The following is a 288,358-nucleotide window of genomic DNA, read 5'->3' as shown; positions in this document are numbered from 1 at the left end:
TAGATAGATAGATAGATAGATAATAGATAGATAAATAAATAGGTAGATGGACAGATAGAGAGTTGCATGCGTGTACATGTCCTACCATTCTCAGGCATTTAAGTACCACCGTGTAAAAAAGAAATGCACTCACCCTCTCTATACCACTGTCCAGTTCCCAGGTTTAAAACTAATTTCACTGATTTCTGTTGCATCATCGGGAAAAAGAGTGCTGTTCACACTTGATCTATCACAATCCGTTTCATCCTGCACACGAGTTTTGTCGCTGTGTCTAACCCACTTCCCATCTTGTGTGTGTGGCCTGGGCTGCTAGGATGCAGCGCTGATGGTGGTGCAGCGGGAAGCGGGCGGCCCCACAGGGATGTGGGAGCCTTGCAGCTTTGAGAAGACTCTTTATCTCACGGTGTTCCAGCGTTCTTGCCTCTAAAGAGATGGTTGTTTGGATCAGAAGCTGTTACTGTTAAGTCGGTGCTCAGTGAGTTGTTAATGAGTTGTCACCGTAATTCGGACCCAGCCTTCCAGGTGACTTCTGCTCAGCTCAGCCCCTGTCACGAAGGACCATTTTCAAGTCCAGCTTCCTGCCACGTGTGCCCTCTCTCTGATCTCAGGTCCAATGTCTCCCTCAAACTCCTGCTTCCTTTCCCAGTGTATCAGTTCAACAGCCTTAAAGGAAAACCAGGGTTCCTTTTGGCCTTTCTCCCTCTTGGGCCAAAAGAGAGTCAACAAATCCGGTTCGGAAGCTCTGCATCCCGTCATTCCCCCGGGCTCGCTCCCTGGCTTCCTTCAGGCCTCTGCCCAAACGTGCTCTCAGAGAGGCCACCCGACTGAACCTAACCACCCCTGCCCCACCCTGCCCGTCCCCTCCCCGGCCGTTATTTCTATACACTTGCCTTTCCCATTTGCCCTGGTCTGGGTCTTGGAAGGACTGCCCCCACCAATCTCCTGAAGCCAAGGCCCCCCCGCAGTGTGGCCACCACACAGCTGGAGCTTGGTCCCAACTCCCCTTCTCCTGCTGCCTTTCTGATCTGGCCTCTCCCCCACCATTGTTCCCCAATTTCTGAATTTCCACTTCAGATTCTCCCAGGCTCCTGCTCTCTTTGTGGCTCCCATTCCCTTCCTCTCCTCTGTTCCTGCAGAGAACACCAAAACGCTCCCAGCGGCATCTCCAGGGGCAGGGCAACAGCCGTCTTCCTTGTGGTTGGCTGCTTTTTCCACATTTTCTGTAACTGTCACATGTTACATTTGGGATTCTCACAGTGAAAGTCGTCCTGACAGCAGAGCAGCTTCTGGGGCAGATTTCCTAGCTCCTTTCCTCTCTGGGGCTTTTCTACCAAACCAGAAATGTCATGTGGTTCCTCTACTGCCTAAAATCTTCCTCACTAGCTTTCTTTCTTTGCTCTGGGGAAAGAAAGAAAAGAAAAGGAAAGGAAGGGAAGGGAAGGGAAGGGAAACGAGAGGGAAAGAAAGAGAAACAGAGGGAGAGAGGGAGGGAGGAAGGAAGGAAAGAAAGGAGGGAGGGAGGGAGGAAAGGAAAGGGGGAAAAAAAAGGCTTTGTCGTTTATAGCTCAAGGCAAACACTGCCATTTACCAGGGAGGAGTCTAAGTACCAATTCCAGGGCAGGAATGAAATGATGCAGGTGAGCTGGGATGAGCCAGGCCTGCCTCCCGCTTAGGGGCCCCACCTCACCTGGCCCTGGGTCAGTGCACTGAGGCCCTTCCTGTTGTTACGTCACAGCTAAGGGGTCTTCATTCTCCCACCCCTTTCAGGCCACGTTTGCCAACCACATTCCCCCGGCCCCCTGCGTGGACGGCCAGCACCGCCCGGAGTCACAGCGCCCTGGCTCCTCGCTGGAGATGAAGGTGGTCTTCAGTGTGGCCCTGTTGAGCCTTTTTCCCAAGTGTTCCTGCCTGGAGCTGCCAGGGTCTCCCCCTGCTTAACCCCTGCTTCGCTGAGCCCAAGCTCAAGCATAAGGCCCGGCTCCAGGCACTGACCTTGAGCAGCCCTTTAGGATGTTCTGACTGGCGTGAGAATGAAGCTCCGCCCTCCCCCCCCACCAGGGCTCCCTGTGTGATGTGTTCACCACAACCCTTCCTTGCAAAGGGCCTTCCACTGGCCTCCTTGTTCACTGCCTCTCTGCCCTGTAGTATTTGTTCCCTTCTGTAGCACCTTTACCTGCAGGAAGGCAGGACCAGGTCTTACTGGGCCATCCCAGCACCCAGAGAGACCGTTCAGAGCAGGGGCCCAGCTCTCTCGTCTAGAGCCTAGATGTGCTTCATCCCCTGGCCCCTGGGGAGGGCTCTTCCTCCACATCCTCTTGTTTTCCACCATCCCTCCCTCCCCCCACTTCTTTCCCTTGGAAGAGGCAGAAGGGGACAGTGGAGGGACGGCACCTGCTTCAGGCCCCCTCCCCTCCTCCTGACCCCTCCCCCTCTTCCTGCCCCAGCCCTGCTCTCCATCAGGACTTCTGTCTGCCTCTGACCTGTGGCGATGCCGTGCGGACCGGGCCAAAGCGAAGGGCATAACAGGGTTGAGCGCCCCAGGACCCCCTCCCACACTTGTCGCGGGTGCTGTGGTTTTGCTGCACTAGGACCTTGCTCAAGGCTGGTCCTTGGACTCACAGCCCTGCATCCTGGGCCCCACCCTGGACCCCCTGAGTCAGGAGCTGCATTCTAAGAGCCCCTGCACATAAGCGCCTGTGAAGCCCTGGTCTAGAGGATGCGTTTCCTCCTGCCCACCGTGCCGTCCTCCGACCCCTCACCCAGCATCTGGCTGGCGTGGCCACAGCTGGGCTTGCAGTCAGCTCCCCACTCCCCTCCCCCACCACATACTCCCATGGATCCTGACCTCCCAGGCAACTGACTCATGCAGGGAGGCCCCCAGCCCTCAGCCCAGTGCTGGGAGGTCTAACAGCGGCTCTTGACTCATGTGCCGGAAGCCCCACAGCTAGCACGGACAGAGAAGACTACAAGGCCAGCTCCCGCCTTCACTCACCCAGGCCAGCCTCCAACCAGTCTTTACAACAGCATCTCTTGACCACATCCCAGGTTCGCCCAGCAAACAAGCCAGACACATGTGGTGTGACATTTGCTGCACCGTATACCAGCTGTGCGATCCTGCACAAGCTACCAAAGCTTCCTTATCTACGAATGGCGCTAATTATCCCATCGACCTCACGGAGGTCATTCATGCATGTTCACTGTTGTAAGCAACACATGTTTACAGAGTGCTGTTGTGTGCCCTGCACCAGGAACAGCAGTGAACAAAACAGACCGAGTCCTGCCCTGCTGGAGCTTCCTAACAAGGGAATGTGGGCAGACATGGAAATGAAGATGTGTACACCATGCCAGCAGGTGCCAGACATGGACAACATGGCAGCATCGCTTGATGATGAGTGAATGAACGAAGGAACGAATGAATACTGTGCGAATGCAGTTCTGCCATAAGCCCCCCTTCCAATCACAAAGCCACTCCCATGCACTTCCAGCCTGAAGCCACCTGAAACAGTAAGACATGGGGCTTATAAAGCTACTGGGAGTTTAAGAAAAACATTCGAAGATGGGGGAGGGCTGTCAGGCTTTCCAGCAGTTAATGGATATAGAAGAATTTTAGCGATTGTAAACATATTGCAGATGTAGAACACATTTGCCTGGAATAGGCAGTAATTGAGGTGGAATCAGAGTTGTTTTTCCAGGTTTCACAAATTGTATGTGTGTGTGCGTGTGCGTGTGCGTGTGTGTGTGGTGTCTTAAGGATGGCATACATTTTCTCAAGGTTTTAGAGCCCCCTCAGTTGAAGAAAATGATAGGGACATTTGGGAGCAATCCCCGGGGTTCTTGTCACCACTCAGAGCTTCCCTCTGAGGGCTCTCTGAGTCTCCCCAGATCACAGAATTTGAGAGTTGGCTAAGGAGCCCCCAAGAACACCCACCCAAAACCATGTTTCCTGGCCAGGAAACTGAGGCCCTGACTTGCCCAGTGTAAGTAGGTGATCACAGGCAGCAGGAAAAGGAGATTTGCACCCAAGTCCCCTGACTCCCAGACGAGTGCCCTTCACAATATATTGTGCTGGCTTCCATGAATTCGTAACACTGGCGATCATTACTGTTGCAACCGGGCTGGGTGGCAAATTCTTCATGCCAACCAAAGGAAGCCAGACGCCAAAGGCTGCAGTTCCATCTACACAACAGTCATGAAAAGGCAAACTGGAGGAACAGATACAGATCGGTGGTCGCCAGGGGCTGGGGGCAGGGGAGGGGCTGACCACAGTGGGGCACAAGGGAACTTTGGGGTGACTGAATGTCCTGTATCTCAACAGTGGTGACATGAACTGTATGTGTTCCTCAAAACTCAGAACCATACACTTAACAAAGGCACGTTCTACCGTACATAAATTATACCTTAATTTCTTTAAAGCAGCCTAAAATAATAATGGTGATGATAATGATCATAATAATAACCTTGAATGCCAAAAAACAGTACGTGTTCAGGGCCGCAACATGGCAGGGCCTTCGAGATACCCCGTGGTCAGAGCAGGGGATGCCCTGTTTGTACCCGTCAGGCAGCCTCAGCCAAGGATTTCCAACTGCAGACTTTCCTCCTGGGAGGTTTTCCAACTGCACGTCCCTGAAACCAGTGTGCTCCAACCCCAGGCTGACTTCACTCCCACGCCACACCGGCCCACCCAGTCACCCTGGCCCGCCACTGCCACTGGGACGGCCCCCTCCCTGCTCATCCCAAAACCACCTTGAGTCAACGATTCTGTCATTCCTCTCACACATCTTCTGCATCCCCCCCGCATCTGCTACACTTGGGTGATACACCTGTGTGATGTCTCCCAGCCCTGCCTGCCCGGAGCTTCCAGGATCCCACTACCTCCTCACTCACAGTCATCGAGGATGCGGTAGGAACTCCCCAACCCACTTCAGAGACCTCCTCAGACTGGCCCCAACATATAACTAACTCCTGCATTACCTGCCCACAGGATCCCTGCCCACTTACTACCCCCAGATCAATTCTAAGCGGAGAACAGCCTCAGTATCAGAGTCTGAACCCAGCTTGGAGGCCCAGAGGGCAAGGGAAAAGAGAAGATGTCATGGGCATAGGTCAGAGTCACTGAGCCCTAAAATCCCAACAGTCTCTGTCTGGACATCTCCAGTGACGGGGAATTCACTGCTACCTTCGGACAGCTCTGAAATCCAAAGCTGAAGTCTGTCCTCGCCCACGGTACTAATTCCACACTCTCCTGTCCCACGCCCGAGAGGGTGTATGTGTGGCGACCTTGCCCTCGTCACTCCCGGGGCTTCTCTGCCCGTCCACCCCGCCCCCTCTTGGATGGGCAGGTTCTCACCGGAGCATAGAGCAGGGGTCCCCCGCTCATCTGGCCAGGACAGCATCCTCCCAATCTCTCTCGTTCCACAACGTGATCCAAAAACAGTTTAGCTTTTTTTGTAGTTACATCTCTTCACTGACTCAGCTTAAACCTGCTTTCAATGAAAATCGCCCACCCTGCCCACTAGCTGTGGGCTCCTCGTCGCGTTTGTAACACGCAATGTCCTCCCAGGTGCTCCTGGGAGGGGTGTCCTATTAATTGTCCAGCAACATAAATGTGACCTTCTTAGTCACTGCGCTCTCCTTTCTGGCCACCAGAAATTGCAGGCTGACTCTCCAAGGGAAGTCTGGATTAGCCAGCAGGATGGGACCTGTCCAACAGATCCCATAGTGCATACCCAGCATTTATGGAGAAGGACATGGATGCTGGGACGGCAGGGACCTTGCTGGGGTCACACAGCTGACCTTGACAGCGAAGGAGCTTCCCAGGCCCCCACAAGCCTGGCAGTACCCCTGCCCCCAACCAAGCTGCCTCAGGGCAGGACCCTGTCTTAATGCTTCTCAATCTCTAACACCTTAATGCTCGGTTCTCTGGGCAGGTCATCACTCGAATGTCACCAGACCTGCAGGCAGGGAGGACAGGAGGCCATGTCCCAGGGTGAAACTTCTGCTCTGCAGAAGACCAGAATGGTCTTGGATGCTCAAATGTCTCCTGACCAGAAAGTCTGAATTCCTGCCTTAGATAAACAAGGATGTTCTCTGCCTGGGGGTGGGGGAAGCCCACGCCCCTCCTGAATATTCTAAGATCACCTGACCAACTGCCCTGAAATCCTGGTGTGTGTTCGGCCTGGGGTCGGGGGAAGGGAAGGGTTTGAGCACTCACCCATGGGAAACTCCACAGGCGGGGCTTGGGGACACCTGGCTGTTAAGTAGAGGGGTGCAGTGGGAAAGGGGGGTGTGCTCTCAAGTCCAGGCCCCATTCTTTCTGTTTTGCACAAGAAAGCAGAGACAGTAGAGGTGGTTCTTCCTGTGGTTCTTTCCTGAGTCTCTAAGCCCTTTGAGAACATGATAGCGGTTCTGGACCCGAAATCAAGAAGAACGTATATACACATACACACGCAGCCTCTGCACACAGTTTACATCCCCCCAAACCTCCACAGAACCCACGGGACCCCGGGTTCTAAGTGGGTGGGGAGCCACAAAGAATTCCTAGCTTGGCTCCCCTGTCTGGCAGCCCCCTACCAGCTTACACCTCATTCAAAGGACCCACATGGTTCACTCCACTCTAAGACCCCTACCCTAGAATAAGGTCTGTGTTGGGAGGAAAAAGGGGTTTGCCTGGCAGTCCTGGTGTATTCCTAATACACCCCTTTTTCCTATGAAAAGTGTCCTGGTTCAGATGCTCTATCTTCTATGGTCACCCCAGAGGGAGGTAACCATTCTGTTACTCCAGTCCCTGGGAGAGCTGTGGGATGCAGGAGGGCTTGTCTTTCCCACAGCTGCCATACAACATCATCCTATCAGAGAGGCCACTAAGCCACCAACCAGACTTGACCCCCAGTGGACGGCAAGAGGTTTGTCCTCGCAGGGTTTAAGACCTCCCATTTCTAAAAAGGGAACCCTCCTACACTGTTGGTGGGAATGTAAGTTGGTATAGCCACTATGGAAACAGTATGAAGGTTCCTCATTACCATATGATCCAGCAATCCCACTCCTGAGCATATATGCAGACAAAACCCTAATCCAAAAAGATACATGTGCCCCTATGTTCACAGCAGTGCAATTCACCATAGCCAAGACATGGAAACAACCTAAATGTCCACCAACAGATGAATGGATAAAGAAGATGTGGTACATATACACAATGGAATACTACTCAGCCATAAAAAAGAACAAAATAATGCCATTTGCAGCAACATGGATGCAACTAGAGATTATCATACTAAGTGAAGTAAGTCAGAAAGAGAAAGACAAATACCATATGGTATCACTTATATGTGGAATCTAAAATATGACATAAATGAACCTACCTATGAAACAGAAACAGACTTACAGTCATAGAGAACAGACTTGTGTTTGCCAAGGGGGAGGCGGTTGGGGGAGGGATGGAGTGGGAAGCTGGGGTCAGCAGATGTAAGTTATTGTATATGGAATGGATAAACGACAAGGTCCTACTGTATAGCACAGAGAACTACATTCAGTATCCTATGATGAACCAGAATGGAAAAGAATATTAAAAAAAAGAATGTATATATGTATAACTGAATCACTTTTCTGTACAGCAGAAATTAACACAACATTGTAAATCAACTATACTTCAATTAAAAAAATAAATAATAATTTAAAAAAAGACTTCCCATCTCTAAATTTACTGTCCTGGGACCTGTCACTCTCTGACAGCCCTTCCTATTCTTCCCACGACTCTTTCTTTCTGTGGCCATACATCTTCCTTTCCCTTGCTTTGGTTTCCTGGAGTTCCCCTCACCATTTTTTGCTACCCTCTCTCGACTTATTCAGCAAATGTTTACAGTACTTGAAAGTTAGTTACACAAGCCACTTTCAGCATTTTCCCCACAAGTGTTGCCTCTGAATAGAATTAACAACCCTCAATTATAAAATGATACATGAATGCATCCAAATTGCAGTGGTTAAACTGTAATTTTCATTGACAGAGATGTGGTCGCCAGGATGCACAGATTATTTCAAATTTCCTCAAATCTGAATGGGAGTGGAATTCCATACTCTGGCATCTTTAGCCTGATGAGAGTGACTGAAAACTGTTCTCTTTCTCTTCTAGAGCACTCAAAACCAGGGACAACTGAGAGAAGTTATTGTTCTCCAGTCATTCTGCTGAGAAACAATTGGACTTGTTTCCATGGAGACCAGGGACTCTGAGGATTTGGGAAAGCCCCAGAAGAAATCAGTGAGTGGTTTGTGGGAGATTGACGAGCTGGCCAGTGTGAGACCTGAGGTCCTCTCAGAAGAGAGGACGCCCCATGCCGACCAGGAGATGCAAGACAAAGCACCCCATTACTACACCCTTATCCAGAGAAACTCCATCTTCAATCGCACTGTGAGACACAGAAGCAAAGGCAAAGCCAGAGGCACTCCCAAACAGAACTGCGGACACCTGGCAGGTCAGTACCAGGGATGACTGTCACAGCTGCTCCTTGACATCCAGTTGGAGTCACTGGGGCTGAAAGGCCCACTTAAATGAAAGGAGAATAAAAGGCACTGAAAATGAACAAGGACAGGGTCAATAAGGTGGAACACTTTGAAGCCCTTATCCAAAGAATTCAAATTCCCCCAAGAAGATGATGGGGATACTTCAGGAGAAAGTGCTGACCCAAGTGATACAGTAAGACTGGCTTCTCTTAAAAGAGCCGTCTTGTTCCAGGACTCAGCAAACCCCCCAGATTCCATGCATTCTAGAAGGGAGGCTTGCAGTTGTCTATGTGTAAGGATATCTGGGAACACGAGTTTCTCTCCTAACATGAGGTTCTATCCTGTTCTCTCACCATCACCATGATAGCTAGAGTTTCTGTTGTCCTGAAAATATGAGAGATGAATACCGTGGGAATAGCTTTGCAGCAGGATCCCTTAATCTTTTTTTTTAATTTAATTAATTAATTTATTTATTTATGGCTGTGTTGGGTCTTCGTTTCTGTGCGAGGGCTTTCTCTAGTTGTGGCAAGCGGGGGCCACTCTTCATCGCGGTGTGCGGGCCTCTCACTATCGTGGCCTCTCTTGTTGCGGAGCACAGGCTCCAGACGCGCAGGCTCAGTAGTTGTGGCTCACGGGCCTAGTTGCTCTGCGGCATGTGGGATCTTCCCAGACCAGGGCTCGAACCCGTGTCCCCTGCACTGGCAGGCAGATTCTCAACCACTGCACTACCAGGGAAGCCCCCTTAACCTTTTAAACCAGTTCCTAGCACATTTTATCTGCTCAAAGCCTATCTGTTGAGCAGAATGGGACCAGAAACGTTTACAAATGGGGGTTGTCAGAGCTGAACCTCCTTCCCCTGTGACTTGCCCACGTGGCGGAGCAGGCAGCATGCTGGGGTTGTGGAACGTGTGACAGTTTCTTAGCCCCTGGGGTACGGCAGCTGTCACTGGACAGACAGCACGCTGCCCCGTGTGTGCGGGGGAGACATTAACTGGTTCAAAAACTTTCATTAAACTCTATCTAGTAGCCTTTTGCCACATGTTAAACCACCCTTAAAACCTAGAGACGGGACAACAATATTTATTATTTCTCTTGATTCTGGGGGTTGACTGGGTGGCTCCTCTGTCTGGGCCACTTTGTCTGACCTCTGCAGTGAGCTGGTGGCTCATCTGGGGTTGGAAGGTCAAGGACAGCCTCTCTGGCCGCTAGCGAGCTGGTTGGTCCACGAGGGCCTCACCTGGGCTGTTTGTCTCTGCTCCACATGTGGCTCGTTCTCCAGGAGGCTAGCTCGGGCTTGTCCACACGGCAGCAGGGTTCCCAGAGGGCAGGAGCAGAAGCCTCCAGGTCTTGAGACCCGGCGTCAGAGCCGCACAGTCACTTCTACCGCATTCTATCTGTCCACGCAGCTCACAGGTCCAGCCCAGATAAAAGCAGATGGAGAAATCAACTCCACTGCTTGATGCGAGGAGCAGCGAAGAAAGCATGGCTGTCTGCCACCTACCACAAACATAGAATTTTGTGTTGAGTACCGTGCGAAGCAAGAGAAATACAGCAATGGGAATACTATAGTCATGGGAGCGGGGTGGTTGGTACATTATATTACTCTCTCAACTTCTGTGTATGTTTGAAAATTTCCATAAGAGTTAAAAGCACACACACATGAATAAGTGGGAGTCTCTGCCCTTGAGAAACCCAAAATATTGTAATTATGTCATTTTACTGCAAGCAATGTGGCAAAGTTTATAAGAGAGGTAAAGGCAAAAAAAAGTAGACCCTCTGGAAGGGTTAGGAATGATTCCCCCAAAGAAGATGATATTTTAGGTGAGCCCTGAAGGATGCATTAGGACGTGGCCGGAAAGAACAGCAGCTAACTTGGCTGAGCACTTGTGGGTACTTATTGGCTAAGATAGGCAGGCATTTCAAGGCAGTTCTTACCATACCCATTTTACAGATGAAAAAAAAATAACCAAGGCCCAGAGAAACTGAGTCGCTTACCCCAAATCACACAGCTAGTGAGTGGTATGGCTTGATCTAGAGTTCAGATTCTCCTAGTCCCAGAACCTGTGCAGATGGAGAAGGGGGTTAGAGCAGCTCTGTCCAGCAGAAATGTAATGCAAGCCACATACGTCGTTTAAAATTTTTTTACATTAAAAAGTAAACAGAAATGAGTAAAATTAATTTTAACAATGTACTCTATTTAACCCAATACATCCAAAATATTATAATTTTATCCTATAGTCAATAATCGATATAAAAATTAGTAATAAGATATTTCACAGTCTTTTTGTGGTACTGTTTTTGAAATCTGTTGAGTATTTTGTATTTATAGTCTCTCTCAATTTGCATACTAAATTTTCATTGGAAATTCTTGATCTGGATTTAGATTTCATAAAATGTGCAGTCAAAGAAGTAGTTTACAGCCAGAGAAGTTATTAAATGTACAGCCAGAAAAGTTAATCAAAGTAGAAACAATCCCCAGATTACTCTTAATGTCCTCAAAAGTTTTCCAATAATGAAACTATCAGTTTTTACGTTTAAATTTAAATTAAGTTTTTAAAAAATGAAGAATTTACGTTAGTCACATGAGCCACATTTCAAGTGTGTAATAGCCCCACGTGGCTAGCGGCTACCCCATCGGACCTTGCAGGGTTAGAGCGTTGAAAGCAGAGAGAAAAGCAGAATCAGCTGCCCAAAGTCGGGGTGGGGGACTTTCGGAGCAGGAGAAAAGGTGGGTGTGGGGCTGTGTTTGAGATGAGGCTGGAGAGGGAAACAGGGTTGATGGGGAGAGAGCCTCAAGTTTGTCGCCTCCAAGACAAGTGGAGGCTGCCGACGCCAGTGTAGACACCGGGGCCACGGCATGCCCTGCCACAGCCAAAGATGCCATTTATGTTCAGACCATAAATACTCTCATCAGACTCACAGTTTTATTTGTAAAGTGACTTCCTCATTTCAGCTCCCTGGAGTTAACTCTCAAGACAGCCCAGCATCCCCTGATCCAGGGTCCAAGGAGAAAACACTGTTCTGCTGAGGAGCAGACAGAACAGGCCACCCAGCACCGGGCTTCTCCGGTCCACCCCCTAACAAGGAAAGAAGGCTGGCGCTCTGGGTTCACGGTTTGTGATCTGGGTCTGGAAAGTGAGGACAGTCCCCATCTCATCTGCTAAGGGGTGTCCTTTCAAAGTCATACGAGAACATTAACTAACAACCCCACCTATGGTTGATCTGACACTCTAGGGCAGGTGACTTATTATTTAATATCTATTAGGACTCAGAAATTGTAAAGTTAGATGTTAAAAAACTGATAAGTTGCAAATGATTTTTATCCAGTAGAAATGATAACACCAGTGGTTACGGTTCTATTGTCCTCTAAGACATTAACCAGGTTTGTATCCAAGTTTTCAAGCTCATTTCTGATTTTCTTTTTTCCGCTATACATGCACATATGGATGGATGTGTGTGTGGATGTATGTGTGGCTATGAAGTTTCTCGTACCATAATTATGATTTTCATAGTGATGGCGTTGCAGGTCACTGAATACAGCACAAAAAGTGGCAAATTCCCCTTTGGGGGCGTGAGAGGAAGGACACCCCTCTTCACTCCACTTCCTTCTCCTCTCAGGGTGACAGTGCTACCGTCCTAGTCTAATAGAGAGAACTGCCTGGAAAGGGGAGACGCACATTCCTAACTCCCTACATGTCTCACATGTCACAGATACACTGGAAAATGGGAACTCTGTAAATGAGCCCCTGAACTTGAATTTCCCCCAGAGCAGAACTCGACCCTGGAGAATACCAACAGGGACAGACCTAGGAGCCAAGAGAGCAAGGTGAGAGACAGCAAATCATGTGGGGTTGGTTCATGAAACAATGTAACAAGGGTCATTCTGCAGAGTCTTGACCGGGCTACAAGGGTGTCTTGTGTTTAAAAAATAATAATAACTTTTAGTTGTTCATGTTTTTAAAAACTCCATTTTTTTTTTAGATTCCATATATATGCATTAGCATAAGGTATTTGTTTTTCTCTTTCTGACTTACTTCACTCTGTATGACAGACTCTAGGTCCATCCACCTCACTACAAATAACTCTATTTCTTTTTATGGCTTTTTATGGCTTTTAATATTCCATTGTATATATAACCTAGAGGGGTGGGATAGGGAGGGTGGGAAGGAGGCTCAAGAGGGAGGGGATATGGGGATATATGTATACATATGACTGATTCACTTTGGTGTACAACAGAAACTAACACAGTATTGTGAAGCAATTATACTCCAGTAAAGATCTATTAAAAATAAATAAATAAATAAATAAATAAATCACCCTCAGAGCTCTGAGTAGTGCCACAGTTAAAAAAAAAAAAAAAAAAACTCCACAATCCTTTAAAAAAGATAAATAGCTCCACTGTTACTCTCCTGTCACAAAACTAGGAAACTTTAGATACTAAACACATGAAGAAGTAGAAAAGAAAAATCACTGCATCACCACCACCCAGAGGTTTTTATGTGTTGTAACTGTTTTGTCTTTTTTTCTATATGTTTTATGCATATTTTCTCTTCATAAAATGGGATCTTATATACATGCTATCTTGAAACCTACTTAACAATACAGGCAAACTTCAGACATATTGAGGGTTTGGTTCCAGATCATCACAATAAAGTGAATCTTGCAGCAGAGCAAGTAGCATGAATTTTTTGGTTTCCCAGTGCGTATAAATGTTATGTTTACACTACACTGTGGTCTTTTAAGTGTGCAATAGCATTATGCCTAAAAAATATACATACTTTAATTTAAAATGCTTTACTGCTAAAAAATCCTAACCATCATCTTACAACACAGGGTTGCTACAAATCTTCAATTTGTAAAAGAAAAAAAAAAAAAAACCTACCCAATATCTGAGAAGCACAATAAAGCAAAGTGCAATAAAACAAAGTATTCCTGTATATCATGTCACTAAATATTTTTCTACATCATGATTTAATGGCTATAAAATAATCTATAGAATGGTTGGATTGTGATTAATTAACCATGCTCCTGTTGTTTGGATGCTTGGATATTTTATCAGTTGGGACTGAATTTAGCTGCTTGTAACCAAAAAACCCAAATAACACAGCCTAACAAGGCAGAGGTCTATTTGGTTCTTGTGTGAAAGAAATCTGGAGGATTGTGACAGCAGCTTCTCATGCCGTCAGGGACCCAGGCTCCTTCTAGCTTCTTCTCTGCCATCTGTCAAAATGACTGCCAGAGCTCCAGCCATCAGAGCCTCAGTTTAGGTGGAGGGAAGGAGAAAAGCGGAGGACAGGGGGACACATGCCAGCCTAGTCTGCCCTCCTTTAAGGAGTTTCCCTGAAGCCTACTCAACAATTAGTGGCCAAATTGGGTCTTATTGGTCAAAACTGGGTCACATGGCCACCTCCACCTGTAAGGAAGCTGAGAAATGTGTGTTGTTTTTAAATCAGGTCTGTTTCTGTCCCAAATAAATTGGTTCCATAGGAGAGAAGAAAGGGGAGTGGATACAAGGGAAGCGGCAGCAATCTCTGACCTGAGGGCGTTTCACATTTTTGCTATTTTTTAAGACACACTATGATAAATATCACTGTGACAAAATCCTGAAGCCAATCCCTCATTATTTCCTTAAGTTAAATTCCTAGAAACTTCACACTCTACAAATCCCTGGGTAGTTATGAGAAATAATATTCCCATATCTGCACTGGGGAAGCACGGACTGGGCCACCTGTCCCACCAAGAGGTGGGGAGGCACCCCTTTGCTTCCTGACATTACTTTGCCCATAGGGCCTCGATTTATATAGAGATATAGTAACAAGGACCTATTTTACTTACATGTAATTATATGTTAGGGGCAACTGCTTCCTGTTGTGTCTGATTTGGCTCTGATAAATCTCAGGAACCAAACACAACACAATCAATGTCCGACCACCTACACAGGATACTCCAAGAGAAAGTGAGGTCGCCCTTGTCGAGGGGTAACAAGGGTGATGGTACAAGTATTTGACAAGCAGGACCCAGCGCTGGAGCAAGGGTCCCAAAAGGGCAGAGAGCGGCCCTTGGGAGCGGTGGTTCAGGAAAATGGCTATTTCCCAATCAGCACATAAATGTTTTCATATCTTAACACTCAATTAAAAAAAAAAAAACAGGGTAGGGGTGAGGAGAGTGGCTGCTGGGTTTTGTTTGGAGGGAATTGTTGGGGTGCCCTGAGTCATCCACTTCTCCCCAAGGGGGGCTCCTCCTTGTATTTGTAAGGGTTCCTCAGAGAAACAGAGCCAACAAGATATGGAGAGAGACTGAAAGAGAGAGAGAGAGAGAAGGAGAGAGGAAGACAGAGAGAGAGAGAGAGGGAGAGATTCATTTTAAGGGACTGGCTCCCACAGTTGTGGAGGCTTGCTGAGTCCAAAATCTGCAGGGTGGGCCAGCAGCTGGGGACTCAAGGAAGAGTTGTCATCTGAGTCCATAGGCGGCTGCTGGCACAATCCCTTTTTACTCCGGTGAGGTTAGTCTTTGTTCTATTAAGACCTCCGACCCTTTGGATGAGGCCCACTCACATTAAGGAGGGTCTTCTGCTTTACTCAAAGTCCACTGATTTAAGTGTTAATCTCATCCAGAAAACACCTTCACAGAAACATGCAGAATAATGTTTGACCAAATATCTGAGCATCATGGCCCAGCCAAGTTGATAAATCAAATTAACCATCACACCTCTCACCTTAATCCTGGTGAGGGGGGCTTCAAGAGAGGGAGGGCTTGGAAATTTCAAATCTGGGGGATACAAAGGCTGGAAACATCTAGAGGTGAGCTGGCTGACAGCCTGCATGGGAGGCGAGGGGAGCAGGGCCGAGAAAGGAGTGAGGGGCATCTACACCAAAGGCAAGGCAGCGGTATGTGTTTTCTTGAAAGCAAGTGTGGACCTCAAGGAAAGGAACCAGCTCTGAACCACTGTGAAAAGAACTCCACCCAAAAGACTTCCTGCTAGGGGCCAGGTGAACCTTGGCAGAAAGTGGCTGCAGAAACGTGGGGTGTCATAAGTGGCCAGCTTGAGAGCTTTGCACACGCCCCAAAACTGCAGTCAGAGACCCCTGGCAAGGTATCTCTGAGGAGCCCCTACAACTGCCCCACTTTCAGGGCCCAAAGTGCAGCTAGGGGGACAGGGAGAAGACAGAGCATGAAGCAGAGGCTTCCCAGCTTTGGGAGGCCTGGATGCGGAGAAGGAGTTGGAGTTTTGTTTTGTTTTTTTAACTTTGGGGTTTATTTATTTATTTATTTATTTATTTATGGCTGTGTTGGGTCTTCGTTTCTGTGCGAGGGCTTTCTCTAGTTGCGACAAGCGGGGGCCACTCTTCATCGCGGTGCGTGGGCCTCTCATTATCACGGCCTCTTATTGCGAAGCACAGGCTCCAGACGCGCAGGCTCAGTAATTGTGGTTCACGGGCCTAGTTGCTCCGCGGCATGTGGATCTTCCCAGACCAGGGCTCGAACCCGTGTCCCCTGCATTGGCAGGCAGATTCTCAACCACTGCGCCACCGGGGAAGCCCGGAGTTGGAGTTTTGAAATAGCTTTCAGGTGCACTTTTTATACCCAGCAAAAGAGGCCATTTGTTTACAAGCTAAGAGTGACCAGAAAAACTTTGCCTGTAGTCTGCCTGCGATTTCACCCAAGGCTGGGCAGGCAGTACCAACCCACAGAGCAGGCTGAAGTGGGGAGTCGAGGGGAAGATGAGAGCCCTTTCTGTCTGCTCCTCACTGAGTCAGTTTGGCTCACAGAAGTCACCTGTGCTTCCTTCCGTCTTGGGCTTAGTGAGGACAGAGGTTCGGGGGAGCATATCTAGGTCAGTCTCAGGAGCCCCAATGTGACACTTGTTTCTATTATGTTTTCTGAGCTGGATTTCTATGGCCAGGCAGGTCACAAGGTACTTATGGAAAAGCTTTCTAGTCAAAAACCTCCTGCTGGGCTGTCAGGCTCCCACAGCTTTGAGTTACTGCTTTTATAGGTAAAGTTCCAAATATGAGTTTCTCCTGGGAAACATTACCATTCGACAGTTAATGAACCACCACATCAATATCTGCTTGACATGAGACATCTGGGGTACCATTAGTGAGTGCCATCCATCCTCTTCCGGTCACTCCTCATTTCACCAGCACCTTGGCATTCAGAGGCTCAGATCTTTATTTGTGTGAAGTAATTTAACCTCTGCTCTTGCCCACATCTCTTGTGTCCCTCTCTTTATATACTGTGCGCCTCATGTAAAGTGTCATGGTTGACTCTGAGCATCTCTTGTTCAGTTTCCATGGTCACTTTCCCAATGCTGTTAGCCATCCACTCCTGTTGAAATCCCCTTTGCTCTAAGCCAGGAAAATAATTCTCTACCTCCTTGCTGATTTGAGTGTATAAATGCAAGATTCTGATCTAAATTTGACCCCCCCCAAATAAAAGGAAAGAAAGAGAACCCCACATTGTACAAAGACTGGAAGCAATTGAAGGAGGACTAGAGTGTTATGCTGGGCCCCAAACATTTTACCTCTCTTCTTTGTAATTGTCACTATAGTAAATGCTTTCATAAAGGCAATTTTAATAGTACTTATTAAAGGAAATTTTACATTACAACAAAATGTACAGATCTTAGCTATATAGCTTGATGAATGCATTAGTCAGCTTGGGCTGTCATAACAAAATACCATAGACTGATGGGTAGACAATAGAAATTTGTTTCTCACAGTCTGGAGGCCAGAAGTCCTGGATCAAGGTACCAGCATGGTCGGGTTCTGGTTTGCAGACAGCCACCTTCTTGCTGTGTCTTCACACAGTGGAGAGGGAAAGTGAGCTCTGGTCTTTTCCTCTTCATGGGGCCCCACCCTCCCAAAGACCCCATCTCCAAATACCATCACACTGGGGGTTAGGGCTTCAACATATGAATTTGGGGCGGGGGGGAGGGATACAATTCACTCTATAGCAATGAACGTTTACATACATATACACCCACTTGACCATCAACCAGACCAAGATCTAGAACATGAGCCATGAAGCTAAGACCCTTTTCCTATGAATACCCATCCCTCTCAGACAGAACCATCTTCTGATTTCTATCACTGTTAGATTAACTTTGCTGGCTCATGAACTTCATAAAAATGGGATCACACAGTGTGTCATCTGTAGTGTCTCTCTTACTTTGCTCAACATAGTATTTGAGATTCATCAATGTGTGTCTATCAGATTGTTCTTTTTATTGCTGAGAAGTATTACCACAATTTGCTTATCCGTCCTTCTGCCGATGACTATTTGGATTATTTCTAGTTTCAACTAATATAAAGTTGCTACGAATGTTCTTAGACAAGTCTTTTTGTGGATGTGTGTACTCATTTCTCCAGAGTGTGTACTCAGGAGTGGAAGTGTTGGGTCTGAGGATAGGTGTTTATTTAATGTTATTAGAAACAGCCAAGTAATTTCTCAAAATGATTGACTATTTTACACTTCTACTTTACACTCCTATCAGCAAGATATCAAAGTTCCGGTTGCTCTAGATCCTCATCAATGCTTGGAATTGTCAATCTTTGTAACTATATCCACTCTAATATATTGTGGTTTCTCACTGTGATTTTAATTTGTATTTCCCCAATGACTCATGATGTTGAGTACCTTTTCATATGTTTGTTGGCCATTCATGTACTTCTTCTGTGAAGTTCTTATTCAACTCTTTTGCCCATTTATTATTATTCTTTTAATTTGTAGGACTCCTTATGTATCTTGACCACAAATCCTTGGTCAGATAAATGAATTGCAAATATGTTCTACCAGTCTGTGGCTTGTCTTTTTTTTTTTTTTTTTTTTTTAATTTTATAGCTACTTTTATTTTTATTTATTTATTTATTTTTTTTGGCTGTGCTGGGTCTTCGGTTCATGCGAGGGCTTTCTCTAGTTGCGGCAAGTAGGGGCCACTCTTCATCGTGGTGTGGGGACCGCTCTTCATCGCGGTGTGCGGGCCTCTCACTATCACGGCCTCTCTTGTTGCGGAGCACAGGCTCCAGACACGCAGGCTCAGTAGCTGTGGCTCACGGGCCCAGCTGCTCCGTGGCATGTGGGATCTTCCCAGACCAGGGCTCGAACCCATGTCCCCTGCATTAGCAGGCAGATTCTCAACCACTGCGCCACCAGGGAAGCCCTGTGGCTTGTCTTTTAATTTTCCTGTTTTTTAAAGAGCAGAAATTTTGACGAAGACTAACATCAATTTTTTTTCTTTTATTGTTTGTCCTTTTCCACTTTAAGAAAGATTTGACTACTTCAAAGTCAAAGATAGTCTCCTATGCTTTTCTTATGGATGTTTTATACTTTTAGCTTTCACATGTAGGTCTATGGTCCATATGGATATCCAGTTGCTCTGGCATCATTTATTAAAAAGAACGTCTGTTTCCCCCGAAGAATTGCATTGGTGTTTTGTTTGGTTTTGATTTTGTTTTTCCGAAAATCCACTGACTGCAGACACATGGGTCTTTTCTGGACTTCTATTCTGTTTCATTGATCTAATTGTCTTTCCTTATGCCAGTATTACACTGCTTAAATACTGTAGCTTTATGCTAAGTTTTAAAATCTGGTAGTGTAAACCCTCCTACTTTGTTCTTTTTTAAGACTGTCTTGGCTATTTTAAGTCCTTTGCATTTCCATATAAATTTTAGAATCAGTTTGTCAATTTATATTCTGAAAAAAAGTCTGCTAGGATTTTGGTTAAGATTGCATTATCTCTATAGATAAATTTGGAGATTATTGACACCTGAAGATTGAACAATTTAAGGTACCAATCTATGAACATGTCCTAATTTTCCATTTATTTAGATACTCCTTAAATTAATCCAGCAATGATTTTATAGTATACTATAGAAGATTTACACATATTTTAATTATATTTGTTTCTATGCATTGAATGGTTTTCATCCTGTTTTAAATGTCTGTGTTTTGTAATTTCATTTTTCAATTGTTTATTGGTAGTATGCATAAATACAATTAATTTCTGCATGTTCGCCCAGTATCATGTGACCTTGATAAGTTCAGCTGTAGTTCTGTTTGTATATTCCTTTGGATTCTCCACACACACAATCCTGTCTTCTGTGAATAAAGATAGTTTTAATTCTTTCTTTCCAATCATCATGCCTTCTATTTGTTTTCTCTTGTCTTATTGCACTGGTGAGGACTTCCATTATGATATTGAAAGAAGTAGTGAGAGTAGGAATCCTTATCTCATTCTCTGGTCACAGTTACTTTGATTGCAAAGATCAGAGCCTACTCAAATTTGTTCAAGTAAAAGAGGCATGTGGTAAGGATGCTGGAATCCCAAAGAATCCAAATAAAAGAGATGAAGCCCAACTCTATAGGAAGGGAAAAGCCATTAGGAGAGCCACTTTCTCCTCTTCTCAGGGGCCATGGTGGGGCCCATTCCTCTCTGCTCTGTGGACTGCTTTATTCTCCTGCTCTCTTCTCAGACCAGCTTCTCTTGCTTGTCACATTGCACATGACCCAAAATGGCAGCCATAGCCGATATGACCTTTCAGCTTGGCTCTCCACAGCCAATGGGGATTTTTGTGTCTCTAAGACAGAATTTCTAAGGAAAAAAATTCTGGTTGGCCATCCTTGGGTCAGGTGTTTAGCTCTGGACCAATCAGCTAAAAGAATAGGAGGCAGGATTAATGAGGTCATTCCCACTTCAGAGGAAACTGTGTTGGGGAGAATCTTTGAGAAGTATGTTAAGGAGAGCCAGGCACCCAAAATGTATCTCATGTAATTAGAGTCTGGGCTTCCCACACGAGGGAATGCCAAAGGGGTCTTGGCTGAGGTGAGAAGCAGCAGAATGGAAGTTAGAGCAGTAGGGGCTGGAGGCTAGATTAGAGGATTAACGTCTTCTGAGACCCAGATGGCCAAGGAACCAGTCCTCCATTTGCTAGAAGTTTGGGTGGTACTGATACGAAGCATGTGATGTTCTTCTTAGTGGTCAGTGCCTATCCCCAGAGGTTCTAGAATTGTCCGCAGCTCACCCAAGGGTGTCCTGCAAGTCCTCTTCCATACGCCCACAAGCAGGGTGTTCATGGTGCTGCTGGGCAGTGCAGCAGGAGGGGAACACAATTACTATAGACAGATGTGCTAGCAAGAGGAGTACAGGAAGGGAACTAATGTCTGTTGAGGGTCTTTATGTGTGCTATCGCTTTAAATTCTCTTACATTATTCCCATCTCACAGATTAGAAAACTAAGACTCAAAGTTAGTAAGTAGCCTTTGGTGGCACAGCTAGTAAGAAGAGAGCCAGACCAGGAACCCAGAGGCTTAGACTCCACACCCCATGACCTCCCACTTCCCAGGCTGCCCTGGATGGAGGTATTGCCAGGGTAACTTGGCTGTGAGAAGGAGGGTGTTATGGTTAACCTGCCCACAGTGGGCAAAGCCCAGAGGCACCCCCAGTCGGTCACCAGATCGGTCCCTTCAGGGTCCTCTCAAGTCAAGATGTTATAAGTTGGGTCTTTACTATAGATGTAATGTCCCAGAAATCATTTCATATCATAAAAGTACCAAATTGATAAATACAGATTCACACATATGAGAAAAGAACTCAAACGTGCTTTGATGAATTGACATTTCTATATAAAATTAAACTACATTATAAAATTTCACATGGGGCAATTTTTCAGCAGGCTGATGCTTCTTAAAAATATTTGTCCACTGACCTTCCCACTGAAAATGCCTTTGTCTTTTCCTGGCAGTGCCCTGAGGGAATTGCAGGAGTTTCTAATTGTTCCAAGGATTGTCAGCCTGTATTAAGCATTAGAGTCACCCCAGGGTTAACACTCACGGGGCAGCCAGGGGCAGCCTCATTCAGTGTTAACAGCTCTGCTCTACTTGGTCCAGCCAAACCTTCCTAATTATTAAATATTGTGACTATTATCCCTGGATCCATGTCCAAAATGATCATTGCCATGAAATCCCTCACTGCCATTAAAGGCTCATGCATGGCACTGTGAGTCTTTGAATGCTGATATGAGGGAGGGACCAGTTTCCATATTGGAAACTGTATATGTTTCCATGGAAATATACAAGTTCCATGTATTGTAACCCTGGGGGCAGCTTGTCAGATGTTCATAAATGCTAGTTTGGGTTGTCACTAGGAGAGCCTCACAGTCTTTACAATCTGTAAACACAAGAAACAAATGTTGAGTCACTGCAGATTGGCGGCTGTCTCTTTGATTCAAGGAAGCTGTTTTGGGTTTTGCCATTAGTCAGTCATTTGGGGCAATACAGGAGCTGAAGAAATGCAGCCTGACTCTAATCAGCCTCTAGAGCTACCAGTTTATAAGAAACACAGGAGCGAGAGGAACCAGTAAAACACACTGCAGTCGCAATCAACAAAATCCAGACAAGACAGATGACCCAATTTCTCAACATAGTACAAGGAGAAAACAAGAAAGTGAAGTAGCGATTCAAAGTTTCTCAAGGGAAAAACAAGAAAGTGAGGTAGCGATTCGAAGGTTCTCAGGCAACATCAACCAACTGCAACACGTAGACCTTACTTGAATCCTGTTTCAAACAAACACTGTGTCCCTTTTCTGGGATGGAAAGTTTCAAAGACAATCAGGGAAATTTGAACATGGATCAGATGTTTGATGATACTAAGAAATTATTAATTTTTTAAGGCATGTTAAAGGTATTATGGCTATTTATAAAGTCCTTTTCTTTTAGAGCTACATTCTGAAAGATTTTGGATGAAATGGATATGATGTCTGGGATTTGCTTCAAAATAATGCAGGCCCAGGAAGGCGTGGGTAGAGTAGGGATGAAAGAAGATAAGCCATGAGGTGGTTAGGAATCCACCTGCCAATGCAGGGGACATGGGTTCAAGCTCTGGTCCGGGAAGAACCCACATGCCGCAGAGCAACTAAGCCCACGCACCACAACTTCTGAGCCTGCGCTCTAGAGCCTGTGAGCCACAGCTACTGAGCCCGCGTGCCTAGAGCCCGTGCTCCACGACAAAGAGAAGCCACCACAATGAGAAGCCCGCGCACTGCAACGAAAAGTAGCCCCCGCTCGCTGCAACTAGGGAAAGCCCACACGCAGCAACGAAGACCCAACGCAGCCAAAAATAAATAAATAAAATTTAAAAATTAAAGGGACTTCCCCGGTGGCGCAGTGGTTGGGAATCCACCTGCCAATGCAGGGGACATGGGTTCGAGCCCTGGTCCGGGAAGATCCCACATGCCGCAGAGCAAATAAGCCCGTGTGCCACAATTACTGAGCCTGTGCTCTGGAGCCTGCGAGCCACAACTACTGAGCCTGAGTGCCACAACTGCTGAGCCCGTGTGCCACAGCTACTGAAGCCCGAGTGCCTACAGCCCGTGCTCCACAACAAGAGAGGCCACCGCAATGAAAAGCCTGCGCACCGTGACAAAGAGTAGCCCCCCTAAAAAAAAAAAAAAGAGTAGCCCCCGCTCGCCGCAACTAGAGAAAGCCTGCGTGCAGCAACAAAGAGCCAACACAGCCAAAAGTAAATAATCAATCAATCAATTTATAAAAAAAAAAGAAGATAAGCCATGTGTCTTTAACTGTTGAGCTGGTGATAGGTATTTGGGTAGTTCATTATACTTTTCTGTCTACTTTAGTGTATGTTTGAAATTTTCCATAATAAAAAGCTGACTTTTTATTATATTTTTTGAGAGCTTATTTTTTTTTTTAAATTATTATTTATTTATTTATTTTGGCTGTGTTGGGTCTTCGTTTCTGTGCGAGGGCTTCCTCCAGTTGCGCCAAGTGGGGACCACTCCTCACCGCGGCGCGCGGGCCTCCCACCATCGCGGCCCCTCCCGTTGCGGAGCACAGGCTCCAGACGCGCAGGCTCAGCAGTTGTGGCTCACGGGCCCAGTTGCTCCGCGGCATGTGGGATCCTCCCAGAACAGGGCTCGAACCCGCGTCCCCCACATTAGCAGGCAGATTCCCAACCACTGTGCCACCAGGGAAGCCCTGAGAGCTTATTTTTTAAAAAATAAACAGGCAGAAGTGGAAGTAGAGAGGCCCTTCAGGCCCCACCCCAATCCCCCTGCCTGTGTCCCCTTTTCCAGGAGGTGGGGCAGAATCATCAGCCCCTACCACTGATCTGGTGGTCTAGGGGACGTCGACTGTAGGCTCCCTGAAGGCAGGACCATGCCAAGTTTTGCTCCCCCTGAGCACTTAGCACATGCCTGACTCACCAGGAGCACTCAATATTTGCAGAGGCAGGGAGGCTCCCTGGACAGAGGTTGCAGCTTGGGAACTTGACGACCCCTTGAAGGCACACCTGTGCAAACTAGTCCAGCAGTGGCCCAGGACTGCTCAGACCAAAGCTCTCACAAAGCCAGGTCACAGTGTCACCGGGATAGGTAAATACTGCAGTCCTGGCAGGAATGCAGCAGCTCTAACGCGGAAGGGTTTGCCTGCCCCCAGCTGCCTTCTGGAGATAACCCACTTCTCCAGCTCCCCCAGTAAGACAGGAGACCCAGTACCCTCAACAATAAAAATGCAAATGGAGCATCATCCGTTAACTTCCTCTCTGGCATCCCTCTACCTGGGCACTGGCTAAGCCTGGGAGTGCCCACCCCTTCTGTGCAACGTGAACAAAGGACACTGCCCCGCTCAAAGGATCTCAGGCCACTTGGACATGGTGACTGAAGAGGTTTAGATTTTCTGTCTCTGAAATTGTTTCTATTCTTAGACTGTCTCAGAACAAATATAACTGTGACTTATGTTTCACAGTTTATGCAGCTAATTTCATATATTTTTGACAGCTCTATCTTATTTTTAGCAGTGCTAAACTTTTCTTCCCTTTGGGAAGTTGAAGGACTGTGTTCCCCACCTCCCCACCAGGCCTTGACACGGGCTGCAGGGCAAGTGGCTCTTTCAGGGTGACCTTGGGATGGGCATGGCTCTCAGCTCGCCCTCCTCCTGCCGGGCCCAGAGGTGACCAGACAAAGGCTCAGGAACTTGCAAAGGACTCAGATCTTAAGGGGTTAAATGGACAGTCTCTTGGACTTGCTAACTCTTTTAACATTTGAAACAACAATAATAGTAATAATAATAGGCATCGGGCAGAGCCTGACACGTGGATGTTTGTTTTTCTTGCCTGCATGGAGTGCAGCTTTCGTGATCTTATTTCCCTGACCAGGAATTGAACCTGCACCCCCTGCAGTAGAAGTGCAGAGTCTTAACCACTGGACTGCCACGGAAGCCCCTGATGCATGGGTTTTACCCATGTAATTATATCTTTGGTGTTTTAAGCTGTTGACATCTTCTGACTTGTTAAGTTGTCCTTTTAGGTTACTTTTGCCTTAATTGAGTTACTCTAGTTTATTTTACCTATCATTCTTTTAATGTTTAGGCTTCCTTATTTTACCCTTTTATCTTCCTTCTTATTCTCCCTCTATTTAAATCACCTTTTAAATGTTTTCCTTTTAGATTTTACCTTTATAATTACTTCTACTAATTAAATCCAGTGCTTCTGGCTTTGCTCTAGTATCAAATCCTCCCCCAAACCCCGCCACTTTATTTTGTTTTTAACTTACTGTTTAACTCCCTAAGCTTCTGGGGGATTGTAGGTCTTAACTTATTGTTTTATTTCTTATTTCTTTTTAAGCTATAATGTTTTATATGTCCTTTTATTTTGTTTGCTTGACTGTTTACAACCATAACTTTTCAATAACCTGATTTTGTTCTTAAATTATTATTTTATTGGTTCTACCCCTTATGCATAATGTTAATTATTCTGTTTCTTTTGTTAGTCATAAATCTGTATCTTATTGGTTGTATTTTTCTCTAATTCTTTTGAATACTTTTATTTATTTATTTATTTATTTTTAAAATTTATTTATTTATTTATTTTTGGCTGTGTTGGGTCTTCATTGCTGCGCACGGGCTTTTTCTCTAGTTTCGGCGAGCAGGGGCCAGTTGCAGTTCGCGGGCCTCCCATTGTGGTGGCCTCTCTTGTTGCGGAGCACGGGCTCTAGGCGCGCAGGCTTCAGTAGTTGTGGCTCGCGGGCTCTAGAGTGCAGGCTCGGTAGTTGTGGCGCATGGGCCTAGCTGCTCCTTGGCATGTGGGATCTTCCCAGACTAGGGCTCGAACTCACGTCCCCTGCATTGGCAGGTGGATTCTTAACCACTGTGCCACCAGGGAAGCCCTTGAATTCTTTTTTTTTTTTTTTTTTTTAATTAATTTATTTATTTGGCTGCTTCGGGTCTTAGTTGCGGCACGCGGGATCTTTAGTTGCAGCATGCGGATTCTCAGTTGCAGCAATGTGGGATCTAGTTCCCTGACCAGAGATTGAACCCGGGCCCCCTGCACTGGGAGCAAGGAGTCTTAGCCACTGGACCACCAGGGAAGTCCCTCTTTTGAATTCTTAATTTCAAAAATTTTACCTCCTGGACTGGCCCTGGGGAGGATGTGGAAGCTGGGGCAGTGGACCCAGGAAATCTGTTTCTCTCACCTTCAAGACCTGCCCTGCTCTGACCTTAGGAGGCCCAGGAGGATCCTCATACAGGCAAGAGATCAGAGAAGTTCAGAGCGGGGCTTGAGTCCTGGGTTGTCCTCCTACCAGCATGTGGTTTGGGGTAAATAAATTCTCACTCCTCCCAAGCCTCAGTCACCTCATACTATAAAGGAAAAGAGCCGAGTCTGAAACCAGAAAACACACAGACAGCGTGGAGCACATACGAGCAAACAATAAACTGCATCTGTCTTTGGGAGGGATCAGAGAATACATACAGTGTGATATCATTGTGGTAAAATTCAAAAACCTGCCCAACTAAACAAGGTGGGCAAAGCCTGAATCTAATCATAGAAAACCTCAGAAAACCCAAATCAAGAAACAGTCTACAGAATAATTGGCCTGAAATCACTGTCAAGGTTACACATGCCAAAGACTGAGGAACCATTCCGGATTGAAGGAAACCAAAGCAGCTAGACACCTAGACACACTGGATGACTCTGGATTGGATCTTTTTGCTGTGAAGGACATTATTGGGACAATAGGTGAAATCTGAATGGAGTCTGAACATTAGTTGGCAATAGTGTATCCAAGTTAACTTTCTGATTTTGGTGATATTTTGGTTATATAGGAGTTGGTCCTTGGTTGTAGAAAATACACACTAAAAAGTATTTGGGGATGATGGGACATCAGTCAACAACTGACCCTCCAATAGTTCAGTAAAAGTTAAAAAGAGAAAAAGGTTCTTTGTACTGTACTTTGTACTGTACTGTACTTAAAACTTTTGAGATTCTTTCAAAATGTAAGAAAAAATTTTAAATATCTTGAGCCTTGAAAAATAAAGGCTGCAGGCTCTTGATCTAGATTCCCAAGTTTGACTCTGGCCCCATTATTTACTAGGTGTGATCTTAAGCAAGTTACTCAGGCTTGCTTTGCCTCAATTTACGCATCTTTAAATTGGGGATTATTGCTAGCAATGCTTAACTCACTGGAGGCATTATGAAGAAAACTAAGTTAACATCTATAAAGTGCTGAGAACAATGATCAATACCCAGCATGCATTACCTGTTTATCTCAAGGATTTAAAAGTGCTCTCACTTCAAGGTCTTTGTACCTGCTTTTCCCCCCATCAACCACTGTTGCCTGGATACTTTCTATTCATCCTTCAGGTCTCACTTAGCTTCTTCCAGAAAGCCTTCCCTGACCCTCCATCCCTCCGTCACACTTCCTGCCTCAGGCTGCATTAGAAACTCCTCTCTCAAGCTCCCATAGCACCATGTACTATCCCCATCATATGTATTAATTTATAATTTCCTGATGACTTATCTTTTCTGTCAGATGATACTTAGCTCAAGGCATCTTTGTTCATGGTCATATCCTCAGGCCTAAGATAGTTAATGAATGAATGAATGAATGATCTGGTTGCACGCCTCCCCTGTCATAGATTTGAGAATGAAGCATCCTTTGTTTGAGGATGTGATTTCAGGGCCCAAGTCTGGAGGGCACCATTCACACTGTCATCTATGTAAAAGGGACCCCTGGAGTTGGGCAGTGCACAGCCTGAGCTGCTGTACATGGCAGCCCTGAGGACAAATCAACAGTTGCCTTCATAGATGATCTGTTCTGTTACCCATATACCAGTAGGAAGAATGAATCATTTTTATGGTTGGCTGCTCTAAAACAAAAATCATTACTCTTGGCAGATGCTTCACCCTGCAAACCAGAGGAATCCATTTATTTATGTGTTCAGTCATTTAATGAATATTTATTGAGCACCTCCACTGTTCTGAGTGCTGATTTCTATCAGAAAACTCCTTATTTGGTGACTCAGGGGAACATTTAGCAACCACTTCCCTGAAAACTTCCCAGAAGGCCTCAACGCCCTAAAGCCTATGGTCCAGAAGCCTATTGTTGGGCTTTAGTTGTGTGGCTCTGGCGCATTCCTTCTTGGAAAGGTTTCCAGGCCCCAATCACCTCAAGTCACGCTCCATGGAAAGAACTGTGACCTTGACTACGTGTCCTGGAGCATCCACAGAACAGCTCTTGCAAGGAAGATTCTGGCTCTGGGCAGATCACTGAGAAGTTTGTGCCACTTAATTTTCATAAAAGGATGTATGTCAACTATCCTCTGGCCTGATTTATTACTGTTTGTTTCTCATTCATTCATTTTGAGCACATTGGTCATGTAGGAGTAGCAGTCTCGGATTTAAACCATCAATACCAAGAGGTAGGTACACCAATCCCTTTTCAAAGGGAGATTGATCAAGACAATTGATTATGTTGCCAAGAGTTTCCAGCAAAAAGATGGCAAAGTCAGAAAATACAAACCCCCAAAATGTTGTTTGGCAAATAATACTATTTCCTTGTAGAAAGTGACCCATGAAGTTAACTAATCTACTATTGGAAAAACATAGTAATCACCATGAGAATAATCAATAAAACAGTACTAGATGCAATGATAGATCATCTCCCAGAAATCCTGGAACTTACGTTGGCTGGTAGATAAAGCAGTGTACAAGAAAAAAGCAAATGCCAAGCAGCAGAAAAGTTCCTGAAATTTAATAAGTATTACCCTGCTCCACAGAGTCATGAGAAATCAATGAAATCAATGAAAGAACAAATGGAAAACATTTAAAACAATACTTGCCACATAGGAGGTGCTTGATAAATGTCTGCTGGAATCTGCATAGCTTGAATTTCCTCTGCAATTCTTATACGTATCAACAATTCTTATATTACATGGTTCTTATGTGTTGTCCTTGGATTTACATTCATATTTCCAGTTTCCATTAGCATTACTCTGGCTTTATTTTTTATTTTATTTTATTTTTAAATTTATTTATTGTATTTATTTATTTTTGGCTGCGTTGGGTCTTCGTTGTTGCGCGCGGGCTTTCTCTAGTTGCAGCGAGCAGGGGCTACTCTTCGTTGCGGTGCGCGGGCTTCTCATTTTGGTGGCTTGTCTTATTGCAGAGCACAGGCTCTAGGCGGGCGGGCTTCAGCAGTTGTGGCACGTGGGCTCAGTAGTTGTGGCTCGTGGGCTCTTGAGTGCAGGCTCAGTAGGTGTGGCGCATGGGCTTAGTTGCTCCATGGCCTGTGGGATCTTCCCAGATCAGGGCTCGAACCCGTGTCCCCTGCATTGGCAGGCGGATTCTTAACCACTGCGCCACCAGGGAAGCCCCACTGGCTTTATTTTTAAAGAGCTGCCTTAATCACCACGCAGAGCACACAGGTTCCAGGTCCTTGCCTGAGGTGTGAGCCCCAGCCTGTCACCAACAGAACCCTCCTGGTGGCAGCTGAAGGTTTTGCGACCCTTTTATCCTTTGGTAACCTGGATTTTGTCCCTGGACAGCACCAGGCCCTCACAGAGCTCTGTGCTTTCCCTCTACCTTTCAACTCTAGCAGCAAAGCCTCCACTAAGCCTCACTTCAATGTCCTGCCTCTGGCTTACAGTGTAAGTCAGCCACAGACAGACAAATACTGTATGTTTTCACTCATGTGACATCTAAAAAATAAACAAATGAACAAAACAGAAACAGACTCACAGATACAGAGAGCAAACTAGTGGTTGCCAGTGGGGAGAGGGGGAGGGACAAGATGGGGGAAAGGGATTAAGAGGCACAAACCACTGGGTATAAAATAAATAAGATACAAGGATGTAATGCACAGCACAGAGAATATAGCCAATATTTTATAACAACTTTAATGGAGTTTAATGGAGCATAATCTGTAAAAATATTGAAGTACTATGTTGTACACCTGAGACTAGTATTGTAAATCAACTACACTTGAAGTTTAAAAAAGGAGATACCATAAAAAACTGCCACTCAAAATTTCCCGTCATACTGACTATAGCAATACCATTGAGCAAGTCATCTTTCATACAAGAATCCATGGGAGAAATGACTTCTTTCGCCCATAAACAATGTACGGGGATTTCCACAGCATGTAAGGGAATTGGGGGGTTAGGGGCGGGGCGCGCCGGCTAGAGACAGAAAAGAGCAAGTGATGTGGCCCTCGGCACCCTGGTGGCACCAAGAGCAGGCAGCACGCAGCGCCCTGGAAGGGAATGTCAGACCTCCCCCCTTGCTTTTCTCTTCTCTGACGTGGGTAATTGGCACTGCCGGTCTCCTAAATCCTGACACTGTCAGTCATGCAACTATAAAACCTCCAAATTAAGATCTTGACTCCACACTGTAGGATAATCACATGCTCTATTTTGGCCAAGTTTAATTACTATGCCAGGAGTCAGGTCTTCCCAGGTTGCAAAGTCATATGCCAGCTAAGACAAGGCCATCACACCTGGCCTGGGGAGAGATGTAAGAACCTGTGTGTGAGCCAAGGAAATGAGATGCTGGATTTGGGTTCAAGGCGGAACAGCAAATCACAGGTAATTCATTTTACAGAAAGAGTCTGCTACATCTAAAGAGGGCCACAGGAAGTGCCTGGGATGATGCATGTGTGGAAAACCCCGTGCTGCCGGAGGGTAACTCCTGGTCAACCAGAGAGGGCTAAAGGGACAGCAGCTTCGGCAGAAAGGACCCAGTGTCTTTGTCCACTTTGCAGTCTTTGCTTTGGCGAGTGTCAAACACACAATGGGACAGTGACACTGGTCGTCCTCAGAATTTTCTGGCAAAAAGCTGAAGGAATGTGGGGTATTCCTCCTCCAAGACACCCAGTGACCCCACTGCCCAGTATTCATGGCCTCCTATTGAGTGTGGGCTGGACTTCATGACCACTTCTAACTGATAGGAATGCTTAATGGCATGTGAATTAGAGTCAAGGTCATAAAAGGCAGCAGGCATTAGTCTCTCCCTCTTGTGGATCACTCGCTCTGGGGAAACCAGCTTCCACGTCAGGAGGACACTGGGTAGCCCAATAAAGGCCCACACGGTGGCAGCTGGACTGCATCCCCATGAAAGAAACATGTGCTTCCTGGCCCAGGAGAGAATAAATGTTGCTGTAAGCTGCAAAGTCATGGGGCCATTTGTTACACGACAATAGATAACTAATACATTGGGAACATTCTATAAACTGGGCTAGAAGGTAAATTCTACCCATATACACAATATGCTGGGCAGAATGCTTGGCATTATATCCCTCTGACCCCATCTGCCTTTCTCCTGTTCCCCTGCCATCTGGGACACTACACACACACACACACACACACACACACACACACACACACACACACACGCAGGGCCCTCACAGCCCTCAGGCAATGACTGACACCACAGTATAAAATTCCAGCTTCCTTGTGACCAGGGGCAGTTAATGTCCCACAGCCCCTGTGGGGGCAGCTGAGACTGGGGCTCTGCCTGAAACCCTCTGCTTGGCACTTCTTCTCCCTGTCCTGCTTCTCCACTCCCTCGCTCGTTTCTCCTGGGAGCTCTTCCTTAAGGAGTCATCTGCACTCGAATCTTTATCTCAAGGGAATCTGACCTAGGATACCCCATATTAAAACCCGGCCTCCTTGAAAAAAGAAAAATAAAGATGCCAAGTCTTAACTGAAATTTCCCCTTTAAGAATTCTTAAAGAAATTCTTCCATTCCCCTAATTAAGATAACTTTTAAACAAAGAAAATCTGTTTACAACTTTAAGTGTACAATTTACCCAGTAATTTTTCAAGAAGTCTTTACTAGGCCTCTATGATGGGTAAGTCAATAAAATAAATCCTTCAGCAACTATAGGTGAAATAACGGGCCCTCAACGAGCATCTTTTCAGAAACCATCAGTGTAATATTATCAGCATGGTGTTGTTTGTCGTTTGGGGGCTTGCACATGATGACCATTTAAAGTCAATAACAGGCAGCTGCATGTTGGATGCTCCCGTGGGCGCGGAGGCCTAGCCGTCTGCAGGGGCTCCGAGTGTGGATGCTCGGCTCTCACTCGTGCAATTAATTACTGGACACTTGGCAGCTGATACACATTTGTCAGCTGTTCTCCCTTTTTTTCTGAAGCATGCGGTGAAATCAATCATCTGTTGGTGAAACAGACTGAACCAGCAGACAAGGCAAGTCTGGTTTTGATGGTGACAGTTTCAGAACAAACTGTCTCAGACGAGGGCAGGGGGATAGGCAGTGGTGAGGGGACCTCCTGGAAGTGCCCTGAGGTCACAGCAACTTTCAGGACTAAGAGCCTCCCCTGACCCTCTCCTTGCCCAGGTGGCCCTGGAACAGCACGCGCCCATGGAGAGAGGTCCTGCCCCCTTGGTTGTCCTTTCTGTAAAATCGGAATACAGCTCTTCTAGCCTGGCTGAAGGCAGGGGCTGGACCAAAACACCCTGTCAGGCCTTCCTCTGCCCCCCCAGACCCTCATCTCCTAACACCCTGCCCCACACCCCAGTGGGAAAGTGGAGCCAGGAATCCCGGGGCGGGGTGTCAAGGGAGAGCGGCTGCAGAGCCAACCCCACTGCCCATCCCTCAGCAGCCCCGGCAGCCCCGCTGATACTTCCACTCACACATATCGTAGAAATGTTCTTCTCCTACAAAATGGGCCACGTTTTTTGATTAATTTGTTTATTTATTTGTTTGTTTAATTTTTTTGGCCATGCTGTGCAGCTTGTGGGATCTTAGTTCCCCAACCAGGGATTGAACCCGGGCCCTCAGCACTGAGAGTTCAAGAGTCCTAACCACTGGACCAACAGGGAATTCCCGGGCTACGTTTTTTAAAAAACGTATACAAACACAGCTCACTGAATTTACAAATCCATTGGAAAACCATAAAAACCCTAAAATTAAAACAAGCAAAAGAGGGCTTCCCTGGTGGCACAGTGGTTAAGAATCCGCCTGCCAATGCAGGGGACACAGGTTTGAGCCCTGGTTCGGGAAGATCCCACATGCCGCAGAGCAACTAAGCCCGTGCGCCACAACTACTGAGCCTGCGCTCTACAGCCCATGAGCCACAACTACTGAGCCTGTGCTCTAGAGCCCGCGAGCCACAACTACTGAAGCCCGTGCGCCTAGAGCCCATGCTCCACAACAAGAGAGGCCACCGCAATGAGGAGCCCCCGCACAGCACTGAAGAGTAGCCCCTGCTCGCCGCAACTAGAGAAAGCCCACGCGCAGCAACAAAGACACGATGTGGCCAAAAATAAATAAATTAAATAAATAAATTTAAAAAAAAAAACAAGCAAAAGAAAAACTTTACCAAACCAAGCTGGGTTCGCCCCACACACAGCAAGCCAAAACGCTGAGGCTCCGAGGTTTGCAGCAAGGAGAGGGTTTATAAAGAAAAAGGATGGGCCGACACGTGTGGGGAGCATGGGAAGCACGGGGAGCGTGGGAGAGTGGGGAAAGGAAACTGGGAAAAGGTGCAGTCATTCTCATCCTGCTCAGGTGTAACTAAGCTACAGACCTCTACACGTTCAACAGTGGAGGCTCTTAGCACGATCTGAGGGTGGGGTTTTCAGTCCTCTGACATCAAAGGGTCACCCACTTGCTCGTGCCCAGTTGGAGGGTCAGTGGTCCTATCCAGTCTTAACCAGCCCAGCTCTAACTAGATGCGGCTGACTTTCAGCTCAGCTCAAACTAGAGGCAGCTGACTCCAAGTTCCTCGAAAACAACTCAGGCAAACATCTTACTGTTTAGGCTAAGTGCCATTTGGAAGACATGCAAGTCTTAGAATGACCTTAATTATTGAAGGCAGGTGAAATGGATTTGACTAATAATTACTCAGTTTCAAAAAGATTATTCACAAAAGAAAAATACAAAACCATCATAAATACACACAAAAAACCAACTTCACTAGTAAAGAAAAAAATGCAAAACAGAACAAGGTTTCATTTTTCATGTATCAAATTGACAAATTGCTTAAAATTCAAATATTGAATACTGGAAAGGGTACAGAGAGAGACACTGGTTGGGTGTAAACTGGCATAACCTTTTGTAATTTCATGAAATATGTGAAAAGCAATAAAAATCTTCTTAATCTTGACCAAGAGTCTATCCTAAAAAAATAATCAGAAATCAGACAAAGGTATTTATCACTGAGCTATTTACACTTCATTGCATCAGACAGATGCCTGTTGAGCACCTACTATGATCCAGGCTTTGCTCTAGGTACCAGGGGGTCAGATAGTGGACACAGGAGATCAAAAGCTCTGCCTTCCTGGGGCTCCCATTCCAGTAGGGCCTCCCAAGCTTGGCAAGGTGACTAGCAAAGGCCACTTCATTCCCTCAGCCTTTATACCATCCCTAACTCAATATTCTATACTTTACATCCAACTGCATTTAAAATTGATTGTTAATACAGTTTCTTAAACCAAATATGCCCTTTCTCTAAATACTTCTTTTCCTTTCCCCCAACTTCTTATAAAGAAAGAAATTTAACCTACAGATATACCCTCAACCTAGACCTCCTAAATTATTAACACCTTGTATATTTGTATTCTCTTTCTCCCTCTTCTGTTTCCACTAAACCACAGGAAAGTAAATTGCAGGCATCAAACACTTCACCCCTAAATATCCAGTGCAAAGCTTCTAGGAATCAGTATTCTTCTACATAATCACAATGCCATTATCACACATAAGAACATTCACAATCATTCCATAATCTATCTACTAGCCAGTCGATATTCAAATTTCTTCCGACTGTCCCCAAAATGTCTGTTTTCTTTTCTTTTTTTTTTTTGTGGATCTGCTGAATGGCTTACAGGATCTCAGTTCCCTGACCAGGGATTGAACCCCGGACCACTGCAGTGAAAGCTCCAAGTCCTAACCACTGGAACACCAGGGAATTCCCCACAAAATGTCTTTTACAGCTGCGATTTGTGAACCAAGGTCTAATTAAATTCTGAGCACTGCATTTGTCAGATGTTCTCTTTAGACTCCTATAATCTCAACAGTCTCCCCATTTTTTTTCCATGACTGACTGCAAAAATCCAGGCTGATCAATTGCAGAAAGGCCCCCATTGTGTGTCTGACTGCTTCCTTGTGCAGACTTTTAACCTGTTCCTTTACTCCCTATATTTTCTTTAAACTGAAAGTTAGGGCTAGACACTTGGTTACATTCAGGTTAAACATTTTTAGCAAGAATGCATCTAGGTGGTGTGTACTTCAAACTGCACCCCATCAAGAGGCACTAATGTCAGCTGGCCTGCTATTCCTGAGGCTAAGTTTGATCATTTGGTTCATTCAGGAGCTGCCAGACTGCTCCGAAGTAAAGGTACAATTTTTCCTTTTGCAACTAATAGGTTATCTGGAAAGTGATAGTTTGAGAACATGTAAATATCCTCTTTCCTATTAATCTTTCACTCAGTGGCTTTTAACATCCATTAATGATCCTTCCTGTATCAACCATTACATTGGAAATTGTAAAATGAGAATGTTCTGTTATTCCTCCTACTTGTATTAATCGATATTCTTCTGTGAAGAAGACCTCTCCTTTGTTTTTGGTTCTATTTTGTTTTTGAGTTTCACTATGGATTCATGGTGGTTGATTGTTGTTGTTTAATTCAATGTGTCCAGTGAATCCATTACTGTCACTAATTTGGCCAGTAAGAGCCCCTTTAAGATGGCTATTATGTCCCTTTGACACATTCCTTCATGTCCTTGAGCATTTCCTTACTTTCTGACACAGGAAGATACCTTATATAATTTCTACATCCCAGACCTGAAGTCAACCATTTCTCCAAGGAGCCCTAGTTTTAGTGCAGAATGATACTTAGAAACCAAGATCTTCAGGCTGTATGTGCTCCTTACTACTGGAAGGTCATCGCTTCTAGGACTTTTCAGCGGACAGAGCGAGGAAACGTGTTTGTGCTTGTGTGTGTGTGCATGCATGTGAGTTCATATGGACACCTTCAATTCCAACCCGACACACAGCATTCCTCCTCTCTCTCCCTAGTCCATATTTTCATCTCCTTTTTCTAACAGTGAGGCCCTTGGGTCTCAACATCAATGTATTATAGGATAATGCTCTATTCTACAAATACTCAAAGAAGAATTTCACAATTAATCTACCTATACCATAACCAATAACGAATCTACTATATTAGTTTCCTAAGGCGCTGCAACAAACTACCACAAACTGGGTGGCTTAAGAACAACAGAACTTTGTTCTCTCACAGTCTTGGAGACCAGAAGTCCAAAATCAAGGCAGGGCCACGCTCCCTCTGAACGCTGCAGGGGAGAACCTGTCCTATGCCTCTCTCCTAGATTCTGGTGGTTGCTGGCAACACTTGGCATTCCTTAGCTTGTAGATGTATCACTCCAATCTCTGCCAACGTCTTCACATAGTGTTCTCCTATCTGTGTGTCTGTGTCTCTGTGTCCAAATTTCCCTCTTCTTATAAAGACACCAGTTATTGGATTAGGGCTAATCAGTATATCATCTTAACGCCATTACATCTGCAAAGACCCTATTTCCAAATCAAGTCACATTCAAGGTAGGAGGCATTAGGACCTCAACGTATCTTTTCAGGGGACACAATTCAACCCGCCACACCTACAAAGTAAAGTTTAAAATGTCTTTGCTTTTTTTAGTCCTAGAATAGATCTCAGTAATGGCACAAAGACAGAGCACTACATTAAAAAGTTACTTCAATTTTTTTGTGTTGTAATATTATCAACTTGATAATTACTTAAGTTCATTTGCTTCAGTTTATTTTCAATTCTAGGGTTTGATTTTTCCCCCCATACTTTTATATTTTTAAAAATTATTTGAATATGTAAAACATCTACATGGTTATATATTCAAAACTATATAAAAAGTACACTCAGAAAGGTCTTACTCTCCACCCCAGCTCTGGAAATAACCATCTTTACTAGTTTCTCTTCTTTCCTTCCCGTGTTTCTCATTTGGGATGGGGTGGGGTGGGGTGTGTAATTGTATGACTTCCTCTTCTTTAGTTCACAAACTGCGTGTGCTCTTCCATACCTTGCTTCTTTCACATAGCACTGGAAATCACTCCATACCAGTTCAGAAACGCCTTCCTCATTCTTGATTCTGCTACATAGGACTTTGTCGGGTGACTATACCATGGTGTAGTCAACCAATCGTCTTTGGATGGCTATGTAGGTTGTTTCCAATATTTTGCTCTAAAAAATAATGTCATGAAGAATGACCTTGTGCACATCTTAGTTTGTATTTCAGGGCGTGTCTTCAGGGTAATTCTGAGAAATGGAATTGCTGGGTCAGAGGGGAAATGCGTGTTGTTTCAGTCTGACTGGGCCAGTCTAACAAAATAGCATAGACTGGGTGGCTTGTAAACAGCAAACACTTACTTCTCACAGTTCTGGAGGCTGGGAAAGCCAAGACCAAGACGAGGGATCTCTCCGGGGTCTCTTTTATAAGGGCACTAATCTCATTGATGAGGACTCCACGCTCATGACCTAATCATCTTCCAAAAGCCCCACTTCCAGCACCTTGGGGGATTAGGATTTCCGCATACGAATCTGCGGGGGACACAAACAGTCCACTGCACATATGTGGTTCTGTTAGTTAGGGTCAAATTCCCTTCCATATGAGGTTGGACAGTTCTGCTCTCCCATCAGCAATGCACAAGTGCCTGTTTCTCCTGAAGATTTTCAATTCGGTCATAACAGAAAATTTAGAGCACTCCATCTTTAAGACCCACACACAGTTGGTGGAGATTCACAACATGTGAAGTGCTGAAACGAAGGCCTTAGGTTACGGAAGGGACACCATGTATTCTCAGGTGCTCCCAAAAGGAAGGAATTTTCCAGTTCGGTTCTATTGCTTCCCTGACTCACTGTGTCTAGGAGGCTTTCTTCTCTCCTGGTAAAAATCCATCACTTCTTACAGAAAACACTCAACTGATGACAGGTTAGAGCCTCTTTCTTTTTAAAGAACAAATGCTAATTTCAAAGGGAAGAATGTATTTCTGGCGAGCTTAAGACCCTCCTCTGAGACCCCCTACAAAAGACCCTCACGGTTAGGAAGAAAAGGGAGACTAATAAGGACCATCTCTTTACCCTGAGCCTAACAAAGAAACAAGCCTCGAGATCCCACTGACACTGTGACAAATAAAAGCTACTCCAAGGGCTGAGCAACACTTTAGAAATAGCAATCATTTAGCATGCAGTCTTCACTGCGTGGAAAAAATGAGACATGGGTTTAAAATTAGGAAAAGAAGCATCAACCGGTCAGCTCAGGGGAGGGGTGAACAGTAAATAGGTAAAGAAACAAAAGTGAAATTTCACTTCTTTGCTGGTAAACTGACGTTTCCCCCGGGGAAGGGATGGTACTTCAACTAACAGTGCACTCACCTGCTAAGGCAGTAGCAAGGAGAGGAAGTTTGTATTTAGTGGGTGAAAGGAAAGGGTTTGTAAATGTTTCTATGACTGTAATTTACCAAGCACTGGGATGAGACCAAAAGAACGCCTGTGCTTTCAAGCCTCCTCCACTCCACCTCCATTTGGTGACTATGTCTTGAGCCTCCAGGATGTACAAGGTCTCAGCAGGCACAGTGAGGGGGTGGACATCAATCAGGCTGAGTCCTGTCTCCATGAGCAGTCCAGGAGGACAGAGAATTCATTCTCCAAGAATATGATCACGCCTTAGAGACAACCCTGGTGAAGTGCTACAGGAGACCCTAAGTGAGCGAATACAGCCTGCCATGAGATAGGATGCAGGGTGGGCTTCATGGAGGAGGTGGCATTTGAGCCAGCCCAGGTGGGATATAGCCATGCAGGAGGGCAGGTAAAGGCTTGTGGTGTTAGGAGAACTGCCTTTGATGGGAGGCAGTCATTTCTTTGATGACTCCTTCGATGGGACCAGGACTTCAATGGAAAAGGAAGGAGCATTCTGGTTAGGAGTTGTTCACGTGGGTTTATGGAAGGAAAAGGGGAATTTCTGGAAAAGGGACTATTTTTACAACCAGGCAGATTAGAATATCAGGTAAGTGCTTTAATTTTAGAGACTGCCAGGAAGTAATCTACTGTAAAATTTGAATTTGTGATTCTTTGGAAACTGAAGAGCTTTTTAAAAGATAGGTTTATGTAATGAATTGAGGTGTTTTCCCCCAAGTAAATCTAGAGAACACAAAATAGCTAAGCCCCCTTTTTCAAGTTCATCAGGATTCCCTATGGTTATGTGAACACTTTAAACTCGTGTTCTAGATGTATGCACATTAAGGGATTGATTTTTTTTTTAAGTAACTTTTCTCCCCTTATTACATAAGTGACACATTTATTGCAAAAAAAAAAAATTTTTTTTAAACACATATGAGTAAAAAGATGAAAATTCCCTCAGAATCTGACCAATCAACCACAAGTACTGTGAAATGTTGTTGGTGATCATTCTTCCGGTCCTTTTCAAATACATATGTATGCTTAAAAGTCCATATATATAACTCCATTTACAAACAAAATAAGATCGTGCTACTATCCAGTTTGGGAATCTGCTTTTCTAGTCAATATATTATGGGCATCTTTCCAGATTATTAAAGATTTTCTAAATCATTTTAATGATATTCCATTTTAGAGACATGTCATAATTTAAACAGTCGATTTCCTATTATTGGACTTTTAGGCTACTCCAAATATTTCACTATTATAAATAACACTGTAATAAATATTTTTGTAGCTAATTTTTCACATGGATTCTTACAGTTCATTAGGATACATTCCTAGAATTAGAATCTCTTTGCCAAAGAGTATGAGCATTGGCAGATTTATGATATGGGTGTCAGAGTGCCCTCTAGAAAGGTTACACCAACTCACACTCCCACCTCCAGAGGCAAACGACAGTTTCCAAGCCTTGGCTAACACTGGCTGATCATTTCTTAAATTCTTTGATTGCTGTGTATCTGCTATGCTTTTGAAATACCGTGCTTTCTCTTTATTATAACACTCATTTGTTTGTTGTACACTGTGGTCACCAGTTCCCTTATTTTAGAGCCTTCCAAATAGAAATACCCAACAGTAGTCAAAAGCTTTGAATTCCTGGGAAGAAAGGCATTTTCATCAACATGATATCAGGCAGTCAAGGACCTGGAACCGGGCACTTAGAAGCACGAAGGAGGTGTCTGGTGGGACACCTCCTTCGTGCTTCTAACAGCTCTTGTCATAAAGTGACCAGTCTCTACCAAAGACATATTGGTCTTTTTATGAGACTCTAAATCCTTGAACGTTTAGTCCTGGTGACTCAACACAGAACATTCTTTCTACTGGATGTTAAGGGCGAGGTGGTTTGCTTCGGTAGGAAATGGAAAGTTGTCATGCTACTTACTTCTTGTTAAGGAAAATATTTCTCTAAAATCCAATTATTTGCAATTTTCAAAGAACAATGTGTGAACAACATCTAGTTATTAATTTTGTTAACTACATGCTTTTCCTTCAAGTATATTTTATTTATGAATGGACATCTTTTTCTTTCTTGTTTCATATCTTAAATAGTTTTGCTACATTTGGTTAATAGTTAAGGCAATGCATTCTCCATTACAATAGCAAATGTATTTTAGCGTTAAATGTAGGCTTCCTAAATAATATCACTTTCTATTTGTATAGTATACTATAGTTTACAAAATGCTCTAATTAATATAGTACTAAATTAGATCTAACTATATAGTTTGTAAGGTGATTTAAAATGAATAAATGTTTGAGTGGAAGGAAGTGGGCTATCAATGTCTTTACAGTTTGAGTTCCAAGTAAGAGTGTATAAACCCTAATGGCCACAACTTAAAATGTAAATTATTAGATTAGGAATGTACCAAGACAACTCCTAATCTCATTTTCTCCACATTTCATCCTCAACATATTTTGGAAATAGCAGTATTTTCTGTTAGGTCCCCCTTATTTCAGAAATGCTCCTATTGGTCAAAAGTATATGACATCACCCATAGCCAAAATCCTCAGGCTCTATGTGTCCCCAGCTCCTTAGTTAGGTATGTTCCAAAGAAACCCACATCCCAGGCCCGCTCTCATTTTCCGCAGTTTCAGACAGACACACAACATGATAGTGTTTTATCCATGAGTTATTTTGGGGAGCTTGTTCTGAGAAATACATTTCTATCCAGGCCATACAACTGTCTGCATCTCATAATTGACGATACGGCCGCCATTTGTCTCAACCTTTTAAGGACAGTACTAAGGACACATGAACCATCAAATTGCTTTGGAAATTCCGACATTTCACTAGCCAAACAACATCATCCAGGCTGCCTCTCACGCCTGGAAGTGGAGCAAAGCTTGGCTGCCTATTTTTGATTCTGAAAATGTATTCAGCAGAGCAATATCGAAGCTTGGGCAGCTAAGCCCTCGGACTGCAATGCCTACTTCCCATGATCACTGAAACCTGTCCAACACTCGCATATCTTCTTAAATCAGACAAAGATTTGTATGCATCTCTTCATCCCTCTAGGCTTTTCCCTATTTAACCAAAACTATAACAACTGTCCACCATAGCAACCACGTCAAAAAAGAACAAAACAAAAACAAAACGCTCCTCACTTCACCAAAACAACAAATCCAGTTTTAATGGGTTTTTTGACTCACCACAGCAGGCCAGTTACCTCCCCCACGCTTGAGGCACCAACCCCAGAAACCTGCTGGTTCCCAAAGAGGGCAATGAAAGAATTACCTTCTAACCCAAGAAGGCCAAGATGTAACACCAAGGGAGTGCTTGTGCTAGACTCAGTAACTGTAGAAGAAAGAATGAAACCAAGGACATGTCCACATAACACCTACCAACTTCCCCATATTTACTTATTCACTGACTATTTCCCGATGCCTCCTGGCTGGGCTGGATGCTGGGGATGCAGAAATAAATGACATCTTCAGAGCTGCCCCACCCCCAAATCTCAGGTCACTGGGAAGAGAAACCATGCAAGTGGGTGATAACAGGGCAGAGCTAACAGAGCAAAGGCAGGGCCATGGGAGCTCTCAGGGGTGACCCAGCTCCCAAACGGGCAGCCCGAGTCCAGGCTGCACATTAACTCCATTAGCAATGAAGTGCCAGCAAGGTACTGGGGAGTCACTGAAAACAACAGATGTGCGGAAACAGATGTGCTTGAGGGAAACTAACCTGGCAGCGGCGTACGGGGCAGACTGACAGAGAGAAAAAGATACCAAGGAAAGGAAGGCTGTAAGAGGAACGTGGTCACTGTACTCTAAACCAGGTTCAAGGCTTGCAAAGTTAGGGTACAACCCACAAGACTGCCCTCAGTTCAAAAATTCATGAGAAGGACTCAGAGCTGTTACTGATGGTTATGGTTTATTACAGTGAAAGGCTACAGTTTTAAATGAGACAAGGGTAGAGATGCATAGGACAGAATCCAGAAAAGTTCCACTTGGAACTTCCAGTTGTCTCGTCCCTATGAAATTGTGGACAGAGCTAACATTCCCAGGTAACAATGTGTGACAATATTGCCAACCAGGAAGCTCATCTGAGCATGGGTGCTCAGAGTTTTTATTGGGGCTCCATCAGCTAGAACTGGTTGGCCACCCAGATGGCTGACCTCAGTCTTCAGCCCCTCTGGAGGCTGAGCTATTGTCACGTGGCCCAAAGCCTCCACCTTATCTGATGTGGCCCCAGCCCCCAGGTAAGCAAAGACACTCTTATCAGACATTCCAATGGCTTAGAGGTCACCTCCCGGGAGTCCAAGGAAAAGGTCAGACCTCTCTTTGGGTAAGATTAATTCTTTACTAAACAGGGATAAATTGATTGTGTTTTAAACTTATTTCTGTAATGTGTTACAATCCCACATTTACAAATTATCCTTCTGATAATAAGTAAGGAAAGATCTCCCCCTCCACCTCACCAGTAAAATACTTCTAACCACACAACAGAAGAATCTAAGTTCGGAGAGTCTCCTTGTGGGGAAGTCTTTTTATCCACTGAGGATGGTTTCTCTTGGAGCTGCAGTGAGAGAGGCTACATCTTGCCCTTTTCCTAACTTTCGCCTGGATTTGGGGGTCCATTTAGCCTCAAGCCTGTAGCCTCCTGGGGACTGACTGCTGGTGCTCCCTCTCTGGTTTAAATTTGTTGATTTTCAAAGCAACTGAAAAAGTCTTTTAAGAGTGACAAAAATAAACTGTGTTTATGGATTTAAAAGCTACTAATTAAAAGTTATCAAGCACCTGTTTCTAGAAGTTTTAAAATGTATATTTGAGGATTACCTTCTCACTACAAAGTCATTTTCCTACTAGATTTAAGAATACAGATGTGTTTTAACCTGTAATAATCTGGTGGCATACCATGTGACCCTAAAAATATTTAGAATAAGAAAACAGAAATTTGCAGTTCCTTAATCCATACAAGGTAGTCTTGACTTACTAGCACATACTTCCAAAATCTGCCATTAGCCAGCTTTGTGATCTTGGGCTTGTCATTTTAACCCTCTGGTTCTGCTTCTTTTTCTGTAAAATAAGAGTCGGACCAGATCATTTCTAAGCTTCCTTCTGCTTCTAGCAATTCTCCCTCAGAATAAAGTAACATTTTATAAACATAAATGAGAATGCCTGAAGGCTAAGGTTGCTACATAAATAAGAATCCACTTTGTTTCCAATATTTACCTTTTATAACCCAAAGAAAGAAATAAAGAATCTTTAGATAAAATGTATAAAATAACTAAATATTTTTAAAAAACATATCATTAATTCTTTAACAAATGCTTATAGAGCACCAATCAAGTATAAATATTTGAAATATTTACCTATACTTTATTTTGTGAATGATTCAGAGCAAAATGTCAGTTAAATGGAGATTTTAATAATAGCCTGCCCAATAAGCACTAAGTATGATTGAAAATAGAACATAGGGAATTTAGCTTAAGGTTATATGCCTTCAGAACGCAGTGACTTTCTAAACTGATTTTATAATTAGAAGGATATTTTTAGCTTATTTTTCAATTGGAAGGTTTTATTATACTCATCTTAATATATGTAATTCACTTGAATATTTTCTGATTAAAAAAAAAATGAGTCTTTTCTCCTCAGTGCAACCAAGTGTGAAAGTGACAGCTTCCATTTAGTGTTACATCAAATTTCAGGGGCGGTGAAACCATGCAAAGCAGCAGGTCCCAGTGACCGCCCAGCCAGTGCACCTCCTTGGACCCCGATGAAAGATGACTAGGACACCAGGGTGCCCACCCTAGAGGAGCCCACGTCTTAGTGTAAGGATGGCCCTCTTCACAGGGAATTACAGTGCCAGGCAATGCCGCTGGTTATACAGGGTGAAGGGCCTGGTGGGGATGCTCCAGGGAGCCTCAACCAGTAATGGTGAGGACCTGGGGGGTAAGGTGGGCAGTTCTAGCCAAGGAAGATGGCAAGGAGTGGGACACCTGGTAAAGAGCCCATTACAGAGGCAGGAGGTGGCCTTCACCCACAGGGGATGGGACTCCAACAGAGGTTTTTAAGTAGGGGAGGGACAAAAGGTTAAAAAGGAGACAGAGACAAGGATGGACAGAGAGAAGGAGAGGTCTAAATACCAAGGAGGGGACAGCTTTGAAAGCTTTTGGGGATCCAGGGGGCTCAGTGGGGCATGGACATGTGGGGTGACAGGAGGTACAGGAGCAGTTGAGGCTGTCCCTCACGTTCTGCCTGGCCTCCTGGCTGGCTGGCTGCTGGTGGTGGTGGGGATGTGTTTAGCGGGCATCCAGGTGAAGACTGCCAGTGGACAGATGAAAATGTAGAGCTCAAGAGAGGGCTGCCCGGAGATACGCAGAATGAGTCAAGGAAGGGAGTGGCTCGGGTTGGAAAGACAGAAGACCAGATGGTTGTCACGCAAATATTATGAGTCCTTAAGGGCAAGAGGAGATCAGACCTGTTCGTTCTGGCCCCTCGAGGGGAACGAGGGCTAAGAGGCAGCTTTAGGAGCTGGTTTGCGTCAACCTGAGCACCTTTTCCTGGAGTCCGATGGAATGCACACGGACCGCCGGCGTCGCCAGCTGAAGTCTGGGAAAGGGAGTTCCCCTCTTGGCAAAAAGGCCCCTTCCTAAGCTGCTTTCTCTCCTTTTCCACTCCAATTCTCCCTTTACAATTGCCGCGCTCTAGACGGCTGGCTAAGGAATGCATTAAAGCCAACCTACTAACTAGTAAGTGAACCCCTCCCAGCAGGAGTATTTGCATCGAAAAACGAGGAATCTGTTAATTTAAACAAATGCCCCGTGGGTAGACTGTGCAGGGGAAGATGCCGAGATTTTCCACTTTGGTCTGCACAACCCACCCCCCCCAGGTACCCTCCGAAGAGCGGGAACTGGCTCTGGCCCGCAGAGGCAGGCCGCCGTCCCGGCACCCGGCACCCGGCACCCGGCACCGCCCAGGGGAGCGGGGAGCGGAGGGGCTGCCCTCAGAGAAGGCCGCCGCGGAGGGCTCCAGTTCTCTTGCTGGACTTGGAGTCGGATTTTGGAGTTGTCCCTCTAGATTTCCAAGTCACACGGGACCACTCACACTCCCCTCGACTCCAGTTTCCCATTTTTGCTTGCTCTCTGTATCCGGAAGCGAGTTGAACTAGCTAACACAAAGGTGCAGATTCCGAAAGTCATTGTGACCGGGCAGGGAAACCGGGTGGAGGCTTGGGGGCACTTTGTTTCTCCTCCACTCCCTCCCCTATACCCACCCCGTGCTGCCAGGACCTCGGGGTAGCTGGGGGCAGACAGACTCGTCCGGGAGAGGCTTCCGCGCTGGTCCCCTCTGCATAGTCAGGTCAGGAGCGGACATCCTCGAGGGTCCCTCGAGGCTGGGCCCGGAGCGACAGAGGCGGGGGTCTCCGGGCGGGTCCCTGCGAAGGACCTCATAGGATGCGCGGGGTGGGCAAGGCGGAAGTTCGAGGGCGCGCCGGGCAAAGGGTCACCTGGCCCCTACCTTCCAAGTTCACCCCGCGAGCTGGAGGGATCTGGCCAGACGGCGAGGAGGGGGCGGGAAGACGAAGGCGAAGCTTGCCGGCCCCCACCCATCCTGCCCTCCTCGTCTCCCCTGCCCGGGCAGGGCCGCGGCGGAGGAGGGAGGCGCGGAACTGGCGGGCGGTCCCGGGCAGCAGTCGGCGCCCGCGGGGCCTGGGTCGCGCCCAAGGCCAGGCTCCCCCGCCCAGCTACCGCCGGGCCTCGCCCCCGCCGCGCGCGCCCCACCCGCCTCCCCCGTTGCCGTGGCAACCCCGGGAGCCTCCAGGCGCGCGCCGGGGCGCCTGCTGGAGCTCTTGGCAGCGGCGGCGGCAGCGGCAGCTCCTGCTCCAGCTGAGCGCGCTGCGACCCCGCTCCGGAGCCCGCTCGTCCCCCCCCCGCCTGGCTCCGGGCCCCCAGCGCGGTCCCCGACCCGGCCCCAGAGCCTGCCTGGCTGCCGGCCCCCATGGAGCTGCTGGCCGCAGCCTTCAGCGCCGCCTGCGCCGTGGACCACGACAGCTCCACCTCGGAGAGCGACGCGCGCGACTCAGCGGCGGGACACCTCCCTGGCAGGTGAGGGCGAGCGGCCGTCCCAACCCCTGCGCGCCACCACTGCGCGCCTGTGGCCCCAGCTTGCGTCCCTGGCCGGGGACGCCTACCCGAACCGCCCGTCCCCCGCCCCCCGCCCCGCGGGCCCCGCAGCCCCTCACTCCTCCCGCGGCCCCCATCGTGCCCGCACGCCGCCTGGGGTCGGGGGTGCGCCCCAGCCGGACCGCCGACACCCCTGTCCCTGCCCCGGGCCGCCTCCCGCGCCCTCTCTCGGGCGCCCTGGGCGCACGCGTCCCGTTTGGTGGCCCCTCTCCGCGCCGCGTGGCCCTGGGACTGGAGGATCGCTACCCAAAGGGGGCCGGGGGCCGTGTGACAGCGAGCGGCGCGGGGTGCGCAGCGAGCGCAGGGCCCCTGGCCGCGGGACCCGTCCGGGCGGCCGGGCGGCGCCGCGAAGCGGGCAGGACGCGCCAAGTTTCCGACGCCTGCCCGCGAGCTCCGAAAACATGAAGGTTTGGGCGGGCTGGTGTGGGAATGAATTACCCGGTCGCGCCCTGGTGCGGTGACAGAAAGGGCCTGTGGGGCCTGCGTGGCAGGGAGCGGCGGCGGCCGCTCGTCCTGGACATCCCGGTCAGGGTCCATCTGGCCAGGGCCGCCTGTGCGGACGCCTCTCGCGAGCTGGCCGAGGTGTGTCGTTGCTTAAAAATAACCGGTTCCTGCCTCTCCTCTCTCTCTGGCAGCGAGTCGTCCTCCACCCTGGGAAATGAGGCCACACCCGAGGAGTGCCCGGCCCTCGCTGACAGCCCTACCACGCTCACCGAGGCCCTGCAGATGATCCACCCCATTCCCGCCGACTCCTGGAGGAACCTCATCGAACAAATAGGTGGGTGTCCCCAGCGGCGACGGGGCGTCACTGGGGGAAACGTGGGTTCCTGGTGGACTCTGAGGGCTCCCATGCTTGTGGGATGCCCTTGCGTTTCCCCTGCACAAATGTTTCTGACAAGGAGGGTTATTGACATATTTGGTTCTAAATGGTTCCAGAGGCAAAACTGCCACGTGTATAATTGGGCTTTAGCAAATGCATTTCTCTCCTGCTCTCTTGGAGAGGTGTGCTTGCCCAGCCTTTTCCTGGGGAGGGCTCTCTGTCCTCTTGCGTCTTCTGCCAGAAAGTCCAGGGGTTAGGTGCTTATGGGCCATGCGGGGGGGGGGGGGGCCCCATGCGTCCCCCGCCATCCCCGCCCGGGGGCCTGGGGAAGACCTGGAAAGGGAGGGGACCCTGCAGAGGACTTCTGGAGAGAGTCAGGCTGACTGGGGCAATTCAGGAAGGGGTGGCAGCGGCAGACGTTGCACAGGGGAAGGAAAGGTAAAGTAGAGAGAAGCTGGGAGCCCCAGAGGCCCCTGGGTTAGGAAGGGAAGCCTGGCCCCACCTGCCTGTCCAGAGCATGGCCGGAAGTGCAGGGCACAGCCCGCGTGTCCAGCTCCTGCACAGCTGCAGCTGAAGCTCTGTGAAAGCAGAAAGTGGATTGAGAAGGCGTCCCCAAAACCCGAGCACTGGCGTTTAAAAGTCAAAAATGGCCGATGACATCAAACTCGTTCTCATCTTCATCACCAGAGGTGGCCACGGGTGGGTGACGTGGGTTATGCGGGAATGGTACTGCCTAGAAATCTTTCTGTTCTTCAGGGTTGTCAGAGCAGCAGTTTATTCATTAAATTAAAATTTTGGCTTGAAAATTTTCTTTCCTAAATTCATCATTATTGTTCTCCATCCCAAACACTCAGACGGACATGAAGTGTCTCCAATAGAAGTGGAGCTTCCATTGCCCCGGGAGACCCGTGTTTAGGAGACTTTTTGGGCAGGTTCCCTTTTCCCTGGCCGGGGTTTATTCTGGACTGAACCCTGGGAGGAGCTGAGCCCTTGCAAAGCTGAGGGTGGAGCGCACACTGCATGCTGTTAAGCAGCGCTGACTCCAGGGATATTGTTCCTAGCGGGCCCCATGCGTGTCGGGCTGGGTGGTGATGGTGGTGGCGGCTTTTCCCTTTGTTTGCTGGCGGAAATGGAGAGGGGCTGATCTGAGGACAAACACACCCGAAAATCCCTTTCTTCCACCTCTGCCACATTGCCCTTTATAGCAAGGAGGGCCACCTCGGCCTTGGCATGTGCTGGAAGCCTCGAATTCCACCCTCTAGAAAGGGATCCTCTGGCTGAGATCGATGTCAGGACTAGGAAGGAAATCGAGGTGGGAGTGGGGAGATCCGTGCCTCCTCTCACGGAGAGAGAGGCTCCCTTCTGCAGTGTGGGCGTGTGGAGACCTCCTTCCTGGAGAGCCCGTGGCATAAGCTCAAAGCTGGGAGTGGGGAGCCCTGAGCTCTGGTACCTGCTCATCCTGGCCCTCAGTTTCCTCATTTGGTAAACAGTAGAGACTGACATTCCGAGGCTTTTCTCCCACTATCTCCTGGTGTAATGGTGACTATGTGTTTCTGGCTCCTGGGCTGGATCCATGGTCGGTGCTCAACAGATGTGCTGAATGACAGCACAGGACCGAGGCTGCCTTCTTCTCACATCCTTCATCATAGACTCGAGGCTTATGCCAAGCAGATTGCTACAGGAGGCCAGCTGCTTTTAGCTCAACGAATGAAGTGAATTCTTTGCCAGGTATCAGGAAAGGACAACGCGTTCCTAAAGACACAGTGGAATTAAGGGGGAAGGAAAGTGGGAAGACTATATGGGCATCTTGTAGACCACTGTGTTGAATTTTGCAGCGGCTCCCACCCAGGCAAGAACAAAATGATGCCAGGACTATGCATGATGTGGTATACAACTGTCATTGTAGTTGGTGGTGGCCCTGAAGATCATAGACCCTGAGACCCTGTGATTGTGTGTGTGTGTTTGTGTGTGCACACGTGTGTGTGTGTGCTGTGGTTGTCTCTGGCACCTAACAAATGCTTGGTGCATAGAAGGTGCTCACTAGAAAAGAAATGAATTCTCTGCCCTTTAGAAGTTTCTATCTGAAGGATTCAAAGAAAAAAATTATTCCCTTCAGAAAGTGAGATTTTGAAGGACTCCAGGAGCTTATCCTCCTTCTGCAGGGTAGCACAGCCAGCCTGATATAGATCATTTTAATTAGGAGAGATGGGAACTGAGCCTTCTAATTCTGCATGAATATAATACCAGGTGCCAGCTTTTACAGGTAAAATTAATTTTGCTTACTGAATGTACAAAAGAGAAAATAGAAAAACATGATATATCAACAGTATATCTCTACTACAAAAATTTAATCAGATAACATAGTTCCTCAGGTAAGGCTAATAAAAATAAACAGGTCATGAAAATGGTTACACAGTGTGTCAGATAACTCTTTGTAATCATAGTAACTCCAGGAAAATGCGTGTTTAAATTCATATTCTGAAGACTTCGGAAAGAAGTATGAAGTTTTAAGAAAATGCTAAAATTACTTGTATTGGGAGTCTTTGGCTGAGTGTAATACAATATCCAGCACCCCCCCCCAAAAAAAAAATGACCTTAAAGAATGAAAGTATTCTATCTCAGTTGAGTCCAGGAATGAGGTAGGAAATTCTGCATTTGGTCATTAAGTCAAGCAATCACCTAGTTCCTTTCCCTCCACCATTCTCAGCATTTGGGCTTCATATCACAAGATGGCTGCCAGAGCTCCATGCATCACATCCTCAAGCAACCATGTGTAAAAACCAAAAAAAAAAGAGCAGTTTGTCTTCAAGTGTCTCCTGGGGAGGGGCATCTTTTTGAGAAGCCCTTCTCAAAGATGTAAGATGTCCCCTTAGTCTCCTTGGCCAGGTCATGTCACATGCTCATGTCTAAACCCAGCAGTGGCAAGGGGAAGGGAACCATCATGGTAGGTTTTGATCAGTCAGCATTCATCCACTTCCCTGAGCACAGACTAGGTCAGCACCCAAACAAAACCCCTCCCTGCCAGCTGGGAAGAAGGGCTGCGAGGGGATAGAGGAGAGGCAACCACAGTGTCTGCCACAATGTGATTTCAGAAATATTATTTTCAACCCAACTACCCACAATGCTGATATTTTTGTCTCTTTTCAGCATATGTATCACATCATCAGGTGAGATGTTGGAGATAGCATTTACCCATGATTTACCCATCATGCTGACCCATGATACACATGATGTGCCATGTAGCATACATAAGCCATATTTTTGAACTTTCAAAAAGATGCCAAATTGGTTAGATATTTTTGAGAAGCTTGGAAACTGCATTTTTAAAGGTGTTCAACTCAACAAATATGTGAGTACCTACTAGGTGGGAGACACTGTGCTAAGCTTTGAAAAGTGAATCGAAGTCAACTCGTGGAATCCTGGTTTCTTTAAACCTCTGTAAAAACAGTATCGGAATCACAGGAGATTAATTGGTTCGATGTTGGCAACAGTAATCATATCTTATGCTCATGACTGAACCGGTTTATGCAGTGACTTTAAACCTCTGTCTTTATAGATCTTCAATCCGGGTTGCATTTAGCATAGATTTAGATTTTCTTTTTCATTCCTTTGTCAAATTAACTCCATGTTGTAATCTACTGGATTGTAACGTAAAATCACAGGATCTTTTTTTTTTTGAAGTAAATGTTATACTTAGCATAAATGCTTTATAATTTAGCATTATGGAACATAGGAAGCCAACTAATTTAATCCACAAGGTAATTTATTGAGTTCCTGTTATTTATAAATTATGAATATAATTTATCCAGCCATTTTTCAGAATTTTGAACATCATCTGTTTTTTTCCTTCCTTTTTTGTACTGTTTAGATATATTTAACAATTAAAGAAGGAATAATAGCTAGTGTTTGTACTGCATTGCATGAGAAAGTGCTTTACAAGTGGTACACTTATCCCTGTTAGAACTTTCCCGGGAAAGTCATCTTTGTTTTATAGATAGATATATCAAGGGGCCCAACTTTCCCAGGCTCCAGACCAGTCCAGCTGCCCACTGGTTCTCTTCACCTGCATTCCCTTCAGGTGCACCTGGATCTCACCACCACCCCATTCCCCAGTCGGATCCTCCTCCTATGTTCCTCATCTCCTTGAACAGGGCCACCGGACCCCCTTGCCAACTGGCCACCCAGATATCGTTCATGACCCAGCACCAGCCAATCACCAGGACCTGTATTCTACCTTATAACTGTCCCTGAATCACGCACATGGCCCCATCCCTCCACCACCACTGCAGTTCAGGCCTCCATCATCACTCCCTTAGAGAACTGGCATGGCCTCTTTCTTCCCATCCACGGGCCTCCTAAGATGTAGACCAGAGCTGTTTGCCTGAGGGGCTTCCCTTTTGCCCACAGGATAGACGAAACCCTTGGGGTGACCCTCCTCTCCTCCCAGCCTCATCGCCAGCAGGACCCCCCCTTCCTCTCCCCACCCAGCCCTGCTTCCCCTCTCCCTAGGCTGGGAGCCCCTTTGCCACTGAAGCTTTTCTGCTGCTCCTGTGTGGAGAGACCATCCCTCTGCCCTGCAGCCAGGACATCCAAAATGAATTTTTCCCTGTGGAGGTGCTACATTTTTGCTGATTCCTCTGTACCCCCAAATGTCCTTGGAGACTTAGACTGCATTTATTTCAGGTCAGGGAAGTAAGTCTGAAAGTGTGAAAGCAGAAAAGGAATGTTTCCCTTTTGAATCATAAGGTTGATGAAATATTGGCTTTTTCCTTCAAAATGAGAATTTACAACTATTCCCATTTCACCAATGAATATACTTGAGTTTTAATATTGAAGCATTTAGGCTTTGAGAAGCATCCTGTTGGGATACTGAAACATAATTGGGACATTTCCATCAACTCTGCACACATTGGTTATTAACACGTCAAATTCTGGATTCTTGTTGTTTGCTAAGTATGTGTGTGAAAAGCATATATTTTTGTGACTGGATTTTGAATCTGTTCAGGGATTTCTTCATTCTTTGTTGAAAAAGAAAAAACTCATGCATGTTGATCCTTCCCAAGAAATGAAGACAGTGGCAGTTTTTTCAGTGATAGAGCCTTTTCTGAGACCTGTGCGGGTCTGACTTTCTTTGTATTTTCATAGGCAGAGCATCTGCCCTTGATAGGAGTCCAAAGCCTTGACTTAGTGATTCCAAAAGATCTTCCTCTGAAATCTTTTTCATGTCTTCAGTACAATTCCATTTGATTTCAGGGCTCCTGTATCAGGAATACCGAGATAAATCAACTCTCCAAGAAATTGAAACCAGGAGGCAACAGGATGCAGAAATACAAGACAATGTTGATGGGTCCCCGGCCAGCGAGGAGATCCCGGAGGAGGATGAAGAGGAGGAGGAGGAGCCGGCAAGCCCACCGGAGAGGAAGGCTGTGCCCCAGATATGCCTGCTCAGTAACCCACACTCGAGATTTAACCTCTGGCAGGATCTCCCAGAGATTCGGAGCAGCGGGGTGCTGGACCTCCTCCAGCCGGAGGAGATCAGGCTGCAGGAGGTAATGGGCTGCCCTAGGGTGGGAGCTTCCAATCAGAACGTACAGGTGTTTTAACCAGCGTGGGGGAGCCTTCTTCTGCGGGGTGAGGCTCCCTGGCTGGTTCACCAGAGGAATTACTTGCAGGGTACATCCATCCAGAACATGCAGGAAAATTCGCATTATTTCACAGGCAACAAAAAGTACCCAGTTACCTTCTAGGATAGCTCAACCCCGATACTGAGTGTTCTCCACATTGCTGTTTCGTCAGATAGTAAGATTGCGTTCTCTAAACCTTTAGTTGTTATCGTGGGGGCATTTCCATGGTACGCGTGAACGCTGATGCAGTAGGTGATGCTGGACTCACTGTGACGGTGAACTGACTAGTCATCTGTGCTTTACTTTTCACTCACAGGCTTATCCCACATCTTCATTTTGTAGTCGCTTGAAGCTTGGGTGGGGCTCTGAAAGAAAGCCCTTGGCCCCCTCCTGAAACAGTGTGGGAATCTGGGACTTGTGTCTCTCCCACTTCATCCCATGGTCCAGGCAGACAGCCCGTCAGTTAGGCTGAGGCAAGATCACGGAGTCACCTAATAGTTTGTTGCTAGCGAGGAGAAATAAAACATGAACAGTAATAGAAATGAGTAGCTAAGAAGTCTAGCTAAGTGTTCATTTTAGTTGAACCAAGATTGTTTGGGTATTAGAGGGGAAATCTGTGGTACAGAGAGACAAGTTCGTCAATAGCAAGGGGAGAGACGGGGTGGCGAGAAATGGTGACCCTGCAGGTGTGTGTCTTCGTGAAAGTTAAAAAGTGGATGCAGAGGGAAAAAGTGAAGAGATTTTTTTTTTTAACTTGTTCAGCCCAATTCCATCCTCTCTATCCTCTCACGCTCCCTCTCGCCCTCACCCCCCCACTCCCCTCCACTCCCCTCCACTCATGTGCTCCTTCAAGCCATGCTTGAACTTGTTCCTAGTTGCAATCCTGACTCCAGATGATCTGTCCTTCTTTAACTCTTGGTTCTCCTGCGCAAGATTCTATAGAAAGGCAAAACTGCAGATTGTGTGTACAGGTAATGACCAAGACTGAGACTAGTTCCCAAATAGGGTTATCTAACGCTGCCTCGGTTGGTACAATACCGTTGCTCTTCTAGAAGGCTTGATAGCACTCCACTTTTGAAGGGCCACCGAGGTTCCCTGTGCCCTGCCCCACAGACTCAGGAGGGATGGGTTTAACCTCTGACATCACGTGTGACTTGCAAGCGGTGATTTGTAAAGGATGCCACAGTTTTTTTATGAAACTTCTGATGTCAGTAGTGTCTAGTCATCCTGATGGGGCTTATCCCAGCTTCTAACAAAGATACTGGTGAGGGGATGTAAAGAACCACGCACCCCACCAGAAGTGAAGATGCATGGTCGGGGGGATCTCCAAGAGGCAGGTGGAACTGGACTGAGGAATGCCACTGGAAGCAACCATGTGGAAGGTGCTGGAAGCCACAGAGAAATCCCCCCACAGGCGGCTGTCCACGAGCCACTGACAGAGCCATCATCCCTAACTTTTTGGGTTTTTTTTTTTATCATCCCTGACTTTTTTTCCTTCCAGTTTTATTAAGATATAACTGACACACAACACTGTGTAAGTTTCAGGTGTACAGCATAATGATTTGACTTTCATGCATCATGAAATGATGGCCACAAGAAGTTTCGTGAACATCCATCATCTTGTATAGATACAACATTAAAGAAATAGAGAATTTTTTTTTCCTTATGATGAGAACTCAGGATTTACTCTCTTCCAATATGTAACATATATATACCAGCAATCTTAATTATATTTATCATGTTGTACATTACATCTTATAACTGGAAGTTTGTACCTTTTAACTGCCTTCATTTAATTCCCCCTCCCCATCCCCCTTCCCCACCCCACTGTGCCCCGCCTCTGGTAACCACAATCTGATCTCCTTTTCTGAGTTTGCTTTTCGTTTTTAAAGTATAAATGACCTACAACACTATGTTAGTTCCTGTTACACAAGGTAGTGATTTGGTATTTCTGTACATTTCAAAATGGTCACCTAAACGTTTTGATTAAGTCTAGTTACAATATGCCACCATACAAAGGTATTACATAGGTATTGACTGTATTCCCCACACTGTACATTTCATACCCGTGACTCATTTATTTTGCAACTGGAAATTTGTACCTCTTAATATCCCTCACCTATTTCTTTCCTTCCCTACCCTCCTCCCCTCTGGCAACCACCTATTTGTTTTCTGTATCTATTTCTGTTTTGTTATGTTTGTTCCTTTGTTTTTGTTTTTTAGATTCCACATATAAGTGAATCTTTTATGCCTGCAAATATAATATTTGTCTTTCTCTGTCTGACTTTTTTCACTTAGCATAATACCCTCTAGGTCCATCCATGTTGTCTCAAATGGCAAGATTTTATTCTTTTTTATGAATGAGTAATATTTCATGGTATATATATACACCATATCTTCTTTATCCATTCATCTATTGATGGGCACATAGGTTGTTTCCATATCTTGGCTATTGTAAACAATGCTGCAATGAACATAGAGGTGCAAATATCTTTTGACCTAGTGTTTTCATTCTCTTCAGATAAATACCCAGGAGTGGAATTTCTGGATCATATGATACTTCTATTATTAATTTTTGAGGAATCTCCATACTGTTTTCCATATTGGCTGCACCAACTTACAATCCCACCAAGAGTACATGAGGGTTCCCTTTTCTCCACGCCCTCACCAGCACTTATTATTTGTTGTCTTTTTGATAATAGCCATTCTGACAGGTGAGAAGTGATATCTCATTGTGGTTTTGATTTGCATTTCCCTGATGATTAGTGATGTTGAGCATCTTTTCATGTGTCGTTGGTCATCTGTATGTCTTCTTTGGAAAAATGTCTATTCAGATTCTCTGCCCATTTTTTAATTGAGTTCGTTTTTTGATATTGACTTGTGTGAGTTCTTTGTATATTTTAGGTATTAACCCCTTACCAGATATATCATTTGCACATATCTTCTCCCTTTCGGTAGGTGGCCTTTTCGTGTTGTTGATAGTTTCCTTCTTTGTGCAAAAGCTTTTTAGTTTGATATAGTCCCATTTTTTTACTTTTGCTTTTGTTTCCCTCGCACTATCCCTAACTTTGACTTTCATATAAAAGGGATTATACAATGCTATTTCGCATTTGGCTTTTTTCATGCAATATTACCACCACGGGGCCTTTTTTATAGTCCTCAAAATAAGGAAAAGTGCCTAGCTTCTGGAGGAATACTTGTTTATTTTTTTACCTGGATAATTAGAGAAATAAATTTAAAAATATTTGGAAAGCTTAGAGATAAACCCCAGTAGAACTTAAAACATGGTATAAACCTTCTCCAACAACAAGCCAAAAGCAGAGAAAGCAGGGATCTTGTAATAAAAGGAAAGCAAACAGTAAAAAAGCACAAAAAACAAATAGCATAAAATAAGGTGGCAGGGACTTCCGTGGTGGTCCAGTGGCTAAGACTCCACGCTCTCAATGCCGGGGGCCCGGGTTTGATCCCTGGTCAGGGAACTAGATCCCGAATGCCACAACCAAGAGCCGGTGCAGCCAAATAAATAAATTAAATAAATAAATAAATATTAAAAATAAAATAAGGTGGCAGAGTTCATAGCAAATGTATCTGTTATAACCACAAATGTAAATTGCTTAAATCCTCCATTGAAAGGCAGAAATTATCCAACTGATTAGAAAACCAAACCCACGATATTATCCTACAGATTACAATTCAGGGCAAGAAAAGTTACCAAAGGGAACAATGAGTCATTTTGTATTGTTAAAGTTTATCACTTTATTTTTTAAAGTTTTAAAATTAAATAAGCTACTCATTAATACATTTTCATTATTTAAAAAAATGCAAACAACGCACACGTGTGCAGGCCTTTTCTTGGCTCCTGGGTTCTCACTGGAGGACCAGCTGTGTTCACTTTCTCTCTCCTGGTAAATTATAGTCATAAAGTGCGGTGTGATTTTGGACTTTAGACTCTTGTGAAGACTCTTAAGTGCAAAATCCTTGTAGATCTTTATGATGTTTTCCCCCATATTTTACACTTGTTTATTCAAGAGCAGTTTGATTTGGCTTTTGGTTTTTAGCAACTTGCCTTTAACTGACCTCTTAGAGCTTTCAGCTTACTTTTCATAAAAACAACTCTCTTTGTACTGAAAATTCTTTAGTTTTTATCCAGTAAGGACATAATTGCAGAGCAAGTACGACTGGCTTGCATAAGTTTAAGGACAAACATGGGGCGCACAGGTGGGGAGAGAAGCGTGCAGGTGGCAGGTGGCGGGCAGCCTGTGCCCGGCCCTCAGCGGGTCTTCGCAGGGCTTTGCAGGGAAGCAGTGCACGTGACCCCGGGCACATGGGTCATGTGGAGCTGGGTTAAGAGAGCTTCTGTGTGTCTGCATCTTCACGCCCGTGGGAGACCACAGCCGTAGGATAGATGCCCGGAAGTGGAATTGTGGGTGAAAAGTGAAGTGCGTTTTCAATTGTGTTGGATACCACCAAATCACCATTCAAAAAGGCAGTTCAAATTTCACACTACGGCAGTGCGAGAGAGGCCATTTTCACACACCCTCCTAACCCCGTTAGCAAACTTCTTGATTTTTGCTCTAATCTGTTGGATGAAAAACCATATCTTGTTTTAACCTGCCTGTCCTTGATGACATAAATTGAGCATCTTTTCTTATGCTTATTGGCTGTTTCCATTTCTTTGTCTATGAATTGCCTGTTCTTTGCCCATTTTTCTATGGGGTTATTTATGTTTGTCTTCTTGATTGATAGCATCTTTTTACATATTATGGATATGATTTGTTTATATGTTTCAAATGTTTTCTCCCACAGTAAAAACATAGGGAGGTGATGTAGCACAGAGTTTATGCACACAGGCACAGGAGCCCAACTCCTTGGGTTTGAATCCCAGTTCTGCTACTTCTTAGCTGAGTGACTTTGGGCAAGTCACTTAACTTCTCTGTGCCTCTGCTTCCTTATCTGTAAAATTGAGCTCATACACAGAGTTGTGAAGATCAAATGCGTTAGTACAGATAAAGAGCTGGCAACAGGCTGACATTCTTCAACAAAAAGTTGTATCTTTTTCCACTTAAAAATCTTTTCTCATTTTTATAGAAAACCTGTCAGTCTTTTTATTTATTTAAACCTGATCTTCTGGATGTTGTGTTGTACGATTAGGAAGGCCGTTCCCAAGAGGTGCACTTTACAATGAAAAGATAACTATGATAAAGTACCTTGAAACGGAAGCCAAACAGAGCAGAGTCTGTCAGAGACATGAGCAGAAGCTGTGGTGCACGCTGTACTGTTTCTGTAGCAGTGGGACATAACAGGGATATAAGGAATCTGAAAAAAATAATGAGGTTGACTTAAAATATTTTCACTGATCTTTGTACTCTCTAAAGCCGCACTGCCCACTTTGGTAGCCCCCTGCCACATGTGGCTCTTGAGCACTGGACACGTGGCTAGTCCTAATTGAGGTGTACTGTGTGTGTAAAATACACACCAAATTTTGCAGATTTAGTACAAGGAAAAAGAAAGTAAACTATCTTATTAATAATTTTTATATTACATGTTGACATAATATTCTGGATATATTGGATTAAATAAGATATATTAAAATTTCCCCATTTCTTTTTACCTTTTTTTAATGTGGTTACTAGAAAATTTAAAACTGTATATGAGACTTACATTATATTTCTGTTGGACAGCACTGCTCTAAAGAGAGGCAATATTTTATTTCCCAGTGTCCATAGATACCACCAAAAAGCAGCCGTGTATTAAACCATAAGAAAAAGCTCAGTGAATATTTATTAAAATTGTATAGGCCATAATCTCTCACCGCAGTGCACTGAAACAAAAAAATAAATTTAAACAATGTAAAAACCTCAAATCAGAAATGTTTAAAATGTTCCTAACTTTTGAGATAGGGAAATAAATTTTATAATTACAGATTATTTCAAACATAATGAGGAGGGTGCTACATTTTAAAATATATGGAATGCTGCCAAAGCTGCATTTGGATAAAAATTCACAACCTAACATGCTTTAATTATTAAATAAGGAATAAAGGTAAGTTAAATGAACTAAGATGGCAGCTTGAGACATTAGGAGGAAAACACACACACAGACACACTCCTAAGGAAAGCAGGCAGGGCCGCGATCGGAAAGATACCGTGTAAAAGTCTTGGTGAGATGAGTGATTTTCTAGGAAAATATACGCTACAAAAATTGACTCAAAAATAAAAAGTAAAATAACGACCAAAATATACCAGTAACTTTTAAAAAATCTACGAAAGAGATGTTGCACCCAGATGACGGAATTGTCCGAAATGGTCAAAGCACAGAAGGGTCCCGTGTTGCTTAGAATAACCTGGAACACTGCTGTCCAGCAGAACTTTCTGTCATGTTGGAAATATTCTATGTCTGCGTCTTCAATAGTCCGTAGCCACATGTGGCTACTGAGCATTTGAAATGTGGCCAGTGCAACTGAGGAACTAAATGTTTAATTCTACTTAAACTAAAATTAAGCCGCGCATTGCCAGCATATCGGTCAGTGCAGTTCTAGAGCGGGATCATCAAACTTAAAGGGCCACTTTGTCAATATTTCAGGCTTTGTAGGCCATACAGCCTCCTTCACAACCACTCAGCTCTCCATTGTAATGTCATAGCAGCAAATAGACAATGTGTAAAGGAATGGACATGACTGAGTTCCAGTACAACTTTATATAGTTACAGGTGCCAGCCCTGATCCCTGGTCTAAAGATAGAAAGGAGGGAAACACAAATTATTTGACGGTAATATAATATTAGTAACTAAATCTGATCATTAGAGCACATATACATTAAAAACAAAATCCACAGTTATAGATAATAACTTCAACACTCCTCTCAGTAATTAGTAGAAGTAGGAGACAAAGTCAGTAAGGATCTAAGAGGAGTTGAGTGCCATCAACCAACTGGAACTAATTAACGTGTATAAAGCACTCCACTCAACCATAGCAGAATACACATTGTTTTCAAGGACACAAGGAACATTCACCAAGATAGCCCACACCACACTTTAACAAATTAAAAGAATTTAAATCATACAAAGTATGACCTGACCATAATAGAATTAAACTAGAAATCAATGACATAAAGATAACAGGAAAACCTCCAAGCACTTGGAAATCAAGCAGCACATTTCTGTGGAATCCCTGAGTCAAAGAGAAAGTCTCCAGGGAAGTTAGAAATAAACTGCACCTCTTCATGGATGATATGACTGAGCACATAGACAATCTCAAGGAATCTACAAAAATTCTTAGAACTAATTAATAATAATACACACTGGCTAAAAATAACTTAAAGTACAATACCAAGTGCTGGTGTGGATGTGGAGTAACTGGAGCTCTCATACATTGCTGGTGGGATTACAAAATGGTACAGCTGCTCTGGAGAACTGTTGGCAGTTTCTTATAAAGTGAAACATACACTTACCTGCAGCCCAGCAATCCCAGTCCCGGGTGTTTACCTAGAGCAGTGTCTCCACAGCAACACTATTGACATTTGGGCTGGATCATCCTTTGTTGGGGGATGCTCTCCTGCGCATTATAGGTTTAGCAGCGTCCTTGGCCTCTGCCACCAGATGCCTGTAGCACCCCTACTCCCAGTCGTGACAACCAAAAATGTCTCTAGACCTAGCTGAATATCACCCAGGTAGCTAAAATAGTTTGTGGTTGAGAACCACTACCCCAAGGAAACAAAAACCTATGTTCCCACAGAAGCCTGTACATGAATGCTTATAGTAGATCTATTCATAATTGCCCAAAACTGGTAACAACCCAAATGTCCTTTAACAGATAGATGGATTAACAAACTCTGGAACATCTGTACAATGGCACACTACTCAGTAAGAAAAAGAAATGAACTGTTGATACACACAACTCAGATGAATCTCAGAGGCATTTTGCTGAGTGAAAGAGGTCAGAAAGGTTACACAGTACGTGATTCCATTTATATGACATTCTGAACATGACAAAGCTATAGGGACAGAGAACAGATCAGTGGTTGCCAGGGGTGAGGGGTAGGGGTAGGCTGTGACTAGAGTGGGAAAGCACAAGGGGTGTTTTGGAGTGATGGAACTGTTGTGTGTCTTGGTTATAGTACTGGTTGCAAGAATCTATACATGGGTCAAAATTCATAGAACTGTACAGCCCCCAAAAGTCAATTTTACTGTACGTTCATTTAAAAACTAAAGCATTGTAAAAAGAGTTAGATGTCTCCATTTTGTTAAGTACTCTTCTGGCCTCTCCCCCAAAATAAAACATATATCTGTCTCACTCTGAATTAAGGCAAAAATTTACATAAAACATAAGTAAATCAAATCTGGAGATACATTAAAAGAATAACATTGAGCACAAAAATCACTGCAAAGATGGTAATGTTTGAAACCAAAATTTATCATGTTAATAGGCCAGAGGAGAAAAATACCCTGACCTTCACAGGGGTTCAAAAGGGGAGTAAAACATCAATTTCTAAACAAAACTCAGAAGGATACTTTCTGAAATTTACAAAGAGTATCTCAGATCTATAACCAGCCTCCTACTTAATGAAGAATCTTTGGTGGCAATAAAGGTGAGAGGACAATGCTTGGTAACCCTGCCGTTGCTCTGGAAGCTGCGGCCAGGGCAAAACAATGAGAAAAGGAACAAGAGACAAACCCATAAAGAAGGAAGGTCAAAACCACCCTTATCTGCCAGTGACAGCTGCCTACTTAAAAATCCCGATGGAGTAAAAAATACTGGATCTCATAAGGCAGAGCAGGGAGGTGGTGGATTATAAAATAAACCTGCAAAAATCAGTTGTTTTTGTATACATCAGCAAAACTCAGGTTTCCATCAATTAGAAAGCTCTATGGATAAGAAAAAGATAAGCACCCTAAAGAAAAATGGGCAAAACAATTCTCATAGAAAAAGTGGCTGGTGATTAAATGAAAAAAGGAAAAAAATCAAACTCACTGGTAATGAAAGAGGTACAAATTAAAGCAACATTGAGGCACCGACATTTCAAAATGGCAGAGACTTTTAAATATAAATATATTTAAAACCTAGCGTTGGGGGGATTTTTAAATGACTTCTCTCGAACACAGCTGATGGAAAGAGTATAGCAATGCTTGTATTAACCCCCTTACAAGAATATGTTTATTTACCGTCTAGTGTTTCTGTTTCTAGAAGTTATCTTGAAAAATAATCAGAAGTGTACACGAATACTTATTAGGCTTTCCATTCAAGCAAAAATCAGGGGAAGAATGGAGGAAGAACACTAAATGCCCAATTATAGGGAATTATTTATTTAGTAAGACAGTGTACAACTATACAAAGGCACAAACATTAAAAAGCATGTTTTCAAAGAATGAAATGAAATGTTTTTCATTTCAAAGAATGAAAGAATAACATATTGTTTTTAAAATGCAGGATAGAACATTACATGTATAGAAGAGTGGGCATAGAAAATAAAGATATTTAATAAATTGTATTTTTGTCATTTCCAATGGATCAGATCAAGATATTTAAGTAAGTTAGGATGACCTAAGAATAACTGTGGTCACGTGCAGTAGTGAACAGCACAGGGCACATGGGCTTCAATGCATCTCTCTCTGAGTCTTTATAGCCTGACTTTTCATATTTATTTTAAAGAGCTTAATGTGAGTTTCTATTTTCTATTTTGTTAATATCTGGCAATGAACACAACACTGAGATCTTCAGACTTTATGTTCCAAATCAGTGACTTCTGCATCAGATCATCTTTTCATTTATCAGAGCAAGTCGGGCAGCTTGTACTGGCAGCTCAATCTGTTGTTGGAACACCTCTTTCTTTAGCTACAAAAGCAGCAGGTCCCAATGAACTACTGTTCACACAAGGAAAAGACCCCCAAATGATGGCCTTTTGGTGGGCCTGAGTCTTAATCAGTCACTGAAGAATCAGGATTTAAGAATAAAATTGTATGTTTTCCACCTCCTTTTTAAAGTAAAAATTAGGCAGCTGAAATTGCAAAGCGTTGTCTTAGATGTCGTGTAGGATTTTCTTGGTTTACTTTTTGTTTTTTAACTTACTCTGAAGCGCTTGGTTCCCACCCTCCTATTTGGAATGGTTTCTCAATTACTGTTTCAGAACACAATGGTTTGAGAAAATAAGTAGACAGATATTCAAATTACAAAGTTAGGAAGGGGGCAGCTGGGGAAGGGTCTGGTGTTCAAATGGGGGAGGTGGGAACAGTCACTGCAACAAACCTACAAACTCTCGCAGCAGCTGACGCTGTGAGAAACAAAGGAGAAGCTGGAGGTGCTGCCCCAGCAGCGTCCCTGGAGCAGTCGCTCCTGCCGCTGGCGTGGGTGGTGCCCCCAGATCAGATAAAGACGGACTCCACATGGTCCCTGATCTTGGGGGGCTGGCTGTGCACAGCTCGAAAAATGAGCTGGGAATCATATTTTGAGCATCTCCACGGAAACAGGGCTACATGTACACTCCTGGGGGGGTGGTCCACGCAGGCTGGCACTTGTGGTGGCACCGCCCCTACGTGCCCGAACTAGACTTCCAGCCTCGTCCCCCTGGGAACGAGGAGGGAGTGACTTCCCAGGGAGCTAGCAAGTTTGGATATAACTCACAGTCCGAGTGTGCTCAGCCTCTGAAATCAGAGTTGTATTTTTGTTGTTTTTCAACTTGTTTTCACAACTTAGAACTGAAATATACTTACATTCTTTTTCCAAAAGAAAACAGTCCATTTTAGAAGGAAATTACTTAACGGTTTTTAACATGATATACTTCTATCAGAAAATTGAATCGTGATTGTTATTTTATTTACCAACCTTCATTGAATCATATATTTCTCTCTGTAGGATAAACCCTAACAATTCAGCAAATTAATCCCGAATTCAGAGGGGGCAGGGCTCTTTGCCCCATGCTTTAAGGCGGACAGGAGCCATCACCCAAAATATCAGATAGCTCCCCTTCTATTTGATTTAGAAAGCAAGCACCTATACCTACTTTAGCAAAGTGACAGTATTACCATGTGTCATTTTTAAAGTAAATCTTTTGGATAAATAATTTATGCACCTGATATAAAGTTGAAACAGAGCAAACAGAATTACAGCGAAAATAGTTTCCCCCACCAACCCCTGGCCCTCAGGGCCAGTATGTGCGTGCTTGTGCATGCGTGCGTGTGTGTGTATGTTACACAAATGGTAAACTCTATGTACACTGCTGTGTGCCTTGCTTTTTTTTTTTTTACTTAGCAAAATATTTTGACAGTATTTCCAGATCAGCCCAGAGTTCCCCATTCTTTTTTTTCTTTTCTTTTCTTACTTTTTTTTTTCTAGCTTTATGGACCTCCATTGTTTATGATGTTCCATAATTTATTTAACCAGTCCCCTGTTGACGGACTGCAACTAGATACGTTGTGTATCAAGGATGTTCATTGCAGCGTTATTTATAGTAATAAAAGACAGAGCTGTACGATGGAATACTATGGGAACTGCGAAGTGGAACTGTTGGGTTAAAGGTTACATACTTTTTAAATTTTGAGAAGATATTGCCAAGTTGTCTTCATACTTCAGCTGTATGAGAGGGTGCTGGTTCCCTATCACCAGTGTGGTACAGCATCCAATGAGTTTATCTTGACCAGTGTGCAAGATCATAAATGATACTGTGTTGTGGTTTTACTTTGCATTTCTCTTGTTGTGAATGAGGCTGGGCATCTTTTCAAGCATGTGTCTTTTAAAATTTATGTCTATTTTCGTGTGTACTTTTTTGTAAGTTATCTTATTAACCAGGTCATCTTGAGAAAACGTCGCAATTGGCTTGTGATGTGTGTGAGCTTGCCAAGGCTTGGGTTTGGGCAGCTGGTGGTGTGGAGGCGCACCGGGCCCCCCAGGGCCTGCATGCCAACTCACATTTAATGTGTGATCCCTAGTTCCACAGCCACCCCGGGACTAAGTTGTCATCACCCTGGGTGACGCTGAGGCCCCGTGGCCCCCGTGGAGGCCCCTGGTCTTGGCACTTCTTGCATTTCCCGCACTGACTAGAGACCACGCTGCAGCAGAGCCTGGGCTCTGGAATCCGACTCCATCGTAATTATTCGAGGATGAGAGAGGGGCTCTAGAGGCTGCTTCTTAACTCAAAGCCTTTTCGGAGTCACTTCTGTCCATCCTAATGCCTCTGGGGTATGAATTACTCTTCTAGCCGCGGAAGTGAGGAGAGCTTTGCGCATGGACAGTAGGATCACGTGGGAAGCAAGGTCTGGCAGAGCGAGGGTGCAGACCCACCCAGGGTGGCCGCTGCTGGCAGCAGAAGGGCTCAAGGCCCAAAGCAGAGGGCAGGCGCAGCCTCTGGCGGAGGACGCCGCTCCCCGGCTCCTGCTGACACCCCCAGAGGAGAGCGGAGGCAGCTCGCCTGAGTGGCTGGGGCAGCCTCAGGCCCTCGGGGGCCGCGGGTTTGTCTTTGGGGTCTGTGGTCTGCACAGGGGCTGAGCATCTTAAGCACAAGGCTCAGCCTACAGCCAGCCCAGGTGGTCGTAACTCCCACCAGCACAAGGGCACAGAGCCTGCGCTGTGACGTCCCATGGCCTCCAAGGCAGCCTGAGCCCAAGGAGGGACCCCCCCATCCTCCCACCAAACCCCTCGGCATTCTGGCCCAGCTTTCTCTCCATCTCCTCCCACCCTCCAGGCACTAACAGCGAAGTCCGGCATCGGGCAGGTGCCCTAACGCTTAGCACTCAAGGTGATAAGTGCGAAAGAAAGGTACCCGGGGAGGGTTTGGGGCTGGGGGCCCCCAGCCCTGGCACCAGGGGTCCTCAGACTCTGCCATGCCTCAGAACGACCTGGGGATCTTGTTAAAGGACAGGTTATGCGGGGGGCTGGGGAGGTTCCTGGGAATCTGCATTTTCACAAACACCTGTGGTCGCAGGACCAGGCTGAGAAATGCTGGGGTTTTTTTTTCCTTTTTGCCTGGCTAAGTCTTATTGGCTCTTTGACTCTGACAGCCCCTTCCGGAAGCCTTCTCTGGCTGCCTGCCTCCCCATCTCCCCCTGCCATGGCAAAGCCCCCTCCCACTGCACCGTGGGCATCACTGCAGAGCTGTCATTGGCTGTGCCCAAGCCGCCGCCTCCCTGGTGTGTCTGTGTCCTTCTGTGTCCCCAGCATCAAGCCGAGCCACTACCTGGAGGTGGCTCTGGGCACATGTCTGTGGAATGAGTGAGGTGGGGAGGGCAGGACAGCATCACGGACCCCAGCCCCCCAGCAGTTGTGGTCTCCTGAGCCGGCGACCTCCCAGGGGCAGGGATCAGCTCTTGGTCATCTCGAGAATCCCCAGTGCCCGCAGCCCCCAGCCCCCAGCTCTTGGGAGGTGCTCAGTAAACATTTGGAGTTTCCTGTGTGCTGCACCGAGGCCAGGCCTTTCAGGAAGCCACCTGGTAAAGGAGATGGGACATCGGACATTCAGGCCAGCAGGAGCCAGGAAAGGAGGACGAACGACGGGCACAGCTAACAGTGTCCTTGTAAAGAGACACAGACGGCCCCGAGGAGGACAGGTCTGGGAGCCGAGCCTTTGGGTGGAAGTTGTGAGTCGTGGCACGACTCATCCGCCTGTACGACCCATCGACCCGACGCCAGGCCTGGTTCGCATTTGAGCACTGGTTTAAAGGTTTTCTCTTAACAAACGTATTATCAAGCACCTACTTGAAAGCACCATGTAAAGCTAAAAAGATGGTTAAGAACCTGGAAAGAGCCTAGGGTGGGAAGGAAGGGGCTTCTGCGTAACTAACAGCAGACCAAGACCGACCTGCAAGGAGAGGGGCTACCAGCCTGGCGCCACTGCAGGCCCGCAGGCTCACGGGAAAGCCTGGGCATTTCTGTGGAAGGGCGTCTCTAGCAGAGTGGTCAAGACACAGAGCCCTGAGGTCAGAAGGATGGGGTGCGAACCTTGGTTTTGCCACTCACCGGCTGTGTGGCCTCGGCCCTCTCATCCACACAGTGGGGACAGTTGGGTGACCTCCAGGATTGTAGTGAGGACGGAGGGAGGTGACACATTGGAAGTACTCAGCATTACACCAGGCACGGGTTAGGAGTTGGACAAATGGCAGCTGTTACTATTATTTGCCCGCTGGTGCCATTTATCGCTGATAACCCTGCATAGACAAGGTGGAGAGAACAAGGACATTTATGGCCACTATTTTTTTTTAATTTATTTATTTATTTTCGGCTGTGTTGGGTCTTCGTTTCTGTGCGAGGGCTTTCTCTAGTTGCGGCAAGCGGGGGCCACTCTTTTTTTTTTTTTTTTTTTTTTTTTTAAAATTTATTTATTTATTTTTGGCTGTGTTGGGTCTTCGTTTCTGTGCGAGGGCTTTCTCTAGTTGTGGCAATTGGGGGCCACTCTTCATCGCGGTGCACGGGCCTCTCACTATCGCGGCCTCTCTTGTGGAGCACAGGCTCCAGACGTGCAGGCTCAGTAGTTGTGGCTCACGGGCCAGTTGCTTCGCGGCATGTGGGATCTTCCCAGACCAGGACTCGAACCTGTGTCCCCTGCATTGGCAGGCAGATTCTCAACCACTGCGCCACCAGGGAAGCCCGGGGGCCACTCTTCATCGCGGTGCGCGGGCCTCTCACTGTCACGGCCTCTCCTGTTGCGGAGCACAGGCTCCAGACGCACAGGCTCAGTAGTTGTGGCTCACGGGCTTAGTTGCTCTGCGGCATGTGGGATCTTCCCAGACCAGGGCTCAAACCCGTGTCCCCTGCATTGGCAGGCGGATTCTTAACCACTGCGCCACCAGGGAAGCCCCTTATGGCCACTATTTACCAATGAAGTGTCACACCCATCAATGTGTCTCAGACAGGAAGATATTGACTAAGAGAGAAATGTAGCCAAGAGTTTCCTGGATTTGGAGAGAAAGTGATGCCCAAACTGGCAAAGGGGCATCGGGGAGTGCTCAGCAGATCTTGCAAAACAGCCTTTTTCTCCCCAGTGTGATTTTTTGGAATCAGTACATGCTGTTTTACAGAATATTGATGAACAGCCACCATTCTGGTCTGAACCTCCCCAGTGACCTGGGAGCCTCCTGCAGAGAATGTCTCCTTTCTCTGGACTCTGGTCCCAGGCCTCATTTACAGCAGTTTGGAATAATGTCTAGCGTTGCCTTGTTCCTTGAGGGATGTGTGTCCTGTGTCAGGAGGGGCCCCCCGCCCTCGCCTGCAGACCATGATCTGGTCAGATGGGTGGTGAAGGCAGCATGGACTGAATGTCCAGCCCGGAGGATGGAGAGGGACAGAGTTCTTGGAGTTGGATGGGAAAGCAGGTGGTGCCTTAGCCAGCTTGGGCTGCCATAACAGAATACCTCAGACTGGGTGGCTAACCCACATACATTTATTCTCATAGTTCTGGGGGCTGGAAGTCCAAGATCAAGGTGCTGGCAGAGTTGGTTTCTGGTGAGGCCTCCCTCCTCGGTTTGCAGGTGGCCACCTTCTCACTGTGTCCTCACATGGTCTTTCCTCTGTGTATGTGCATCCCTTACACAGAGGTGTGAGGTGTCTGTTGCTCTTCTTGTAAGTTCACCAGTCATATTGGATTAGGGGCCCACCCTTATGAGTGCATTAACTGTAATTACCTCTTCAAAGGCCCCATCTCCAAATGCAGTCACATTGGGGGTTAGGACTTCAACATATGAATTTTGGGGGACACAATTCAGTCCATAACAGGTGGGAAAACGCAGGCTACCTGACAAGATCCTTTCTGTACATCTGCTCAGACAAGAGCTTAGTCCCGGCCACTGCAGACAATCTGTCCTGAAAAGAACCTGGGATGCAGGCAGAGGTGAAGGTGCCTCCTGGGACCCTTAGGGGTAAGGGGATGCTTTTGCTTCCTGGCTCTGCCAATGACACACCAGGCAACAACAGTAGTGAAGGGAGGTGGTGGGTAGCGTCTGTCCTCGGTCAGCCCGCTTTTGTCTCTGACCCCTGGTGACTCAGGCCACGCAACAGCGTCATAATAAAGGTTATGGCATCAAAGACCGCCGTGAAGCATTGACACCAAGGTCAGGAAGCCGAAACCAATCCAAATCAGGATAGAATGACCACATACGGAGTCCACAGAGAATCCTGAATTGTAAGAAGGAGACGGTGCAGGTAAAGAACAAGGCAAAGGACTGTTCAGCCTTGAGCTTTGCTGATGCTGTAAGAAGGAAGGACCCATACCAATGCGGACATCAGGGTGGAGTGTGGAGGCTGATGATGTGAGCTGCCTGCCCGGACCATGAGGACCCGCGTGGAAAATGAGATGCCACAGGCTGAACTGTCTTAGATCACAGGAAATTGTGGGTCAGTAAACTGAGTTCTTAACGGACAGCGCTCTTTGTGGGTTAGGGGCTGTTTTTTTCCCTTTTTTGATCAGAAGCAGACTTTTCTTGGTGTCCTGGCTTCCTCTTTCATCCCCTTGCTGATGGGTCAGGGGTCTCTTCTGTTTCTTCAAATGCACTGCTTGACTAGGGTGGTCCAGGTGGGCCTGACTCAGGGCCACTCCGGTCCCAAGGCTGCGTGAGGGCCCTGAACCCAAACAGCACCGAGGCCTGGGCTGCATCGGGAGAGGGGTCCTGGTTCTGTGCGTCTATGGGGCATCTTCTGTTCCGTGGGGTGCGGGGCTGGCCTGGGGTCTGCAGGCTCAGAAGTTTCTGGACTCCCCCAGGGAGGGGGAGATGCTCACCGACCAAAGGTGAACCCTGTCAGCTCATGAGACTCTGTGGCGATGGTCTCAGCTGCAACTCCAGCGATTTCTCTGATACGTTGTTTCCTTTTTTTGGAGAAAAATCTAAGTTTACTGAGAAAAATATAATCCAGTTCTTCCCAAGCCTGTGGGGAGACAGGCATGGCTTCTCATCCACAGGCCGGCGGGGGAAGCGGCGAGAACACGTGCGGAGCGCAGGAGCATCGAGCAGCCCCGGGGACTCCGGAACGCAAGGCTGTGTGGTTCTGGTCCACACGGCGGCCAGCAGGGTGGACTTAAGACTGTACACAGAAGCCTGCTCTGCCCCCACGTGACCCCTCTAGTGGCCTGGCCGCCAGGGCCCCTCCCCCAGCTTCCTCTCCACCACCCCCTCTCCCACCTCCACCTGGTGTCCACCCCCCTGCTCTGAACGGGTCATACTTTGGGACTCAGACCCAATGTCACCTCCTGGTACAGGCCCTCCTTGACCCCTCTGGCTGGAGCTCCATCCGTGAAGCACTTGAGGTCCTGTGAAGACGACACACAGATGTCGGATGGATTACGACCCCAGACATCTGTCTGCCAGGTGCTTTGAGATGGGCCGGCTCCAGCTGGGCCTTTCCTCTGGGGGCTGTGGTCCTCGTCCTGCACACGTGGAAACTGAGGCTCAGTGGGATGAAGCCATTCTCTGGCTGACTCCAAGGCCGAAGCCTTGACAGCTCTGCTCCTCAGCGGCCTGTGGTGGACACCAGGCCCAACACAGCCCTCCCTGGCTGCAAAACCACCTGGACTGGCCCCTCGAAGAAAGGTCCAGAGCTGACCAGCTCTTACCCTTGGCAAAGAACCCAGGAGGGAGTTGGGCTGAGTAGTAGCGGGGTTGGAAAAAACCCAGGAAGCATATCATGACTGTTGGCAGATACCAAGCAGAATAATCCAGCACTAAGCACCGATGGGAGACCAAGCTGTGATCGGGTCAGTCTAACCGAGCTCCCGAGGGTAACGGTCCTGCGTGAGCCCTGCAACCCGACGGTGGGCAATGCGGGGCCTTAGCCAGCCCGGCCGCAGAGCAGCGGCTGCTTTCACCAAGGAGGGATTCTCTGCAGTAAGTAACTCACGCGCATACACTGACATATACGCACTCACGCACACACAGTCACACGCGTACATACACACTCTTGTGCTCACACACACACACACACTGACACATACGCACTCACGCACTCACGCACACACAGTCACACGCGTACATACACACTCATGTGCTCACACACGCCTCTTCCCGTCTGCTCGCAGCATCCCTCACACCCAGCGGGATGCATTTTACTCCCGTCTGCTCTGCCTTCACAGGGAGTTTGCTGTGTTCACGGAGGAGGAGTGCCGGGTGCCTGGACCAGTGCCCGTCAGCGTTTGCGGACGAATGAATGAACGAATGAGTGGATGAGTGAGCAGGCCCTGGATCCCTGTCGGCTCCACACTCAGTGCAAAGGCTTGAATGACTGAGAGTAAAAATGATATTGATGAGGAAAAGACGACCATACTGATGTGGCAAGTAATTTGACCAATAAAATAAAGACAAACACCCTGGAAAACAAAAATCCACGGATGACTAATCGCCTATAAACGGAGAAAGAGGCGGTGAGTTTGTGGTGAATGGGCACAGCCGGGATCAAGGAGCAGTGATTCAGGCCCAACGCCCGCTGCGTGTCAGCGGCTGAGAGGCCCGCCTGCCACTGCCCGGCGGCCCCCGACCCCCCGTCCTCCCGGCAATCAGGATGGTGGTGCTGTCGGGGCTCTGGGCGCCTTTCCCGCGTGTGATCCCACAGCTGTGCCTCACAGGCGTTGCTCAGGGCGACGTGGCTTAGCAGACACGCCTTATCTGCGGGGCTGCGTCCTGGGCATGGTGGTGTTTTCCTCTCTTGGTATCTGCAACACTCATCTGTCTCAGTTTGGGGTCTTTTGTTTTGTTTCTTTTAGTTATATTTGCTTAGAACTTGCAAGCTGTAATGGCCTGACATTTTCTTAAGAAACTTAAATTTAGCAGCAGGAAAGTGATTTGTTTTCAACATCTGTAACAGAGATGCTTCCAGGAACTTCCTGCCCAGCGTGGTCTCAGCCTTGCCAGGCAGGGCTTGGCTGGACGTTGGCAGGACAGAGGGTGGGGCCTTCCGTGCTGAGGCCTCAGCTCTGCCGTGAGTGAGGCCAGCGGGATGTGCCTTGTGTGGTTTCGTATCTTTAAGCAGACCAAGCATCTGTGACCTGGGGACAGTTACAGAGAGGGCGCCAGCTCGTTTCAGTGCCTCGTCTCACTGTCTTGAGTGAGGCACAGACACTAGGGGACCGGTGGGCTCTCCTCTGATGGTGGCCCACGGTCTGTCATTTGTGGGCCACCCTGGAGTGAGCTCTGTGTGAACTTTCTCAGTGGTGCTGGGCAGTTTTATGCTGTTAAGCATCCCCAACTTACAAATATGTCGCTTATTTTAAAGTACTTTGCCAGGTTGGCTGTCCGAGCTTTGCAGGGAAGCAGCAGAATGGCTGCCCAGCAGGCCAGGCCACCTGCAGCGCCGTCGAATCCCCGCTCTGCCTGCGTCTACGTCGGCAGGGGTGGGTACTGGTGGGCAGAGCCCAGAACTTGGAAAAACCTTGGGTTGAATCTTCCACCCTCCAGCAGTAACTTTGGGGCATGACTTAACCTCTGCATCTGTTTCCTTTTAGTGAAATGCGAACTTCTGTATGTCCTTCCTGGGGGACCAGTGAGGATGGAACGAGAAAGCGCCTTGTGTGTTTGGAACACATGCTGGTTCTCCCTCCCTCTTCCCTTCCCTGTCTCCCTTCCTGCCACCATCCTTCCTAGCCCCGGGAGCGCTAGCTTTCGTGGCCAGAGCCTGGAGCCCTGCCTGGGTCAGGGTTCTGGCCAGTGGGAGGATGGAGGAGCCCAAAGGGAGTGAGATGTGGGGTGGTCGGGACGGTGGGAAGGGACCAGGGCCCTCTACGCTCGTCGCTGTCCCATCTCCCAGCCCTCCTCTGTCTGTCTGTGTTTGTTTCCTGGGGCTGCAGTAACAAATTACCACAAACTGGGTGGTAATTTACTCTCCCCCAGTTGTAGAGGCCAGAAGCCTGAAATCAGCATGTTGGCAGTTCTGCCTCTTTCCGCTTCCGGTGGCTCCAGGTGTTCCTTGGCTTGAAGCAGCATCACTCCAGTCTCTTCCTGTGTCCTCACCTGGCCTTCTTCCCTGTGTGTCTGCCAGGTCTCCCTCTGCATCTCTCCTATAAGAACACCTGTCATTGGATTTAGACCCTCCATCCAGGATGGTCTCCTCACCTTGACATCCTTCACTTATATCCACAAAGACCCTTTTGCCAAATAGGTTCACATTCACAGGTGCTGGAGCTTAGCATGTGGACACAGCTTTGGGTGGACGCACAATTCATCCCACTACACTGTCCCTTCTGGGCAGCCACTGTGGGCCCAGACCTGAACCCACCCTAAGCTGAGGAACAGCAGAGAGAGACGGGGGAGAGGAAGGTGAGGGTGGTCCCAGGGTGGTCTCAGGAAGGGTCATGGGTTTGCTTGAGAGCAAGGAAGGAGGGTGAACCAGCAACTACTGCCCTCGCTTCACAGATGACACGTGAGGGAACAGAGGTCCGGTTACTTTGCTGTTTCATAGGCTCAATAATCACGTGATAAGCATGATAGAGAATGAAGGCGCCTCCTAAAAGCTTATCAGATTATGGATTTCTTTCTCTGTCTTCTTTTTCAAAATGAAAATTGCTTTATCGATTATATTATAAAATAAGACCATGAAAGAAACGATATATGCTCATTCTTCAATTTTTAGACAATTGAAAGGGTAAAAAGAAAAGAGTAAAAGTCACCCCCTACTGACACCTGTGGTTGACATTATGGCCTGTTTCCTTCCAGACATTTTTCTGGGTGTGTAGAAGTGGGGTTCCTTCTACTGCTGACTCTCTCACCCATTCCGCAGCAGGAAACAGTCCTGAGTCACCCTTAGCAGCTGTCGGGAACCCAACGGATGGCTGGCCCCTCGTGTTTGACCTTGTTCCGTACTTGGACACGAGGCTATCTCCGGCTTCACTATTGTGAGCGGGGCAAGCGGTCTTGGCCGCGGATGGCAGCGCCCTTGCCAACGCAGACCCCGACAGCAGTCTTCTTTCACTTTTTTTTTTTTTTTTTTTGGCTGTGTTGGGTCTTCGCCTTTGTGCGAGGGCTTTCTCCAGTTGTGGCAAGCGGGGGCCACTCTTCATCGCGGTGCGCGGGCCTGTCACTATTGCGGCCTCTCTTGTTGCGGAGCACAGGCTCCAGACGCGCAGACTCAGTAGTTGTAGCTCACGGGGCTAGTTGCTCCGCGGCATGTGGGATCTTCCCAGACCAGGGCTCGAACCCGTGTCCCCCGCATTGGCAGGCAGATTCTCAACCACTGCGCCACCAGGGAAGCCCCTCTTTCACTTTTAAAACCTTTGCATCTGGGGACTTCCCTGGCGGTCCAGTGGTTAGGACTCGGCCCTTTCACTGCAGGGGGCACAGGTTTGATTCCTGGTCGGGGAACTAAGATCCCGCAAGCCGTGCATGGCGGCCAAAAAACTAAAATAAAATCAAACCTTTGCATCTGTCTGAGAGCGGGGGGAGACGAGTCCTGGGTGCTGACCACTGGCCCTCCTCACGTCCCAGGCCATGTTCGAGCTGGTGACTTCCGAGGCCTCCTACTACAAAAGCCTGAACCTGCTGGTGTCCCACTTCATGGAGAACGAGCGCCTGAAGAAGATCCTGCACCCGTCCGAGGCGCACATCCTCTTCTCCAACGTGCTGGACGTCATGGCCGTCAGCGAGCGGTGAGCCTCCACCCTGGTCCTCGTGGGGCCCCTTCCTGTCCCTCCTCCTCGCCTGGGGCACGTCCGGGGCTGGTGGCACTGCCTGTTACTCTGGCTTCTCTGCTTTTGTATGTTTGAAATTTTCTGTAATAAGATATAACTAAATACATAAATCCAAAGATCTCCCAGCAGCGAGGCCCGTCGCACCCCCCTGGACAGGACTGCTGCCTGCAGGTCCCTCCCGGCCACGCAGGTGCTCCGTGTGTCTCCCACAGTCAGGCACATCGGTGGCGGGTGTCACGACCTGGTCCGGGGGTGTCTGTGTGAGCTGCTCTTTATCCTGATGTCACAAGGCCCTGGCTTGGTGCGTGCGGGGCCCGAGACCCTCTGAGGGCCAACGCGGAGCGCGGTCCTGGATTTACACTTTCTCTTCTCCGGTTGCGTGGTGTTTGCAAGAGTGTGTGGAGGTGGCGATTGGGACTGTACTTATATTTTGCCTAAAGAAGGATGGGATGAGCTTAAGTGGAGGAGGAATAGACATCTATTGACTGATTATTGCAAAGAAGAAATGAACTCCAGTCATTCTGTTAGGATAAAAGATCCATTTACCCTTTTCACTGTAGCCTGGGGAGGTTTGCAGCTAAAAGTGCAGAACTCAGCTTTTATCAGCTGGTCCGACCCCGCCTGTTCAGATGTGAAGAAATAGCACGCGGGCAGCAGCAAACCCACACCCGTGTGCGGCTCTCCATGGACCCTCCTGAGTCGGTCCCCCTCCACATGGACACCCCACCTTCCCGTTTGCAGCCCCCAGATCCTCGTGGCAGCCCCCCACCCGGTAGGCTCAGGAAGGCGAGAGCTGACTGAGACCAGAGCAGCCTCGGAGACCCCTCGGTCTCTGCCGCTCACCCCCACTGGGGGAGGAGTGTCTATTTATTTTTGTATTTATTTATATTTTATTATGGAAAACCCTAAACATGCAGAAGTAGAGACACCAGTGTAGCGAGCCCACGCTTCAGCATCTAGGTTCACCCACGGGATCATTCTGAAGCAGACCCCCGTCGTCATCTCACTTCATCTGTAAACGCACCAGCATGGATGTGAAAGTTGAGGTCTCTCCCTTTGAAAAACGCTCCTAATGTCACTACCCACCTAAAAAACTGAACAAGTAATCCCGCGATGTGACGGAATGTGCCCCCCTGGCTGGGACCGCCTCCTGTCGTGTTGGTTGGTTTGGTGGAGGCACGCCCCGGGTCTCTGCCGCCAGCCGCCCCTAAGCCAGCCACTGCCCGCCGCAGGTTTCTCTTGGAGCTGGAGCGCCGGATGGAGGAGAACATCGTCATCTCGGACGTGTGCGACATCGTGTACCTCTACGCCGCCGACCACTTCTCCGTCTACATCACCTACGTCAGCAACCAGACCTACCAGGAGAGGACCTACAAGCAGCTGCTGTGAGTAGGGCTGGGCGGCGGGGCCATCGCGCAGGCGTGGCCCCGGCGGCCCCCTCCTCTTGTGCTGACACTGAGCTGTGCTCCCTGGGTCTCTGCTTTCCCAGGACAGCGTCCAACTCCGGCACGTTCTGGGGCTTTTGGTGTCACTAGGGAAATGTTGACCCCGGGACAGTCAGCCGTGGCGCCCACTGGACCTGTGTCCAGATGGCCGTGCAGAGCTCTGTGAGGTTTAGAAAAGGGAGCTTGAGGCCAAGAGGACAACTCGAGGCCCAAGACGGCAGGAAAGTGGTTTGAAGCTAGAGACAAAGGCAGGGGTTGGGGGGAGGGAGTCTTTTTGGTGGTTCTCCAGCAAAGCGCTTGAATTTACTAATCTGCCCATTTTGTAAACTTTCTTGGGGTTTCCGTCGATGAGAGAGTTTTTTCATTAACTTGCCTCTTTTGAATCCTTCACATTTCTGTACCACGTTTCAACCACAGTTTAACCAGTGATATGTTCTTAGCACACTCATGGGCACCAAAGGACTCTCCGAGTAGTGACCTCTGGACGTTATGCTTCGTTGGGTCTTTCCATCAGCCGTGTAGTTCACTGGGAATGTTTTAAAGTTTGAGTATTCAGGGGTTTTGGGTGTTTTACATTTGGGGGTTTGAACTGGGATTTGAGGGAATCGGGATGCCAGTTTTGAGGACGAACATTGAGAAGACAATCACACAGGAGAGTAGGATTCTAGATGTTGCAGTGCCCAGGGGTCCACTGGTGTGGCCCGTGAGAGCAGACTCTCGGGGCTGAGTGCCGTGTCCCTAGTGACATGGGCAGTCCAGGGCCTGCGTCTGATCTCCAGCAGTGGTTCCCACTACTCAGCCCCATCTGCAGACGAGACATCCCCACCTGGGCAGGAGTAGCACAGGTTCTCCCTGCAGCCGTCTCCAGCCCTCTGCTGCTGCTGTCATTACGTGGGTTTACCTTGCCACCGTTTCCTGCCGGGTAAATCATCGAATCCTGCGTCTGATTCATAGTCTTGGCCACGCAAGGAATTCTTGCCCTCCCACACACAGCATATTTTGCTAAGTCTTCATGGGCCTGGCGTGTGAAGTCACTATTGTTATTTGACTTGTACAATAACAGTTTATTTTCCATTTTTTTTTTTTTTTTAAAAAAAGAGAAGGGAAGAAATCGACGCGTTTTCTGTGCTTGGGGGCTCTCTGGTTCTTAGGAGGCTGAGGATGGGGAGGAACCCCCTCCGATTTGCGCCTCCCACGAGCCAGAGACCTACTCTCTTGTCTGTGTCCCCAGCCAGGAGAAGGCAGGCCTTTCGGGAGCTGATCGCGCAGCTGGAGCTGGACCCCAAGTGCAGGGGCTGCCCCTCTCCTCCTCCTCATCCTGCCTTTCCAGAGGATCACGCGCCTCAAGCTGTTGGTCCAGGTACCGGCCTCTCTCCCCTGACGCACACTTCTCCTGCTGCAGGCTGTTTCCTTTGGTCATTCCAGGCTGGCTTTCCATTTCCAGAAGTCCATTTGTTCCACAAATCCTAATTAAGCTCCTACTGTGTGCCAAGCAGTGGGGGACTCAGCCCCTGCTTCCACAGAGCCACATTCTGGGGGAGGGTGGGGAGAGATCGACACACACACACACACACACACACACAACCAGGAAGTGGTCATGGCTGAGGGCAGTGAAACAGAGTGACATGATGGTGGTGACTGCCTGCCCACTGCCAGTTGGGGGATCAGGAAAGACTCTCGGATGAGTGACATTTAAGCTAGGACTTGGCTGACAGGGAGGAGCTATTCACCTGACAGGGAGCTGCTTATGCAAAGGCCCCGGGGCAGCAAGGTTCACAGACGGGGCGGCCAGCGGTGAGCTGGGGGAACATGATGGGAATGAGTGGGCAGATATGGGCAGAGGCTGATCAGGGGCCTAAGGAGCCACGTAGGACATTGGGTTCTATCCTCAGTGTGATGGGGAGTCATTCCATCTAGCTGACGCTGCTAAGAGCTCAAAGCAGCTGCCGTGTGGAGGGTGTCGGCAGGAGGGCAAGAGTGGAAATGGGAGAAGGGGTTAAGGAGCAACTCAAGAAAGAAAGGTGGGTTCGTGGAGGTTGGGGTGGGAGATCCTGGGGGGAAATCAGTGGACTGAGCTGTGCGCTTGCTACTGTGGAGAGAAAGGGAAGGAGACTCTTTGGTTTGAGCAGCTCAGGTGCTGGTGCTGTTTCCCGAGACGGGGAGGGCGGGGTTCAGTGTTGGACCAGCTGAGCTTGGGAGGACTTTGAGCCGTTGCATATCCAAGTTTAAAGTCAAAGGGAGAAGTCAGGGTGCGAGGCCTCGGCATCAAGGTGGTATTTAATAGGAGAGACCACCAAGGATGGAGAGAAAGGGGTCCCAAGACCCAGCCTCGGGACATCGTGCCCGAGAAGGAACGCGGCGAGGGAAGAGGCAGGCCAAGAGAGCTGGAGACGGGGGAGCCTGCAGAGGGTGAGATTTCCCGAAAGGGGGTCTGCAAGAGTCAAGCAAGACAGGGCGGAGAGCCCTTGTGCCTGCCGCGTGCTGGTGGGTAGAGGGAACCCCCGGGCCACCAGGCAGATGAAGTGGGTGGTGTGGATCCGGCTGTGGCTCAGAAAGGAATGGGCTGAGATGGTGACCTGTGACCCACAGTTAGGGGAGGTCAGAGGTCAAACAGGCGGGAGGCCAAAGGCCATGGGCAGCTAGTTCCACGGGAGAAGGGCAGTATCGGAAAGGAGAGGTCGGAGCCTGGGAGGAAGGGGCTCTCGGAGGCCTAGGACCAAAGAAACCCGAGTCAAAAGAAGTCCAGACAGGGGGCAGTGGGGGGAGGTCCATGGCACGGTGGGAGATCAGCTGGGACCAGCCCAAGTCATAGGACACCGCGACTGAAGGAGTTGCATGTGAATTTTTTAAACTTGGAAACAATGAAACAGAAGACAGTAACATTTCCTAATTATGCAGAGAAAAAAATTTATAGGAAAAGAGTATATAGTGATATATTAAAAATCTTAACTTTTGGATGATAAAAACCAACAAAACTAAGATCAAGACCTATCTTAATGTCGCGAGGAGAACGGTGGCATGGGGTGGAGGGTACGGGCAGGGGGACTGAGGTTCAGAGGCAGCGTGTCCGTGGGGTGAACGTGGGCGGGGTGCTCCAGGTAGACCCGCCAGGTACCGCAGAAGGTAGGGAGGGGCCACCAGAGAGGAGGCCAGCGTGGAGGGCTCGTGCACCAGGCTGAAGAAGCCACGCCATCCTCTGCCTGAGGCCAGGAGCAGGACCTGGTCAGATGGGGTTTCATCCCAATGAGAAGAGGTGGAGCCTGAGCCATCCTGTTGGCTGGGAGCTGGATTTGGGAGCCGGGGGATGGTTACGGGCAGGGTTGGTGACCCCACGTTGGTGGTGGGGGAGGGTAAGGAGGCATCGGAGCCGACTGCGTGTGTCTGGCTTGGCTGGCAGGCAGAGGCGGGGCAGGTGACCGCACAGGGGAGGCTGGGGGCCTGCAGCTGGGGGACGTCCAGAGGCGGGAGGGATCTGGGTCTGGCCTGGAGCTCAGGAGAGAGTGGAAAGGATGCCCAGCACCCTGGTGTCTGGGTGGCAGCAGGTGGCTGGGGACGTTCGTGCCACCACATGGGGCAGCTGGGGGCAGGTGAGCTGTGCTCAGACGCACCCAATCCTCTTCATGGAATGAGAGCAGATCAGAAATACGGGCACGGGGAGAACAGTGAGGCAGAAACCAGTGCAAACACTGTAATCTATAGGCGAAACTCAAGAAAATCCAGCTGCTGGAAAAAAGACATCTTTATCAATAAGACCCGAGTTAACGAAGCCTCGGGGTCGCTGCTACTTGGCTTCAGACGGCAGCCCCACTGACGCTGCAAGCATTGCACCCGCCTCGGGGACAGCCAGCCCTGAGCCACCCTTCCCTCACCGTCGGACCTCACCCTCCCCCTTCCCCACCGCACTTGGCTGCCCCCTTTGCTTCGGTCTTCGCTGTAAGGAGACTGGGGCTCGGGTTTGGCCCTCGTAGTTAGTCCTCATGCAGACCTTGACTTGTGGTTATCACCTTAGAGCCGGGCAAGGCTTGTGTGCGATGCTCGGCCCTCAGCTGTTGGAAGGTTCTCCCGCCCTCAGTCCGTAACTGGTGGGGCTCTTCGCTCCCGGCTGTTGCAGCAACACGAGGCTGTTTGGACCAGTGCAGCAGGGAGGCTGCCACTGCCAAAGGGGGCGGAGAGGGGAGCAATGGCTGTACCTGACGAAACTAAATGCAGACTTTGCCTGTGCTCAGAACATCCTGAAGAGGGTGGAAGAGAGGTCTGAGCGGGAAGGCACTGCCTTGGATGCCCACAAGGAGCTGGAGCTGGTGAGTTGTGCCTCCTCTTCCCACATTTCCCGGTCAGCTGTCTTCCTCCTCTAGACCCGCCTTCCCGTCCTGCCCCCTCCTGTGCCCGTGTGTCTCTGGAAGATGCAAATTCATTTTAATAGTTGGCAATCCAGAGAAGTCACCGGGTCCAAACAATAAGTCGGGTGGGCTTCCTTCTCACCCCAGGCTGCTGACGTGCGGGGTGGACCAGGCCGGCCGGGCGCTCTTGACCTGCAGACATGTTCATGGACCCTCCCGCCAACCCCCGCTCTGTGGCCACCCACAGGCCCAGGCACTCCCCGCAGCAGCCCTTGGAGGCCCCACGCTTGTCCTTACCTGTTTCCAGTGTCAAAAGCCATGGCTCTTGCCTCCCTTGCCGCGCTCTGAGGCCGGCTCTGGCTCTTCTTGGGCCCTGATGCAGCTCTGCCCTGTGCGCCTCTCCGACCCCCCGATCCCGCCTCTCCCGGCCCTCGAGCTGCACCTCTCCTGTCCCCGCGAGAGGACTCCCCGGCCCTGCCAAGCCTGGGCCCTTCCAGCCCAGGAGTGGAGAAGGCATCTCCGCTCCTGATCCTCGGAGAGAAGAGGTGCCTCCTGGAAGCTGCTGGCAGAGCAGGGGCTGTGCGGGAGGGGTCAGTGAACGTGTCGGTTCCCACGTGTTTGTCTTAAAGCAGCGCTGTCTCGTGTGTTTGGCTCCAGTGTGTCCGCTGGAGCTGCGAGCCCACTCCTGGCAGCCGTGCAGGGGCCACTCTTTGGTGCTGGTGACCCTGAAACGGACTAGAGCCTGGTGTTGGGAAGTCCTTTCCACTTAGTGTACCAGTGGCAGCAGCTTAGTAAAAGGACAAGCCCCAGTGGGCGTCAGGTGGTGGTTCTAAGCCATGGTGAGCCACATGGAGCCATGAGGACTTCGTAGCTTAATGCAGTCTTTTCCCCCCCAGGGGCCTCTCCTTGCATCCCTCACTCAGGCCAGTTGGCCTCCAAAATCCTTCTGGCGATTATACCCTTTGTATACTGGGAAAAACAGCACTCCCCTCCCAGCCTAGTTGGGGAAAGGCTGGAGCCTCGAGCAGGCTGGTCAGGGAGGGTCAGTGACCTGCCAGCCAGGCTGTATCTCTCGGGACCCTCTGCCCACCCCTGGAACGCACACACCTGATCAGGTGGGAGCTTCATTCTGGCCCCCACTGGGCAGCCGGCCACACTGGGCCCCAGGGGGTCTCAGGGCACCGGCAAGTGTTTTCTGTTTTCAAGTTCTTTTCTGTTTTCATCTCCTTTTCATTTCCCAGGTATACGCTTGCTTCTCATTATTTATCTTTTTTAATAAAGGTGGGTTTTTTCCCTTAATTTTTAAAAATGATGCTGAATGCAAACAAGTCCACAAACTGTTCATAAGCAAAAAGAAGATGGTAGAGATCAGCAGTTCTCCCACACCCCACTGCCAGCATGCTGGCGCCTGCCCTTCCAGACCCCTTTCCAAACAGACGCCTGCACACACAACTGTATTCTTTGCAGATGGCCTTGTGGTTTATGAGCTGGCCTTTCCCTCCATTTTAGTGCATGTAAAATTATTGCACTTCTTCATGATTTCAGAGTACAGGGTTATGTGGATTGATGAGCGTTAATCAACCCCTGTTGACGGACATTTAGGTTGAGGACAGTTTTTCTCGCTCTGAACGCCACTGCAGGGGACATCCTAGTACGCACGTCTTTGGGCTTGTTCCTAGATGCTGAGTGCCTGCTGGGTGCCGGGCCCTGTTCTAGATCCTGTGCAGATATCGTCTCTCGGAATGAGTCCCCGGAAGTCCCAGAAAATGTGGTTTCATTCGGCCCCTTGGTACCTGGGTTGCCTCCCAGGACGGTGGGGGGACTCTGTGCTCCCCCCACAGTGTGTGACGGATCCTGACCCCCAGACCTTGGGCATTTCCAGTCTGACAGATGAGAAAGGACGTCTTCTGGTCGAAATTTGCTCTCTTAGGTGACATGAGGGGTCGGCATCGATTTACGTGTTCTCTGGAGTTCACGTCCCAGCAAAGACAAGGCCCTGATTTTCTACACTGGAACTGAGACCCAGTTGAGACGGACCAGCTGTGGCCTGAGTGGGCCGAAGGAAGTGGCCAGAGACAGCTGGCTGCGGGTGGCCTGATGTGTCCTCCTTCTCATCCCAGGTGGTAAAAGCATGCAATGAGGGCGTCAGGAAAATGAGCCGCACGGAGCAAATGATCAGCATTCAGAAGAAGATGGAGTTTAAGATCAAGGTGAGCCCAGGCCCAGCCACATGTCCCCGCCCCAGCCCGGCTGTCCTGGAGCATTGGTCACTGGCCGGGCTCGCTGAATGGCCGCCCTTGGGTCTCAGCACAGTATCACCTCCACCGAGGCCTTCCCTGACCCCTTAGCTGAAGGCCCCACCTGCCCCCAGTCACCGGGCCATCACATTGGCCTAGACCAGGGGTCCCCAACCCCCGGGCCGCAGACCGGTAAGGGTCTGCAGTCTGTTAGGAACCGGGCCGCAGAGCAGGAGGTGAGCGGTGGGCGAGTGAGCGGAGCTTCATCTGCTGCTCCCCATGGCTCCCCACGGCTCCCCACGGCTCCCCATGGCTCCCCATCTCTCCCCATGGTTCCCCATCGCTCCCCATCGCTCCCCATCGCTCCCCATCGCTCCCCATCGCTCCCCATCGCTCCCCACGGCTCCCCATGGCTCCCCATGGCTCCCCATGGCTCCCCATCGCTCCCCATGGCTCCCCATCGCTCCCCATGGCTCCCCATCTCTCCCCATGGCTCCCCATGGCTCCCCATCTCTCCCCATGGCTCCCCATCTCTCCCCATGGCTCCCCATCGCTCCCCATGGCTCCCCATCTCTCCCCATGGCTCCCCATGGCTCCCCATCTCTCCCCATGGCTCCCCATGGCTCCCCATCTCTCCCCATGGCTCCCCATGGCTCCCCATCTCCCCCATGGCTCCCCATGGCTCCCCATCTCTCCCCATGGCTCCCCATGGCTCCCCATCTCTCCCCATGGCTCCCCATGGCTCCCCATCTCTCCCATCACTCCCCATGGCTCCCCATGGCTCCCCATCTCTCTCCATGGCTCCCCATGGCTCCCCATCTCTCCCCATCGCTCCCCATCGCTCCCCATGGCTCCCCATCGCTCCCCATGGCTCCCCATGGCTCCCATCTCTCCCATCTCTCCCCATGGCTCCCTATCTCCCCCATGGCTCCCCATCTCTCCCCATCACTCCCCATGGCTCCCCATGGCTCCCCATCTCTCCCCATGGCTCCCCATGGCTCCCCATCTCTCCCCATGGCTCCCCATGGCTCCCCATCGCTCCCCATGGCTCCCCATGGCTCCCCATCTCTCCCCATGGCTCCCCATGGCTCCCCATCTCTCCCCATCTCTCCCCATGGCTCCCCATGGCTCCCCATGGCTCCCCGTCTCTCCCCATCGCTCCCCATGGCTCCCCATGGCTCCCCGTCGCTCCCCATCGCTCCCCATCGCTCGCACTACCGCCTGAGCCATCCCACCACCCACCCCCATCTATAGAAAAGTTGTCTTCCGTGAAACCGGCCCCTGGTGCCAAAACGGTTGGGGACCGCTGGCCTAGACTGTCTCCTGCAGGGAGTCAGGAGCTGCCTGCTCTCACTTACTGGCTGTGTGACCTTGTACAGTCAGCTCACATGAAGAATGTGACATGGACTGCTCCAGGGATTCTTAAATGTGGGCAATTTGAAAATCTGACACAAGCTACCGACCTTTCCCCCAACTTTGTGTAAAGCTTCAGGCATTAGTGACCCTAAGGGCCCCGAGGGCTTGGGTTTCTGGGGTTTTGGGCACATGAGTGCGCGGTACCTGCCGAGGGTCCCTGAGGTCATGCTGGGTTTGGGAGCTGAGCCCCAGCTGAGGATGCAGACCTCCAGGCCCCCCACGTAGCTCCACCTGTGGGCCGCGTGCTGGGTGCTGGGTGCCTGCCCCGGAGCCACAGTGTGGAGACCTGCCGGCCCAGTCTCCTCGCCCTGTGGGACCCAGTTCTCCCCTCTCTCCTGTGAACTTGGCCTCTCCTCTGATCCTGAATCACACAGGCTGAGCCTAGTAGGAGGTTGACAACACACATACACACACAGAGGCACCCACGTGTACACACTCACATGTTAGTACAGACACATACAGGACACATGGACACACTTAGACGTGAGCACACATACATAAAAGCACACGCAGATACATAGACAACAGACAGACACACACCTGCCCACTCAGGCACACGTGCGCATGCACACACACACGCCCTTCCCATGTTTGCCCAGCACCCGTCCGTCCCTCCCGCCAGCACCACGCGTGTCCTGGGCCCAGCGCGGGCCTCACACACCATTACTCGCGGTCATCACTCCAGTCAGAGCGCGAGGGGAGCCTGGGGCGGGGGGCGCGGAGGGGCACAGCCGTTCTGATGCCGTCCCCCCTCACGCAGTCAGTGCCCATCATCTCCCACTCCCGCTGGCTGCTGAAGCAGGGCGAGCTGCAGCAGATGTCAGGCCCCAAGACATCCCGGACCCTGCGGACCAAGAAACTCTTCCGGGAAATTTACCTCTTCCTCTTCAACGACCTGCTGGTGATCTGCCGGCAGATTCCGGGGTGAGCGGCAGGCAGGAGGATGGGGGGGTCGCCACGGCCTGGGGGCGGCAGGCGCGGTGGTGGGATGTTGCCCAGGCTCTGGATCCGCTTTGAAGGCCTGCTCCGTTCTGGTCCAGCCTTGGGCCTTCGGGCAGGTGTATTTCAACGCCCTGAGCTTCCGTTTCCCCTCCTGTCTAGTGGGGGCTGTACCCCTAAGGACGGGGAGAGTCCAGCTCAGTGCCTGACGCCTGGGGCGGGCTCGGCAGAGCGGCCACTGCCGTGTCATGGGTGCTGACCCCTCGTCCGCCATCCACACTGTGGAGGGCGGGGGCCGGCGGTGAGGGGGACCGGCGGTCAGGTGGGGGGCTTCCGGAAGGAGGTGAGGAGTGGCAGCAGTGGGGCCGGCCCCGCTGGCCAGGGTAGAGCGTTTCCTGGAAATCCGAGCCGCCGCCTCGGGACTGACCTGCCTCTGCTGCCACCCTCGGTCCCCAGAGACAAGTACCAGGTGTTTGACTCGGCCCCGCGGGGCCTGCTGCGAGTGGAGGAGCTGGAGGACCAGGGCCAGACGCTGGCCAACGTCTTCATCCTGCGGCTGCTCGAGAATGCGGACGACCGGGAGGCCACCTACATGCTGAAGGCGTCCGCTCAGTGAGTGCCCGGTGCCCCCGCCACCTGCCCGGGCGGGGCGAGGCCCCCGCCGCCGGCCCAGCGGGGCGAGGCTCCTGTCACCTGCCCGGGTGGAGCGAGGCTCCAGGCTCGGCACACCGCCCGCCCTGTTCCTGTCCTTCCTCCCCCTAGGCCCTGCCGGGAGGGCTCCTGTGCAGTGTTAGCGTCAGGGTGCGGGGTGAGCATGTTGCTGTGTGTGTGTGTGTGTGTGTGTGTGTGTGTGTGTGTGTGTCAGGCTCTGGGTGGGCCCCTCTGTTCTGACGAGTTGTTGTAGAGCCCTTGGGCCCGACCGACCAGCGAACCACTGTCGCTGTGTGGTCTCAGGCCCACCTGCCCCTCTGAGCTGCCAGGCCAGCCGCCCTGAAGCCCCGTGCGGTGCCCAGCACCCCCCAGCCCAGCACTCACAGGTGTCGCCCTGCACATCACGGTCCAGTTCCGACTGCCTGGGGCAGGGGTGGCATCAGCCTCTCCCGATTCCACGGACCATGGCTCAGGGCAGCTGGCAGCTGAGGGCTCGCCTCTCGGTTAACTTTGGGGTGTCGTGGGCTCATCCTCACCCACTGACTTTAAAGATGTACCAGGGAGGCTCTATAGCGCTCCGCCCCCGTCCCGCCGCTGGATTCCCGGCCCCGTCCACGCTGTCCTGCCGTGGCCCTGTGCCAGGCCCGGGACCCAGTGGCCAGCTTGCTGGATGCCTGGCGCAGCGGGTCCCCTCACGTGGGGTCCGTTGCTCTGCGGTTGGGGCATTTGTCCTCTTCCCTGTCCCAGGAGCGAGATGAAGCGTTGGATGACCTCGCTGGCCCCCAACCGAAGAACGAAGTTTGTTTCCTTCACGTCCCGGCTGCTGGGTAGGTGGCCCACTGGGGAGGGGGCACCCGCCGGGTGGGGCAAGGGAGGGTCCAGGGAGCCTCGTGGCGGCCCTGCCTGTCACAGCTGCGTCAGCCTCAGGGGCCTCTGCACTCCGCCTGAAGGGCCTGCGGGGCCGCTGGGAAGACTGCTTCGCCTGCCCGGGGGTCCCTAGCACCCCAGTGCAAGCTTAGTACCCCACGGAGGACACGGGTGTGCCTGAGCTTTGCAAATGTTTTGATGGTTAATGAAGAAATAAAAGCCACTGGGTCATAAGTGACAGATGCCACAAGGAAACCAAGAGGAATTCGGGCCCAGAAGGCAAACGCCAGTGTTCTCTGGGGTGGCCAGTTGTCTGAAAACCTTACAAAATATAAAAGGGCGCAAGTCCAGCTGCCTGATAGAGACGCTGCCATCCTGACCAGCTCACCGAGTCCTGACTGTCCCCAAACTGCTCCCAGGGCCCAGCCCAGGACCAAGCAGCTCCTTCTGAAGTCTCAATAAGAGCCCCTCACAGCCTGTTCATCCCTGTATCCACGTACTTTTTGTTCAGAACTCCTGGCGCTTTAACGGCCTTTTCTTTGGAGCCACACACCCCGCCCTTGAATGAGCCCTTTCAGTTGCTGCGGGAGTTTGCGTTGTCTCTTGGACAGGCAGCCTGTCCCTGTTAACTGCTGAGGCAGAAGTGGGGGGCCAGGTTTTGCCCGTGTAGGGACCAGGGCGGGTGCCGTGGTGATGAGGACGTGCCACCCCCCTCTCTCCTCCCGTCAGACTGCCCCCAGGTCCAGTGTGTGCACCCGTACGTGGCCCAGCAGCCGGACGAGCTGACGCTGGAGCTGGCCGACATCCTGAACATCCTGGACAAGACAGAGGATGGTGAGGCCCCGGGGCTGGGTGCCTCTCCCACTCGAGGCTCCCTGCCCCCGCCTCCTGGGGCTCTGCCCCAGCCTGAGGGACGTGGTGGAGAAGCAGACAGAAGGGCCGGCTGAGAGGCAGGCAGAGCCCAGGGCCGTGCGGCCTCTCTGCTCCCGTAGACCGTTCTGCCCATCACGGCTTCCGCTGGCCTTTCCTCAGCATAGAGCAGGCATCTCTGCCAGTGCCTCCGCTCTCCTCCCCCGGAGCTGTGAGGTCCGCCTTCCCCCGCTTAGCATGAGGCCCAGCCGAGCACCTGGCTCCACGTCCCCTTCCCCTCATCCGGCCCCGGCATCAGCCCCCACCACAGTGGGAGGCATGAGGGCCAGGAGCACGCTGACCCTGACCCCGTATTTGCAACAAGCTTCCAGATGAGCCTGTGACCACCAGGCTTGTAGCCCCACATGGGCCAGAGGGCCACCCGCCGGGGCTCCCACCCACTCCTGCCGTTGGCATCAGTGCCAGAGGTTCGCTCCCCTCCCCTGAAAAGTTGATCCCTTATTTCTACATCAGGTGTTCCTAATCTAAATCCCCAAAAGTGCACAAAGCATCTCCCCCCAACCCCGGTTCCTCCTCTTTTTCAAGACCCTGGCTGGAAAGTCTCAGGCTGGTGACCTCCAGAGAAGGCCATTTCCACCCTTCCCAAATCCTAGGGGCTCACCCAGCATTGGGGGAACAGTGGTTCCTGCCCTCCCCCTCCCCTCGCAAAATATAAACAGCCTGACACCCCTCCCACGTGGCCTGCAGAAGGCGTGCCCCTGGCCCTCAGGCCCCAGGTCTTAGCTCTGCCCCAGGACCTGCCAGCAGGACCTGCGGTTCGGGCCCCAGGCCCCCAGCAGAGACACTGTGATATGGGGGGTGAGGGGTGGAGAGCTAGGGCACTCGGCCAGTTCGTGACGGCCACCCTCGGCTGACCACCCAGCTCCCAGGAGGCTGAGGCTCAGGGAGGAGGGGCTCCCCAACCAGAGGGTGACAGTAGCATTCCAGGCCAGGGGACCACGCGGTCAGCTACCACCCCACCAGCCCCTCGATGCCTCGTGCTTTTGGGGGTGGCCCCTGGGGTCTCCTGGCCTCACGTGGGGCAGCCTAGGATGCGTGAGAGCTTGGGAGTGGGTTCCAAAGTCAATACATCCGGGACACGCAGTGGTTCTGCCCCCGCCCTGTGTACACACCGCGCCCCCCGGGAGGGCAGCACATGCCCAGCTCATGGGGGATAAACCAGGTCTGGGCATTTCCAGCAATGCGTCTGAGGGCAGGGGACCTCTGGAGAGGCCGGCTGGACCCCTACGTCTCCCTTTCCTCTGCTCCCCACACAGGCCAGAGCGAGGCCCAGCCTGCGCCACCTGGAGAGCTTCTGACCCTCCCCTTCCCCTCCCTACGCAGGGTGGATCTTTGGCGAGCGCCTGCATGACCAGGAGAGAGGCTGGTTCCCCAGCAACACGACTGAGGAGATCTTGAATCCGAAGATTCGGTCCCAGAACCTCAAGGAGTGTTTCCGTGTCCACAAGATGGATGACCCTCAGCGCAGCCAGAATAAGGACCGCCGGAAGCTGGGCAGCCGAACTCGGCAGTGACCCCTGGCCCCCGGCCTGGCCGAGGGATGTGGGTGGGCGGGAGCAGGTCGTGGCGGGCAGCCCCCAGCGGACAGCGGAGGGGCTCAGCGGGAAGGCCGGACACCGCCGCAGGCAGCAGGGCGTGAGCTGGGGTGCCTTGGCAGGAGTCGCCTCCACCCCTCACCCCTGCTACGTGGTTAGTGCTCATGTGTCTCGGCCCCTCGCTCACGAACTGCAGAAAAGGTGCCCACGTCTCTCCTCTGCTGCATTTGTAAATGAAAAAGTGTATTTTAAACAGTGTTACAACCACCTCTTCTTGTCTCTTGGGAGGGGCAGACAGAGGACGGGCATGCTCCAGGGCCCTTCCCAGGCACTGAGAGGCCCCAGACCCAGGGTGTCCCTGGCCAAGGGCAGGTGCAAAGGTGATGATGTCATGACCCCTGCACGTGTCCTCTCCCCTGGAAGCCGTTAGAATTGGCCAGGTGCACAGATGGTGGACCACCCTTGCCTGATGAGCTTGACGAGCGTCCTTTGGTCTCCGACTCAAAGGACCGAGAGACCAACCGCCTCTGTCCACCTCCGCCCCAAGCCTCCGCCAGCCTCTGGCTGCACGGCCAGGCCTGCCTCATGGCCACCAGAGCTTGGCTGAGGGCCCACGCTGCCTTTGGCTCCCTGATGGGCTGGATGTAACTCGTATCTTCTGGCCCCTTCCGGAGCCCAGGTGTTATAAAGAAATGACTTGGTCACTGCATCCTGTATGGGTTATGGTTCCGAGAAAAGCAAATATCATTTCTGGCTGCATTAAAAGAAGCATCACGTATAAAATAAAAAGAGAGGAAGGTCTACTTTTTATTACCCTTGTGCGCACGAGAATGAGGTGTTTCGGTCTGGCAGGGAGAGAAGAGCCCCCTTCAAGCCCAGTGGAGGGGGTGTGTCCCAGGGAAAGGGCTAAGGAGGCTTCCCGTGGAGGAAGAAGCAGCCGGGGTTGGGGCCTCAGGACGGGAGTGGATTTGGACCTCCACTTGTGGAGGGACTCCAGAAACAGAATAAGCTGTTTGAGGCAGTGGGGGACACACTTCTGCAGGTTTGAACACTGTGGGACAGAGGTGTCAGTGGGTGGTGGTCCCATAAGGTTTGGGACTGTGGCTTCCCACCTGGCCGGTCACTGGCCTGGGACACTTCTTCCCATCTCCAGAGGCGGCAGCCAGTTACCGGAGGCTGCAGCTGGCCCTCAGAGCCACCCCACACCCGGCTCTGTCCTGGAATGTGGAGGGCCTTGAATCCCACCCTGCCCAGCCCTGCCTGCCTGCAGCCATGCCCTTTCCGCCAGGACACACTTAGATTAGAAGCCCAGGATTTAGATCAAGTGGGACGTTGCAGCATCTTCCCACAGGCCACAGCACGGCCCTTGGCGTTCTTGAGACCTCAGACCCTTTCAGAACTGGATGAATCCCTGGAAGAGGCATACATACACAACATGCTGGTCCAACTGGAGAGGGACCCCCCCTGGTCCCAGTGAGGGGCTGATGCTCTTGGGGCTTCTGTGCTGCAACCCCAGGGGGAGCACCTGCACCTGAGTTTCCCAGGAGTGAGAGGACGGGGAGAGGGACCACTTCGGAGGCCCATATTGCTCTTGGCAGGGTGGGGCTGGGGAGGGGAGTTGTTGGTCCTGGCCCTTACCCCGCTTTTCTTTTTGGAGCTGGGAAACAGCATACTAACTTGGGTCACCTGCTCTAAGGAGGGCTTCGGCTACTGCAGGTTATGTGTAATAATGTAAACAGTTTCATGAAAACCAGTCAGTTTCATAAGTCTTTTATAAGCAGAAACTTAAGCCGTGATGTGTTTTGGGGAGTGTGAGTGGGTACCACGTGTGGCCATCTGGCGTATCCAGGAGGAGAAAACTGGTCTTAGCCAGAACAGGTGTAGTCAGGAGCTCAGAGAAACCAAGGAGGCCAAAACAGTTACTAGAGACAATGGTGAAAAAAAAGAGGAACAGCTCACTCCACCAGCACTCACTCACAAGGATCCTCTTGTGGCCCAGGTGTTAAACCATCACTGGGGTTTGCAGACAGTGCCCCCTCTAGGCCTTAGGGTCGTCACTCCAAGGGCCCTTGGAGGGTGGGGACAGGACACAGTTCTGACTTCTTTCCTGCTGCACCCAGAGCAGGTAAGCCACTATTTTAAATCCCTCTCTCTAAATTATAAAAGTTAGGCTTCCTGGGAAGTATGGAAGACAGAGGGCATGACCAAGGACCCAGTGCCAGGGCCAAGCTGGGGCATGGCCCGGCTGGGTGGTTCCTCATCCCTCATTCAGCTGCCATAATTTCAGGGTTGAAGTGAAAAGAGATGAGCTTGAAAAGCCTTTTTGTTTTCTTTCTCTAAACAAACAGCCCTCCTGCGTGGTGTCGCCCGCTCTGCCAGAGGCTCGGCGAAGCCCCCTGCACAAGCTTACCCAAGCCAGGGGAGGGAGGCGATCTGGGGCTGTGGGTTGGGGAGCCAGGACAGGGGCCCACAGCACCCGGGCTTCACCACTCTGCTCATTCGCTCCTTGGGCTCCCTGGGGTAGAGGGGCCCCCAGGGGTCCTGAGGGTGCAGGTCTGGGGCTCAGAGCCCACAAATAGCGCGCTGGCTGCCACAGTCAGAAGACACCCCCCACCCCCAAAGTCACTGGCCTCTGGTTGGGGAGCCGGGAGAGCCGAGGGTCCCGCGGACCCCACCATCACCCAGCGAGGCGCAGAAAGCAGGGCGGCGGGCCCGGGGCAGGCCGCTGCCTCTCTTGCCCTCGGGGCCTCACGCCGGTCCGCGCTGGCAGCGCTCCAGGGCCGGAGCTGAGGGGGCGGCAGAGGGCAGGCCCCGGGCAGTTTGCGGCACGAGCAGGGGGCTGCGGCACGCGGACTCCGCGCTCCTACGGCCTCGCCGAGGACTCTGCCCAGAGCGCTCCGCAAGCCCCGCTCCCGCACACCGGCGGCCTCCGGCGCACGCGCATCGCGCACGCACCCGCGCTCCTGCGGGGCCCCGGCGCACGTGCGCTCACGCACGCGCACGTGTGCGCGCTATCGCGCGCCTCGAGCCCCGAGCACGTGCACGTCGCCCGCCCCTCCCCCACCCGCTCGCCCACACACTCACGCGCGGACACATGGAGACACGGGGGCGCGCACCGGGGGTGCTGCCGAGTCGCGCCGCGGTCGGGGCGCGGCCCCTTTATTCGCTTCAGGAGGCGGAAAACTTTCTCAGCGACGACCACGAGCGCCCAGCCCACGCAGGTGGCAGCAGGGCGGCGATGACGATGGCCGCGATGGCGCCGGGCCCCAGCGAGCCTGCGGAGGACGGAGGGCCGCGTCAGCCCCGAGGCCCGGCCCCACCCCCACCCCTTCCTCCCGGCCCGCCCGGCCCCCGCGCCCCAGCCCGTACCGCCGCCCTGGTCCAGATGCTCCCGCGCGGTGCTGTCCTCGGGGCTCGGCGCGGCGGTGGGCGCGGGCGGGCCGCTGACCGCCGGCTCCCAGGCGGGGCTGGTGCTCTCCACTGGGCCTTCTCCCGATGGCAGCTCGGCGGGCTCGTTCCACAGGGTGGGCACGGGCTCCTGCGGGCCCTCGGCTGCAAGGCCAAGGACAGGTGTGGGGGCCTGGGCGGCAGGGCCGACGGGGACGTCGCCCCCGCCGTTGAGTGACTGGGAAGGGGCGCTGAGTGCGGGGCTCTGGGGCTCAGCGCGGTGCTTGCCGCTTCGCAGGTGGGGCGACGGAGGCCGAGGGGCCCACGTGTGGCCCCAGAGCCCCCGCTGGGGTCAGGCCGCCCCTGCCATGAGAGGACAGGTTGATGGGGGAGGAGGGCACTGAGGGACCAACAGGCCCACTCGGGAGGAAGTTGGAAGAACTTCGGGCTGGCAGCGAGCTTCAGGGCAGGGGGGCCGGGGGAGGCAGGGCACTTCGACTCCCAGCAGAGCCTGGGGCCCCCATCTGAACTGCTGGGCCCTGTAGGTCCTGGGGAAGTGACACTTGTAAAGGGTCCTCTCCCCGCATGCGCACAGGGCAGACCCAGGGCAGCCTTCACCCTGGAGAAGGCGCCGGGAGGGTGAGGCAGTGCCGTCTCTGGGAACCAGGGTTCCTGCCCAGCCCGGCCGGTGAGGGGCCCACTGCTGCAGGAGGTGGAGAGGAGAGGCCTGCCCCACACCCCAGGGGCAGCCGACCCTGCTGCTCCTCGGCCCTAACCTGGGCAGAGTGGAGCAGCCCCCAGGGCACGGGGTCTAGCGCCCGCACGTGCCTCCACACGCCCCTCGAGTGTCTGAGGCTTAAAGCGCAGGGGCCTCTCTAGCCTAAGAAACTGTGATGCCGGGCTTCCCTGGTGGCGCAGTGGTTGAGAATCTGCCTGCCAATGCAGGGGACACGGGTTCGAGCCCTGGTCTGGGAAGATCCCACATGCCGCGGAGCAACTGGGCCCGTGAGCCACAATTATTGAGCCTGCGCGTCTGGAGGCTGTGCTCCGCAACAGGAGAGGCCGTGACAGTGAGAGGCCCACGCACCGCGATGAGGAGTGGCCCCCGCTTGCCGCAACTAGAGAAAGCCCTCGCACAGAAACGAAGACCCAACACAGTCATAAATAAGTAAATAAAAGAACGTGAATTTCTTTAAAAAAAAAGAAAAAGAAACTGTGATGCCAGCACGTTGCTGCCTCCACACAGAACAGGGCCAGAGGGGTGGGCAGGGGTGTCTGCGGTCAGTGGAAGGGAAGCCCCAGGAAAGGGGAAGCCCTCACCCCCGCGCTCGCTGGGGCTCCGTCGGCACATCAGTCTCCGGGCAGCGTTTTCTGCAGGAGCCTTTCCCTGCTCATGGTTGGGGGTTAGCAGGATTTAGGGTACCCAGGGGCCCCACAGAACGAGAGGGACAGGCTGAGAGGCCTGCATGGTAACCCCAGGCAGCCCACACCAATTTTGCTCCCCCATCAGGGGTCCTAGCCTGAGGAGCTTCAGAGCAACACCCCGGCCCTGGCCCCATCCAGCCTTGCCAGACACCCAGTGAGGGCCAACACCAGGATGGGAAGCAGGCTACAGGCCCCCCCGCCCCAGCCCTGAGTGACCTCTGGTGTGATCCAGGGGTGCTAGAATGGGCTTAGTGGGCACCACAGCACACCGTCTCATTGATACCAGCTGCTCTATGGTCTTCCAAGAAGCAGGGCAGGGGGGGGGCCGGGGGAGGCAGGGCACTTCGACTCCCAGCAGAGCCTGGGGCCCCCCATCTGGACTGCTGGGCTCTGTAGGTCCTGGGGAAGTGACACTTGTAAGTGTTAAGCTGAGGTGGGTGCTGCGCTGGCAGTTAGGTGCTGCTGGGGATTGAAGCCCCTGAAGAGGTTGTGCTTCCCGAGAAACTTCCTGGGAAGTTGTGGTTCAGTCAGTACAACCCTGGCCAGCCCACCTGCGGTCCCTGGGGCACATTTCACACTTGGGGGCTCCACCCCTGAGAGCTCCCCCAGGGCACAGACAAGCCAGACCCACACCCTGCTTCCAGGCTCACCAGCTCCTGGAGAGGGGGCTGCTCTGGGAAGACACAAAGGTACTTCCAGGGTTCTTCTGCCAACGTGTCCACCTGAGGCAAATCATGAGTAAACAGCCAAACCCAAATTCCAGGGCAGTCTTAAAATAACTAGGCTTTCAAAAACTTTTAAGGTTGTGAGAGACAAAGAAAGGGTGAGGAATTGTTCCAGGTTGGGGACTAAGGAGCTGTGACAACACAATGCACCATGCGTTCCTGGATGGAACATTATGGAGTCCACTGGTGAACTATGAATAAGGCTGTAGTTCAGGTGATAGTACTGTGTCAGTTTTCACTTCCTGATTTGGATAACTGACTCTGCTTATGTAAGAGAATGTCCTTGTCCATAGGAAGTATTTAGGGACAAAGGGGCATGATGTCTGCAACTTACTGTCAAATGGTTCAGCAATCAGATAGGTAAGTGAGTAAATAGAGACAGGAAGACGGTGAGAAGAGCAAATATGGCAAAATGTTGGCGGTCCGTGAATCCAAGTGAAGAGCCTACTGGATTATTCTTGTAACTTTTCTGTAAACTTCAGATCGTTTCATGACAAAATTTTACAAGGTCCCCAGCTCCCAGGCCCTGCCCCTGGTGCCTCTCCCAGGCCTCAGCTGGATCAGTTCCGAGGCTCAGCTTGCAGGCAGGGACCGCTGGCATATTCCCAGGGCTTGCCCGGGCCTGTGCCCCTTTTCAGAAACACCCCTGGCAAGGCGGAAGGCCCCTGCACCCACTCTGTGGAAGCCTCCCTCTCCCAGGGCCCAGGCTGAAGCAGTGCTGGCGTCTGGCGGCCACCCTGGTCCACCGCCAACTTCAGAGACTTCCCTGTGAGGAAGGGGAGAGTGACTCTGTCGGGCCTCCCTTGTCGCTGCCCGGGAGGGCTGGGGTCTGCAGCCTGCAGCTGCCATGCAAGGCCCCAGGCCCCAGGCATGGGCTCTCCGGGGCTGAGCAGAGAAAAGGCCCGGGTCTACCCACCGCTTGGCAGGCCCTGAGGTCTAGGGCTCGCAGACTGCCTGCCTCCCAGATAAATGAACAAACCACTGGTCCCCACTCGTTCACCACATGCCCAAGACAGAGTGGCAGCCGGGCACCTCCCTGTCCTACCACCACCAGCCAAAGCTCACCTCCAACTGCCAGGCCTCTGGCCAGAGAGGCCACCACAGGGCTACTGGGTATCAGGGCCAGCCAACCTGGTGGCGTCCAAGGAGTCAGCCCCAAGCTCAGGAAGAGGAGTGACAGGCAGGGGCTCACTCCCAGGAACTAGTGGTCACCCTCTGCCCTCTGCCAGAGCCTGGGAGCCATCTCTGGGGGAGAAGGGCCCTCTGAGCAGGGTGCTTGGAGACCCACCCAGACCTTCTCCCTGTCTGCCCCCAGTGACCCAGCCTCACTCTGTTCCTCCCCACAGAAGCCTGGACCCTCCCTGCCAGATACACCAGCCCAGGCCCCCTCATCCCTGCTGTGCCGCAACCCCCTCCCGCCCCTTCAAGACTCAGCCAGTCTCTGAGCTTGAGGGGCTGAATCCTTTGGCTTCCAAAATCCGGAGGGCTGGGTCCAAATCCCGGCTCCAGTCACAGCCTCACCCTGGGACCACCGCGGACTGACTTCGCCGCCTGCCTTCACTTTCCGACCTGTGGAATGGGGGTTGACCGTGCCTCTCAACAGCCCTCACTACGTGGCGGACTGTGCTGTCAAGGCCATCGTCAGCTGCTGCCTCTGCCCCTAGGGCCTTTCTGGCCTGGGCACCATGGCCCTTGCCCCCCTGCGGGCTTTGCGCCTGCTGTAGCTGACCATCACCAGGAGACCCCCAGAGGCTGATCCGGGCTTCAGGACTCATCTGCACCCAAGCAGCAGGGCCAGGGCCCAGCCAGCTCCCTGCCAGCCCAGGTGGGTGCCCCAGCGCACACATGGGCCCGAAACCGCAGCCTGCGCTGGCCACCAGCCCCTCCGGGCAAAGGAGGTGCAGCTGCCGAGGAGGGCCAGGCGTTTTTCTTGTCCTCATCTACGTGCCTCCGTATTCTCTCAATTTCTGTCGTCAGAGGGGGAAGCAAATCTATGCTTCTGGGGGGCCGTGACAGAGACCAGTTGTCAGGGGGCCTTTGCAGAGCAGGCCCCATCTGAGGAGGGGGGAAAGAAGTGCCAGGCGGAGGGACTGGTACGATGGCAGGCCTGGAATGCGAGCAGAGGTGTCACGTTAGGACCGGAGACGGGGGAGGGCAAGGACCAGCCGTGAGCAGTGACCTGCGGCTCCGCGCGCTGAGAAGACCAGGAGCAGTGGGGGCCTCGATGACCCTGGCCACAGGCCTGGGCACCGTGGGCTCTCCTCCAGCCCCACCGCCTGTCAGTAATAAGCTTGTTTTAACACGCTCAGTCTGACCACTGGGGCCCGGAGGCCAGGCGCCCGAGCTCACAGACGGGCCTTTGTGCGGCCATGAAGGGCCTTTTCAATCCCTGCCCCTGGCCTCCCGCCCGCTCAGCCTGGCCTGCTCCGCCCGCCACCCTCGGTAGCTGTGGCCACGGGCGACTGCAGGCGGGCAGCAGGCCGCTCCCTCCCCGCCTGCCTGCTCAGGAGCCCAGCCCGGGGAGCAGCGGGCCGGGGCCCCCGCGGGGCCTGCAGCACACCTGCTCCGAGCCTCCAGCCGGGGGTGGGGCGGCCAGGAGCCTCCCGAACCCCCTCCCTCCCAGAGCGGCAAGGCGAACCACAGCCAGCCAGAACCCCAAAGACTCCGGGGTGGGGCTGCCTGCCTGCCCTTGGTAGGACACGTGGAGGGGACTCGGGAGTGAGCCAGGTGAGGTCCTGCTGGCCCGCCATACACGAGGCCGTCCCCGGGCGTTCCTGCGGCGGCAGACGCAGCCCACCCACCCAGGCTGTGTGTGCACAGTCTGACCCAGCGCCCTCTGGCCGGCAGCCTGGCCGGGAGGGCTGGCTGCAATGGGGACCAAGAACCGGACAGAAGCTGCCCACACGCCCCAGACCCCGGGCAGAGGACGCCAGCACCTTCACCTCCACCCACTTTGGCCACCAGGGCGGGAGAAGCTTTCCACTGGGGTGGGTGGGGTACAAGGGAGCCACGGGGGACGCCACCCCAACTTTAGATCACTCTTCCGAATTCCCTGGGGCACACAACACCAGCCCCCTGGCTTGCCCAGCTGGCCCCTCTCCCACCAAAAGGGAGGCTGGGTGCTTTCCCAGCCGCTGAGGAGGTGCTTCTTCTGCCAGAACTACCCTGCACCCAGCAGAGCGGCTGGGGATGTTTTTCTCCTAACATGCGCTGAGCGCTACAGCTGCTGGCCCGTCCGGAAAGCTCACGTGTGTGAACTTGGCAGACCTACAGTCTCCTGCGAGAGAGGCAGAGGCGCTATGGTTATCGCCAGGGTACAGCAGAGGAGAGGCACAGAGAGGCTGAGAACAGCGAGGAGGCAGAGCCAGAAACGAAGCCAGCCCGCAAGCTTCTTCCTAGGGCGTCCAGAGGGAGGCCGGCAGGCCCACAGCCTCCTCGCCGCCCCACCCCCGTTTCCTCCCATGTCGTGCCTGAGTGTGTGACCACAAAGGTCCCCCAGGCCTCGCATCCCCCAGCAGCTCTCCCAGCACCACGTCACACGATGGCATCACAGCCTCCCTCAGATCCACAGACAACTCCCCCGAAACCCATGCCGCGGAGGGTCTCCAGGGGCCCCCCACCCGCACATTTCTCCAGTCCCAGGACTCCCCACAGGAGCCCTGAAACACCTCCCTTTGGCCCACCTCGCGGCCATCAGAGTGGCGTTCTTCCAGGAGAAAGACCACCCATGACCCGTCTGTGCCTTTTTCTCGCTCAGGCTTTGAAGCCCCACAAACTGTGCCCAGGACGGGGGCTCAGGTCCCAGGAGCCTGCTGACCCAAGCCTGGCGGGACCCTTCTCGCCAGACCCCGGACCCGGCCATTTTCAGCCTCAGTCCAGCATCCTCATGGTTTTACAGAGGGGTCTCTGGCCCTGTGCTCCCTCTGGAATTCTTCCAAGATGAAACAGTACCTGGGTCTTCACTCTCAAAAGGACATTTCAGAAAACCAGCAGAGAAGGGCTTGCAGGGCTTGACAAATAAATGGTAGGGCTCTGTGGTCTTACATCTAGGGGCCTGGGGCCTCTGCCCCTCAGCTGCTTGCCTGGTGCCCCCTCCTGACTCCCAGATCTGAAGGCCTTCAGATTTTAGGGTGCTGGAGTAATCCCCATGTCCCCTAGGCAGCTAATGTCCCTGGCCCTGCTCCCCAAGTCACCCTCCTACTTCAGAGGTCACTGTCTCTATAGCTAACGATGCCCTGAGGCCTCTGACGCAGCTGCTGCCAGCCTGTCTTGGGGGAGCCCTTCACAGAATCAACCCAAACTGCTACCCCATCTCCTGTGAATGGCCTTGCCGGTGGGCATTAGAGATTCTGGCCTAAGGTACTTCTTAGCCTTGGGAGGCTGGTGGTAGCAGAGCCCAGGGAGCACGCTTACCTGTGAGCACCGCAGGGGCCAGGACCCCGGAGAGCAGCAGCAGCGCCATGCGCAGGGCCAGACGGAACGCCATCCCGGCCCGTGAGCGAGCGCAGCCGGCGAGCGGGGTGCACCGAGGGCTGAGCTGCTTAACTTCAGGGCAGAGGGAAGGAGGCATCAAAGGGCTGGGAAGGGTTTCATCAATGCAAACTCTGTCCTCCTGGGACACCGTGCCCGCCCCCCACACATGAAAACACACACACACAGACATACACACACAGCAAAGCTTACAGAACTGACTGCTTTCCTGAACTCTGGAGCAGCCCCACCCTCAGAGAGGGAAAGAGGAAATTGCTCTTTCCCGCTCTCCTTCTCTCTCTCTCTCTCTCTCTCTCTCTCACACACACACACACACACACACACACACACACCTGGGCCACTGGAAGTGAGAGAATCTCAACCTCCATGTGCAAGACTCACCCAGGGAGCTTGCTAAATGCAGATGGCCCTGGCACTCTGTTTCAGTGGGTCGTGGATGGACCCAGGAATCTGCATTTTAGTGCTCAAGGCCCAGGCTTGGGAGACTCCAACCCTAGGCTGGCAGCACTGATGAGGGCCAGGTTCTGCTCACGTTTGGGCTCTCGATGCCTGGCGGGGAGTGGGCACACAACAGCGCTTGTTAAAGCAGCACTTTTAAAGCAGTTTCCATCCAAACCTTCTGGCAGCTCTAGTCTCTCCGGAAAAACTCACGTCAAAAAACGCCCTGTGTCCCTTCTTCTTGCTCTCTGTTCTCCTAGGCACCTGGGACTTGAAATACCACCTGTGTGTTCATAACACACATTTCTAACCCAGTTCTGGCCCAGAACTTCAGCCCCATCACCCACTGCCTCCCGGACAGCCCCAAGGGTACCTAATGAGCATCTCCAACTTAACATGTCCAAAACAAACCTTGACTGCACTGCCTCCCCAGCCCTGCACAGTAGTTAAATCCCAGCTCCCCACCTTCCAGACGTCGTAGCCACATAATTAAAATTCATCAGAGGTCTCTCTCTTTCCCTTGTCTAAGCTCTCAGAAAGTACACCCCCCTACTTCAAACCCTTCATGGTTTCCCACTGCTCTTAGAATAAAAAGCCAAACTAAGGACTTGCCTTGGCCCTGCTCACTATGTTCAGCCTGCTGGCCTTGACGAGGTTCCTCCAATACACCAAACTTAATCCTGCCTCAGGGCCTTTTCACTCGCTGTCCCCTCTCCCAGAAAGCAGTCTCTCAGCTCATTACATGGCTACCTCCTAATCACCATTCAGGTCTCAGCTCTGATCATTCAGTCCCCCATCCACCCATCACATGGCTTTAAATTTCTTCTTAGCATTTATATTTGTATGAAACTCTCATTTCCTTTTTTTTTTTTTTTTTTTGGTTAATTTTTTGAGGGATGACCTATATATTGTGAAGTACACAAATCTTATGTTTACAGCTTGATGAACTTTCATACATGTATAAACACCACCCAAATCAATATAGAACACTTCCAGCACACCAGCAGGATTCTTCCTGCCCCTCCCTAGTCAGTACCCGCAAGGTGCCAATCTGTCTTCTATCACCATAGATTAGCTTCCTCTACTCTTGAACTTCAAATAAACGGAATCATATGACAGGAACTCTTGTGTCTGGCTTCTTCTCAACATTTTGTGAGATTCATCCACATTGTTGCAGGTAGCAGTGGCTCAGTCTTTTTTATTGCTGAATAGTATTCAATTGTATGACTGTGCCACAATGTATATCCACTTTTATCCATTTTATCCATTTATTTATGTCAATTTGGGTTATTTCCAGGTCTGAACTTTTATGAATATAGCTCCTGTGGGTATTCTTGTACCTGCCTTTGGTGAACATATACACTAATTTCTCTTGGTTATGTATCTGAAGATAGGATTGCTAGGTGAGAGTATAGTGTTTAGATTCTGTAGATGCGGACGAGCTGCTTTCCAGTGTTTGTTCTCATTCTACCCATCAGCAGTGTGAGAGTTCCAGTTACTCCACATCCTCACCAATACCTGGTATTGCCCGTCTTTTTTATTTCTAGCCGTTCTGATAGGTATGTAGTGGTGTCTCACCGTGGTTGTACTCCCATGACTAATAAAGTTGAACACCTTTTCATATTTATTGACCACAGGAATATCCTCCTGTGTGAAGGGTCTGCTCAGGTTTTTTTGCTGATACATTAGGGTGGTCTATCACGTTGAATTTATTTTTAGGATTTTTTCGGTGTGCATACCCAGATAAAAATTCTTTGTCAGATATATGATATGGTGCCTTTAAATGAAGTGTCCATTGGTTGTCTGTCTCTACTCTGTGACTAAGTCCTAGACAGCTGGGGCTGTGTTTAGTTCACCAGTGTATTTCTAGAACCTAGCACATGATAGGAACTTAATACTGAAATTCACTCAGTTGGGATTTCTGCGATAGAATTAACATCGAGCATCTTCTCACTTGTTCACTCGTCTGTTGGTGCTGCTCGTTTGCTCTATCTCCCGTCCTCACCGTTCTGTGCCCTCAATGTAATGTAGAGTCAGGCTCCCAGAGCACACTCCTGAGAGATTCTTGCCAGCTGACTCCCTGTTGGCATCTGCAATGGAGGCACTGGGGGGAGATGAAAGGCGGGAGAGAAGTGCCTCTCCTTCTGATTCAGATTTCTGACAATGTCTCTGGCAGCAGCAGCAGCACTGGCCACAGCAACTTCAGTAACGAGGAAGTGTGGCTTGCAAAATTACAGTCAAATTGAATTCACAGCTGTGTCAATTCTTTAGGTGAAATTTATGGCACTGAATGGGAAGGAGTGAGACCCTGAGACCTGGAATGGGGGTATTTGGGCAGACTCAAAACAAATCTGAGAATCTTCCACTCACAAATCCTCAGGCCTCCCCTGCAGAAGCAGCAGGCTCCTTAGAGAAATGGCTAATTCCAAATCTGGAAAAGTAAAAGTAAATGACGAGCCTAGAATATCTCATGCCAAATTAAGAAAGTGCTCAAAGGATGATAGGGATATGGCAAAAGGACACAAATGTCAACTTGGAGGGGCTCCAAATGGACAATTTGTGTACAATAGTATCCGATTATAACCTACACTGTGTGCATGCATGCATGCGTGTGTGTGTGTGTGTGTGTGTGTGTAAAGCTCCTTATAGTAGAATGCTGACTAATAAATTACAGGAAAGCTTGACAACCACTAATTGTTCAAGCAAGAATCATCAATGACTGCTAAAACTAGTGGATAAAAGTTTGATGAGAGCTGGATATTTACATAGTCTCAAAGTATCTCCCATAAAGAGAAAAATCATTACAGTGGAAAAACCTGGCAGATACTATCTTTAAGTAATTAAAGTTAACATCACCAGTAATGGTTCAAACTGACATCATGTACCTCCTGATATGACGCATCAAGGACATAACATCACTTCTGTAGTGTTCCTGCCCAATTGCATAATCTCAATTAAACCATGAGAAAAATACCAAATGCAAACTGAGTACATTCTACAAAATAATTATCCTTTAAAAATCTGAAGGTATGAAAGATAGAGGAACTGTTCCAGATTAGGGAAGACTCAAGAAACATGACATCCAAATACAAAAAGCAATCATGATGGCATCCTGCACCTTTTTGTTTTTCCTTATAAAAGACATTAGTGGAACAATTGGTGAAATATGAATGAAGCCTGGATATTAACTAATAGCATCATATACTTCATTTCCTAATTTTAATAATTGTACTGTGGTTATGTAAATGTCCTTGTCTCAAGGAAACACACCCTGAAATGTTTAGGGATAAGGGACATAATGTCTGCAATTTGCTTTCAAGTGATTCATAAAAAATAGTTACTGAGAGTCATTATTGTGAGTGTAGTTATTGAGGAAAAAAATGATAAAGCAGGTGTGGTAAAATGTTAGCAATTGGAGAATCTGGATGAAAGATATGTGGGAGTTTTTTCTACTGTTCTTGCAAGTTTTAAGTCTGAAATTATTCAAAAATTTTTAAATCCCCCTTCTCCCCAAAAAGAATCACTATATTTCAGTGACTAATGAAATAATAGACCTAGGCAATGATCATCAATGAATGTTAAAACTGCTACATGAAAGATCAACAGCACTTTTATAATGGATGAATCAACCTGATAGCAACAGGACTGATGAATTTTGACATAGTGAAAATGGGACAACCAGACAGTGCTGCCTGTGGTGCAACAGGACGTACAGCAGTTAAGTATTCTTGGAGGGGGAGGGGAGAATCTGAATCCAATTAAGTTTCCAGACCTGACTACTCATTCACGGAAGATGTGGGGGAGAGTAACAAATTGACACTATAAGGACGCTCCATGCTGAGTCCACATTATGGGATGTTCTGTGGGTAAATGATCTTGTTTTTTCATTTTTTTTTTTTTTGGAGGGGAAACTGGTTAGACTAAAAGAAACTTAAACAGCAACCAAATACGATCCGTGAACCTCATTTTGATTTTGATTCTGATTCAAACTTTTGTAAAAAGACATTTTTAAGATAATCTGAAAAAATCATGCTGTGTTTAGATACTAAGAAATTATTAATATTCTTAATGTGGCATTGGTAGGTACTTTTTTTTTTAAAGGTATCTGTGTCTGTTACCATGCACATTAAATATTACGAGTGACTCAAGATATCTAGGATTTGTTTTAAAATATTCTAAGGGAAAAAAGGTGAGATTAAAAAAACAAAATTGGTAAAACGGTAGGAGTTTGTTACATTAGCTGCTCTGACTGAAAGTTGTGTCCCCCAAGATTTGTATGTTGGAAGCCCTAGTCCCAATGGGATGGTATTCAGAGGTGGGGCCTTTGGGAGTGGTGAGGGTTAGATTAGGTCGTGAGGGTGGGGTCCGCATAATGGGATAAAAAGACAATTTTTAAGAGATAAAAAGATGGATAGAAAGAGAAAGACCTGAGATCTCCTTCTCTGCCATGTGAGGACATAACAAGAAGATGGCCATGTGCAAACCAGGAAGCTGACTCTCACCAGACACTTGATCTGTCAGCACCTAGATCGTGGGACTTCCCAGCCCAGAGTAAAGACACTAGTCTACTTCAATGTATGCTTAAGTTTTTTCAATTAAAAAGAAAAAAACTGAACTCGGGCAAAAGCTAATTAAAGACGAAAGCTGCAATAACCTCAGTACTGTTAAGGACTCAGACTCCTTGGGAATGAAGGTTTAAGTCACCCACCAGCTCAGGGGCTGGTGGAAGGCAAAAAGAACATGAAATGGAAGTAAATAAGGAAAGTTGTACAAATATCACCCACAGCCTTATGACAAGCACAGAAAAAAAACTGATGTATATTTTATTCCTTGCTGTATATATACATATATATATACACCAATTTTTCATATATATCTGTATGTATATATATATATATATGTAAAATAAAATTTAGTCGTTAAGATACTAATTATCCAGGTGAGACTGTAAGTGAATTGAAGAGATATTAGTATCACCTAGAAAAGGATATGATGACTGACCATCAGATAAGGTATTAGTGATCTCCCTAGTTACTAATCCTTCAGTAATCTTACCTTCCTACTCTTCCAACGCCAATTCTTTTGTCTCCCCTGCCCTCCGCCCGCATTTCTTTTGACTGAATATTTAGGACGGTTTCTGATTCATGAAGGGACCTTGACCTGCTTAGGGCTTAACTTGATGTTATCAAAAGAAGTCAGAAAATCCAAGTCAGTGACTCATTCCCTTAACTGAGGCTCACCATGCTTACATTTTGACCTGGGTCTGCTTTAGTAAAACCACGACGGGTATTTGTCAAAGACCCACACTAAAACACAAGTGCTAAATCTGCAAACACCAAGTGTCAGCAATATGCTGCAAAGATGTACAGATGCACACACAGATCACGCTTGCACATATGCACTCAGGAGGTGAGAGCTGAAGGAAACCTCACAGATCAGCTAGGCCAGTAGTTCCCCACTCAAGCTGTCCATTTAGAGTCACTTAGGGCACCTGAAAAATAATTTCCGGTGCTGGGCCCCACCCTAAATAAGAAACCGTGGGACATGGGGCTCAGGGACTGATTTTTGTTTCAAGTTCATCATTTGATCTGGGCCAAGCCCCTCATCTGACAGGCAAGGAAACTGAGACCCAGAGACAGGACAGGAAGGGCAGGTTAATAACGAAGCTGGTGCTAATATCCAGTCTCCTGGAACCCACGCCACATTACCTCCCAGAGGGGTACTTCTTTACACTGATTTTCGGATGCCTAAGAGGGAGGTTGCCCATTTTTAATACGTTCCACTGCACCTACACATGAGCCCACAAACTCCCTTCTCCCTTGCAAAATGGCCTACAAATATTTATCAAGTATTTATGCGCTGGGCATTGTACTATGCAATTACATTTTAAGTTACTGATCACAGCTACCTCACAGTTCCCATTTCACAGATGGGGAAACAAATACTTGCCTAAAGGAGATAGCAAGATCAACATTCAAATCTGACAGCTTGACTCCAGTGTCCCCACCCACAAAACCACTCATAGGTTCATGCCGCAGGGTACCTTTAAAAACACACACACACACACACACACACACACTCACACACACACCAAAAACCTAGATTCTGTATAGAATTGGGGGTTGCTAGACACAGCAAGGTTGAGCCCTTGGAAACCACTCCAGGTTTCCAGCTCTGCACAAGAATGGAACAGAGCCTGTTCTGAGCCCCCTCGTCAGGGTAACCACTAGGATTCCTCTCCCGTGGTGGATGTGCACAAACTCAACCATCGCAAACTCTTCCAACTTCAAAGCAGGCTAAAGAGAATGATTGTCGTGGAGGCTGCTACCTGCCAATGTAACATCCATTCCCCGTGTTTCTTCGAAACAGAATCCCAATGGTATTTGGGGTGGCAAACCACTCAACTAAAACCCCCAAATTTCCAGCCTTTCTTGAACTAACTATAGTTACGTATCCACGTTCCAGTTGAAAAGACTTAAGATGTTTGGTAGAGCTCCCAAAAGAGCTCCTCATGGAGGGCTGACTGAACAGGGAGGTGTGCTCCCTGAGCCTCACCCCAATCCTTCCTCCTGCCTGGAATATAGGCATGATGGTTGGTGCTCTAGCAGTCACCTTGGACCATGAGTGACCTTGAGAATGGAAGCCGCAACCAGGAGGGTAAAACAGAAAGAACCTGGGTCCCTGAGCCACACCAGCCTTGGACTGATGACCTCCAGATTTCACTTGAGAAATAAACTATCTTGTTTAAGTCACTGTTACTTTGTATCTTGTTATATGTAGCCAAACCTAACACTGACCCACTGACCTTCAGGACTACTTCTCATGCTAAAGGAGGCATTCAAAGGAGAAAACAACTGGCTACCAAGGGAAAATAATCCCCCACTCCTAGATTTGGGGGGACAAGTAAACAATCTTTAAGAAATGATGTCTCTGCTTAAGACCAGCTGGACTGAACTGAGTGTTGAAGCTACGGTGAGTTCCATCCCCATGATGTCATCACTTTGCCAGCAACGAAAGGGGAGGCAACTGCAGCTTTTAGGCTGCAGGGCAGGTGCTGCAATTAGGGAAGAGCCCAGTTCTCTTCTCTTGCTTCCCGACATCTATGTGCTGTTCCTCCCATACATTGAACCATAGCAGTGTCTGTTACTTTAGCTGCAAAACATTCCCACTGACGAATCCCTGGAGGGAAACTCTTCTCTCAGAGGCTCCAGGTGCCCCGTCCAGAACCAACACTACCAAAAGCTATGCAGGTCCGTCATACTCAGGGCATCTGACAATGTCTGCAAAATGATCACACATCTGGCTGCCTCAAGGTTCCCAGGCTCTCCACGGTCCCATCAAGCACTGCGGCTTCATCAGGAATTGCCTGCGCTCACAGCCATCCTCTGGGGCTGCGCTTTTTTCTTTTTGTTCCCAAATAACCCATTAACTATGAGGCCAACTTCCATTTGGAACGTGCTCTCGGCTGCACCTTACTCTATTTAGAACGTGCGTGCCTGTTGCTCTTTTAATGAAGCTCTACTTCCCACACGGAAGCACAGGAGAGAACTAGGTTCATTTCACATCAGGATCATACACAGACTTTTTCATTAATAATGTAGAGAGGACATTCTGTATAAAATAAACTTCAATTTCTTCACCTGACCAATTTAAAATAGGGTGTAGAAAATGGCACACACACTATTTATGTGTGTATATATTTGTATGTATGTATTATTTAAAATAAAGCCTGAAGTACCATTATCCTGAAATTAAAAAGAAAAAAATAATCCCTCAATTTAGAGCCAAGGAAGAATTGAAGTTCCTTGATGTATATGCATAAACTAATTTTATGCAGCTATTTCCCCAAAACAGCAACAACAGTACCTCCCATCCCACATGCTCTTCTATAAAGTGACCTTACCACTCATTCCATCAAGGGAGATGTTGGAGGTGGCCACGTTCCCCAACCCCCTGAATCTGAAATAGCTCATGACTACTTTCACAAAGTGTCACAGGAGTGACACTACGTGACTCCTGAGTCCGGGTCAGAAGAGGTGATGCAGCCTCTGCCTGGTTCTCTGGGGGACGCCAACTGCCAAATAAGCAGTCCACCTACCCTGAAGCTGCCATGCTGGAGAGGGCACACGTAGTTCCTCCAGCCACCAACCCAGCCGAGTTCCCTGGCAACAGCCAGCATCAACTGCCATTCACACGAGTGAGCCATCATGCCGGCCAACCTATCAAACCTTCCTAAGATCGCAGCCCCAGCTGACCTCTGACCATAACCAGAGGAGACACCATGGAAGAACTGCCCAGCTGAGGCCCCCCCTCCCCAGAGTCCTGACTCACAAAATTACCAATAAAATGCAAGGGTTGCTGTAAGCCAGTTTGCGGGTAATTTGTTACGTAGCAACAGTAACCAGAACACCGACTACCTTGGGGAAAGTATCCATAATCAAACTACCTTGTCTGGGTATGTTTTTTAAATCTCTGACTTAGAACAACTGGAAGCAAACAGTGTACAAATACTTTAAAACTCAGGAAGAGTTTAGATAATCTACAAGTAAGTTCACAGAAAGCGGTAAGAACGCGGTCACTGGAAGTAAAAGAGTGAGCAAATGAGAATGTGAAAATTGGCAGAATTGAGACAGAAACAAACATTCTTAGGAAAGAGTGGTTTCTTTCCACCATGTGGGAAATTCCTCAGGTAGAAGCAATGCTCCTGGTTAAGCAAATGGAATGTTCCATGAATAAAACGACGTTGCTCCCTGAAATCTGCCTACCCCTACCCCAAATGTTTGTGTTTTATTTTTAAATTTCCCCTGAACAAGCATACAATAGAATCTAGCTTGGAGGGTGTGGGCAGGCTCTGGAGGGGGCACCTTCAGGGGTGTGTGTCTGTGTTGTGAGGACAGGAGATGATCTGCAGGTCTGCAGAAAGGGGCAAAGGAGGAAAGACATTTAATCAACTTACCCACGTTTACCTTGACCTCTACATTCTCAAATACAGAACCAGTCAGCGTTCCACAGCCTGCCAGAGAAAGCCAAAGCTGCCTCCATGTCTTGCGTGCTCACGTGTCTGGAGCTTTTCCATGGTGCCAAGAAGATGGTTTGGTGGAAAACTCAGCCTTGACAAGGGTGAGTACAAGAAGTGTACTCAGATAGAATACCACCAGGTTTTATTTAAGTTCCTTTTTATTTTCCTCCACACTGGCAAAAGTTCCGAGGGAGCTTAAAGTTTTGTAAACATTTTAACTATCCCTCTTCCCCACCCCCCCCTTTTGAATTTACAAAGCAAAGGAGAGCAGGAGCCCCAATTTTTAATGGTTCCCCATCTCCTCATGCTATTTTGATCCAAAAACTATGTACAAGTCTGTAGCAGTCTCTGTATAGTTATTGTACATGTTTAAGAGGGAGGGAGGCAAAAAGGGACAGGGAGAATGGTGATCCAAAAGAATAAAAACAGAAACCCAAATATAATCATCCAAAACCAAACTGCTCTCAGAGCAACTCCAGCCTTCTTCGGGCAATGATGACAGAAAGAAAAGGCGCTCTACCAGGAGCCACCCGAACCACAGCACTTCTTGCACAGGGACGGACGGTCCAAAGGCTCCAGACCAAAGTGTGACTGGCAATTCCAGGTGATGTTCTGTGGGGGGTTGGCAGAGGCAGGAAGAGTACTGTTTATAAATAGGGCTTGAATACATTTGTATCTGAAGTGAAGGGGTATTAGGAGGCCACAACCAGAAGCCAGAACCAGGCTTCTCTCTCCTGTTCTCTCCCATCCCCTCCATCCCACTGCAATCTCCTGTATAGTGGTTTCCATGGATGAAGGTCTTAAAGATGGTCAGGTTTTGTATGTTCTTTTTTCAGAAAAGGCAAGCAACTTGCCATTCCAGAATCTTTAAACAAAACCTTTCGGGGCCACAGCAAGACACACACGCAATGCTCTGAGGAACCAGATGAAATTCCGGGCTTTTATCAGAAGCAGAAGTTTATCCCTATCCAAAATGAAATTACACAAATTCATACATATGGTAAAGATCCTAACTGCCTCTTAAACGAGACAAATTTTCAGCAGAAAGGCCCAAAACAAACTGGTCCTAGTCCTCTGAAGTAAAAATATTTATGGGAAAAAATCCGTTTTTGTAAGAAAGAAAAATTAAAAATAAGTCCCTCTCCCAGGCCACAGGGCTTCCTTTGTCCAATCAGACTGGAGTATGCCAGGGGAGAAGTCAGCTTGCTTGGAAGTCACTATCTAATGAAGAAAACACAAGAATCCTTTCTCTGAAAGGATGCTCAGAAAGAAGAGGCGAGAGGTGTGCAACATCAAACCAATCAATCTAAACTCCATCCCACTCAGGGCCTCTTTGACGCAATCCCAGAGTTAGCGGTGGCAATGCAACCTTCAGACTGGAAGAGCTCTCACTGTCTCTGTCGGACACTCAAATCACAGTCCGTGGGCGTTTTTGTTGCTGGCCAATGTCTGTTACCATTAACTCTCTTCATGATTGCAGTCAGACCCCATGCCCATTTTTTTGGGGGGGGTGGGGGAGAAGGAGAAGAAAAACAAAATAGAAGGAAAAAAGTGACAAGAGAAAGTAAATTGCTATTGGCAGATCCCAACACACTTTCTGGGAGACAGTAGGTGAAATCACGGCACAGTAAACACGTCTGCCCAAAATCAGCCTTGTTGGGGAGTAATCCCAACTGCCACCCCCAAGACACAGGGTCTGGTCCACTTATCTACAGTCTGAGATGCTCACCAACAAAAATGGTTTAAAGAATCTTGGACACAAAGGGCTGGAAGAAAAAGCCTGAGATGATCGGTTCTGTGATTTGTTGCAGTGATAAAGAGTATATGGTGAGTAAGTGTCGTGTCCAAAGGTGCAGAATCCATGGTCAGCAGAGAAAAGAGGGAAGGCCAGTCCGCTCTGGCAGGTGCTCAGTAGTCATCCAAAGTCTCGATTTCACCCATATTGAGTCGCTCCGATGAAGCATTGACTGAAAACCCTGCAGGGAAAAATTGGCAACGAGTGACTGACCACACCCAGACAACCATGTGGCTCAAATTCTAGGCAGGCAGCTGGAATTTTAGTCTCCTGTTTCTGAGCACACAAACAGGGATACTAAAAGGAGGGAGAAGAAAGGATAAAAGTCAATGTAATGGTTCTTTTGCCCTTCCAATTAGACATTCTATTTTTATATGTTTTATCTTAAGGTTCTGATATAATTTAATTAGGGAGGAAACACACACACACATACACCCAGCACCACTGCTTAAAAAGAATTGCAAACCACTGCCTTAGAGAGTCCTGAGTAGAGCCTGGGTTGTAACTGTGTTTTAAGGCCAGGCTGGCTAGGGGGGGAAAGTTCATTCAGAAGGTGTACCTTAAAAGAATGGGGCAGGGGGAGGACAGGAATAACACACTAAGTACTTTGTAACCACTCGACCAAATGATTGTGAAATGTGAGTGGGAATAACACTATCGGGTTGGCCAAAAATTTCGTTCAGGTTTTTCCGCAAGATGTTATAGAAAAACCCAAATGAACTTTTTGGCCAACCCAATACTTCAGCCCCATTCGCTATCGGGAATACTTTGGGTCCGAAAGTTTGTCAAAGTTCTGGTCAAGAGATTTTGCTTTCAGTGGTAGGAGGCTCCAGGGAAGACCCACTACAAGATCCTGAGAGCCCTCAGATGTTCTTCCTATCACACAGCAGATAGCATAAAAACATTAAACTACTTTATTCAACTCAATCTACTCTAAGTAGACCAGCAAAGGCAAGGATTTCATTTAGCAATATTAATTGACTGAAATGCAACCTGGTTTAGAAAAAGCAGTACTAGCACAGCCACTGAAGGCAACAAGCAGCACTTACAAACACTACTGAGGTTTGAAAACCTAATGCCATCAGCCACGTGTAATTTTTCAATAAACTCCATGATCAGAGATTGATAAAAAGTACTATTAACAGGGCCTCTTTGGAATGAGTGATTCTCAAAAAGCTTTCAGTTCATCCACCCTAAATGAAATCCCAAACTGTTTCAGCTGCTATTTGAATATCAAAAAGTAAACAGGCGATGCTCTCCAGTCTAAAGGCAGTTCTGTTAATATTGAGTCTTCTGCCCCCTCCTTTTTGTTCTTTAATGTTCAAGTTTTCAAATACACATTTTAAATGTACCAATAATAAACAAAAAATGTCTTACATAATAAAAATAGCTTAATTACATTACATTCTTGATTCCAAAATATCATGATTTGAAAAAATAAACATGCCTATTTATTAACCAAGGAAGCTGTGGTACAAGCTGCTTACAAGGCCTCCTACTGGGAGAGGCTAGGATTCCAAATCCCAACCTGAGTTCTACCCCTCAACTGTGTTCCCATAACCTGCAAGATTTTTTTCCCTTGAAAATAATGAAAGGCTTAGTGTTCATATTTGAAAATAACAGTTAATTAGGTAAGTGTAAAAACCTAAAGACCAAACAGTTTATGAAATGAACTATTACTCTATTCCAAAGCAGGTTTTTCTTTCACTTCACATATATCTCAAGAACAAATGAAATGTGATAAAAACAATAATGAGCTACATGAAATAAAAGTGGGAATGTAACAAAAACACAAACTAAAACAATTTTAGTCATACAAAGACAGGAAGGGAAAAGAAGCCTGGGGCCAAAAAAAGTTAAGTATTTGCTGCTATAATATGACGATTACCGGGCTGGGCTTTTAGCAGACATGGTCTCATTTACCTGTCAAAAAAACCAGTAAGGAGGGCACGTCTCCTCCCCACTTGACAGAAGGGCGAGCTCTGGGATATAATGAGACCCCATGCAATACAAATGAGGATGTAAGCCCAATATGCCCAGCTCTAAAGACTATATTAGGTTCAGAACAACAGACTCCCACTCACATAATTTCTTTAAGGTTTGGGAGACTGTTTCTATAAGGAAAGTATGACTGGTGAAAAAATGGTATTGTGTGTGTATATTTCTCATATCCAAGTACAGGATGCTGGCTCACAATGGCACTTGGTAGCTCTAAAAACTAGAGGAAAACACAAAAGTACAATGGAGGACATGATCATTAAAATGAAGCTGGGATCTCTCTGAAGGTTTGTTTTAGAAGCAAAATTCTCTTTTGATCAACGACCGCTTTCTCAATGGATACTTCGGGGTCAAATTTGAACCTGTTTTCCCATTATGTGCATGGGGAACTTGTGACTGATGGATATTTGTTAATTTTTCTTAATCTATAAGTCAATAAGGCATATACCAATTAAAAACAATAATAAATGGATATGAGCAGGTAAGGGGCAGAAATTATCAGAGGAATTTCCAGAGGAAAGTTTAGTTGAGCAGAAATTCTCATTAAATGGTCCAAGCAAGAGCCCACCCAAGTGAGCTTCTTCACTATGTTGTTGAACAGTTTTACTTCCCTTATATTTATTTATTTTTTTCTTCTCTTTCAAGATATATATTCCTTAAAACTCTATTCCTAGAATGACCTATGTCTCATTCCCTTGAAGGGGGATTTTAAGTCCCTTTCTTTCTTAGGTCTATAATAGGAGATGGGGTCAGATCAGATATTTAATCCAAAAACCTTTACCTCATTTTCAGAGGAACCTTTTCCCTGAGAACCTTTTCCCCCCCTCCCCCCGCCAAGTACCACAGCTAAATAGCGGGGGATTCTTAGCTAGAACTCACAACCAGAACTGAAGGAACACTCTTAAATCTACATTCACCTATCTCTGTCAAAACTGGATAAAATTTTGGACTGTTTCATCCATCCTTAACATAAACTTCCAAGACATGCAGAAGAAAATGAAATTTCGCCAGATCTCTAGGTTTCCAAAGCCAGCTTGCAGAGCGCCGGTTCCAGAGGGCAATCCTCAAAGCTGGGTTTCTGTTACTGATACTTTGATTTCTCCAGGGCAGGAAACCTCTGAAGTATGGATCCTACCAAGGGCAGAGCAATCTACCTCTTGCTGTGCTATCAGCTCTTTCACCTCTGCATCATGCCTCGTAGTCACTTCACACTCAATCTACCCAGCGCTGCAACGCTGCGTCATTCCCCCGTAAGCCTGCCTCCTAGTCACTTCACACTCAATCTACCCAGCGCTGCAACGCTGCGTCATTCCCCCGTAAGCCTGCCTCCTAGTCACTTCACACTCAATCTACCCAGCGCTGCAACGCTGCGTCATTCCCCCGTAAGCCTGCCTCCTAGTCACTTCACACTCAATCTACCCAGCGCTGCAACGCCGCGTCATTCCCCCGTAAGCCTGCTCCACTTTCCAGGGCTCATCATGTTAGCAAAAGGGCAACTCTTTTTATCCTGCTGCCCAAACCTTTCCATTCTCCTTGTCCATCCCCTAAATTCCTAAAATCCATCTAACTCCTCTCCATCTCCACTGCCAAAACCCTATTCCAGGCCACCAGTATCTTTCACCTGGTCTATACTGCAGCCTCCTAACTGGTCTGCCTGACTTCCCAATCTGCCACCTTTGCCAATGTAACCATTCTATTCCAGACAACACAGTTTCATAATAGCCTATTCTACATCCATAAATAGAGAATAATTTTAAGTTCATCATTGCCTGTGAGGTTGTTAGGCCAATTTAAGAAACACAGGTGGCCCATCAGCTTTGCCTATGCTGTTTATTATTCCAGAAACACCATTCCTTATTCTTCCTGTCTTTCAAAGCCCCAATTCAGGTGTCACCTTTTCCCCAAGGCTGGCTGCCCTGTATGAAGACACTGGTCCTCAATGTTAGGTAAGAGTAGCCATGGGTAACACAGAAGAGTGAAAACAGGCCTGCTCTGAAACCCCAGCTGCACTGCTAAATGCTGTGTGACTCTGGGAAATGTCCTAAATCCTCTAGGCCTTGGTTTACTCATTGGTAAAGCTGGAACATCACCTCATAATGCAGGATAATTATGAGAACTGTATTATACATACAGTGAATGTCAACAAATACTGGTTCTTTTCTGTGAACATCTGATTGGATTTATGGTCTGCTTCCACACAAATCAGCACTTTAAATTTTAAACAACTTTTACTGTTGTCCATTAGCATTATTTTCCAACTAAATTGAAAGTTTTTTTTAACGAAATTCATATTAGATATGAAAAAAGACTTTAAAACTGAAGGCACCGTACAATGTATTACTTTTCTTACTCCCTATAGCACATGAGGCATAGCTCTTGCACTGAGATGCCCGGTAAATACTGACTACTAATTTTGAACTGGTCAAAAACATTCATTTTTTTATAAGAAGTATTTCCCTTCATGAAAAACATTCCACCATGGGACTCACATATAATCTCCCCCCAACACCCAGCTAAGACATTAGGCCTGTGCTCACCTAATAAACTCGGATCTGCTCGGACCATCTTCTGCTTTTTCTTCTTCTTGCCACTTTGTACAGCTTCAAAATTGGACTGTTGGTTGTTGCTTTGATTGGTCTGAAATACTGAATGGAGTGCACTGTGGTTCACCCCCCACACAGAGTCCTGTAAAATGAGATAGCACAGCTGAGGTTACACGGGGGATACAGGCTCGGCCCACCCTAAGGAAATGGCTGATCTGGTCTCACCTTACCAAGGATGAGTTTAAAAACAGAAAGCCTACCGTGGATTCTGGTAATAACGAAACTAAGCACAGTCCACTGAGCCACGCTTTCCCTTCATTTAGATTCAGACATCCCACTTAAGCTCTGTCTCCACAAGGCCCGTCCTGCTAACTCCAGGTGTCCACACTGCTGTGACAGCACAGCTGTCAAAACCTCTCCAGATATACATGGAATCTGTATCATCCACTAGGAATTGGCTCTTTGGCAATCCACACCTCTCACCTACTCAAAGTGGAAGGTTCCTTTGTTCTCCGGGCCCATGAACACTGTGTGAAATGTCTGGCAGGTTACAGTACTGTCAGTACTGGGTACCAGTGGATCCTGAGCAGCAGAGAGCTAACATTTGTAAGTTGTAACTATTTAAAACCAAGTTTATGGTCTATGACAAGTTGGAATTTGCAATTTGACAGAGGCGCTTGTATGAACCAAGAACAATGGGACTGATATGCCTAACAGAGAATGAATGGCTATATTTGCTAATTGGGAAATTCACAAAGGTCTCTGGACCCTGTTTGAAAATATCAAGTCCACCATGCTGTAAAAGGTTCCAGTCATGTGATGTACAAAAATGGGAACACTGTTCTAATTTTCATTTCTCTGGCTGCTCAACACTTCAAGACATTAACACTCACAAGGGCACTGCACTCACTCTGCTGCCTCATACCTGCTGCTGCGGCGGCGGCTGTTGCTGCTGCGGCTGCCGCTGGCTGGCTTTCTGTTTGGCGCGGCGCTCGAGGAACTGCTTGGCAAACTCCTTGGCCTCAGAGGTATCTCCTAAATAGGCCCTAATGTAATCATGGACCTCATAAGGAGATTCTACTTCTTTCAGGAAAGAAACAAATGTGGGAACTGTAATATGAGAGGGAACAAGACATAAAGAGTGACATTGAAATATCACACAGAAGAGATCAGTTTCAGTTTTTAATATATTTTAACACCTAATACAGACATTAATGATGGAAACTTGAAAGGCATGCAGCTATTATGTTAAATATTCTTCAGTCTCCTCTGGAGTAGCAGTCGGGGGGGACCCACTATCACTGCAATGTCCCCAAATCATCTGAAATAGCACAGAGACAAAGATACCATGCATGTTTAGTTTCACTAAACGTTATTTTGGTAGAAACTAAAAGTCATGTTGATCGAAACAACTGCTTGCCTAAGGCTAAAGTCATCTGGGGATTCATTTCTTTTTTCCTTAAATTCAATCAGTATTTATTAAGTGTGATAATGTGGGCAGGCACCACAACAGATGCTGAAGATATAGGCATAGCCTCCTTTCACTTCACTGAGATATCCTAAGTTTACAAGAAAAACGGAACATGAAGCAGTGTGGTGCAGGAGGAAAGCACAAGTATCAGAGTTAGACAGACATGGGTTTAAAACCTGATTCTGAAATTTGCTGACTGTGTGACCTTGATGAGTTACTTAACCATTCTGAGCCTCCGTTTCCTAATTTATAAAATGGGGATAACATCACCTACATTGTAAACGTGTATCATAAAATTACTGCAAAAATTAGATACCTAGGATAACACATGCTAACCCCTAGAAAGTGCCTAGTACATGGTAGATGCTTAATGGATGGTAGCCATTGTTATTTTTCACTACTGTTTCCTCTGGCTCAGGCGGACCATTAGCTATTGTTACAATGCTACAAAGGAACCCTTCAATTTCTTTACTGCTCTGTTTTTAAAAGATTCTTGGTTTTAGAAAAGACATCAGAGGTGGACTAGTTCAACAAAGCCCATGAGTTATGGGAATCCCTTCCACACCAAGCTGGCGGGTAATGGAAAGACTCACTTCCATCTAAGGCTGATAATCCTCTTTGTGAACAACTAACAATTAGCAAGTTTTTCTTCAAACTGCGCTGAAATCTTTTCACTTGCATACATTATGGGTCTTAGCTTTATCCTACACAAAATAAGTCTACTTGCTCTGTCACATGATTCCCACCCCTGCCCCCAAAGGCAGGAAGGGAAAAACCTCACATCACCTCAGCCTTGTATTGCCCAGGCTGACCTCTGTCCCCACTATAACAGTTACTCTCCTTTGTCCATCTGGCAATGCCCCCCAGAAAATGAGCAGTATGGAACTATGACCTCTTCTGCCCTGTACATCATAAGACAGCCTAAGATAGCATCTACTTTTTGGTAACCACTGATAACCTATTTCAGCATAGTATTATAGAACTTTTCTATAATACTATTAAAGAGTGAAGTTCCTACGGTAGGTGCAGGACTTGACCTCCATCAGATTTCACCTCCTGAGTGTTGGGCCCATCATCATTCCAATTTTCTAACTCTTTGTGGGTCCTGCTCTGCCATTCCACATGCTGGGTTTCCCTCCCCAGTTCTTACCATCCAAGTTATTTGCCGTATTAAGGGCATGAAGCATCTGTTCACACCACTGGGTAAATCCATCTTGGGCTTTATTTACTCCCTGAAAGAGCTTCAGCAATTTTTCTTCTTCTTCTACTTTCTTATTCTGCCGGTTAGACACACCTACAGATTTACTAAAGCAAAACAATAGGGCGATATTATATTCCCAGAAACTGTTACTATATGATTATACTCTAACACCATAAATAGATAATGTCTTGGCAACACTGGATGGCTGCCCAGCAATCCAATTCTTGGCTCCAAAAATGAAAACAAACAAACAACAACAACAAATCTGAAACAAAAAAACTGAAATATTGGGGGGGGGGGGCTGTTACTCAATACCCCTTAAAATCTAGCCTCAGTTAATACATTCTAGTTTGTGAATACAGGGCTTCTTTACAGAGAAATTATTAAATGCTCCCCTATGTGTCCTTCAGTAAGATTTTAAATTTTGCTAAGCCTCAGTTTCCTCATCTGTAAAATGGTACTAATACTTCTTTGGGTTATCAAAAGGAATAAAGACACTATATGCAAAGGCCTAGAGCATAGTGCCTGGCAAAAATGCTCAATAAACTGACAGTTATTTAGTGTCCTATTCATAACACATTAAGCCCTCAATCAAGAAGAAATATTCTGACAACACTACCATTTATTAAGTAGTTACTATGTGCCAGGCACTTTACTAACTACTTCACATGTATTTATTTAACTTTTAGAACCACACCCATGAAGTTATCATCTTCATTTTACAGATGAGGGAACTGAGGCTCAAAGAGGTTCCCTCTTGCCCAAGGTCACACAGCTAATAAGTGGTACTGCTGGGATTTGAGTTCATGTATTTAACATTAAAACCCATGTTCGTTCAATAAAACTGTATACTGAGGAAAGAAAGATGAATGTAAAATGTGACTAATTTATCATAAAAATAAAATGGTTTTAGTGTTTATAATACTCATAGTATAAGTAACTTAAAAATATAAATTTAGAGAAAAATGCTAAAATCTAGAGAATACCTTGGTGAAATATTCCACAGCAATAACAAAAATATTAAGTGGTTACCATGTGACAGGCAATGGACTAAGTGTCCAGCAACCAAAGGAGCTCCTAGTAGTAATACAGATGTGTTTCCACAGGGAAGAAAAGCAATCATCAAACTATGACCTCACGTGCTAGGACAGAGGTGAAAATAAGTAAAAACTACATAACTACCTTTCTCTGGCCACCCCATATTCTACTCCTCACACGCCGCTTCCCCCAACCCACCAAAGAGCGTAGGTTGATCATTTTGAGCCCTACCTGAGACTGGCGTTGTTTTTGTTTTTGTTTGTTGAATTCCTGGGTCCCACCTCTTTCACTGCATCATCCCAGAATCCCATGTTGGAGTTTTTAGTGTCAGCATTACTCCAGATACTACTGACTAGGTCAGATGCCCACTGGTTAGGGGGACCAGCATTTATAGAGCCCCAAACAGAATTCCCAAGGCTGGTGTGCAGGTTGGAATGCTGTTAAAGAAAAGGAGACAGATAATTACAGTTAACAATATTAAGAAGATAAAAAGGGAGACCACAAAAGTTAGGGAAGATAACCTCTAACACCAGTCCCCACAGTGGCTGCTGAGGGAAACGAACCCACCGGATTATTCCGGGCTCTGCTGGGCTGCTGGTGCTGCTGCTGCTTCTGCATTTGCCGGGCTTCTTCCTGTTGTATCTCCAGAAGGGACTTTGCAGTACCTGCGGGTTTGCTGACATTCCCCCACCCTGAGAGTTTCTGCTGTTGCTGCTGTTGCTGCTGCTGGAGAGCTTTCATCAATTCTCTCTGCTGGCGCCTTTGCTGGAGGCACAGAAACAGAAGGTACCTCAGGATTCCGTTGTTTAAAACAATGTCCAGTATACTAAACGGAATGTGAATACACAGCAGCTATAGAAAACTAAACACCATGACAGGGTTAACTCTTCTACTGCAAATAAAGATGTAAACTGCCAGAAGTACTAACAGGAGAATAAAAAGAAATTAAGAATTACTTCTTAAAAATTAAGTAGGGCTTTTGGTTAAGCATAAAAGCGAAATATATGTCTACTTCCAAAGCCCTACCAAAATGACAGAAAAAAATTTTTTTCTAAAGCATAAACCTTAAGGACAAAGAGAATAAAATAGACTTTAAAAGCTGGAAAGCAGGCAGATAAAGATAGCCAATATAACAGACCCAGTAAGTTGAAACCTAAGTAAAGGAAGCTCAGAAACAGGCCAATTCACAGAGATAGCTCAGGAATTAAAGGGAGGGGTATCTCACACAGAAGAAGACAGGCTGAAGGTCTGTAAAGAGCAGCACGGAGACCCTGGCGACCTCCCCAACCCAAAGCAGTTAACAGCTATCCCTCTCTCCCCAGCAGAAAATTAAAACTTTCCTTTTTAAAGAGGCTGAACCAGATTAGCGGATTAGTCTATAGGAAAGCTGACCCAGGACAAGAGAATACACCTACAGATACCAACAGATGGTGGGACTCCAACAGAACAGACCATTACAGAGACCATTACAGCAAAGCCCAGCAAGGTGCTGTATATACCAGAACCTCCAAACGGCTTTTCTGTGCCTTATTCCTAAATACGAACGAATAGCCCAGGATCAAAAAACACCTGACAGAGCTTCTAAGATGAAAGCCAAAGACCAAATCAATCAAACAAACAAAATTCTGTGGAAACAGAAACAAGACAAGGGAAAATAGGAGCTAGCTTTTTAAAATGCTATCAGTAAGTAATATTTTTAGAGATAAGATAGTGCAGTCAGTAAAACAAGAATAAGAGGCTATAAAAAGAAACACTTAGAGGAAGAACATACGGACTCAGAACTTCAAAATAAGAGAACATACATTAGAAGTTCAATAGAAGGACTGAAAGATAGGACTGAAGAAATACCCCATCAGAAAAGATAAAAAAGACAGAGATGGAAAGCGGGAGAGAAAATATGAGAAAACCAAAATCAGTCCAGGAGGGCAACATGCAGATGACAAAAATTCGAGAAAAACAGAGCACCTGTGCAGCAAGCCAAGCACGTTCAGGTCTGAACAGTTTACAGGGTCCTGGAGAGGACACCGCCAGGGAAAGAATGAAACAGAATTGTCACAGGATTTCCCTATATGAGAAATATCTATGGAGTGGCATCTTATACCTTTTGAAGACTGTAGGAAGACTTAACAGTTCAAAGAAAATTAATCAAATAAAAACACAAGGCAATTATTAACTTCTAATAGACAAAAATATGAACAAGAAAAGACCTGTGATTTCAACTCTGATGACTATTATTTTTTTCTTTAATTTTATTTATTTATTTTTGGCTGTGTTGGGTCTTCGTTTCTGTGCGAGGGCTTTCTCTAGTTGCGGCGAGCGGGGGCCATTCTTCATCGCGGTGCGCGGGCCTCTCACTATCGCCGCCTCTCTTGTTGCGGAGCACAAGCTCCAGACGCACAGGCTCAGTAATTGTGGCTCACGGGCCCAGTTGCTCCGCGGCATGTGGGATCTTCCCAGACCAGGGCTCGAACCCGTGTCCCCTGCATTGGCAGGCAGATTCTCAACCACTGAGCCACCAGGGAAGCCCCCACTACTATTATTTTTAAGCAGAGACCAACATTATTGGAACAATTTCTAGCCTTGAAGGAGGAAGATATGCTCTGCTCTGCATGCAGTTGTTAACCTTTTAGGAAAGAGAGATGATTTCAGAGAAAGTTCAGTCTTTTTTTTTTTTTTTTAAGAGGGTGGGAAATAAGGTAATTTTTAAGGTGAAGCAACATTTTAACCTACTGGATGACGTCACGCACACTACATGGTAAACTTGTATAGACAATTCCCATGGCCTTCAGTGAACCACACCACCCAGACCAGAATGACAGCTTGCATTCGCGAACAAATTGACTGCTCTGTCTCAAATTATATCCACATAAAGCACTTTCTTCAAGACTCTGCTACACTTCATGCCACCTTCACCTTCATACTTCACCTCAGAGAGGCCTTCCCAGATAGCACTACCTAAAACTAGACAATCACTACCACCACCAATACTATCCCCAACTCCCAACCCTCTCTCTATGCCCCTCCTCACTTTACTGTTCTTTCTGACACATATTGCCTTCTAGAACTCCATATTTTACTTAATTTTTATTGTCCATGTCCCCTCAACTAAAGGTAAGCTTTATGAAGGCAAAGAATTTTGTCTGTTTTAGACTCAGCTATATCCCCAGACTAAAACTGTAACTGAGTAGCAACTATGTGATGGATAGATGGATGGATGGGTGGGTGAATATGGCACCTAATGGCATGCTGAGCCAAACCATTTTACTTATTTTCTCTTTTCTGTCAAGAACTGTGTTCTGGGCTTCCCTGGTGGCGCAGTGGTTAAGAATCCGCCTGCTAGTGCAGGGGACATGGGTTCGAGCCCTGGTCTGGGAAGATTCCACGTGCCGCGGAGCAACTAAGCCCGTGAGCCACAACTACTGAGCCTGCGCATCTGGAGCCTGTGCTCCGCAACGGGAGAGGCCGTGACAGTGATAGGCCCGCACATCGCGATGAAGAGTGGCCCCCACTCGCCGCAACTGGAGAAAGCCCTCGCACAGAAACGAAGACCCAACACAGCCAAAAATAAATAAATAAATTAAAAAAATAAAAAAGAACTGTGTTCTGCTGCCCGCCCCCCCAACCCCTTTCACTCTTTTGTATCCTTCCTATCCTAATGAGGAACTACAGGATATAGACTTACAGGCAGAGAGGCGTTATTTCTGTCATATTTTAAGTTTTTCTAGGTAGTCAAAAAACCCAATACCCTTTAGGGAAAAAAGTATTCTGCATTCTAAGCATCAAATTTACAAAAGGATATCTGCACAAAACTCACCCCCAATTTTGAAACACCCAAGTAACTTTTATTTACGAGCTATTCTCTCAAGAGCTATGGTTAAAATGTTTAAGGTAACTGAACATTTATGTACCCAATCTTAATGTTATTCCTATGAGATCCTTCATACTTGCTAGAGACCATATTACAGGATAAAGAGTTGAATAACAAATATCCAATTCAGACACACAGCAGCTCTGACAATAATAGTTATCTTTAGTAGCCACTCATACATGATGCACACTAGCTATTCTGAAACACTGATTGTCTAGATCACTGTTACTTTTTTTTTTAAAGTGTATGTATTATTTAAATTTTTTGTTTATTTATTTATTTATTTATTTATTTTATTTTTGGCTGTGTTGGGTCTTCGTTTCTGTGCGAGGGCTTTCTCTAGTTGCGGTGAGCGGGGGCCACTCTTCATTGTGGTGCGCGGGCCTCTCACTATCGCGGCCTCTCTTGTTGCGGAGCACAGGCTCCAGTCGCGCAGGCTCAGTAGTTGTGGCTCACGGGCCTAGTGGCTCCGCGGCATGTGGGATCCTCCCAGACCAGGGCTCGAACACGTGTCCCCTGCATTGGCAGGCAGATTCTCAACCACTGCGCCACCAGGGAAGCCCCACTGTTACTTTAAAAATTTACCTCCTCTCGAAGTTGCCGTTCTCGTTCCTCTTCTAGTTTTTGGATTTCAGCCAACGATAGCGTTGCCTGGGACTGACATGCTGTCGTATTGGACTGCTGGCCCCATGTTGAAGAAGAGGGAAGCTAACAAAAAAGGAAGGCAGAAGAGTTCGTGAGGAAACATGGACAGGAAACAAAGGGGCAATAACGCATTAGGTACAGCCAGAACATTCACGTTTCTTTCAACTCCATTTATAACACTCAATTCAAATTTCCTTCTTTAATCCTTTTACGTACTACTCTCCCAGTCAGTCTGCTTCTTTTACATAATTTTTTTGTCACAAGATTATTTTAAAACAACTTAAGTATATCAATACACTTTTATTTTTACCATTTTATTTTACCATAACACTTTTACCGTTACGAAACTGCAAATCTGTTACACCTGGCATTGACATACACAACAATATACAACCATAAAGAGAAAGAAGTGAACGAAAGAATGGCTAAGTTTTTAATCCAAGGAGGTGATAAAGGACGAGATGTGCTGCTCTCCAGCGAAAGCAGCCAGGGCAAGGCCTCTGGAGGCAGAGCTCAGGCGGGCAGCTGACGGGAGACGCAGGCGCGGATTTCAGTCAGTCTTTCATGAAGGGGGTTAACCAGGCTGTGCCTTCTAGTAGTGAGCACTACGCTGGTTTTAATCAATAATTCTATTTTTCCTGTGCCTTAAAATTATCAACTAAAATAAAGTGTAACTATATGAGTCCTGAATACTTCAGTGTTCTCAAAAGCTTGATTATTTCTAGGGGAATCCCCTGGTCTTTCTGGGCCAGAAAAAAGATACACTCTAATTTTGAGACATCTTATGGCTCTTAAAAGCAACAAAAACCAAATCTAACCAGACTTAAAATATGTTTAATAAAAACAATACATGAGCACGGATGGATCAAAACAAACAAAATACCAAACAGTCCCAAAAAAGAATGGCTCTTCAGTAGGAATCTCTAAAACTGGAACTGATGGGATAAGAGTAAAAACAGTTTAAACTGTCACTGATGTTACCAGACAGCTCTCCAAATGAGTACCCTCAACACTACCGAACATAATAGATCCTTTAACATTTTTTGCCCAATGATGGGTAGTAGCGGCATTTCTCTCAAAATGCACCTGTGCTAGGGTAGGAGAGGGGTACAGGAGGCAGCTAAGAGAGAAAGATGGGGGACTAAGTAGGCAAAGTTGAACACAAATGAACTCTTTTTCTCCACAGGAAATGACACGTTTTGGAAAGCACTATCAAGATCAAACCTGGCAGCATCACCTGAAGGACCCGTAAAAATGCAGATGCCCCGGCCCCACACTCAAGGAATCAGAAGACCCAAAGGTAAAGCCAACCAATTCGCATATTTTTGTAATTCTGATGCAGTCAGAACCAGCAACCACTGATGTTGTCGAAAATCTCAGTGGCTGTATCACCCCACCGTACCCAGAAACCAATCGCCAGTCCTCTCAGCAGAAACTCAGCCAGCACCAAGAGCAGATTCACTGCCTCCTGAAATGGCCTATTCCTCTTTCAAGAACCTCTGAAATCCTCCTATATTTTATGCCAAAGTATACGTCACTGTACTTTTTGCTCATGATTCATGAGTCTGCTCTCTGGAGTAATGCAGAACAAATCTAACTGTTTTTCACATGACAGACAAACGTCTGCAGATAGCTATCAATTTCCCTTAAGTCTTATTTGTACATAAGAAATAATACCCCATCACTCCATCAACATTGCCTCAGGGCATTTTCCAGTTCAACCAACATCCTGTACTGCCCACTCAGAGAACTGAAATTTGTCAATCACGCTTTTCAGAACAACTCTCTCCCAAGTCAGAAGCAAACAGTTGGGAATTTGGTACATTTTCTGCCCCCTGAATGTCTAATTATACTTTGCTGATTTAAAAAACCTTACTTTTTTTTTTTCCTGCCCTGACATTGCTACCTTACTTTTTCAACACTATCTTTGATAACATTTCTTTAAGAAAATCTGCTAAAACTCAATAAGAACAGAGAGTCTGCGGTACTTGCACCATGACCCACTCTCTCCCAACTCCTAGCTCAGCCAGACAGAAACCCTACTTCAGATGAAGGCAGCAAAGAACACAGGCCTCCCTCTCTCGCCATTAGCTGACAGTCAGTGGGCTGGCTTCCCGGAAAGAGCACAATATCAGCAATTCTCATCCTGGCTCCAGCTACCTGTTGCAAAGGCTACGTTACGGACAAATACAGCTGAGAGGTGGGGTGGCTCCCTTCTTATGCCTAGCCCCGACTTATGGGATGGAAACTACACAGTGCTACAGAGACTACTAGGGCCCTGACTGCCACTTTGAAAGGCAGAGGTTCCACGCCACCAGGAGAGGCAAGCCAAGAAGACCTGAGGCTACTGCCCCTCCCCCAAGGCTCAATTCATAAAGCAGGCGCCACTGTTCCCAGCTCCAGAGCTGTGACGCTGGGACTTCTGCCTTGAAGCAGAGGTGGGAGGAACAGATTGGAATAGAGAGAGCTCCAGACCTCTTCCCAAAGGAATTGACTTCATTTGCAAGAGTGTGGAGAGTGAGGAGTTCAAGCCTAAGGGCACTGTCAAAAAAACAGCAGATGTTGCAGTGAAAGGCAAGGGGTTAACTGGTAGATTCACTGGAGATACAGGCTAAACTGTACTCTGCTTCTTTGTCTCAGAGAACCAAGCTAGAAGAAGTCTGCCTAGGGTCAGAACAAATCTCAAATATAAACCTCAGCAAGTACCTCTTCAAAAGAGCCTGAGTTTGATTGGATCAGGCTTTTGGAACATTTTATGCCTGAGGGTTCTTCTGAGAATAGAGTAATCCAGTTAGCAACTAGTGGAGTTTAACAGCTAAATGTGGAACAAGACAGTCAAAGAGAGCCCAGCCCAAACGACTGTCAGCCCAGAGTGACTGTGAGCATACCCAATGCTGCATCCCCAGAGAAGCTGCAGCAGAGGCTTCACACTATTGGGGAGAGGCGGGGAAGTTCACTAAATTAATCTAGCTAGCCACAAAACAAATAATAATAATGAGTGGGGGCGGAGGGAGGACCAGAACCCAGAATTGCTACAATGCATTAGCAAAAAAGTCTAGTTTCCAACAAAAAATTACGAGACATGTAGAAAAATTATGAGAAAGAATATCTATATACCAGGAAAAAAGCTGGCAATAGAAACTGCCTGTGATAGTGAGTGACCAGATGTCAGATTTAACAAAGACATCAAAGTCTTATAAATATGTTCAGAGAAGGAAACCATGATTAAAGTAGTAAAAGTAGACATGTTAACAATGTCACATCAACTAAACAATATCAATAAAGATACAGAGATTATTTTTTAAATAATCTATGAGATTAGAAAACGCTATGAGATTAGAAATCAATTACAGGGAAAAAACATAAAAAACACAAACACAAGGAGGCTAAACAATACGTTACTAAATAACCAAGAGATCACTTAAGAAATCAAAGAGGAAATCAAACAATACATAGAGACAAATTACAAAAAAAACACGATGATCTAAAACCTATGGGATGCAGCAAAAGCAGTTCTAAGAGGGAATTTTATAGCAATACAAGCCTACCTCAAGAAACAAGAAAAATCTCAAATCAACAATCTAACCTTACACCTAAAGGAACTAGAGAAAGAAGATCAAACAAAACCCAAAGTTAGCAGAAGGAAAGAAATCATAAACGTCAGAGCAGAAATAAATGAAATAGAAACAAAGAAAACAATAGCAAAGATCAATAAAACTAAAAGCTGGTTCTTTTGAGAAGATAAACAAAATTGATAAACCATTAGCCAAACTCATCAAGAAAAAGAGGGAGAGTACTCAAATCAATAAAATTAGAAATGAAAAAGGAGAAGTTACAACAGACACCACAGAAATACAAAGCATCCTAAGAGACTACTACAGGCAACTCTATGCCAATAAAATGGACAACCTGGGAGAAATGGACAAATTCTTAGAAAGGTATAATCTTCCCAGACTGAACCAGGAAGAAACAGAAAATATGAACAGACCAATCACAAGTAAGGAAATTGAAACTGTGATTAAAAATCTTCCAACAGGGCTTCCCTGGTGGCTCAGTAGTTAAGAATCCGCCTGCCAATGCAGAGGACACGGGTTCGAGCCCTGGTCCGGGAAGATCCCACATGCCTCAGAGCAACTAAGCCCGTACGCCACAACTACTGAGCCCACATGCCACAACTACTGAAGCCCACACGCCTAGAGCCCGTGCTCCACAACAAGAGAAGCCACTGCAATGAGAAGCCCGTGCACCGCAACGAAGAGTAGCCCCCGCTCACCACAACTAGAGAAAGCCCGGGCGCAGCAACGAAGAACCAACACAGCCAAAAATAAATAAATAAAAATAAATTTATTAAAAAAAAAAAATCTTCCAACAAACAAAAGTCCAGGACCAGACGAGTTCACAGGTGAATTCTATCAAACATTTAGAGAAGAGCTAACACCCATCCTTCTCAAACTCTTCCAAAACATTGCAGAGGAAGGAACACTCCCAAACTCATTCTATGAGGCCACCATCACCCTGATACCAAAACCAGACAAAGATACTACGAAAAAAGAAAATTACCAGTATCACTGATGAATACAGATGCAAAAATCCTCAACAAAATACTAGCAAACAGAATCCAACAACACATTAAAAGGATCATACACCATGATCAAGTGGGATTTATCCCAGGGATGCAAGGGTTCTTCAATATATGCAAATCAATCAATGTGATACACCATATTAACAAACTGAAGAATAAAAAGCCTATGATCATCTCAATAGATGCAGAAAAAGCTTCTGACAAAATTCAACACCCACTTATGATAAAAACTCTCCAGAAAGTGGGCATAGAGGGAACCTACCTCAACATAATAAAGGCCATATACAACAAACCCACAGCAAGCATCATTCTCAATGGTGAAAAACTGAAAGCATTTCCTCTAAGATCAGGAACAAGACAAGGATGTCCACTCTCGCCACTATTATTCAACATAGTTTTCGAAGTCCTAGCCATGGCAATCAGAGAATAAAAAGAAACAAAAGGAATCCAAATCGGAAAAGAAGAAGTAAAACTGTCACTGTTTGCAGATGACATGATGCTATACACAGAGAATCCTAAAGATGCTACCAGAAAACTACTAGAGGTAATCAATGAATTTGGTAGACTAGAAGGATACAAACTTAATGCACAGAAATCTCTTGCATTCCTATATACTAATGATGAAAAATCTGAAAGAGAAATTAAGGAAACACTCCCATTTACCACTGCATCAAAAAGAATAAAATACCCAGGAATAAACCTACCTAGGGAGACAAAAGACCTGTATGCAGAAAACTATAAGACACTGATGAAAGAAATTAAAGATGACACAAACAAATGGAGAGATACACCATGTTCTTAGATTGGAAGAATCAATATTGTGATAATGACTATACTACCCAAAGCAATCTACAGATTCAGTGCAATCCCTATCAAATTACCAATGGCATTTTTTACAGAACTAGAACAAAAAAATCTTAAAATTTGTATGGAGACACAGAAGACCCCAAAGAGCCAAAGCAGTCTTGAGGGAAAAAAATGGTGCTGGAGGAATCAGACTCCCTGACTTCAGACTATACTACAAGGCTACAGTGATCAAGACAATATGGTACTGGCACAGAAACAGAAATATAGATCAATGGAACAGGATAGAAAGCCCAGAGATAAACCCACGCACCTATGGTCAACTAACCTATGACAAAGGAAGCAAGGATATACAATGGAGAAAAGACAGTCTCTTCAATAAGTGGTGCTGGGAAAACTGGACAGCTACATGTAAAAGAATGGAATTAGAACACTCCCTAACACCATACACAAAGATAAACTCAAAATGGATTCGAGACCTAAATGTAAGACCGGACACTATAAAACTCTCAGAGGAAAACATAGGAGGAACACTCTTCGACATAAATCACAGCAAGATCTTTTTTGATCCACCTCCGACAGTAATGGAAATAAAAACAAAAATAAACAAATGGGACCTAATGAAACTTCAAAGCTTTTGCAAAGCAAAGGAAACTACAAACAAGACGAAAAGACAACCCTCAGAATGGGAGAAAATATTTGCAAACGAATCAATGGACAAAGGATTAATCTCCAAAATATACAAACAGCTCATGAAGCTCAATATTAAAAAAACAAACAACCCAATCCAAAAATGGGCAGAAGACCTAAATAGACATTTCTCCAAAGAAGACATACAGATGGCCAAGAAGCACATGAAAAGCTGCTCAACATCGCTAATTATTAGAGAAATGCAAATCAAAACTACAGTGAGGTATCACCTCACACCAGTTAGAATGCGCATCATCAGAAAATCTACAAACAACAAATGCTGGAGAGGGTGTGGAGCAAAGGGGACCCTCTTGCACTGTTGGTGGGAATGTAAATTGATACAGCCACTGTGGATAACAGTATGGAGGTTCCTTAAAAAACTAAAAATAGAATTACCATATGACACAGCAATCCCACTACTGGGCATATACCCAGAGAAAAACCATAATTCAAAAAGACACACGCACCCCAATGTTCACTGCAGCACTATTTACAATAGCCAGGTCATGCAAGCAACCTAAATGCCCATCGACAGACGAATGGATAAAGAAGATGTGGTACATATATACAATGGAATATTACTCAGCCATAAAAAGGAACGATAGTGGGTCATTTGTAGAGACGTGGATGAATCTAGAGACTGTCATACAGAGTGAAGTAAATCAGAAAGAGAAAAACAGATATCGTATATTAACACATATATGTGGAACCTAGAAAAATGGTACAGATGAACCAGTTTGCAGGGTTGAAACTGAGACACAGATGTAGAGAACAAACGTATGGACACCACGGGGGGAAAGCGGCCAGAGGGTGGGGTGGTGGTGTGATGAATTGGGAGATTGGGATTGACATACATACACTAATATGTATAAAATGGATAACTAATAAGAACCTGCTGTATAAAAAAATAAAGTAAAATTCAAAAAAATAAAAAAACAAAAAAGAACCAAAAGGAAATTCTGGAGTTCAAAAATGTAATAACTGAAATGAAAAATCACTGCAGGAGCTCAAAAATATATCTGAACTGGCAAAAGAATTTAGTGAACTTGAAGAGAGAGCAACAGAGATTATGCAATCCAAAGAACAGAGAAAAAAAGAATAAAGAAAAATGGAGAGCCTTAGAGAAATGTGAGATACCACTGAGTGCACCAACATGTGCATAACGCAAGTATCAGAAGAAGAGGAAAGAGGAGCAGAAAAATTGTGACCTAAATCTCAAATTTATAGAAAAAACATTAATCTACATATCCAAGAAGCTTAACAAACTCCAAATAGGATAAACCCAAAGAGATCCACAAATAGACATTATCATGGTAAAAATGCTGAAAGCCAAAAACAAGGAGAAAATCTTGAAAGCAGCAATAAGGAGGAAAAACAAATTGTCACTTACTAGGGAATCCCAATAAAATCAACATCTGACTTCTCATCCGAAACAATGAAGGCCAGAAGGCAGTGGGATAAGATATTCAAAGTCTTCAAAAGAACAAAAACTGTCAACCAAGAATTCTATATTCAGTAAAGCTACTTTTCAAAAATGAAGGCGAAATAAAGACATTCCCAGGTAAAATTAGAAAATTTGTTGCCAGCAGACTCACCTTACAAGAAATAGTAAAGGAAGTTCTTCACACTAAAAGCAAGTGACCCTAGAAAATAGTCTGAATCCGCATGAGAAAGCGAAGTGCACCAATAAAATTAATTATGTAATTATAAAAGACAGTAGTACATGTACATTTCTTCCTCTTTTAACTGATTTTAAAAGCAACTGTATAAAACAATGTATATATATTGTTGGACTTATAACATATAAAAATCTAATATGTCAAAAATGGCACAAAGGAGTTAAGTGAAAACAAAGCTGCATTAAGCTAATGACTCGATATGGTAACTTGAATCCACAGGTACAAATTAAGAGAAGCAGAAATGATAAATAAGGTTATATAACAAAAGCTATACGTACATACTTGCTCTCCTCTCAGCATCTTTAAGAGACAATATAATATAAAATAATAAATATAACATTTTATCATTGCATTTATAAGATGTGATACAACAAAAATACTACAAAAAGGAGAAAAAAGGAACAGAGCTTTAAGAGAGTAGCATATCTGTGTCAAACTGGAATTAAGTTAGAGTAAATCTGAAGTTGATCCTGGTAAGTTAAGATGTGTATGGTAAGCCCTAGATCAACCACTGAGAAAATAACACACAAAAAATATAGTGATGAAAATCATTAAGGATATTAAAATGTTACATTAGAAAATAATTTATTTAATGCAAAAAGAAGCAGTAAAAGAACAGAGAAACATAAATGATGTAAAAAACAGAAAGTAAAATGGCAGGTATAAATCCAACTATATCAATAATATCATTAAATGTGAATAGGTTAAAGAATCCAATAAAAAGGCAGAGATTATCACATTGGATAAAAAAATAAGATTGAACTATACTGTTTAAAAGAGACGAAATTTATATTCAAAGGTATAAACAGATCAAAAGTAAAAGAATAAACAAAGATTTATCAGGCAAACAGCAACCACAAAAGAGCTGGAATCACTATACCATTATCAGACAAAACATACTTTAAAACAAAAAAAATGTTAATAGAGATAAAGAGGAACATTTTATGATAATAAAAGGGTCAATCCAGCAGGAACATATATAACAATTATAAACATATATGCACCTAACAAGAGAGCACCAAAATACATGAAGCAAGAAATGGCAGAAATAGAAGGAGATATACACAATTCAACAGTAATACTTCGAGACTTCAATACTCCACTTTCAGTAAGAGGCAAAACAACTACAAGATCAATGAGGAACTAGAAGACTTGAACAACACTATAAACTGACTAGACCTAGTAAACATCTATTGAACACTCCACTCAACAAGAGTAGACTATACATTCTTCTCAAGTGAACATGGAACATTCTTCAGGATAGACCTAAAGAAGGTAAAACTTTATGCCAGAAATAAAACTTTATTCTAAGACATAAAACTAAACTTCAATAATTCATTTAAAAGAATAGAAATAATACAAAGTATGTTCTCTAATCACAACGGAACAAAATTAGAAATGAGTAAGAAATAAATTTTGGAAACTCTCAAATAAGTGAAACTAAAACACTCCTAAATAACCAATGGATCAAAGAAGAAATCAAAACTTACGGGTAGCAGCTAAAGCAATTTATAACTGCAAATGCCTAACTGAGAAGATAGATATCAAATGAATAAAAAACTAACCTTCTACCCTGAGATACTAGAGAAAAAGAGCAAATTAAACTTACAGCAAGCAGAAGGCAAGAAATAATAAAGATTAAAGACGAAATTAATGAACGAGATAAGTAAAAAATAGAGAAAAATCAATGAAACCAAAAACCAGTTCTCTAAAAATATCAACAAAACTGACTTAATCTGATTGTCCATGAGGAAAAAAACCCAACAGACTCAAATTACTATAATCAGAAATAAAAGAAGCACATCACTACTGATCTTACAGGAACAAAAAGAAATATAAAGGAATACTATGAACAAGTGCTTGCCAATCAATTAGATAACCTAGATGAAAAAGACAGATTTCTATAAAGATATAAACTAACCAAAACTAACTCAAGAAGAAACAGATGATCCAAACAGACCTATTAGAAGTAAAGACATGGAATTAGTAATCAAAAAACTATCCACAAATAAAAGCCCAAGCACAAATGGTTTCATCACCACTGAATTCTACCAAACATTTAACAAAGAATACAAATTCTTCACAAACTCTTCCAAAAAATTGGAGGGAACATTTCCCAACTCATTCTTCAAGGCCAGCATTACCCTGACACCAAAACCAAAGAAATCACAAGGGGAAAACAAACAAACACTACAGACAAATACCTCTTATGAACATGGACATAAAAATCCTCACCTCCTTTAGCCTAACGAAGGGCATCTACAAAAAACACACAGCTAACATTAAATTTAATGGTGAGAGACTGGATGTGTTCCCCCACATCAACCCAAGATCAGAAATAAGACAAGAACATCCACACTTGCCATTTCTATTAAACACTGCACTGGGGTTCTAGCCAGGGCAATTAGGCAAGAAAAAGAAATAAAAGACTGGGGGAAAAAGTAGTAAAACTACCTCTATTTGCAGATAACATGATCTTGTGTACAGAAAATGCTAATGAATCCACTAAGACACCATTAATTAACCAGTCCAGCAAGATTGCAGAATACAAGCTCAATATACAAAAATCAACTGTACATCTATATACTTGCAAAGAACAATCTGAAAATGAAATTTTGAAAATTCCATTTACAATAGCATCAGAAAGACAAAATACTTAAGAATAAATTTAACAAAAGAAGTACAAAAGTTATACTCTAAAAACTATAAAGCACTGAAAAGAAATTCAAGAAGATCTAAATAAATATAAAAACATCCCATGTTTATGGATTAGAAGACTTAATATTGTTAAGACGTCAAAACTCCCCAAACTGATCTACAGAGTTAATGCAATCCCTATCAGAATCCCAGTTGGCTTCTTTGTGAAAACTGACCAACTCATTCTAAAATTCATATGGAATTGAAACACAGGAGAGCCAAAACAATATGGAAAAAAAAGAACAAATTTGGAGGACTCACACTTTCTGATTTCAAACTTAACTACAAGGCAATAGTACTGTCAAAGTGGTGTGTTACTAGCATAGCGATCATACAGATCACCTGACTAGAATTCAGAGTGCAGAAATGAACCTACATGTCTAATTTTTAAGACGAGCACCACAGCCATTCAGTGGACAAAGAACAGTTTTTTCAACAAATGGTGCTAGGACAACCAGATAAATCACATGCAAAAGAATGAAGTCAAACCCTTACCTCACATAATTTACAAAAATTAACTCAAAATGGATCAAAGAGCTAAAACTACAAAGTCTTAGAAGAAAACATGGGATTCTGTAAAACTTTATGACCTCAGATTTAGCAATTCTTAGATATGACAACAAAAGCACAAGCAACAACAACAACAAAAATAGATAATTTGGACTTCATCAAAATTTAAAACTTTTGTGCATCAAAGGACACTATCAAGGAGGTGAAAAAAAACAAATAATAGGAGAAAATATTTTTAAATCATTTGATACGGAATTTAAATATCGAACATATAAAGAACCCTTAAAAAACTCAGTAATAAAAAGACAACCCAGTTTAAAAATAGGCAAAGGAGGGCTTCCCTGGTGGCGCAGTGGTTAAGAATCCGCCTGCCAATGCAGGGGACAAGGGTTCAAGCCCTGGTCCAGGAAGTTCCCACATGCCGCGGAGCAACGAAGCCCATGTGCCGCAACTACTGAGCCTGCGCTCTAGAGCCCGCAAGCCACAACTACGGAAGCCTGCGTGCCTAGAGCCTGTGCTCCTCAACAAGAGAGGCCAACGCAATGAGAAGTCCACGCACTGCAACAAAGAGTAGCCCCCGCTCGCCACAACTAGAGAAAGTACACACGCAGCAAGGAAGACCCAACACAGCCAAAAATAGATAAATAAAATAAATAAATAAATTTTTTAAAAAAATAGGCAAAGGATTTGAATAGACATTTCTTCAAAGAAGATATACAAATGGTCGATAACTACATAAAAAGATGCTCAACATCACAAGTCACCAGGGAAATGCAAACCAAAATCACAAGTTATCACTTCACACCTACTAGGATGGCTATAATCAAAAAGTCAGATAATACAGGTTGATGAGGATGTGGAGAAACTTGAACCCTCATACACTAAACGTAAAATGGTGCAGCCACTTTAGAAAACAGTCTGGCAGTTCCTCAAACCATTAAACACACTGTTATTATATGACCCAGGAATTCCACTTCTAAATATATATATATGTGTATGTGTGTGTGTGTGTGTGTGTGTGTGTGTATCCACATAAAACTTGTACATGAATATTTATAGCAGCAGTAGTCATAAAAGCCAAAAGGTAGAAACAGCTCAAATGTCCATCAACTGATGAATGAACACACAGAGTCTGGCATATCCACATAACGGAATATTATTCAGTTATAAAAAAAGGGAGAACAGTATTGATATGTGTTACAACACAAGTGAACCTTAAAACATTATGCTAAATGAAAGAAGCCAGTCACAAAAGACCACATATTATATGATTCCATTGATCTGAAATGTCTAGAAATAGGCAAGACAGAATAAAGACAGAAAGTAGATTAGGGGTTACTTAGCCCTAAGTTAGGGGAAAATAGGGGCTAGGGTGTGATAGTTAGAGGGTTTGGGCGGTGGTAATGAAAATGTTCTAAAATCTATTGTGTTGATGGTTGCACCTATCTATAAATATGCTAAAAACCATTGAATTGTATACTTTAACTGATTCAATTGCATGGTATGTGCATTATATCTAAATAAAGCCGTCTTAAAAAGCTTTTTTCTCATGAGAGCCTTCAGCAATTCCTCATAACCATCTCGAGCTCTTTATCTTCAATCAGAATGCTTATCCATAAAATAGCTCTACAGTCTTCATGGGAGGATAGGAGGGCAAAACCAGACACACAAAAGACACAGAAAAGTTAGAGATCTGGAAGTTACCCCTGCCTTTGTCTTCTCTCTCACCCCCATATTCTGATCAGTCACCACATCCTGTGATGTAGGGACTCTTAAGAAAGTCTTTTGACAGCCTTTTCGGGGCCCTGGAACCATAGACACATGGGTTCTAATACAAGGCTGTGCTATCAACTCTCAGCTGGACCCAAGGCAAGCAACTTAGCTTCTTAACATTTCTCCTCTTTGGTAAAACACAGGTATTAATACCTAAGTTTTATAAGGGTGGTTGTGGAAAAAAAATGGAGAACTGTCAGTACGTGCCTGACACAAAGCAAGCACTCAGTTATTAGCAGTTTCTCCAACTCCTCCTTTCTAATCTTGCCACCACTAGGCTTAGATCAAACTTTTCTATTCCTTGCCTGGACAATTCCATCACCCCCTCTCAACTGGTCTACTGACCTCCAGTTTTGTTCAAGTCCATCTCCTATTTAGCTCTCAAAGTGACTTATTCCCTCCTGTAAATCTAGCAGTGTTATTTCCTAGCCGAAAATTCTTTTTACCACTCTAGGTCCTAATTCCTTAATATAGTATATACAGCCCATGGTGATATGAACCCTGCCCACACTTATCTCATACCTCACTCTCCAGCAACTTCATTCTGCTCTCACAAACACCCTCTATTCCCCAAACTGTCTGTTTGACTTTTTTTTTCTTTGAATTTAATTTTTCCCTCCCTTAATGACTCAGTTTAGAAGCTATCTTCTTTCAGGAAGCCTTCCCTAACTTCTCAGGTAGACAGTGGTTCTCACGTATTAGTGAGCATCAGAATCCCTGGAGGGCTTATTCAAACAAGACTGCTGGGTCCCATTCCTAAGAGGTTCTGATTCAGTACGTCTGGGGTAGGGCCCGAGAATGCACATTCCTAAGGAATTCCCAGGTGATCACACCCTGAGAATTACTGCTCCATGCCCCCTCTCTCACTACACCCAGCCCCCTGTCTTCTAATTTTGTTTATGTCTTTATTCCATGAGCTCCCTGAAGACAGGGGACACTAAGCCTTATGGCTAGCCATACACCCCGTGAGAAGTTCTGCAGACCCTACCATAAACCTGCTCCTCCTTCTCCTATTACTCAGAGTTCATCAATAGTCCCACTACTTTCCCAGTCACTGAAGGCTTACCATCTAAGAGCCATTCCAACTTCTGCCCTTGTCCCTCAGATCCAGAGAACCACTAAGTCTTGCTGATTGCTATTAGGCCAATTCTCATCCTCTGGCCCTACTCATTCTTACACCACCATCACACTCTCTTTACTAGTCTCCCAGTCTCACTTTCTACTTATTTCAAATAATGCTTTGAATCCTCCTAAAACAACACTTTGCACACATCACCTCAATCCAACTTTCAATAAACCCCCATAGTCAGCTATGTTTCAAGCCCTGTATGATGGTTCCTACTTATACGTCCAAATGTTTATGTTTCCTGCCCTCATAAGTCTATGAGCTCTCTGAGGACAGTTGCCTTGTCTCATTTATCTTTGTCTTAGCAGTGATGAAATGATACAGAGTAGGCACTCCAGTGTTTAAATTTATGAACCATACAGACTTACTTGGTTTTGCCTGCATCACTGCTCGTGTCCTACCCTCTTTTATTTATTCTTCCCTTGTTTAAATGCCTAACACAAAGTACAATGCATCGTATTGTTTCCTTGATCAAAAAACGAAGGTAGCAATATTTAACATAAAAAAAGTACACTGTTTCACTGCTACTGCACTGCCAGCATCTACTTAACTAAAAAAAAAAAAAGCTAACAAGTAGCTCCTACGGATGGTCTGGTCTGGTCCAGATGGTGTCTAGGCTTTACCTTCATCTGCGCCAGCTGCTGCTGCTGCTGTTGCTGCTGCAACCTCCGGAGAGCCTCTTGCTGCTGCTGCCTCTGGCGCATTAACTCCTTCTGCCGCTGGAGCTCCAGCTCTTTCCTCTTCCGTTCCTCCTCCTCGTGCCGGAGTCTGGCTGCCTCCTCTTCCATTCGCAGCCGGTTCTCCTCTAATCGACGCTGGGCTTCTTCTTCTTCCCGGGCCCATTTCGCAGCCTCCTCTTCCTTCCCAGAAGGAAAAGTAAATGATAATAAAATTTAACTGTGTTTAAAAAAAAAAATCTGAATCACTTTTCAAGGCTTCAGTCAGAGGCATGCTTACAGGATAATTATCATGTTTAATTTATTTGCTAATTTCTACATAAAAGGAACGTCACTTTGAACATCTATGGTAAGTGCTGATCTCTTAGAAATCACCACAAACTGCAGGCAAGTCTCTTGGAAACTGTTCCAACACTGAAGCAGAGACAGCTTTTCAGGGTGCTGAGCGCAAAGAGCTGTCAGGACCTGCAAGAATACGGATTACCAGGAAAGCCTCAGCCAGTTCCGGACCCAAAGCAACTTTACAAAACCACTTAATTCCATCCCAGGTTCTCACCCGTTTTGGCTCACAGACCCCTTGGAAGGTCTCTCCTTGACCCATCCTCTACCCCTCTACTAGTTTCTGCAGTACCTTGGCTCATTTTCCTTGTGCTTCCCTCCCTCAAAACCATTCCATGTGCCCCGTGGAATTTTCTTGGCCTTCCTCCATGCAGTCTGATTACTGCACCTGCAATGCTCTAGAGCTCAGCGGTCCCCAACCTTTTTGGCACCAGGGACCGTTTTCGTGGAAGATAATTTTTCCAAGGACTGGGGGTGGGGGTGGGGTGGTTTCGGGATGATTCAAGGTCATTACATTTATTGTGCACTTTATTTCTGTCATTATTATATCCACTCCACCTCAGATCATCAGGCATTAGATCCCGGGGGTTGGGGACCCCTGCCTAGCTTATCCAGACAGCACATTCCCCTCCATTCTCCAGAACTCAGGGCAGACACCAGCCACTCTACGAGTACTTCCCTAGCCTTCAGGAGGTAGACTTCCCCTCTGCCTTTTGATTATGCCCAACTACACCTTGTCCTCCTCTCTCTGTTGGCTCTTAGCCCATCTGTGGCAGCAACTGTTACTACCTATCCAGCAAAAATTCCTTTCAGGTTGCTTCTTTGCAGACAGAACCTCCTGTCATATCCGAGGTTTAAAATGCCAGATTTTGCTTTTTAAGCTTCCAGTGTAAACAGGGACAGCCATGTGATCTGATTTAGGCCAAAGGGATGCTTCCAGAAAAGATATTCTTCCCAGACAAAAGGAAAGAAGCATGAGAGAAGGGCCACTCCCTTTCTGGGTACAGGGTATGGTATGATATCCAAAACTCCTAACCATGAGGCAAAAAATGTGAACTCAAAAGTCAATACACCGGGACTTCCCTGGTGGTCCAGTGGTTAAGAATCCGCCTTCCAATGCAGGGGATGCGGTTTCGATCCCTGGTCGGGGACCTAAGATCCCACGTGCCGCCGGCAACTAAGCCTGCGAGCCGCAACTACTGAGCCCGTGCACCACAACTAGAGAGAAGCCCGCGTGCCGGAACAAAGAGCCCGTGCACTGCAATGAAGATCCCACATGCCACAACTAAGACCCAATGCAGCCAAAAAAAAAAAAGGTCAACATACCAAGAAATGGTAGAGCAGAGCGTGCACCACGAGGTGAAAAAGTCAACACACCAGGAAATGACAGAGGAGAAGCATGCAAAGGACCTGGATCCTTAATGATATCACTGAGTCACTGAAGTTCATGTTTAACTGCCTTATTTCCAAAGAACACCTTGATATGTGAGGCAATAACGTTATCTACTGTTTAAACCATTTTTAGGTGAATATTTTGATTTTTCAGCTGAAAGCATCCAAAATGTGGCATTTATTTCTTGTAAAATCATCACCTACATAGTCTGTGAGCTTCTTGAGTACAGAAACAATTTCTTAAAAAGTTTTGGACTCTACCAGCAAACAATCATAACAACTGGCATATGGTATATTAACAAAATCTATTAACTGTTAAATGAACAAACCAAAGAATCTAACCTGGAAGTTATCTATCTAACTCTAAAGAATTTAGATTTCTCAAAGAGTTTCAATCAAGAACTTAAGCAAAAGCAGGTCATCTCCAGCTTCGTGTCAATCCAACCAACAAACAAAAACCTACACCCCTAAGTGTGGACTGCTGTACATGGTGACTTCCTTCCAAAGAGTACAGTAAGGGGGAAAAAGAGTAACTTTATAGTGGAGACACCTGACAAGCACTACTGCAGCCAGGTGATCAATGTCAACATCAATAACCATAAATCATGTTGGTAATATGTACCCTTGGTATGTGATGAAAATGGTACTTAACTTCTGTGATCTTCTTCTGAAACACCCATAACTCGTCTGATTGTGAGAAAAACTTCAAACAAACTCCAAGAGAGGGTTACCCTACAATACCCTGACCAGTATTCCTAGAGGGTTACCCTACAATACCCTGACCAGTATTCCTTAAAACTGCCAAAGTCATCAAAAACAAGGGAAGTCTGAGAAACTGTCATAGCCAAGAACAAGCTAAGGAGACATGACAACTAAATGCAATATTATGGATAAGATCCTGGAACAGAAAAGGGACACTGGGGAAAAGCTGAAGAAATGTTAATAAACTATGGTCTTTAGTTAATAATAATAACAATAATAATACATCAATATTGATTTATTAATGTGTCAATATTGGTTTATTATAACAAATGTACCATACTAATGTAAAATAATAATAGGGGAAACTGCAGTATCATCCCAATTTTTCTGAAAATCTCCAACTGTTCTAAAAAGAAAATCTACTAATAAAACAAACCTACCTCTGTTCTTAAACATGAAAAGGAAACGCTTTAGGGGTTCCGGCTGCCTGGAACGGCAGGATGGCACGGTTACAACAGCATCAGATAACGGTCATCGCTGCCATCATCTTATGCATATACTAAGCAGCAAGGAACCGTGCACTCTGAAAGTGTGAACCGGGGAGTGCCCTACGGCAAAAAGTTGTCAATCTCCAGATCTCACATTTGGTTTTTTAAGAGCAGGTCTTCTTCAATTTTTCTCTGGTGCCCTCGTTTTTTGTTTGTTTTGATTCCTTGACATTTTGTTCAGCTTTTATAATTACATGTGGGATGGTTATCACAAAAGTAGTAAGAGCCAGTTAGATCTCTTTTGGTAATTTGCAGCAACCTGAAAAAGTTTTAGATAGGCTCTCCTAATATCCTAATACTTTCTTAATCACTAATTCCTAGCTTCAAAGCAGCAATGAGAAGAGCAAACCATCTGATCACCTGCTTGCGTAACAATTCTTCCTGCTTCCGCCTTTCTTCCTCTTCTCTTCTCCTTTCCTCCAGCCTTCTAAGAGCTTCTTCTTGCTGCTGTCTTTCTTCCTCTTCTCGCTGTCGCCGTAATGCAATTTCCTGCTCCCTCTGGCGTCGCAGAGCCTCCTCCTAAATTAAAAAAAAAAAGTGTGTGTGAGTGTGTGTACACGCGTGCATGCATCTCAATTAATATATTACATCATAATTTGGAAAGAAATAGGCTATGTGCTGCTAAGATCCTGTTAACAGTACATATAAAAAGTATCTAACCAGGATCTAGGGCAAGAAGTATATATGTGAGCTGAGGAGTAGGTATATTAAGAGTTAAAATAATTTGTATTTAAAATATTAATAGTTAAATAGCACTACATGCAAAGTCCATCCTGGTTTCTACATTAGCTACATCATTTCCTGATTAACACTAAAAAGGACGCAGGCTTTGGTTTCTCTGTTGCTACCATCAGTCCCTATTTTTTTAATCAAATGAGAACCTAAGGCATAGAGAAGTCAAACCAACATAGCCACCAAAAATGCCTGGTGAGGTAGAGAAGTTTTCCAGTCAAAAGTATTGAATAAAGCCATGTGTCTCAGAACATGTTCCCAGAACTAAAGTCCCACGGATATTAAATATACAGAAACGGGTCCCACTGTCAAAATAACTTAGGAAGAAATAATGAGTAACACAGAATTAAACAGATTTCTTTACTGCAATACTTCTTAAGGTCCTTACATTGCTAATGTAGAGTGTGATTCTAAGAAATACTAGTAGTTCTAATCTAATCTCAGCATGGACATGGATGCCTTTTTTCAGAGTTCTTCTTAGGGCAAAAAACAAGAAGGAAATGTGAAGCAAAGGCTAGACACTGGGGCTGTTACAGAGTGGATTCTTTCAAATGGGATCTTTAAAAATCCCAGTAGAAAAATGGTCCAAGCACATAATAGAGAATTCCCAACAAAGAAATACAAATGGCCACAAAACATGAAAAACATTCGGTCTCACTGGTTATAAATACTTAAGGACTTAATTACTTCTGAAATCTAACTCGTTTATAAAACCCCAGGAAATATGTAAAAGCAATCAATTCCAATGAGTTACTAGGACTGAAGAATATCCCTCCAGTGGGTGTTAGTGGATAACAGACATTTTTCCTAAAGGGAAGTGAGTCTCCTAAGATTCTAATCCCAATCCTGCTAACTCCCTGATGCCTTAGGGAAGCCTTCTCCGGGAGAACTATGACCTGTGAAATGACGGGAGTGAGCAAGATATCCCCCAGGCCCTCCTTCAGCGCTAATCGTATGAGCAGAGTTCTCAGACATACCTGTTTCCTTCGGGCAAGCTCTTCTTCCTCTCGCCTTTTCCTTTCTTCCTCCTGCTGTCTCCGAAGAATTTCCTCCTGTTGTCTCCGGAGTTCTTCTTGCCTCTTTCGATCCTCCTCTTCCCGTTTTGCCCTCATTTCTGCCTCTCTTCTCTCCTGCTCTAGCTGTGGTTACACAAGGGTGCTCTTAGAAACTTGAGGCCAAGCACAGAACACTCCAACATCACTGACCAGTACTGTTAGGAGCTGGTCAGTGCAGACACTGAAAGGTGGAGACACTACCATTCACTCAGTTACGTGTAGTGCAAGTGGGTGATGAAAGCAGCTCTGTGAGAGCTCTAAGCCCTGCTATGTCATAGTAACCAGAAAGTTTTACGCTCTTCTAAGCTGGATGCACTCATCCCTACTTTTACCTGTCTCTTCGCTCCATACTACTACTGCACATCTCCTATATGTGGGAGAGTGGCCTGTGTTGAGAGTAACATCAGAATTCTCTTGGGATGGCATTTCTTTGTTCATCCCTACAAAGGATTTTCTGATTGAAGATCTAACAATGTGTCTAACAAGGTTTCAACCGCAATGTTGTTGAAAAATTACAGAAATTCTTTAAAATCTGAAGACCAACCACTTAACTAACTCTATCATGTATAATTCCCCAATACTAGTCAAATCCAGCCCCTAGTCTCCAGTCCTATTGCCACACATATAATTCAGGCCTTTACTTTCTCATCCACATTCCTAACAGTCTCTTACCCGGTTTCCCAGCATCCTGTTTTGCCCAGAGTCCCCAGTTCAACATCCAACCTCCACCAAAAAAATCACTCCCAGGCTTACATTTAATACCATCCTTCACCTTGAAAATAAATCCTAAGTCTTTAACGTGACACGGGCAAGGATCCTCCTGATTGGCCTGCCTCATCTTCTTTAATCTCTCTCATCATTTATTCCTCAGACACACCAGCTCTAGACTGGACCAAATTATTTAACTGTTTCCTGTGCCAGGATGTTCTCATACACTTCTAGCCTTTACAGGTCTTGTTTCCTCCAACTGCAGTTTAATTTTCACCTCCTTCTACTCTGTCAACCCAAAACCCTTCAACCGAGCTAAATCCTACTACCCTTCAAGTGAAATCAGCTCAGGTATTACCATCCATCCAAAGTGTCACCCAATTCCTGATCCCCACCTCTCCTGCTAGGTAGCTGGCCCACGTGCTTCCTTGTGTTACTTGCCTGTGTCATCATCTTCCCAACACCCCCAACACACACACACACACACACACACACACAGACAAGAATGCACACTTTCATCATCTATGTGTTCCCAGCACAAAGCGTTATCTATGGAACAAGACCAAACTCAAGAATTGTTTGAATTATGGTCTGTCACTCATATGGAGACAGATCCTGACTCTGAACTCATTTCATATTCTGGGCACTCTAAGGATACTGTCACTACCTCGGGATAAGAATGCACTAAACATAAAATAGGAACAAGATTCTCTCGGAGGCATGAGAACCCAGAAATCATTTCAATAACACTAGGTGTTCACAGACAATCTCTTCTGACAAGTACTAAAACCAAAATTCAAGATTCCTAGCTCCTCCAGAAGATGTGAATAGAACACAGAATGTAATATTAATGTTGAGGTTTTCAGCTGTATGTCTTAGGCACTAAGAAGCGTAAACAAACACCACCATAAAGATTCAATGTGGGAACTCAAGCCTCAGATCAAGGGTCTTATAATAAGCTATGCAGTGGATATTTTCTTATGATCTTGTAACAAGCATTTATACCATGAATAACATACCACCGTGATCATTAATGTGTCGACAAACCAATTTTAATTGATTTAATTTAAACTTGTTACTTTAAATTGTTGTGAGGTCTTTTTGGGGAGAAGGCGGCACAATAATGACAGAGTATGAATGTGCTTATACCAGCTACGTAGCCGTGAACTAAAAGGAAAAATGTTTAAGCAGCTAGAGAAATAGAGACATCAATAAACAAACGTCTATGACCTGCAGTTGGAAAGCATGCACTGCTATGGAAGAATGAGTTTCAGACCTTTGCAGCTTTGGCCTTCTCCATCTGCTGAAGCTGTTCAAGGGCAGGTCCTGGAGTTGTGGTGTCAAGGGGAAGATCCCATACACTACCACCTTCCCAAACTATAAGACATGAGGGGAAAAAAGTGAGGGATATCAGACTTTGTATACATGGCTAAATGTCCAGAAGAATAATGAAAAAAGCTGTTTCCCTGTCCCTGAATGAGCTCCATCACCTATATCTGTTCTGCTTCCAAGAAGACTGAACTACCAGTGGGCTCTAGTTTATATCAGTACCATTCAACACATCTAGAAGAAAGTACCAGGCATTTATTGGGAACTAATTTCATCCTCAAAAAAACCCGTATCTGTTCATATCCCCATTTTTACAGATGAACAAGCTAATAAGGGTCAGAGGTAGTTTTGTAACATTCCCAAGGACACATGGCAACCACATGGCCATGCCAGGATTTAAATCCCAGTGTATATAGATCCCAAAGCCAACAGTATTTCCAGTAGCCACACAACTTGTTACTGCATACGAAGTGGAGAGTGGGGTTAAGAGAGGTATGGCTGTAGAACTAGAGAGAACTCAGTGGTTGCACAATATTGTGAATGTATTAAATGCCACTGAATTGTTCATCTTAAAATGGTTAACTTTATGTTACATGAATTGCATTTCAATGAGAGAGAGAGAGAGAGAGAAAGAAGTACAGCTGGAGCTGGGAGTACTCTGGAAAGGCTAGGCAGGTCTCACAAATGACACTGGGCCCTGCTGACCTGAAAGGCAGCACACGGTCTGATATCAAAGTAAATGAACAGATAAAGGCTTCTGAGCCTGTTTTCCTATTGCCTGTAAGGTTTGCTGACACCACTTTTCAGCATTCTCTATTTCCTACATTCCTATTATAGTCTATTTATGGACTATAAATTATTGTCTGCATAAAACCAATGGACTGTTTGTAAAGGACCTTAATTGCATACCTGAAGAGAGAAAATGTTTAATAAGGTATTCATAGTTTTTTAAAAAGTGAAGACTATTTTAACATCCTAACAACTATAAATGACTCCCAAGAAAAAATAAGGTACATACAGCATGGGAAGTTGAGTTGATAAGAGACAATAATCAGTCCTTCTCCTGCCATAATCCCCAGGGTCAATGTCAGCAAGAGAACTATGACATGAATGGCTCAATGGCTCAAAGAAAACTCCATCAGTGCCCATGGTCTTTACCTCTTGTAAGGACTATCCATGGTTCAAACTACCCATACCTCTGCATGGATCAGACCTTAAGAAACAGAAGCGCTGCACCAATATCAAAATGTTTCCAAAACCCCAGCCCTAAATTTTCCAATTTGATGCAATAAGATGAGCGAATGAGGTAAGGGTAGCCTTTTCTATTCCCCAAATTTCTAGGTACCTGCAGTGTTAAACTACTCATCAACCCTCGACTCAAAAGAATACATCATCATTACTTATGTTTTTAACTTACGCTTTTTCTCACTCTGGTGAAGAGAATAAAAACAATTCAAAAGACTTTTCTACAGTGGTTAGAACAACATTAAAAAAGAGAGGCTGACTCAAGTTCAAGAAATCTATCTACTAAGTAATTTCTAGCAACTCCTTAACAGCTATTTTCAATAGCTGGGGTCTATTTAAAACAAAACAAAACAAAATAAAAAACTCACTTTTTATTAATATTCAATACAAAACATGTCAAAAACCTGATATATTTTTAAAAAACTGAATTATAAAAGTTATACGAGTCTAAATCCTTGGAGCTATCCTAAAGGCCAATCTAAGGTTTTACCTGTAGGCTGTGAGGTTGTTGGCTGGAGTTCCCAGATAGAACCAGTATCTGGCACTGACACAGACCTAGTTACTGAGGGAATGACGTTCTGATCAGATATTCTGCAAAAGGGAAATTAGAAAATTAACTTGTTCTTGTCATCCACGAAAATAAAGATATTTCCAGATTATTTGTAGGTTTCTGAGGTTATTTGGCCAGAAAACTTCATTGTTTTAACTAAAACATAACACTACCAAAACATTTAGGAAAGGAAAAAGGATAGAGGCAAGGTAATCACACTTCTGGACCTTCAAGGTATTAGCAAATTTTGATTTCCAAATAATGGATATGCCTACTGTCTTTAAAAAATCCAGAATATCTCAATAAGAGTCACAGAGGCAGCATGTTATCATGAAAAACTCACAGACCTTAAGTCAAAAGGTCTGCGTTTTAATTCTGTCTCTGAAGTGTTCCGTGTATTATGTCAACGAAGTCCTTTCGCCGCTCTGAGTCCCAGTTTGCCCATCTTTAAAATGGAGACCTGGGGCTTCCCTGGTGGCGCAGTGGTTGAGAATCTGCCTGCCGGTGCAGGGGACACGGGTTCGAGCCCTGGTCTGGGAGGATCCCACATGCCGCAGAGCTACTGGACCCGTGCGCCACGACTACTGAGCCTGCGCGTCTGGAGCCTGTGCTCCTCAACAGGAGAGGCCGCGATAGTGAGAGGCCCGCGCACCGCGATGAAGAGTGGCCCCCGCTTGCCGCAGCTAGAGAAGGCCCTCGCACAGAGACGAGGACCCAACACAGCCAAAAATAAATAAATAAATTAATTTAAAAAAAAAAAAAAGTGGATTTATTAAAAAAAAAAAAAAAAAAAAAAAAATGGAGACCTGAACACCTAACCTGCCTACCTGCAGAATGGGTTATGGCTCAAAAGAGAACTATAAAAGGTTCTGGTTAAACTGGACAGTAAAGTTTTTAACAGCAGTGACTGACACCTCTGCAGGAGGCGTGCAGGAGACCTACCACCTTGCCCATCTCGTAGGAGACAAAACACATACCACCCTGAATGTTAACTTGAAACAGCAGGAATTTAAGACTTTTCGCATAATTTCCTTTTCCTTAGACCTACCTTAATGGCTTTTGGGTCTGGAAAATTATAACCCTGTGTGGCATTGTTAATATCTTTCTTGAGACATCCCAGGTAAAAATGAGATTAAATTTCTCGACTACATTTTTTCGTTGTTGCTGATTCCATGAGCCTACACTGCTTTTCAAGCGTTCTTAGTATTCTTTGGTTATTATTCAAAATTTATCCTCTGAGTATAAAGACCAAATAAATGCTTTACTTAATTATTATTATTTTTAAAAACTATATTCTATTTTTACACACAACACAAAAAAAATTTCCTTTCCTCTCTTTAAAACATACACACACAATGTGACACATCATGGAAACGACCACCAACCTCATCTTCAGTGCCTGGAACTGCTGGAGAAGAAGTGCCAACTGTTGCTGCTGCTGGGAAGACAGTGCTGCTTTCTGTTGCTGAGCCAGAACTTGTGCATATTGTTGTCTTCAAAAAGTAAAATACAGTATAACCTGTCTATCCACATTTAGTTCACTTTACTGAGACATTAAAACACAAAGTTCAGGCCCCCCCAACAAAAAACACCATTAGAAATAGCTATCAAATATATTTTACACAAATAGTTCTGTAGTTTATTCTAGAAAGAACTGAACTAATAGATGGCATGTTTCTGAGTGAAAAGAGAACAGAAAAAAAAAAATAATAATAATGAAATGCCCAAAACTGGAAAGTTCCCTTAAGATGATAGTAGCCTTTTATCAGAAAACAAGTGAGAAATAAAACAGATTCAAACTAACAGCTATTTCCACATGAAGAACTCTTTGCAAAAATAAAATCACTTGTATAAAAATCCTCAAATTTATATGTTTCAGCTTGGAAAATTTTAGGTAAGATTTTTTTTCACTAGATCAGAGGTGGACAATTTTTTTTCTGTAAAGAGCCAGACAGTAAATATTTTGGGCTTTGCAGGACATTCACAACTACTCAATTCCGCCTCTGTAGTGCAAAAGTGGCCATAGATAATACACAAACAAATGGGTATGACTCTGTTCCAATAAAACTCTGCTTATGAAAACAGGTAGCCGGCCAGTTTGCCAACCTCTGCACCAGATGATAGCAAATCTTACTTCTTCTATGAAAGGGACCCATAACCTAAGTGACTCTACCATCATTCCATACCACTACTAATAGCATAAACTTTTACTGCTTTCCTGTCCCCTCATCTGTTTTTTCTCTGCAGCATTCAAAGTTGACCCATTTAGAAGACACTTAGTTCTTAAAATGTTTGTTGATTCTTGCTTTAGGAGCTAAAGATCTTGCAAAATTATAGTTATGTGTCATCTTCTACAAACTTCTGGTATTTAAGAAACAAGGTAAGACCAAACTTAGATTGTATAGTGGTAACATGCCACTAGCTGGATTTGATGACTGAAGTATCCTATTTAGTTTTCTGCTGTAAATGGTGAAATTTGGGAGCAGATTATATCTAAAGGCCCTTTTGGTGCTGCAGTACACCCAACCGCATTACTGCTCTTACTGTATTAAGAACTGCTGATACTGGAGGTGCTGCATCTGGTATAAGGCTGTGAGTTCCTGCTGCCTGGTCAGTCGTTCCTGGTCCAACTCTCCCTGGGAGTAAAGGGGTGAAGGAAAGAAATACCACTGAATAAACTGAAAGAGCCTAAAAGCAATTTAGTACTTATATCTGAAAGGAAAATGAATCCTAGACCTTCACATCCCGCCCCACCTTTATACCCCAAACCCAAAACACCTATTAAAAAAAAATCAGGCATCTTAGAAACTAGTGCCATCTAGTGGAAGAAGGTGGTGTCAGCATTATAAGAGATTCCCTAAGGTGAGAAAGGTTCCTTATTTAGCTGCTGTTCTCCCCTCCTGCCCTTGAAGCTGAATGTTGTACTGCACTCCAGAGTTATTACTGTAACTAAAAAAATGTATAATTCTCCCAATCTTAAAAGTGATTTATAAATTTGGAGATTATGGAGAAATTAGAGAAGTAGGACAAAACAGAAAGGAGTAAAATTAAATCTTATGGTAGGATTTTATAATGACACATAACAATTACAGGGAGGTAGTGTATAAGTATGTCTTCTTAAAGGGGATGAGAAATTTAAAATCAAATGGAATATAAAAGAGCTTTGAAAACTGTTTAACTCTCTATCCAAAAATTAGGTGTTTCTATTGCTATTAATACACCATGAGTTTAAAAATAAGCTGTAGTTGGGACTCCCCTGGTGGTCCAGTGGTAAAGAATCTGCCTTCCAATGCAGGGGACAGGGGTTCGATCCCTGGTCGGGGAAGATCCCACATGCCGCGGAGCAACTAAGCCCGCGCACCACAACTACTGAGCTCCTGCACCTCAACGAGAGAGCCCGCATTCCGCAAACTACAGAGCCCACGCGCCCTGGAGCCCGCAACAACTAGAGAGAAGCCCACATGCCTCACTGAAGATCCCGCACACTGCAGCTAAGACCCAACACAGCCAAAAAAAAAAAAAATTTTTTTTTAAATAAGCTGTAGTAAAACCCTGTTTTTTAGCTTATATGTCAAATAACACGGCTGGAATGTATATTTTGGAAAGCTAATAGTGGAAGAAAAATGAAAAGTGAAGTAAAGATAGTAGAAATAAAAGCATAAGGGTGACAGACTAAATTTAGACAAATCATTAGTGAACAGTTTATATCCTTACTGCACACTGATTATAGTTTGGAAAAAAACATTTGATATATGATTTCTTGGGATGAGGTTCATCTGAAATTCAAGGACATTCTTCTTTCTTATTAAATATTCATGGATAGAAGCTACACTAGGTTAGTCTAAAATTAACTTAAGGGCAAAGGCAATACCTGACAGGAAGCAGAGCTTCCCATGGATTTTCCCCTTAAGTGGGTCTGACTGAGGCTCAGACCCTAAAATTGGAAGTCAGGAAATGGATTAGAGCAAGCATGCCAAGCTCCAAGTGATGAGCTTTCAGCGCTGAAACATGCAAGATAAAAACCCATCCCAATTTCTGAGCAGGTGGTAAAAATACAATTTATATACAGTAATACACAATATAATTTTTCTTTGGATTTACAACAGAAATGTCAGGAATAATTCTCCTCACCTAGGAATTTTAATTGCTCTCCAAACTATACGAGGTCTCAACCCATCAGTGGATTGTGAAATCAATTACTGGATTGTGAAATCAATTACTGGATTGTGAAATCAATTACTAGGTCAAGATCAACATTTACATATTGGAAAAAAAAAGAAAAGAAATGGAAAGAAAATATGTACATGGCACCAAATGTTTTGTGAAACTTGTTTCAGATATACCTGCACATTAATAAGTGTACAGAGTAGTGACATAAAAATCTTTTTTTTTTTTTTTTCCTATGGGCTGTGGTCATAAGTTCGATAGCCATTGTTCTCACTTACGAACTCTCTTGGCTACAGATGTTGTGACTGACTTATTCATCTTCGTCGCATAAGAACCTAACACAGCCCTGGCACAGATCTTCAATATATAATTGGTGAGTAAATCAATGGATATTACTGTAGAAATCCAGTGTTCACACTAAAGGTTTTTGACTATGGCCACTTTTGACTATGGCCAGCAACCAGACACTGCAACCTGGAGAAGCAAAAGAGAGGCACAGATCCAAAGTCCCCCCAAAGGAACTAAACAGGGAGAGGCCCAGGAGCAGCTGCAAAAAAAGACTTCCCCTTCAAAGGCACTCCAGGGTCAGCATACTAGAAGGGTTACGTTATGATCTAATTTTTAGTTAAAATATCAGTAACTAATGTTAAAAAAATTAAAAAGTCTTCAAAATATTCTGAAGCAATGGAATTTTATCTTAGTAACATTTGCTTTAAGGTAAAACTCAAATTTAAGAACTCCAGAAGTCAGAAAGCAAGAGGCAAATAAATGGAGAGGAGAATGTGCATTCTAACTAGAGGCAACAAGAAACTCTAAGTCAATTGTGCTGAAGCACAGCAGATAAAGGTAAAAGCTCTGAAATGAACTTAGAAAGGTAAGGAGCCAGAACATGCATGACCTGGTAGGGAGGCCAGGATAAGATGTTCTTCTTTCAACACCTGCTGGAAAGCTACTGCAGGGTTCTGTTTCTTGAGAGAGAGAGAGAGAAAGAAAGAGATGGGGGGGTGCGGGGGGGGAGAGAGAGTGTGTGTGTGTGTGTGTGTGTGCGAGAGAGAGAGAGGGAGGGAGAGAGAGAGAAAAGGATGGGCACAGTATTTGAGTTTTGAAAAGATCATTATATCATTATAGCTAGGTATGTAGTCTCTGACTCAGACTTCCCATTGCCATTTCAGTTAATTACTTTCAAGGAACTAGTTTCTTCTTCATTAGATGTAACATCTGGATTGCGTTTACAAAGAGAAGCAAGTGCTTCTGTGTCCACTATGTGTTCTGGGTGAAGCATAAGGTACTTACCATATGAGGAGGGGGAGCTGGTCCAGGAGAGAAAGGAACCCTTCCCCACATTTTCATGATATCACCAAGAGGTTGGAAGCTTTCATCACATGCTCTCTTCACCAACAAAGACATAGTGAAATAGCCCGCCTGAAACCATTCCGCCATCTCCTGATTATTGAAGGGACCTACAATAGCATTAATTAAACAGAAAAGTAATAAGAATCCTTTCAGGCTAAAGAGGAAAAATATATTTCTGGGGTCTGATCCTCACCCAGAGGTAATAATTTGTTTCAGGTGGCACCTATCAAATATCTTGTATAATATCTTAATTTATCACAAAAAGTGGTGAACAGGACTCAAACTAACAAAATACTACAGAAACAATTTAGAAATAAGCCTATGTCTACACATCCCAATTTCTCAGCAGTGTTTTAATTATTTTAAGGAGCATAATTGTCTCCAACTCAATCTCTAAAGTTCATTTGTCAGAAAAGCATAACACTAAAAAGAGTTAGTGTTTGTTAGACTTTGTAGCACTTAGGCATAGAGAAATAAATATGCAGGGCTGAATATGCTCTTCTCTAATTTTCATTTTCTGTTAGAGTTTACTGGAGGTTAGGCCAAATATAAACAATAATGAATTAAATTAAGAAAAATTACAATTTATTTATCTAGGGTAAGATTAAATCTGGCCTTGGTAAGGGAAAAAAAAAAACTAACATTCTCTAGATGTTTTACAATAAGAAATAACCGAATATTTTATACATAAAATTAACAAACTCACTATCAATAACCATTGATTCAGCAACTATTTACTGAACACCAGTCACATAGGTCCAGGCAGGAAGATACAGCAGTAAACAAAACCAAGCCCTCGAACTTCCACCTCTGGGATGGTGGAGTAGATGTACTTCTCCCTGCTCCTCCTGCCAAATACAACTAAAAACCCTGGACATTACATATAAAACAAACAAACAAAAAGACTCCTAAAGGTAGAGAGAAGGCAGCAGACTGACTAGAGGCCTTGGAGCCTGGGGAACCAGCTGGTGTTGAATTCCCTGGGTTTTCATTTTACCTCACACTTCCCAAATTTGGAGCTGAAGAAGCGAGCAACAAGAAACATGGCCCAATGTATACAATTGAAAACATGACCCAATTATAGGCTATCTACAAGAAAGTCACTTAAAATATAACAATATAGGCAGGTATAAAATGAAAGGATAGAAAAAGATGTATCAAACAAACATTAATCAAAAGAAAGCTGAAATGGTTATATTAGTATTTAATAAAGTAGGCTTCAGAGCAAAGAAAATTACCAGAGACAGAGAGGGACATTATATAATAATAAAGGGTCAATCCACCAAAATGTATGCACCAAACAACAAAACTGTGAAATATGTGAAGCAAAATCTGATAGCTGAAAAGAAACACAGAATAGATCCACAAGTAAAGTTGAAGAGTTCAATAACTGATAGAACAACTAGACAGATAATCAGAAAGACTACAGAATTCAATACCACATCAACCAATAAGATCTAATTGACATTTACAGAACACTCCAAAGATAGCAAAATACACATTCTTTTCAAGTACCCACAGAACATACAGCAAAACAGACTATATTCTGGACCGTGAATAAATCTCAACAGATTTTTAAAAACTGAAATCGTATAGTGTCTTCTTTGACAACAACAAAATCAAACCAGAAATCATACACAGAAAGTTAGAAAATCTCTAAACACTTGGAAACTAAACTACACACTTCTAAATACTACATAGGTAAAAGTGGAAGTCTCAAAGAGAAATTTTTTTAAAATACACTCAATGAAAATACATATATCAAAATTTGTGGTATGCAGTTAAATAAGCTCTGAGAGAGTCATGTATAGTATTAAATGCTTACATCAGAAAAAAGTCTCAAATCAATAATATAAGCACCCACCTCAAGAATCTAGAAAAACAGCAAAATAAACCCTAAGATGCAGGAGGAAAGAAATAATACAGATAAGAGCAGAAATCAATGAAATTAAAAACAGAAACAACAGTGGAAAAAATCAATAAAAGCTGATTCTTTGAAAGGATCAGTAAAATTAACAAATCTTTAGCATGACTTACAAAGAGAAAAAGAGAAATGAACAAATTACCAATATCAAGAATGAAACTGGGGATTATCACTACAGAAACTGCAGACATTAAAAAGATAATAAGGAAACACTTTTATCAAAAAGATAATAAGGGGGCTTCCCTGGTGGCGCAGTGGTTGAGAATCTGCTTGCCAATGCAGGGGACACGGGTTCGAACCCTGGTCTGGGAAGATCCCACATGCCGCGGAGCAACTAGGCCCGTGAGCCACAATTACTGAGCCTGCGCGTCTGGAGCTTGTGCTCCTCAACAGGAGAGGCCGCGACGCTGAGAGGCCCGCGCACCGCGATGAAGAGTGGCCCCCGCTTGCTGCAACTAGAGAAAGCCCTCGCACAGAAACAAAGACTCAACACAGCCAAAAATAAATTAATTAACTAATTAAAAAAAACAAAAACAAAACTCCCTCTTCAACTTTAAAAAAAAAAAAAAAAAAGATAATAAGGGAATAAAGAAGGGAATACTCTACACACATAAATTTAGATGAAATGGACCAATTCATCAAAAAACACAAACTACCACAATTCATTCATTACTATGTAATAGATAATTTAAATAGTCCTGTAACTATTAAGGATATTGAATTTGTAACTTTTAAATTCCAAAAAAGAAGTCTCCACCTGGAGAATTCTACCAAACATTTAAAGAATTAACACCCTGTGGCAAATGTATGGATGTTTCTCAAAAAACTAAAAACAGAACTACCATGTAACCTAGCAATTCCATTCCTGGGTATATACATCAAAAAAACAAAACAAAACAAAAACAAAAACACTAATTTGAAACACGCTCCCTTATGTTTACAGAAGCATTATGTACAATCGCCAAGCTACGGAAGCAACCTAAGTGTCCACCAACACTTAGAATAAATGGATAAAGACAATGAGGTATATACATATATAATGGAATGCTACTCAGCCATAAAAAAAGAATGGCGTTTTGCCATTTGCAGCAACGTGGACGGGCTGGTGAAATAAATCAAAGGAAGACAAATACTGTATGGTATCGCTTACATGTGGAATCTAAAAAATATAACAAACTAGTAAATATAACCACAAAGAAACAGACTCACAGACATAGAGGACAAATTAGTCGTTACCAGTGGGAAGAGGGAAGGGGAGAGGGGCAACATAGGGGTAGGTAAGAGGTAAAAACTATTAAAAAAAAAACCACACACACACACAAAGAATTAACACCAATTCTAAACAATCTTTTCCATAAAATAGAAGGGGAGGAAATTATTGACAGTTCATTTTATGAAGCTAATATTACCCTGATACCAAAACCAGACAATGAGAATACCAAAAAAAAAACCCCAAAAAACTACAAAATATCCTTTAGGAACAGAGACACAAAAATCCTTAACAATATATTACTGAGTAAGATTCAGCAATATATAAAAAGAATTACACAGCATGACCAAATGGAGCTTATTCCAAGGATGCAAATCTGGTTCAAAATTCAAAAACCAGTCAATGTAATCAACCATATTTAACTGGTTAAAGAAAAATCACATGATCATATAAACAGATGCTGAAAAGGCATTTGACAAAATCCAATATCCGATCATGATAAAAGCTCTCAAAATAAAGGTTACTTCCTTAACTTGATAAACAGTACCTACAAAAACTCAACAGCTAACATTACCACTTAATTATTATTAAAGTTTCCCCTAAGATAGGAAAGTAGGATAAACAAAGCAAGTATGTCAGCTCTCACCCCTCTTATTCAACAGTGTTGGTACATACAGTAAGGCAACAAAAGGAAATAAGAGGCATACATATTGGAAATGAAAAAAGAAAACTGTCCCTATTTGCAGATGACAATAATAATGTCTACACAGAAAAGCCTATGGACTCTAATGAAACAACTCCTAGAACTAATAAGTGAGCTCAGCAATGTCACAGAATAGACAAACATCTAAAATTCAATTCTATATAGTAGCAGTGAACAGATACTGAAATATAAAATATACAATTGCTCAAAAAAATCATATACTTAGGTATACATTCAACAAAACATGTACAGAATCTTTGTTGAAAACCACACAGTGCTGATGAAAGAAATCAAAGATCTAAATAAACTGAGAGACATACTATGTTCACGGATGGGAAGACTCAACATGGTAAAGATGTCAATTCTTTTCAAAATGATATAGAGGGGGCTTCCCTGGTGGCACCGTGGTTAAGAATCCACCTGCCAATGCAGGCGACACGGGTTCGAGCCCTAGTCCGGGAAGATCCCACATGCCGCAGAGCAACTAAGCCCGTGTGCCACAACTACTGAGCCTGCGCGCCTAGAGCCCGTGCTCCGCAACACAAGAAGCCACCGCAATGAGAAGCCTGCACACTGCAACAAAGAGTAGCCCACGCTCACCACAACTAGAGAAAAGCCTGCACGCACCAACAAAGACCCAATACAGCCAAAAATAAAATAAATTTTTAAAAAAATGATATAGAGGTTTAACATAATCCCTATTAAAATCTCAGCAAGATTTTTGGTAAATATAGACAGGATTATTCAAAAACTTATATGGAAAAGCAAACTAGAAAAACTAAATGCTCTTTTGATAAGAGGAATCAGTCTACCCAATTTCAGGACTTACTCTATAGCTACGGTAACCAAGACTACATAGTATTGGCTGGAGGGACAGACACAACGATCAAATAAAGAACCCAGGGAATTTCCTGGCAGTCCAGTGGTTAGGGTTCTGCTCTTCCACTGCAGTGGGCATGGGTGCAATCCCTGGTCGGAGAACTAAGATCCCATAAGCCGTGCAGTGTGGCCACAAAAAACACAAAGAAAAGAAGAAGAACCCAGAAATCGACCAACACAAATATGCTCAACTAAACTTTGACAAAAGTATAAAAACAATTCAGGAGAGGAAAGACAGACTTTTCAACAAAAGGTCCCAGAACAACTGGACATCCATAGGCAAAAAAAATAAACCTTGACCTAAGTCCCATACCTTATATAAAAATTAACTCAAAATGGAACACCAACTTAAGTGTAAAACATAAAGCTATATATTTTTTTGGGAAAAAACCTTCGGGATGTGAAGCTCGGCAAAGAGTTCTTAATACCCAAAACACAATCCATAAAAGAAAAAAACTGATCAATTGTATTTCATCAAAATTTAAAACTTTTGCTCTGTTAAAGACTGTTCAGAGTCTGTTCTGAATCTTGACTGTATCAATATGTCAATATCCTGGGGCTTCCCTGGTGGTGCAGTGGTTGGGAATCCACCTGCCAATGCAGGGGACACGGGTTCAAGCCCTGGTCCGGGAGGATCCCACATACCGCAGAGCAGCTGGGCCCGTGCGCCACAACTGCTGAGCCTGCGCTCTAGAGCCCGCGAGCCACGACTACGGAGCCCGTGAGCCACAACTACTGAGCCTGAATGCCACAACTGCTGAGGCCCGCGTGCCTGGAGCCCCTGCTCCACAACGAGAGAGGCCACCACAATAAGAGGCCCACGCACCGTGACAAGGAGTGGTCCCCGCTTGCCACAACTGGTGAGGGCCTGCGTGCAGCAATGGGGACCCAACACAGCCAAAAATAAATAAAATTTAAAAAAAAACAAAAACAAAAAACAAAAAACAAAAAACAAAATATCCTGGATGTGATATTGTTCTACAGTTTTGTCAGAGGTTACCACTGGGGGAAACTGGGTAAAGGGTACATGGAATCTCTATATTATTTCTTACAACTGCTTGTGAAGCTGTAATTATCTCAAAGTAAATTTAATTAAAACACACACCTGTATATGTTTTAATTACAACAGATTCTACAGGCATGTAAAGAGATCATGAACAAATATATACAGTGCCAGGTAGTGACAGATGCTATGAAGAAGAATTAAGCAGGGTAGGGGGACCAAGGACAGAAAGGGAATAATGATGTTAGAGAGAGGTCACAGGCTGTACTTGGTAAAACATTATCATGAAACTGACACTAATACAGTGAACAACCAATTTCAGGTTATAAGCAAAAACGAAAAATCAACCAATGTCCTTCACAGCATTCTCTCCCCATTCTAATCTAACTTATGCACCATACACATATTTTAAGCAATTAGTTTATAATATGGTACTCTTTTTTCAGATATTTTAAATAGTTCTTCATCATTTATGATATCAACTCCACTTCAGTGAAACATTCAACCAAGGTTTCCCAAGATGGCTGCTACCATCTTTTTTTATGGTAGGGAGACTGAAATACAGTGAATGTACGAAACTCAACTGCCTAGTTAACACCTGGCATGCCAGAAATGAGGGCGTCTTAAGCATACTGTTCACAACCCTATCATATAAGTCATCACATTCTGCCTTGTATTCAAATTGTTTTCACTAGACTCCCTCCCATCACTGAAACTGTAAAGTACGATGGAGGGAACCTATAAACAAGCCTTCTATATATGAAGAAAGCCGGTAGCACTGACTTTTGTTCTACTAGTATGCAAATTAACGTTAAGTAATTACCATCCTATAGAATCTGGAGTTAATGGCATATTTCTGTACATGAAGTAGAATGGAACAACCTACCTTGAATTTCTCCCTGAGGATCTTTGTAATACCACTTCTGCATTGCTTCATGCATCAATGGAATTGAGACTCCCTTAGCTCTGTGCTCTTGCAGTTTTGATGCCAGTCTCTCATCATCTAGTGCACTGTCTTGTAGATAAGCCACCATCTTCTCAGCTTGCTAAGGGAAAAATTAAAAAATGAATTGTGGAAACAAATGATCCTAAATTAATACTTGTACATATAAAAATTGTCTGCCTTTTTTGGACTACTTGATCTGTGAGAGGCATTGTACAAATAACACAGCAGGCAACAATTTAATTCGTCCAACGTGCCATGAAATAGGCACTATCCCCATTTTACAGAGGGGGAAACTAAGGCTCACAGGGTGTCAAGTCTTGCTCAAGGTCTCAAAATTATTAAGCAAACCCAAATGAGACTGAAACACAAGCTGGTATGGATCAAAGCCCAAGCTTCTAATCAACACACTTTAAGAGTGCCATTTAAACAAATAAACAAACAATCCTAAGTTATACAAGGTAAACCTATAAAAAACATGAACATTATCAGATCAAAAGGTTCAATTACAAATAAAATCTTTTACAAGTTTTACTAAGACACTGTCCCCTTTCTTCCTTTCTTCAACATTTCCTGCCACCAACCACTCCACCCTGAAGAAAAGAGAATTTCTTTTGTAGAAAGCAAATTATCATTTACTTTACATATAAACAATAGTATATAAAATCTTAGGGAACTCTAGAGACATGAATACGATGGTAATATCCTGAGAGTTTAACTATTTTCCGTGTTACACTTTAGGCAAAATATAGAAGACACAGTGCCTATCCACAGCTGCCTTGTATTCGCCATTTTTGGCATTCCATTAATTTCCAAAAAGAAAAAAGAAAAGCAAACAGCTAAGGCCAACTTCAAAAGAGCAAAAAATAACCTGATATAATGACTCTACACAGCAGAAACTTAAAAGCATGAAATGATTTGAAAGAAAATTACTCATAAAAATAAATACTAGACATAAAAACAACTTTTTCAGTACACAAAACCTAGTGCACAAAAGTTCCACTTTTGAATATTCATTTAATGCTTTTCAATTTTTACGGCAGTTCGAGAGGGAGAAAAAAGCATTACGTGATTTGTACCTGCTCCAAATGTTTGAGACCCTCTTCATCATCTGGCTCTGCGGAAACACTGCCCATACCAGGAGCACCTACGACCGGCGTTTCAACTGGCCGGAGGGCAGGACTAGGATTGGGAACAGGAGGTGGAAGGATGAGAAGAGGAGAGGCTGTATCTGAAGGAATCTGTGACAGGGGCTGCTGGACACCAGGAACCATTTCTAGAGGAAAAAAATGTAGACAGATAAAAATCCTTTAAAATATAGAGACTCTTACGAAGAATAACTATCAAGTTGGGCAGCTTACTAAATGGGCTCAACAGATATGTGAACCGTGTCATGAACACTGCTGCTACTTCTTATGGAGAAGTGTAGTATTTCTCCCTAGAATGACAGAAGTACCTGCATAGGATGACAACAAATAAGATTAAAAAGTATCCAGAAAGGCCTTTTACAGTGCCAACCTGTATCACTAGAGCATCTACCCAATAGTTATAGGTCTACCTCCTGAAAACAAACAGAATCAGTCCAATCCCTTCCTTACATCATGTCTCTGAATAGTAAAGACAGTTTAAACAGCACTGCAAATCTCCGCGAAGATGCCACATCTCAGCATAAAAACCTTTATTAAAAATATCTGCAATTATTTTGAATAAGTACCTATTTCAAGTTATTATTAACATAATTCAATGCAACACATTTTGTAGGATAACAAAAAGCTCTCGGAGTCTACCTGTATAGTGCAGGAGGTTCTCTGCAATAAGAATAAAGACTGCAAAAGAGGTTGTGTCTTGGTTCCTATTTCTAACCTCTCAGTATGCAGGTTCTTAAAGAAGGAAAGGGGGATGGAAGTAATTAGATACAGTTGCAGTTTCCCCTTTGAAACCTTGTTTGTTCAATTACAGATAGCTTCTCCAAATTCCTGTTCCTCTCACTCTATCCTTTCTTTGCCAAACTTCTTAATAGGACAGTCTATACAACCTGTCTCTACTTCACCACCACCCACACTGCTACAATGTGACTTACACTCCCAAGCCCCCAGAAAAGCTTCTCTCCCAAAGATAAGCAGTGACCCAAAGTCCCCAAATCCAATAGCTTTTCCTAGTCCCCATCACCTAACCTTAGTCTGACCTTATCTTCCCAATTCTAAACTGGAACATTCTCCTTCCTTCATTTTCCTGCACTCTATTCTTGCCTCTGAAGATTTTTCTCTGGCTTCTCTATCTACCCTCTAAAAATAGGAATTATCCATGTTCTATTCTCCCAATTCGTCTCACCCCTACCAAGTGTAATCTTTTAAATTTTCATTCTCTCTGTGGCCCTAAGCTCTGCCCATTGAGCTACAGTCCCCTCACTCACAACTGCTCTCCGGCCACTGCATCTCTAACTTCTCATCAACACCTCAGACTCAACGTTCATAACTGAACTTGTTCTCTCCCCTCCCAAATGTGCTCCTCAACTTCCACTCTTTTTCTGTTAAGGACACCACAATCCTCTCAGGCACCTCACTCATCTTTGACTCTTCCCTCTTCCTTGCCCTGATATACAACAGTAACTATGTCCTGCCAATTTCTACTTTGAAATCTCATCTGCCACTACCTCCCTTTACAAGTGCACTGCCTACAACACAGTGACTGCTCAGGACACCAACAGGTCACAGAGCAGCCCATCTGTCATCACAACCTACCCTACACAGAGAGCTGTCAAATATATGTTCCAACCGTGTTTCCCACCAGCCTCCTTTTCACACCTCATACTTCATGTAAATAAAAACAGGAGCTGATTTCCTGCCCATACCTGGATCAGTCCTACTTCCTCACTGTAGCTTTCACTGCTACCTAGTACTGGAATGCCCTCTCGTAATTCATCCAGCTACACCTACCTCCAAATTCTACTTATTATTCCAAGACAAGCTCAAAGACACTTGCTTCCTGAAGCATTTCAGGAGTCTGCCAATCATGAATTCCTGTCATTACTTTTTGTCCTAGGTCATTGATATACACATGATTTATTTCCCCTAGAGACTATACATCCAGAATTTCAATCTTTAATGCCACCTATGCAGCTTTCTCAAAATATACATGTCAAGACCCCACCTAAAATCTCCTGGAGTAAGGCCCCAGGCATGTACATTTAAGAGTATGAACCACAAGTAATTTGGGGGGGCACATCATAACTGAAAAATGAAAGAGGTCTCAAAACGTACAAGTCCCATGGTGCCTTGTATATATAGTAGAGATTCAAATACTTGCTGAATTCATTCATTCAGCTTTATGATAGACATAAAAAACTGAAAAACAAAAAATCCTTGGTTCAAGCTATCAAAATAGTATTTATTGGGCAAAAAAGAGAATAAACAGATCTTTATAATATTGTATTGCTATGTTAGAAGCAGTGCTGGTTGTTTAAGAAGAAAGAGAAGACACCTAACCTAGCTTGGGAACTTGGGGTGGGAGAGTTTCAGGCACAGAGAACAGCATATGCTAAGGCACAAAGGCAAGAGAACAAGGCACATTTCAGGACCTAACAGGCTGTGAAGCTGGTGAATAGAGTACAAAGTAGAGAGAGTTGGTGCTGAAACTGCACGGAGGGAGGCAGATGCCAGGTCATGCAAGGTCTCTTAGGCCATGTTAAAGGGTGTGAATTTTTATGATGAACAAATCAATTCACCTTTCAATATCAGGTATCATACGGTCATTTTATGTCCAAGAAGAAGCATGGGAATGAACATTAATATTACCTACTAAGGTATATGAGCAACTTAAAATCAATATAATGACACTGGAGAAGGAGATACACTTTAAGCTTCTTCTCCAGCAAAGGTGGTGGACTTGCACAGACTCATCTTGGCCTCTTTTGAAACAACGGCATTCTGGTGTGCCATCTGGATGCACATATAGCCATTACATAAAAGGAATCTGATATGGGAATCAAACTACCACAGAGGATCCCAAACTCAGTTTGCTTGACTGATACCAGGGTGGCTATATCATAGCATCCTAGGAAATGATACTACTTTGCTGCTTCTAATTCTGTTTTGATGAATTCTGAGATAGATACACAGGGGAAGCAGTGTTTGAGAAGGTTTACTGGTAAAATAATCTATTCCAATAATTTACCACTAGAAGCAGTTCAAAGAGGCATAAACAGAAGCCTCTCTTATCGGTGATCACTGGCCCCAGCAAAGTCCAAGTTTGGCTTGTTGCCTCTCATAAATACATACCGTCCCCCCTGCTGGGTACTTTGGCTGATAGACTATTTTCTGTCCGACTCTCTTCTTCAGCTTTTTCCATTTGCTCAGTTTTGGGTTCCTCCTTCCTCTCAAACTGCGGTGCCTCCTGAGGCTGAAGGTCTGAAGGAGTGCCTGGTCTAGCAGATGAGGTGGAGGTTTGGGGGGTTTCCTCACTAGCTTCTGTAACATGACGTAATCTTAAATTAACAACTTAGGAAACTTTTAGTTTGATTTTTTTTTTTTAAAAGTAAAGGACAAAAATGAGCCTTACCAACTCCTACTCTGTCTGTCTTTTCTCCTTCCTTCTTATTTGTCTTATCGGGTTCTTTGGCTTCTTCATTATGGCTACCTTCAGAGTCAGAGCATTCCTCCCCTTCTTCTACAGGCCGGAAGTCCATCTCCTGCTCTTCTGGGATAGGCTCTTTCTGTACTTTCTGTAGCAAGAAAATTAAGCCAAAGATTAACAGCATATTTGGATTTGGAAGAAGGTCAGTACCTGTCATAATATTTAAAACAAATTTCTTACCTTTAGAGACAGGAATGCTCCAGATGAGTCAAATGTGCCCATTTCTTCTTCAGCATCCTCTAGGCACCATTCAGGCAAGCTATCCCTGTCATCATCTATGCTTCCACTGCCAGAGCGCACCCTTCGGTAACCCCGTTCATCATCCCGGTCTCGAAAATCAAACTCAAACCTTCGCCGTCGTTCCATGTGTTCCCGCCAGCCTGCAGAACGAGGGCCATCTGGGATGAAGAGGAGGACACAAACCTTAGAAAAGTTTTATGACAGTATTTGAGAAAGAAAACCACAGCTAGGAAACAAAGGAGAAAACTACAACTGACAGCAAATTCAAATGGATCAATCTACTAAAGAGAAAATTAGGCAAATGAAACGAAGCTCAAGGCTCAGTATTATATACGATACATCATCACTAAGTGACAACAGTAGTTATCTTCATTAACTACTGAGTCACACAACATACTCTAAAGCTTTTAAAGATAAATTTAAAACACATCATTTTTAAAGGACAGCTCTTCAAAGTACATACTTTTAATAAGCTCTAGATATCTGACTGAAATGCTGATAGGCCACTCACGTGGCCCACTCCTAGCCCAGACTTACAGCACTGGATATCTTTCCATACTGAGGTCCATGCCTTCCCTTTGGCAAGTCTTAAAGCATTTTCTTTCTTCTGATGAAAATATCATTCTTTATGGATAAGACCAGCTCCCTTGATAATATAATAATATCCAGGATACTATGATATTATGTCAATTCGTAATATCAAACTCATCATGTCCACTTACCAGCGCTAGGATCCCATTTGTAATTCTGATTCCCAAAAAAGGTCATGGAATTATAGCACTGACATGTCATATTTGGCCCACTATCCTAGTTTTATAGTTTAAGAAGCAAAACCTCTGACAGCAGAAGTAACGTGCATAATGAAAAGTAGAACTAGAATCCAATTCTGCATCCTCTACTGCTTTTTCCACAATAACATGCTTACTCTCCTTTCCCTTTTCTCTCATCTCTTAACTCTCCCTAGGAGTTTTAATTTAATACCCCCAGGGACATTCCTAAATCCACCCCTGCATATTATGTAGCACATCTACTTTCCAACAAAAAATGAATGCCTAAGACTAAAAGCTACAAGTTAAGGTATTTTCTCTAAAAAAAAAAAAAAAAAAAGCGGGGGGCGGGGGGGGGTTCTTGTTAAAATCTGACAAACCTGAGCCTAAGAGTCTTAAGAAGAGACATGTTTTAACCTATATCTTTGACTGCTTTCCCTGTGGGAGACACCAAAAGAAATGAGGTCAAAGTTAAATGTTACTATACTACTGAGGCCCAATTTGCTAAAACCAGCAATCTAAAAATCAAACTGAAAACCAAAGGGCAAAATGTTAAAACACCAAATACAGGTAGCATCTTATAAGCCACTAACAAAAAGGTAAGAAAACATCATTCTCCCACTTCCCACACTTTACTTACAACAACAAAACACAATTTACTATCTTCTATGAAAATGAAGGAATTTTATACCCAGATTGCCTAAATGTTAACCTAGAGTCATTATCCCAAAGAAGTGCTCATGATCAAAAGCTGAATTCCAGAGTACTCTGTCTGCTACTCTCATTTCTAAGTATGCACTGTGATAGGAATCTATCCTTCTAGGCATGTGGCGCATTCTTCCCTCTTAACTAAGTTTCTTAAGTTCACCTCCCAGAGTGGGTGCTTAGCTGTCCTTATTGCTCCCAACTCCATACATATCCAACTGTGAGCCATACTTTAATAAAACTATATACCATAGTTTTTTTGTTGTCTTAAATAGTTAATAAAATTTTATTCACGAAACTAAATTTAGCAGATAAGGCACATCTCTAGCTTATTAAGACTGACCACTGCTTTATAGACCTTATATCAGAACTAAAGTTTGATACTATTTTCATAAGTCAAAATCATGATATTTAAAATTTTAATCAAAGCCTAATAAAGGGTTAACTAAAATGTTAAGAGTAACTGATAACAACTGATATAATCAGACTTATTTTTAATATGCTGGGTTGAAAAAGTAGATGGTATTTTTTTAATGCCTATTTATAGTGTTTTTTCAGCCCCCATGCATCTTTATGTCCCCCAAACTGTCTTTTTAAAATATATGTATAAAAAATTTGGAAAATTGTCAAGTTGATGACAAAACTGACATGAAAAGTCAAATACTGGAGAGAAAGATTTAGAAAAGATGGGGGGGAAAAAAAAAAGACTATATATACCCAAAATCCAAGCTCTTGGGTGAGGAGGGTAAGTGGTAGAATATAACACTAAAGTTTTACTTTTAACTTGCTTTAATAGAATCAACATCAGACGTTTGGGCTCAGAAACACTGTTCATCTTCCAAAACATTCACCTTGTTTGTTTTTGATCAGCTGGAATTTTTCTTCTTGCTCAGCCCAGATCCTGTCCATTCTTTCAGGGAATGCTTGTTAGGAACATAGTCTACAAACCCCTCTGCTTACAGGCAAGCTCAGCACAAAATGCCGTGATGCCTTGAAGAGAACTATAACAGCTGGTTGCCCAGGACACAGACTGATGAGAATCGCCTAAGTAACTGTGATGCAAGCAATGCCCACTCACGACAGAAAACGCGCCCAAGAGTCAGCCAATGAGGAGCTGGGGTAAAAGCATTGTAACTCTATCCAAAGATTAACTTCACTAAGTTTCCAGCTACCCACAACGCCATAAAGCACCCTGAATGCCTGTTACAATGTTAACTCAGACCGGGACTAATGGTTTGTTAATAACTTGATTTTAAAAAATAAATAAAAACAGTTTACATTATTATTATAACTTCCTCTATTAAAGTAAGCTTCCTTGGCATACAGCCAATAGGTAAAACAATGTTATGCATGTGAAATTCAAAAGACATGTACACACTCTTTGTATGCTTCAGTTCTGCATAACCCCAAGATTCAAACTACAGTGGCATCTGACGATCATGAGGCATAGAATCAGCACTTGGGTAGGGAACGATCTTTGACACAAAGCACCAGTGTCTTCAATTACCAGCATATCTAATGTCGGGGAAGAACAGTTTGAAGCATTCTTAAGAGTCAAACAGAAGAACTTATAAAACCACTAATCACGACTATTCTCTCTCCTTTTTCTAAAGTTAGAGGGACAAAAGAATAAACTTGTGATTATGTTTTTGACCTGGGTTTAAAGTTTATTCTTCAAATGAGCAGAAATCACATTTTTAGGACAAAAAGAGAAAAAAAGAATAAATCCTCTCTTATGCAGGAAAAAAACCTCATTTTAGGGGGAGCCCATATTCCTAAGTAAGCATATAATAATCACCTAAGAAAAACGCACGCTGAAAAAAGATTCAAAAATTTAGGAAAACGGAATGAAACCCTCTCTCATTTTTGCAGTTAAGGGCAGGTGCTTCCCGTTAAACCACACTGCCCCAGAAAAATAAAAGTGACTTTAATCAACTAAATAGATGTGGGGAATATTTTACGTTAAAAATTTCTGTGGGAGCAAGACTGAGTGTGACGGCGTAAACATGGCCCGTCTTGTTTTTCTTTGCCAGTTTACGTTTTCCACTTTATCCCTAACAATTCCCACCAAATCCTCACTATTTCGGCCCCTGTGTGCTTGTACTCAGCAGAATTCTTACCAGGACTGTGAGGCCGCCACCTCTCTCCATCCCTCCTTGATCCAGCTAGTCGCCAACCTCCATCTTCATCTTCTCCATTCTGTTCCTCTCTAAAAATACGCCAATTTTCACTTTCTGATCGTATAAATTCATGCTTTCTTCCCACTGATGTTGGCCCACCTTCCTCAAAATTTGGTCTCCCTGTAAAGAAAATGAGTCAACATAAGCCTCAGCCAGCAAGGATTTTGAACAGACTTGATTGCTCAAATCAAGCTTTTCTGCAAATGTGTCCATTTCAACGTTCAGGCAGTATAAATAACTGTGGATATATGTGTATATTATTAGGCACACTTCTCAAAGCTGAATGTTCTAAGACTGTGAAATTATTTTTTTAAACAAAATAATATGCGCATTTTTTAAAAGGTTATGCAATAAAAAGTGAATCAACCTTCCCGCTACACAAGAGCCCCCCAGAGTCTTGCTCCCCAGAAGTAACCACCATCAACAGCTTCTTATAAAGCCTTCCAAACACTGACCATGGCTATACTTATGCATACATATACAGATCTCTCATTCACACTCACAAACACTACCCTCAGGCTGTTACATATGTTGTTTTGTACCCTTGCTGTTTTCACTTGGCAGTCCTTCCTTACCAGCACATACTTCTTTTTTTCCGTTTTTAAGTCATACAATATTTTTAACTATATGATTTACGAAATCAACTTAATTTATTTAATCAACTTCTACTGGTGATTCTGTCCAAATAGGATATCTGTAAACTTCAACCTCTCTTCTATTCCAAAACAGATTGTAAGCTCAAAACCAGACAGTGGAGGCACTCTACTTTTCCTTTACTCTAGCACCTAGTACACTACAGGCGTACAACAAATTGCTTTGGAACAGAATTCAAAGTTAAGCTATGTCTAACCTGATGCAACTCAAGAGCTACATTAACAGTGAAAGAGAGCCTGTTATGCCAAGTAAACTAAGTTGGTTTCAAAGGACAAGAGAATTCTGAACTGTGCAAATTCTTCAGTCACCATACCACATGTGCTACCACTTACAATTCACAACAAATTACCCAAAATCTCACATTAAAGTATGTAGCTGAATATCCAAAACATACATTGATGTCTTCAGTTTATAACAATAAAATATACAAATTCTCACAGTAACAACCTCAATTCTTTTCATTAAACCATATTAAAAGTGAAAAAAATTGTACATTTGAAAATGAGGAAATTCTAATTTCTGGTCATCCTCTTATATTCAATTTCACATGTATTAGGATTCCATATCCTGTTCACCCAAACAGTTATTAGGTTGTTACAAGATATTATTCTATTACAGAATAATCTTGGAATGGGGGGGTACAATTATTTGCTGGGCAAAATACCCTTATTATGACAGGCAGCCTCTAAGATAGCCCTCAACAATCCCTGACTCCTGGCCTCTGTGTAATTCCCTCACCTTAAGTGTGGGCTGGGCTTATTACTGACTTGTTCCTAACAGAATCCAGCAGAAGTGATGAGATGTCACTTCTGATACTAAGTTAAAAACTTCCATCTTGGACACTCTCTCTGAGGGAATCCAGCGGCCCTGTTGTGAGGCAGCCCTGTGGAGAAGCCCACATGGCAAAGAACTGAGGCTTGCCAACAGCCTCGTGAGTGAGCTTGGAAGCGGATCCAACCCCAGATGAGCCCTGAGATGACTGCAGCCTCATGAGAGACCCAGGCCAGAACCACCTAGCTAAGCTGCTCCATCCTGGCCCACAGAAACTGAGAAAATAAATGTTTGCTGCTTTCAGCCACTAAGTTTTGGGGTAACTTGTTACATGGCCACAGTTAATAAAAACACTCACTTAACTGATTTAATCTTCATAACAATACTCAGTATTAGAAATTATTCTTCCCATTTTACAGCTGAGAATATTGAGGCTCAAAAAGATAACCCAGGGGAATTGTCCAAAATCACACACCACTATTTAAATGACATAGGATTCAAATCTTAACCTTCTGACTCATTTAACAAATATTTATTGCATATTGCACTAAGTGCCAAGTTTTATGAATTCAAGTATAGATACATTCCATGTCTGCCCTTGGGTTAGAAGGGTCAGAAGACATTCCAGGTTCTCTTGCTCAGAATAAGAAGGGATGAGACATTTTACAAAGCCCACATCCATTATATGACTTGATGAAAAATATAGCTATACTCACAGAAGAAAAATTTAAAACAAAGAAATCCCTAATGTGTATAAATTGATAAGTGATGGGAAATGACTTTTAACACATGTAAATCATTCAGTCACAAGCGGTATGTGCCAGGCATACTGAGAATACAATCGCCTGATGGATGAGCTGGTCAAAACACTCATTTTCATCTACTGTTACACTACGTCTTTGAGAAGTAATGAATGTACCAAAATAAGCAAAGGAAACCCACCAATGGTAAAATGCTTAACGCATCAAAAACTGGTCATTACAGTTTTTTCTAACAGATGATAAGTTGCAAAAAATTAAAGATATTAAAAATAAAAATCCCAGTAATTCCTCAACCATAGAAATAGAACTCTACGTATCTGTGGTTAGCTTTTACATAACATCTTTAAAATGTAGTTTCAATCAGTGTACCCACTATTTTGTAATCTAAATAGCAAATACTTCTCTGTGATTATACACCTTACTGATAATATAAATGGATACATAGCAGGTATACCTTGCAGCTGTTGCACTATCTAGCAGATTATTCCCCACTGGACATTTACATCATAACTAACTTTTTGAGAACTAGATAACAAGGAAGAAATATCTGTGTGCGTATGTGTTTTATTTTTCTGAACTACTACTTCTGAAAAAAAACTTCAAAGAGTAAAATCACTAGGTCAAATGACAGACTTCATACATTGACATACCTTTCTCTCCTCCTCAAAAAAAGGGTAGGTAAGACCACCAGACCATTTTAGATTATCAAAACTAAGTGCTGCTATCCTTTTGAAGCTTTTCTACTTTAATGGTTGTAAAATGGTATACTAATGTGGCTCGAATATGAATTTTTCACATCAAAGATTTTTCATATTGTTTGATGACTTTATTTCCCTTTATGTGAATAATTTGCCTGCATTTTTTCCTAAACTAGCAGCTTCTATAACGGTCATAACTGTCAAGTCCTACATATACTTTTCATATTGGTACCTAGGAATAAGAAAAATATAAAGGACAGGATAGGGTAAAAATAGGGAAACTAAAGGAAGAAAAAAATCTGGCTTTTCTGCTTACTGCAAACTCATAATTCTCAACCTGCTGGAAAATCTGTACCTCATAAAGTTTAAATGACTATTTATACCATTCTTTGTTCCAAAAAGGATTTGTGACAGAAATTTCGAAGATATAGAGGAGCACAGTACTAAAGAAAGAATGAAGATTGTGGAGTCATAGACCTGATTTTAAACTGTCTCCAGTTCTGATCTGTACACCTTGACTAAAGATCCCATTCCTAATATGAAAGAGGGTATGTGTGTGTGCGTGCGTGTGTGTGTATTACTGAGGCAGCCGTCTGAATTTACACAAACACTAGCCAATTCCAGTTCAAAAATTCTATAACAAAGGAGTTCAGATCTTGTTACCAAGTGCTTGTTTCTACAAAATAATTCCTAAAAACTGCAATATATTTTTTGATATATCAAATGTTGCATAACGAATAACTGAAACAGAAAGATCTGGGTGACAACTTCTCCAGTAAACCAAGAAAGACCAGAATAATATAATTCTGACATGCCAAACATATCCCACAGGTAAGTGCAAGGTAAAGAAAGTTTTGCGTTCAGGCATCACTGTCATTTTCATAAGAGAAGGATGAAAAGGATTCAAGAACTTTTAAATGTACCATACTCATCTCCTCCCCCTATCTTTAAGAAAACTTACTATTGGACTTCCCTGGTGGTGCAGTGGTAAGAATCCGTCTGTCAATGCAGGGGACACGGGTTTGAGCCCTGGTCCGGGAAGATCCCACATGCCACAGAGCAACTAAGCCCGTGCACCACAACTACTGAGCCTGCACTCTAGAGCTCATGAGCCACAACTACTAAAGCCTGCACGCCTGGAGCCCGTGCTCCGCAACAAGAGAAGCCACCGCAGTGAGAAGTCCGCGCACCGCAACAGAGTAGCACCCGCTCACCACCACAAGAGAAAGCCCGCATGCAGCAACGAAGACCCAATGCAGCCAAAAATAAATGAATGAATGAATGAAAACTTATTATTGAAGTATAACATTCATATCAAGAAGTACACAAATCATAAATGTACAATTCAGAGTTTTCACAAAGCAATATATATCCACCTAACTACTAAGATTTAAAACAAAAATTTATCAGGACCTCTCAAAAGTCTTCATGTCCCCCCAGTCGGCCCTTACCAAGGTAAACGCTATCCTGCCTTCTATCTCCAAAGATTAGTTTTGCCTATTTTTGAACTTTTTTATATAAACGGAATATTAGTTTACGTCTGGCTTTTTTTTTTTACTGAAGTATAGTTGTTTAATTAACAGTGTTGTGTTAATTTCTGCTGTACATCAAAGTGATTTAGTTATACACATATACATGCCCTTTTTTTAATATTCTTTTCCATCATGGTTTATCACAGGGTATTGAATATAGTTCTCTGTGCTGTACAGTAGGACCTATTGTTTACCCATTCTATATATAAAAGCTTACATCTGTTAATCCCAACCTCCCACTCCACCCCTCCCCCAACCCCCTCTCCCTTGGTAACCACAAGTCTGTTCTCTATGTCCATGATTCTGTTTCATAGAAAGGTTCATTTGTGTCATATTTTAGATTCCACATATAAGTGATATCATATGGTATTTGTCTTTCTCTTTCTGACTTACTTCACTTAGTACGATAATCTCTAGTTGCATCCATGTTGCTGCAAATGGCATTATTTCATTCCTTTTTACAGCTGAGTAGTATTCCATTGTATATATGTACCACATCTTTTTTATCCATTCATCTGTTGTTTCCATGTCTTGGCTATTGTGAACAGTGCTGCTATGAACACAGGGGTGCATGTATCTTTTTGAACTAGAGTTTTGTCTGGGTATATGCCCAGGAGCAGAATTGCTAGATCATATGGTAATTCTATTTTTAGTCTTCTGAGGAACCTCCCTATTGTTTTCCATAGTGGCTGTACCAACTTACATCCCCACCAACAGTGTAGGAGGGTTCCCTTTTCTCTTACCTCTCCAGCATTTGTTATTTGTAGAGTTTTTTTCATGTTTTTTTTTCTGGCGGCACCTCATGGTTAGTGGGATCTTAGTTCCCCAACCAGGGACTGAACCCAGGCCCTTGGCAGTGAAGCCTGGGAATCCTAACCACTGGACCACCAGGGAATTCCCTGTTATTTGTACAGTTTTTATTGATGGCCATTCTGACTGGTGTGAGGTGGTACCTCGTTGTAGTTTTGATTTGCATTTCTCTAATAATTAAGAGACATCAAGCATCTTTTCATGTACTATTGACCACTTGTATTTCTTCTTTGGAGAAATGTCTATTTAGGTCTTCTGCCCATTTTTCAATTGAGTTGTTTGTTTTTTTGTTGTTGAGTTGTATGAGCTGTTTGTATATTTTGGAAATTAAGCCCTTGTCAGTCGCTTTGTTTGCAAATATTTTCTCCCATTCTGTAGTATGTCTGGCTTCTTTCATTGAACATTACGGGAAATTCACCCACGTTGTTACAGAGAACAGAAGCTTGTTCTTTTGCACTGTGGTATGGGATCTCATTGTATGAACAGACCACAATGTATTACTCTACTAGTGATTTAGGTTGTTTCCAGTTTTTTGCTATTAGAAACTGCGCTGCTATAAACATTCCTGGATGTGAAATTTGGTGAGCGTATGTTTCCAATTCTGTTGGTATTTACCTAGGAGTGAAACTGCTGGGCCATAAGGTATATTCAACTTCAGTAAGTACTACCAAGTATTTTCCCAGAGAAACAGTACTACTATACCATTTTTTGCTTGTTTGTTTACTCATACCTCTAGCACACATTAAGATGAGTGCTTTCTCCATGAACAAATACAGTTAAAGACATATGACTGAAAATAAAGAAGAGACTTAGACATAGCACCTACCCTCCAGGTCCACAGTCCAGGGACACACATGTAAACAAATGACTTGATACATTACAGTTGACAAAATGCATTGATATATCTCATCCGATACTCATAATAACCACAAGGGTTGTCAACCTTACCATCTTCTTTTTTTTTTTTTTAAACACCCGAAGATTTTATTAGGGGAAATGCCTGCATGAAAGGAAGGAGGGAAGAAGCCAGGGAAGGCTGGGAGAGCCATCAGACCAAGATGCAAGGCACGGTTAGATACTTGATAAAGATTTATTGAAGAAATTAGGAGCTTCTTTAAGAACTTTGAAGTCAGGGGTCAGAATGATAAAAGTTACATTCACATAACTTCTTACAGATAATAACATGAAAGAATTTTAGGGCAAAAAAATCTTAGATATAAACTAATCCTGGGTAGTGGCTGTGAGAGCCAAGGACTTCACAGGGTCCTGGGCTTCACTCTGTGCTGGGACCAGCCACTGGACTGGACTGGAGCAGGGAGCTCATTTACCTTCAACCTTACCGTCTTTATTGTTCCTGTGAGGAAAGGGATACCTGTAGGGGGATCTCCCATGGTCACACAGCTGAGTAGTGACCAAATCAGAAATAGAACATAGATGTTCAAACTCCTAATCCAGGGTTTACTCATAAATTAAACCCATCAGAAGCAGCCAGAAATTCTACAAAAATAAAGTAGAAAAAGGAAGTTCTGTGATCTAAGTCTAAAGAGCTCTAAAAAGGCAACAGACATATCATGCATAGAAAAGCTTGGGGATAGAGACTGCCAAGGTGTCTAAATGGAACTAAATTTGTTAACCTTCCAGCAGATAAACGATAACAAAATGTGTACCCCTGAAAAAAATGTTAAGATCAACTTAATATATAACAATATAAAAATTTTACTCAAAATTATTTTGAGGGGTAAAAAAAGACTTCAAGTACAATCTAATAGAATATACATTTCCAATTACTACTAATATAATTTATAATATAAATTATACTGTATGCAAGAATTGCTCTAAAACATTAAAATAAATCCTTTATAACCTAAATGATTACAGCAGATTTGTATGTATATAAATTTGGGTGGGAAGTGAGGGTGCCAAAAAACTTTATAATGAGTTAACTCATTACAGGGTTAAAAAATATATATATATTTGTGTATTACTGACATAATTTAAAATAAATGATAAAGTTGTTCATGGGCAACTCAGAAGATAATATCTAAAGCTCCTTTAATGTCTAAAAATTACATGACTCCAAAGTGACCAGGGCTAAAATGAATGAGGGACACCCACACCCACATGGCCTTTCTCAGCACTTAAAATCAGTCTTCCTCTTTCCATAACATCAGCAATATGACAAAGTTGAGTAGCCAAATATTTTAGTTGACTTTTTAAAAAATCTTAACAGATTAATATGTAAACAAGATGATTTAAAGGTAAACATAATTAAATAATTTACAAATTAATGCCTGAACTAAATATTTCTAACCTATAGTCAACAAATGAGCTTGGGGCTATGAATCCTTAAACTGGAAGCGCATATCACGCTGGCATGCTTTTATCTTTTTTCAGGGAAAAGGGTCTAAGGTTTTTGCCAGGGTCTTATAGGTGTCTATGACCTCTAAAAGGTAAAGAAATATAAATTTAAAATATATTTTTTTCTATTCAATATGGCAAACATGACAGTCTTATGAGCAAACTACACTACACTACCTGTATAACACATTTTATATTCTTACATCAACAATTCCTCAAGATGTATAAAAGGTGCTAAAATACAATTGCACTACATATATAAATACTTTCCCCAATGGCAATAAATACTTGGTTGTTTCTGCCTGAATGTATTGTCTAAATAGGACTCTTCTAAAAATAAAATAAAATTAAAATGCAGTATTGGTTTTAGTCTGGTGTAATTGAGTGGACTTCCTAAGGAGACAGAGCAGTAAAAGGGCACCTGTGTGCATGTTTGACTTACAGCCAGAAATGGTGTTTATGGAAAACTTGAGATGGAGCAAAAAGGCACTCAGCCAACAAAATCTACAGCTGTGAAACTTGGAACTCAGAAGCGCCCAAACTCCAAAAGCAAAAGCGGAATTATGGGACAGACTTTGAAGCTTGTTTATGTGCAAATTTTTCTAGCAAGTAACTTTGTATTTCTCTATTCAGATATATATTCTCTGATTAACACTAAAAATATTTTCTAATACCAGAGAAAACAGTGAAAGGGAATCCCATCCAGGTATTGATATTTACTTGTCCCCCCAATTGCAAACAAAACTCAGGGTAACTAGGATGGAGTAGTTTAAATTCTATATCCAGAGATTTGCAACTTTTCTCCCATCCTAACCCCTGAGGAGGTAACAAATCTGCTCCACTGGTTACTATGGTCCTGAAAACACAGCAGCTCCTGGCTGGGAGAGACTGGAGGGGCTGCTGCATATCAGACTCTGAAAAAGCACCTCATGTGGTCTAAATATGCCCCATATTCCTATAACCTTTATGCTCAGTCGTCTGCTGGTATATACCCAGACGCTGCCTGAAGTCTCAGGGGAAGATGATCAGTAGTGGGCTTCAATGCAGAACTGGAAAGAGACTAGGCATCTTCTAAAGAAAGCTAAGTACACTGTGTAAGAAAGAGCATTGGAGACCAGGGCTAAAGGTTAAAAATTGTGAGATTATGTATATACATAGGCAAGACACTGCACTCCAACTAAAGGTTTTGTTGTTTTCAGGTACAATGTGGTACAATTATGGATTATATACTGGATTGCTTTAGCCAGAAAGAAAAGCAAACAATTTAGGGATACAGAACTGAATTTAATAAAGAATAATGTACCTGATTCTTGGCATCTTGCTTAATCATTATAATTTGGAATAAAAAATAAATCAATCAATGAACAGATATCTAGCAGCATGTATGTTCATTTATAGAAGAATGTTTTAGAGCCATCTCCAACTGAAATCATTAATTCTGTTTAGACGGAGGGCCCATGTATTTTAGGGTGAAGTTGGTTTATCATCTGTGCCAATATCAAGTTTCATCTCAGCTAACCAGGCAACTTCAAACAGAAATGAATTTATGTGATCCAGCTATTATAATGGGAGTGCTATGCTCCTAAGGAGACACTCCAGAACTGGTCTACGACATCCATTCAGTTAGCAATTAGGAATCACTGTTTACAGACCGCAGCAGACTTTCACAGTGTGAAATCCAGAAACCAGAATACTTCTTCACTTGAGACATTTCTTTCTTGACAATCATCTGTAAATCATTTCTGTCTGAATATATTATGGAAAGAGGCTTCTAATGTTGGTAAAATCCTTTACTATCTTGCTTACTATAATGTCTATTCAAGACACATGGCAGGTACACTTTCAGTACTGCTTTCTGAAAGGCAGTGTTACACTATATTTACTCTGTCTTCCCTCTTCCACCCCCGATCAGTAAACTAGCAATTGATATAAAGTATAATTCCTACCAGAACATGCAGGGAAGGTGCATCACATCACAAGTCTCTCCTTTATGCTTTTACCTTCTCTAGTTCTGAAGGTCAAAGTTTGCAGTGCTGTGTCTGAACTTGTATTGAAATGTTTGGCATTAATAAAACAAAGAAGGAATTAATATATTTTTTAATTGTGGGGGGAGGAGAAGGAATCTACAAAGGCGGATTTTACTTTCTAAGCAGCATTATATTGGTCTAGATTAATAATTTTCCCAGCAGGCCTTCCATGATTTTACTATGAACAATCGCAGCCTTTGTATCTCAGATCCCCTTACATGTGACATTTGATCAAAGTTTTAAAATCAGCAGCTAATGGAGGTGGAGAAAAGTTCTGCTCAGTAAGGCATTATACAAAGCCATCCCACAGCTCATTTTGAGGTTGCTACAAGCTGGATCACAGAGGTTTTCCAGCTAAACATTATTTAGATGTTAAGTTAAAGTTTCTGTACCCTGAACACTATATTTATTGCATGTCATCATACTTCTCAGGGAAACATCCCCTAAACATCACTAAAGCACGACTTAAGAAAATTCTTCAGTTCTTTCACACAGGTGTGTTTTTTAGAGATAAGTGTAAGGAACCAAACAATTAAATGTATTCTTATTCAAGGTTTCTGTACATAGCCTTAAAAAAATAAGGAAGTCTGCCTCCTTGCCCCCCAAAAAAAGATTTCAGGTAACTAAATTACCTCTATTACTAGTTCTAGAATTAGTGGTAGTCATTCTGATGAGATGGGATACGAAAAGAAAACTAGTAAAATCAATTCATTAATTTCTACCTAAAAGTCCTTATCCAAGGAAATATTCCCCAAAGAAATGGAGGAAAAAAAGATTAGTAAAGGAAATATCTCACACTTAAACATGCTATATAAGGAAAGACGGCTGAAAGGAAATCTTGCAGGGAATTTTATCCCTTTGAACTTTTAAATAAACTCTTAAGTAAGATTATGCAAACTTACTAAAGACCGGTCCTGATTAGAGAGAAAAAATGCACCCCTTCTCCAAGTCAGTTCTGGAGGCTTTCTCCAGAGTTGTTAAGGTCTGTGATGGGTAAAGAAAGACCTCCTAACAAACCAGCATTCTTTTCCACAGGATCAGAGCTAACTGGCCCCCCGCAGACTAAGTGACCAATCACATCAGCTTCAGCTGAAACCAGCCCCCACGACATTATAAACAGAGCAATGTGAACCGTAAACCCAGTCCAAGAAGAGAACCTACAAGCTGGACTTGTAGATTAAAATTACCTCACCAAAAAGACAGGCTCTGAAAGCTTCCTCCAGACCTACCTGTGTATAAGGCTGGCCCAGCAAAAGAACTGGTGAGTACATGAGAAAATATTCAATCTTATTTCTTTCCTTAAGGGGAACAGAGAAAAAAACTGACTGACAAATAGGGACGGAGCTAGATATTGCCAATAGAGTTTTAAAACAAAGACATTACCTACAGGGTCATACATTAAGGTTCTTTATTCTTTTTCCTTAAATTTTGGAAATAGAATAATAGTCCTCTTGAAAGCATTATTGGAAATTTTCTTCTTAATTGTTTTACTAAATGTATACTAATTCTCCATTATAATATAGAAATGAGAAGAGAAAGATCCTGGAAAAAATTCAGTGGCTTTTAAAAAAATGTATCTTTTTCTTTTGGAAGGGATTAAAGAAACCCAAAATGAGCAAACAAAAACAAATGACCCCCCACCCAAAAAAATCATTTTGTTTTTACTTTTTTAAGCCATAGGAAAAATGATGAGTGTCCTAATTTCTTTTTAAGCATGAAATTATTACTGAAATTAGGTGCTTCTACAAATAAGAAATTAAAATACAAAAGAATCTCTGAGCTTATATAACAGAATTAGAGCTCACACTATTTGCCCTAATTATGGAGGGCAGGAGAGATGATTATGACTCTCTTCACAGTCTTTAACTGTTTACACCAGAAGTGAACAAATACACAGTAATACTGCAATCATTTAACATTTGTAGTTATTATAACTTATATCTTAACTGTTTAATATGAACTATACTACTACATTATAACATGACAATAAAAGACATAATTTTGAGTGCTACAACCTAATGAGTAAAATGAATCCATTATTTTGATGACCAATGAAGCATCCAAACTATCATTTTTATAAAGTACTATTTTTTCCATCAAATGGTTTATAAATGGGCAAATATTTTATAGCCCACACAGAGAGATACAAGCAAACCATCCCAATTCTACTGGGATCAATTTACAAGAATCATATAAATACAGACTAGGAAAAACACATTCAAAAAGCACTTGTGTACCTGTAGAGATATGAAAATAACCTGGAAATATAATAGCATAAACATAATGTCTGTCCATCAGACACTTTTAAATTTGATGGAAAGAAAATCTACATATATTGGGCAACAATAATTTAATGTTTTAAATGCCATACAAGCATATATAAAATTATATAGAAAAAAATCACACAGGAAACCTGTATCAGTGGAGGGAAATGGTAGTAAGTTTACAAACATGTAGGATTCTAAAGGATCACATTATTTAATTCCCTCTTTTCTTTCTTCCTCTTTTTAATATAAGGAAGCCTGGCCAAGGGGATTGGGTGGCTCGCCCAAACTGACACAGCTATGTAACCAACAGAGCCAGAACCCGGTCGGCTAGATTTCCCACCCTGTCTTCGTTATGCTAAACCACACTGACTACATGAGTGCAAAGAATGGAGTTATTCAGGGTAATCTGTTAAGTGGGGATTGAAATCTTACCTCTCTCAACTACTCCACTTTCCAACACCATCTAAACAAGATTTAGGAAGGTTTTATATATAAAAAGGACAATGCTTCACTGTTTTGATATTAGCCTTCTGACTGTCCTGTTCACAGGTTTTTTCGTGTATTTACTTAGTTGCAAGAGAAAAAAAAAACTGTAAAAGCCTAGAGCAAGAGTGCTACAAAAGCTATAGGTAAGAAGTTACAATCCTGAAAAGGCCCAAATGAAAATAATTAATTTTGTTAGCTATAGTATGTATACAAAGACTGTCTCCTCAGGTAATGAATTTTAGAACTTAATGAAGCAAGCTGAAAATCAAGAAGAACCATGGACCTTTCCGCCCACAAATTACTATGACACAATAAGCAATCAGTGGTTCCATAAGTGGAACAGCACTAGTGTACAGCTTCATCATGGGCATTTTCACATAGGCAGGAAGCAAGAAACAATAAAGGTCAAAGCCATGGACAAGGCAAAACCACACAGTGGTTCACAAACTTACTGAAGGCAGCCAACTACTCTTTATTGCTATATCCTTCTTCTTCAAGTGTCAAAATGTCTTTTCTTCTATAAAATTATGATGAAAGTATTATATTTTTAAAATTATTTTCTCACCTGGCAAAATACAAATTTGGCAATGCTTTATAAGAACTCTCCTCTCCACATTTTGTTTTAACTCTGCTGGTCTATAGAATCTAAGACTAGACTATGTACAATAATTCTGATTGCACTCATCTTCAAATCTTGCAAGATGTCTTCCTTAACTGAAAATATCCTTCTTGCCTACAAATCATATGTCTTAGCCTAAGCATTTCTGAAGAACAAATATTCTGTAGGGGCTCTTGGATAGAACTAGTCAAATGTAACGTGTTATTCACAAAAGCTAACTAGGGTCAAAATGTCTATTTTTGAGGCAATATAGCACTGACTCTGGACTACGGACTGAGCAGGAACTGACCACCACTTACTACCTCTGTGATCTTAGGAAACTCACTGTGGCTCAGTTTCATTATCTATAAAATGGGCATTAATAATGGTACTTATTACTAGGAAAGTTAAGAAACATTATTAATACCAATAAGGCAAGTAATAGCCCAAGAGGTTACTCTGTGCCAGGCATTGCTATTGGCTTCACATGAGTCAATACATGTGAAGTGCTTGGTATGATTCCTGGCACATAATAAATAATATATATTAGCCAATATTATTAATCATTATTGACATAAAAATCATGCATAAAGTTAACAATGATTTAAAATGGATATTTGAGACATTTCTGGGGACAGGAGAGTTCTAAAGGTGCTAAAAATCAGGCTGTCAAAGACTATTTTGTGAATGCAGTACCAATCATCTTGGGAAAGACTTTTATCTCACCAAACTCTAAATATTAGACAGCTTCTTTTAGTTAAAAAAAAAAAAAATAACCAACTGTTAAGTTAGTCAGACTTGCAAAATAATCCATACGCCTTGTGAAAATGTCTTTTATCTGCCTGATCCTCAGTGATCTCATCTGAAAAATGGGATAAGAATCTCTATCTTAAAAAAAAAAAAAATGAATGTCTGTCTTGCTGAGATACCAAAGAATTAGAGACAATGCAGTAATGAAAGCACCTAGCACAATGCCTATGAATATTTTGTTGTTATTATTATAATTTCCAAAAGGGCAGAGATCAGGTCTTCTAAAACATCAAAAAATCTAGCAAAATGAATCATTAAATAGCTGTTCCAAGAAAAAAAAAAAAAAACTAAATAAAATGATAATGACAACTTGTTAGGATAAATTATAAAACATTAATGCCCTAAGATTTTTTTAAAATTTATAACATGAAACAGAAATGACTATCTAATCTAAATAAAGTTAACAATCAACCCGGTGTTCCATCAGCAACTCATATGTGAAGAAAATATACGAGAATGTCTCTAATCTCACCAATAAATGTTAAATCAGCCTTAGGACAAAAGGGAAAGTATATACCCAGCTGGCCAATGTCCAATTCCAACAACACAGGAAGCCAGTCTCCAAAGCCCCAAAGTCCCTAGACATAGGAGGGTCCATCCAGCAAACTCAAGCAAAGCATCATTGTCATTCAAAAGGTAGGAAGGTGATATGCAACACTTCCAAGGGCATCTACTTCTGAAGGAGGAAGCATCGAAAAGAGTCATGTATAAACTCCTAGTACTGGATTGTGGCAAAGGCGGCAGATTCAGGGGAAGCAAAGTTGCATTTCCCATTCTGTTTCTGCTTGCCTCTGCATAGAAGTCTTTGACACCTTTGTCATATGCAAGGATGGTCACATGGAAAGTGCACATTAGATTTCAACTCACCACACAGAGAAACGAAGAAACACAGATGAAAACCGTTTATAGCTAAAAACTAACTTTACTAATGTTTCTAAAATTGACATTTAATGTCTTAATGATTATTTTAGTTCATTAAACTCGAAGGTTTTTCATCTGGTTCATTTACTTCTTTTTTTTCTTTTTTAAGGCATTGCCTTTTTTTTTTTTTAATTATTTACTTACTTATTTGGCTGCATCAGGTCTTAGTTGTGGCATGCAGGATCTTTAGTTGTGACACGTGGAATCTTTAGTTGCGGCAAGTGAACTCTTTTAGTCGTGGCATGTGGGGTCTAGTCCCCTGACCAGGGAACGAACCCGGGCCCCCTGCATTAGCAGCCACTGGACCACCAGGGAAGTACCTGGTTCATTTTCTTTCAAAATTAATATTACCTTGGAATCTCTACCTGGAATTTCTTATTTTGCCAAGAAAATAATTTTCTCTCTACCCCACAATCTAATCAGCATCTAGAATATTCAGAAGGGCGGCAATCCATGAGCCATAGAAGGAAAGACTCCATGAAAATGACCACAAAGTAACAAAAACAAATAAAACCTAATCATAGAACTTTCAATAGGCTAATTATAAAGCATACAATGGAACTATGGATCTCTAAAAGCTTACTCTTATCCTAGCAATAAGTGTGGCTTCAAAACATTTTCAGACAGTTCAACACTACACTTCTAAATGATTTCTATTTGACAGAGGAACACATATTGAACGTTCCTTTTCATTATGAATTATTCATAGTTATAAATTATTAATTAATTATGGAAAGTTGTTACACACAATGTTTAGTCAAATCAATACATACTTGAAGCCTCGACTTGTGCAAGAAAGATACAGGAGTGTCAAAAAAGACATGAATCGTAATCCCAACCCTTGGGGATTCGTTAAAATGCCAAACAATATTTTAACAGTCATTAAAGGAACCAATAAGAGATATCCTAAGGCAATCCATGATTAGCTATCAAATGAATGACTTAGTCAGTAAATGCTCCCTTATGTAAAGAGAAAAGAGAAAGAGCTATTGGACTGGGAAAGCCTGCCCAGCAGTCAGGGAAGCATTCCAAAAAATTACAAAACAAAGTCTCAGAATTTATTAATATTACCTGAAAAACAGTTAAGGGTTTACTAATTTACTCTTGATTTCAGAGAATTACAGCCTGAGATGGATGGCAGTAATTGCAAAGTTATTGCTCCTCTCCTAACTCAGAGATACCGGAGGATGGTCACCAAGGATGGCCATAGCACACTTCAAATGGATGGCGCTCAAAGAGGTCTTGCATATCTTCGAGACGCTTGGGGAATCCTAATGGACATGCGCTGGCGCTGGATGATGTTGGTTTTTTCTGCTTCTTTTGTTATCCACTGGCTTGTCTTTGCAGTGCTCTGGTATGTTCTAGCTGAGATGAACGGTGATCTGGAACTAGATCATGATGCCCCACCTGAAAACCACACTATCTGTGTCAAGTACATCACCAGTTTCACAGCTGCATTCTCCTTCTCCCTGGAGACACAACTCACAATTGGTTACGGTACCATGTTCCCCAGTGGTGACTGTCCAAGTGCAATCGCCCTACTTGCCATACAAATGCTCCTAGGCCTCATGCTAGAGGCCTTCATCACAGGTAATTGTTTTTTGTATTTTGTTTGTAGTATTTTTGGCTGCGGTGGGTCTTCGTTGCTGTGCGCGGGCTTTCTCTAGTTGCGGCGAGCGGGGGCTATTCTTCATTGCAGTGCACGGGCTTCTCACTGAGGTGGCTTCTCTTGTCGTGGAGCACAGGGTCTAGGCACACGGGCTTCAGTAGTTGCGGCACGTGGGCCCTAGAGCGCACAGGCTTCAGCAGTTGCGGCGCGCAGGCTTCAGTAGTTGTGGCACGTGGGCTCTAGAGTGCAGGCTCAGTAGTTGTGGCACACAGGCTTAGCTGCTCCGTGGCATGTGGGATCTTCCCGGTACAGGGATCGAACCCACGTCCCCTGCATTGGCAGGCCGATTCTTAACCACTGCGCCACCAGGGAAGTCCCTACAGGTAATTGTTTTTGTTCTTAAAAAAAGAAATGTATGAATGTTTTGGAATGGGTATAGTCAGTTATAAGCAACTGTATTACAGAATAATTTATTTGCATTATTGGCAGGTAATGCCTGAGACTGAAAGGAGGAGCCTAGGGTCAAACAATAGGAGAAATTTTAAGAAACCTCTCTCTATACTTAAATTTTACATATTGAAATTTCTTAAGAAAAAAGGGATCATTATGCTACCAGCCAAAAAAATATTAACAAAAAATCTAAAAGGAGTTTTTCAGAGAAGCTAAATATTTTGTTAAATAAGTGAATAAATATGTTCAATGCATATTTTGACAGTCATTTTACCTAACAGAGGAATTTGATTTTTTTTTTTTAACCTTTACTGGGCTAGAATTTTCTCCTCTGAGTTCATCTTTTCAACATTTACTCAATACTAATGAGCCCAGAGCACCACAGTCAGCATTGCACATCAGAGAACAAGTATACATATCCTGAGCAGGTACTGGAAATAGGCCACAATGATTATGAAATTTTGCCTATAAACCTGGCAACGCATGATACTCTTTGCTCTAATAAAGTAGGGCTAGTGATATATACAATTAAAAAATAAAAAACAAAACAAAGAGAAAACCTTGTTTTAACACACTATGGGCGATATTAACAGTGGTCTGGAATAAAGTCCCAGTGTGCTACCACCTGGCTTTTACAACCTGTAGCAAATCACTTAATCTTTACAAGAAGAGTTCTTACACTGGGCCATTCGATAAAATTTAGAGGATATGTAAACTTAGACAGGAAAAACTTGCATCTTTTTTTTTTTTTACACTAACCTCTAACTGAAATTTGGTATTTCCTTTGGTTATAAATGTAGGCAACAAAAAACAAAAGCATCGGCAATACCCGTAACTTTGTTACAAACAGAAATCCCAGATATTTTCATATCATACTATAATACTTCAAAATTACAGTACTAAACCTCCACTGTACTTTTTTTATTTAATGCATTAAAAAAGCACATATAGTACACATTATAATTTTTTAAATGTTCAACTGGATTTCAGTGTATTTGGTTTCCTTTTTATATACTTTATTTTAATGCATTTAAAGCGTAATTCTAATAAGAGGTCCACAGACCTCACCAGCCTGCCAACAACGTCTGTGGCACAAAAGTAGTTAAGAAACCCTGATCTACCTGCTGGGGGGCACATGGAGGATACACTTGAAGGGTACACGGAAACCACCTTAGAGACAGAGCCTTCTTAAAAGAAAAAAGGTTTGTATAAATTTCAAAGTTAAAACTTCTTCAATGTCACTTGTTCTACAGGTCCCCTCCCTACCCCAAATCATTCTACTACGAATTTAATCTCTATTTAAACTTGAAGTAATCTGGTTGCAACTACATTGCATTATTTTCTGTTACATTATTTTTAAAGCAGGGGCAGGAATACAGGAAATGACCACTCCTCCACTTCATAACAAACTAAAGTTTTACATTTCTATGTAACAAAATGAATTTTGCTTACCCATTTTGAAATCGCAGTTTTAAAATAAAGAATGTATGTACCATTTTGCAAAATCCTTCAGGCTAATGAGAAATAAACAAGTTCAATTCCTGACTCATTTCGAAGGCATGGCACCAAGAAATGTATAACAATTTGCTAGATCCTTCTCATTCAGAAAAGGTATTGATATTTAAACTGTTCATTCTAAAAAAAATTCAATGGTTTCTAATTTAGGTGCCTTTGTGGCGAAGATCGCCCGGCCAAAAAATCGAGCTTTCTCAATTCGCTTTACTGACTTAGCAGTAGTAGCTCACATAGATGGCAAACCTAATCTTATTTTCCAAGTGGCCAACACTCGACCTAGCCCTCTAACCAGTGTTCGGGTCTCAGCTGTACTCTATCAGGAAAGAGAAAACGGCGAACTCTACCAGACCAGTGTGGACTTCCACCTTGATGGCATCAGTTCTGAGGAATGTCCATTCTTTATCTTTCCACTAACCTACTATCACTCCATTATACCATCGAGTCCCCTGGCTACTCTGCTCCAGCATGAAAATCCTCCCCACTTTGAATTAGTTGTGTTCCTTTCAGCAATGCAGGAAGGCACTGGAGAAATATGCCAAAGGAGGACATCCTACCTACCCTCCGAGATCATGTTACATCACTGTTTTGCATCTCTGCTGACCCGAGGTTCCAAAGGTGAATATCAAATCAAGATGGAGAATTTTGATAAGACTATTCCTGAACTTCCAACTCCTCTGGTCTCCAAGAGCCCAAACAGGACTGACCTGGACATCCATATCAATGGACAAAGCATTGACAATTTTCAGATCTCTGAAACAGGACTGACAGAGTAAGAAATATCCATAGCGCCCTATTTTTTAATGTATTAAATATACTCAGCCAGTTATGCACCTATTTTTCCTTCATCATATCCCACATTTTCTTTTTTCCAATGCTGATTACATCTTTCTGATTACATCATGGTGATCAAGCCTCTGCCCATTAAAAAAAAATGGCTAGCAATACACATTGTGGAAATATAACATTATACAAAGTTTGTATCTGTGGTTATCTGCTGAAATCAATGCATCTGAATGTAACAGATATTTACAATAACAGAAATGCTGTTGGTGAGTTTGTATGGATGTGGTATGATACCAGTAATGAAGGTAAAATGGACAGTGAAGTTTAACACAGCTGAACGCTAACAAAATCAGCCATAAATTTCTCATTTTCATCTGCAAGTTGAAGCAGCAGCCTAATTTCAAACCTAGCTCCCTGGATAGAACAATGATTTAACAATATTTAGTGAATACCCTTTTAAAACTGTTATTTCTTCAAGGCAACAAAGATCAGTCCTTTGGTTCTTTATAAAACAAAACTAGGGTAAATATTACCCCCTTAATTTTTAACAGCTAAGAACAAAAGTTCACAAGAAAACAGCGAAGAATAGATTTATACATAACTCTAAAAGCATTTGAGCATTACACCCAAACACATGCACATATTCATGCATTTGTGGCAGAAAGTGATCAGAGCAAGTTAAGATAAGCTCTAGGCTGAAGGAAACTGCAGGGTGGTATTTGAGCAAGGAGATGCAAAATTGTATCTACTTTAAAGCTACCATGCATACTAATCAAATAGTGATTTAAAAATTATAACCAACTATTCATCTGAATAACTTCCGACCTAAGTAAACACATTCCCTTTCTACTTAGGGTCCACTCAATGGTATAAAAACCTCATAGATGCAAATATATTTACGTTTTTGTAGATATAAAGGTTTAGATATAATTCAACTAGGGGAAAAATCTCCAACAGAAAAAGCAAAAAATAATTAGGCAATGAAGTATTTTCAAACCCAAATTCCTGTTTCAAACTTCAGATAGTTTTTTCTATAAACACAAAATGAGTGTTTATTCACCAGTAGGAGGTTGGACTAGATGAACTCTATTATTTCTTTCCAAATCTAATACTCCATGAAAACTATGCTTTCTCTGCTTTTTTAATTTTGCATATACTAGGATGAACACTTTCCCTTACCTCCAGTTTAACTTAAGACTATCCTTTGTATACTTGTCATTTCAATAAAAAAATCCAACTGTCCTCAAACAGGAACCAAAAAAGTCACCCTATCAGATTTCAAATAGATTTGTTGCTGCTATTCTTTTCTGAAATTTCCCTTATCCAGGTTTATGTGAAAAAAGTGAAAGATTAACCCTCCCTACTGGTGATGACCCACACAGGAATCATCTCTTAAAATAAATACTAGCTAGTAAAGGGAAGCAGCTGTGAAAAGCAGGGCACAGCAGCAAGTCACATTTTTCTACTCCTAGACCAAAAGGAAGAGAAAATAAAGAAGAACTTCGGAGTGGTCTAAGACTAATTATAGCAAAGTATATCAAGGACACAGAAACTTAATCATTGTGAACTTCTGCTGTTTGAAAATCTTAGGCATTCTTAAGTACTAGCTAGACCAACAGGTTTTCCTCCAACCCAAGATTGTTGTAACACATATAGACAGCAGGAATTCTTATTTCTATAATAAAGTTAACAAGATTCACCTAACCTGATGAAAATAAGTATTGAAGATTTACATGGTATATTTTTTCCTAAGAGCTCTACATCACTTACATAGATCAATTCCAACAGTTCAGAGAGGTTGCCCAAAGTGATGCAATTAGGAAGTGAGCAAGACCTGTCTAGGATCTGAGTCTCAATATAGATGCAGTATATTCTCCATTCAAGTCAGAGAAGCGTCTTACTATATACTATTTATACATAAACTTTGCATCTGAAAATTAGATATAACTTTCCCTACACACACCCTCCCCAAAAAGAACTCCATTGGTATACTAATGCTATTTAATAAATAGACAACTAAGAGATGCAATCAAATACTTTTGTCTAGGAGGCTGAAAGCTTCTGAAAGAACTGTTCATGATTCTTTTACTTCAAAGAATCACATCTTCTATGTTAAGGATTAAGTTTTCTGCAAAGGCCCCATTATCCTTTCAGGTGAATGGAGTACAGACTGAAAGAGGGGGAAATTTACTGGAAAGTGGGAAGAGCAGCTTTAACTCCTGGCTCTACAGCTCACTTACCTGGGCCACCTGAGAAATCAGTGACGATACCTCGGATACATAATCAGGGAGACCACGTTGGAAGTAAGTTAAAAAATGCTTGTGGAAACCAATCCAGATAGCATGACAGACAGTCCCAACAAACTGAAGACAAGTAGATACTAAAAATCATAAGGCCTACTTTTATATATGTACAAGCCCATATTACCAACTGCCAGCAGCAGCCTAATAACCAAAAATGGCTATGTCTGCTTCAAAGCATTGCACACCAAAATGCACTGAGTTGAACCTTTAGGTATCACCTGGATTTTTTTTAACGATCTTTTAATTCCATCCTCACAGAACCATACCGTAAGATGATCACCAGAACTGATCTCCCCCTATGCAGCAATCAATTTCTATTGAATAGGAATTATAATTTGAATATTACAGGCCTTTTTCCACTTCCACATTCTCCCACGGGTATTCACAAGGGTCATGCACAATTCTAACCCAGATGCCTCTAATTCCACCCATTTCTCTACACATAAGAAGCAAATACATGATAAGAACCATCTCTAACTTTAAAAGGAACAAATCATTCTGGAACCTGCAGTACTCAAATTATCTTAATTTGATGTCATAGGACGTCTCACAATTGATCAATATGTCAGTGTGTCCCAACAAACTAGTTAAGTACTGCTGTTCTTGGAGAGAGTAAGATACAGTATGAGCAATTTTTTTTAATCTACAGTATTTTCAACAAAAGTGGATTACTTATAAAAAGAGAAGCTCAGAATCACTAACAGTTTAATAACCTGAAGTGAGCATCTTATTTAAAAAAGCATTCAATAAAAGCCACTACAAAATATTTTTATAGATCTATGTGGACACTGCCCTGAAAAAAAGAAAGATTATACATCAAAAAGACCAGATGAATAAACGACATTCATAGTAAGAACATTCACAGTTTTAGCCTTTGCTCTCTAATACAAAAGCGAACATTCTAGTATTTTCTCTATTTCTTCTCACCTGTGACATACTATCTGCACTGGAAAAGGAGTTAATAGCCTGCTTCCTAACTTGAAATTTCAATTCGTAAGACAGCCTTAATAAAGAATGTATGTCCTGCAGAGAACACACAGGCCCAAAACGTTACATCAAGTAAATCCTAACGGTTATATTTATCATCCCTGGTTTCATGCAATAAAGTCCTCAAATAACCAGGGAGCTCTGAATGCAAGCAACGCTACAACCCCATCTACTGGAGAGATGCAAGTAATTGAGTCAATTTTTAATAAATGTGTCCTTATGTGTGAGCCTTGTTAAGGACCAATATCATGGAAATCCAGATAAAAATACTTCAAAACAGTAAGAAAGTCTTACCTACATCTTTTCGCCCTGGTTTTTCAAAACGTCTATCACCCCTAGAAAAGGTAAAAATAAGTTTCAAACAAATCTTGAGAGTAATGCATAGATTTCCCATCTATGACACCCATTTTCCTATCTTTCTTAATAGCATTTCTTTCTTTTTCAAATTATAAAACAAATACATTGTTATTGCCTAACCTTTGGAAAATACAGAAAAGCACAAAGATGAAAACAAAAATATCCACCATCTCACCTACCAAAAGCTAGCTTCTACAGACCCAGAAATGTTATTTTTTTAATTAGATACATGTTTTATTTTAGGTATCTGCTGTACAGAGCTTTATATACTGCTTTTAGAATGTGTTTTTACATATCACTAGATATTTTCAAAATTATCCTAACTTTAATGGTTATATACTATTCTACTGTGTGGATACGCTATTATATAAGAAACCACACTGATATTAAGCTATTTGGTTTATCTCGCATTATTTTATATTATAAATATTATCACAGTGGACATCTTTGTACATGTATCTCTGTGCGACTGCCTTTGCTCATCTTGAAAGACTTCATATAAAGTCACAAACAATACAGAGAAGATGCTTTGATTAACAGCAACGAACAGTAAAATGAAGATGCTTCCCACTGAGCACTAATCAAACAGCAAATCTAATTAACTATTAAATATCCATGCTGGCACTAAAATATTAATGTATTTATCTAGAATGCTTCTTCCTTTAAATAAGGATCATTTAAACATTTCTAACAAAATTGATATTCAATTAACAGCATTTTTTGAAAAGTGAAACCTTGTAACTCTACAAAGAGCCTTCTCCTCTGCAGAAAGCAGAAAAGAAATGTTTCTCACACCAAGAAACCTTTATACCAAGATGTGGATCCTTTTAGTTACCTTTCCTCCCAGCTCTGCGACCTATGCATTTCCCTGCCACCTCCTCGACCAAACACACCCTCTACTTCGTCAAAGCTTCTTTGGTAGAAACCACATTCACCTCTGCCCCTGCCTGAAAATAAGAAAACAGAAAAAATGATAGTCAGATGTCAACATCTGCACAAGTTCAACACCAAACATTAATCTCTGAAGTTCTGTCTATATACAAAGTAGGATGTCTACATTTAAGTATTTGGCAGGGCCCACTGAATCTTTACCAGTGAGACCGATGACAGCACTGAAGGAGCTAGACCACAGGAGGATAAAAAAACAAGTTAGAAAACTGTGTAAGAGTCCCAGTTCCAGTCCTGAACAAGAAATAGTATCAACATTAGGCTCCTTAATAAAAAATTCAATAGTGAAATTCTACGATCAGTAAGCCATTACAAATCAAACCTTTTATTGTATTATTTTCAACAAAAATGGAAGATGTGGAGAGTTTGAGAAGAGAGCAGATAAAGTACAAAAGGCAAGCACAAATGTCAAATTAATTTAACTCCAGAGAAAGGATAATTTAATTGGGTTAACTCTAAACTAACAATTTTGTGAACTAACTCCTTAAAGGATATTCCACAGGGACCAAAGGCACTCTTTCCCGTTTGCTCAAATCTTGAAGAAAAATATCAGGCAGCACTAAAAATTCAAACTGCAGAGCTGGTAAGAATGTGTGGATGTAGGAATTTAGAGGCTCCAGTGGCTCAAGTGTACACTGGCCTTTATTGAAGGCAATTTGATTAGATCTATCAAAATTTGACTCAACAATTCTAACTAGAATTTATCCTAATAGAAATACTCACACAAATATGCAAATACATATATACGAAGCTGTTCACTGCAATTTTTAAAAAAACAGAACTTAATCAGTAAAGGATTGGCTAAATAAATTCTGATAAAACAATTCAGTAGAATACCAGGAAGCCACAGAAGATAAAGTACTGACATTAAAAGAAATCTACATTATTCTGCTGAATGACAGAAGTATGCCAAAGAACAATACATATAAAAAAGATTCCATGTATATACATGATATGGCTGCGCAGTTAGGGTCAGGAACGATATAAATACAAATGTTGCATCTGGGGGCAGAAGGCAGTATGCACTTTCAGCTTTACACTTTCTGTATAGTGTGAGGATTTCCCAACTAACCTGTGTGTTGGATACACCATTTGCATCCAACACACAGGTTAGAAAATTGGAGGGCAGGGAGGTGCCTAGGGATGTATTTATACCTAGATGAAATCTTAGCCATTATCCCTAGCTCAACTTCTCCCATGGTATAAAACCACCCAAAGAAAAATGATGATGAATCTTGAATAAAAGCATGAATGCATTCCAAAGCTAAATACAACTGAGTTAAATAATTGTTTCAAATATCCATGCAGTATTTCTACTTCTTAGTTATAATTCATCAAGAACTGACTCAATACAATTGTACTTCTATATGACATTATGGAATACAAAAATAATGCATAGCATTTTATGTACATAAATACCCTCTCAACTAGTCCAAGTATCAATTTCTTCATCTGTAAAATGGAAGTGAGGACTAGGGTTGAACTACAATAATCTTACCTTCCAGTTACCTTCCAGTTGTACCAACTTAACTTCAAGTCATCTTAAAGTCAATGTTCAGTTTTGTACCTCTATCCTCAGGAAATACATTTTATTTAAGATCCTAAAACAGTGTAATACAAACTGTTATATTACACTGGGGTGATCCCCTACAACAAGATTTTTAGGGTGAAAGAAAAAAAGTCCCCTGTCCTTTTAGAGAACAATTTCCTCAAGAAAACCATTAAGTACACAGCACCTTGAAAAAGTGTTTTATTCTGGAAACAGATGAATACGAAAAACAGCCTTCCAAAGTTGCCAGAAAAATAAGCAAACCAAAGACAAAATATTTTCTGCCAGTTACGACTAGCACTGGCACTGGTCCTCCTTATGAGCCTAAAGCTTTATAAATGGGCACAAGAAAAGAATCAGATTCTAGAGCTTTCCAGCTTGTAAAATGTAAGGAACAATCTTCAAAGTACAAGGTCCATAATCATCTATAAATGTAGTCTCCATAGGAGGAGGAGCAAGTAAATACAACGTGGTAAATCTTTCATAAAGTTAAATTTAAATGACTGTCCTATTGTCTGAGTTTTCACCCTATTCTTTGGGAGGATTAAAATATACTTCCTTTAATAATGATGAAGACAGTGGCTGACAGTTGTGTAGATATGCTTTACTGTTGAACATCTTAACCAGATAAAATAAAAAGATGACAAATTCATGTTGTTTTCCTGTTTGCTTATTTAAATTTTACTAGTTCTCATGATATTCCGAAGGCTGGAAGTCAGTCGATTTCCACATCAAAGTTTTCTCAAGTTGGAAAGGGCCAGGATAATCATCTGATGTTAGTGCTGCCCGTGCAAAAAAAAGCCACATTAATCACTATTTATTTAACCCACAAGTTAAAATTAAGTAATAAGTGAAGAAAACAAAACCACAGATTAAAGGTCTTATGAAACCATTAAAAAGAATCACAGTTGGGACAGTGGTGTTAGAAGTATTTTTCACCAAGTCAGTTCATTCATTTGACTAGTTTCACATCATTCACTCACATCAATGTTAATTAAGTCACTGCTTTTATCACAGTATCTTTTATACATGCCCCGTTTAAATTCTGAATGTAAGAGTTCTATCCTACGGGATAACCCTACACACTTCAAAGAAACCAGAAGGCAGGAAGAAATTTATCAACCCTTCATTAGTTTCTTGATATGGAATTTTTTTAAGCCTATTTAGAGAGATTGGTTGGTATTTGCAATATACAACATTGGTGGTCGCCAGAGGAACAAAAAACAGCTGCTTGTGGGCCATACTTCTTAATTAATATAAGATCTCTCAATGCCATGCCCTGAAAAGCACTAGCGGCAAAGATGTGTAAGTGCAATCTCTCCTCACTGCCAGCCCACTGCAGAAGAACACAGGAAATACCCAAGGAGCAGACCACAGCCATCCTCAAAACACCATCATCACACCGCCGAGAAGCACAGATCTCAGACGAATTCTGGACCAACGGAACCTAATCGCATGCATATGGGAGTCTAAACGGCCTGTGGACCTTCTGAAACACAACACACACATACTTAAATCTCCGTTTTTGCAGACACCCAATTCTTCTTAAAGCACCTCTTAAAATTACAAGGTATGTTTACACTTCTGCTATGATTTAACCAACTTAGAAGTAAAAGCTCAAGTAAATATTTATATTACAAACATTAAGAATGCCCTTAAGGGGACTTCCCTGGTGGCGCAGTGGTTAAGAATCCGCCTGCCAATGTAGGGGACATGGGTTCGAGCCCTGGTCCGGGAAGATCCCACATGCCGCGGAGCTACTAAGCCTGTGCGCCATAACTACTGAGCCTGCGCTCTAGAGCCTGCGAGCCACAACTACTGAGTCCGAGTGCAACAACTACTGAAGTCCGCGCGCCTAGAGCCCATGCTCCACAAGAGAAACCACTGCAATGAGAAGCCCGCGCACCACAACGAAGAGTAGCCCAGCCCCCATGCGCCACAACTAGAGAAAGCCCGTGCACAGCAACAAAGACCCAATGCAGCCAAAAACAAAATAAGTAAAATAAATAGATTTATTTAAAAACAAACAAAAAAAGAATGCCCTTAAGTAGCAGAAGATCAACGAACCCCAAATAGGGAGCAGATATCAAAGAACAAGTAATATCAAAATAAGAATTATTCTTCCAAGAAAAGACACAAATCTACACAATATGAAACTACAGGTTAAATAAAGGATTACTGTGTAATTTTTTTGTTGTTGTTCTACACCTTAAAATAGGTCTAGTATTGATGAGACAGCTTTTACAAATGCCTCTCTCTGGCTGGGGACACTCCTGGCACACGGCCTTATATGGCATAGACCCTGTGTCACAGAGGCCTGGCAGGGACTTGGGTGCCACTCCAGCAGCCAAGGCACTTCAGGGAGCTCTGGCTCTCAAAGTGTAAGGTCCCCGGGGGATGAGGATAATGGATATTTGCCAAAGATAACTAGGACCATCTAGAATCATTCACACTCAAATCTCTAAGCTAGAATTACCCTCCTCTACTCCAAATCAGAGGTTGTGGAGTAGATATGCTGAGAAAACAGTTCAGAAAACAAATGTTCAGGACATTTATTAGGCAATTAATGTCAAAGAGCAGTCTTTTAAAAACCAAATATCAAAATATTCTTAAAGCAATCTCCCTATCCTCTCTCTCCACCGTCTCCACCATTACTTTCTTCACGTGAAAGCTCACCTCGCCCTCTTGAAGAACTTCGACCTCTAGGAGCTCCCACCACTGTTCCTCCTCCTCCTCGTCCTGTCAGTCGCAGGACAGCAGCACTGTTTACAGACATGGAAAAGTTTCTCTGCCAAAAAAGTGAGAAAGAAAAAAATGAATAAAACTGCATGTTGTTCCTGGCCATCTCCCACTGCATCTATAAAATGGCATTTAATGACTACTAGAAATGGGAAACAATCACTACATGACCCACTAAGATGCTCCAAAACCTGATTTTAGCTGAAAATTTCAAATTAACATTTCAGATCAACAAACATTAATAACCAATGCCTTATACTATGTTAGGTTCTGTGAGGAAATATTAAGCAGACAAACTCTAAATGCTGTATGTATCCGGAAGCAGACAGGATATTTATGCATCATAATATATACAGAATACTCGGTAAAAGAGATCTGGTTTGAAAGGGTCCTTTAACTACTGAAAGGTGGAAATGAGAGGGAGTCACAAAAGGTCTGAATCAACAGTATGATAAAGAAAAAAATGATCATTTTGCCTCACACTGCTCACCACTGTGAATTAGCAACTCCAACTAGTACTTAATAGAATGACAGGTATCAGGGGTGAATGGGGAAGGGCAAAGTAAGAACCTACATAAGGTCAACCATCTAAACGGGTAGGGGGAGAGAATGCTTGAAAAAAATAAACAAAATCCCAATCGCTTGGTCATTAGCCTGCACTTGCACCCACAGTCAATCTGGAAAAGGGTCAAATACAACAATAGTAGCGGCTGGGCATCCTTCAAACATGAAGAGGGACACAGGAAGACAGGAGGTCTGGGATTCAAAAATATGTTTAGTTGATACTTGTGGATAAATGGAATATACAGAGCTTAGGAAAAGGTAAAGCAAGAAGCAATTATAAAAATATTGAAAAATGATCTATAAGATATCAAAATCCTGGGCATTTGAAGGAGAATTTCGTAAGAGAGCTTTAAACTCGGAAAATGTTGGAATATATCCTTACCTGAATACTTTCTATAAACTTAGAACCTAACAGACATCTGTGCAAAAATGCAGGTGTGGTAACAGTGTGGCAAATCCAACTTCAGCGTGGCTGTAGCCAAGGGCCCTCCTGGCAAAGGGGCAAGAAGTGAGGCTTAAGAGCACATCAATCTGGTAGCAGCTACCTAAATCACAGGAAAATAGAATCCTGCAATTCAACTAATATTTTAAGTCCAAATTGTTCTCCACTGTGAAGTCCTGATTTGCTGTTCTGATTCAAGATCAATTGAAATGTGATGTCTAGTCCTCTTTTGAAGAAATCAACATGTAATTGGTTTTAAAAACTTCTACTTTCATTACTGAATTTCTTGTTTTAATGTATGGGTCATTTTCTCCTCATTACCTGTCATTACTTGTCTTTTTCAGAACTGTGTTCAATACAATTTGTTCAGATAAATTTTAGAAACTTATCAATGGAAGTTTTTTCCTTTGACTTTTATAGGTGTATAATCATATAATCAAGTAACTTCAACATTGAAGACTTAAAATGTAATTGATAACTAAAAACTAGAGGCAGATACCAAACTTGATTAGTACTTATTTCAAACTATTTTTTAATAAAACTTTAAAAAAAAAAAAAGCTTGTTGAAACAAATGCAATAATTTATCTTTTAACACAGAGTAACCAGTGGAGTTACTGAATAATGCCTCTGGGATCACAATTAAGCAAGACTATGAAGTCCCAAAATCTAGATTAATATATTCTAAAATCAGAAAAACAGAGGTCAGAGCTAACTGTATTATGTATACCAGGATCTGACACTGTTGAACACCTCATTACCAAAGTATTACATGTATGAAACTCAAATGCACCCATCTATAGCGTTCAGGGAAACTCTCATATGCTTTCATACATCCTCACACATCGCAGCTGAAAGTGCAAACTGGTATAATCTCTGGAAGGCAATTTCTCAAAGTATATTTAAATGTCCATACCCTTTGACACAACAATTCCTCTTCTTACACATGTGAAAAATAACATGAGCAGAAAGATTTTAACTGCAGTACTGTTTGTGAAAGCAAAAATGGCAACCAGCTAAGAATCAACCAAAAGGAGCTAATTTAAAAATCATGGCCACCTATACAGGGAATTCTGTGCAGTTGTTTAAAAAAATGAGGCTGGAACTTCCCTGGCGGTCCAGTGGTTAAGACTCCAAGTTTCCACTACAGGGGGCAGGGATTCAATCCCCGGTTGGGGAATTAAGATGCCAAGCGGCGCAGCCAAAAATTAAAAAATAAATAAATAAATAAATAAAATGGGTAATCATGTTTTAAAAAAAAAAAATGAGGCAACTCTATTTATTAGGGTGGACCATATAAAATGGCTAATATTCAACCATTTCTGATCCAGAAAGCTACAATTTCATACAGTCAGCCTAATATATCAATACAAAGATATAAAGAACAGCTGGAGTTAAGAGCATGGAGAGGTTAGACTGCCTGAGAGTGAATTTTGGCTCCTTTACTCAACTTCTCTGTGCCTCATTTTCCTCATCTATATAATGTGAATAGGAATCTACTTCGTGGGTTGTTGCAAGCACTTAACACATTAAGCAACAAGTGTTTAGAACAGTGTCTAACACATATTAAAAGCTAAATAAGTATCTGTTATTATTTCCCAAATAGATGCTCAGGTGAAAACAGTAAACTGTAGAACTGTATGCATAGTATGCTACCATTTATGTGTATGTGTGTTTAAAAGAATAGATGCATAGATAGTTGCAGATGTATTAAATATCCTAGGAAGGGAACACAAGAAAATGGAAACAGTGGTTATTCCTGAGGAAGAATAATAGGTAGCGAGAGTCTGGGTTACTCACAAACTTGCTTTTCACTATATGCACTTTGTGAATTTTGTATATACATGTATTATCTATTCAACGCTGCATAAATGATTTTCTTTGATTTCAAATAAATAAAACACACCAATCTGGTAGCAGCTACCTAAATTACAAGTGTAATGTGTAGAGTCATGCTTTTCAAACTGTGATAGACATACAGGGAAATGTCAAAACAAAGAAAAACTGGGAGATCTTATTTAAGCGTTAATTTTGTTCTAAGAAAACCTTTTACCTAGTTATATTTTATACATGCATGCATGTATATATATGTGTGTATATATATGTGTGTGAGTGTACTGGGGGGGGAGGGCATGGGTAGTGAGGGAATGTGCACAAGCAGAAAATTACCTTGCAGTTTAAAGATAAAATATTCCCTTCAGGTAACTTCAGGAACTAAGATATGCAGCAAGAAGCTATTTTAGGTTATTAGAATTATTTACCTCCCCAATCGGAGTAATAGGGTGAATAAGTATACAAAACTCTAGCCTAGGAAGATCTAAGCAATTCCTGAACAGGTACCTGACCATCCAAAGTATACACTTCAAAATGTTAATGAACCTTTTGCCAGCTTTAAGTACTGTCCTACTCCAACATATTTTACAAAAAGAAAGGCTACGAAGTGTCAGGAATTCCTAAATGATGCCTTTTTAAATGCTTCCAAAAATGAACCCCTATGGTCTTCTGTGATTACCATGAAAACTTCACAATCCTTACATTAAGCCCTTGTGATTATAGCATCCAGACCTTAACACCTTAAGATAAACTTTTCCATTATAAAAACAAAATGAAGAGTTACTCCTTTAGTCATTCTAGAACTAATTTTGGAGTGTAGGTGTACTGCATACCTAACTTTATTCCTTTTCAAATTGTTAACCAACAGTTTCCAGCAGCATTTGTTGAATAATTTTTGATTTTTCAAATGATTTGTGTAGCCCTTACTAAATACAATTTCTTAGAAATGTTACAGGATTTTTCTGAATGATTCAATTACTTTTTTTTTTAAAATTAAAAGTCTATCATGTTTTGGTAACTAGTAGCAAGTCCTCCTCCCTACTTATTACAAAGCTTTTCTGGCCCATGTAGTCTCTAAGAAATCCAGGCAGTCATTTAAGGAAAAATAAAAATTATTAAAAATATTCATAAACAGTTGGAAAAATAATCACAAAAGATTGAAACTGGTATACTGAGCTATATAAAAATTAGCTTCTGCATTAAAAAAATCATAAATGAAATCAAATGCAATTAAAAATTTAGAAAATTTAACAGGTTAGGGTTAGGGCTAGCTCAAGAAAAAGATTACTATCCAAAAGAAAAATTGGCAAAGACAAGAACAAAAAATTAAAAGAAATATAAATGCAAACATCTGAGAAACTCTGCACTAGGGAAAGAAATGCAAAGTAAAACAATGGAAGAATATTTTATCCAAATCTGCAGAGAATTTTTTCAATAATGTTGGAAGTATAGAACAAAGCTTAGTATACACCATCACCTGCACAAAAAGGGGGAAAACATATTTACTTGGAAAAATACACAAGAAGCTGCTAACACTGGCTGCCTTTCGGAAAAGGAGACAGGTGGCTGGGGGAAAGGATGGGAGAGAGATTTTCTATTATACACTGTTCTGTAAATTTTGATTTTTAAACCATATGATTTGCTGCTTATTCAAAATAATTAATTAATAAATAAAAATACTGAACGTGGCAAAAGTAATGATAAAATGCTACAGGTATGGCAGCAGTGAAACAAAAGAAATATCCTCATACAAAGTTTCTTGAAAACGATTTAGCAGTATGGAGTGATTTGCTTTTATTTCCAAACTTTCAATTCTAATCAGCTGATCTATATGTCTATCCTTAAGCCACAGTTTTGATTACTGTAGCTTTGTAGTAAGTTCTGAAACTGGAAGTATAGGTCCTCCAGCTTTGTTCTTTTTCAAAATTGTTTTAACTACTTAGGGTCCCTTGAAATTCCATATGAATTTTAAGACCACCTTGTCAGTTTCTACCCAAAAAGCCACTGGGATTTTGATGGGGATTGTACTGACAGTAGATCAAAACAATATTAAGTCTTCCATGGCTTAATAAATGCTGATGCCTTTCCACTTATTTAGCCTTTAATTTCTTTCAACAGTGTTTTATACTTTTTATGTAAAAGTTTTATACCTCCTTATTCCTAAGTATTTTGGATTTTTATTTTTGGCTGCATTGGATCTTCGTTGCTGCATGCGGGCTTTCTCTAGTTGCGGCCAGCAGGGGCTACTCTTCGTTGCAGTGCGGAGGCTTCTCATTGTGGTGGCTTCTCTTGTTGTGGATCATGGGCCCTAGAGCACGCGGGCTTCAGTGTTGTGGCATGTGGGCTCATTAGTTGTGGTGCTTGGGCTCTAGGGCACGAGGGCTTCAGCAGTTGTGGTGCATGGGCTCAGTAGTTGTGGCTCGAGGGCTTAGGTGCCCCGCAGCATGTGGGATCTTCCCGGACCAGAGATCAAACCCGTATGCCCTGCAGAGCAGGTGAATTCTTAACCTCTGGGCCACCAGGGAAGTCCAACCAAGTATTTTCTTTTTAATACTACTGTAAATGGAATTGTTTTCTTAATTCCCCTTGTGAACTGTCCATTGCTAGTATACAGAAATACAACTGATTTTTGTGTACTGATTCTGTAGCATACAACTGTGCTGTATTCACTTAGTACACTATAAAAGGACAAACACAAAATCTGCTACTTTCCAGCCCAAAACTCTAACTTTCTCACAACATCATTTAGAAAATTGGTGACAGGGCCACAACTACTGCAGCCCGTGTACCTAGAGCCCGCTCCACAACAAAGAGAAGCCACCGCAACGAGAAGCCTGCGCACCACAACGAAGAGTAGCCCCTGCTCGCCGCAACTAGAAAAAGCCCATGTGCAGCAACGAAGACCCAACGCAGCCAAAAATAAATAAATAAATTTATTAAAAAAAAAAAAATTGGTGACAGAAGAGCACATTTTTAAGCACATTGTGAGCTGAAGATCTACATTTTCCTTTAATAGTAAGAACTGGTAAAAAATTGGTGAGAACTCATGTTTTGCAGAAGAACTGAAAAACGACATGTTTCTGAAAAGAAGGCCCTCTCCCCCCAAAAATAACTCTTTCTCTCTACTCAAATACATCTCCTTATACTCAACAGCTTCAGATCTAAAGCAGAATCTAGTCAACTAAGAGAGGCATCCAAACACCAAGAGTAAGAAGGAAGCAGATCTGGGGGGAATGGAGGACACTCCTCAGGGCCTAAGTAGGAACTTCCCATTTTCATGCCTCAGTGGGAAGGAACAAGGGTTTGACTGAAGCTCAAAGGTAGATACAAACCTGTTCTTCTTCTGTAAAGGGTACAAGAGCCAATGGCGGCAGGGGTTCCTCCTGTAGGATTGGCAGAAATTCTTTATCCAGAAGGTCTGAAGGTATCTGTTTGACCAAACACATGACCAAGAGATTAATGCTATCCCTCCAATTACAAGAAGATATAACAAGAAAATATTCTTTGATTCACCTGTTGCTGATTATTAAAAATATGGATTAAAGCTTATTCAGACACAATTAATATTCTGAAAGGGTCAAACATTACAAACCCCAGTCACTCTCCCTGTCCTCCCATCAGACTACCACTCTCAGATTTGATATACAGCACTGACTCTGGTATTCCAGAGCGCACATTTAACTCAAAGCACAAGGTGGTAAGGAGAGTTTTACAAGCAACTGTACCTGTCCTAAGCAACCATCATTAAAATTTGATTCTTAATTCATTAATAAAATTAAAAACAAAGTATACTTAAAAAAAGAAAATGTTATTTCTCACTAGTCAGGTAATAAAAGTGTATTTTATATAAAGCAGACACTAACGCACCATTGTAAAGCAATTATACTCCAATAAAAATGTTTTTTAAAAAAAAGTGTATTTTATACTGTTTGAGTTTTGATCATTTATAAGTAACACAAATGTGGTGTCACATTTTAAGATTTTGTCCCCACTGAAAATTTTATATTTAACTCAAATGAAAAGAACAAGAGAAGCATCTGCCCTCCTCACTCCTAACTTCTAACTGGAAAGAATAAGAGATGCAATAAAGAGAGAAGAGAAAAATTCTTCCTTTCTTAGCCATCATACTGGGATAGAAATAGAGGTTAAGAGGAAATTAGTTAGACAAAGCATTAAGTCCTGACTATTCTCCTGTTTTCACGAAGCTTTCTACTCCTGTAATGAAATGTTAGGTCTTCTCTAAAAAAAATAAAGAGTACGCAACATTTAGAAGAGTCTCTGTGAACTACTGCAGGTTCCAAGAAGAGCCTCTGTGAACTACTGCAGGTTTCAAAGCAGGAAAAAAAAGGGTAGAGAGAAAAACCATGGCTGTTTCATATATCAGCACATAACTGTACATAACCTGAAATCTCATTCATAATTCTGAACTCTTTCCTACTTTCTTACCTTGTTGTCTTTAAGGAAAAGTGCTAACATTTCTTCTCTGCCATAACGATAGTCTGCTAACTTATACTTCGGCAATGCTGGAGAAAGAGGAGGGGATGTAATACTCCCACCACTGGACAGAGCTCGGAGCCTAAAATAGTAGACAAAATATAAAATGAAGTGTCAAATATTCTGGCAGTAAGGACTTTTTATTTTCATATAATATACTATAAAAATTTTATAAAATAAAAACGAACAGAAAAAAACCCCATTATCTCAAAGTATCCAAGATTTTAGCTCTAATACAACCTGCTATAATAGCTCACTAAGAAAACAGCTCATTGAGAAATAACTAGACAACCATTTGAAAATTCCTTAACTTAGAAAGTATCAGGGCTTCCCTGGTGGCGCAGTGGTTGAGAATCTGCCTGCTAATGCAGGGGACACGGGTTCGAGCCCTGGTCTGGGAAGATCCCACATGCCGCGGAGCAACTAGGCCCGTAAGCCACAACTACTGAGCCTGCGCTCCGCAACAAGAGAGGCTGCGATAGTGAGAGGCCCGTGCACCGCGGTGAAGAGTGGCCCCCGCTTGCCGCAACTAGAGAAAGCCCTCACACAGAAACGAAGACCCAACACAGCCAAAAATAAATTAATTAATTAAAAAAAAAAAAGTTTAAAAAAAAAATGAAAGTATCGTGGTATGTCTGTGAGAAGCTTAGGGGGTGAGATGGGGACACCTTTTTCCAAACTATAAAAATAACATATAATTAAAACAAAAGTCATATATCACCTTACACCCACTAGATTAATAAAAATTAATAAATCTGACAATACCAGTTGTTGGTAAGGATGCAAAACAATGCAAATTCTCAAGTAGTGTTTGTGGGATTATAAACTAGAACAGCCACTTCAAAGAATGATTTGCTAATATTTAACAAAGTATGCTACACAAAAGAAAAAGCAAAATACAGAAGCTTATAAAAAAGATGATACTTTTATATATGCCCGCAATATTTCATAATTCACTTTTAATGAAAGCAATTAGTGATCAGTGTAGAGAATTTAAAAATGCAGTGAAAAAAAAAATGCAGTACAAGGAGAAAAAAAATAAAAGCCGTATTTACTGCTAAGAAGAAAAAAAGTAAAAATATACTTCGAGCTGATAATAGCAGCTGCCTCTAAGGAATGGAACTGGGAAAAGAGAAACATTTTAATTTTATAATAAGATGTTTTATTTTAAAAAGGAGCAGGGTGCAGGGGAGAACCTCAGCAAAAGAATGGCAAGAGTATGATCGTACCGCAGCACTGCGTCAAATAGCAAGCGGGAAAACTACCATCAGGAGTAGCTGATTATCTGGGAGTGGCCCTAAGTTCTATAAAGTAATAGATAACAAGGGTAAAAGAGACCACGGTACTGCAATGCAGTAGTTTAGCACAAAGGAAAATTCAACAGAAGCATTAAAATATATCCCCCAAATTGCTAAGCTTTATTGACAAAAAAGGGGAAGGGGGAATGGTCTACAAATTATACATTAAAAAGTGTGAAGGCCAAGCATAGTAAATACTTGCACATTATTCAAAAATGGCAGAAAAAAACAGTATGTACATAGTAAATATATAAAACGTGCTTACATGTAGAAAGCAATACCAAAAAAAAAAGGAGTATGCATTAGTAAAGTGAGACTCTAGGGTTTTGTTTTTTACGTCAATGTTTCTATCTTCTCTTTCCACTTATTTTTTAATGTTTCATTATGGACAATTTTGAACATATATAAAAGTACCAAGAAGAATATAACAAACTGCCATGTACCCATCACCCAGTCCCCAATCCATAAGGCTCCTTCTGCAGCACCATCTCACCATCCTTTAATACTATTTTGAAGGAAATCTTTGGCTTTCAAGATTTTTGAAGGAAATTATTTTCAAGTTTTGAGAAAATCTTTTGAAGAAAAGTTATCTCATCTGTAAATATTTCAGAATGTTCTCTCTAAAAGATAAGGATTTTTCTTTTAAGTCTCAATTTTGCTGATTTTATCCCTGTGATATAGTTTAACATGTTTCTCTGTTCTCTGCATTTCATGTAAATTGGTGACTGGATGCACAGTCCTGACCAGACCTGGCAAGACTACTTCCATGTGGTGCTGTGTTATTCCATCAGGAGGCACATACTGCCTGGTTGGTTTTGCGAGGCTAAGCAGTCCCTGACGACCAAAGCTTAGATCCTTAAGTTCACTAAGGTTGCAAAGTGACTTTATCATTTCTTCTTTATTTGCTAGCTTGAACAGTTCTACAAAGAGAAACTTCCCTCTTACACTATTTGGTATTACCTAATAGGATATAGTTCATGTAAGAAAGGAAGGAAAAAGCCTTCATTCTTTCTTTTCACTTATTAATTTTCAAAATAATGACTTGGTTCACTAACATCCTCCAATAGTAACAAATTATTTTTTATTAATGTATTTCAGTTCACTGCAATTATTCTTAGCCATACTCAAACTATCTCATCTTTGCCCAGTGGGAGAGGCTTCAGGTTGGCTCCCAAGTCCTTCTGACCCAACCCTAGTAGTCTTTAACAGCTTCTTTTCTATCTGGTAGGTCAAATGTTCCAAAATCAGCTTATTTCTTGCCTCAGACTTAGAATCAACCATTTCACCAGGGAGCCTGATCCTCTTTAGTAATATATATATTAAGACACAATCTGGGTGCTAGCAGTGTTCACTGCTACTGGGTTGGTCTTTTGTTTTCTTTCCAATTATTCTTGGACTCAGAGGTCATTGAGTCCAACTCCTACAAGACAGGTTAAACAAACCAGTAAGAAAACAACATGCCCACGAAGGAGTGATCCAACCACTGCTGAAGGACCTTCCGGTACAGTGGTTTGCATCAAATTCATGTACATTTGAGCTCTTTCCTGAAAAAGTGGAATTAATATCCACTAAGAACTGAAGCTGGGAACGTTACACATACATTACCTCATTTAAGTTCCACAACAACCCCAATATAACGATGAGAAAAATGAAGCCAAGGAGTTAAGCAATTTGCCCACAATCACCGCCAGCAGAACAAAGAGTCCAAAGCTAGGTTTTTATGACTAAAAAGAGCAAAATCTTTCCAAATTTTTATTTAAAATAGCCAAGGTTTATTCTGCCAAAAATTAATTTTTAAATATATATACATATATATAATTAGGAATTATTTTAAAATATCTTTCTTATACTGAGTCAATATGCTCCCCAAGAGTTTCTACCACTAGAGGGCACATCTAAGCGCTCTTCCAAGTGAATATCATCCCAGTATTTGCAGTTATTTCATCTCACCAGAGACTTTCCCTCTCACTGCCCAACATCCCTAATTTCATCTGCTCCTCACAAGGTTTCAAATCCACCCACAAACCCCACGGGCTTTCCATGCCTGTGAACTGAACACTTCTTATAGGCACCAGACCTAAAGTAACACGACCAGAATGCAGACTCAAGAGATTCCTCTAGCTACTGTGAAGAGAGCAGACCAAGGCAGGCTGAGAGTAATTCAAACTAGGAGAAGATGGTATCCTGAATCAGGATAATGGCTGTGCTATACTAAATAATTAACAAATCCTATCCCAAGTCTTCCTTCGCCTACAGATATCTGGAAAAGCTAAAACATATTTGGATAATGTCTTTCCCTAAAAATCCACCAGTGATCTTTAACTCCTCTAGGATCTTGCTCCATACAACCCCCTTTTAGAAATTCAACCCTTCCCTATTGGCTTTCCCCTCATCTCTAAATATAAATATATCTAATAGTGATTTGTTTAAAACTCCTCTAATGCAGCATCCCCCTCTACCTATGCAGCAATGGTTATCTTTCCTCTTCATTTCAGAGACATCTCCACATTCTCACTTCCCAATCACTTCAAAACCCAGCGCAACCTGGCTTCTCCCCTACCACTCCACTGCTCTAGAAAGTTCAATAACCTCAACACTAGGCCCAAGTGAAATTTTTCTGTCCTTATCATCTTCATCTTCCCAGCCATATGGAGATCTGTTTAACACAGGAGGCCCAGTGCTACTCCTAGTAGTACTAGTAGTAAGTGATAGGTAGCAGCAGCAGGGCTGTCTAAAACCCCCCGATACTCCACAATCCTCACTTGTTAACTGTTGCCCAAAATCCAAACTTCAGCTTAAAAAAGTAATTTAGAATTTCAGTGTAGATGTGTGAAGACATACGAATCAAAAAGCACTTCTGTGTAAGTTCACAGTTCTCAATTCCAGCTCTGAACTCTTCCCTAGAGAGTAGGGTTTTCTTATTCAACCACTCACAGCCCTTCAAGTTTATCATATCCAAAACCCTACTCATCAGTTTATTCATCCCAACCTCCTTCATCACCTGTATTCCCAAAGGCAAGTAAGGATACCACCATCTACTCAGACACTGGATTGAGTCTGGAAATCATCCTTTACTCCTCACCTTCTATCCATCTCCCATAACCAATTACAACGTCCCACCAGTTTAAAATCCTGTATCTCTCAAACCATCCCCTGATCAAATAACCTATTATTGTTCACACATTACTGTTCACACTTTTATTTCTTACCTCGACTGCGGCAACGGCATCCTGAACAATTTAATTAGGCATAGTCCATCCTCCACACTACAACCAGTTATTTCTCTCAAGTGCAAATCTGAATAAAACACTCCCTGCTCAACAATTCTTCACTGGCACACAATGATCAAATAAAAGCTTCTTAACATAAAAGGGCTACCTGCAAGCTCTTCTCTCCCACACTTCACATTACAGTAAAGGCAAACGTCTTGGAATTCCCCTCTTAAACCTACACTTTCCTGTCCCCTTGTCTTTACACATGCCCTTTCTATCTGGAATATTTTTTCCCATCTAATATTTTTTCACCTGGGGTGTGGTGGGGACTGCCTGGAAGCAGAGAGGTTAAGTGGAAAGGAGGAAAGGAAAAGAACAGAGACAATGAGGAGGATGGGGGTTGGAAAGAGAGTGGTAGGAGGGAAAGGAGAGAGAAATCTACACACAAGTACCTGCCCAATGTTCATGGAACTAATTGACTAGTGGGAAAAAAAGCTAATAAACAGTCATACAGATAGAGAGCTAGTGAAGGATTCTGGAGAAAACTTGATCCAATTTACATTTTAAGATTACTTTGGCTGCAGTGGGGAGAGCAATCAGAAGAAAGAATGGAAGCCAGGAAACATCAGAAGGCCACTCCTTATAGTTTATGTCAGAGATGACGGTGGCTTACACTAGGGTGGAGGCAATGAAGATGGAGAGAAATGAATGGATTCAAGAGATATTTTGGAGGTAGAATTGACACAACATTGTGGTGGAACAGACGTAGGGATACAGAAGTAAAAGAAAATATCCAGGATAACTCCAAGATTTCTGGCTTGAGGAAAAGGGCACACTGTGGTATTAAGATGAAATAAAAGAAGAAATTTAAAAGGGCAAAATTCATAAGCTCAGTTTTGGAAAACTATGAAGGATGAGATGCCTACAGGCATCAAATGAGCAGCTGAAGATCCTGTACTGGCATTATACTCCCTTTACAGCACTGACATTACTGTGAAATTATTTAGTGTCAGCTTCCCCACTAAATAATTCAAAAGTAGGTACCATGTCCTTTATCCTTGTTGCCTCAGCACCTAACCCAAGACATAAAACATATGAGGCACTTGATAAAATGTTTTCTAAACAACTTTTAATATTCTCTTCTAAAATACACCCTAGGATAACATCTAATTTACCATTCCTTCAGATGGCAGTTATCTTTTACTCTTTTTGAAAACTGGGACTATTAATGCATTCCATCCTCTAGAACATCTCATTTTCTCCACAATTCCACAAAGATCATGAATAGTAACCTAGCAATCTCAGGTTTGAATTCTCTTGCCCCCATGTCCCCCACCCTAAGACTTGAATCATTCAACATTTATTTACTAAGTACCTACACTAGCTAAACAATGGGCTTACCAAAACTGAGAAATACAGTGCCTTTCTTAATGGAATTAGTTCTTTTCTGAGTAAGGTAAACACATATAAAGAGACAGTACAAGGTCATAACTACTTTAACATAGGTCTAAACAAAGTGCTTTGGGAAAAACAAAAGTGCCTCATTCATTTTCGCAAGGAAAGACCTGGGGAAACCTCCTTAAGGCCATGGAGATGAGACAGAAGAAACCCCAAATGAGGTTCCTTGGCTCCTTCCCCATAAAGCCAGGTAACTGTCTGCAATTATTCATTCCGCTATAATAAATTCCTTTATTATCCAGACTTATGTAAGTAGATTTTGAATGCTCAAAATAAAAATAATAAATAAATAAAAATCCCCAAATAAAGCAAGTTACAATGAATTTGTTTTGCTTTTTAAAAATGTCTTGAAGTATACAATTATTTGCAAACAAGAAAGAACAGGAGGATATAAACCAAAATATTAACAATGGTCCTTTGGGTGGCATGATTAAGGGTAACTTAGATCTTTTCTTTCTCCTTTTGTACTACTGCTTCCTCCAAGGTTTTATGGAATGAGCGTGAATTATTTTACTACTGGGACTAACAACAAAAAAATTATTTAAAATCCTAAATCTACCAGATTTAGAACTAAAAAAATTTTTTCTTCAAGGTAGTACTATGTGTTCTGTCAAGGGTGAAGTAAACAGGCAGGGGATGGGAATTAAATTCATACAATCCTTCTTGTGGTCAGTCTGTCCATATATCATCCAAAGCCTTAAAAATTAAACTTTTGATTTAATAATTCCACTTCCAAGATATTACTCCAAAGGAAATAATCAGCAACACAAAAAGAACTGTTCAAGGATGTGTATACATATTGACAATAGCAAAGTATTAAAAACAACTTTACTTTCCAACAATTCACTCATTCATTTAACAAATATTTATTTATTGAGTACCTACTATGTGCCAGGCACTGGAGATACAGCAATGAACAAACAGTACAAAAATCGAGACCAAAGTACTTGCCCTCGAAGGAGCGCACAGTCTAGTGGGGGTTGGAGGATGGGATATAAATAATAAAGAAAATAAGTAAAATATTTGGCATGTTATATTTTGATATAGACCATGAAGAAAAAAATTAAACAGGGAAAGGGAGGTAGGGAGTAAGGGGAGTTGTTATACAGGTGGTCAGAAAACATCTAAGGTGGTAATATTTGAGTAAAGATTTAAAGTGACTCTTGTTTTATACCTAAAAAATGATTTACTCCTCCATTAAATCTATCTCACTCTTTTAAAAACTGCTTTGGGGGGCTTCCCTGGTGGCGCAGTGGTTGAGAATCTGCCTGCAAGTGCAGGGGACACGGGTTCGAGCCCTGGTCTGGGAAGATCCCACATGCCGCAGAGCAGCTGGGCCCGTGAGCCACAGCTACTGAGCCTGCGCGTCTGGAGCCTGTGCTCCGCAACAAGAGAGGCCGCGATAGTGAGAGGCCCGCGCACCGCGATGAAGAGTGGCCCCCGCTTGCCGCAACTGGACAAAGCCCTCGCACAGAAACGAAGACCCAACACAGCCAAAAATAAATAAATAAATAATTAATTAATTAAAAAAAAAAAAAAAAACTGCTTTGGTAATTATGTAGTACATTTCTTTATCCTAAATATAAAGATAAGCTAAGACCTAATGATTCTTCCAGACCTACCGTAAAAAGTCCATGCTTATGGTCATTCATGGTCTGTCCCTAGCACAATTTCCAATGCTCTCCCATCCTCACTACTGTCAAATAAACCTCTTCCTTTTATACATCTCTTACCGAACATTATGTTTTACATCATTATAAAAATGATGACCTTAGTAGAAAGAATACAGTATCACTAAATGTTTCTGTATGGTTCAGTTACACACAGATTCAGTGTAATGACTCTAAACTCTGATTCTCAAGTTATTCTGGACACAGCTCCTTACCTCAAGTTTCACAATGAATGTAATGTTACATGCAGAAAAAACACAGCGGTAGTCTCTATTCATACTGCAGCTTTCTAGATCAGGGTTATCTGAGTTACTTCAAGGTCTCATATATTCCCTTTGCCAGAAGAAATTTTGATAGATGGTGCAAAGAAGGCAGTGTGCCTACTTAGACCTTTGCTCCTCAGTTTATCAGCATTTCAGATGACTAAGGGAAGGCTCCTAAATTCTAATGCCTGCAGGGTAACAGAGGTAACAGTTAGCTAAAGCTACTGCTTAAGCATGGGACTGGTAACTTTCCTCTGCTAAAGCGACGTCAATTCAAATTTCGTGTAAAACACTGGGCTGATCAAACAAAACACCATCAAACAAAACTTCAGAGTACCGATGAAAAGGATGTGTAAGACCCTACTGATAGACTGGGTCAATGGCTCACTGAAATGCCTTTGGGAACCCATGGTTTAGGACAGGGGCCAGCAAACTGTTTTTTGTAAATGGCCAGAGAGTAAATATTTAAGCTTTTTGAGCCAGATGGCCTCTGTTGTAACTACTCAACCTTGCCACCAGTGTGAAAGCAGCCAGATACTATGGAAACAAATGAGCGTGGCTGTGTTTCAACAAAACTTTACAGTCCCATGGCCATAGTTTGTCAACCCATTCAGCATGAAGTTAAATGTGTAATGACTCTAAAACATCACCAGGAGTGCGTTTTTTTCCTTTTGTTTTAGGTAAATTCCTGGTACTGTCTCTCTTTGTTATTTCTTAATAGAGAGATAGTGGAAGAAAAAAAAAAAAAAAACTACCTTAAATTAGCTGACAATTTTAATCATGTTTTTACAAAGAAAGATACAAGAGAGTGTGTAAATACAAAAGAGAAGCAGTTAGAAAATCTAGATGAAGGCAGAAAAGCTGCACACAAAATGGCTTACAAAGTGGGCTATACGAATTTAAAGCCACCTGGTAAGATGTGAATAAAGTTTTAGCTATAAGAACGTTCATCAAAAATATTTTTATAATAATGAAAAACTGAGAACAGCCTGTATGTACTACATCTAGAAGACTAGTTAAATAAATGATGGTACATCCATACAATGCAACCATTTAAGATAATAGGAAATATTTATTGATAAAAAAAGGTATTTCTGATGTGGTTTTTTTTTAAATACAGGTTACAAAACTGAATGTACAGTATGATCCCATTTTTGTGAAAATAAATGTACATTTACACAAATAAGCATACACAAAACTACCTAGAAAGATACACCAACCTATTTACAGTGGTTACCATGGACAGTGAAATTATGGTGATTATATCTTCTTCTGGATTACTTGTAATTTCTAATTTTTCTAGAAGTAATAATAAGAACTAAAAAAGGCGCAGAATTATTTAGGTCAACATTTCCAAAATAAACTCCCAAAGTATATAAGTTGCATCAGTTCTTAGAATTTCAAATAGTGATTTCTCCTCAGTCTCCAAATGCTAGCTATAAGGGCCAGGAAAACTTAGGAAATACACATAAAAAGAAATGCACATAACAAGGTAAGTAGGGAGTTACTACAGGAAGTCTGATCATTTATCAAACCACCACCACCTAAACAATCAATAATATTTAAGAGACTATTCCAATTTATCTATTTTATATACTGCCTCTGGTTCAATGTTTGAATGGAAAAAGCAACTATCATTATTCACGCCACTGATGAGAGGATCTTCAATCACCAACTTTGGGGGGAAAGGAAGAAGAGGGGGGAAAAGTCACACTACAAGGTGATGGATCTCAAAATTCCATGAGAATTCCATATTCGGGGTCCAAACACATCTGTAAGAGACTCAAAGGTCAATTAATTGTTATTATGGCAAATGCTAACCCGATTCTAAATGGGATGTTAATAGCCAGTGTAATTCTGGATCACCTGCCTAGCCCATCAATAAAATAAAACTCAAATAATAATTCAATAAAAACTATTTTTTCAAATGGGTCTATGAATAGCACTCACAAACACTGTAGCAGAAAGCATACACACATAAAAATGTTACAATTATATAAAATTATATATGCACCTAGATAAGGGCTCAAGCACAAACTAAATAATTTACTAGGGTGGTGGGACTCTGAGGAGTTTTAAATCCATTATCATTCCACAACCAAAACAGAAAGATTTTTTAATAAAGTATAAATGCAGTCACTAACCAAATATAACTTATTCCTAGACTAGCTATATTGTTTTCAAGCAGGCACATAAAGCAAAGTCTCAAAAACATGCACATTTTATAAACCCCCCAACACCTGCACAAATACCTTACTACTGTACTAGTCATCCAATATCGAACAGGGTGAGATTTTGAAAACTCACCATTCAGGCCCGAAGTTCAGCGTCTGCGTTTCCGCTGCCATTCTTTTCCGTATGTTTACAATAGATTTTTATATGAGGAGAAACCTGTTAAAGAGAAAAATATCTCCATACAGTTGGTCACGATTAAATGCAGAATTCCAGCCCAGAAAGTATAGTTAGGGAGTGTGTTTTGCTTGTGCTCCTCTCAACCAGTCACCAGAATGAGGTCTTTTAATCCCTATTTATAACAATATAGCAGGCAAAGTAAAAATGAATAATTCCACCTTTACATTCCAATTCACCATCTTTTTATGTTTATGTGGGGAAAGGAGGCATGGTACAAGATGATGCTGGTGAGACAGGTGGTAGAAGACCATGCAGGGCACTGGGGACCAAATTAAGGATCTCCTTTTTTAGCCTTCGAGCAATGGGGAGGGAATGAAGGGTAACAGATTTACATTTTAATTTGTATTACTCCCTTGCAATGGCTCTCCCATCACCATGAGGTGTATCAAAGATTCTCCTTACCTATCTCACAGCTTCCGCCACAACTCTCCTCTCCCCACTGTCTGCTTAGCCCTTTACACTCTAGTGATTCTTTAAAAGTTACCTTGGACCATCAAGTTAAAATAATAAGCTAACCAATTTCATGAGTGATCCTTCAAGAGCAATTTCAAGATATCAGATCTTAAAGTGAAGTAAGTCAGACAGGGAAAGACAAATACTGTTTATTACTTATATTTGGAATCTTTAAAAAGCCAAACTCATAGAAACAGAGAGCAGAGTGGTGGTTACCAGGGGCGGGGGGTGGGGGAAATGGGGAGATATTGGTCAAAGGTACAAACTCCAGTTATAAGATTAACAAGTTCTGGGGAATCTAATGTACAGTATGGTGATTATAGCTAATAATACTGTATTGTATACCTGAAAGTTGCTAATAATACTGTATTATATACCTGAAAGTTGCTAAGTTGCTAAACAGAGTTTCTTTTTCACAAAAAAAAGAAATGGTAATTATGTGATAGGATGGAGGTGCTAGCTAATGCTATGGTGGTAATCATTTTGCAATATGTAAATGTATCAAATCAACACATCTGACACCTTAAACCAACACAATGTTATGTCAATTATATCTCAATAAAGCTGAAGAAAAAGGATATGAGAGGGCTTCCCTGGTGACGCAGAGGTTGAGAATCTGCCTGCAAATGCAGGGGACACGGGTTCGAGCCCTGGTCTGGGAAGATCCCACATGCCGCGGAGCGACTGGGCCCGTGAGCTACAACTACTGAGCCTGCGCGTCTGGAGCCTCTGCTCTGCAACAAGAGAGGCCGCGATAGTGAGAGGCCCGCGCATCGCGATGAGGAGTGGCCCCCGCTTGCCGCAACTAGAGAAAGCCCTCGCACAGAAACGAAGACCCAACACAGCCAAAAATAAATAATAAATAAATAATAAATTAAAAAAAAAAAAAAAAGGATATGAGAGTTTAGAAAACAAAATACTGTAAACATTGTAACATACTGTAAATATGTCCAAGATGTATCACATCACCCTGATTGTTGCTGTTTAAAAGATCTAAAAACAATAAACTAGAAATTGGTCTAAAACACAGAAACGGCAAAGTAAAAATGTGCTAACATCCATAATCAGCTATTTATCTGCCCTCTTCCTGGAAAGTATTTCTGGCCCCATGTCAACCATGTGGCTTCCAAGGAGATTCCCATGTTCTTACTTAACCCTGATTACCTTTTGCCTGGCCAGACAAGTGTGCACACCAGACCCAAGCTGAGATCAACTTAGTGCCCTCCCCACCTCATACTGATAATTCCAAAAAAACATAAGGCATATGGTTTTTCCACTTTAAACTCTCTGAAACTGGAATGCATCTTAATCAGTGCCATGCTACAACTGCTACTGGCCCACAACGGAAGCTGTGTCACAGCTGTCATCGTCTGCACAAGGGTAAAACTTGGTCAGAGCCGCTCCTTATCGTCATCCTTTCAATTGTGTTGTTCCTAGTACCCGATTTTAAGTGCTGCTTAAAACACCTTCAAAAAGATCATGCTATGATTCTAAATTGAAACATACTGTGTAATGGAAAAGAAAGCAAATACAGCAATAGGATATTAGTGAAGTAACTCTTCATCACTGGAGGAATGATTGCAAGTGCTTTGCAGAACCTGAGAAAGGGAAAAAAAACCACATGAAGATAAGCTTGTTGTGGTTTGCTAGTGAGACTTGACACTGCACAATCCATGTGGCCACATGCAGCAGCCCTGATGTATTTAAAGGAGGAAAAATTAAACAGCTTAGACTACTTTTAAGAACTTCACAAGCACCAAATCACTGAATTTTAAATCAATGAGAGAATAATGGAGCACTCTCTTAAGAAATGCTTCATCGCCAACACCCTTAATGACATGACACTACACGGGTGGGGAGAGGGAAGAAGGAGACTTCTACAATCCTAAGTTTTTCACAATTTAGAAGAGTCAGACTTAATGTGTAGAAAGCTGAAGAATATCTTAACCAATTTATTTCACTTCTATTTTCCTTTTTATATATGCACAAAATATATACTATATAATAAAAATCCATTAGCCTTATTTGCTAAATAAGTTTAAAAGAATTCTTTTTCAAAATGTAAAATAAAAAGTCTAAGTAATTAAAAAACTGTGCCAGCGTTTACTTGGCAGTATGATTTCTTTCTTAGTAATATATAAAACGAAGAATCTCACAACTGATGCATGTTAGATTCAATTAAATTATGGTACATCCCAAATGAAATCACTTGTCAAGGTAGTGATGATAAGTCAGGTAAGGTGCCCACTGTAGATTAGGACAAGTATCCTGCTTACAAATCAGCTGTGTAAACTTATTTAGCATAAATCAATTCAGTGTGCTTTAAAAAAGTACGTGGACCTACTTGGCTAACAAACAGAGCTGTAGAGACTACAACTATAAAATTTTATTGTAACACAAAATATCTTGAAGGAGTGTTTTTACCACCATTTTAAACTCCACATAGCCAAATGTTTTATATTCAAACCCCTATGGACTTTGGACTTTGACCACTGGAAAACAGCTCTGAATTAATAAAGCAGGTCCAGATTTGAACCAGACTGAATTTATAAAGCAAGTGAATCTCAATTAAAAACTGAATTATTTGTGATATTTGTGAAAATACTAAAATCATTCTTAGAGATTTAATATTCTTTTCCCCTTTAAGTTACTACAAGGCTACACAGGTCGTGGAAATACAAACTCCACGGGCGCCATTACCACAAAGGATGCAAATGGAGCCCCTAGAGTTGTGTTGTGCAGGCAGTGGTCTTGAGTTACAGAAGCCCTGGATGCAGGCAGCACCTGAAGAACATCGAGCAAGGAAATCTTTATCACTCATTCCACCTATAAACCTTTATGTAGAGACAAAATACCATACAGCAAAAACATTAAAAGCTCAGAAGTTTTTTAATGCCTTGAGCTGGGAGCCTGACCACCATTTACTACTTCCTATGGTAAGAGTTTTCTGGAGAACTCTTAAAAACCTAGAATAATAATCCAAGCAATTTAATTATCAACTAAAGAGACCTACGTTACTCAGAATGGTGTTCTGCTCATTCTCCTTTATGAATTAAAGCAGGAAATCTATGAGTTATGACTGAAGAAATCTAAACATTTGAAGTACTGTAACTTCTAATCCTGAACTCCCCACCCCAGATTGCTCCTTCCAAATCAATTTAAATGAACCCAGTTCTAATGTATTTATTTATATGTACTGGAGGGATTGTCTTACACGATGTCTTTGAATTATAAATTATTTGGAATGGAAAGTGGGACTTATTTCTCAATTGCCCTTTCTAAGGATGCAGTGAGGTATCGAAATGAGCATAGGCTTTGCCGTCATTTAAACCCCACCAAGCTAAATGTTGTCAACTCAAACCCCCAGTAGACTTGTGACCAATTAGAAAACAGCTCTGAATTTTTATAGCAAATCAGGATTTAAGCCAGACTCTGGAGGCTGTGCTCCCACCATGCTCTTCTGCCTCTTTAGACTGCCTTTTCTTGAAACTATTTCCTTCCTTTTCCTCCACGACCAGCAATATACTGATATATTTTTCCTATCTTCACTTCCTTCCTATTTAGTCACCATTCCCCAAAAGCTTCTCTCCTTTACTAACTTCCCTCAGTGTACCCATGGTTTATTTAACTATAAATTCTGTGTAGATACTGTCTTGAGTCTTACTTACAATGGTGTTCTCTACCAACACTTCGGGTAGAACTCTGCCTGCTGAATCGTGGGGGATCTAACATAGAACATACAGTGGAGGTGCTGTCATAGCAAGAGCAACCAAAAATTCTTCCACAAATTTCTGAACTGTCCCCCACCCCTGCTGTGAATTACATATTTGACTTTTTTCTCCCATGACCTATGTGGCTTTCCAGCAGCCTGCTCCTCCCAGATAGCCATCTAACAACAACTGATCAAGGTACCACTGTTTTCACCATCCACTGGTCAGCCAGGCTCAAAAGCCTAGTCATCAGAAATTCATTCCTCTTCTCTATCCCTCTTATCTAATCATCTTGCCTGAAATTTGGTCAATTCCTCCTTCAAGATTCCTTCTGCATTCTCCTTTCATTATAGCCAAACATCTGTTAACTCATGTCTGGATTATTACAATAAAATTCTAACCTGCTTCCCTGACTCAGCCTCTAATTACATCCAATAAGATCAATCTTTCTAAAGCACTGCTCTGGTCATGCCTACCCTTCTTTATAACAGTCACTAAACCTACTGTGTGCATGGTCAAAAATCCTCGTATTTTCAGCTTCCCATCAATCTGACAATCTGCACCTTCTCAACTCAATCTCCCACTGTTTCACCTCCAAACTCAAAGCCAAATGATAACTTTCTACTTCTCTACTGCATTCTTCTTCTGTGGTTCTGGCTCATGCCATTCCCTTACCCCAGAAGGCCCACCCTCCCTCCTTTACAGTGGCTTATACAAAACCAAAGATCCATTCAAATAAACACTCCATAAAATATTTCCCAAAGTAGAAGAAGGAAAATCTAAACAAAGGATGCAGAAATGGAATGGAATCTATAGCACGCAATACTGGCGGTGGGGTACTTTTTGAATCTGTATAGAAAAGCTTTAAAGGAAAGAGAAGATGGAAAAGAATCAAATTTGGGAGGAAGGACACACCATTTTGGACAAAATGAATGTGAGGTGCCTGAGGAGCCATCCAAAAGACCATAATATACATACACCTTGAACTCCAGTGTAGAGTCAGGATAAGAGACATAGATTTGGAAGTAAATCTACAGAATTGAAACCAAAAATTGAATGAAACTATCCCAAAGCAGGAATCAAGAAGGGACAAGCTCAAGAGACAAGAACAAAGCCTCAGCAAACACCGTGCAGGAGGATACGGGAAGAAAAAAAAGACCATGTAGTCAGGTATCTCTAGCCCTAACCTTTCACCTAAAATCAAATTCATTGACTCTAGCTTTCTCCACATTCACTTTATCTGAAGCAGAAAGGAGAAAGAGCTAGGTTCTTTTTGGGGAGATTATCCATTTGCTCAATAAGGCTAAAAACTAAAGTGAAGTTTGGTAAAGCAATGGTCATATCACAGAAGTCTTTGTATTTTATATCTCAAGAGTAGTGAAAGGCTATGAAAAGATTTATGCAAGAAAGTGTCCAGGATGAAACCTGCACTGTAGAAAGATCATTCAGGATGCCAGGAAGAGAATGAATCAGTAAGAGCTAAAGAGAAAGGAGGGGTGTTAGAAATCCAACAGATTGTATGGATCTACATACCAGTAGAGAAGAGAGAGCACTAATGATAATAAGTATATTCACTGACATGAAAAACTGTCAACAGTATGTTAAGTGTTCAAGACAGGTTATAGAATACAGAGAATATAATTATATTAAACACATTTTAAAATACATTCTTAGTGGGTACATACAGATATGCCCACAGATGTTCATATTCTTAATGGTGGAATTATGAGTAATTCTTTTCCTAGTAAGTTACTAATTTGTGTTAACAAAGATAGCACTGGCAAAGAAAAAAAATGGACAAATTCAGAAGTTTCAAATATTGAAGTCAAAAAAGAGAAAGACTGAAAAATCTTCATTAACTCCCACAGTGAAGTCATTGGTGACTTGAAGAGTACAGTTATAGAAGTGTGGTGAGGGACTGGCTAGAGCCAGATTTCAGTGGTTGGGACGTGAGGAAAGGAAGACTACAAATGCAGTCAACTTTTTCTAGAATCTTAGCTGCGAAAAGGTGAAAAGAAATGAAGCAGAGTAGAAAGAAAATTTCCCCTTTTATTTTAGACAAAAATATCCTAATGGAAAAGTACTAATAGAATTAAAAAGTAAAGAAACAATTTAGCAAAAATATGATAGAAATGAAGCTCTGAGAAGGCAGGGTGGATGGGGCTTCAGAGAACAAATAGAAAGAAAAACTATGCCTATCCACTTGTGACAAGAGCAAAGTATGTCCAAATGACTTAAGATACGTGCAAATTTATTTTTGTGGGGTTTTCTTTGGGGAGGTGGGGAGGAATAGTAAGCTGTGGGGAATTCACATTGACGGCCTCAATTTTCTCAGATAAGTAGGCAAATGACAGAGCAGACGACAGGGTAAGGTTTGAGAAGAATGAAGAAAAGTTAGCTGCTGTGATCTACAATAGTATTGTTTATTAAAAAAAATCAACTTTATTTAGGAATAATTATTGATTTACAGAAATGTTACAAAGACATTACAGAAAGTTCCCTCAGTTTCCCCAATATAAACAACTTACATTTACCACAGTACATTTGTCAAAACTAAGACACCAACATTGGTACACCACTAGTAACTAAACTCGGATTTAACCAGTTTTTCCAACAATGCCCTTGTTCTGTTCCAGGATCTAATCCAGGACCACACTGCAGCTAGCTACACTAGTTCTGAAGGCCCAATCAAGATGGAGATGGCACCTATCTGCATGGTTGTGGGCTTCTTTCTCCAGCTTTGCAGCCTGGGTAGAGGGCAGAGAGAGCTGACAACAGGACTGAACCCGGGTTAGGATTTTGTTAACACAGTAAACGGAAGAAAAAGAGGGCAAAGTGGAGGATGCTGGCAGAAGTGTGACTGAAGCACAGTGAGGAAGGAAGTAAAAACAGAAGACAGTTTACAAATTTGAGATGTTGGTAATGTCAAAAAGCAAGTATAGTAGGAATAAAAATGAAAGCACTAGACAAATTAGAGATGGCGGTAAGTCAAGGAACCAGGAGCCTAGGAAGATTGGATCAGTCATCCTATGGACTCTGAAGTAACTTCCGGATAATGGCAGAGAGAATAAAGAAGAAAATGAGGGATGATGCCACAGGGTCTATATCTGATAACGAGGGGAACAGATAGTTGTATTGTCAGACAGCATGAACTTCAGAGGAAAAGAGATTTTGCAAAAAGGAGGAGGAACAATGGCTAAAGTGACTATACCTAATCTATCATCTAAGCCAGAAAATGTTTGTGCGAAAAGAGATATTAATAATTACATAGAGACAACAGGAGCATTTCAGGCTGAATGGTCATCTGAGTAAAGAAACAGAACAGGCATGTGAATGGAAGAGGATGAAGATCCCGATGCTGTCTGCTGATTCACCTGCCACTGTGCAGGGAAACAGTACTGATGACCTCAGAGGGATAAAGGGAAGGTAAAATTATCAGGGCAAGATGGGCTTCAGTTACCTTAACAACACTGAAAAACATACTTTGAATAGTTTAACACATGGAGAGGTAATAACACTCTCAACCTCCCTACTTCGGCCTCTACTCTCCTTTGGCTACTCCAATTCTAAGGATAAGGACCTCAGAGAAAGGTCTACCCTCAAATTTTAAATAGAGTTGACTTAAAAATAGCTGAGAGAATATTTCTACATACCTGCTATTTCAGACCTTGTCCATTATTCAAAATTCCTTATAAGTGAATTCAAGTAATATATTTCTTCTGCAGTAAATACCAGAAAGTTGGTCTTCGATAAAATGCATCCTGTGTCTGACAATGAACTTTATTTAATCTGGCCTTTTTGTCAACTTTTTTAAAACTCTAAGCTAAATCACTCCTCACTAGCAATTATTTTATCTCTGATTACTAGTATGTAACTATTTTTCTTTTTTTTCCTGTATATTTTTCTAGTTTTCCTGACATCCTCAGCTCCTCTTTGGGACCTCATCTATCACTCTGTGTGTACGTGAGTACATGTTCAAGGGTGAAGAAAGAGAAGAAATCAACCTAGCCTTTTCTTACTGCTGGGTTTGCAACAAAGAAAAGGGAGACCCTGGCCTCACACAACCTGGCACTGTGTTGAGGAGTCAGATGTCTTCTGGGCACACGCAATCACTATCAATAGGAGTGAGCTACGGATCTACATAGTAAGTTCTGTCTGGACAAAGACAGCCAGGAGAAGCCAAAGCAGAATCAAAATCCGGCATAATGGCTAATTATGAAAGTTTTACTCTGAAAGTGTTCCCGATATTGCTTCCCAGGAGAAGTCTTAATATACTGATTAGCTACCACTATTATACTAACAATTCAAAACACATACTCCTTTGAAAACCCCCTGAATCTTTCTTATAAACAGTATCTACTACTGCAAATCTCCCTTACCTGGGTATGTAAAAATTACCCAGAAAAAAACTATGGCAAACCTGGAATGAAGTCCAACCAGTATCATGCATGTTGTCTGCCAAAAGACTAACACAGAAAGAACACCAAGGAACCTGAATCTGCCTCCACCTTTGCAACCTCTATTTTCCCAAAAGTAGAAAAAAGAGCTACTCCTCTAGCACTCTTCACATGTACCAAATAAATAGTTCTGTGCCCATTCCAGCAAACAGCTATTTTTATCTTAGCCAAATCTGGATTAAGGTAACACAAAACTGGGGAATTCCCTGGCAGTCCAGGGGTCAGGACCCTGCTCTTTCACTGTTGAGGATGAGGGTTCAATCCCTGGTCGGGGAACTAAGATCCCACAAGCCGTGGGGTGCAGCACACCCCCCCAACAACAACAGCAAAAAGATAACACAAAATTAATAACTCCATTCCTGCAAATTAGTTCAACCACTTCAAAAAACAGTTTGGCAGAATCTGTTACATCTAAACATACACCTATCCAGCGATCGCAGAATCCACTGCTAGATATACATGCAAGGAAAATTTCTACTAAGAGAAGAGTATAGGATATTCATAGTAGCTTTATTCATAACTACCAAAACCTGACATTTGGCTATTATGTTTATCAACACAAATGTCCATCAACAGATGAACGAATAAACAAATACAGGGGAGCTTCAAGGTTGGTGAAGGTGTGGAAACGATGGCACACCAAAGAGCTGTGAAGCTCTGCATCCCTTCCCACATACCTTGCCCTACGCATCTCTTCCATCTGGCTGTTACTGAGTTAGGTAACATCATTAATAATGAGACAAACTGACACCATGTGTTTCCTGATGTGATACACTTAGAAGGACACAGCATCACTTATGTTATATTCCTAACAATAATGCATAAACTGAAATTAACCTTGAAAAAAAATCAGATAAGCCCAAATTGATAGACATAAAATCAATCAACCACAGTCACCAAAAATACCAATGTCATAAAAGACAAAGGCTGAAGAACCATCCCAGATTAAGGGAGACTACAGAGATATAAAAACTAAGTGCAAGTATGATTCTTAACTCCATCCTGAACCAGCAAAAAATATGCTATAAGACACATTAAAGAGACAAATAGAATAATTTGAATAGGAGCTATGGATTAGACAATGGTATTGTATCAATGTTACTTTTTTATGATTCTGAAATTTTTACTGTGATTATGCAGAAGAATGTTCTTATTCTTACAAGATAACACTGAAATATTTAGAGGAAAAGGAGCATGAGGTCTGTAAAGAACTCTCAAATGGAACAGAAAAAAATTACATAAATTTAAAATTATATTAAAAATTATATACATACATATGTGCATATAAGGAGAAAGAAAAAAATGAAAGATAAAGTAAATACGAGGAAATGTTAAAAACTGATGACCAGGGAATTCCCTGGCAGCCCAGTGGTTAGGCCTCTGTGCTTCCACTGCAGGGGGCACAGGTTCAATCCCTGGTCGGGGAACTAAGATCCAGCATGCCGCGTGGCCAAAAAAAAAAAAAAACTAGTGACCAAACTGGGTGAAGGGTATATGGAAAGTCTAAGTAATTTTTTGCAACTTTTCTGTAAGTTTGAAATTATTTCAAAATAAATTTTTTTTTAATTGTAGTATATTTATACAACAAAATACTCACCAACTAAGAAGAAAAGAACCAACTACTGATAACTGCAACGATATTGCATGAATCTTAGACATTGTATCCAGCGAAAGAAGCCAGTCACCAAAGAATATATACTACATGACTCCTATAATGTTCAACAGGTAAAATAATCTATTTTGACATACGTCAGAATACTGCTCACCATGGAAGTAGGGACTACTTACTGGGAAGAAGATGACGGAATCTTTTGGGGTGCTAGAAATGCTCACTATCTTGATTTAGGTGGTGACTACAGAACTATATGCACATGTAAGAAATTTTCCGAGGACTTACCTGGTGGTCCTGTGGTAAAGAATCTGCCTTACAATGCGGGGACGCAGGTTTGATACCTGGTCAGGGAACTAAGATCCCACGTGCTGCAGGGCAACTAAGCCCGCGTGCCACAACTACTGAGCTCACACACTGCAAACTACAGAGCCCACACGCCCTGGAACCCACTCGCCACAACTAGAGAAGAGAAAACCCACACGCCACAACTAGAGAGAAGCCCGCGTGTCACAACGAAGATCCCGCACACCGCAACTAAGACCTGATGCAGCCAAAAATAAATTAAATAAATAAATAAATAATAAATCTTTAAAAAAGAATTTTCCAACTATACACTTCAGATTTGTGCATATTTACTATATCTTATACCTCAATTTTAAAAAGGTTAACATAAACCATAAATGATTTAGCTAGGGGGAAAAAAAACAAGTACAATTAAAAATACTTTAATAGACATGAAGCAAAACTATTTTAAATGCAAATCTTCTGATAACAAATATTAAAATTCACTCCCTACTTAAATTTCTGTCATTAAAAAATTTTTGTACCACTATCTTGATAAAATAATCTGTAAATCTGTCGACTCTTTTAAGACCATAAACAAGTCCACATTCAAATGAACCAAGACTCAGTCACTAGGCTAAAGTACGTAGGTCTCAGATGCACTTTTTTCAAACTTCAGAAAAATGCTAAGTGAAACAATGAAAAGAAAAGGTCCAACCATGAGAGGGGAACCACATATACCACATCACTTATTAAGTGTATAAGACTGTAAGCAATCTTGTAAAAACAGCACATTCACTCAACAGACTACAGGTACAATAATGTTTGCACACAAGAGTATAATTATACATACAGTCAACCCTTGGTACCCGAGGGGGACTGCTTCCAAGACCCTCTGTGGATACCAAAATCCAGGGATGCTCAAATCCTTTACACTCGGCCTTCCACATCCAAGAATATGGAACCCGTCTATACAGAGGGCCAACTATATGTCATAAATGGACAAAGAGAACATAAAAATAAAGAAATGTTCATGAGGTGGGATTAATGATTTTTTTCTATTTCCATAATTTGCAGTAATATTCTTCAATTACTCTTATAACAATGTGTATCTTAACACCCACAAGAAGCGTTTGCCTCCCCTGTTTGAAATACTTTCACAGCCCAAACATAAATGTCTGTCAAAGAAAGTTAATTTCTTTTGAACATTAACCCGGTTTAAAAAAACAATTTTAAGGTACAAAAATAAAAGGAAATTCTCCTCCCATCTATTACAGCAGAAAACACATTTTCCTTCTGCACCCATCTATATGACAATACCAGATCTCTTCATTTTTAAACATGTAAACTTTTAAAAATAATTTTTGAAATACAATCTGTTAACATATCTACTAATGATAAAACTTCATGAAACAAAATTAGGCTTCCATTATTCACTTTATTACTAAACATTTATCTTAAAGAACTGACAAAGAACTCCCCTCCCTCCCCAGGAAGCCAGAATTGTCTACATCTATCTGGATCGCACATTTTTATATGAAACTTTGCAAAATACTATTTATTTCTATGTTAATTATCCTTTTCATGGAATATCTTCAAAAAAATTATAGATGCTCTGTTGGCTTTTCTCCTCATCCTAAAAAGAATTTAAATTCCTAATTTACAGTGTTGAAATAAACACTGCAATCCAGGACAGTCTGAATCACTACCCATTGCCATGAAACTAAGGTCAGCTTTATTCCTAACAGCCCCAAAGCAAGATAAATGGATAAACACATATTATAATGACCATACCTTGGAATATCCTCATCAATAAAAACACCTAATTACTGACACATGCAGCAACATGGATGTATCACAAATATTACGCTGAGCAAAAGAAGCCAGACCCAAAAAGAATACATACTGAATAATTCCATTTATATAAAATTGTAGAGGAGGCAAAATTATCTACAGTCACAGAAAACAAATCAGTGGTGGGAGAGGGGAAATGACTGCAAAAAAGAAGGAGGAAAGTTCTGGCAGTGATGAAAATGTTACCTATCTTGACTGTGGTTATGGTCCCATAAGTATATACACTTGTCAAAACTCATCAAGATGTACACTTAATACAAGTATACTTAAAATGAAGGCATTTTATTGTATATAAATTAAACCTCAGACAGTTAATTTTTAAAAAGACTAAGCTTACTAAAAGTAGACTGCCTCCCTCAAAAAGCAATGCATTTCAAGACTAACATTTTATATTTCTTTTATGTTAAACTGCCTTTCTTTAAATCTATTAAAATAGATGTTAAATAAAGTTCTGGATAATATTTACAACTGAGAAACACTCTCTAGAACTGTGCCATCTTATATAGTACCCATTAACCACATGTGGCTATATCAAGTTAAATTAATTAAAATTTAAAATCTAGTTCCTCGTGGGGGAGGGAGGAGAGTAACTTTACAGTGGACAAACCTGACAAAGCATGAAAGTCAACCAAGTATCAAAGTTAATGTTAACAGTGATAATCAGTTAATATTAACAGTTATAAATCAGTATATGCTCTTGATATGATGTGATGAAAATGGCACTTTACCTCTGTGGTCTTCCTCCCAAAAACGCATGACCCATAACCAGGAGAAAAACATCACACAAATTCCAACAGAGAAGCATTCTACAGAATGCTTAACCAATACTCCTCAAAACTGTCAAGACTGTTAAAAACAGGGAAGTCTGAGAAACTATCACAGCCAAGAGGAGCCTATGGACACCTGACTAAATGTAATGTGATGTCCTGGATGGGATCCTGACATAGAAAAATAAACTCAGGAAAACTAAGGAAATCTGAATAAACTATGGACTTAGTTAATAAGCAATACTGGCTAACTAACTGTAACAAATGGACAACAGTAATGTAGGACGTTAACAGTACAAAACCTGGGTGTGGTATACATGGGAGCTCGCTGTACCATCTTCTCAATTTCTCTGTGAATCTAAAACTGTTCTTAAAAATAAAAATAAGAGGTCTTGAGTTGTAATAAAAAAGTAAAGGTTTTTTACATTTTTAAAAATGCGATTCCCTCAGTCACACTAACCACATGTCAAGTGCTCCACGGTCACATGTGGCTAGTGGCTACAGTATTTGACAGTGCAGATTTATAGAATATTTCCATCACAGCAGAAAATTCTGTGGGACAGCGCTGGTGTAGGAGACTATTTTTATGGGACCATTTTAGAAGAGTATTTTATAACTGATTGCAACTTATGAATAAATCTGTATCTACCCAGAATTAAAAACCCTCACTGAAATCTAAAAATCCTCAATGATATGTTTATTCCAGTTTCTATTTCAAACAACTACTTTTTTTTTGAAAACTCTTTTTAAAAAGTCAACGTAATATCAATATATATAAATGTAATACTGAAAAATGTTCCACTCCCCAGAGCAGCAATTCTCCGAAACACTTTCAAGATATCCAAGATGGCAGAACTGTTAATACTAAGATATTCTTTGCATTTTTCACTATGTTGGCACTGCACTAATCATGGGTAAAACTGCTGGCACCTTAGCATCATTCAAATTAATGGCACCAAACTACAGCAGTCTTCACTGCCATGTGCCATATATTCACAAGAGAGGAAAAAAAGCCAGGTTTACTTAAGAATGCCCTTGATAAAGCAGTAAAAACTATTAATTTTTATTAATCTTGGTCCCTGTGTACACAGCTTTCTAATATTCTTAATGTGATGAAACGAGAAGTACACATAAAGCACTTCAGCTGCATACCAAAGTCTCAAAGAAAAGCATTTATGTGACGGCTTTGAGTTACAAACTCAACTAACTGCTTCTGCTCATGAAACATCATATTGACTTGAAAGAGCTGACACACAAATAAAATTATCCAGACCTGGGTATACAGCAGACCTTTTTTTCAAAAATGAATGAAACAAGACTGTCACTTTAAGGAAAACAACTGATAGTACTTGTTGCCAATTATAAAACTTGAGCTTTCAAGCAAAAGTTAAAATTTTAGAAAACTTGTATTCATTACCATGAGCTTGACGAGTTTTTCTAGTACTTATACTTTCCAATAAGTAATGGCTTTTCTGATGGGTGTTGATATTAATGGATGTGTTTTTTTGGTACTGTATAATATAAAATATCCATTTAATGCACAAGATAGACCAATAGACTTTAATGTAATAGAATATAAAAGTGCACTGATATAATTTCACATTGCGACTAACCTTTATAAACTACTACTTGTCGAATTTTAGTGTAATATCAAAATCTGCAATTATCTGAAAAAGCTCTTAAAATATTCCTCCCTTTTCCAGCTACATACACATCTCTGTGAGGATAAATCTCCTGCACAGACTTCAACTAATACAATAAACAGCAACGGGCTGAATGCAGAACCAGCTGTGAGAATCCAGCTGCCTTCTACAAAGCAAGACATAAAAAGCAATTTGTGAAAAGGTAAAACAGTGTCACTCTTCTCAGCAAATTTTTTTAGAAATGTTTTAGAAAATAGGTATTTTTCATTAAAAATATATTTATGTTAACATGTAAAGAAACTATTGCTATTTTTAAATAAATTAATAAATCATTTTAAATTTCTCAATATCATAAAGATAGATATAACTGAAAAACCAAAAGCTCTTTGGGGTCCTCTAACTCGTAAGAAGGTAAAGGAGTCTTAAGATAAAAAGTTGAGAACATCTATCTCAGAGAAAGAGGAAAAAATGACAAATAAAAGAAATACATAAATTACCTTAAAACGAACAAACACACATACCCTGGAAAGCATATCAAGAGGCATAAAATATCCCTGACAACAAGAACACCAAGATCCAAACGTAACACTTATTCAAAGAATATCTAGGGTTTTAAAAATGTATCTTTTCCAAGGACAGAGAAACTCCCCACATTTTGGAATTTACTTGTATGATTTCTTGACTGCCTCTACCACTAGGCTGTGACTCCCACGAAGACAGGTGTTTTGCTCACCACTATGGCTAGCCCAGCACCTGGAAAGAAGCAGGTATTCAAATATTTGTTGGGTTGAAAACAAAACAAAAAAAAAAGACAGAAGACTTAGAAACAGAACTCACCAAGGCCTCTATTCAAATTATAAAGATGACATTTTACAATCAAAATGTGTCTATTTACATAGCAATAACAATCGTAACCGCTACCATTTATTGAAGGCCTATTTACTATGTGCCAGGCATTGTATTGGGCATTTTACTTTTAATTCCCAAATCACCATGGGATATACTTTACAGTAAGGAAAATAAGCCTCCAAGAGGTTAACTTATTTATCTAAAGTTACAGGTAGTTAAGTGACAGAAAATTAAACCCGCATTTCTCTGCTCAATAGCCACAAGCTTTTTCTCTACATACTGACATAGTGCTCAAAACTGCTTGGTTACCTTTTCTTCTCCCCCATTTCCTTGCAATTTTCAGGGGAATTCATTTTGTGGAAGTCCTTTTTCTCCTTTTTCCAACCTCCTTCTCTTTTCCACTATCCTCCAACTTCTACCCCTCTGCATCACTCAATTAAGCAATACAGTGAGCCCTCTGGTTGAGGAAGAGTATATCTTCTCATGACACACTATCAGAAACTTCATTAACAATGACAAACGCAGTATGAAAGATTAAATAAAGAGTGTCAGACTCCAGAACGTGAACTAAGGCTCTCTGACCCACTGACCTTGCAACATGGCTTCACCCAGTTACTCAGCTGGCCACGGTTTGGTAACAACATCTGAACTCCCAAGGGGCTAACCATGAAATCTGGATGTAACCATCTCTTCAAGGACTGAGTCATGATTTGCCAATTATTAAGTACCAAGACAGTACCTCTGCCAATTCTCTGTCAGTCTCTGCAAGCAAAGGACCAATACTGAAGTGGCCAGAGCTCCCAAGACTTCCTCCAGGTTCAGGACAACTAGAATAAAAGGAGCTTTGTTCCCAAAGAACATACTGGCCACAATATCACTACAAGAAAAAGCTATTACTGTTACTGCCATTCTCCCCACTGCTTCTGAACAATATATAAATGTTTCTCTTTTTTTCCCCCTTTTGGTGAAAGGAGAATAAAATTAGCAACCACTTAACTATTCAAGGAAAAATTACAATGCCATAAATATTACCATATCATTTGATAATCTCACCACAAGGCAATCTTTTCCAGAAAGGGATGCCCAGAGCCTGTGAAAGTTTTACACTGATTATGTGGAAATCTTTTTAAGTCTCACAAAGCCCTACGTATGCTTTACCTCAACATCCAGATTAAAGAACATGTACAATATGAGAAAGGACTCTTCTACCTTAAAAATGAATTTAGCTGCAATCTGCTAAAGAAACCTTGGCTGGAAAAAAAAAAAATCATAGGAGGTCACATCTGTGGTCTGTCATTCCATACATCATTCTATAATAGATCACTTTGATTAGTAATTCCTATGCTTTGCATCAAAATCTGGATACACTGATATACTAACATAACAAGATGTGAGTTATAAAAAATGACTTAAGCAATTAGATGCTACCAAGTGCATACAACCTACAAACAAAAATAAAGAGAACTTCAAAATGCTCCATTAAAAAAAAAAGTTTGCGGGGCTTCCCTGGTGGCGCAGTGGTTAAGAATCCGCCTGCCAATGCAGGTGACAAGGGTTCAAGCCCTGGTCTGGGAAGTTCCCACATGCCGCGGAGCAACGAAGCCTGTGCGCCACAACTACTGAGCCTGTGCTCTAGAGCCCGCGAGCCACAACTACGGAAGCCCATGTGCCTAGAGCCCATGCTCCACTACAAAAAAAGCCAACACAATGAGAAGCCCCCGCACCGCAATGAAGAGTAGCCCCCGCTTGCCGCAACTAGAGAAAGCACGCACCCAGCAAGGAAGACCCAGTGCAGCCAAAAATAAATTTACAAAAAAAAGTTTGCTTCAATATTACCTAATAATTCTAGTATACAAAAACATGTAATACAAAAGTTTATACTGTCTCCCTGATCCTCTCCCAAAAGTGAAAGTCCCTGCTACCACTCAAATAATGTGAATATAGATTCATATATAGACGTCCTACCCTTCAAATTCTCTATGGCTTCCTCATAATCAAGTGTTACTCAATACTGTAAAAAGTACACAGAAATTAAAATTTATAATAGCAATCAATGAAAAATAAATAAACAATGAATTTTTCCACAAACTAAGCATCTTATTTGCTTATGTTCATTTACTAAACCTTTACCCTAGATGGTCCTCTGAACCCCCAAATCAAGAAGTTTTGTTAAACACTGCACTAGGAAGTTCCAAGAATGCTTGGTGAGACCTACTAGGCCTCATTCACCGAAAAGATACACATATATTTTAACTCTTCAGGACACGTAAATTGAAACTGACAAGATATATACAGGAATTTTTCTAGGAAAAGGAAAAACATCTAGAAGCTTCTGTGGGATTCTGCCTCAAAAAGGCTACATTCCACCTCCTCTGAGACCTGCCCCCACTCTTAGGAGTGGGACCTTTCAAGACCCCAACCCCATTGCCACACTAACTGGACCAATAATGGAAATTTGGACCAAGTTCAACCAATCAAATTTTCCCTCCCAGGAATGTGAAGTGGGGACACTGAGCTAGTAACCAGTTGGCTAGTGGCACTAGAGCTTGAGTTTATATGTGGCTCCAAGAATGAAGTGGCAATTTTCTTCTGTTTTTGTTAAAGCAGAAAAGACCAGAGTGTGCAAAGACAACTAAAGCAAGATATAAAGAGACAAGAGATGACACCTACGAGCCAGCAAGGAGAAAAGTGCTCTCTGGACCACCATGTCTCCTGAATGCTTCCCAGTTTCCGGTTCATGTCCTTCATGAAGCCAGCTGCTCTTGGGTGCCTTAAGGTACCTCCTTACCCTTCCCCTCAAAGCACTCCTCTTCCTGTTTCATGCCATCAAAAAATCATTATGACAATTTAAGACACAAATTCACACCAGGATCAATGCAGAAAAGGTATGATTATTCTCACAGTTCATAAGGAATCTGAGTGGTACCAGAGAAGTTGTTTCTATCTACTATCTATAACTTCAGGAGAAACAACAGGACAAAAATAACCGGAGCCTTAAAAGCAAAAATTATCTGTTTGCGTAAGCCCTCAGGCTTTGTGCTTCCCTTCAAAACTCACCTGTTCAAAAGTTCTGCTGGTTCACAGCAGGAGGTTTGAGCAGACTTTATTCAGGTCCTTTTAACACTGTAAATAATAGAAGTATTAAAGTAAATAACTCAGCAATCTCTTATGAAACGTTAGAAACGTAATTTTTATCATGAATATATTTTACAAGAAATGGATTCCAAACCTGGTTAAAATAGTAGAATCACCTGATATGCTTATCATCTAGATACCCTGTCCTAACATCTAAAGAGTCTCTCTCAGTAGCTCTGGAATGGGACTGAAAAATATATTTTTTTAACCGAAGTTCTAAGTGATTCTGATGAAGCTAACAAATGAGCACCACCATAGGGTTTCAGGAAATGATTATTTGGGGTTTTCATCCAACACTGCATTTCAGGGATTTGGTATTAACTTTTTTTTAACATATCTGATAGAAAAATGACAGCCGGCAAGACGGCAATACAGCATGTATCCTATGCAAATAATCAACGAGCCCCAAGATGTATGACCACTGCCAAAACGTCCAAGGAGCAAAGCTCCAGATGTGCTTTCAGCTGCAAAATCACAACCTTCTTTTAATGCTCTGATGAGACAATATCTTAAAAATCCACAAGATGGTGATATTTCAAGCAACAAGGAGTGGACTGAAACAACAGCTCTAAGTGATTTCTTAGCTAAAATCAAATGATGCTTTGAAGGCTGCTACTAAAAAGTAAAAAAAACAGTAACTAAAAATTAAAGTTGACAATTTTACTAACAGCAAGAGAGCAACTTGAAAAAGCCACTTCCACCTCTGATTTAATTTTGCAAAAAAGTAGCCATGTTACAATGTCCAAAAGGTCACCCAACTTTATCCACTGCACTCAATTTTTTTTTTTGGGGGGGGGGCTGCGTTGGGTCTTCGTTGCTGCTCGTGGGCTTTCTCTAGTTGCGGCGAGCACAGGCTCTAGGCTCGCGGGCTCTAGAGCACAGGCTCAGTAGTTGTGGCACGTGGGCTTAGTTGCTCTACAGCAGATGGGATCTTCCCGGACCAGGGCTCGAACCCATGTCCCCAAGCATTAGCAGGCGGATTCCTAACCACTGTGCCACCAGGGAAGTCCTGCACTCTACTTTTTATAAGAGCAAGCAGAAGCAAAAGAGGGGAGAACTAGGTAATAAAAACTCTTCTCTGGGCCTAACTCAAGAGAATAAGCTCTAGGGTATCTCCTATTATTATAAGTATAAATAAAGTTCAATTTCAACGAAACTCTGTAGTTAACGAGAAAATATAAAATTGTGTTCCTTAATTACCTGAGGTAGGGAAGTGTATCATACTTTGAAAATATTTTTATAAAATTAATTTTGGCCACTTAAGAGAATATTCTTGGGGCTTCCCTGGTGGTGCAGTGGTTGCGAATCCGCCTGCCAATGCAGGGGACACGGGTTGGATCCCTGGTCCGGGAAGATCCCACATGCCGCGGAGCAAGTAAGCCCGTGCGCCACAACTACTAAGCCTGAACTCTAGAGACCGTGAGCCACAACTACTGAGCCTCTGTGCCACAAACACTGAAGCCCGCGCGCCTAGAGCCCGTGCTTCGCAACAAGAGAAGCCACCGCAATGAGAAGCCTGCGCGTAGCAACGAAGACCCAACTCAGCCAAAATTAAATAAATAAAATAAATAAATTTATTTAAAAAAAAGAGAATATTCTTTTGTTTTTCAAACCTCTCCCCTCTTCTCCCTCAACCTCAAATAAAATTACGGGCAATCCAACAAAGGTATCATTCTGTATTCCTATATAATTAATCTAATATATTTCTCAGTTATCTGAGAGCATAAAAAATGATAAAATGCTATCTGGTCAAGAAATATTAGGAGTCTAACTGTAATACTTGTCTGTGGAATAAAAATCTACTTATATTTTTAAAGATATGCAATTCTTCAGGGCATTAAAAATGAATGGAAATACTAGGACTTAATCACCATAAAATCCTAGTGGGGGTTAAGGGGGGAAAAAAAAAACTTGGGTTCAGAGTTTTACAACAATGACCAAACAATGTTAAGGCAATTCGAACTGCTGAAGAAAACAGACATTGAACTTGCCTCTAATATACGTGGATTAACACCAACATAGGCTGTAGATTCAGCCTAATGAGACTGGTCTCACTATAATCTATAAGAAATAGAATAAAACAGTACTGAAAATTTAGTCGTCAGGGGCTAACAGAGAACTGCAAATGAAGTCAGTCTTAAAAAATGGCACAAATCAAAGATCCTTTAGAAGGGCAAGGATAAACAGGACAGTAATAATCTGGTCACCCAAAATGGTTCTCCCAGATATCAATCACTTTCAACAGTGTCATCTTCCAGTGTGAAGGTCAACAAAAAAATAGACATATGGAAACTAAAACGCAGAGTCATGAGAACAAATGAGCTGATACGACATCAAAGACATTATAATTTGGAACTGTGATTTCAAAAACTCACCAAAGGAACAAGAGAGCAAAATGCAATTCGTTAAAACACTATCTCCTCACTAGCGTCACTACATCTCCTCTCGGCCAAGGAGCTCCACTCACACCCTGAAGTTGCAATTCCTAACTTCTCAGGATTTTCAGGCAAGCCAAGACAAATTCTTTTTCATATATGCAACTCACCAACAAAAGCATTTAAAGCCAAAATATTAAATTCCTCAGATGAATTAAAATGAAAGAGGACATTTATGAAAGCTCAGTAATAAGAATATGGAGATAAGCTGAAAGAAAATCAAAAAAAATTTTTTTCCAAGAAAAAGTCTACTAGTATAAAATTAATTGAAGAACTAGTCTGAAAGGTCAAAGCCGAGGAATAAAAAACTCAGCACAGAAAGTTCTACACGTGTAAAATGCTATAAAAGATATACAAACAAGTTAGTTGAACAGTCCCTGAGGAATTTAAAACTAGGCTGGACAACACAGAAATCATTAAGAGGAATTCTTTACCATTAAAAACAATGTGAGTTAATACACTTCTTCCAGGCTATATTCCTTAATGACCTGTGTCTAAATTTCAAAGGAAATCCATTTCCCTACATTTTCAAATATTCTGAAGTAATTCAAAGATCCTCTTCTTAGAAAGCAATTTCTTTTTAAAAATCCTTTTATCATCAATCTCATTTAAAAACTTTTACTTTTGAGAAAGCTATTTCATGACAATTTCCTGAAATACATTATATGAGCATCCTGAATTTTACAAACTGGGGGAGGGCAAGGGTGTCACGTTGGAGGAAAGAGGTGTGGAAGAAGACGCCAGGACAACTGAATAACCCCACTCATCTCAGAACCAGTGAGCTGGGTACACACTTCCTACTAGGTTCCCTTGTGATCATGCCTCTCTAGCTAGGCTTAGTCTCCATACTCCTCCCAGCCACACCTGATCTGCTCCCACTTCAGTTTCTGCCTCAGGGTCTTTGCCCTCGCTTCCCTAGCCTGGAGCATTCCTCCTCCAGAGAGCCACAGGAATAGATCCTTTACCTGTGTCAGGTCTTCCCACAAATATTAGCTTCTCCCCGTGGCCTTCCTAGGGCACTCCACCTAAAATTAACCCCTCCCCCAGCTCCCTATTATCCTATTACCCTGTCTCATTTTTTTCCCACATCACTTATCACTACACTATATATCTTACCTAAGTATGTATTTATCTGTCTAGGAATGAGCTCCATGGAAACAGGAATTTTTGGTCTGTTTTGCTCCCAGCACCCACCAGTGTAGCAGGATCTCCATATTCTTCAAACAAATAAATGCACAAATGAAAGAATAAATGAATGGAAGCATACAGTCCCTTCTCCCTCCTCAGTCTCAAAATCCGAAAATGCTTTGTCCAGTATAGAAAAGGTTCAAAGCCCTTTCTTTTCTAGTGAATCACCACCATCATCAGTGTATTCCCCAGTATTAAATGTCAAAGACTGTGTGACATTTCTCCAGATACATACCACTTTTACTTTTTTTTTCTAGTGTCTTCTACTGATGTAACATTTGATGTAACAGGAAAGTACATATTCCAATTTGAGCACTCTGAACGCTGCTACACTAACTAGTTAAAACACATAAAAACACCAACAAATGAGACAACGCTTTGTGTTCTAACCAAAATAGACAAACTCTGAAAGGCCAGAGCTGCAAATATTAGAAAGATGAAAGTTAATGTTCAGAAAGGATGACAATTTTTTTTTTAATCTAGAAAATCACTAGATTCTAAAAAGGAAATACTATGTAAGGAAAGAATATCTTCCATGCATACAAACTGGGAATCGAGACTGCCTATAATCCAAGGTATTTAACATTGACTAAGTATAATCCAAGGTATACAACACTGGATCAGAATCTGTTCACAGGTTCTGGCCCCTTCCTCAATTTCTTGCAAGTTATACTGAAGTACTTACCTTTCTTACAGCGAAATTAGGTGTGCTTAAGTGCTCTTTCAGGGAAAGAAAAAATTTTTAAAAAAACAAACGCAAACAAAAAACAGTGCTAGATAAATGCAAAGCAACGTTATTGCTTCCCAAACACAGTCACACAACCTGCTTTCTTGACACCCCCTTCTCTGGTCGCTTGGTTTATGTTTCAGCCACAAAACTGAAATATTCTGAGTGCTTCGTGGGGAACTACTGTCACTTAAGGCTAATGCCCATTTCAACCTGATGTGAACGTTCGGGTCCCAAAGCTGCCATGGGTTCTACCTTCCCAACCTCCGTCCCAGGTTCCGATCATGGATCCACCTGGCTTCAGGCCTGGTCCAGACCCAGTCCTCTCGCCACGGAAGGAATCTCCCCAGTGCAGATGCTCGGTGAGGAAGGCAAGGGCGCATCTCCCAGAGACCAGGTGTGGGCAGGAGCGCGGGCAGGAGCAGCTGTCTGGCCGCAGCAGCTGTTACCCCGGGCACCCCGAGGCTGGGCGGGTGGCTGGCCCCGAGGACCAGGTAGCGGAAGGCGAGCCCTCTGGCCCTAAGCAAGCCGGCCTGACACTGTCCATTCCACCACCCTCTTCCCTTCCTCGGCTCCCCCTGCGATGCCAACGGGCCCCGGCAGAAGGGGCTCTCCAGCTCGGCGGCCGAGACGCGCCCGGGCCCGGCTTGCCCCCGGCCGGGGAGTCACTCCGACCCCGCACCTGACCTGTCCCTTCGCCTGACGCCCGAGCCGGCCGCGGCGACTGCCGGGCGGCCTGGGGGTGTCCATGCGGCTGGGCCGGGTCAGGCCGGAGCGGCGGGGACGCGAGCGCGGGCGGCAAGCCCGGGAGACCCAGGCGGGACGGCGGAGCCGGGGCGCGGAGCGGAGCCCGGCAGGGGAGCGAGATCGAGTCACTGGTTACCTGCGGTCCGGGACAGGGAGTCTCTCAGAACCCAAGTCAGTCCTCAGCCTCAACAACACAAGATGGCCGACACGTCCCCACGTACGTCACGTGAGAGCGTGCTCGTTTCGCCACGCCCCCTGCTCTGCCCTCGCCCCGCCTCCCCTCCCTCCCAGCTCCTCCAGCCTCCCACGACATCCTTCCTTTCCGCAGCCTCCCTCCCCTCTTTCCCGGGCACGCCCCTGCCCGAGCCCCGGATGTCAGGCTGGAGGAGGGCGGGGTCGCGGCAGGGCGCAGGCGCCTGCTAGCCGGCGCTCCCTGCCTGCCCTTGAGTTGAGTAGAGTTTGTGTCCAGAGCTGGAGCTGGGCCAAGCGCCGTGTGACTCACCGTCCTCTGCGCCCAATCCAGAGCCCACTGGCAGTTCAAAAACCTCTGCATCATTTAGGAGCGGATTTTCCACACCAGAACTTTTCCACAGGTTTTCATCCAGCATTTTCCTGCCCGTTTGCCATCCTAGAGAGAATTGGGAAGTGACAAAAGCTGAGGTTCAAAGCAGTTTGTCTACTTGTTAACGGTTCTGGAAGAACTGAGAATTCATTCTAGATTCTTGGAATGTGACAGCAGGGAAGGACTTTAGAGCTCCAGCTCCGTCCTAGTGCACCTGGGACTATAATTCTTTGACCTAAAAATTTCCCAATTGGGGGTTGCCAAATGAAATTCAGGCCACCAGCGATATAAGGGACATACTTACACTAAAAAATTATTCATCGTTTTCCTGAAATTCAAATTTAACTGGGCGCCCTGTATTGTTTTTACATATAAATTTATTTATTTATTTATTTATTTAACTTTATTTTTGGCTGCGTTTGGTCTTCGTTGCTGCGCACGGGCTTTCTCTGGTTGTGGCGAGCAGGGGCTCCTCTTCGTTGCGGTGCACGGGCTTCTCACTGCGATGGCTTCTCTTGTTGTGGAGCACAGGCTCTAGGCGCTTGGGCTTCAATAGTTGTGGCACGTGGGCTCAGTAGTTGTGGCTCACCGGCTCTAGAGCGCAGGCTCAGTAGTTGTGGCGCACGGGCTTAGCTGCTCCGCGGCATGTGGGATCTGCCCGGACCAGGGCTCGAACCTGTGTACCCTACATTGGCAGACGGATTCTTAACCACTGCGCCACCAGGGAAGTCCGGGAGCCCTGTATTTTTATTTGGTACATCTGGCAACTCTACTCCTCTCAGGTCATCCCATTCTTTCCTTGTGCCTCCAACCTCTCCCTTATTTATGGGATCCTTCCCATTAGCTTTTAAAAATACTCAAATGTCTTTCATCTTAAAAGTTAATGTTAAAAACTCCAATTCCCCCTCCAACAACCTCCCTACCTCTCTGTTCCCTTTCAAAGCCAAACAGCACAAAAAAGAGGTGTGTATAAGCACTTTCCTGATTCCCACACCGGGCAAGCAATCATCGACCATTCTCATGTGGCTTCTATACTGACCCATCCACCAATTGCTTGCTCTGAGGACACCTCAACCTACAGGTAGATAATTGGAATGTTTCAGTCCTCATCTTGACTTAGTGCTTTCCCGTCTTCATTGTGATTGACCACTCCCTACTTTCTGAAATACGTTCTCCCTTGACCTTTATGCTGTCTCTTGCTGCTCAAAGTGATCCGTGGACCAGCAGTATCAGCCTCACTTGGAAGCTTGTTATAAACACAGAATCTTGAACAGATCCTTCACAGTCCCATTCTGCTGAACTCTAGAATCACCCACATTGCTCCCCTCCCCTTCCTCTGTCCCCTTAATTTAATGCTCCGGATATGCCCATGTATGAAGGTCCTCAAATATGCTAATTCGTTTTAGCCTTTGCACATGCTGTTCCCTCTTGTCATGATGCCATTCCCAACACTTACGCCATTTCTCACCAACCTGCATGACTCCTGCTCATCTTTAAAAGCCTAAATCATGTGTTATTGATGTGGCTTATCACGCCACATCTCAGATGCTATGCCACCTGTGCTGGTAATTTTATATATGTATAAAATATACATATACAAAATTATATATATGGTATAATTTACCTATAGTAAATTTAGTATTTTTAGTATGCAGTTTTGCAACTTTTGACACATTTATACAGGTGTGTATAACTACTACTAAAATCAAGGTACAGGATAGTCCTATTGCCCTCAAAAGTTCCCCCAATGATCCTTTGTAGCCAGCCCTAACACCCACTTCCAGCCCCTGAAAACATTGTTCCATTTTCTGTCCTTATAATTTTGCCTTATGATGTCATATAGATAAAACCATAGAGCATATAGCCTTTTGAGACTGACTGCTTTCACTTAGCGTCATACATTTGAGATTCAGCCACACTGTTGCATGTTTCAGTACTTTCTTCTTTTTTATTGCTAAGTAGTATTTCCTTGTATGTATGCACTATCTTTGTTCATCCATTCCCCAGTTGAAGGCCATTTGGTTTGTTTCCATTTGGGGAGACTATGAATAAAGCTGCTATATTCACATGCTGGTATTTGTGTGAACAAAGGTTTTTATTTCACTTGGGTAAATACCTAGGAATGAAATTGATGGTTATGTGGCAAATGTTTGTTTAACTTTGTCAGAAACTGCCAAACCATTTTCCAGAGTGCCTTCGCCATAATTTTAGCCCTAAAGTATAAGCTTTCAGAGAGCAGGAAACAAATTTAAGGCGTGATGATGATGGTGATGATGAAAGCTAACGGAATCCCATGCTTTTAACCATTACAAATACTGCATTATTCAACTTTGCATCCTCAGCAGCTGGCATTGTCCAGGTACACAGTAGATACTCAAAAAATACCTATAAAATCAAATAAATTCTTGATTACCTACTCCTCAGGAAGGGCGCTTTTCTTCTTTTATTCACTCTGACTCTCCTATGTTTCATCAAATAATAGTTGTAAAATTACAGCAGTAGACTCTGCCTGCCCTAGTCAGGGATGGTAACAAAGTTTCAGCTTTATTGTAACATTGATAGAAGCAGAGAAGTTGAAAATAATAGATCATTAGGGGGAGGGAGGAGTAAGAGTTTAGCTCAAAATAAATTTAATTTGTAAGGAACACCGGTTGATCGACTGTGACAGATACATTTTTCTAAAGAAAATACAACAACATCCGTTCAACAACATCTGTTCAACATACTCCTATAGAACCTTGCCACTACCTTCCCCTCCCCTCAAGCCCTTATAACCAATAGACCGTGGTGGAAGTGAAATGAGATGACTTCCAATGCTAGATCATAAAGGCTATAGAGCTTGTTTGCTCACAGCCTCTTTTGAAGCAAGAGCTGACATATGGTAAGTCCAAATGCCCTGAGGGTGCCATTCTGCAAGGAAACCCAGACAACAAGGAGAGGCCCAAGTAACTGGCCCCATCAATAGCCCCAACTAAAGTCCCAGCATCAACAATCAGACACTTGAGTGAAAATTGCCACCAGATGATGCCAGCCCCAGCTGTCGAGTCACACCCAGCCATCCAAGCCCAAGACATCATGAAGCAGAGACAAGCATCGTCACTGTGCCTTGTCTGAATTCCTGATCCACCAAATCCATGAGCATAATAAAATAGTTGTTTTAAGCCACTAAATATTGGGATAATTTGTTACACAGCAATAGTGACTGGAACATCATTGTTATAGATTGAATTGTGTCCCCCCAAAAGATATGCTGGCCTCCTAACCTCAGAATGTACCCCAGGATGTGACCTTATTTGTAGATAGGGTTTTGAGGTAATTAAGCTATAATGAAGTCATTAGGGTGGACCAAAATTCAATATGACAGGTGTCCTTATAAAAAGAGTATATTTATACGCAGACATGCATGCATAGAGAGAGAACTCCATGTGAAGATGAAGGTAGGAAACCAGGTGATATTTCTACACCCCAAGGAACACCAAAGATTGCCAGCAAACCACCAGAGGCTGGGAGAGAGGCATAGAACAGGTTCTTCCTCACAGCCCTCTGAAGGAACCAACCTGGCCAACACCTTGATCTTGGGCTTCTATCATCCAGAACTGTGAGACAATGAATGTCTGTTAAGCCACCCAATTGGCGGTACTCTGTTACAGCAACCCTAGCAAACTAATACAATCATCCAAAAATTTAAAGAGGCAGTTTGAAATGAAGGAGATTAGAGGAGGTCAGAGCTAAAAATCTGAAAGTCATCCATAGAGAGGAGATCTTTGAAATCCTGGGGAATCACTGCAATTGCAGTGATTACCAGCAACTGCAGAGAGGGAAAGTATGGAGTTAAGGCAGGCTCTTGGGAAGAAAAGGTGTAGCTGGTGGACAGAGAGAAGTTACAGGTAGGACCAGGTTAGAAGCAGGAACCAGCCTCAGAACAGAGGGAAGAAGAGATTGATCGACAATGCCAGATCTGCAGAGTTATAAAGGGGTCTGGGGCTGGGGACCAGAGGCGTCTATGGAGCAGGGAGAACAGAATATTAGGAAAGAGTAGGTGATGAAGAAGGGAGGACGCAGAAATTTGAAAGTGGATTAAAAAGGAGGATGGATTCATCAGTGGAGAGGGCAGTGCCGCTCAGATTGGTACCCTAAATAATAGTGTTGGGTACACAGCTGAAAAGCAAAGAGAAAACACAAGGAAGAGAGTGTGGGAAGAAAGCGAGCCAGAGAGCGCAGCAAACGTCAAGGAAAAGCTGCTCAAATGATAACTATGGAAACAGATCCATTTTTATGTTTGAAAATATTTTTTATTATAAAAGTACTCGCATATTTTAAATTATTTTTTTAAATTTCCAACCTCCAGATGTATACCAAGAAAATTAAATCATAAAAACTATCTTGGAATACAGGTAAATGCCCCACGATGTGTCCCAAAATGTTATTCGTTTTCTCCTGAGTCTTGCATATTTAGGATTTCATACTTTCCCTGTCCTAAAGAGTTTCCACATGCATGTTCAACTGCTCTTCTCACTTCCTTTCTGGTCAGAGAGTCCCCTCTCTTTTTCAGTAACTGTTATTAACAGTTGCAATAGTAAAGCAGTGCATGTTTACAGTTTGAAATTTTTTTAGAGTTCAAAAACATATAAAGGAAAAAATTTAAATCCCCCCCAGACCTACCCAGGACCCTTAGGTTCTCTCCCCTTTCAAGTAACCCACTGGTGACAGTTTCTTATATGGCTTTCTCTGAAATGTTGTATAAATAACAAGCATGATGTACTTCTTAGTTCTCAGCACCACCAAGAGCTGAGGATACAAGCAGTTTGACCCAAAATCTACTTGGCCACTGACCTCATGCAGCTTAGTTGACATGGGCAGAGACGTGGCTTTATATCTCTCATGTAAAACAAAACAAAACACCTGAGCAGTATTGTGCATGCTGCTCTGCTCCTGGCCTTTTTCCAAGAATACGTCATGGGGTCCTCCACGTCCTTTTCATTGGCTGCCTAGCAGTGATTATTTACATGGATGTATCATAATGCACTTAACTGATCCCCTGCTGATAGACATCCTGATTGTTTCCATTATTTTTGCTAAAACAAACAATGCAATAACAAGTATCCCTTTAAATATACCCTTGTTCATGTTTCTGTTTACCTATAGGATAAATTCCCAGAGGTAAAAATCCCTGGGTCAAAGCTCATGAGTATCTCTGCAGCAGACATCTGCCATTCTTTCACAACTGTTCTGCATCTGAAGTACGTTCCCATGTTTGGGGGAAATAAGCATCTTGGTGGGAGACAGAGCTCACCTCGCCTTACAGAAGACAAATGGTCCAGATCCTAACCCTTCCCATCTCCAACAGGTGGGCGTGTGACTGGACTCAGCCTCAGACTCTGAATCTGGAGTAAGCACCTGAAGAAGCAGGACACCCCAAAGTTCTTATCAGCCAGGGCAGGGGCACCAGGCCTGGCTTGTTCCCATGGCGTGCTTTCGGCCGTAGTGCCCAGCCACCTGGCCTCCTGCCTGTTTTCTTAGCCTGGTCCCCCAACCCCGCTAGTGATTCTGCAAGCTCCTCCTTGTCTTTTCAATCAATTCTGCTTCTGCTTAAGTCAGCCCACTTAGATTCTGTTACTTGTAGTTAAGAACCCCGACTGATTCTGTAGTAGCCAACCTCCACGATGGCTCCCAATAATTCTGACCAGTCGGGCTGACCTGTGTAGCCAGTAGGATATTATGGAAATGACAGAACGTGCTTTATTTATTTATTTATTTTGGCTGCACAGGCTCTTAATCACAGCGTGCGGACTTCTCTAGCTGCAGTATGTAGGATCTTAGTTCCCCGACCAGGGATGGAACCCAGGCCCCCTGCATTGGGAGTGCAGAGTCTTAACCAGTGGACCACCAGGGAAGTCCCCATAGATCATGATTTCTAAAACTTGGTCTTAAAAGACATTGCAGCTTACCCCTTTCTTGTATCATTTACTTTGAGGGAAACCAACTGCTATGCTATGAGGACACTCTAGCAGTCCAGTGGAGAGGTCCACGTGGCAAGTAACCGAGGCTTCTGGCCAACAGCCAACACCAACTTGTGAACCACGTGAGTGGTGGATGAGATCTTCCAGCCCCAGTCAAGCTTTTAGATGGCAGCAGCCCCAGTTGGCGTTTTGACTTCTCATAAGAGACCCTGAGCTAGAACCCAGCGAAACCACTTCTGAATTCCTGACCCTCAGAAACTGTGTGAGATAATAAATGTTAATTATTGTTTTAAGCCACTAAGTTAGGGGATGATTAGTTAAAGCAGAAATAAATGACTAATACAAATACAATTTAAAATTTTAACAGTCTACCAAATTGCCCTTCCAAAGGACAACAGCAATGTACACTCCCACCAATACCATGTGGTAGAGTGCCAGAAGCGATTGGTTTTGGAAAGGAGAGGAAGGGAGCAGGGAAACTGACCCCCGATAAGGTCCCATCTTCAGTGCCTCCCTAAGCTGTAGAATTGTAAGCTGGCCCCCTAGAACCAGTTGGCCTCCTCCGCAACCAGGCAGGCTGGTGGGTAGGGATTTGGCCAGAATCTGGCCTGGTGTACAAGCAGGGTCAGAGAGGAGAAATCTGAGCAGGGACAAGGCCACAGGTGTCAGGTCACATGATCAGGCCAGGAGGGCTCAGCAAGTGTCAGCTGCAGGGGCGTGGCAGGTGAACAGGCAGATTGGCAGAAATCTCTCCAGGCTGGTTGGGAAAGGAGACTCAAAAAAACAGAGGAGCTGGGTGAGTGGGCATCTGGGCTTGGGGCCAAGGCAGCAGCCAGGACTGAGCGTTTCTGGGCCACCCTGGCCTGGAGTCCTTCGCATGTGACTTTAAAGACCCAGGGCTCAGAAGGAGACAGAACTGTAGCAGTGCAAGGTAGAAGACAGAGAGGGGACCTGTATGTCCTGAGCACTAAATATATGCCAGGGATGGAATCTGCCAGGTAGACAATCACCATTCCCATTTTACAGAAGAGGAAACGGAGGCTCAGTGAGGCTACATTACTAGCCTAGTATCTGATTGCAACTCCTATTACATCACGCAGTCTCCAGGGCAGAGGCAGAACTGATTGGTGTGCTGGTGTTCCCTATTTCTCAGTCAAAGGGGGGCCTTTGGGGAGTAGCCTCATCACCTTTCCAGTGAGACAGATGTCCGCGCAATCTCCGCTGTCCTCACTTTCAGAGCTGTCCTCTCAGGCTAGGCTCCCACGTCAGGTGCTGAGAAGGTCCCTGAGTCAGTGGCAGTGGTCTTCCCTCGCCCATCTCTGTCTGCTCCAGCAAACCTGGTACGTCCTTGTGAAACAAACATGCATGTGCGGTGGGAGTTTGTCACATGCGAGGCAGCATACTAGGCCTACAGCAGTGGGTAAGGCAGTTTCTGCCCTTCAAAGAGTCCATAGTCCAAAGAAGGAGGAAGAGAAGAAAAGACAAGGATACTGCATAATGTCATAAGGATTACAATAGAGAAAAACTTAGGGTGAAATGGGAGCCCTGAGAAGGGGCACCTAGGCTGCAAGCATTAAGAAAGCTTCCTGAAGATAATCTCTTAGCTGAGTCACAAACAATGAGAAATAGTTTGCCAGGGGAAGGGAGGGAGTGCGAGGCACAGGGAACAGCATGTGCAGAAGTCTGGAGGAGTGGCACTTTCTAGGAACTGCTAGGTATTGCATATTCCGGGAGTGTACCATTTGGAAGGGAGGGGGAAGGGCAAGAGATGAAGTAGGAGGCGGTGAGCAGGGCCCAGATCCTGAAGGTGGGGAGCCAAAAACTGAAGGAGAGATATTAGCAATGGTTCGCAGTTTATTAAGATTATTCTAACGGCAGTTTGGACAGTCAGGGCAAAATGAGGGCAGGGAAACCAGTTCGGAGGCCACTGTAGAGACCCAGGAAAGAACCAATGAAGGCCATGGCCATGGAGATGGAGGATGGGAACTGTGGGTAAGAAGCATGAAGGGAACACTATCTATAGGACTTCATGACCAAGAGGGGGCAAAGAAGTGCTGCCTCTGGCCTTTGTAGTTCCATAACCCAATATTTGTCCCTTTTTTTCCCTTAAGTTCTTTGGTGTTACATTTTCTATCATTTGCAATCAAGAGGTTTTAGCTCTTACATGGCTCTAGTTGTCCACAGAGGGAAATGGACATTTGAAGTAATTACACTGTTGTCGCCATTCCTTCCTTCCTTCTTTTTTCTTTTCTTTTCTTTCTTTTTTTAAATTAATAGATTTTATTTTTTGGAGCAGTTTTAGGTTACAGAAAAACTTAGCAGAAAGTTCAGAGTTTCATATACCCCTTTCCTCCCTCCCCCTCCAGTTTCACCTATTATTAATATCTTGCATTAGTGTGGTACATTTGTTACAACCGGTGTGCTCATATTGGCACATTATTATTAACTAAAGTCCATAGTAACATTAGGGTCCACTCTTTGTGTTATACATTCTATATGGATTTTGACAAATGTATAATGACCATTATAGCATCATACGGAATGTTTCACTGCTCTAAAAATCCCCTATTCATCCCTCCCTCCCCGCCCTAACCCCTGATAACCCTAATCTTTTCACTCCCTTCATAGTTTTGCCTTTTCCAGAATTTCATATAGTTGGAATCATATACAATGCAACCTTTCCAGATTGGCTTCTTTCATTTAGCAACATGCGCTTAAGTTTCCTCCATGTCATTTTGTGACTTGATAGCTCATTTCTTTTCAACAGTGAAAAATATTTCTTTTTATGGCTGAATTAATATTCCATTGTATGGATCGACCACAGTTTGTTTATCCATTCACCTGTTGAAGAATACCTTGGTTGCTTCTAAGTTTTGAACTATGAATAAAGCTGCTATCAACATTCGTGTGCAGGTTTTTGTGCGGACAAAGTATCTCAGCTCATTTGGATAAATACCAAGAAGCACGATTGCTGGATTATATGGCAAGAGTCTCTCCATGCCTTTTTCATATCCACTTCCTCTGGTGGGGAGGTTGGGGTGACCCTACATGGAAAAAGGATGCCTGAGAATTGTAGGTCTTGGGTTTGTGCAGAAACAGAAATTATTCTCCCTGGGGAGCTCTAAGGGTGTTCTTTTAGGCCAGGGGTCTTTACCTAGGTCCCCTAAATACCCTGGAATTATACATGGGAGGGAAGGGTCATTGGCCCTCATCAGAGTTTCAAAGGGTCCAGGAAGCAAGAGAAATTAAGCTGCAGATTTTACCTGCAGCTGAAAGACTCCTCAGTGATGGGAAAGGGAAGAGTAGCTGACAGGCAACCTCAGTACTCAGAATGCCCCGGAGTGAAAGCCAAACCTCTAATCACCATTTCTAACTCTACTTCGGGGACTTGGTGTGAAACAGGAGCCTAGGCTGGATGTGGCCCCCACGGAAAACACCCTTCTCTCCCCTCCAATTCACAGAAGACTAGAAGCACATTGATGTGATGGCAAAGTCCATTTGCACTGTTTATTGAAAAAGAACAGCCGTAAGGTAAAAATGCAGATGTTTTCTTTTTTGTAGAGACAGCAGGTAAAAAAGAGAAGAAATAAATATGATGTTAGAAATTCTTTTATAAAATACAAAAAACCCCTGATATTTGTGAGCAATCCCAAGAACTCATAACATATAAAAAATTATGCTGAAGAACAGCTTCACCCCAGCACCTTAGAGCAGAGGTTGGAAACCAGTTAGATGGTGAGGATGGTCATGACTTTTGGGATTTTGAAAGGCTCTGGGTTTGTCACTTGGGAATGTCAGGGGTCTACTGTAATATAATTTGCATAAAGTCAGAGTTAACAGGAATTCTTCTACTCATTAATATTACTTATAATCATTCTTTCATTCTTACAGTTAAGTAGCACAGTATTTAGGGGTAGGAAAAAAAAGGCTGAAGTGGGAAGAGGAATGAAAAGGATAGATACAGGGGGAATGCTAAGAGGACAGGAGAAAGGTGATGGGAAGGAACAGAATCTCCTATCCTTCCACTATTTTGTGTCATCTCAGCAGCATGCTGTGCCCCCTATTGGAGAGGGGATAGGGAGTGGTCCAGCCTGGCCTGCCTTAAACCTCACCATCATCAGAGGACAGAAGATGCAAAAGCACCCGGCAGGATCAGGCTAAGAATGAGAACAGGGAAGTGGGATGAGAAACAAAGGAGAGAGGGGCATGACGGGAAAAGGCACAGAAAAGGATTACCCAAGACAATGGGCAACATTAACGCCATAGGCCTCCAGGGACTATCTCCTCTGAGGACCACCAAAGAAAGTAGTATCTGTACAAATTAACACAGCAGACCACTCTTTGCTGTGGAGTTGGAAAGAGACAAGGAACAAGCAAAGGTTGCCAAGTAGAGGCACATTCCGGCCACAGGGAAGGACAGAGGAAGGCGAGCAGGAGAGGGACTTGAGGGGCGCAGTTGCAACTTCTGGGAGGGGCTCCCAAATGGGGATGAGAGCCGCCCCCCGCCACCCCGATGAGGTTAAGGAGTTTGCGCTGGGTGCTGGTTGTGAAGGCTTGTTGGGGCAAAGGGTCAGCAGGGGCGAGGATGCCCGGCCAGCTCTCCCCGGGGCATCTGTGAGGCACAGCTGTGGCCAGAGGTCAAGGTCAGCCCAACTATGTACTGAAAGTGGCCTTGAGTTCCCGGAAGGCTGCTTGGCGGAGCCTCCTCTTCTCTTCCGCCTGTTTCCGCTCATCTTGCTCCGCTTTTAGCTCCGCTTCAAACTTACTGGCACAGTTCAAGGCTTGGACCTGCAGAGGAACAGCGAGGACAGACCAACAGAGTGAGAGAGGAAAGAGAAACCTGGAAAGGGAGCAGCCCATCAGACAGAATTCGCTTGTCTCCAGCCATGTGACCTGGGATCCTGGTCCTGTTGGGGACCTGACCCCCGCCCAATACTCCCTCCCCTTGGTCTTCCAGTGTTTGCTTTCTAACAGCGAGGACACCGTCACTTTATTTGCTGCTGTGTTACACATGCCCCTTCCTATCTGCTGGGGTTGGCTTTTCCACCTCAGCTTCTTTTTCAGGATTCCCTTAACATCCACGCCTATTGCCCACTTCTTTCCACCTTTAATTTCACAGTAATACTCTTTAGTTCTAGGGGAAAACAAAAACCAAATGAGCTTCCTGCAGGCATTTCGAATAGGATTGCATCAATCTGCCTGTGGCAAAGGGATATCTTTATAATGTACAGTTTTCCCTGATTGACTCAGTTTTCATTCAGTACTGGTTGTTTTGGGTTTTTTTTAATGTTACCAACTAAAATTTTCAGCTTTCTCTGAATCAATCCTTCTAAATTTACTTCCAAATACTGAATGTTTTTTGTTGGCATTGTGAATGGATATGAATCCATCTTCAATAATACAGTATCAGATAAATCCATCTTATCCTCTATTCTAGGACTGATTCTTTTTCTTTTTCCTCTCTATGTGTCTCATCAATTTGGTAGAATTTGCAAACACGTTGGGCATGTACATTATTTTTAATAAAGACTGCTAAACTGCTCTCCAAACAGCTGCTCCAGTTTGCACCCCACCATCACGGAATGCAAGCGCTCATTTCCCAACCTTACCAACGCTTATCATTAACCTTTTTCCTGTTTGCCAATCTGATAGGCAAAAAAATTGGCACCTTCTTTTTATTTCCTCTTTGGTGAATTACCCATTTGTATGCTTTGCCCATTTTTCTGTTCAGTTGGTTTTTTTTTTTCCTTTAATTTGCAATTCTTTACCTAATTTAGGTTTAGTCCCCCATTATATATTTTTCTTCAGTTACTTTCCTCTAGTCTTTTGTTTGTCTTTTAACTTCAAGGTATCTCGGGTCACACAAATATTTAAATTTTGATGTCATCAAAAATTTCAACAGAGACTGCTCTTTCTTGACTCTGGCAAGAAGTCCAGGTTGGAGTTTACTATCTACCCAGCCTCCCCAAGCATCCGTAGAACCCCACAACCAGGGTTCACACTCCCATCCCCTAGTGTGTTGGCCTCGCCCTAGTTTACTTTCTAACCCGAAAAGGATGCCTGACCAATCTCTGCAACACACCTGTCACAGTACCTCCGACTCCCAGGACCTGCACTTCTTTTTTTTAGGACCTGCACTTCTGCCTGACACACTTCACCTCTCCCCTCCCAGTCTGCCAAGTGCTGCCCTTGGACCAAGGACTTTGTTCCTGCTTGCAGGCTGAGAACGTGTCGTTCTTAGAAGTCTCACAAGGACGGTGTCTGGACCCGCTGGGAGGTGAGGGTTTCCAGTTTGGGCTGGGCCTTCAGTAAAGCTCAGCCCTCCTCCTCCCATCTCTCTCCCCGCAGCGGTCACCCAAACGGCCGCAGCCTTTAAGGGTCCTGCCACTCTCAGCGGCCCACCTGCTCCCTCATTTAGAAAACACAGAGGAATGCAGTCCGTCCACTCTGGACTCCTCTCCCACCCATTTTATCCCTCCCCCTTTCCCTGTGCTTCTGGAAGTGAGACCCTGGGCGCTTCATTGAACATCTCTAGGCTCAGAGGTGTACCGGCTGGTACCGGCTTGCAAGCCAGTTGTTTGATTTTCAGGAATTTTATGAGCTGGTTATTAAATATAGCCATTGTTAGGGACTTCCCCGGTGGTCCAGTGGTTAAGACTTTGCCTTCCAATGCAGGGGGTGCGGATTCGATCCCTGGTTGGGGAGCTAAGATCCCACATGCCTCACAGCCAAAAAGCCAAAACATAACAAACAGAAGCAATATTGTAACAAATTGAGTAAAGCCTTTAAAAATCGTCCACATCAAAAAAATCTTAAGGGACTTCCCTGGTGGCACAGTGGCTAAGAATCCGCCTGCCAATGCAGGGGGGGCACGGGTTCGAGCCCTGGTCCGGGAAGATCCCACATGCGAAGCAACTGAGCCCGTGCATCACAATTACTGAGCCTGCGCTCTGGAGCCCGTGAGCCACAACTACTGAGCCCACGTGCCACAACTACTGAAGCCTGCGCGCCTAGAGCCCGTGCTCTGCAACAAGAAAAGCCACAGCAGTGAGAAGCCCACGCACCGCAACCAAGAGTAGCCCCGGCTCACCGCAACGAGAGAAAGCCCGCGCGCAGCAATGAAAGACCCAACGCAGCCAAAAAAAAAAAAAAAAAAGTTTATAACAAAAAAATCTTAAAAAAAATATAGTCGTTGTTAAAAATTAGATTTATATACTTTCACAATTAAATAAATTATATTACAAACAAAAGTAATACATACTTAGAAGTCATCACTTCCTGATTATTTTACTACATTTTACTACTATATGTGTTCTTGAGGTTACCTACATCTGTTATATCTCTAAGGTGGAAACCCTATATGATGACATGCTACCACGAATCTTCCCAACTCCGCGTTCAACAGCATCCTGTTGGTAGCTTGAAAGCAACCCCAGTGGGAGTATTTACATCTTGGAACAACTATGCTACAAACAAGGGTTTGATTATTGTTTCATTGACTGTCTAGACAATCTTTTCTTTTTTTTTAATCTGAAAGTTGAATCTCAATCTTAGTGTTTTTTGGGTTTTTAAAAAATTAATTAATTTATTAATTAATTTATTTATTTATTTATTTTTGGCTGTGTTGGTTCTTCGTTTCTGTGCTAAGGCTTTCTCTAGTTGCGGCAAGCGGGGGCCACTCTTCATCGCGGTGTGCGGGCCTCTCACTATTGTGGCCTCTCTTGTTGCGGAGCACAGGCTCCAGACGTGCAGGCTCAGTAGTTGTGGCTCACGGGCCCAGTTGCTCCACGGCATGTGGGATCTTCCCAGACCAGGGCTCGAACCCGTGTCCCCTGCATTGGCAGGCAGATTCTCAACCACTGCGCCACCAGGGAAGCCCTAGACAATCTTTTCTTGAGGAAGTGATGGAAAAATGTTAAAAATGCAGATTAAACTTAAACATGTATAGTGTTTGTAGCCTTTACATTGTGAATAGCTCCAAGATGGAGAGAATGTTCTTCCAATATTTGAAAACTATTATCAAATTCAGTGAAGATGTTGCTCACGTCGTTGATGAATGAATGAAGTTCTGATATATGTCCTTTCACTTTTTTCTTAGAAATTAATTTTAAACAAAATACCAACCAACATTCATGTTGGAATTACATTTTTTTTTTTTTGGCCGCACCACACAGCATGTGGGATCTTAGTTCCCCAACCAGGGATCAAGCCTGTTGTCCCTGCATTGGAAGCACAGAGTCTTAACCACTGGACCGCCAGGGAAGTCCCCGGAACTACACTCTTTTGTCAGTTGCAATCATAGGCTGCCTACAGATGCAAGAGTCCAGCAAAGGGGGATTCCTACTCTGTCCAGTGGTTAGGACTCCTCCGCACTTCCACTGCAGGGAGCACAGGTTAGATCCCTTATCAGGGAACTAAGATCCCCCATGCCACGCAGTGCAGCCAAAAAAAAAAAAAGAGTCCAGCAAAAATCAAGGAGCCATTCTTTAATAATCAATAGGTGGGGGCTTCCCTGGTGGCGCAGCGGTTGAGAGTCTGCCGGCTGATGCAGGGGACACGGGTTTGAGCTCTGGTCTGGGAAGATCCCACATGCCGCGGAGCAACTGGGCCCGTGAGCCACAACTACTGAGCCTGCGCGTCTGGAGCCTGTGCTCCACAACAAGAGAGGCCACGACAGTGAGAGGCCCGCGCACCACGATGAGGAGTGACCCCCGCTTGCCGCAACTAGAGAAAGCCCTAGCACAGAAACGAAGACCCAACATAGCAATCAATCAATCAATAAATAAATAAATCTTTAAAAAAAATAAATAAAAAGAATCAATAGGTGGGCTTCCCTGGTGGCGCCGTGGTTAAGAATCCGCTTGCCAATGCAGGGGACACGGGTTTGAGCCCTGGTCCGGGAAGATCCCACATGCCGTGGAGCAACTAAGCCTGTGCGCCACAACTACTGAGCCTGCGCTCTAGAGCCCGCGAGCCACAGCTACTGAGCCCGTGTGCCACAACTACTGAAGCCCGCGCGCCTAGACCCCGTGCTCTGCAACAAGAGAAGCCACCGCAATGAGAAGCACGCGCACCACAATGAAGAACAGCCCCCGCTCGCCGCAACTAGAGAAAGCAGTGCACAGCAACAAAGAACCAAAGCAGCCAAAAATAAATAAATTTATTAAAAAAAAAGGAATCAATAGGCTATATGGAATCTACAATTAAAATAGTATATATTTTATTATTTGCAAATTGTGTGCTACATATCTTTTATATCTGCAAAATATATTTATAATAAACTTAGGCATATATATATATATAGTTTGTCCAGACAGCCATTTGCTTAACATATATCAACAAACCACTGTCTAAGCTTCAATTTCCTCATCTGCAAAGTGGGTCAGTAACACCAACCTCCAGAGTGACTCTGTGTGAGCATTAGATAACACAGGAATCTGAAGCACTCAGCAGAGGGTCTGGCCAATCATCAGCACTCACATGTTTGTCAGTCACCCCACCTGCCCATTCCTGGCCAGGCCAGAGGAGGGTTGGGGGCCCTTGTAATTACTTTACTTGGGCTCCTTCTTCTCCACATTAAAAGTCTACCTTGGGGCTTCCCTGGTGGCGCAGTGGTTGAGAATCTGCCTGCCAATGCAGGGGACACTGGTTCGAGCCCTGGTCTGGGAAGATCCCACATGCCGCGGAGCAACTGGGCCCGTGGGCCACAACTGCTGAGCCTGCGCGTCTGGAGCCTGTGCTCCGCAACAAGAGAGGCCGCAACAGTGAGAGGCCCGCGCACCGCGATGAAGAGTGGCCCCCGCTCGCCGCAACTAGAGAAAGCCCTCGCACAGAAACGGAGACCCAACACAGCCAAAAATTAAATAAATAAAAATAATAAAATTAAAAAAAAAAAAAGAAAAGACAAAAAAATAAAAAAATAAAAATAAAGAGGCTTGGGTAGGAGGGGCACTCAAAAAACCCAACAGTGTACCCTTCGGATGAAGGGGCGGATCTTCCCTTGCCTGAAGTCACCTCGGACTTAACAGTAAAACCCAGCTTATCACTTTTCCTCCATAAACCATTCACATTCACGGGCACGGGTCCTGTCTTGATTTTTTTAAACATCAACCCCTGGCCACACAACTCCAATAACCTCGTGGCATTATACTTTCCACCTCCAATCAAGTGGTCATAAATACTGAGAGTTCTAGGGAGTTGGGGATTCATCCTTATCTCCTCCCCAGCTCCTCTGTCACGCTCTTCATCGGACCTGCAATTCTTCTCCAGCCATCTACGGAGGCCTCCCTGAGTCCAGCCTCCCCCGGGGCAAGTCTGTCCCCACAGTGCCCACTGCTGATCACATCAAGGCCCTGCTCTCCTGGCTATGCACTGGATCCACCTGCAGAGCCCAGGTAGAGTTGGGTGAGGTCTGGGAAGCTGGTTGGCAGATAATTCTGGTGATCAGCAGTCTGGGGAAGGCCTGACCCTCAGGGAAGCCCAGAGCTCCCTGTCCAACTGCGTCCCGTATGGACAGAGGCCAGCCTCCAAACACTCGCACCCCGCCATGCCTTGGAGCCTTTACTCTTGCTGTTTCCACGGCAGGAACGCCTTCCCTTCCCTGATTACAAGGTGAATCCTCATTCATCTCTGAACATCTGTAGCAAATGTCAGCTCCTTTATGGCCTTCTCCCAAACTTGGGCAATAATTCCTTCCATTCGTCATTCATGCAAACATTTCCTGAGGACCATTATTTTTTTTTTTATTTTTTTTTAAACATCTTTATTGAAGTATAATTGCCTTACAATGGTGTGCCAGTTTCTGCTTTATAACAAAGTGAATCAGTTATACATATACATATGTTCCCATATCTCTTCCCTCTTCCATCTCCCTCCCTCCCACCCTCCTCATCCCACCCCTCTAGGTGGTCACAAAGCACCAAGCTGATCTCCCTGTGCTATGCGGCTGCTTCCCACTAGCTATCTATTTTACATTTGGTAGTGTATATATGTCCGTGACACTCTCTCACCCTGTCACATCTCACCCCTCCCCCTCCCCATATCCTCAAGTCCATTCTCTAGTAGGTCTGTGTCTTTATTCCCGTCTTGCCACTAGGTTCTTCATGGTCTTTTTTTTTTTTTTTCCTTAGATTCCATATATATGTGTTAGCATACTGTATTTGTTTTTCTCTTTCTGACTTACTTCACTCTGTATGACAGACTCTAACTCCATCCACCTCATTACAAATACCTCCATTTCATTTCTTTTTATGGCTGAGTAATATTCCATTGTATATATGTGCCACATCTTCTTTATCCATTCATCTGTCGATGGACATTTAGGTTGCTTCCATGTCCTGGTTATTGTAAATAGAGCTGCAATGAAAATTTTGGTACATGACTCTTTTTGAACTATGGTTTTCTCAGGGTATATGTCCAGTAGTGGGATTGCTGGGTCATATGGTAGTTCTATTTGTAGTTTTTTCAGGAACCTCCATACTGTTCTCCATAGTGGCTGTATCAATTTACATTCCCACCAACAGTGCAAGAGTGTTCCCTTTCCTCCACACCCTCTCCAGCATTTATTGTTTCTAGATTTTTTGATGATGGCCATTCTGACCGGTGTGAGATGATATCTCATTGTAGTTTTGATTTGCATTTCTCTAATGAATAATGATGTTGAGCATTCTTTCATGTGTCTGTTGGCCATCTGTATATCTTCTTTGGAGAAATGTCTATTTAGGTCTTCTGCCCATTTTTGGATTGGGTTGTTCGTTTTTTTGTTATTGAGCTGCATGAACTGCTTGTAAATCTTGGAGATTAATCCTTTGTCAGTTGCTTCATTTGCAAATATTTTCTCCCATTCTGATGGTTGTCTTTTGGTCTTGTTTATGGTTTCCTTTGCTGTGCAAAAGCTTTTAACTTTCATTAGGTCCCATTTGTTTATTTTTGTTCTTATTTCCATTTCTCTAGGAGGTGGGTCAAAAAGAATCTTGCTGTGATGTATGTCATAGAGTGTTCTGCCTATGTTTTCCTCTAAGAGTTTGATAGTGTCTGGCCTTACACTTAGGTCTTTAATCCATTTTGAGTTTATTTTTGTGCATGGTTTCAGGGAGTGTTCTAATTTCATACTTTTACATGTATCTGTCCAATTTTCCCAGCACCACTTATTGAAGAGGCTGTCTTTTCTCCACTGTATATGCTTGCCTCCTTTATCAAAGATAAGGTGACCATATGTGCGTGGGTTTATCTCTGGGCTTTCTATCCTGTTCCATTGATCTATATTTCTGTTTTTGTGCCAGTACCAAACTGTCTTGATTACTGTAGCTTTGTAATAGAGTCTGAAGTCAGGGAGCCTGATTCCTCCAGCTCCATTTTTCGTTCTCAAGATTGCTTTGGCTATTCGGGGTCTTTTGTGTTTCCATACAAATTGTGAAAGTTTTTGTTCTAGTTCTGTGAAAAATGCCAGTGGTAGTTTGATAGGGATTGCATTGAATCTGTAGATTGCTTTGGGTAGTAGAGTCATTTTCACAATGTTGATTCTTCCAATCCAAGAACATGGTATATCTCTCCATCTATTTGTATCATCTTTAATTTCTTTCATCAGTGTCTTATAATTTTCTGCATACAGGTCTTTTGTCTCCTTAGGTAGGTTTATTCCTAGATATTTTATTCTTTTTGTTGCAATGGTAAACGGGAGTGTTTTCTTAATTTCATTTTCAGATTTTTTCGTCATTAGTGTATAGAAATGCAACAGATTTCTGTGCATTAATTTTGTATCCTGCTACCTTACCAAATTCATTGATTAGCTCTAGGAGTTTTCTGGTAGCATCTTTAGGATTCTCTATGTATAGTATCATGTCATCTGCAAACAGTGACAGCTTTACTTCTTCTTTTCTGATTTGGATTCCTTTTATTTCTTTTTCTTCTCTGATTGCTGTGGCTAACACTTCCAAAACTATGTTGAATAATAGTGGTGAGAGTGGGCAACCTTGTCTTGTTCCTGATCTTAGTGGAAATGGTTTCAGCTTTTCACCATTGAGGACAATGTTGGCTGTGGGTTTGTCATATATGGCCTGAGGGCCATTATTAGTCAAGCACTGTAATTACAAACATAACACACCTGCCTTTGAATCTGTGGGTGAGGAGGCAGACGTATAAACACAAAAAATTTTATTGCTATTCTTTTCATCTTTTCTCCTTGTTGTAAAAATAATGCACACACATTATAAAACCTTACAAAATTATAGAAAATAAGTTCCTCTGACATCACTATTACTAATACTTTAGTATATAATTATCCAGGTTGCACTTAACTGTTTAATGAAATTGGGTTTCAAACATACTGTTTTGCCTAATTCGTTCGGGACATCTGTCCATACATAAATGCAGCTGCATCTCATTCTTTGAGAGCTGCAGGATGTACAAATGTGTGGGTGCACCACAGTGGACTCAATTCCCTGGTAGTGGAAGTTTTGGTTGTTTCCAATTTTCCTCTGTTATAACAATAGTGTACGAAAATCCTTGTCTATACATCTATGTGCATTTTCATGAGTATCTCTGAAGGATAAAATCCTCGAGGCAGATTTCCAGAGGTGAAGGATATGAAATGTTAACAGCTGGCCCCAAACTGCTCTCCAAAAAGTTGGGTCAATTTATACTCTTACCAAGAGCGTCCAAGAATGCCTTGAACAGATAAATTATAATACTGCTTCCATTCATAATAGAGGCACCCAGAAGAGCATGGACAGTCTCAGCCCCGAGAGTCAGGAAAAGCAGCCAAGAAGAGGCAGCTCTTTAAGGTGGGTTTGATAGAATGAGTAGAGTTCTCGTGGAAGAGGCATTTGGGTGGGACATTCCAGGCAGAGGAAACAGCAGGTATTGAGGCCCAGTTGTGAAAAGACGTGGCAGTACTTGAAGAACTGTGCATAGGGGTGAAGAAGGCTGGAGCTGGGATCAGAGCCAGATTATAAAAGGTTGGGAATGCCCAGATAAGACATTCCCAGAGACTCCATACAGACTTGAGCACTCGGCATATCGAGCTACAGCAGTGTGCTGAAAACAGGGTCCTGTTAACTTTGGATTTCAATCCCAGGCCCCTGCCCAAGGCATCTTGGGAGATCTGCAAGTGGTGACTCAGTCAATGAATAGAGAGGACTCATCCCACCATCCCTCCTCTCTACTCATCATTATCAATGCAAGTTTCTCCAGAGCTTGATTTGGTGTCTGGCATTTCTGGAACTGAGTTGAACCAATGTTAAGTCATGAAGGAAGGGCCAAACCACTTTCAGGATTGGATATACGATGCTGGTGTTGAAGGTGCAGTGAGTGGTCCGCCTGTCCCTGAAACTGCCAGGTGACAGCAGTAGGGGATTCAGGCATAAGGAGGCCACCACGATTCACAGTTTACATACTGGCAGAAAGATGATGGACTCTTGTCTCCAAGGCAACGTCACAGAGAAGTGAAGAGAGAGTGCTGCTTAGGGGCCTGAGCAGGCTGGGCTGTATCACCAGGACACTTTGTCTCTGGGCAAACTCCTGGAATAAGCCAAAACTCCACAAGAGTCTGGCTGTCTCCTACCTGGAGTGCAAGGGAGTCCCAACAGCTCATGTCACATACAGAGTGCTCTCGGTGAGCCAGGAGCTTGCTAAACACTTTATACACATGAGTGCATTTAATCCTCATGGCAATCCCATAATCAACCCCATTATACAGATGAGGAAACTAAGGCACAGACAGGCGACAGGTAAGTGGAGGAGGCAGAATCTGAACCCAGGTAGCCTTATCCACTGCACTCCACTGCTGTGGAGGGGGATTCGGAGGGCTCTCCTGATCGCTCTTTCTGCCGGTGTGCCCTGCGTAGAGGAAAATGACAGCACCCAGCAGGGGTAAAATCACCATAAACGTTCAATGACTGTATGAACTCGTGAATGAATGGAAGCACCCAGAAGGGCTCCAAGACCAGGCACTGGAGATTCCTTCCCAGCTCCCAGCCATTGTCAATGATGCAAATACTTTTTCTGATTCAGGGCAAGCCACCAAGGCACCCTCCTTGAGCCCCATTATTCACTTGTTTACGCACAGGTATCTACCATGCAAACATGCAGGTAGCTGTTCAAGTAACTCAGCTGTGGTTTGGGGTAAGGAGGGATTCTTTAGGAAAGTCTGGATTCAGAGTCCATCTGGCAGCATTGCACCAGCAAACCTGTTTGAATCTGAAACCAGGATCAAATGCATTTGCCATCTGGCAGTTTTCCTGTTTTGTTTTTAATTTTCAGATGGCACACAAACGCACTCTCATTTCCCTACAATCTCACACGATTAAGCGCTTGCTGTTTCGCTTGTCCTGAGGGAGTTGATGAGCTGGTCGCTGGCTGGGAGCTCCTGCTGGGCAGGGTGCGCAGAGGGAGGGATCGCCCCGCACAGGAAGGAGGCACCTACCTTGGCTTCAAAGAAGTCCTTGGCACCTTTGACGCCCTCCAGGGCAACATCGATCTCAGAAAGCTTCGCCAGCGCCATCAGCCCACTGTCTTCCTGTAGTTCCCCCGCTGCGGCCTTGTGGAATATGAGCAGGAACTACAGGGGAAGGTTGATTAGGGTCAAAGTCAGCATCACCGAGAGATTCGCAACAGTCCCCTCTGGCCTGAGCTAGGGTCATTATAGCCAAGCCTATTAAAAGGGGTGTATATGTGTCCGTGTGACAAATTATTTTGTCAAAGCTGAAAACATAGGGAATTCCCTGATGGTCCAGAGGTTAAGACTCTGCCCTTCCACTGCGGGGAGCATGGGTTCGATCCCTGTTCGGGGAACTAAGGTCCCACGTGACCCGTGCCAAAAAAAAAAAAAGAAAGAAAGAAAGAAAGACAGAAACCAAACCTGCCTATTTTTCCACAAGGATGTAGGGGAATGGGCACCCTTATATCGAGTTGATGGGAGTGTAACTTGAATCAAAATTTTTGGAGGGCACTTTGGAAATATTTACCAAAGATAAAATGTTTTCACCCTACCAATCATTAATTCCACTGCTGGGAATCTATCCTTTAGAACCATTTACACAATAGTTTAAGAAGCATTGTCTGTAAAAGCAAAAAATTGGCAACATCCTAGTTAACAGCTATGAAAGAAAAAATCCAGTAGACCTGTATGTACTATTTTTTAAAACTAAATAATTCAATATTTCTGACATTTTTGAACCATTCCTATTTTCCATTTGTGTCCCATTTTTGGCATTAGACTATTTACCTTTTTTGGTGTTTTCTAAGAGATCTTTATAGGACCTTGCTCCAAATACTTTATGTTTCAAATACATTAGCTCTGTCACTTCCCTTTCAATTTTGTTTACAGCAAAATTTTTTCAAAAATTATCAATCTTTCCTTTTCTCTCACCAATGTTATGCTTAGAAAACCCTTCCTTGCCACCAAGGTTACAGAAACAATTGCCTGTGTTTTTGTCTACTGCCTTTATGACTTTTTTAAAAGCGTAAATATTTAATCTCAAATTTATTCTGATTTGTCATGTGAAGTTTATCATTAACCTTATTTTCTTCCAAATGGTTAGCTAGTAATCCCCACATCATTTATTGAATAATCCACCCCCTTCCTCCAGATTCAAAATGTGACCTGAATGAATTTGTCTTTAAAGCCAACTTGTACTAAGACCTCTGCAAAATAAATTTTTAAATAAATAAATAGGCCAACCTGAAAGAGCTGTCCCTGCCCCTCCCCACCCCCACCTGCACGTCCTTCCATCAACCCCAAGGACGTTTTATGGCTTTTTACTTCTCTTCTTTAAAAAATTTTTGTGAATTTATCTATCAGACATCTTCTATCCAACTTCCATAATTTATTTTTCCATCTAGAAGGAATAAAAATTGATGTATTCCAAGTCATCCCAGAAAGAGGCTCCTCCAGGTTTTCAAGTGCCTAAAATATGTGTGAAATTTCAGTTTTCAGGGGGTTTTTTCATGACCATCTCCTCTAAAGATTGTCTTCCCCAAGAGGAAAGAACATTAGCTAAAGCAGAGTGAGAGGTAAGACAACTTCAGCACGCTTTTTCCAAATTCCAACTTGTGTCTTTTACTGCCAGTGCTCTTAATCCCTAGAGGGAAGCGTGTTTCATTAAGTGAAAGTCTCGGCTTCCACCACCACCACCCCAAAACGCCTTGCCAGAAAGCCTTTCTTTGTAATTCTTGCTTCAGGGGTCCTAACTCCACTGTGGACATCGCCAAATACAAAGCAATCGGTGAAGCAAGATGCTCCAGGACTTTCAGGTTCACGGAGGCCACCATGGTCAGCTTGACTCTACAGAAATGCCACGTTCACCCACCTGCAGCTTCAAACTCTCTCACTAGAGGCCGGCAGAGACTCAGTTTGCTGCAGACTATCCGAGCCAGAACACTGGCTCCAAAGAAGCCTTGGAAATCAAGCCTACTGAAGGAGGTGAGGCCCCCCAAGAATAGGATGGGGAACAAGGGGGCAGGGGGACGGTTGTGGTCGGGCTCTCATGGAAGAGACTGAAGCAGCCAAGACTTCAGCGCTGCAAACGTGAGCCTTGGGCAGAGAGAAGGAGTAAAATACCCATCCATCCCTCAGTACCCTGCCCATCCTTAAAGCACTTAGTTACAGAAGCCACCCCCCTCCCCATTGCTCCATACGGTAAACACAAAACAGACAGCCCCTCCATACCAGGGAGGCAGCTTAGGAAAGATGGAGCACTGCCCCCAGCCTAGCAGCAATCCAAGTGACCTGACGGGGAGGGGGTGTCTCTTCATCTCTGAAACTCATTTTTCTCACATCTGCAGCAGAGATGACAATGTTGGTATTTACAGAAGGACTTAAAGTATTCCTCAAGGGTCCCGGCCACGTGTGCTCACTCTCACTCTGCCAGCTCAGCGGATGACCACCAGCAGCTCTGTCCTAACTTAGGGGTCCCCCCAGCCCCAGCCAGTTTAAAAAAAAAAAAAAAATCCAGCTCAACCTGAAAATGTTCAGCTTTCCCTAAAGCATACCAGACTTTCCCATTTAATGTATTACAATCACCAATCCCTGAATGACAATTTCTCCAACTGCCCAGCCTTGTTTGTCTCCCTATTTATAGTCCACAAAGACTGGTATGTTGTAGAGAATTGGAAAGTGTCCTAGCTGTGACTCTGAGCAAAGAGGGGGGAGGGAAGGAGAAGAAGAAAACAAAGAAACAGAGAGAACTAACAAAGCTAAAAAGCAGTTTCAGACACAAGCTGTCAAACGCTTCTGATGAATTTAAGGAAATTTTTTTTTGATTGAATTTTTTTAAAGATTTTTTTGATGTGGACCATTTTTAATGTCTTTATTGAATCTGTTACAATATTGCTTCTGTTTTATGTTTTGGTTTTTTTTTGGCCGCAAGGCATGTGGGATCTTAGCTCCCCGACCAGGTATCGAACCTGCAGCCTTAGCAATGGAAGGCGAAGTCTTAACCACTGGACCGCCAGGGAAGTCCCAAATTTAAGGAAATTTTAAATTTCATGGCTCTGATTGATGATGCAAACACTTGCCCACATTAGTTGGAGCTCTTAGATGGCAAGTGACAGAAACACACTTGTTGGCTTAAGTAAAAAGGAGGTATTCGTTATACAAAAAGGATGTCTCAAAAGCCCAAGGGTAAAATACAGTGACCTGGAAGAGGACTGGAACAGGGAGAGGCAATGTTCTCAGGATGGGAGGCAACATGCCCTCTCGAGCTCTTGTGTCTGGACCACGTGGGAGAAAATGGCTGCCCCACACTGAGTTATTCTTATGGGAAGAGCCACCTGCACAGCCCACGTGCAGTACTTCAGCCCCAGTTTCAAATTCCCAGATAGGGAATCCAACTGACCTAGTCTAGCCAGAGGTCCATCCACGGTCCAATCAACCATGAACAGGCAGGGGTGCAACCCAGTACAGCCAGAGCTGCCAGGGACCCACCCCAGAGAGGGTAAGGTGGGAGGAGAAAACAGGACCTACAGTTCTCAGTACGAACATGTAATCTAGTAAACCCCTTATCCAGCCTTTGTACAAAACTACCACACATCTGGTCTTGGAGCAATTCTGCTTTGAGACAGGTGTAATGGAATTAGTAAGGACTACAAGAAAAAGAGGGGAGGATATTAAGGTCTCGCTGTCTGCCTCCAAAGGAGAATGAGGTGGTGAGTGCCTGGAATCGGATTCTAGATCCCTACAGCCATGGACATATAACTGCTAACTCTGGTCCATCCTTATGACTTCTTCTACATGTCTGCACACGTACATAAACCATAAATGCAAACAATTATATTTTATTTTTTAATTAATTTATTTATTTTAATGATTACTTCTTTTTAAAAATATTTATTTATTTATTTTTGGCTGCGTTGGGTCTTCGTTGCTGCGTGCAGCCTTTCTCTAGTTGCGGAGAGCGGAGGCTACTCTTTGTTGCGGTGCGCAGGCTTCTCATTGCGGTGGCTTCTCTTGTTGCAGAGCCACGGACTCTAGGCACGCGGGCTTCAGTAGTTGTGGCTCGTGGGCTCCAGAGCGCAGGCTCAGTAGTTGTGGTGCACAGGCTTAGCTGCTCCACAGCATGTGGGATCTTCCCGGACCAGGGCTCGAACCCATGTCCCCTGCATTGACAGGTGGAGTCTTAACCACCACACCACCAGGGAAGCCCTAAACAATTATATTTTATATACAGTTTGGAAATTTGCTTTTATCCCTGCTTTTTACATTGTCAACATGTGTTCTCTGGTCATCAAACACTGTGCTATTGAATACATCATCATTTTTAATGGTTCCATATATGCCATCTTCTAAAATGCCCCTCGTGTGCATATATTATTTTCATAATTGGAAGAGAAATGGTTTAAAAGAAAGATCGATTTCCTTGTATGTTGGGGGAAAGTAGCTTTTATTTAGATGTAACTCACTTCAGTTGAGTTAATCCAAAGAAAAAGAAAGGGAATACAAACTCACCAAGCACCTACAAAGTGCCAGGTCATGAGGACACCTGTGATGATGGTGGAGCTGTTGACTATTGTGCCTCGTGGCACATGACCTGGATCTAGCCAATCACAGTACCCTGGATGCAATGACTGGTCCAGGAGGTGGGCATGTATCCCTATTAGGGCCAATCAGAAGCCTTCTCCTGAGACTGGTAGGGACTCTGGGATAAAGAAGCCCTCTATCCCCTGGGACAACGTAGCCTGGAGCTGCCAGCAGCCATCTTGTCATATGCCAGGGACAACACCCTATTTGGAAAGAAAAGATGAGGTGGACACAGAAAAAGGCACATTCAAGATACGGCAAGAGGAAGACTCTGAATTACTTGTGACTAAAGCACTTCCACTTCTTCATCTCCCAGGTATGTAAGCCAATAGTTATTTGTTCTTTTCTTGTTTAAATTAGCTAGCATTCTCTTTCCCTCACTTGCAATCAAGAGTTCTAACTGATGGAGGCATAGAAAGAGAACTTGGTTCTCGAAACAGTCCTGAGCAAAAGCTATTAACAGCCCTATTTTAAGGACAGAAAAACTGAAGCTGAGAAGTAAAATAACTTGCTCCAGTTATGCAGCTCTGTGTGGAAGATGGAGGTTGGGCTGCAAGCCTCTTTTCATTACACAAACGCAGCATCGGCCCACTAGTGGCTTACAACATGTGCAGAAACCAGCAGAGTGAAACACTAAGAGCAGGAGGTTAGGCTGTGGAGTATTAATGGCAAATGCATCTACACGTCCAAATCCTGTACCTCTGGGTACAACTCCCAGAGCTGGGACCACAGTGGGGCCCTGAACTGACAAAAGACTGAATGTGAATGTCACCGAAGGCCTGTAGGCAGGTTGAGGACCCACAACAAAACCCTTTGGAGATGTCCAAGCCTCTGATGTCCACCGTCTGCGCGAAATGGCCAAGCCAGCAGCTAACCAAAAGCTAACTGAGCATCTTGGATGCAGAGAGGGGCACATTTCGGTGGCTCCTGGGTAAAACAGGGGGAGGGATTGTGTCTTAGCTCAGTTGCTGACTTGCACAGACTTTCTAAGCACCCTCAATTTCTGTTCTCCAGAGGTCACAACTTTGCCGTAGAAGTTCTTTCCCCAACCTTGCCTCCAAAGCTTCGCCAAGGCATGATCCTTTACCTTCTATACTCCAGGGGTACCCAGATTGGAAAGAGTCAATGCCCAGCATGATGTATGAATGATACAAAGGAACCAAATGAGAGGCGAGGGAGACAGAGAGGCAGCTGGGAAGTTGAATGTGGTGAATGATGGGGGGAGGCTGTAACCCAGGCCCAGCCCTGAGCTGGGACCTAATTTCAGGCAAGTGCTGACCCTTTTGGTCTTCTAGCTCCTTAGCCTTGAAATGAGAAGTCTGGTACCAGGTCATCCTGAGCGCTATGCCCAACACAGGTTTTCGTGATCCATCTCCATATCCGCCAGTTCAGGAAAGGAAGAGATGGAAGATTCTGGAGTTGATCTGTGGGCAGTGAGAGGCAAGGCCAGCTGGGGAAGGGACTCATGGCTGCTAGGTCAGCTGCAGAGACCCCCAGGAAGAGCATCCAAAGGCCCTATCTAGCCTGAAAAGATGACCAGTATTTGGCTAAAGTTCTCACTCTCAGAAACCAGGATGCCTGCACTCCACTCTTTCTGGAATAACCAAGGTTAAACACCAGGAGACAAGAACAGTCCTCTCTTCTCTCAACTTCCGAGGGCCCCAAAAGAGACACGACTGAAAATGAGACCACAGCAGCTGGGCTAATGTCCAAGCCTTTAGCCTGGATGGTGTCGCTAAAGTTATTCTAATAACAGGTCACTGACATATCTAAAAACCTTTCCGCAAGACTCAAACACACAAAACATGGAATTCCCTTCCTTGTGGAGCTGCATCCTTGCCATGGAAGGAACCCAATGGCCTTGAGATTTATTCCCCACAATAAAAATGGCTGAGGTTTTCATCCATTGGGGGATCAGGTGACGCCATGTGCTCTTCCAGGAAGATATCTGTACGAACACAATTTCAGGGTTTCAAAGACCAAAAAAACCCATCCTTGGACCTGTTTGGAGGGTATGGTCCATGGGCACAGAGTAAGACCCTTTGTATAATTTCTTTTTTCTTTCTTTCTTTCTTTCTTTTTTTTTTTTTTTTTACTATTTCTAAATGCTTGTTATAAAATTAACAGTTTAAATATATTTTTTAAGTATAAAATTATAAAACCACCAACACTTTGCACCCACAAACATCCACAATGAATATTTTGGTGAACATCCCTCCAGATTTCTCAGTACTTACCATTTTACCCAAATGAGGTTATCCTACCCACACTGACTTTCAATCTGCTTGCTGAGCATTTTTTCATGCCAGCACTGTGGTTCACTAGCTCCTTAAATTTATTTTAAAAAGCAGAACTGTAGGTTAAATATCCAAGCAGCACTCAAGAGAGGCCAAAGCCATTTGCACTCCAGGGGATGGTAAATCTGTGAGTCCTCTCACTCAGCGCCACCCCCCTCCTCCAGGGGCTCAGGGCCAGCAGGACGCAGGTACCTCACGGAAGCTGAGTTTGCCATCAAAGTCCTCGTCCACCTCCTTGATCATGCTCTTCAGGCCCAGGTGGGTCTGGGGGGCCCCAAGCTTCTCCATCATCAGCTTCAGCTCCATCAGGTCAATGAAGCCATCCCTTCCGGCATCATACCTGTAGGTCAAAGGCAGGGTGCTGGTGAGGGATGGCCATGGCCAGGACCAAAGGACACTTGTTAATCTACCAAATGTGTAATGCTTTTGGCCTTATTTACTGAAAAAATGACTCAAAAGACTCCTGCCTTGCAGTGCCCACCCGGGTCACTGCATTGGAAGGGTCCCCTCTCTCTCCTCCAACACCTCTGGGGCTCTGCGGGATATGACTCAAAGTGGGTCTTGTACTGCAGGAGTGTTTTCATGTCTTTCAACTCCTTAATTAGGCCATAAGTTTCTTGAGGATGAAAAACATGCTCGTCTACCTTGATTTTTCCCAGTTTGGGTCAACGAACATCAACTGAACCTCCTGATGCTGGACCATAGAAGAGCTGCTGCAGGGCGCCCCACGCACCCACTCTATTACGTGGAGCAACTGACAGTTCTGGAAGCCTCCCCTTGGTCACCGGCCCCTGGGTCTCCGCTGCTCCCAGTTCCACCAACCCCTCCTCTCATCCTCTGGTCTCCTGTCTCTGGAAACTGCTTCCCGCCCTGGTGCTGGGCTGTGAGTCAGGCCTGGCCCCAGCACTGCGGTTTCATGCTTTGCCCTCCAGCTCACAATCTAGTCTCCAGGTCTGAATGGTCACACCTGTGTGTCACAGATGAGCAGGGTGGTGGCTCTGCCCTCCTGGCCAAGTTTCGACACAGAGCCAGCACCTCTGCTGGCTGTCCCCCCACCCCCCAGCCACCTGCAGGAAACGAGCCCAGCCTCCCCATGGCAGGGGTCCTGGCCCTGCCCTCTACTCCCGAGTGCCTGGTCAGCCCCGTGGAGCCCTCCTCAGCCTTCTGTCCTTCTGCCCCGGTCACTCCACCACCCCCGCCCTCCTCTATACACTTGGGCTATTATGGAGCTTCCTCACAGACTCACTGGCTCTTTTCCCGTCAAGTCCATCCCATTTTCCACTCCCCAGAGATCACCTGTTGCTCAGGTATGAACATCATGCTTTCAGAAACAAATCCGTTCATAATAGCCCAAAGGCAGAAACGACCCGAGTGTCCACTGACAGATGAACAGATAAACAAAATGAGATATATCCATACAGTGGGATATTATATATTTACGCAATAGAATATTATTCGCCATTTAAAAAATGAAATTCTAATACATGCTACAACGTGGATGAACATTGTCAACATTATGCTAAGGTTGAAATAAGCCAGACGCAAAAGGACAAACGCTGCATAATTCCACTTATATGAGGTATCTAGAATTCATAGAGACAGAAAGTAGTTACCAGGGACCAGGGGAAGCGGGGGGTGGAGGGGGTTATTATTTCACGGGTTCGAGTTTCAGTTTGGGATGAGGAAAAGGTCCTGGAGATGGGCGGTGGCGAGGGTTACACAAGAATGTGAACGTACACTGATCTCAACACTTACACGGTTAAGACGGTAAACGTAAAAATCAAATACATGAACAAACAAACAAAACAGGCTTCTTCACTGTCTATCACCCCCCAGCCCCAGCTCCACAAAAGAAACCACCATTGTTAGGAACCGCAGTACCAGCCGCCAAGAAATGTAGCCTGTGGGCAACCAGAAATCTAACCCTGTGGGCTGGTGGTATTTTGAGGCCCATGTGGTCACGCTGGAGATGAGGCCCGGTAGTCCCCAGTGTGCCCTGCTCCAGCCACAGTGGCCGACTCATGCCATTCCTCCCACCCAGAACATACCTCCACCCACCCTCCTCAGTGGCCTTTTCTTCCCCTGGAGCCGGGGAGCCGCCCCTTCTTCCTCTGATCGCTGGCAGCCCTCTGTGCCTCAGCAAACGCCACCTCCTTCAAGCAGGTCTGCGCTCCCGCTGGGCTCCCACTCCCTCCCTGCCTGGAAGGATCACGTTGCGAGATGCTAAAGGACACAGACAATACCCCTGGAATCCTGTTGGTGAGCTCTGAGGACCCTGAAGGACAAGACAGGTGTTCCAGCGTGGTTTCCGGGAAGCGGGCAGAGTGTATGAATCACAGATGGACCAGCCCAGGATCTAGTATTATCAAGGGATGGCACTTAAAAGAGGACGCAATGATTGCCACGGGTCCCCTAAAAGTAATTCAAGGATTGGCCTCATTTACTTGGTTTTTAACTTCTTTTTATGGATTTATTTTGTTTTTTTTTTGTTTTTGGCATGCATGAGGGATCTTAGTTCCCCGACCAGGGATCGAACCCATGCCCCCTGCAGTGGAAGTGTGGAGTCTTAACCAGTGGACTGCCAGACAAGTGCCCACTTCTTTTTAAAATAACAGCTTTACTGAGCTATAATTTACATACCATAAAATTCACTCGTTTAAAATTGCACAACTCAGTGATTTTTAGCATATTCACGAGGTTGTGCAGCCATCATCACTATCTAACTCCTCAACATTTTCATCACCCCAAAAAGAAATCCATGCCCTGTAGCAGTCGTTCCTCATACCCCTCTCCCCAGCCCCTAGCAACTACTAGTTTGCTTTCTGTCTCTATGGTTTTGCCTATTCTGGACACTTCATATAAATGGCATCGTACGATATGCGACCTGTGTCTGGCTTCTTTCACTTAGCATAATGTTTTCAAAGTTCACCCAGCTTGTAGCACACGTCGATCAGTACTTTATTCTTTTTATTCATTGCTGAATAATATTCTATTGTATAAATATACCATATTTTGTTTATCCATTCACCTGCTGATAGATGTTTGTGTTGTTTCCACTTATGGCTGTGACGAATAATGCTGCTATGAATACTCACATACAAGTTTTTTTGTGGACATTTGTTTTCGTTCCCCTTGGGTATATAACCAAGAGTAGAATTGCTAGGTCATATGCTCATTTGCTTTTGAAACAGGGTTGTCAAGCTGGTCCAACAGAAAACTATGATGACTGACCTATTATCTCTACCAGAGTCAGCAAGCCCCCTCTACTAGGCTTCTGGGGAATGCCAGGGAATGCCATGGCTTGCCTGTTAGGTGTAGGGCCGCCTAGGAAGAGTGCTGACTATCAAATTTGCTGGTGACACAAAGCTGGGACAGAATCTAGGCCCAAAGGATCTCAGCAAGCTGGTGACGGCCGGAACTGGGCTCTGTGTGTGGACATGACAGAGACGGGTATTAGCCAAGCACAAGGAAGACCTTGCTGGCAAAAACAGCTAACACAAGACCTGAGGTGAGAAGAGCTCTTACAAACAGGCCGGAGGGACGGTCTCTGTTACAGGGAGTCCTAGTCAAAGTAAACAGGCTTCTTTAGTGTGGAACTTTCCAGAGCCTTCCATATGGTCACGTGTCTGAAACTTACCAGAGGGAAACAGCACCCAGACTCATCCGACCACACAATCCTCTGTGTTCAGGGATTTTCCACTGGAGGAGGCACGTCTAAGCAATCGAGTGTTCCAAGGAAAACACTTTGGGAAGCGCTCCTCAGGGCAATTCTACCTTAGGCAGGCGGCCCGTTAAACGGCCCCTATGTTCCCCTCCAGGCCGAGATTGTGAATGAATGTCCTCTGCCCGCTGCTCAGCGAATAGTGCACGTTCCTGCGAAGTTTGCAGAGGAGACTGAAGCCACGAAGGGGGATGCATTCAAGATGTGGATCTTTCGGAGCAAAGGCAGAGGTTTGGTGTCTGAACTCAGAGAAGAAAGGAAGGAAAGTGAAGGGAGGACGAGAGCAGCTGAAAAGCTCAGGGGTAAAGAGAGGGGAGGGGGCCCCAGAACAGGAGATGAATTGGGGCAAGATAAGAACAGGTCAGGGAACAAGGCAGGAATTTGTCCTCACCCAGCAGGGGCAGGAAGGACCAGGGTTCCCCGCTCACCTGGACCCACAGCTAGCTCAGCCTCCCCAGCACAAACGGCAGTCAACATAGGGTCGTGGCAGAGAGGGTTTCGGAGACCTTATCCCTGGCATTTCTCTGGGGTTCTAACTGAGAAGAGTCAAGAAGGGTTGGAAAACCTCTTTTAGGCCCTCAAGCTGGAAACATTCTCCAAGCCTAAGAAAGAGGACAAATATGTGAGAAAGGGCCTTGGCAAAGTCTGGGTGACAGGTTAAAGGAATTCCAATTTCTTTCAATAGGCAGGAAATTTTGGTTTGACCACTTTGGTGAGTATGGGCCTGGGAGCAAAAGCACACCACCTTGGTGGGCAAATCCCAGACAGAAGAAAGGGCCAGAGGACTTCCATGGTGGCACAGTGGTTAAGAATCCGCCTGCCAACGCAGGGGACACGGGTTCGAGCCCTGGTCCAGGAAGATCCCACATGCCACAGAGCAACTAAGCTCGTGCACCACAACTACTGAGCCGGTGCTCTAGAGCCCGCAAGCCACAACTACTGAGCCCACGAGCCACAACTACTGAAGCCCGTGTGACTAGAGCCCATGCTCTGCAACAAGAGAGGCCACCGCAATAAAGCCACACACCGCAACCAAGAGTAGCCCCCGCTCGCCACAACTAGAGAAAGCCCGCTTGCAGCAACGAAGACCCAACGCAGCCAAAAATAAATAAATAAATTTAAAAAAGAAAAAAAAGAAAGAAAGGGCCAGGTGTCCTGCCAGGAGCACCAGTTTGGCACACGAATAAAGCCTGTGTGTGGACTGAGAGGGGATGTCTCCAAGGCAAGAAGGGCAGGAAAGAAAGGGGTCACGAGTCAGCCACTGCCTCAACTCCCAGGGACTCAGCAAAGACTGCGTCCCTTTGTTCCTGCCTGAAGCACCAGCCAAGCCCATAGTTAAGTCCTGGGAGGACCATAAATTGACCACATTAGTGGTGTCCTCGCCCCTCCCCATGGAACTGGGATTTGTAATCCAGAAGTGCATCCTTCCCTCTTTAAAGTGACCATCTCCGAGGGTTTGTCCACAGCCACTTCCTTCAGGGCCTGCATAGGCAAGACAGGCAGGAAAAACCTCCCAGGTCCCCCTCATCAACTTCCTGTTTCATCTGCTCCTCTCAAAGAATCCGACTACCATATGCGTTCCGCACACACAATGGGATTCAAAGCCCCTAATAACTACAACTAGCCTGCTTTGCAGTTCCCAACACATTGTCTCATATACTAACCCTTTCATCTTCACGACAGTCCTATGAAGAATTCGTAATAGCCGCCTGCGTTTACTGTTTATTGCGTGCTCACTAAGTGCCAGGCACTGTGCTAAATCACCTGATTTAATTCAGCGGTGCTGTGAGGTGGTAATGAGTCACCCCATTTGACAGGTCGTGAAAGCTGAGGGGTGCAGTGAAGCCAGTTGCTGTGGATCAGAACTAACCTGGCGCTTTCAAGCGGGTGCTCGGCTTCACGTGGGAACAGGGAAGGCAGGAATGACCACGAACTAAGCTTCTACTATGTGCCCCTTAACTCAGTGGGGAGCCAGGGGGTGGATAGAGTGCATACACAATGTCCCAACAAACAGACCACTAGTTAACTGTGCGATTCACACCTTTTACAGTTTATATCTGATGACTTCGGTAGGAATAATTGGAGCCATGTTGCTGAGTCCCACATGTGTGTGGGTTCTGATTCTGGTCTCGGAGTGCGGTATCACCAGCTGCCCACATACGCAACATTATTCACTTTTGCCCGAGAGAATACCGATGTCTCACGAACATTTGAAGAAACGGTCTCACCAACACAGCCCTTCAAATAGATTTGATCTGCTTTAACCCTCCAACACTCCTTTAAGGAATGTCACACTGTCAGGCTGACGAAGAAACCAAGCCCACCTAGGTCAACCAACCGAAGGTCACTAGGCCCAGCGAGGTTAGCCCCGGGGCATCCCCACTTGATGCCCAAGCCCACAGCCCGACCGCAGGGCTGGGCAACACCGCCACCAGACGTAGGTTTGGGGGAAGAAAGACTTGATAGCAGGTCAGTCCTTACAGGATGCCAACGTGGCCCCTCCAGTGACAGTTGACAGAGACAAGCCAGCCAAAGCTGAGGCAGAGAGGTGTCCTGGGGAAGCAAGGTGTTAAACGGATAAAGGCCCTTCTGAAAGCTATAGGACAACTTCAGCAATGCATTCCACTGTGGGTGCGCTTGAAGGAAGCTGGAGGTGAGGACCCCTAGCAGAGGGCCCCAAGGCTGGACCGGGGGCAGAGCACTCACCCTCAACCTTCTCAGAGCCCCTCTCCTCAAGTAACTGCAGCGTGAGGACCCCCTGAGACAAGGCCATCTGCGAACAGGTGACCTTACGCCAAACTTCTGGGCCCGTGGGAGAGATGAATGCGGTCGGATTTGTTTTCTTCATTCTGGAAACCCCTTTGCTTCCAGTCCTTCCACAAAAATTCCATCACATTCCTTGCAATTTGGAATCCAGCCCCATGGAAAGGGAGCAGCACCTAGAAGAACCTGCCCAGGTCGGGCCCAGCTGGCAGGGCCACCCACTAGGTGTGGGACCAGGCCCCAGGGGAGTCGGGGAGGGAGCTCCAGCCCTAGGCTCATCTGGGGCTCTCCTTCTCCCTACAAACCTGCCCTAAGCTGCATCGCTCTACCCCTATTTCTTTTTCTTTTTTTTAAAAATAAATTTACTTATTTATTCATTTATTTAATTTTTGGCTGCATTGGGTCTTCGTTGCTGCACACGGGCTTTCTCTAGTTGCAGTGAGCGGGGGCTACTCTTTGTTGCGGGGCGCAGGCTTCTCATTGCGGTGGCTTCTCTTGTTGCAGAGCACAGGCTCTAGGCGCGTGGGCTTCAGTAGTTGTGGCACACGGGCTTCAGTAGTTGTGGCTCGCGGGCTCTAGAGCGCAGGCTCAGTAGTTGTGGCGCACGGGCTTAGTTGCTCTGCGGCATGTGGGATCTTCCCGGACCAGGGCTCGAACCCGTGTCCCCTGCATTGGCAGGTGGATTCTTAACCACTGCGCCACCAGGGAAGCCCTCTCCCCCTATTTCTAACCATCAAAATATTTCCTTGCCCCACCTCCCAGTAGTTTATATCTTTCAGATGCTTGCAGGCTCATTGGAGTTCCCTTAAGCCCTTGGCTCCTCCCCCTACCAACATCTTAGCTCCCTGTACCAGTTTTTTTCTATAATTTAAATTTTAACGAAGATTTTTCTTGTTAAAGGCAATCCAGGATATTAAAAAAACAAAAAACAAGAAACCTCACTCATAACTCCAAGACCCCGCATCCTTGTTTGTTTCCTAGGGCTTCCTTCTAGCCCTCCTCTGGATTGGTGAGCTTTTTCCATGTCTTTGCTTTAAAATGTCCTCATTCCCTTCATCTTCCTAATCTCCAGGATCTGTTAGGGGGAGATTCCAGTTCCATCAGCACTGCACATGGCCCCGCAGACACAGGCCTGGGTGCAAAGCCAGCCCTGCCATTCATTTGGGAGAGACGGGCTGCCAAGCCCACTGCAGGCTGACTATAACTGAGCTGTCTGTGCCTTGCAGAGCTGTAGAGGGGCCAACAGGAGATAACACGCCAGCACTGGCCCCCGGCACCCAGTAAGCAAGCAACGGGAGGGAGCTATATTTAAAAGTAGGACCTGTCTGCAGCCGTGAAGAGGAAGCAGACATCTTCCAGGGCTGCTGCTCTGAAGAGCTGCCCACACCCACTGGCCTCAAACAGCCTCTACCATCTTTAGCATTCTGGAGGAAACCCAAATCCACAGGCTGCTGTGGCCCCTTGGGCTGAATTGCCAGGAAGCCCTTGATGAGTGACTCTCATCGCCCCGCCTGTCCTGTATGAGAGCATCACAGCTGTCTTCCAAGGGCTCACTTGAAAAGCCTTCCCAACTCAACTGATTGGGGTCATCACTGGTCAGGGGAATGGGGTGGATTGAGGCAGGATGGGCTGAGATCCCTGAACACTGGGCCCACCACCCTGAGTGCCTATGACCTGGGAAAGCCCCTGGCCTGGCCAGAGGGGCCCAGGTGACCCCTAATCCTCACCCCACCAAAGGCCTGCCAGTAAGGAGACAGCAGCAAGGGCGCAGGGGCTGGTTTCCAATGTCTGCCCAGTGCTGGTCCATGAATGGCTTGCTCTCTCAGCTCCACTGTGCAGAGCCCCTGGGTTTTCTTGGTTTTCACCCCCCCAGAATAATCTTGCTATCAAGGAAGAAAGAAGCAGGCCAGCCTTTGTCTGCCTGAAACTCAGCCATCAGAAACTGCCCAGGGATCCCCAGGGGGTAGGGGGGTTCTCAGGAGGATTGCCCCAGAAAATGCCTTACTCTTAGTGTTGGGGGGAACCACCTATGCCTCAGAGACCCAGAACATGGGAACACACCGGCTTTTCTCCAGAAAGGCCTTGTTTGGGAAACACGCACTGCCTTTTCAGACAGGCAGCCTCTGGCAGCCTCTCAAAGTGTGGTCCCCGGACCAGCAGCATCACGGTCATCCAGGATTATTCGAAATGCAGAATTTCAGGTCCCTTCCCAGACCTGCTGAATCAGAACCTGCATTTGCACAAGATTCCCCGTGCTGCCCAGGCTCTTTCAACTAGGAGACGGGCACTGTGCCAGACTATCGCCAGAGCAGGTAGCCCTTCCTGGGGCTTTCCTGCTTCTCCCGTGGGTGTCCCTAACTGTGCCATCCAGATGAGCCTCAGGGTCCCCCGAGCCCATAGGACTGTTGTTCCTCCGTGCTTCCCTGCCTGCCCCTTCTCTGAGGTCCTGGTTTCCTGTATTTTGTGTAGGTCCCCCTTAGCTGTCAAATTATCTGCCCTTTCTTTCCTCCCTCTCTCCCTCCCTCTCTCCCTCCCTTCCCTCCTCCCTCCCTCCCTCCCTTTCATCCTTCTGATTTGCTGCAGACTGAGAAACCACATCTCCAAGTGTGTTACAACTGCATGCAAAGTAAGAGAAAGCAGGACCCAGGAAGGGGGACTCTGAGGAATTAAGTACAAAAGCTTGAGCCCAGGGTCGGATTTCCAATCAAGCTGCTCCCAGCCGCCTTTGTGGGATGAATGTCTGGCTCTTCGAGTCACCTGGCTCACATCTACCTGGGGCCTCTCCAGAGCAGAAGAAAAGCACAAAGACCAGTCCCAGCGGGGAGGCAGATGTACACAGTTGAGCTGTGATAAGGCCGGAGCATGGGCAGAGCTGGCTCTAACAGGAGTGAGTTTGCAGAGCCCTGGGAGGGAGCCCCTGTCACCAGTGCAGTCCAGAGGTGCTGGGATGTCCCAGAAGGGGGGAGGGGGCCAGCTCCCACAAGGCATTCTGGGAGAGCTGTGTCTTCTTACGGGTAAGAAGGGCAACCCCCAAAGAGTGTGAAGCAGAGAAGTGACCTCAGATGGCTGTTTCAGAAAGACCCCTCAGCTCGATGTGCAGGATGGATTTAGGGGGGCAGTGGTGGGGGGAGAGTGGAGTGAGCAGTTGGGGGGCATGCAGTAGTCCTCGCTGTGGAGAGGTGTGGGGAGAGAGAAGGTGAGCTGGGAGTGGCAGTGGGTGCAGGTGAGCACAGCTTCACCTGTCCTGTGCACAGCCAGTGCTGCGGGGACTCGCTCCTGGGAAATATCCTTCTTTTTCTGGTAAGGGGCCAACATCTTTACAGGCTGCAGGAGACCAGTTGGGTCTCCCTAACCACAGCCTCCTATAGTTCTGCACATGGTGTCTGGAAGTTCATTAAGAAAGGGCAGGTGGCAGGGCAGAGCTGAGGGGCCATCCCCACCCCTACAGAGCACCCACTGTGTGCTCAGGGCCCCGCAAGACAGCAGAGGGGATGCAGAGTCAGGCAGCTGCTACCCAGGCTTTTGAGACGAGCAGGGAAATCCTCTTTGTCCCAAATACCTGCAGCGGTAGTGCACTGCACCTGCCAGGGACTCCCACGCGGATTCAGGAGGAGAGAGAGCACCAAGCTCCCCCAGCCTCGTGCTCCCAGACTGGCTGCCGTAGCTCAGCAGCGGAAAAGACCTCAGACTGGGAGGTTTCAGCTCCACGCAAACTCTCCCACTGATGCCAGCAGCCCAGTGTGGAAACAAAGCAAGCCAGCCCCCATGACCACCCTCCAGAGGAACGTGCCGGTGGCAACCAGTTAATAGGCCAGGAGTGCTAAGTGCTTCAGCCACACTGAGGGCACAGATGCCAAGAACCCGCAAGTGACCAGGTAGAGAGGGACAAGCCTTGGAAAGCTTTTGACCTGGCAAGTGTGGCAGGGAACAATTCGTCTATTGGAGCCTTGCTGGGCTCCTCCTGAGGAAGGTGGAGGGCAGCAGGGGCTGGCAGTGTGCTCCTGGGGTCAGACTGTCCTGGTTCAAGGCTCCGGTGACATCCTGTGCTGTGTGTCCTTGGGCGAGTTACTCTCTGGGCTTTGTCCAGTTGCTGCCAAGATTACAGGAAGACAGATAAACTCTCAGCTTATCCGTAAACTCATCAGTAAGGGCTCACTTTTTTAGTTTTGGCTCATTAAGAGAAATTTCTCATCAAGAGAAGGACCCTAATCCTGGGGTCTCCCCTTGGTCCTTTTGAAATCGGGGCACCTTTGCTGGGTTTGGATAAGTGCAGGCGGCTGGGGACTCGCTTGGGAACAGGGAATGGAGCAAGTAGATCTGGGAATTTAGAGTTACCAGTTATCCATCCAGGAAGGAGGGGGGAGAAGGGCATCCCAGGGGACGCCTGCCCTGAGCACACTCTGATGGAGGCGATGGGGAGGCCACAAGGGCTCTTCTGATCAGGGGTGTCAAAATGAGCCAGGGTGGTTCTTTGCTGTAGTAATGGGGTGTCTTCCCCTTGGCTCCCAACACCTCCTATAAAAGGCCTGATGGGCTGGGAAATTGGGCCAGAGGTGCCCCTGGAAACCTAGTTTGCCTGGGAATCCCCAGGAGCCCTGTGGATCTCCGGGGATGGGTGACCCCAAACAACCCGGGGTTTCCACCCCCAGACCCAGTTAGGCCTGGTGTACCCCCAGTAGTGACCCACACTCCCTCGACTCCCAAGCCCAGGAGCCAGGGAGGGAAATGGCCAGGGGGAGGCCCTGAGGGAGGGGGAGGTCGGGGGCTACAGGCCCAGTGGAAGCGGACTGTGGGGGGACTCAGCCGTCCCTCCACATGGAAAGGAAAAGCACCTGGGCTGCCAGCCTCTGGGTCTTCAGAGCCTCCACCCACAGCTTCCCTGCCGGTGGCCCCTTTCCAGTGTCCTTCCTCTGGGCTGGCACCACCTTAAATCCAGCAGCCCTGCTAGGGGCCTGGACCTGCAGCTCTCTCAGTGGAAAGAACCTGGGGCTGGAACTGGAGTGACCTAATTAAGGCTGCGACTGCACACCAAGTGGTCACGCGATCTTGGGGACAACCTGAGAAGGTGGTCACTTTCCTTTTTCCGCATCTCACTTACAGGCAGGTGCCCTGTGTCACGCGGTTGGTGGCACTGCCGGAGGGTACTACACAACCCCACCGAAGGCTCCTATTCCTGACAGCCCTGGGAGCTGGGAAGCTCCACTGGGGCCGTAATTAGGGCCTCAGGGCAGCTCCAGAAGCAGAGCTCAGGCCCCTCTACAGAGGTCATGGTACCCCTGCCCTGCCTGTGGCCCTGGGTCCAGCCCTGGGGACTGAAGGAAGAAAGAAGTCAGCCACACTCCACCTTAGAGAGCGAACCCTGCTTTCCCAGGGCAAACACCTGGGAGGAGGGGGAGGGGAACCTCCTAAGAATCAATAATAATGGACAGATTGGAAATTGGGGGTTATGGGAGAGAGACTGTGGGGAACCAACAGCCCAGCAAGAATGGGGCCAGGCTGGGGCAACCAGCGAGAGAGAAGAATGCAGTAGTCAGCTGTGACCGGCCTTGAGGGTCAGCGTGAAGAGTCTGAACTTCGTCCCACGGTCCCCATCTGTAAAATGAGGGAGGATAAAAGCACCATCTCACAGTGCTTACGATGTGTAAATGCCGAGAACGGTGCCTGCACACAGCAGGTGCTCTGTAAGCAGTGGCTGTGAGCAGTGGCTGTGCTCAATACAGTTGGCCCTTGTAGGGAAGGGTGTGGGGCACATGAGCCACTTAGGGAGGGGACAGAGACCCTGTCACTGAGGCCAAGATGGACAGAGCTGCACAGGATCGGGGGCCAGCACCTCTCCAAGGCTGAGACAGAGCTCACCATGTCCCTGTGGGCGCAGAGCTGAGCCTGTCAGCAGCCAGATCTTGTTGGTAGAGGGTTGATGACCGGGGACCACGGTCCCAGGCACAGTGTTCGGTGAGAATTGCCAGGTGGGGCTGGGGTTCCCCAGGAGCTGCCTAATCCCAAGGCTAGGATCAACTACAGCCCTGGGGTCCCTTGCCATTCTTACCAGGAAGGGGTGGCAGGGCCGGCCTTAGGCATGTGACAGTTCATGAGTCCTGAACGACATCCTTCTACTTCCTGCAAACCTGATCCGAGCTGGCAGAGTGCTAAGGACGTAGTGTCAGCCAGAGGCAGCCTTGTGTGGAGATAGACCACCAGTCCTCGCCTCCAAAATCAAAGAATTTACCTTCATTCAGCAACACGGGGGGCAGCTAGGCAGAGACTGAAAGAAAATAAAACCAGGCCTGGACACCCTCCAACACACACACCTACCCACCCACGACTTGTACAAAGGCCTCCACACTGAGAGAAGGGCCGTTAGCAGCAGAACATCAGGCGGGCACTGAAAGGAACCAGAGCCATCAGTGCAGGTGACGCGCACCAAAGATGGCGCTGGCCACATGCACCCCCGCCTCTCCACCTGGAGACCCTTCTAAAAGGAGAGGAAATCAGAGGCACTCGACTCATGATGATAAAGGGAATAAGGGAGGTTGGAGGAGGGGCTAGGGAGAAGGGGGAGGGTCCAAAGACTTGAGATGAAGAACCCCTGCTTTAACCACGGGGCTCAAGGAGGCAGACACCCAAGGCCAAGGTCTCTGTGCAACCAAGTTAGTTTTCATTTTCCTTTACATCTGGAGGGCTTTTGTTCTTTGTTTTTCGTTGTTTTTTTTTTTTTTTTTTTGCCGCACCACGCAGCTTGTGGGATCTTAGTTCCCAGACGGAGGATCGAACCCGTGCCCTCTGCAGTGGAAGCACAGAGTCCGAACCACTGGACCGCCAGGGAAGTCCCTAAGCCCTTCCTGACCACAGCCTGGCTCAAACACACCTTGGACCACCTCTCAGAGGAAGTAACACCAAGGCAGCCCTTCCAGGGTGCAGAATGTCACCCAGGGATCCCAGCGGCAGGGCACCAGCTGCCCGGCCCTCTTAGTTGGCAGGAGAAGCAGATACATATGTTGTTCCTGCTCCAGCAATAATCTTCCGGAAGCAACTCTGGGGTCCTAGGGCTCTGGGATCACTCTGCCATCCACTTCTGCTTCTGCCTCTTTTTCCCCTGGGGGCTCCCAGTCTGCCCCAGCCAGTGAAACCCCAGGCCACTGACAGGGAGAAAGGCCGAGAAGTGAGGAAAGGGATGAGCAAGACCACCGAAGGCTCACAGGGCTCAGGATTCAGAAGATTCCAAAGCAATTGCCTAGAACAGGGGCCGGCAAACTATAGCCTGCAGGCGAATTCTGCTCACCAAGTCTTATCCGGACACAGCCATGCCAGTTAGTTTAGGTTCCTTGACGTATCGTCTGTGGCTACTTTTGGTCACAGTGGCAGAGTCAGTGGCAACAGAGACCCTAGGGCCCACAAGGCCAAAACAGATTTACTACCTGGCCCTTTACGGACCAAGCTGGCCCAACCCTGGCCCAGAAGGAACTTTGACCATCGTACAGCCTATCCCACAGCCTCCCAAGAGCCTCCCAACCCTTCCCTGCTGCAAAACTCTCACTCCACGAAGACAGACCACACCTTCCAATGGAACTCCAGAGAAAAGGGGCTTACCAGCTTTAAGACCATTCTTTTTATTTCTCAACAACTCCAACCATGAGAAAGTTCTTTCTTCTCTACGCTGAACCAAGGCCGTGGCTTCCTTTCACTGAACCCTCATTGCCCACCTTCTGCCCCCTGAGGTCGAGCAGATCCCCACCAGACTTCAGACTCTCAGCTCCCATCCTCTGGCTCCAAGAGCCTCGGCCCCAAGGCCTTTGACCCATCGAGGGCCTGAACCCCTTCCCAGTCCTGGCTGCCTGCTCCCCGCTGGCTGTGTCCAGGAAGACCACCACCCCCTGCCCTGAATGCAGCATCTTCACAGTGCCTGCTAGGCTACCCGGGGTTTCTTATACATGGGTGGTGGTGGATGGCTTTTCCAGGATTTGCATCCTTCCCTGTCAAGCAGCATCATGTTAAATCCAGCCCATAGTTCAGAGTTCGTAGAGCTTCTTGAGGGCAGAAACCCCTCCAGATCAATCTGTATAATCCCAGTACCTGGCATGTGCTTCACTGAATGAATGAAAAAACTGAATGAATGAATAGCTCATAGACAGCAGGTGAGAAAGAGGCTCATCATTATCATCATGATGGTATCACAGGAGCAGACATTAGCAAATGTACAGACAGTGCTGGCCATGGGAGCCCAGGGGTGGGAGCGCTGGGAAAGGGGTCACAGGAGGTCCGTGCAGCCTTGGAACCAAAGAAGGATTCAGTGCGGGACTTGGGTCTGTGTCTTGGCAGGCCATTGAGCACAGGTAGAGTTTCATCCTGCAGGATGGCACAGTCCTCGCTCCAACAACTCAGATATCCCTGTATGTAGGCCTTCCAAGGACCATCTAGCATTTAGGACCAGTGGAGCCCTTCAGTCACCAACACTGAAGGGACACAGAAGCAGGGGGAGGCTGCAGAGTGTGAGCCTGCAAGAGTGCACCTGATAGATAGATATTCATGAAGCAGGAAGCTAATAATCGCAAGCTGTGCAAAACCTAGCGTGTGTGCTGGGATCCTACACTGAGTATCTCTTCCCCAAGTCACGGACAGGCCTGGCAGCCACTAGCTCCAGAGCCCGAGACCTGATTCATTCGACACATCCTTAGAGATCACCGGCTCGGCCATGCCGTGAAACCACACATGATGTAGCCCGTGTCCACCGAGCCCCCCAAATTCAATGGAAGATGGTATTTCTATTTACTAGTTAGTCTGGGGGGTGGGGAGGTATCACAGGGCTAAGAGTATAAATAAAGTTAGAGTCCCCTGGACCTTAACGCTTTGAAACTAGGCACTTAACCAATTTTGCAAGAGAGAAAGGAAAAAGAACTTTTTTTTTTTTTTTGCATGATGTAAGATTTTAATAAGTCACTCGAATTCTCACAAAACGTGATTCTCTGTAATAAGGAGGGTGGAGGAGGCTTCCCAGGGAAAGGAGGTGAGGAGCAAGGAATGAGGAGAAAGGAAACTCTCTGCAAAGATAAAACTGCCAGGGCTTCCCTGGTGGCGCAGTGGTTGAGAGTCTGCCTGCCAATGCAGGGGACATGGGTTCGAGCCCTGGTCTGGGAACATCCCACCTGCCGCGGAGCAACTGGGCCCGTGAGCCACAATTACTGAGCCTGCGCGTCTGAAGCCTGCGCTCGCAGTAAGAGAGGCCGCGATAGTGAGAGGCCCGCGCACCGCGATGAAGAGTGGCCCCCGCTTGCCGCAACTAGAGAAAGCCCTCGCGCAGAAACGAAGACCCAACACAGCCAAAACTTAATTAATTAATTAAAAAAAAAAAAAAAAGATAAAACTGCCAGAAACGGTGGCACCTCCTTCCAGCTCCCCCGACATCACACTCTGGGCAAAGAAAACCAGTGCAAACCTCTCTCTAAGAAATAGTTCCCAGTTACAGCGTCTTTCTGCCAGAGACCAAGGCCCCAAACAGAAGCCGGCCTGGGTTCTGGCTGACTGCCCGCCAGGAATTCAGACAAGCCCTGGGTTATCCTGCCCCACCTTCAAGCAGAATAGTCAAATGTGCAAAATCCAGTGCAGGTGAGGGAATTTCAACTCTAAGGTGGATCACCGTGCACTAAAGAGACAATCAGGAGAGTCAGAAGCCCTCGCCTTTCTCTAAGGGGGAAAAAATCACTGAACTTCCAGTTATCTCCATGCACCTTTCCCCGTGTATAAGGCAATTCACTCAAAAGATAAAGATAAAGATCCACCTCCCCAGTAAACCTCCCTAACGGGGCTCCCTTCACCCCTTTGGCAAATTCCCAGCCCTCCAAGTCCACACCCCTTCCTCCCTCCCTCAGAGAAAAGTCTAGGGAGGAGAAAAAGAAACTGGGGGTGGGGGAGATGAGAAATGAAGAGTTCCAGGGCAGCCCTGCCTTTTCGGGGTTCAGCAGTGATGGGGAGTCAGGTCCTGGCAGGGCGTCCATGATGTCATCATTTCCGATTCTGATAAAAAGACAACTTTCCCACAGCCAAAGGCTCCTCTCCCCACCCTCTCTCTGGGGCACTGAAACACAGGCTTCTAGTATGCGGCAAGAATATCACAGCTGCATTTTAAGATGCTGTATTTGGGTCTGCCCTTAAGTGGCTGCCCTCATTACCTCCCTTTGAAAGGGGCCTCTGGATAAGCCCAGGGTAATTAAAATTTCCTGTCTAACCTTGACCGCTCCACCAGCTCGTATTACAGCCCTGGACACACACTGTAGAGTCAGTTTCTTCGGGGCCTTCTCACTCTCCGTTTAAAATCAGGCCACTATTCTCTTGGCCCAGCCTATCCAGTAACACTCTTGGAAACGGAGAGTGAACTTTCTCTGGCGGGGCTGGTGACGCCTCTGGCTTCCCACACTCATTAGAAAATTCTCTCTCTTCTATAACACACCAGGCTCATTTGTGGTAGGTCCCAACAATACAAAGACAAATAAATGACCCCCGCTCCAAGAAGCTGATGTGTTCACAGGCTGGAAAGGATCCAGGGTTTTTTAAACCTTGAAAATGTAAGAGATCCCTAAGCGAAATACTTTTAAATAGGAAAATCAAATTTAAAAGATCAAAGCACGTTTTGCAGTGTCTGCATGAATCTATATAGCCCCGGACAAAAAGAACAGGCGTACTTTGTTCTGGTCAAGTCAGGTTCTGAGTGAACTCTAAGGCGACATCAGAATCTGGATCTAGAAACGGATTAAAAGTGAAATTCTTGCTGAAAGTAAGTGCACTCCTGGCACAAGTTGGGGGTTTTCTATTGGTTTTGTTTTTTGTAGTTAGATGGCAACTCCATTTGAAATAGGGTTAGGCTTTGAGAAGACTGATTCCCCTTCTGTTGAGGGTAGGAATCATTCTGGCTTTGGTTACATCTCAGACCTCCTAAATCACCTAAGCAATCTAAAGTGGTTAAGACTCTGACATGTCATGATGCACATAGACAGAGCACCTCTGCCCAGGGGCAGTAATGGGTTGAAGAGGGTCCCCCCTGCCAAAATTCATAGCTATCTAAAACTTCAGAATGTGACCTATTTGGAAATAGGATCTTTGCAGATATAATAAATTGAATTAAAATGACGTCACTCTGTGGCATTCCCTGGCGGTCTGGTGGTTAGGACTCAGCATTTTCACTGCCGTGGCCCGGGTTTGATCCCTGGTCGGGGAACTAAGATCCTGCAAGCCACGCAGCGTGGCCAAAAAAAGAAGTCATACTGGATTAGGGTGGGCTCTAAATCCAAGGACTAGTGTCTTTACAAGAAGGCCGTGTGAAGACACACACACACAGGGAGAACGCCATGTGACTATCAAGGCAGGGACTGGAGTGATGCGTCTGTGAGCCAGGGATGCCAAGAATTGCTGGCAACCATCAGAAGCTAGAAGGGGCATGGAAGGGTTCTTCCCTAGAGGCTTTGGAGCGAGCGTGGCCCTTCTGACACCTTGATTTCAGATTCCAGCCTCCAGAACAGTAAGAGAATACATTTCTCTTGTTTTAAACCACCAGCTTGTGGTCCTTATCACAGCAGCCCTAGGGCACTCATCCACTCACCCAGAAGTAGAATGAGTAAGTCCCCTCAACAGAGCCCTGGGGGCAGTCCCAGGGGGACCAATTACCCACCAAGCGGCCACCTGGGACTGCCCCCAATTACCCACCAAGCGGCCATGTCTCCACTCCACAGCTCAAGCTGCAGGTGAAATCAACTTCAAAGGAGAAACCAAACATTGCAAAGTGTTTGTAAATTATTTAACAAAAAGGACAACGCACAATTTGCACATCCACCAAAATTATGGCTGTGAAAATTAGTGCCTGAAACTTACTGGCTTCACCATGGGCCAAGCATTGAGCTAACTGCTTCATATACATGAATTTATCTAATCCCCACAATAAACTCACAAGGCAGGTACTTTTCTATCCCCACTTGACATAAGGGGAAACCGAGGCACAGAGCTTTTCAGTAGTAACCTTCCAAGTAGCAAGTGGCAGAGTTGGGGTCTGAACCCAGGAAGCCCGGCTCCCAGTTCATGCTCTGAACAGCCTCACAACACTGTTTCTGCAATGGATAGAATGTGGAAAGCATGGAAAACAAGTTGAGATCTTTCACGATTTTTTTTTTAATTTATGCATAAAAACCAAAGGAAAAAGAAAAAGACACATTTCAGTTGGGGGCAGATGTGTGGCAACGAGCAGCTGCTGACTGGACAGGGTGATGGCAGAGTGACACACCCACAGGGCAAGGAGACGAGTCGGGGATGGGTGGGCATGCCCAGGGCTTCTCCAGGAAGAGGCACCACAAAGGGGTCTGCTTGCCCAGCCCTCAGAGAGTGGCCAAAGCATGCGCAGAAAAGTTTCGATGCAAGAGTGCGCGCGGGGAGCGGGATGTGAGCAAAAATTAGGTTTTCAAGAGGACCTACCCAGATGTAGTTTTGTTTTTTAAAAATTTTTTTTAAGTCATGCCGTTTTTTAAAAACGTCAAGTAGGACAGCAGGAAGAGGAAAACATGAAAGCGGGCCAGCAGAAAAGCTGGGCCGGGCTGTGAGCAAAGCTGGGACCTCATGAGTTCGTCAGCTGCGGAGGGCCAGCTACAGGACAGGTGGTACTGCCAGGCCAACGGGTGGCAAATCCCCAAATGCCAAGCCCCACAGCAGCCTTCCCGGGTAGGAGGGGGCCCACAGCCTACCGCAGCCTGGGCAAGGGCAGTGGGTGCAGGCAGCCCCCAGGGCTGGCGAGATCGGCCGAGCGGGTCCTGGAGCCAGCTGGCCGCCTGGAGCGAGCTCAAGGCAGCAGGATGGCAGAGAGACCAGGGGGTGGTAGGGGGGCTAGTCTGACTTAGTGACCATAGGGGGCCCTCCATGAGATGAGAGGTTTGTCTATCGACTAGAGTCACTGCCACGTGCCCGGCACCGAGGATAGATGAGGACCAAAAGCAGAGCTGTGTCAGAGATGTCCAAGTGACAAAATCTCCCAGACTGGGGAGTCCCTGACCCTGGTGGGGTGGGAAGAGCAAAGTTTCAGCTGCCTCCCAGGTGAGGAAACTGGGTGGAAGCACCTGAGGGGAACCCCATCGGGCTCAGCTGGAGGAGGCTGGGTCTGGAAGCTCGGGGGGGGGGGACCGGGTGTGGGTAGCAAGGCAGCCTGAAGGCACGGCAGGGCGGAAGGGTTCTAAACATGGACATGGGGCCTGGAGCCAAGGGGTGGGGGGGACAGCCTTCAGCAAAAGGCCCCTGTTCCACGTCACATGCTGACTTGGCACTGGCCACCCCCTCCTCTCACTCAGTTCTCACCAAACCCTTGAAAGAAAGGGTTGCCCCCGTTTTACAGATGAAAAGACAGAAGTGGTTAAGCAACTTGCCCTTGATCACAGCTAATGACCCTGGAATGAGGGGGCTATAGCCCCACCTTCCTCAAACTCATGACAGATAATTGGGTCTCTTTTTTTTTTTTTTTTTTTTTTTTGGCCGCACTGTATAGCATGTGGGATCTTAGTTCCCTGACCAGGGATGAAACCTGTGTCCCCTGCAGTGGAAACACAGCGTCTTAACCACTGGCCCACCAGGGAAGTCCTAAGATAATTGGGTCTTGATACTAGGTTTAAGGGGTGGGGGGGCCTTTCCTAACCACTGTTGGGGGAGATATCATTCCCCGAGTGGCCCCTGCCCCTGGCAGCCACAGCAGCTACCTGGCCCTCATGGGAAGGTGGTACTTTTACCAGCAAGAAACTAAGGCTACGAGGGACTGTGTAGCTTGCCCAGGGTCACAGGTCCGAGGCCCTGTCTGACCCTACGCTTGTGAGGCTCCTCCTGCCACACTGGTGTCTCCAGCCACCACTGGGCCGACTCTAACTTGAGCAGTCTTGCCTCCCCTGCCTTCTAGGACATGGGGGGAAACCCCCAGGAAGGTTTCTTTGCAATGACTCGTGCCTCAGATGCCACTGCCTCATGACCGGAGCCGCCATTCGTGCCTCAGGACACTGGAGGCTGAAGGCCTGAGCCTGCCCGCAGTCAGGTCCAGGATGGAGCTGTGAAGGCCCTTCACAGTGAGCAGCGCAAATCCCCCCTCCTCAGCAAGAGCCCCACCGCCAGTCCCCCTGCTAGTCTCCGCAGGGGTGGGGCATGTGGCTCAGGCCTGGCCACAGCAATTGGTTCAGAGCCAATAAGAAGCAATAGCAAAGCTACAAAAGACACACACGCAGTAAGGTCTTTGCTGTGGTTACTCTTCCCACTGGACTTGCTGGAGCTGCTGTGGCCACACTGCCACCACCAGGGATAAGCCACCTGAGAATGGGGACAACACAGAGAGGAAGCTGGCTTAAGAAAAAGAAATTAAGCTCTGATGGCATCATTTGAGCTCCCTGATCCAGCCATACCTGACACCAGTCCTTTTTTAGTTTTATGAACCCATTAATCCCTTTTTTGTTTATGCCAATTTTGGTTGCAAGTGACAGAAAACCCAACCTTGACTTGTGACTGACACAGTAGCTCTGGAGAAAGAAGTCTCGTGCTCAGGCTGGACTGCCAGCTCTGTGGGACCCCAGACCACACACTGCCTTCCCTTTAGCTTGACCCTCTTCCAGGATCTGTTTCCTCACCAACGCCACCTTGCTTGGTCTCCCAAGCCCCTCTGATTGTGTGGACTCCCTTTATTACTCTTAGGCAGCCAACAAACAAACAAACAAACAAACATCCTTTCAAAGATTGTTCTCCAGAAAAAAATAATAGTAATAAAAATAAATGAAAGAAATCTGAATCACCCCAAAGTGATTGGAAGAAGAAGGTCCCCAAGATGCCCTCTCTGAAACCAGCTTGACTGGGAGGAAGTGCTGGGACCTGGGCGCAGCCAAAGGGGGAGCAGTATGCCAGGAAAGGCATAACCCCAAATAAATCAAAGGGGCTGTGACGCACCATTCACTATTCTGTCTCTGCCCCAGTGCATTCTTTTGCCTCAACTCAGCCTTCCTTAATGGCCCAAATTAGACCTACCGGGTGTTAACACCAGAGATCAGTGTCTGGAAGCTAGGGACGGGGAAATCAGCGTGTCAGGGAAGCGGAGAAGATGCGGAGGCTCCGGGTACCAGCCTCTGCTGACCTCCGCGCAGGGGCTGGGGCTGGACAACAGCCCAGCCTCAGGAAGGGGCCCAGGCTCCCGCCACACAGCGCCGGTCAGAGCGCCTTTAAATAGAACCTCCACGCGGGAGGACAAACACATTCCAAGCGCATTTTAAACCGCCCCAAGCATGACCTGGCCGGCGGCCTCCGCTCCCCCAGGCATTTTTCCGGTCTTGGCCCAATTCTGGAACTAATATTAATAGCTCAGTTAGGAGCTTACGGTGTGCAAAATACTTTCTGGCCTTAAAAGGCAGGGACGATTACTTCCCCCACTCTCCAGATGAAGAAACTGAGGCCCAGGGAGCTGCCAAGCTACAAGGCCGACTACTGGGGGTCTCTCTACGCTGCCTCCACCGCCCGATGGGGCTGACACGGCAGGACCGGAATGAGCCCCCGCCGGACCAGCTGCCAGCTGCCTTGTCCGGTTCCGGAAGGGCGCCTCCTGCCCAAAAGGCAAGAAGGGGGAAAACAGCCAAGGCGACGCTCCCAAGAGGCTCCCCGAACGTGCTCGCTCCAGGAACGTACTGATCTTTCGTGAAGAGTTTAACAAACTCCCAGTTCTCAGTCTCTGTTGGTACATCAAACCCCGCGCGGCAGCCAAGGATAAGTCTCCTCCTTTGTTTTAGAAGATAAAGGACAACGAGGCTAATTTCTCCCTCGGGAGATAAACTTGGCAGGTGAGGCGCGGCGCGTCTCTGTTTCCTAGAAGTTGCGCCCTGGGCAAATCTCGGAGCCAGCCCGCAGAGGGGGCGGGACCCGCCGTCGGGACCCGGGAGCCCCGGACTCGGGCTCGGCTGCCCGAGGGGAACTTCTGACCTGGGTCAGGGAGAACGGCGGCTCCCGCTCTCGGTGTCCCAGACCCCGCTGGATCCCCCCACACCGCGCCGGGATCGGTCGGGGCGCGCTGGATCTGGGGGGCGTTGGGTTAAATGCTAAAGACACCCTTGGAACCCCTGCACTATCCCACCCTGTGTCCCCCCCCCCCCCAAGCGGGGCCCGGGACTCCCAGCCAGAAAGACCAACCCACCGCCACCTCCCCCTCCCTCCCGGGCTCAGGGTCCCCGGGGGCGCACGGCGCAGGACGCGGCGGAGAGCTTACAGTTTGAACATGCTCTCCAGGTCCTTGATGAGACGGCGGCTGAACTCCGGGAACTCGGAGTAGGGGTGGAAGACCTTGCAGCGGCGGGGTCGCGCCGCGCCCTCGTTGATGTCCAGCCGTCGGTTCAGCTGCGCGCTCAGCTCGGCGTCGGCTCTGGCGGTGGGCGCCCAGGCGGACGGCTGCGGCTGGGGCTCGGGGACTGGGGCGGCTCGGGGCGCAGGCGGGAGCCCGCCGTCCACCTCCTCCCACTGCAGTCGCCGCTGCAGCTTGCTCGCCAGCTCCTCGCTGGCCATGGCCGCGGTGGATCCGGGGACGCGGGGACTGGGCTGACAGCGCGCTCCTCGCCGACTCGCGACTCTGCGACACTTCGCCAAGACGGCGGGGACCCGGCGGTTGGGTGGAACCGTGGGCGGGGGCGGGGGAGGGGGGGAGGGGGAGGGCGGGGCGGAGCCGCGGCTTTAAGGAGGCGCTGGGGCTCGGGGACCGCCCGCCCGGCCAGAGGCCACAGGCCACAGGTGTCGCCGCGTCCCGGGGACGTCGACCCGCTCTCCACTACCCGGGGCTCCAGACCGGGAGCTGAGCGCCTCCCGGGACGACGAGTGGACCCTCGGATCAACTCTGACTTTGCCGCCCTCTCCCAGGGAGCCCAGGGACCCTGTGGTCCCCGGGGGAACGGCACCGGGA

General features: G+C 44.4%; 6 protein-coding genes across 13 annotated transcripts in view; 3 read left to right on the top strand and 3 right to left on the bottom strand.

The window, feature by feature from the left end:
• LOC118898334 (ephexin-1-like) overlaps positions 1-45,558 on the top strand; it is a 73,867-nt gene extending 28,309 nt beyond the window's left edge. Inside the window, exons 2-4 of the mRNA XM_036858594.1 lie at positions 8,126-8,465; positions 12,205-12,319; positions 45,509-45,558. Coding sequence (XP_036714489.1) covers positions 8,204-8,465; positions 12,205-12,319; positions 45,509-45,521 — 390 coding nt within the window. The 5' untranslated portion in view covers positions 8,126-8,203 and the 3' untranslated portion in view covers positions 45,522-45,558. The remainder of the gene's footprint in view (positions 1-8,125; positions 8,466-12,204; positions 12,320-45,508) is intronic.
• Positions 45,559-45,692: 134 nt separating this feature from the next.
• Positions 45,693-89,556, top strand: NGEF (neuronal guanine nucleotide exchange factor). Its single transcript, XM_036858595.1, is given in 14 exon segments — positions 45,693-46,327; positions 47,041-47,183; positions 52,479-52,774; positions 74,231-74,391; positions 75,666-75,818; positions 77,120-77,185; positions 77,187-77,238; positions 80,105-80,179; positions 82,339-82,428; positions 84,632-84,795; positions 85,267-85,422; positions 86,209-86,288; positions 87,058-87,162; positions 88,582-89,556. Coding segments are annotated over 14 exon segments (1,839 nt in total). The 5' UTR covers positions 45,693-46,220; the 3' UTR covers positions 88,773-89,556.
• Positions 89,557-91,892: 2,336 nt separating this feature from the next.
• SNORC (secondary ossification center associated regulator of chondrocyte maturation) lies at positions 91,893-99,045 on the bottom strand. The gene is made up of 3 exons (XM_036858293.1): positions 98,744-99,045; positions 92,163-92,345; positions 91,893-92,068 (listed from the first exon to the last, which is right to left on the bottom strand). The coding sequence occupies exons 1-3, from the start codon at positions 98,991-98,993 to the stop codon at positions 91,962-91,964; spliced, it is 540 nt and encodes a 179-aa protein (XP_036714188.1). The 5' UTR covers positions 98,994-99,045; the 3' UTR covers positions 91,893-91,961.
• Positions 99,046-108,418: 9,373 nt separating this feature from the next.
• Positions 108,419-236,332, bottom strand: GIGYF2 (GRB10 interacting GYF protein 2). 6 transcript variants are annotated; one of them, XM_036858881.1, is made up of 30 exons: positions 236,254-236,323; positions 230,943-231,008; positions 227,703-227,789; positions 212,154-212,237; positions 201,898-202,027; positions 200,784-200,879; positions 194,552-194,663; positions 190,214-190,325; positions 189,316-189,356; positions 166,622-166,801; positions 162,970-163,187; positions 162,715-162,877; positions 162,435-162,623; positions 159,237-159,433; positions 158,101-158,260; positions 151,436-151,602; positions 148,520-148,611; positions 147,361-147,468; positions 145,916-146,016; positions 144,128-144,228; positions 142,066-142,227; positions 140,717-140,875; positions 137,322-137,558; positions 122,778-122,900; positions 118,892-119,089; positions 118,556-118,761; positions 117,236-117,390; positions 115,540-115,724; positions 114,609-114,756; positions 108,419-110,254 (listed from the first exon to the last, which is right to left on the bottom strand). In XM_036858881.1, exons 4-30 carry the CDS (start codon positions 212,192-212,194, stop codon positions 110,187-110,189), a joined length of 3,849 nt encoding a protein of 1,282 aa, XP_036714776.1. In that variant the 5' UTR covers positions 212,195-212,237; positions 227,703-227,789; positions 230,943-231,008; positions 236,254-236,323; the 3' UTR covers positions 108,419-110,186. The 6 variants fall into 6 exon arrangements, with proteins under 6 accessions (XP_036714776.1, XP_036714774.1, XP_036714775.1 ...); XM_036858879.1 differs by lacking the exon at positions 227,703-227,789; XM_036858880.1 differs by lacking the exons at positions 227,703-227,789; positions 236,254-236,323 and adding an exon at positions 234,572-234,703.
• On the top strand, positions 181,716-189,308 carry KCNJ13 (potassium inwardly rectifying channel subfamily J member 13). 2 transcript variants are annotated; one of them, XM_036858886.1, is made up of 2 exons: positions 181,716-182,964; positions 185,099-189,308. In XM_036858886.1, the coding sequence occupies exons 1-2, from the start codon at positions 182,505-182,507 to the stop codon at positions 185,719-185,721; spliced, it is 1,083 nt and encodes a 360-aa protein (XP_036714781.1). In that variant the 5' UTR covers positions 181,716-182,504; the 3' UTR covers positions 185,722-189,308. The 2 variants fall into 2 exon arrangements, with proteins under 2 accessions (XP_036714781.1, XP_036714782.1); XM_036858887.1 differs by having other exon boundaries at positions 181,716-182,728; positions 185,099-185,270.
• Positions 236,333-246,121: 9,789 nt separating the features above from the next.
• EFHD1 (EF-hand domain family member D1) lies at positions 246,122-288,050 on the bottom strand. Of its 2 annotated transcripts, none has more exons than XM_036859015.1 (4): positions 287,675-288,050; positions 265,143-265,290; positions 258,061-258,195; positions 246,122-247,427 (listed from the first exon to the last, which is right to left on the bottom strand). In XM_036859015.1, exons 1-4 carry the CDS (start codon positions 287,965-287,967, stop codon positions 247,293-247,295), a joined length of 711 nt encoding a protein of 236 aa, XP_036714910.1. In that variant the 5' UTR covers positions 287,968-288,050; the 3' UTR covers positions 246,122-247,292. The 2 variants fall into 2 exon arrangements, with proteins under 2 accessions (XP_036714910.1, XP_036714911.1); XM_036859016.1 differs by lacking the exon at positions 287,675-288,050 and adding an exon at positions 286,450-286,539.
• Positions 288,051-288,358: the final 308 nt, after the last annotated feature.

Source organism: Balaenoptera musculus, chromosome 7 (genome assembly GCF_009873245.2).
Source record: "Balaenoptera musculus isolate JJ_BM4_2016_0621 chromosome 7, mBalMus1.pri.v3, whole genome shotgun sequence".
Lineage (NCBI taxonomy): Eukaryota > Metazoa > Chordata > Mammalia > Artiodactyla > Balaenopteridae > Balaenoptera > Balaenoptera musculus.
The sequence above is the reverse complement of the archived record's forward strand: the minus strand, read 5'-3'. Positions and strand labels throughout refer to the sequence as shown.

Excerpts from the sequence above, each read along its gene's own strand:
- SNORC (XM_036858293.1), bottom strand. The coding sequence starts at position 98,993 with ATGTCTGTGTGTGTGTGTTTTCATGTGTGGGGGGCGGGCACGGTGTCC. Across the intron at positions 92,346-98,743 it reads GGCCCCTGCGGTGCTCACAG|CCGAGGGCCCGCAGGAGCCC; the intron begins GTAAGCGTGCTC and ends TTGGCCTTGCAG. Across the intron at positions 92,069-92,162 it reads GCATCTGGACCAGGGCGGCG|GCTCGCTGGGGCCCGGCGCC; the intron begins GTACGGGCTGGG and ends CGTCCTCCGCAG.
- KCNJ13 (XM_036858886.1), top strand. The coding sequence starts at position 182,505 with ATGGATGGCAGTAATTGCAAAGTTATTGCTCCTCTCCTAACTCAGAGA. Across the intron at positions 182,965-185,098 it reads GCTAGAGGCCTTCATCACAG|GTGCCTTTGTGGCGAAGATC; the intron begins GTAATTGTTTTT and ends TTTCTAATTTAG.
- GIGYF2 (XM_036858882.1), bottom strand. The coding sequence starts at position 212,194 with ATGGCAGCGGAAACGCAGACGCTGAACTTCGGGCCTGAATG. Across the intron at positions 144,229-145,915 it reads AACAACCTCACAGCCTACAG|TTTGGGAAGGTGGTAGTGTA; the intron begins GTAAAACCTTAG and ends CATGTCTTATAG. Across the intron at positions 137,559-140,716 it reads AAGAATTGTTACGCAAGCAG|GAAGAGGAGGCTGCGAAATG; the intron begins GTGATCAGATGG and ends CCTTCTGGGAAG.
- EFHD1 (XM_036859015.1), bottom strand. The coding sequence starts at position 287,967 with ATGGCCAGCGAGGAGCTGGCGAGCAAGCTGCAGCGGCGACTGCAGTGG. Across the intron at positions 265,291-287,674 it reads CTGGAGAGCATGTTCAAACT|GTATGATGCCGGAAGGGATG; the intron begins GTAAGCTCTCCG and ends TTTGACCTACAG. Across the intron at positions 258,196-265,142 it reads GCAAACTCAGCTTCCGTGAG|TTCCTGCTCATATTCCACAA; the intron begins GTACCTGCGTCC and ends CTTCCCCTGTAG.